Genomic DNA, 267,023 nt, shown 5'->3' with positions numbered 1-267,023 from the left:
AAGTGGCCATTCTATTTTGGCTTGCTATTCATCAAGCTAGTGCCTTTCTTGTCATGGTATCTTGGCTATTTCCCATTTCCTTTAGAAAGACCTCTCTCTTTTTTTTCTTTATGTGTGATATCTCTTGTATCATATCTCATTTCTTGTGTAGTAAATTGTCAACTTGCACCAAAGTCTCTTTCATAGGCTTCTTCTATCTCTTTTTGAAGCAAGATCTCAATTTTTTTACTGGGCTCCATCATCTTGTGCCTTCATTTTTTATTTTCTTTTGTGGATTTTCCTTGTACATCAACTCTCTTATCTACAAACATGCTTTAATTTCTCAAACACCCCACTAGATTGATCTAGCTCTGATACCATGTTAGAGATATATAGAGGGAAAAGAACTATTACATTTCATTACACTTAGACTTATACTAGTTACATGCATATTTAAAAACCTTTACTAATCATTTTATTCACTATATATTTAAAGTGTTAGGATTTAGTTGTAAACTTTAATATTTGAGGGTGTAAAATTACATTATAAGTATACCCTCATATATTAAAGGTACAAAGTACAAAATAAATACGATGCTAAAATTTAGGTCTTAGAACAATTAGACTTTAACTTAATAAGGTAAAGACTTCCTCACAAGAGAAGATTTTTCTTAAACCTTAAATAAGACTAACGAACGAAAACACAACTTAGAATAACAATCAAACAACAATGCAGCTTACCTTAGGTAAGGTGCATTGGGGGTGATGTGTCTTTCCCTTACACAACCAGTCCCTTACCGGGACTCTCACAGATCATAGGTTTTCTAGTAACCATAATAATAGGTGGTGACCTGAACCTTATAATCATGACTTTATGATTATACCTAAACCCCATTTTCAACACACACTACTCAGAAGGCAGACCTGTCATCGCTCGACGCCCTGTGCACACCCTGCGACTGTGATTGAGGTTTCGGTGAAAATAGTTTGTATTTTTCAACTGTAGTGGTTATATTGTTTATTAGGGAAGTGATCAAAAGGTAGTTGCTTGCTTGGCATTTTCTTCATCTTTATGAGATAATTTGTTTGCTAACTGAGATTCCTATCATATCTAATCATGCAGGTTCAATTCAAAAGGTAATTCTTAAGAAAATGTTAGAAAAGCTTGGACATTCATATTAAAATTGAATGCTATTGCATGCATCTTAAGAAATTTTGAAATTTTGAGAAAATGATAAAAGAAAAAAGGTAGATTTAGGTTTGAATTTTCTAGCTAATGATATTTTTTTTTACTTGCGTTGTGAAAAAGGCATTGAAGAAGTAATTATTTACTTTACAAATATTGTGATTGAGTTGTGGACAGTTATGGCTTTAGTATCACTGTCAATCGAAGAAGTACAGTTACAGCGCCATGTATTCTCGTTATGTTTATACAGTTGCACTACTTTTTGTTGCTCACTCTCCTTGTGTTTTATCTGTTCTGCAGTCAAACCTTGTAACTTGTACGTTTTAATTCTCTGCAGAGTGCAAATGGAAGATGAAATGCTATCAATAAGGCTGATGAAATGCTCAATGAACAAAAAAAGGCTTGTTTTGCCTCAAAGACAAGCTCCACAGATCTTTTGTGTTTATCTTTTTCTGCCGAATAATCCTTTGTGGAAACAAGATATGTGAAACCTTAAACATTATTTAGAACGGTTGAAATGTAAGATTTGTAGTCATTGGCCATGACATTTTCTATAGCTCTTTGGAAAAGGAAAAGGAGTTTACAAAATTTAAAATATCAATATATGGAAGATGAATTCTATAGTCTGGACCTCAATGAAGAGGAGCCCGCTATATATCTTCTGTGCATGCACACCCACATTGTGCATTCAACTGTTTTTTAGCAAGTAGATTTATCTCGTTTATCAGTGTCATGTTCAAGGATGAAATGTCTCCTTGATTAAGAATTGCACGGATGCAACCCTTTGGTTGTCAAGGGTAGCTTCCATCCCCAGGACCCCAGCCTCATGAAAGTATTTGCAAATCTGAAATCTACTGAAATTGAGCACTCTCGTTGCTCTTTTCTGGTTTCGAAACGACCTCTGCAGAAAAGGAATTTCGACCGAAAGGCAAGGCGTGGTAGTTGGTGGTTATCTTAACATTCGGACTCGGGAAGCATCTAACGTAAGGTTGTTGCGGAAGAAAAAGGAACAAAAACAAGGATCTAAAATTGGACGTATATGGCTATGATTACTCAGACTTGAGAACAAAAACAAGGATCCACACTGTCCTAAAAGGCTGAGAAATATATAGAGGGCTCGTCTTTGAGGGAAAAGAATAGCCGGGGAAATTTTATGATTCCAGACTCTTATGTAACCTCTGTGTTTACGCCCAAATTGTCTGCTCATTTTCTTATAACATTACATTTAGCTTGTTTGTCTCTCCCTTAGCTTTATAGAAGATGCCGTGTCTCCTTGGTACAAGACTGTAAAGGGATTTCACGAGTGCAACCCTTTTGTTGATCGGAACTAAAAATGAATGTAATCTTTAATGAAGCTACTCCAGATCTTCAGGGTTGCTTATGGTTGAAGATCGATAGAAACAATTTTGCTTACTCCGGAATGGATGTAGGGATCAGCTTTGATGGGATCAAATTCTGGAATAACAGAATAACTCACAGTTGACTTATACCTTTTTTTTCCTTTGTATGGTCTCTGTTCTCTTTTTTTCGTTGCAGCAGCCGTGCTTTTATGGCTTCTTTTCTTCTTCTTTCTGTTGTTGCCTTCTTTTCTACTTCTTTGGCTATCTTCTTATTAGACAAAAGTTAATAAAATCTCGACTATTATCTAAAAAAAACTTAAAATAAATGTGAAATCAATAAATTTCAAGTGTTGAGGTATAGGGTTGTATTAAAGAAGTGGTTGAAGGGTAAGTGTCATAAGCATATATGAAAATCCTGCAGGTTATTAAACTCAAATCTTGATCGGTTTAATTTTAAACTGTTTTTTATATAGACTTGTCTAAATTTCAATGACTTTACTGGTTATTTCGTTACTTGATTGATTTAACTAAATTCCAATTCAAAACCTTTCATGTCAAATCCATGAAATTTTTTAAAAATAAAATAGTATATATTTTGAACAAAAATAATTGATATAGGTTGATAAACCGAGTTAAATCCTAAGCTACACTAGCCTATACTACCATGAGAATGTGGGCCCCAACGTCAAGCAGGCCTAATAAAATTGGTATGGCTATTAAATCCTCGTACACCCAAATTGGAAACTAAATCCTAGTGCAGTTCTGCATTCCGCTAATTTTCCTCTCCAAGGAGTCCTAATCTTGTCAAACGTAAACCCTACAAACTACTTTCTCTTTAGCTGTATCTTCAGGGGTAAAAAAAGAAGAGATCCCAAAAACCACCCAACACAGCCACAATCAAGAGGTTACCTGATAAATTAACCACCACAATCTTTTCAAAATTGGAAGATGAACCCAAAACCCTAATTCGCTGCACGGCTGTCTGCAAGAATTGGGCTTCCTTTGTCTCCGAAACTGTCAATCTCTCCCTCAGATTCTCAAGTTTAGGTAACGAGGGCCATTCTATTCCATGCTCAAAACTTCACTACCACATCCCACAATCTGCAATCCCTTCTATCATGAATGTGTTTGCAAATCTGGAATCTTTCGAAATTAAGCTCTGCAATTACCCTTCTCGAACTTCACATCCACCTTATCGTCAAAACATCACCAAGATGAAGGTCAAGTGGGATGGTAACGTCGACAAAGCCTTTTGTTAGTTACATTATATGTCTGCATTTATTTCAAGTTATGATAATGAAATTAAGGAATTGAAATTAGTAAATGCAACTTCTCTTTTGGTCGCGGAACTTGTAAATAATCTTGTTCTTTTCTTGTCAAGCCTAACTGTGACCTCGAGCTCTGATTAAGACGTGAGGTTCTAGAACAAAAGTTGGAAAATTCAAAAACTGAGCGTGTTCATTTCTTAGCCTCCTGACTAGCTTTGTTATTCCAAACCCTAATTAAGGTGTGAGGTTCTACTAGAGGGAAGTTGTTTATAGGGCCAGAATAGCTGCTCAAGTTGGATGCGAGCATGGCTTATTGTCTTGGGGAGTTACGAAGACGAAACCTTTAATAAAAAATCATTTCTGAAATTTATATAAGGCTCTTCTTGCTAAAAGTAGTTGGTGGATTCTTAGTTTGGGGATATAGTTGAAGGAGTTCATTGTTTGGGGCTTTAAGTGGAAATAGTTAATTATCAGTTGATTAGTTTTGATAGTTGAATTTAATTGCATTATGGAATAGAAGAGAAAGGGATTCTATAGGTTAGCAAGCTGGAAACAAATATGATTTTATTATACTAAGATAGTGTACAAAGGTTGCTTAAGCTAGATGCTTGGAAGACGGCACACCCATATAGAAGAGAAGGGGACTAATTATCATATTAATTTACCTAATCATAATTCATGTTGCATTATTCCTCAGGAAATGCTGTATAAAAGGTTTTTATTATGAAGAATAAAATGATAAAAGAAAGAAGATGGAATAAGGTTTCGATTTGTTAGATATGCTTATTAGTTATTATATATATATGGACCGTAGAACTGGATTTCTATATGTTCAATTCATAAAAGGCTTCATCATATTATCAAAATTATAAAATTTTTAATGTTTTCGAGTTCAAGATGAACATAGGCTGGCTTCCCAACCTGGATAACATGGTTTATCGATCAGCTATCACCCCTAAAATAAGAGTTTTGCCTTGCTAGTTTGTATTTTGATAGGTTGTAACCATAGAAGGCAAAGACAAGCCTAGATCGGCAACCGAAGAAACATCGAAGCCAAAATTGGCTTTCAAAAGAAAAACCAAACAAGAGAACCCAAACATTAAATTCAGATGGAATTTTATCTTATCCCCTACCACACCCAAAAGTGACTTCATTCAGCCATGAGTACTTTTGTATCCCACAGGCTTATAATAGTCTCACAATTCCAGCCCCTGCATCCGACTATTAGTTTTATAGCATTATAAACGTTTGATCATGAATACAAAATTTAACGTGATTCGGTAATATATTTATATTCATAAGAGTGATGAGTTTTTACTAGCCGTCCAAAAAGTATTCTGCTCCCCTCATTCTATTTCACTCCAACATCTATTTGCGATCGAACCATATAAATTGAAACATGCGGGATGAAAGGATACCATAGAAGTGAAGTTAGATAGTCATTCAATTGTAAGTCTATGAATGTGGAAGTTGTTCCTTTTGGCATACATAAACACTAAATTTATTTCCTTCAAACTTAACTGTTGAAGAATATGAAAGGATTCTTTTATTTTATTTTTTTATATAATGATATAGCTAGATTACCATTAAACGAAAGGAAAAGCTAGCTAATATGAAAAGATTCTTGTATGATATTATAGATTGAAAATCTGCTCCCTTTATTTATGGAGTTATACAAGGATAAACCTGATTTTATAGGTCTGATGTGTTAATTTGAAAAGCTATTGAATTTCAGGAAAGTGAAGCCTATGAGGACTTCTCTCCTTATTGTCGACTAATGCATCATGTATGTGCTTCACTACCTTAAAAACCAAATCAGAGACCAGTATCACTTCAATACGAGCTTCACTCGTATTGATATACTCCTTTTATCATTCATCAATGAACTCTTGTTCCATTTGTAGTTGGAAAACTTGTGCTTGTTCTTTTGAAAGTAAATGCTTGAGTCCTTAACCCTCTTTATGTATGTGTTTTTAAAATTAATTGATGGATTAGTAGAAAAGTTTCTAAATGGTAGTTGATCTCTTTGTTTCATGTAATCATGTTCTTGCTCTATTAACCTTCAAAAAGAGCATGGACAAGAAGAAAGGAAAAGAAGTGTTTGATTTGTTTGATTTGGTTACATGATTATAGTTCTTTTTCTTATATTTATATTTTGTTTGATTTGTTTGCTTTACAGTTAACAAGAAAGACAGTTAAATTTATTCGATTCACATTTAGCTTGTAATTTTTCTAGCTTATCTTTTGTTACTTTTCTTCTCCTGTTTAGTCATCCTTTTATTGGCTAAATCAGTTGATTAATAAAATTCTCGTCTTCCATAAAATATGAAAGTGTTGTTTCAGGGAAGTTCCATTTGGTTTTGATCAAGTTCTGGCATTTAATATGGTCTTTATTCATATTAGTTTATTATCTCCCTATCGAATTAAGAAGTGCGGTTATGTCGAAGCAACATTCCCATCACTGTGTTCTGGTTATGTTTCTACAGTTTCACTGATTTGTGTTGCTCATCCTGTGCCTCATCTGTTATATATGCCAAACATTGTAACATATGTTTTCATGGAAATCGCAGATGAAGAGCTCCATGTACCAAGAAGCATGATGAACAAATTAAGAATTTTGATAAGAAATTCAATGGGACACCACCTCGAAGTTCCGGAAAGCTCTGAAGAGATCTTCAGCATCTTTTTCTGTCGTATAATCTTGTGTTTCTCCTATGTTGATACTCATATATGATTGCTATGCGAAACCTTAAATATTACTTAGAACAGCTGAAATGTGAGGTTTGTAATAATTAGCCATGATTTACTCCATAGTTTTTTTTTTAATAAAAATTCACTCCGTAGTTTGAACATCAATAAAGACGAGCCTACAAGCAATTCAATTTGAACACGCGCGCGCGCATATATATATATATATATATATATATATATATATATATATTCATTAAAATAAAACAAAAACTACTATTTTAATTAAAAACAAATCACCAAAACCTCGTTTAGAAATATGACATTGTAGCTAAAGATTTTATTCACTAACTAGGGAATAAATCTATTTTACAGGTTATTTGTATTCTTCGAAAGCCCTCACCGACATAACCATTCGGTATTTTATTGGTTCGATATGAGTAAGATGGCTTAGCCATGTTTCATAAATGAAAAAAAAAAAATCAGGATAACAATACAGGCCACTTAACTGTGGAAAGATGATGAAGAGATTAAATGCATTTCAAGTAATTCAATTTTCTTTTATCTGTCATGACTCGATTCGAGATTTGTTTTGGTCGAGTTGAGAGATAGGGCAAACCCAAATTTTGGTAACCCTAAACTGCTGCCATGTTAATGCGGGCCTCAAGAGGCCTAATAAAATTGGTATGGCTATTAAATCCTCGTCCACCTAAAATGGAAACTAAAACCTCGTGCAGCTCACCATTTCCATAATTTCCCTCTCATGAGAATCCAAACGTTGCCAAACGTAAACTCTACCAACTACAATATCTGCACCTGAGAAAAAAACATGAACAAATCTGAATCAACTCAACAAAGCCCAAACCAAAACCAAGATATCATGCTGAGGAGATCAGCAATGTTATCAGACGAACTCGTGAATTTACCTGATGAATTGAGCACCATAATCTTTTCAAAAATGGAAGATGACCCCAAAACCCTCATTCGCTGCTTCCTTGCCTGCAAGAACTGGGCTTCCTTAGTCTCCAAAACTGTTAATCTGTCCATCAGAATGTCGTGTACAGGTGAGAATGCTGATTCTCTCCCATGTGCAACCCTTCACAACCACATTCCCTCATCTGCAATCCCTGGTATCATGAAGCTGTTTGCAAATCTGGAATCTCTTGAAATTAAGCTCTGTCATTGCCCTTCTCCAACACCGGAAACACCTTGTTATCAACACGTTACCAGGGTAAAGGCTGAGTGGGCAGGTGATGATTCTAAAACTTACACATGCACAGCAAATGAAGTTGGATTGTTATCAACTATACAAGGACCACTGGTGTCTCTTGAATTAGAGGGAGAGAAGTTTGATACCGTCGAAAATTCTTCAGCACTGGACTTGTATTGGACAGTATTATATTACCGGCCGGAAACAATGAGAAGCTTGGTGATTATGAGTGTTAAGATGGATGAGCTTAGATCAGAAGGGAAGGTTTTTATTAGTTATGACCAGCTCTCAGAGTTTCCTGATTCAATTTCGAGTTTAAGTGTGAACAAGAGCTGGCTTGAGAATCCGAAGAACGTGGTTTATTGGCACAAGAATCAAAGGCGCAAGAAGCGTTCGCTTCGAGAGAAGGTGTGGCTTTTTTATCAATGGCAATCTTTAATAAGCAACGAAGGACAGAACATGAAAGATATGATTGAAACAAAGGCGGATCTGATGAAGTTGCTGGATGGAGTAGCTGATGGTGATAATGGCCGAAAGAAATAATTATTGAAGTAAGTTCTTGAATTTCATTATATGCTAAATCATTTGGTACTTGTCAAGTTATATGTTTGGATTTTTTATTTTTATTTTTTATCAGCAAAGTAGTTCAAGCCTAGTAAAGACAGACAATTACTCGAGGGGTGAACCGAAACAAAAACAACATGAAGCAAGACATCATAACATCTTGTGTTCCAAAATCTATTTGAAGAAGCCACAGTATCACATCCATCCCACAAACTAATAGATTCTTGAAACTCCTTGTTTCGCAAGCTTGTCTGCCATATGATTTGCTAACCTTCTAGTATGTGTGAAATTTACGGTCCTCAAAACATATGAAAATTTAGAAGCCAACATGAATAGTTCTTGATAATACTACGGTCTATTACTTGGAGGAAGCATCCACTTGAAACCATATGCAATAACAATTCTTGAAATCTTTTCAAATAAAGAGTTGAAAAGAGACACCTTAATACCTTTCAAATTCCTCCTTCACCTGAAGTTCCAAATCCACTGAATACCATCCTAGAATCCCATATTGGCCATAGTGGAACATTTAACTTCAGAGAGATTATACAATATGGAGAATTGAACTGCTAGACAACAATTTCCAATCCAAACATCATTCCAAATACTTGTATTATGGCTATTACCCACCAAAACACAAGATTGTTGATGAACAATATTCTTCAATCTTTCATCCTTTGTGTTGCTACCTAGTGTGGGGCCCCACATAAAAAAATAAAAAAAAGGAAGAAAAAGAATACAAAAAAAAAAATACTGGAAGAAAATAAAATATATATATCAACGAGAAAAGTATACCAGAATGCCTAGGAAAATTTGAGGAAGAAATATAAAAGATTGAGAAATTTGATAGTGTATTTTTGATTGATGAGGGCCTTATTGACAAAGAAATTTTAATTTGAGAAAAAATTAAAATTAGATGTTTAAGGACTCAATTAGAATATTTCAAGGATTATTTGAATTTATTGAGGGCTTAATTAAAAGAAAATTGATTTTTAAAGCCAATTTAGGATTTAATTGGAAGAAATTAAAGTATGCAGGTTGAATTGTAATTTTCAAGAGTTAATTTGTTCAAATCAAGGTTTTAATTGCATAAATATTTAATTTTGATGAGAAATTAGAAAACAAATCAAAAAATATTGGAAGAAAATAAAAAAAAATGTATCAATGAGAAAAGTATACCAGAATGCCCATGAAATTATCGAAGACTAGTTGAAGAAGATCAAATATACAGGATTAAAAAATTTAACAGTGTATTTTCAACTAATAAAGGCTCTATTGGCAAAGAAAATTCAATTTGAGGAAAAATAAAAATTGAATGTTTAAGGACTCCATTAGAATTTTTCAAGGTTTATTTGAATTTATTGAGGACTTAATTGCTAGAAAATTAATTTTTTAAAGTCAATTTAGGCTTTAATTGGAAGAAATTAAAGCCTGAGGGTCGAATTGTAATTTTTAAGAGTTAATTTGGTCAAATTAGATGCTTAATTGCATAAATATTGGAGCTTGATGGGCAATTAGAGACTTGATTAAATAAATCTAAAACCAAGGACCAAACTAGAAAAGATGTGTGAATATAGGGGCTGAAATTGATCAAATCAGGAGCTAAATTGAATAAATTAGAAGTTTGTTGGTTAATAGAGGGTCTAAATGCACAAATTCAGAATCAAGAACCAAAAGGAAAACGTCATCCAACTTAGGGGCTAGTGATTAAATTTGGCGAGGGTTAAATTACTTGCAATTAAAAAGTTTTTGTGTCAGTTAAGGGTGCATGTGCCACAATTCAAAGAACATGGACTAAATAAAAAATTTATCAAATCTCAAATTAAAAACTCTAATTTCTAGGGTTTAAACCTAGACAACCCGTCGTTCAGCCTCTGTTCATTTTTTGAGAGCTAGTTTTGGAGTTCTAGACCTCCAAATGGCATGAGGTTTTTTTAAAATGAAAGAAGAGCATCCCCTATACAACCATATTTCTATGAAATTAGATGTTACATCCCATGTTTTCCATGGAAGTCCCTAACATCTTGTCCCTGATTAGTCATCACTCAAATTTTCAGACTTGTGGCTAATCAGGTTGACAACTTCAAACACATGAATGTGGATATATAGACCTTTAACTTGAGAAAAGTTGAATTCAAATGAGAGGTGTGCATCTTCTCTACCAAGTTTAAGTGGTCTCAGGTAACGATGACGTCAAAATCGCTCCGACGAAGCCTTGAAAGATGATAACTTAATCATCCCTAACAGTGCCACTGACTTGCAAAAATCAATTTGGTTTTCTTGTGTTCAAAGGCTCCTTATTGGATCCTTATCAAGGGCTCACAACACTCCTCTCAAGATCAAAAGGTTATAAATGGATTCAATACCTCCTAAAACCCTATAAATACCCTTCCTCAAGCATGTTCAAAAAAGGCCAAAAAAAAAGAACAGAAAAGAGAAAAAAATAAGGATAAGAAAAAATAAAAAAAAGGAGAGTAATAACAATAAAAAAATATAAGGTTAGAGGTCCAAGAGTAAAAACTAAATTTTTCCTAAATTTTGTAAGTTTGTAAGAGGCAAAACTTTCCAAAAAAAAAAAGCCAAGAGAGAATAACTTGTTTTTGGTATACATTGTATACCCAAAAGTAGGTTCTTTGTAGCCTGCTTTTGTTATTTGTTTTGTTTATGTTAATGTTTAGATGCATAAGAAGGGGTTTGAATGCTGAACAAACAATATTGCATTCACCTTTTTGTTACTTTGATTTCTATTTAATCCAGTTATTTTAAAGTTTGTTTTTCTGTCTAAGTTCTTTTCTTTTGATATATATAGCTTCAGTTTCAGTTTTCATATTGCCTATTATTAGTTGTTTACCGATTATCAAGGATAATTTCATGTGCTCATTATGTGGACTGAATGTATGCCAAACTTAGTAAAATTATATCGACTGTTGCATGTGGTCTTGGTCTTCTGGTGCTAGATAGAGAAAGTGATGAGATGATAACAATTGTAATCATTCTTACCACACAATTATGGTGATGGTAATGGTATTATTATTCTTGTTGATGGTGCATTTCAATTTCGGTCTTTGAGTTCTGGTTGTGTTTTTACAGTTTCACTAATTTTTTTATGCTCATCCCGTGCTTTATCTTTTCCACCACACCTCGGAACTTATACGTTTTGATTATTGGCAGAATGCAAATGGCAGATGAAGTCCTCCAGGTATCAATAAGGCTGATGATTGATTGGGATCACCAGCTCCACAAAGAACAGAAAAGCGATGTTGACTGTCATCCATGAATATCTTTTTTCTGTAATATTATCTTTTGTGTATGGCTTTCCATGTCAATATAGATGGGTTGTTACGTTTCTACATTGGCATGAAAACTAGATGTGAAACCTTAAACAATAGATTTTCTAATCATTAGCCATGGCTGGTTTGAACATCATTAATAAGGAGGGGCTTTTGTTGTTCTGTGATTCGAAGCAGAATATTTGTTATGGAAAGTTTTAATGAAACAGTAGTTCAGGATATTTGAATAATCTTGGTATTTGGATTTTTATTTGGAATATCATTCAAGATGGTGATGAGATGTCTCTCCTGATTGTGCACTAAGAGGAATACTTGTTCATCTTAGAGATTCTGCTCCTTTATCTGTAGCATGTGGAGAGTACTTTGTTATGGATGAGGTTGAAAGTAGTGTTTGCAGGTGTTTGGAAGGCGAGGTTGGATGAGGTAGGTTTGAACGAGGTTGCAAGGGGCTGGGTTGTAGGGGGGGAGGGAAGGTTTTTTGGTTGAGAGCATTTTCAAAAATCAGTGGATTCTGATTCTCTACACTTCATCAATCACTTGCATCCGAACTTCGAGATGATATCTTGAATAAGCCAATTTGCCAAATACTTGTTTGAGTTTCCGCTCGGATGAAAGTGATCCTTGAAAATATATTTTTCAGGATTCGTACACTTGTCGCAAAGTTGTTTCGTTACATATTCAAACCCTATGCATTAAAAAGTGATAAAGAAAATTAGCATTACATTTATTTCAATATCTATGCAACCATAGAAATGGATTTTAAAGATACTTACCGAATATTTGGTGATTGTCCAGAAGAAACTGCATTGCATTGTAATAATCACCGTACGTATACTTACCGAATATTTGGTATTTCCTTCTCAGATTTTCGAAGGTTGCTTAGAGAAGATCATTGTGATATTTGAAGAAGTCATTGTACTCCTTCAAACAACCAAATTTTTCTTGTGAAAAAAATTATCCGAAACTTGCAACTTAGCCCGGTCCCCTCCCTTCTTGGTAGATTCCGGGGACGAGTAGCACCATAATCAATGACTTTCTATGTAACCAGAAGAATCAAGTTTAATGTCAGCATGGTAAGAAATTAGCTGAAGAAAACATTGTATTTGCTCCACTGATAGACATTTTAGTAGTACGTTAATTTACTTCAATAGCTTTCCCAATGGTATGTACATTCTCATACACGAGGCCCATCTTCTTCACCTCCTCGATTGTTTTCTTGGCATAGTGAAATTATAGTCATTAACTCCAATCTCTCCCATTATAAGGAGAGATGACTTGAGTTTTTCCTTACATTCTGTTGGACACAAGAATGGATAAACAATATTATGATACCATATAAGAATTGATAAACCAGCCGACTTCACTGCAAATCGAAGAAGCATGAGCAATTTAGCAACATAATTATGTAATTACATTGTTTTCAAGGTGGAAATAATTAATCTGGTAGAAGATTATAAGTACAACAATTATGTTTTTACTTATACCCACCAAACAGAATCGTGTAATGAAGAATACCAGTAGCAATTAAATTATTACCAATGTACTCAAGTTCTGCCACCGTTCTAGGCATCTTAAACTTAGCATTTCCTGTGTCTGCCAACGAATCTCCAAAACTATATATGGCATCAGAGCCGCAAATCTTGAGTTCCTTTTATTCGTTTCCATCCAATGCGCTCAATTGGGACAGAAGAAGAACTACAGTAGAGCTTAAAACAATAAGAACATGAGATAAAACAACTTTGGTGGCAGCCATAATGGCTTGGGATTGAGAGTAATATTTCTTTCCGACGTTTGTCTCTCTCGCCGTTTCCTTCTTGCAAGATGGATGAAATTATTTCCCTGTCACCTTCAAATAATGTTGGCGGAGGAAGGCAAGTTGTTAACTATCTAGGATCATTAAAGTGGGTGAAACAAAATGTTTGAGCTGATATAAAACTGTAAATTAAATTCTAAATTAAGACTTGAAACAGACCTCTTACCGTGGCCATTTCTGTGACAAATTAAGCACACAGCTGCTCTAAACAACAAATGACAATATCTTTTTTACTCCTATGTTGCAATTCTCTGGATCCAGTCACACTGCTAATTATTGTGAAATTTTCCGGGACAAATTCGATTGCAATTTTTCATTCGACGGACATGTAGTTACAGGTTAGTTATATTATTTTGCATGCATGGCCATGTCTGAGGGAAAGTTTCTAGTTAGTACTTGAAAATCATTTGTAATTTATGAATGGCATGGTAATTAAGCCACAATGTTTTTGAACGTCTCTCAAAGACATTTCAATGTTCAGCTACGAGCTGGAAAACTAGGAAGTTAGGAGATTTAGGCAAGTCCTTAGAATCTCATAGTCATGAATAGTTAGATATACACCAAGTGACAATGGATCGTGCAGAAAATCTATTAAACTTGTTTATAGACCAATCAGATAGAACTAAACTCAAGAAAAGGCTTCTTCACCCCAAATAAATTGTTTGAAAAAAAAATCACAACTTTTAACATATCATCAGATAAAATTTAAATTTTACCAAATAATTCTACAAACTAAATTGTATGCGGCACTCAATTGTTGTAACCAACAAAGCTATTACAAAATCCTAATTAAACTTGAAAGATGTTAAGTGAGCCAAACTCTTTTTTTTTCTATTTTCGTATTTTTAACTTAATTTTAGATTTTATATTATCTTTTATATTTGACTTAGGATTCTTATTTTTCTACCTTGTAAATGAATATTTGTAGCTTATTTAAGGAGTTGGCAAATTAGAAAAAAATATATAATAATAAAATATAAATTAGAGTTCTTGTGATAATAACATAACCCTTGCCAACAACATTTGTCTTTCTTTTACTTGCTATCTTTTTGAGTTGTTATTCATCTATGTCATTAGGGTAGGGGTTGAGCCATGATTCTTTCAATCTCTTGGCTCATCTTACAAATCGCATCCAGGATTTGTTAAAAGCAACATTTAAAAACTCAAAAGTATAGTTCGAGAAAAAAATCTAAAGTAGAACCTTTTAGTGTTTCCTCGCTCGGTAAAACCCAAATGGTGACTCAAACCTTCTTTTGTTCCTTGTTTTCCCCCAGTGTTAAATTCCTGCCATCACATCTTCCAAGAAAATGAGAAGATCCATATCGACCAAGCAAGGCCACAACCTTGATATTGTTAAGATGGCAGAATTGAAAGAAAGTTTTAAGAAGAGAAATGAAGAATGCAGAGAAAGCAGAGCAGTTGACGAAAGAAGATGAACTTAATCACTGTATTCACCTTGCTTTTGTTATAATATTGGAGTTGTATTTATAGCTGATCTATAGACGTAAACTAGCTTCTTTCTTCAATGATTAACAGTTTTTCTAACTGTTTTGCTAACTGTTTCTAACTACCTAACAGCATTAACAGATTTAACTGTCTAACAGAATATTAACAACTTCATCCCATAATCTCTTGACATGTGGCATCATTTTGATCGTTGATATCTTTACATTCCCCCGCAATCGAATGCATGGAAGAGCCAAGCATAAGATTGGAGCAATGGTGATGAAATAATGGAGAAGAAAGACCCTTAGTAAGGATGTCAGCAAACTGATTTGCGAAAGAAACGTGTTGAACAAGCAAGTCACCGTTGATGACACGTTCTCTAACAAAGTGATAATCAATCTGGAGATGCTTCATCCTGGAATGAAACACTGGATTGGAAGCAAGAGAAAGAGCAGAGATGTTATCATAATGAATTAAAGGCGGAATAAGCAATGGAACATACATATCACATAAGAGTTGTCAAATCCATGTGATCTCAACAGCAACAATAACAAGAGCTCGATATTCAACCTCAACAGACGAGCGTGAGACTGTATGTTGCTTCTTAGAAGCCCATGAAATAGGACTAGATCCCAGGTAAACAACAAAGCCAGAAACAGAATGATGATTATTAGGATCACCAACCCAATCAGCATCACTGTATGCTTGTAAGTTAAGAGTGCCATGCTGAAAATGAATGCCATAATCAAGAGTACCTTAAGATATCTCAAGATTCGTTTGACTGCAACAACATGAGACTCAATGGGATTATGCATGAATTGGCAAGCTTGATTGATAGAGAAGGTAATATCAGGATTTGTGAAGGTTAGATACTGTAAAGCTCCAACAATACTCCTATATTGTTGTGGACAAGAATAAGGCTTCCCATCATCCTTGAGCAGGTGATGATAGGGAAGACAAGGAGTGGCACAGGGTTTTGAATTTTGTAAATCAACCCGATCAAGTAATTCCTTGATATATTTAGTTTGAGAGACAAACAAGCCAGAGGAAGAAGAAGAAACCTGCAGTCCTAAGAAATATGTCAACGGGCCTAAATCCTTCATATCAAATTCCTGAGTTAAGGCATCAATGACTGATGTAAGAAGAGATGAATGACTGCCTATGAGAAGAATATCATCGACATAAAGCAGTAATATCACAGTACCATGAGAGGAATATTGAACAAATAGAGAATGATTAGTAAGAGAAGCTTGGAATCCCAAGCTAGGTAGGAAACTTGTAAACCTTTCATTCCAGGCACGAGGAGCCTGTTTCAACCCATATAAGGATTTGCGGAGTCTGTAAACAAAGTCAGGATAAAGCTTTCTTGTAAACCTTGTGGCTGAGCCATATACACCTCCTCCTGAAGAATTCCATGCAGAACTGCATTTTTAACATCAAGTTGCCTTAAAGGCCAATGAAACTGAGCTGCAAGGGCCAGCACCAGCCGAACAGTAGTTGGTTTCACTACAGGGCTAAATGTTTCAGTATAATCAACGCCCTCTTCCTGATTAAACCCCTTGGCAACAAGGCATGCCTTATGCCTAGCAATAGAGCCATCTGTATTTTTCTTGATACGATAAATCCATTTACAGCCTACAGGTTCTTGGCATGTGGAAGGGGAACCAAATCCCAGGTACCCTGGGCATGGAGAGCATTAATTTCTTCTTGCATAGCAGACTGCCAGGCAGCATGTTGTGAGGCAATCTTAAATGTGCTCGGTTCAACTGGAGAAAAGTCAATAGATTGAACAGTAGTGGAATAAGCTTTCCTTTTAGAGATACCATTCTTGGACCTAGTTGTCATGGGATGAATATTCATAGGGGACAGAGGTAAGACGACACAAAGATTCTCAGGATGAAAATCAAGATCCTAAGGAGGAGAAAACTGTGTAGCAGAATCCAATCTTGACAGAGGTGAAGAAATGATTGGAGAAGACAATGCGTCCAAAGAGACAGCAGGGCTCATGGTGGATGATGAAATAGAGCACGCAGGTAAGACCGCATTGTGTAAGGAAATGGAAGGTGGAACAAGAGGAGATGCATGGGAAGGAGAAGAAGAAGAAGCTGAAGGCTCAAAGATGTAGGGAAATACAGACTCATCAAAAATAACATGACGAGTCACAAAACATTTATGATTTCGAAGTGAAAAACAGATATATCCCTTGTATTGACCCGCATACCCCAAAAAAATACAGGTGGAAGTTTTAGGTTGAAGTTTGTGAGTGTTGTAAGGCTTGAGAAGAGGAAAGCATGCGCAGCCAAAGACCTTTAAATGAATGAGGATAGGTATAGAACCATATAATAACAGATAAGAAGACTTGAGCTGAAGAACTGGATAGGGCATCCGATTAATCAAATAGATGGAAGTAGCACATGCATGGAACCAAAATTTAGAAGGGAGATGAGCAGTTTATAGTAAAGTGATTGCTATTTCTAAAATATGGCGATGCTTCCTTTCAGTAAGACCATTCTATTCAGGGGTGTATGGACAAAAAATATGATGAACAATTCCTTTAGTGAGGAGATACTGCTTGAAAGAATGGTTGAGGTACTCACCACCACCATCACTTTGAAAGATGCGAAGATTAGCAGAAAACTGAGTGATCAAGAAAGCATGAAATGAAACGAAGATGGAATAAACTTCTCCTTTATTTCTCATTGGAAAAATCCAAGTGAACCGAGTACATGCATCAATGAAGCTAACATAGTAACGAAAACCATCAATGGAAACAATAGGAGAGGGACCCCATATATCACTATGAATGACTTCTAAAGGTGTTGCAGACTTGAGTGTTGGATAAGGGAAAGGAAGTTTTGTAAATTTGCCTTCTAAACAGGCAGTACAGATGGATTTAGAATGGTCTGTAGTAAAAGGAATCTTGGATTGATGTAAAAGAGCTGAAGTGATTTTGTTAGAAGGGTGGCCAAATCGCTTTTGCCAAAGGCTTGTGTTTACTTGATGACCAAGATAGCATAATTGATTCTTTAAAAGGGAGAAGGACTGTGATAGGCAAGAGTGTGGGATGGATAGAGGGATAGGGTATAAACCATCTTTACACAGTCCCTGGAGAAGAACCCTCCCTGTAAGCTTGTCCTGAATGCAAAAACCAAAGGCATCACAAATAAAACGACAATTGTTGTCCTTACATAACCTACGAACTAATAGCAAGTGTTGTGACAGCTTAGGCACATGCAAAACTTGTGGTAATTGAAGTGAGCACTATGGAACATTCAAAATAGAAGAGCCAACATTAGAAATACTCAAACTTGAACCATTTGCAGTAGCAATGGTGTCTAATCCTGAGAAAGGAGTTGCTAAATTGAGTTGAGTCAGATCAGAAGTCATATGAGTAGTTGCTCCAGTATCAGCAACCCAAAATTGCATAGTAAAGTCAAAAGAAGGAAAGTGTGCATGCATTACACTGAGATTAGGGGAAGGTGGTCTGCCCTGATAAGAAAAATTGCCTCTGTGATAGCAATGGATAGCCGAATGACCAAATTTCCAACAAATCTGACATTGGACTGGACCAAGAATACCAGGACTAGAAGAAGGCATTTGATGAGGTCGTGGACCAATTTGATAATGACCACAACTTCGGCCACACCCTTTAAAATAAGAGCCTCTATTGTTAGAGTGGCCATTGTTGGTGAACATGGTATGTGGACCATTAAAACCACCCGTGGAGTTATGGAAACTTCTATGATGACCAGTAAAGCCCCCACTCAATCCAGAAGATAGATGAGATGATGGGAAGGTCTTCAAGTTTAAAGAGTATCCCTGAGATTGCAGATAAGAAGGAGAAGGGGAAGATTCTTCATCAAGAACAAGAGCCTTGCCTTGGAATGTTTGATTTTGAGCCAACATTGCAGAAACAAAGGGAGATGCAGACTATGTATGCTCAAAGGTGGCTTCTTTAGCAAGTAATTGAGATCTAAAGTCTTTAAGAGACAAAGGAGTATCTCTGCCTCTAATCATACATCTGAAAGTGTTGTAGTCAGATGGCAGGCCATTGAGAGCCAAGATCACAATGTCATCATCCTCAAAGAAAACTCCTGCTGCAGAAAGATGATCTCTCGCATCTTTAATTTTTTACAGATAATGAGAAACTGGTTCTGATCCCTTCTTCATATTCTGAAGCTCACTTTTCATCTGAAAAATGCGTGCTTTGGTGACTGTAGAGAATCGATCCTTCAGTTGAATCCACATATCATTGGCACTTATGCATCCAATAACATAAGAGATTGCAGTAGAGGAAAGAGTAGCAATGAGCAACTATATTAATGCTTGATCATGCATCTTCCATACCTGATATTCATCAAATTCGACTCCCTCAAGGTCAGAGTCTGCATTAAATCGACTAGGACACTGCTTGGAACCATCAACAAAACCTAAAATACCATGGCTTTCAAGAAGGATTTGCATCTGAAAATTCCATGTGAGGTAATTGGTATCATCAAGTTTAACTGCTACAGCAGTAGCAACTGTAGAAAGTAAGGAAGTTATAGGAGATTGAACAATCTGGAGTTGAGAAGATGTCACCATTTTGTTTTTGGAATGCAAAAACGGAGAAGCAGCTGAAAGGAGTTGTTCTTTGATAAGAGAAGAGAAGAAATGAAGTCAGTGTAAGATGTGCGAAAGCAGAGAATTAGGAACTAAGCTCTGATACCATGTTAAGATGGCATAATTGAAAGAAAGTTTTAAGAAGAGAAATGAAGAATGTAGAGAAAGCAAAGCAGTTGACGAGAGAAGATTAACTTAATCATTGTATTCACCTTGGTTTTGTTATATTATTGGAGTTGTATTTATAGCTGATCTATAGACCTAAACTAGCTTCTTTCTTCAATGATTAACAGTTTTTCTAACTGTTTTGCTAACTGTTTCTAACTACCTAACAGCATTAACAGATTTAACTGTCTAACAGAATATTAACAATTTCATCCCATAATCTCTTGACATGTGGCATCATCTTGATCGTTGATATCTTTACAGATATATCACTGTGAAAAGATCTAAAAGATTATCAAGAAAATTCAAGAAACTCCCAGATGAATTAATCCTCAAAATATATATCTACTTGACTCGATACAAGAATTTCCATCAGTTGCATGACAATGCATCATCTTTGATTAGATGTACCTGTCAAGCTTGAAAAAGTTAACACTTCCTATTGAAGTCCTATCAGACTCCATTACATGTATACTAAGTGAATATATAGAGTGTAATAGCACAAAAAACACATGTATAGAGCACGAGAGCACAATGTATTGAGTGTGAGTCCAGAATACAGAGAAAAGCCTTGCTAATGGGCGTACGTTGATTGAATTTAAAATTAACAAATAAGATTTTCCTTGTAGGATAATGATTAGTAGAAAGCACAACCAATTGAATTCATTCTACTATTAAAATAATAGAAGGCTACAAATGTTTTGTGTAATGTCTTACGGTTTCTTTCTCTATTCATTAACAAGTTCAGAATTATTTATGTTGAATTTGGTTAATATTTCGGGATAGACAAGACATACCCAACAGGAATAGAAACATGTTTGGTATTTGGTTGGAGGGACATATATATATATTGTTTCTAAGAGGTTTTTTAATGAATTTATGTCTTTTTAAAGCATAGAGGATAAGGAAATATATCATTTGTCCTCAATATCTATGTTTTTTATATCTCGAGATACTAATTAATCACTACCTTAGTATATGAATGAAAAAAAAAAAAACCAAATCAATAATATACATAGATATAACAAAAACATGTTTATAAAAACCAAGAATTCATCCATCCTGAATTCTCAACAAAGAAAAAAAAAGAATCCTCCAATCCCACAAAACCTAAACAAAATTAGAGAGGAAAATTCAATGTATGAAAAAAGTGAAAACAATAAATATGAAAACTAAAGCTTTAGGGCTTGAAATCTTAATAACTAGAACGGCTTGAAATCACAAAGCTACTCATTATTGTAGGATATTGTAAACTTTCTAAGGGTAAGAAATGCACATGCTCTCTAAAGTTTTGCAATCCAATTTAAAATAGTAATTTGTTAGTCAAATTCTTGCAGACTTGTACTATGAGGATACATTTAGATGGTGTCTCAGGAATGGAGGAACAGGTTCAGAAATAACAAAAACATATTTAATTGAAAAAACAGAATTATTAACATCCAAGCATATAATGTAACAACTACAATAAGATTTGGCATTTAACAAAAACATATAATATAATTAATTAACATCAAACATGAGTAAACAAAATCAAGAACTTACTACAAGAATTATTACTGTGGGTACTGAGATCTGTGTGTTTTACAATACCATTACATATCACCATCATGATCATCCAATCCATCCAACAACTTCTTCGCATTTTTCTCCCTGACAATTATTTCATGATGTGGTCCATTGTGGGTTACGAAAAACCTCGATCGATAAACCAGCCACACCTGCTCCTGAATCAAATTCTCCTTGTCCGAGTTGTTCTTGTGCCAATAAACAATATTCTGAGGATCCTCGAGCCATCTCTCGTTCACTCTTGAATTCGAAATCGAATCATGCAACTTTGAGACCTGTTCTATTGTTATAAGAACTTTCCCAGATCCAACCCCATAATTCTTAGCACTCATAATCACCAACGTTTTCAGTTTTTTTGGCCGGTGAGCTATCATTCTCCAGTAAAAGTCTATCACCAAAGAACTTTTGATGGTAGCAAGTTTCTCTTCGTCAAAATCATGAGACAGCATAGCTCCCCCGATAGTTGATAACGTTCCAACCTCAAATGCCACGCATGTATCAGTTTGAGAAACATAACCCTCCCATGTGACCGTCATCTTGGTGATGTTTCCATAAACAGGTGGCTCTGAAGCTGGATGGCAGACCTTGACTTCTATAGACTCCAGATTTGCAAACACCTTCATGATAGCAGGGAGGGAAGATAATGGAGTGTGGTAGTGATGTTCTGAGCATGCAAGAAAATGACCATTCCTCGAGAATCTGAGGGTGAGATTGACAACTTTGGAGACAAAGGAAGCCCAATTCTTGCTGACAACGGAGCAACGAATGAGTGTTTTGGGGTCATCTTCCATTTTTGAAAAGATTTTGGTGGTCAATTCATCAGGTAAATTCGTGAACTTGTCTGCTAATCTTGCTGACCTTCTCAACGGGAAATCTTGATTTTGGTTTTGTTGGGTTGCTTTTGATCTCTTCATTTTTTTCTTTTTTCTTCGGAGATGAAGTTGCAGAGATTGTAGTTGGTAGGGCTTAAGGTTGACAAGATTTCGATTCCTATGAGAGGGAATTTATGGAAATGGTGAACGGCACGAGATTTTAGTTTCCATCTTAGGTAGACGAGGATTTAATAGACATTTGCAATTTTTCTAGTTTCCCACAACTGTTATTAAACTATGCTCGGCCTGAAGGTTGCTAACTTGAAATCTTTTAGTCAATTTAACATATCTAAATTTTAAAAAAAAAATCAAAATGTTTTAATTAAAAAAACAAAAAAATCATTGTTTAATTGCCGTTAACCATCCCAACTCATGATCTCAATCTTAGACAAAATCAATGATGTCAATCTTAGACAGAGTCAATAGTATAATTAGATCAAATACCTTTTGAATTTTATTTTTTTTTGAATTTAAATAGTATTGTTTTTGTTTCAAAATATTCAAACTCCATTTCAAATGTGTAAAAATCAATTGAGTTAGAACCATTACTTGCTTTTCAAAACTTATCAAAAGCTAAATGAAACACCATTTGTTTAAACTGAAGAACTGGATTGCTCTTCTAGGCATGGCATGTCACAGAACTTGGGATCCATTGTAGCTGCATATATGATTTCAGTCTCATATACTCCCAAGAAATTATTGAAAAATGAAAACATGTAAGAAAAAACACTGAGTGGGTATTATGTTACATTAAAAATAGGAAAAATATATATCTATGTATGTAAAATAAACTTGTGACCTAATAATCTAATGTTTGTGCATCTCCTTGAATACAAAAAGCTCCTTAACAAATTGGTATCAAAATCAATGGTTCATTGAAGGGTGGGCTAGGTTTATATATAAGAATGAGATTTATTAAATGCACATGTGAATGATAAATGGAAAAAAAATTGTATGCTTATATATAAGATAAGATAGATTAATCATCCAATAATCTAGGCTTCTAACCCTTCGGGTTAGAGAAACCTAAACACAAGATTATTCAACAGAAAAAGGTCTACAGAGCTCTTCTGTTCTTTAAGGTGGTGATGAACCATTGAATTCATAATCAAAGATTATGCAATCAACCCTTCAGCCTTGTTGGTACATGGAGCTCTTCATCTGCCAGTTGCACTCTGCAGAGAAATAAAACGTACTTCTCGTCCAAGGTGTGGCTGAACAGATGAAGCAAAGGATGAGCAACAAATATTGGTGAAACTGCTGAGAACAAAACGACTGAAATCGTGCTGCGCTGTAACCATACTTATTAAATTGACAAGTATACTGATGCCATCAACATCCACAACTCCATCGCCATAATTGTACAGTGAAAACAATTACAGTTGCTGTCACCTCATCACCCGTTACCCTTACTTGACAACAGGAGACCAAAACCACATGCAAGAGTGGTATTCAACTGTGTTCGAAATTGAGAGGTGGAAAACATCTTTCTTGTTTCACTCTCATCACTCATTTTTCGCCCACATAATGTAGATTGGAATCATCTAAAACACATGAAAATCTGGAGTTGATGAATATCAACAAAGGAAGCTCAAGAACAAATAATCAGAAAAAAACGCTGAGCATTTTTCCTGTGCCTTGTGAAATCTGCCAGCAAGTTTCTCTCCCCAAAATTTTGCATCAGTTCATTGACCATATCGGTACATAAAACAGTTCACCAACCCCCTGTGCTCTGCAGAGAAAGGGCATCATCTGTTACAAAGAGCGGCAGGGCAAGTAAAGCACAGGATAGCGCAACTAGAACAAGAAGACCAGCATTGCCCACACCACAACCATAATTCTCAAACTGAGAAAAATTATAATTAATCTCATCTCCCACCTTCTCTAGCTTGCCAACAAGAAAACCAGACCCACATGCATGCAGATGCAATATTCAACAGCGGAACCATGCATCTTCATGATAACAAGAATAATTAATTATAGCAATCCTAAATTAGCCATAAATACAGAGGCTTTCCAAATAAAAGCGTTATGTAATCATAATCCAGTACCAAGACTGATAGGTACTAAAACTAGCCACAGCATTCAAACTCAAACTGAAACTGCGATCTTTAGATATAAATGCTGTCCATAATAAGACTATGCTTATAGATGAACAGTGAATCAACTTTAACACAAACAAGTTAACACCAATATAGAAAGGACCAGAATAAATGGACAAAATAAAAAAGAAACAGAACTTTCCTACAGTAGCATGATTGGAGACAATAAGAACACGGCAAAGAGACATGATAAGCAAGAAATCAAAGACCTTTTGGTCATTTCCCCATGGATCAATCTTATCATGACATATAGAAAGGAACCAAGCATTACCTTGTAAGAAACTACCACCGATTTTGTTAACTACAAGAGAAACAAAAATACCAGTGAAAACTCGCAGCTGAATGATAGACTTCCTAACACTTATCTACGGCAATTCTAAATGTAAGACAATCCATGCCTCTTCTCTAAGACAACAAGCTCATAAGCCAACCCATTCACTCAAGACTCAAATATCAACCAAACTTGCCCAGCCCTTTATTTTTCTATAAAACCCTCGCATCGTGATCCTCCAGACTCCTACATCTTCCAACCATAAATCACCAAACTCATTCAAGAACATGGAAAAACCATTTTATAATTCACATGTTAATACATTTTAAATCAAATGGTTTTTCTTTAAAAAAAAAAAACAAAAGCACTTGCATGCCTGCTTAGGCTTGGGAGAAAAGGTAGAAAGCTTGGCTTTTTTTCTCTTAATTTAAATCCAATATCCATAATAATAATAATAATAATAATAAATATATAAAATAAATAAATAAATAAGCACAACTATTTTGATATAAAAACAGATCATGATGTGATATAAACAATCTAGTGCACCTAAATATATATTTACAACTTACAACCATACTTGTAATCAGAAAAATGGAGGTTTGGATAACTCACACACACATATATAGATTTTTGATGATTCTAAATTCATGTTATATGAGAGAATACAGATCCTATTTTAAAGACACCTAATATTTAAATGGATTTGGTCGTGCTATAGCACATGAAAAATGGTTTAGCTCGATATGATACAAGGCCAATTTCAGCATTGGCATTTTATAGAACGTTACCACACCTTAATACTATCATAATTCACAGCCAAAGATGAGGCCAAGCTCCTCTTCATTCCATTCAAATAATGCATTAAGCCATGGACAAAGTGAACAAATCTCACCTCAATTGTTCTTGGTAATGGTCAACTATCCAAGTTTACTGTCCATTCCAATATTATAAATTTAGGAAGTACTTAGTGACTTGATAAACAAAGGAAGCTCAACAAAAGAGAAAAAGGAAAACTGGAATAGGTAAAGCCTTTTTTCGTGCCTTGTAGGGTTCTAGATGAAGATTCTGCAATCACTTCATGAACCACAATGGTACTTCAAGCAGCTCATCAATCATCTGCACTCTGCATAGAATGAAATGCTTATGGTTCAAGCAGTTGCAGAACAAATACAGACAAGACAGCCAGATCAAAAGGGCTAACTCTGTCTCATACCATAACCGTAGTTCTCACTATTACAAAGGAAATAATGCGATCAGAATTCACAAGTGATTGTCAATGCCACCACCATGCATCTTGATAACAAGAATTAATATAGTTCAAGATAGCATGGCAGTAGATACTACGAACAGACATATTCTGAATAAAACATGATGTAATCATAATTCAGTATATCAAAACTTTTTAAGTTATCTATAAGCCATAGAATCAAAAACTGAAATTGAAACTAAAACTAAATATTCATATCCAAATGCAACTTATAATGAACATATGCAGAAAGATCAAAGTAACTGATGGGCAGTTCGTACCAGTCCCAGGAATGAGACAGTAAAACAAGCAGGTTGACACCAACATCAATAAGAACCAGATTGTATGGACAAAATTAAAACAAAGGGGAACTCACCTCCAATCGTATGATTGGAGATCAAACAAATCCATGCTAACAGAAAAACCCTCACATGAACATTAATACATGATAAGCCAGAAAAAGTAACTTAAGGAGAAAACAATTACCTTTGAAAGAACTACCACTGACTTTGCCACCTATGAAAAGAACAAGAATTCAGTGAGAATTCAGAGAGCAAAAGGGTTACAATTGTACTGTAGAAAGGAAACCAAATTAAATAGAGTTAACAAAATATGATCGATTCAATACATCTGTACAAGACATCGCTGTAAAATCTTAGCATGCATCTCTCCTGATAAAATGAGTTGACAATCAGGAAATATGTTGGATCTATCAAGGTTAAATTACATAATTCATAAAGGGCTGAGGTTATTCATCTTCACTATGACATCTTATGTGGTAATTGTTTCATCTTCTTCAATGGTTAAGTTTTAAACATAGAATATACCGATATATTCTAAGAAGGAAACAGGCAAGCATAAATGTCAATTGTCAAGGAGCAGTGCAATCAGCTGCATTACTTAACTAGAAAAATGAAGACTAAATTGAACCGCATTCTCAACAACTATCTAACCATTTTGCATTCAACTACAACATTTCCAATTAAACTACTGTATACCTTCACAAATCACACTATCCTATACCCTTGCTAAACATATTTGAACAAAGAGTAAAACAAATCAGAGAGCACAATGCCAATATTAATAAAGATGCAAACTAATGTTAAGAAAAAACTAAAAATTCAAGCACCATATACCTTCAAGAAGTTAATTTCCATCTCCTCGTTGTTGCTCATCATTATAATCATAAACACTCAATAACTCCTTCACATCACCTTCTCTAACAACTAGCTCATTGCGCTCCTCCCATGGCCATGGCAATTCTACACGACGAACAGCCCACATAATTTCTCTAAGACAACGATGGTCATCGTTAAGTGGATTCTTAAGCCAATAAGCCACATTCCTCGGGTCATTAAGCCATTTAACCCAACTCTCATAACCCCTCAAACTTGAAACCACATCAGCCAACTTTCCCATCACTTCTTGTCTAACAAAAACCTCCCCTTTTGATCCAGACCCCTGCATCTTCGCACTCGAAACCACCAAGCTCCTCAGCGTTTTCGGGCAATGCTGTAATATCGTATTAACAATGAGAAGATTCATTTCAACCACGCCAGTATTCACAATCTGGGGCCTCAATTTCAGAGGTAAATCTCCGCTTGTGCGAGTCCCAGACAAGAACCCAACTTCGAAAGCAACTGTTATTTCGCAGTTCATATAATCATCGTCATCATTATGACGCAAGAACTTCAACCTGGACATTTCTCCATCTTCAGAAGACGGAGAAGGGCATGGACAGAGATTAAGTTGAAGAAACTTGAGATTTGAAAAAACCCTTATGATACCAGGAACGACCGCTTGTGGGATGTGGTGATGTGAATGGAAGCATGGAAGAGAAGCATAGTCCTCATCAGGATACGATAATCTGAGGGAGATACTGTCAAATTTGGAGATGAGAGAATGCAAGTTCTTGGAAACAGAGGAACAGCGTATGAGAGTTTTGGGGTCTTGCCGGATTTTGGACAGGATTTTAAGGATTAACTCTTCTGGTAGTTTCTTGAACTTGTCTGCCAATCTAGCAGATCTTCTCAGCGTCAAGTCTTGATCTTTATGCTGGGTCTTCTTGGATTTTACCATTTCTTGAAGAAACTAGGAACGATAGGAAATTGGATAAGGAAGAAAGTCACCATTTTTTGGTGGCAGTTGATAGGGCTTTAAAAGGTGTGCGCTGTGGACATGCTTGCTTACACATAAGCATCTGTTTGATAGTTGAAGCACGCATGGAACTTGTGACTTCTGTCCAAGTAAATGATGTGTTTAGATACCGTTTTATTATTGACTCTGCATCGAAAACAAACTCGACTCGGACGGGTCGAATTCATATTGAAAACTGGTCTGAATTACAAAAAAAAAAAAAAAAAACTCACCTGAAAGATTAAAAATCATATGAAATTAATATTTATAACAAAGTAAATTTTTATATTTTTTATTTGGTTGATGATAGATGTTGTAAAGTAAAATGAACATCTATAAAAAGATAGAGATAATGTAGTTTTTCTTTTTAATACTCTTGACAATTCACTCTTGTGATTTTTTAACGTTCGGATACTGTCTTGAAATAAAAAGATAGAGATAATGGGATAAAAGTGACATGTCTCACTTTACTTTTCTATAAAAATTCAAATCAAGCTTGTCCTGAAAACATATTTGTTTTATGTCTATGTTGCTTTCTTTTCCACCATTCTTTCATATTTTTTTTATTTTTTGCGGAAGATGGAAATATTCTGGAGGCTTGACAGTGAATCAGGGCTTACATTTCTGAAACCAAAGATGTTGAATCAGCGAATAACCTAAACTCTGCAATTACTTGACAAAATTTCAATGCATTCAAGACAAGCCACTCACAGGTAGCTAAGAGAAACCATGCTTGAAATGGAATAAGGAAGACTCCCGCTCAAGTTGTTTTCGGCAAGATTTCTGCATTGTGCAAGTATAGAATGAACACTATTAAACAATAAAATCAAACAGATCGGAGACATTAGAAACATTTGACATGATGGAACATTACAAGCTTGTAAGATTCGGTGGCAACTGATATGGGAGTGAATCATGAATCTTGTTGCCATAGTACGTTTGATTGTAGACAAACACGGAGATTCTTTACTTTCAAAACAGAAATCCCCACTTAAAACAGATTGAACAATACTATTATAGATTCGAAGTTTCGCAAGCTACACAATTCCAGAGAAAGTTGAAGAACTCAAAGAAAGCTTGACAGCTACCTGGAAATTGCTTGCTAAGAATTCTGTTGATTTTTCAAAAAAAAAAACAAAGAAAGAAAGAAAGAGAATTCTGCCGAGTCCATTATTGCCAGCCATGGAATTTCAAGAATCCCTTGATAAACTTCGTTCCAGCTTGATGCAGCTCTGCTACAACAATTTTTTCTCCAAGATCAATGCTACTGCAAATATTCTATCATATGTATTATCTAACAATAATGTTCACCATACAAGGAAAAAAGGAAGAAAACAATTTAAATCAAAATGGGAGATACAAAGTTACAATGACTATGCTAGAAGATTTGGAAAAACAAGTTGGTTAAGGAAAAAAAGAGGAGCTAAAATTGGCCCTCTGTGTAGCTATGACTATGAATACATCCAAGTCCTGACTAAAATCATGCAAAGCATGGACGATGAAGCCTAGACTTCCCGCTTAGGCCGGTTGCGAGTTCGTGTACGTTGAAGCACAGGCTGCAATTCCTCCTCTAAAGAAATGTCAACAATATTGTCATCAGTATCCTCATAGTCCTCGCCATCGTCACTGTCATCATCCTCTTCATCTGCTTCCTTGATTGCTTGAATGATTTCAAGCTTTGCCACAAAATTGCGAGTCAAGAATCGTCCAAGTACAATCTCACTCACATAAATATTTAAAACAAGCATAATAGGATCATTCTTCACATATTCTAGAGATCTCAAACTGCAGCCACTCTCCCACTAAATAAAATTAACCCCGGAAAGAACAAGCAGAAGTAGGAGTAAATAAAAAAATTACACCTTCCCATAAAAGAATACAGCAAAAGATGGACAAAAGAATTGCATGAAATCCAAGCAACTGGCACCCAATAGCCAAAATGAGCAGGTGATAGCTTTAACATTCAAAAACTAATTTCACTTTTGCCACAATTAGAAACAAGTAATCCGGCACAGCTTGAACATTTTAGACATCTCAAATTGCATAATTTTTTTCCCGGTAAAACCTAAAGCAACTTGAGACGCCAAGATCAGAAATCTAGCCTATAAAATCATATATTAGTCGTATACAATCATAATGGTTAAAAAGGATAAATCTTTGCAGGCAGCTAGGAAACTGGCTTGTCTAAATTCACCATTTCACATGCTTGTTCACTAAAATCACACGATGAAATCACTTCCCAAGTTACTCAAATCATATCCGTTCAAGAACCAAGATGGAAATCTAAAACACTAAAAACTCACTAAAACATGAAACCAAGACAACCCATTTAGCAAAAGACTAAAAATTGAAGTATTTTGTACCTCCTCAAGATAGTCTTGATCAAGCTTATCAGCAATTCTAATAGAAGTAAAGATAGTGGCAGCAAGGAGAGAAAGAGGGAGCAGGAATGCCAGCACGTAGCTGTTGGCGCTGAGCCCTGCACGTGTCACCACTGTCAAACCTCTCCTCTTCCTCCTCCAAGGGTCATCGGAGATGCGAATCGCCGGTGAGGTTGGCAGGTGAAGAGGCTTAAAGAAGGCACGTGAGGGTGTGGTGGAGAGAGGAGAGAAGGGGATTGGGATACTGGCCATGGTTTTTTTGGTAGCGGTGTCGGAGTGGATATATATATATATATATATATATATGATAAATAAAAAATAACGATTCTAAAAATTTATTTTTTTGGATTTTTTTTCTAAAATCTTGTTTGGAATGATATATGAAAAATGAATTTTTATTTTGAGATATAATTAAAAAAACATTATAAATAATTTAAAATAAAAATGAGTTAGCTTAGAAGCACGTTTAATAAAAAAAAAATTGACTTAATGAAATTTTAAAAAAGGTAATATAAATAAAATGTTTAAAAATTTACTATTAATTAAAGCAAATTTTGGATTCGATTTTGTAATGAGTTTATTTAAGTTAAGAGTTATTTATAATGAAATATATTTATATTTTTTTAAGTTAAAAGTAAAATAATGAGCTTATAAGTTAAAAGTTATTTATAATGAAATATATTTATATTTTTTTAAGTTAAAAGTAAAAAAAAATAATTTAATAAATTTGTAAATATCAAATATAATCTAACAAGTATATGATTGAGATTAGGTGGTGATGTTAGCATTTAATTTATGGTGGTATGTTTTACATATTATTTATGCATTCAAATATCATAATTATAATTTCAAATTCTAATTTTGAAGAATACAGTTTAACTGATTAAGTTCTAAATTTACTCTTTAAAGATCACTAATTCGAGTCCCACAAATCTCAGGATCATTAAAAGCTTACATGGTTGTTAACTTTAGTACCTGTGAGATTAGTCGAGGTACACGTAAGCTCGCCCGGATACCCACGGTAATATATATATCATAATTTTAGCATTTTCTTTTATCATTTTATTGTTTCAACATCATTGTTGTTGTAAATATTTTGATATATTGGAAATAAATTAAATTTATGAAAATAAATGAAAGAATAATTAATTATTTCCATCATTATAATATCTTGGTAGGGAGAATTGAAATCAAATGTTATAATTTATAGATAAAAATTGGAAACTAAGGATAAAATATAAGAATAAATTGAGCTAATTTCCAAGTAAAAGAAGAAAAAACTATATGAATTTAGGATGATAAAATTAATGGAATTTAATTGATGGGAATTTAATTATTGTTTCTAAACACAAATATCATCATAATTAGCTAGGGAACTCATGTTTTTCATTTATTCACTCAACTATGTTTCATCCTCCAATATTTTATCAATAACATGCAAAAATCTACATAATTATATTTAATATTAAAAATAAAAACTAAAATTGAATAAATAGACTTAATAATTTTTTTAAATATAATTTTTGTCAATAAAAATAATGATTTTCTGATTAATAATTTATGATAATACAAGGCTGGTCTTCCCTACATGTTCAAAGTCAGGCTGTGAATTAAGCTAGAGGCCGTGCTAATGAGCAAAAACTTTCCTTAGATTCAAGTAAATTGTAGTGTTCTTACCAAAACAGAATTTTAGGCAAATGGAAGGAAAAGCTCAAAATTAAAAAAACGTTATCCCCATTAAAATAAAATAAAAAAAGTCATTGAATCGGTTAGGTTCAAGACCTAGAGCTTAAACAAGGTTGGGTTTCTTATTAAATTGATGAAGATTTTGTCCATGCAAAACTCATGCAAATCTTTCTTCTAATGCAATGTATTTTTTATAAATATTTTTTATTTAAAAATATATTAAAATATTTTTTTTATTTTATTTTTTACATCAGCATATTAAAATTATATACAAACACCTCCAAAACAAAAACACAATGCAATTCTAGTTCAAAAAAGAAGTTCCCCGAGTCACTGGCCACAACATTCAAATCTGAAACTGCTACTGAAATCTTGAGAGGAGATTGCAGTTTATAAGAGATATATGCAGAAAGATTAGTATAATTCATTGCTAGGCTGCATCACAAAGAAGCTGACAGCAATATCGGCAAAGGAGCAAGGTTACGTGGGAAAAACAAGAACCAAGAGGAGCTTCCCTCGAACAACGTGATTGGAGATGATAGAACTCCACTCCGATAGCTGGCAACCAGCACAGCTGACTATGGCTTTTGGCCATTCTACCACTGGTTTCCCAACTACGAGAGAGATGATAATTCACAAACAAGGTGGCAGCTGAAGGATTATAATTACTTTATAGCAGGAAAAAAAAAACCCCTTAAAAGAGGATTAAAAGAAAAAAATCACAGGTTGCATAAATATGAGAACGCGTCTGAGCATCCTAGGATGGGTCATGCATCCATTTATCTAGCAATTCCCAACTATGGAAGGAACAACAATTCACCGACAATTCAAAGCTAAAGGATTATAATTACTCTAGAGCAGGAAAAAATTTCAGAGGATTAAAAGATTAACATGACTGATGCATACATATGAGAAGCCACCTGATAATCCTAGGATGCATGAAGCATCTATACTGAATATTCAGTTAAGCCTAGTCCCTAATTTTGGTTTGCTGAGTTATTGAAGATCTTCATGGCATTCACTGCCAGAATCAAAATTGTATTTTTCACAACCATCAGACCAAGGAGCACAACGTCTAGAATGTCATAAAGCACAGCATGAATTCTATGCTTGAGTTAGAGCACAATTAAGAAGAAAATATCACTTATAATTTGACAAAAAATGAACAATAAGATTTATCATTGATAATGGCTATAAAATAAATCCATAAAAGTACGAGACTTCCCATCTTCTCCATTTTCACGCAACAGTCAGTCACATTTGCACAGGTCAAACTACACTCAGCTATATCCATAATAACTATGTAACGATTCAGCATCCAGTTAAAACACTTCCAATTGAAGTCCTATCTAATATTAATACTATGCTATTAACCTCACCAAAAACATATTTGAACACAGAGCTAAGTAGATTGAGAGCTTACTGCCATTACAAAATCTCTATGTTTTCAATGTCCCATATCATCATCATCAATATCAAACGCAACCAGTAACTCTTTCACATCCCTCTCCGTCGCACTCAACATGTCAAAGTGCCTGGCTAGCCCTTCCCCCATTTCATTAGTACAATTCCCATTGCCCAACAAGCCACACCTCCTCTCTAATACAATTCTCATTCTCCGAATCCTTAAGCCAAAAAAGCACATTCTCCGGGTTCATGATCCAACTCTGACACACACTCTTGTGCGAATTCAAATTCGCCAACTCAAACACCTGATCCTTTCTCATAAACAAATTCCCTCTAGATAATCCAGGCCCCTTCACTCTACCTCTCGAAATCGCCATACTACACAACCCATTAAAGAAATGTGCTAACATATCATTAACAGGCAAAAAACTTTCAAGAAAAGGCAAGCATAACAACTTGAAATAACGATGATTCAAATTAAGAACCAATGGGTCATCAAGTCGGGTTGTTTCCCTTGTCAAATACCCGATTTCCAAAGCCACTCGATACGTAACATGGATATCGCCATTACTACCAAGTACACCCTTCATCATCATCATAAAACCACCATCAGATGTCGGTGGGAGTACATGAGGGTCTTGGGGTCATCTTGAAAGTTTGACAAGATTTTGAGGATTAAGTCATCTGGGAGTTTCTTTAATTTGTCTGATAATCTTTCAGATCTTCTTACAGGGATATTAAGGTTGTCGCCTTGCCTGCCCGATTTGGATTTTCCCATTTGCTTGAAGCTGAGAGTACAGAGGTTTCCGGCGGGGCAAATAGGGTTACCCGGAGGATTTTAGAAATTTTACAAAATCAGATAAGATTAAATTTAAATTTTTTTAGCTTAATATAAATGAAGTTGATTTGGAAAAGACAAAAGCTTTCATGAATATAAATAAAATAAATTAATTAATTGATAAAAAAATAATTTTAAGGTAATATTTTATTTTTAAATATTAAATTATTAAATTAATTTAAAATAATTTGACTTCATCTTTAAAATTTGACTAAATGATAATTTTATAAAAATAAATTAAAAAAATTCTAAATTTTAATTGTAATTAATTTAATATTAAATAATAAAATTAAAAAAATTAACATAAATAAATTTAGGTTGACCTATTAAATTTATATTTTAGATTTTGACACCGAAATAATTATTAGCACAAATCTAAATATATTGAATTATTGAAATAAATTATAAAATTTAATTTCTAATTAAGTATATATAAAAAAATAAATTAATTAAACAACAACATTAAAAAAAAAAAAAAAAAGCATGAACCAACTAAGATTAACCCCCACACCTGTAATTTGAGTTATAAAACCATACAATTTTATAGAAAATAAAATAAACAAATTATAGAGTTTGATAAACTTATAATAAAATTAATAAAAAAAAAACCAAAATACAGTTATGTTTTGTGAAGAGATAAAGATGAATTCAACTGCTTTTTTATTTTATTTTTTAAATAGAATAAATTATAGTTATCAGACTCACACAAGGTAAGTGATAAACCTTTAGTTGAAAAAAAAACTGCTGTAAATACTTTTTTTTTTCTTCAATTTTTCAAGCTGCCCCCTAAAAAATTCTTGAAAAAGAATAAATATAAATGATGAACTTCCAATGACAAATAATAAACTTTTTCTACTGTCAAGACTGTAGTTTCTATACATGAGAATAACAGGTTAAGTAGTTTTTTCTAGTTGCAAAGGAAAAAACACGAAGTGGCCATGCATACAAATGGAGAAGAATCCTCCTTAGGTAAATGTACACAAGCGCTTGGATGGCGATCGGGAAGAACCAATTATAACTGAACACATATACTGCAATGAGAAGCCCTGCTTGCTCTTTCTTTTCTCTCCTGATTCTTCCCTTCAATTCAAACAGGATGAGAAGCAGCAGCAATCATGCCAGGAACATGGATCATGCTTCCACAAGCAATCCTGGAGGAGAAAGTGGTGGAACAGCTGCTTCATGAGATACCGCCGTAGTTTCTAAACCCAAAACCTTCCTAGCTGTTGCTTGATTCTCTCTACTTTTGATGGTCTTTCTTGACTGCATTGATTCGGAGGCAACTGTTCTTGACGAGTTACTACTATCGACAGATGCTAGAAACTTGTCTCGTGAAAGTGTTGTTGGGGCAGATTGAATAACAGAGCTGAAGACACCCGACTCTCTTAAGCCCTGAATTATGGCCTGAAATATACAAGCAGCAATCATAAATCAATAAGGAAATCACCGAGCAATTGATACACACGCTTCAGATGCATTTGGCCTAGAGATTTTCACATCTTGATGGCAAGGATCAGCTAGTTGATTGCACACATCATAATTTTTTTTCTCAGTTTGTACTGGATAATTTCCACCGTCTTAATTCTTAAGATATGAATTCCATTTGATCTGTTTATTTTTATTAGCAATAAACAATTAGCTATGAATTCCATTCAGATTAAGTTACTAAGCCTTGATCTTAGTAAGCCCTCATGTCAGGATCACAAATGGCGTGTTACCATGTAAAATCCTAATGCTTTCTCCTTCCCTACTTATTCTTGTGTTTTGGTTATTAGCTCTCCCTTAATTTATAGATGGACAGTTGGGGAAAAAAAACGAACTATATTTGGTTGTATCCTTGTCGTTTTACTTTGTGAAGATGTCTTAGTCTTGCTTACCATAGGAGAATATATGCGAGTTAAAATGCTCTTCCTCAGGAGCTTCAATTTCAAGTCTTTGTCACCCCATACGACATGTTCACGATACCTAAAATGGGAATAAAACACCTTCAAGTACTGTTATGTTTCCAGAAACATGTGAATGCCAGCAGTCCTCGCAGAAATAAGAAAAGGAAGTTTCTTACCAGTTTCGCATTTCCTCCTCGGTTGCAGTTGATGCAATTATGAATGCCTGCAATAACGTTCACTTGATAAGATGAAGAGTAAGAAAGAAAAAAATGGAATTCAAAACAAACTAAATTTCTTGAAAACAATGTTTTAGTTAAAAGCTTAAACCCCTGCATTCTTCCATCAACTTGAGCTATAAGGAAATGAAATAAACCAAAGTAATTATCTCTTCTTCATAAGAAGTGTCATTACCAGAACCCTAACCAGGAAGCAGTTATATAGGGCTTAATTCCCTGGTTCAACTAAGAATCAAGAGTTAGGAGAAAATCTGTAAAACAAAAGGCACCTACACCATCTGCATTCTCTCAGCAAACTGGTACTATGATACAAACACCTCATTAATGGAACTCGGATCTTATTTCTAGGAAACAGACTGCCTTCAGTTTTTGCACTGTACACTGACATCATAAGCCGTAAACCACATGCCTCCTACATCTGCAGAATGCAGCAGGGAAACCCTTCTCAAGGATATCATTATTAGTCAACAATGCATAGTGGCCACCACTAGGTATTGGCTCTAGCATAATGCAACTTGGCCACCCAGTCACTGCTATATACTAATCCAACTTGACCAGCCACTAACTCGTTTTGTAAGCCACAAAGAATGAAGAAGTAGCTGTCTGGCATCACCACTATCAAAAACATCATTACTTGAGTCATGTATCATTGTCAGCCATTTTTATGTGTTGTCCCTGTATGCTACACTGCTACTATGCACACAGGGATATAGGGCTAAGAAATGCAACTACTCGGGCATTTCTCAATCATATTTACTTGAAACAAAAGGCAAAAAATAAAAAAAAGGATCCAGAACGCAATTATCCTAACAAGTTCCAAAGGTCCACGTTCAAAATGATTTCTCTTTGGAAACTTAACTCTTCAAAGTTAAATATAAAAGGCACCATGTTCTAAATGAACAAACTAATCTACTTTGAGTCCCCTGTGCAGATGTGCTCAAATTGGAGACTGTAATTTTTATTTTCATATACTTACCGCTACTTGTCATGAAAAGGCAGCAGCAGAAATGAGCAAACGAGATAAATATTAAGAGAAAGAACTAAACTCACAGATCTGTCAAAATCCAACATAAAGCATCTTTTGACATCCTCCTTTGTAGGCTTGCAGCCACACCGATCACGTCTAGAAGTCAGGTCAGAAAATTTGGAATACGTGTAATGTAGAACAGCAGCCTCTTCCAATTTCACCTCACTGACAATTTGTATACCAGATATAATGTCTTTGTCAGAAAGCAAAGATACTGTTCATGTCACTATAATTGTCAATTAAGGACCAGCAGTGCCATACAAATTTTCAAGAGCTCATATTGAAGAAAATAGCATTAGCACAAGTGGTAAATCAAGAAACAAAAGGAGGAATTTAACAAATTTAAAAATAATGCTACTGCTGACAGTTAGTGATGTATATCTATACATGCAAAAAGACATGTAGCCCAAAAAAATGAAGAATCTGTGCTAAACATATAAACATGCTTGCCGTACTTTGGGGTTTTCATATAGTTGTGCCATCTGTGTGCGCCATTAGGACGTAGATGATCTTGAACTCGAGCAGCTGACTTCCCATTTCCATAAGTTAAGAAATAATTTGGATTGCCACGAGTAGATTCCTTGTACATTCCAAAGTACGTATCCTTTGGGAGATGGTCATAATTCTTCTTGAACATCGACACCTGTTAGCATAGATACATGAATACATGGGATAGACTACGCATTTATCTTCAAAGATAGGCAAACATTGATAATAAACAGCATTGTTCAAAACAATAAGAAAACTAAATCCAGAAAATTATGGTTGGAAACTAGAAAAATGCAGGACACCCCATTGCTTCAAAGTTTCATAAAAAATATAACTCATCCACTATCATATAATCCCTTTCTAACTCTTAAAATTAAATCATCAGAAGCAGCTTCTCTCAAGTGTCATGCATGAAGCAACTTGAACATAAGCCCGGAAAAGAAATACTTCTAACTTAAACCATGTATAATGATCAAATACATTGCAATTGATATAAAATTTTCAAGCACAAGGAATTTAACCAGACCAGAGCACCGATATATAGCATACAATAAATTCATCATGTTCCAAGACAAAGTGCCACACTCAATGGATAGTTTGAGAGATTTACCTCACCAAAAGGATCCTCAATATCATCTCGTTCAATACTGCTCTCCTGACAAATAAAGAATCAACACTATTTAGAAGAAAAAGAATAGTTAAGAAATATTAATAGGACTGACACTTTTACATTTACAAATCCCCAAATTGCATTATCACAAAAAAGACGTTCCACACAATGTGACTCACATAATTTGGAAACACAACCATATCCACATTTCCAGGAACATCAAGCAGCAACTGCCTCAAAGAATATTCACGGGCACCAGCAGGGTGAATCAGTTCATCAGTGTCAAGATGAAGTATCCAGTCCATTCCCGCATCCTAAAATTTTGTTGTTTGTGAGAACAGAGAATGTTCAAAACAATTTGTTATTACTAGAAATAGGAAGAGTACTGTTATAGATGAGTAAATAGTGGTGCATAATGCATACCCTTGCCATGACAATTGCCATTTCCATGTTGAGAGATTGCTTCACAAACAGCTCATAATTGCATGGTTTGTAAAAGAAACTGGACAGCCACGTCTCATTCCATATCCGACTGATTAAGAAAAAAGGAGCATAAAAACGATAGAGTTAAGAGGAGATATAAAACAGAAACCATATTGAAAGTTTTCAAGATGATTAAGTTGTGAATACAGGAACAAAATGCATGGTTCAAACAGAATAAACACTCACAAAGAGTTAGACATAGAATCATCAACATTAAATAGCTTTAAGCAAAAGTGAATCTTTTTTCTTTCTTCATTTGAAATAAGGGTAATACAAAGAAAATATATTCAGTTTGCTTCAAAATGAAACAGAAATGAATTAAACATGAACATATGAAAACTAGCCAACCTTTTAGCCTGTTGCTCCTCTAGCTCTGTTGTTCTATAAATCAATTTTACTCCCTGGGAAATCAACAAAATAGCTCATACTAAATAATTCAGAAGAAAAAACATAAGAAAATAAAACCAGAGGAACTCCAATATAAGAATAAAACAAACAATAACAAATTGGTAACATCAAAGGTCATGTGAACTCACAGGAATGGACTCCAAAACTTTAGACGTGTTAGGAGACGCTGCATTCCCTTCCACGAAAAGGAAAAAGGTTGTCACCCCCATAACCTTATGATAAAACATCCACGGTAGAATCTGATCCAAACCAGCTGAAGTACTTGTTGTGATACATATCTGCAAATTAAGTAACAAACCAACAAAATGTCAAATAAAATAATTCAACTTACAGACAATTGATTCACTTGATTAATCTTTCATTTCTCAAAATCAAAATAGCATTAACATTTTAAAGAACATTCAAAGCTTAAAACTTTCCCTCACTTCCCTTCCCTCATCAACCAAAGTAGCAAACAGATCACAGATAAATTAACTCATAAAATGAACCAAATCCTATTCAACAAGCAAGAAGAGTACATCACTCAGTTCCAATTCCAAAATATCTTGCAAACCAGGATCAGCGAAGTTCACATCTTTCACAGCAAAAAAAAAAAAAACATAAAACCATATAGTTAACCATTAATTATTCATAACTAAAGCTAAAATCTCACAGAATCTACCAAAATTCAATAAAAAAACCCAAAACCCAGAAACAGATCCATCACCAAACCTCAGAAGCCAATGCGAGTCCAAACACAAAACTGAAAACCAATCAGAATTCAACAAGGAAAAAAAAAACAACCCATTAAAATTCAGCAAAAAAATCAACCCAGAAACAAAATCAATTCAAAAACAGACCTTAGGCCTCAAATTAGCTTGAAAATCAAACTTCCAATCACGAAAATAAGGAAAAGAAGGTGCCCCACTACGTCCAAGACTAGAACAGTCAGATGATTTGTCAGCTTTAGGCGATAAAACAGATAATTCCATGCCAGGGAAGATCTCATGGTTTTTAATGTGAGACCCTTGTGGGGCCCAACGAGAGTTGGCTGTTGTGGGATCCATCATGAAGCCAGAATTGCCTTTCCATTGGAGGATAAAAGCTAAGGCTGCAAGAGAAAGAGGGAGGAGAGTTAGGAGGAGGATTAGTCTTGAGGTGAAGGATTGAGTGGAGATGGTGGTTGAGGCAGCAGTGGAGGAGCGGAGGGGAGCGTGGAGGTGGTGGCTGGGCATGGTGGTTGAGAGAGAGAGAGATGGAACGGTGGACTGCTGGTAGTTAAGTTACAGGGGAATTTAATTTTAATTTTTTGGTGGGAGAGATTCCAGTGTGTTCTTAATATATATATATATATATGTGTGTGTGTGTGTGTGTGTGTGTGTGTTTGTGTGTGTGTGTGATTTTAAAAATATTTTTTAATTGAAAAAGGTAATAAAGATTTAAATAATATATAATTTAAATATTACACTGCCAGTAGATATAATATTTTAATTAAAAATTATTTTTAAAAATTAACATGCACAACTATGGAGATAGTTTTTTTACTTTTTAATCTTATAAAAGAAATATAATATATAACTTCAATCAAAGATTATGTCATGAGCTTGTAGAGATAATTTATAATAAATCTATGTTAAGATATTATAAATTAAAGCTTAAATCTATGTTAATATATACCTCTTATTTTTATTTTTATTTTTATTTTTATTTTTTACTTTTTAAAGCACAAAGATGTAATTTATATGTTGATTTTCTAATATATAATAAAATGTTATTGATTAAAGTTTAAATATTATCAAACAGCTATGAAAGTGACATTCCCAGTTTTACGATTGAGCTACCATCATTTGCCTCCACAGTGAAGTTGTGCTGCGCCTATGAATTTGAGGAGGAAGAGCTAGTCCTTCTATGGATGGCGGAAGGTTTGATTCAGCAGAACGATGACAGCAGGCCGCTGGAGGAGTTAGGTGGTGAGTATTTTCGTGAGCTTTTTTCATGGTCCATATTTCAAGTGGCAACCATTGATTGCTCTCTCTAGGTGATGCTTGACCTAGTAAATGATCTTGCTCGATGGGCTGCGGGAGAAACATATTTTGGGCTCGAGGATGAACTGGAGGCTCACTTGCAACCTGAAATATATAAAAGGTCTCGCCATTCTTCTTACACTCGTGATGATTATGATGGCATAAAAAAGTTTGAGGCCTTTCATAAAGCCAAGTGTTCAAGGACCTTTCTACCATTCCGACATGGTGAGACGAGCTACGTAACTAATAATGTCGTTGGTTTGCTGCCTAAGTTTGAAGAGGTTGAGGGTTCTAAGTTTGAGTGGTTATAACATCTCTGAGCTACCTAGTTCCATTGCGGAGTTGAAACTCCTGAGGCACCTGGACCTCTCATCCACCATGATTAGAAGTTTACTGGAGTCAACAGGTTTTCTATACAACTTGCAGACATTGATTTTAAGTGACTGTTCTTATCTCACAAAGTGGCCTTAAAAAATGGGGAATTTAATCAATTTATGTTATCTTGATATACAGATGTGTATTTGATAGGTGAGATGCCATTAGGAATTAAAAATCTTAAGCGTCTTCGCAAACTGTCTGACTTTGTTGTCAGCAGGAAAATTGGGCATGGGATAGAGGAGCTAATGGATTTAAACTTTCTCTGTGGAACGCTTTGCATTTCAAGGTTAGAGAATGTGGTTGATCATCGGAGAGCAAGGCAAGCCAATTTACCGGAGAAACAGGATCTAGAAGCTTTGGTGCTGAAATGGAGTTCTGATATCACCGATTCAAGAAATGAAAGGATTGAAAAAGATGTATTAGACATGCTGCAACCTCATCAGGGGTTGAAAGAGCTGACAATCAACTCTTATTCTTCCACAGAGTTTCCATCTTGGGTTGGAGATCCTTCCTTCTCTAACATGGTGCTTCTAAGTTTGGAGAATTGTGAAAACTGCACATCCGTGCCAGTTCTTGGGCTTTTAAAATCGCTCAAGGACCTTTCCATCACCGGGATGAGTGGACTGCAGAGCATAGGTCGTGAGATTTACGGGGAATGCTGCTCAAATCCTTTTCCTTCACTGGAGACTCTTTATTTCAAAGGCATGCCTGGATGGAACTACTGGCATGCCAACGGCGAAGAACAAGTTGAAGTTTTCCCTCGCCTGCATAAGCTTTCTATCTTGAATTGTTCTCGGGTATTGGGAAGATTGCTATACTATCTTCCTTCATTGAAAGAGCTAGTTATTTGTGAATCCAAGTGCTTTTCGGTTTCTATTTCAAGTTTTCCGATGCTCCGTAATTTAGATGTTGATGGATGCAAGGAATTAATCTGCAGAAGCACGACTCAGTTTAGCTCACTCAACTCCGTGGTTCTTTCGTGCATTTCAAATTTCAGTTTTCTAACTTAGGGCTTCATGCAAGGGTTGGCAGAATTTAAGAATTTAAAGATTACTGGTTGCCAGGAGATCACAGATTTTTGGCAAAATGGAGTCAGATTACTACAACATCTGAGTTCCTTACGTTATTTGAAAATCAGAAGTTGTTCCAGACTTGTTTCCTTTGGTGCAGAGGAGGATGGACAAGAGCTGAAACTCGGCTTGCCTTGCTCTCTTGAAATGCTGAAGTTAATTGATTGCGAAAGCCTTCAGCGACCATTAATTTTGCATGGTCTCAGATCCCTTGAAGAGCTACATATTGAAAAGTGTGCAGGGCTGGTTTCCTTTGTTCAAACCACTTTGCCTTGCACTCTTAAAAGGCTATGCATCAGTTGCTGTGATAATTTGCAGTATTTGCTGGAGGAGGGAAAGGATGCCAACATTAGCAGTACATCTCTTCTTGAGTACTTGGATATCAGGAATTGTCCATCTCTCAAGTGCTTATTGTCAAGAAGAAAATTACCTGCTCCTCTTAGACAGCTTGTGATTTGAGACTGTCCAGAACTGGGTTCAATAGCTTAGACATTTTGCAACATGTCTCCTGAACAAATCGAGATCAAATATTGTGGAAAACTCGCTTGCTTACCTGAGGGTCTGAACATGCGCAGTCATCTTCAGGAGAACACTATATGTAACTGTTCAAGTATACTTTCGTTCCCTGAAGGAGGGTTTCCTGCCACTAGTCTGCGAAAGCTCTACATGGGCTGGTGCGAGAAGCTCAAGCCTCTGCCGGAAAGATTGCGAAGTCTCACCTCTCTTGTAGATTTGGATATTCATACACGCCCGAGCATTGTGTCTTTCCCACAAGAGGGCTGTAAGCACTAAGCATGTTTGCGTCAAGATTGTGAAGGCACAAAGAATCTTGTGGACTCTGTTAATGGGCTTGTAAGCACTAAGCATGTTTGCGTCAAGATTGTTAATTTTATTTTGATAAGTATTTTGTTTTTTCAATTGAAAAAAAATATTTTGGTCTCAGAGTGTTTTGATATATTGTTTTAGTGTTGTATTATATATATATGTTTCAGCCATTCTAGATAAAACAGAACAGAATTATAACAACATTAGTTTAGGCCAACTATTTATGGTTTTGAAGTAGAAAAGATAAAGATGGGATATTATTAGCATATAAATTTATTTTATGATAAAAATGTCTGTGTTAAAATAAAAAATAAAAACTATGTTTTTATTTTTATTTTTTTAATTAAACATGTTTTTATTTTTTTTTAATATTTGTATATAAAAAACACTTGTCTTAATTAGAATCGCTTAAAAAAAATCAACTCTGAACCAATCCAAATGTTAAGGAGTATTGCTAGTGAAGATTTATTGGCTAAGAAGAAAATATCTTCTCATATGGATATTTAAAGGTCAAAAAGTTTGTGCCTGGAGAGTAATTTTTTTTATATATATATTTTGCTTTAAAATCTCACTTTTTATGAACCTATGAGCCTAATTCAACCAAATTAAAATGGAATTTTGTTTTCAAAAAGTGCTTGAGCAAGTTGCTTGAACTTTTTGAATGGGCCCTGAAGATCAGAATAGATAATACTCAAAGAATATGGTATCTGACTTGGCTTCATTCCTTTAAAGTTTTGTTCTTTGTTTCCTGAATGGCTGCTTGATTTCTTCTATTATTATATTCCTCAAAATGGAATGTTCTTCCACCTAAACAAAAGCATAGAGTAGCCCAGTTTTGTTGATCTTTCTATTAAAAAAAAATACAGAAATGAAGATATTTTTTCATGTCAAATAACCTTCCCAACGTTAATAAAACTCGAGCTTCTAAACGTTTGATCGTTAAAAAATCATCCCAATACAAAAGCATAAACGGCTAGTTAAGGCTCTATGAATGATTTCATACGATTCTCTGACACTTTATACCTAAAGAAAATTATACCATTTCTAATGTTTTGGTAAGGAGGACCTGTTTATGCGTTGCTTTGGTCGGTAATTGGAATATCTTCCTTGCTTTCACATCAATAGATGGTTTTAAATGTTCTCTTTTCTTTTATAGGGTTTTAAATGGTTGCCTTGAGATGAGTTAAGATCCTGCCCTTAACTTCTCCTGTTAGGACCATCTCTGGTCCAAAGATGAAATGGAAATGGCTAAAGTATTTGATATTCTAACCGAGAATTGACAGACAAGAACTAGTTTACTGCTTCAGACTGCTTGAAAAACTCCAGGGAAATATAATAGTACTAAAGTGGAAACTGCAGGGGATAAAAAAACAGAAGAAATTGATGGTTTTAGTTTCTTTCTCTGACTTGCATCTCCTAGCAAAAGAAAGTTGAAGAAAAGGGAATGGAAATTGCTTGCCAGTTCCATGGAGTAGATTCTACTGTGGAATCTTAATTGTGGAGGTTACTGACAAGTGAAAACTTACCAACTATTCAAAAGGGCAAAAAAAACCCTAGCAATTTGTATCATCTGATGTTTTTAAATTCAGAAATGCTGGGCAAGTAGATAGGGCATGGTTCTGAACAAAACCTGATTGGATGGAACCATGCCAGCTTCACTCTTGAATCCTCATAGGCTCCATTTCTTTCGGTGGAGAATGGATAAGGGGGGAAAAGGAGAGATGTCCATATCCAGCCTTCTAGACAATGCATGATGCATTTTGGCATGTTACTGTCTTGATATAAAAAAAAATGGAAACAATGGAGATAAAAGAGTATGCGTTCCCTATCTTTTCTATTTTGAAATGATTGAAATTCACTCCAAAACTATCTCAAATATGTTTTTGTCTCTTTTTTCCCAGCCAAACAAGTTATTATCCCTTGTTTTGCAAAATGATCAATATCGTTAATACTGTAAAGTGCTTTAGATAATCTGTTAGTGTAGTTTGCCAGAATTTCCACGTAAAAAAGCTTGGATTTCAGGCTGCAGCAGATCAGGAAAAGTATGACGAGAAAACGCACCTAAATCATCTTGTCCAAAGTAGTAACAGCAGGAGGCAGATGCCTAAACAACGAGATCTGTGTTTGTTTCGAATCCTTGAAATGGTTGTCGGCTTTCGGAAAAAAATGTTAATACAGGGAAAATTAACAATCTCCATTGATCTATAACAAGGATGAAAAGTACAAGCAAATAAGGTAAGGATTCCTTGGCTTATGTAAATCAAACTCATTGTTGAAAAAGGTTGTAAGAAACATAAGAACATATCTTACGGTTCTTTTCCTGTGTTGATGGGGTAGCAATGTCATGTTCGTCTGTGACAATGCCATGTTCTGTGGTATTTGTCCCAAAGCTCAACTCGTTAAGCTTAATTTTGTCCTTGGCAAAACACAGATTCCAAATTAGGGATTCTTAACTCTACTTAACCTCTGAAATTATGCAGATCAACCATGTAAATGACAAAATAAATATTTGTTTCATTGATTGACTGATTCCTTCAACACGCTAATTACAATTTAGAGAAATGTAAAACCTGTATAATTCACAACACTATAGAGCATATATACCACAGATCTTGCCCTAGATGAGCTGCATCATCCAAAGTTTAAGCCCTAAAAACAACATACCAAAAATCAAAATCTGGAAAACAAACAAAAAAGGAAAGAACTTCAAACTGATCCTCTAAGGATTCAATTTTCCCTATGCTTTTCACACTTGAAATCTTAATCAAAAAATTTAAAACCAATTTAGAAGCACTGCAAACACATCAAAAAAAAAACCTGGGAATCAGTGCTTCAAGACTCAACCTTGAAGGTCCTACTAACACAAGCTGATGGACTTTTCCTCAGTATTCTGTAATGTAGAGTGCTTGGGCACCCACCAGACCCTTAAACTCTTGTCAAGGCCACCACTGTAAAGCAAGAACCCACCACCAACAATATTAGGTGATGCTTGTAGACACTTGACAGGCCCTTCATGGCCATTTATGACCCCAACCTTGGAAAGCTTACCAAAAGCCTCTCTCTTCCATATACCAATATTCTTATCAGCTGATCCACTAAACAAAAACTCCCCCGCTAGACAAATGCACAAAACAGCCATTTGATGTGCTTTTGTCTCAGACACCATCTTCCAACTCACAAAATCATAACTCCCTTCCCACCCCATCACAAACCCATCTGATCCTCCTCCATAAACCCACTTTCCATCATCTGAAACAATCACTGAATTAAGCGAAACATCTTTATGACCCTCCAAAATCCCCTTCAAAGAATGTGAACTCTTTCCCTCTCTCCCCCAAGCCTTTATTTTCCCATCTGCAGATGCTGAATAAACTATCCCTTTACAGGCCACCAATCCATTTATAGCATCATCATGAGCCTTAATTGACTCCAAACACTTCAAATCTGATATTCTCCAAACCTTAAGAGTCTTATCCCAAGAACCAGAATAAACTAACCCATTATAAACAGCTAAACAAGAAATACTATCAGCATGTTCAATCCATAATTTCTTATGATGCCTCCTAGTTTGCACATAATTACTTTGCTTCATAAACTTTCCTAAATAATCCTTTGTAGTAGGAAGTGTATCAACAAGTCTAAACACATTTTCAGACCTCCTTGACACCTTCCATACTCTAATTCTACTATCTTGATGAGCAGTAAAAACCTTATTGCCAACAGAAACTAATGCCTTAACAGAACCATCACCTTGACCAAACTTTGTAAACAACCTCAAATCAGGCTGTTGCCAAACTATAATATCCTTGCCTTGAGAAGCACTTAGAATGAATTCCCCACATAAGGCCAAGCAAGAAACTGGTCCAACATGATCTGATAAAACAGCCAAAGGCCTATATGAATAAGCCCCAGATAGAGATTTGCTTGGATAATCATACTTGACATCTTGAAGCTCAAAACGAAATGATATTGCTGGGCTATCTTCACTGGCTTCACTGCTGCAAATACTGCTGCTGCTGCTAGTACTACTCATGCCAATAGTACTTGTAGCTGCTGCAAATAATAATGGAGTTGAATGAGTTGTGATTTCTGACACAAGAAGATCCATTGAAGCGACCGTAAACCAGTCTGGAATCTTGTTTCTTGGTCTGAAAAAAGGTTTTTCTTGGTCTTTGAGAGAGAAAGAGAGAGGAGCGGAGAGAGACTCGGGTTTCTTGACGGAAAGCTAAAGTATTTGGTGAGAGAGTATTTAAATGGTATAAGAAGGAGGTCCAACGGCTACTTTGAAAACGTTAGTTTGATCCTGAAAAAGTAAGCTAGGGACCTCCATTTTTTTAACTCTCTTTTATTTAATGGAGGATTGAGCTTAGCTGTTATGGGCCTTGGGGCTTTTATTAATTTCATTTTTTTTGCAATCATGACAATGATGTGAAATCTCTGTTCACTAGACACAAAATTCTTGTATCATAGCTATAAACTCCTCCTAATCTCCCCAGTTAACTCGATAATTTACTGAATCTGTCATGCTGAAACAACATCAAGAAACAATGCTATTTTGGTAAAAAAATAATAATAATTAACTCGCAAGCTCATGAAAAGACTCAACTCAACATGTAGAATCATCTAAATTTAACCAAGTTAACTTGTAAGATACTTTAACATCTTGTCTGGATTGATGGGTCACTCGATCGACCCAGCAATCTAGTTTCTAGTATGAATTATAGAGTCAAAATTAGCGTGGGATGCGAGCAACTAATGAAGTCTACGCAGCTTCCAAGAAAGGTCAAGCAGGGAGACAAGACCACCATGGTCCATTCTTTTCTACCAGAAACACAAGAGCTCAGACATTCTTCCTCGAAACCTGATACACCAAATCTTTGTTTTGAGCATCAAAAGGTTGCCTAATATTCTTCCAAGCAGAAAAAGAATGTTATTCTTTTCTTTCCAGAATCCCTTTTGCCCTAAACAAGTCCTAAAACCTCCCAACAAAATTCCTGATGTGGTGCCTATCTTGGTTAAGTAAGATTTAGTGGAGCACTAATCGTCGTTACATCACATGATTCACACGAATCACATTCTTGGTTCTTGATACACAGAAATTATTAGAGAGAGAAGTTCCAAAAGCTCACCTAAAGCTTCAAGTTCAATTAATCACAAGGGGAACCACTAGCTTCGATTATTGACACCACTATAACTATTCTTTATTAATATATTACTAACCTTGTTTATTGCATCCAAATTTTAAATTACTTCCAAAGCTAAAAGTGGCCGGTCATTAGATGTAATGAGAAAACCACATGCATTTCCTCCCTTTCGTTATCTTTCAATGTTATTATTACTTGTATTAAACTTGATTGACTCGGCAAATCATATTTAAGACCCGGATAACTTGTTTAATGTCTAATTTAAATGTCTAAAAAAAGCTTATTCAATTAGACTCAGTTAACTCGAGGCCGGTCCAACTTGCCTGCTATCCAAGTTAGGTGTCAAGAAAACTTAATTAGTTGGACTCAATTGACTCGAAAATTGATCTTCCAAGCCTAGGACGGGTGTTCAAAAACTAATCTAGTTAGTCTCGATTGACTTGGAATCCGATTAACCCATCACTTGGCCTAGGTTGGGTGTCAAAAAAAACTGACTCAGTTAAACCTAGTTGACTGGAGATCTGGCCAACCTGCTCCTTGGCCCAGGCCGAGTGTCAAAAGAAATTTATCAAGTTTGACCCTACCAACCCATCAAATCAACCCGTGACCCGGTTGAAGTCCAAGTTGATTTTTATTTTTATTCAAAATCATGTGATTTTAAATTTTTTTAATAAAAAATAATTATTGACCGACCCATCCCTCTGAATAACTATGATTATTATACTCCTAAACTTATAATGAATGAATGTGCTTGTGTTTCCCATCAAAAGATCAAGAGAAGTCGCCAGGAAAAGCATGGAATTATTCTACAAACAATTTAGGTTAAAAAAATTGGACTGAATTTACAATGCTAATTCTGTGTTCAAACATATATTAATCCTTCAAAAAAGGTTGGTAGACTTTGAGTACACCTTTGAACAATTTCTGAAGACTTTGGAAGCATGTTTTTTGATTTCCAATATGCTGTGCTTTTATTTTTAATGGTGTCAAGGCACGAGGCACCCCTATTGTAGCAGACATAGATTGGTCTTAGGACAAGTAGTCTCAAACCCCAAACTGGGTAGGTATTCTCAATTTTGTTGTCAAACAAATTCTTGTGTCAATTTCCCCCCTTCACTTTCAGAAATTTTCAATTAGATCTTTCGATCGGTACTTGGTCGTCGATTTCCTTGAATTTTATCCCCACCTACCCACCCACCCCACCCCTTGTTTTGTTGTCGATTTCCTTGAATTTTATTCCCTCCCCCTGTTTTGTTGTGAGAAACGACATTGTTTTATAGGGAACTTAACTTAAAGAATACTAATAGAAGGACCCAGTGGAAAAACCCGAATTGTTTAGGGATAAAATTGATACAAAAAATTGTTTGGGAAAAAAATGATATAATCCCAATAAATGGAGGGGTGTTTTTGAAGTTTGTCCTTGATTTTTTTATAAAAAAAAAAAGAAAAAAAAAAAAGAGGAATTGCTTTGAAGGCATTTGAAGCTGCAATGCATTAGCAGAAGCCGTCCAATGATAACAATTGTTCACTCAACTGCAACAGGTTTGGTCATTAGACATGGTTACAGAGTGACAGATGTTTCAGCTATGGAGAAAGTAGGATTTTCTGCTGCATTAATTTGGAGGAACCTTATTGTAAGCCTTAATTAAACAAGCTTTCTGATCCGTGCTTTACAAGAACATTGCCTGAAAGAAAGCAAATATATTTGTTTTGTTTCCTTCATGTAGCAAGTACATTGCATGAAAGTACATAGTATCCATGAATCCTCAATTGGATCCTTCTGTTAACAAATGTGCCAAAGCCTTTCCTCAACCGGGTTCCCAGCCTATAGATGAAGGTAGGAGTGTTTTCGATGGAAGGATCAAATTGGGGAACCTAATTGAGAAAAAGGGTTATAGATTGGGGCTAATTTGAGGTAATCCCTAGAATGAAAGAAAATTTCACATTCAATCTTGATTGTTTTACTGTTATTACTTGAAGGAAGCTCCATAACACATTAGCATTCACCAGCCAGTAGTTGGCAAACTGGATTTCATTTACCAACATTTACTCCATTTAAATAGTCAAACCCTAGCTGACTTTAAGTAAAAGATTGGTTTTTTAAGTTTGCCATGACATGGAGTTTTCATGATACTCTCCTTTAGAACAAATGCATTTACTAAACCAAAACCAAATTTAATCCTCCAATTTGGAAAGAGAAGAGGGAATAGAGACAAGGCCTCTGGCAGCCCAAACCGACAGTACCAAACCCAAAGACATTCTTCCACATAGATTCTCATGTTTCTTGAGCATTCATGAAGTTTTACCTTGTGTTACAAAGAAAAACTCTAACCTGAAACCTTCTGAAAGTAGAGGCATGGGTACTTCTTGAAAGTTGAAACATTTTCAACAAATTGGCAATACTGGAAAATGAGTGTTTATTGATATCATAACTAGGATGCAAGTCATTACCATCCTACAAAATTGCAGATATAAAACTTCAGACATTAAATAAATATCAACAAAAATGATGGTAACTTCTTAAAAAGCTGAGTCGATATTACTTTGCGAAACTACAGAAGCATATGCTTACAAGGCCCTAAGAAGCACATGTTTGCAGTGACAATATACAAAGGCAGACCCTAGTGGCATTCTCTCCCCCCATGTGTACTGATGCACAGATACACTGACCAAGAAAATATATCTTACAGAGTGGAGGAATTTCTGGACTCTTGCCTTTTATCATCCTGAGAGGAAGGAGGTAACGAAGGAGATGAGAATGCTGCGTGGTAAGAGGAGGAAGCAAGCTGCGCCAGCGCTGGAACAGCACCACCTGTAGCATTTCCAATGTTAGAATCTCAAAAGGCACTGTTACCCAAAACTAACAGAATCAATAGCAAGTAACTGATTTTCCCCTTTGGGCCAGGTCCATACAGTTTAATCGTATCGAATTGATAGACTGAGCAATATGCCAAAATAAACACCAAACTACCATTCAATCCACTCACAAAATTAATGCCTGCTCAGAACATTGAGACATGATAAAAATACATGTGCTTGAGCAGCTAACGACACACTGTTGCAAAGCAATAAGCAAAATTTTACTTTTACTAATCCAATAGATCAGCATCAAGACTAGCTATCGCAACTGGATCCCAAGAAAATGGGCTAAAGCGTCCAATGTCCATGAGAATGAAGTTCAAATGCTATCGAGTACAGGATATGGGGAACCACAGTTTCAAAATTTTATTTATTTTTGGCTTCTTACTGAAGAGAACCAGAGAATAAGTTGAAATTTGAAAAATGCATTAGCCTGCAATTCACATGCAGGTAACCAGCCAACCATTTTTGTTCTCTTGCAGGTAGACTGCCACCTCAAAAGACAGACAGCCTCAGCATCTACTCGCTATAGATCTTTAGTGATTAAATTAGTAGCTATGCAAGGAAATTCTAAGGAACAGAGTCCCAGAAGGATGCTTCCTCTTTCACCCCTTTGGAGATCATCGCACATCCCATAACAGTCAAAGGATATTTCTTATAGTCATGGCCATTTACAGAACAAGTCCCATGGATACAAAACACCATGTTCATTATGACATTCATTTAATTGAATGCCAGTAAAATAATGAATCATCCCACAAGAAAATTTAAAGATAGTATTGCTGACCTGCCAACCCCGCACAAGCTGAAGAGAATACTATTACAGGAGGTGCCTGCATGCACACAAAGACTTTGATTAGTAAACTAAAAACTGTTCAACAAGAAACTATATTGGACAAAGAACATGATTTTACAGAAGTTTCTGCATACATGGAAAACATATTAAGGTGATTGAGCACTCTAGGAGCCAAGAAGTTAGAAATGAATTCCCTGCTGAATATACATATAGAGAGACCAAGAGAAACCCTTTAATTTTTCTGGAAGTGTTTTCGAGGTTTAAGAGTCAAAGCATAATCAAATAGCCTCAAGACATGATTGCTTGAGAGGCCCTCTGTTTGTCGCCATCCTAGAATGATTATTCACTATACCAGGTCAAGTGCTCCCTCTCACATTCATGCAAATGCAATTATAGCCAGTACAAGGGGATCCAAAATGAAGGAGAAAGGAGGGAGCACTGCCTTGAGTATAGTGAATAATTTCTTTGCATTCTTTAGACAAAGCATATGCTTATCTCAAGGTTTTTTATTACAACCACTAGGCTTTAGCTTCATGGAATGGAATGAAAATTGAATACATTAAAACATTCTTCATTAATTGGGAGAGTATATATGAAAAGAATAGCAGGTACCACTTTATCAAGTTGCCAAAAAATTCCATCCAATGTTTTCTTTTCTTTTCTTTTCTTGGCATTGAGACTTTAGTTACTTCACTAAATTTTCTTTCTGCTATCTAAATATTATATTTCCTTTAATTAGTTAGGGAGATCCAACAATGCCTTTAAGTGATTGAAAATATATCATATCTTATATTATGTAGGCATGCATGCATGCATACATACATAAATAGAGAGGTGAAAACATTAAAGGCATTCCAGAAACTTACACCAATAAAGAAATGGAGCCACATTGGTCCTTTTACCCATCTCCGGACTACTGGCATCACTGCATCGACAGACATATTCATCAAAAAGGAAGGAAAAGAGAACAACTACCAGTTGTTGCATAATTTTATTAACAAAAAAAGGTTCCTTGCGGTCCAAGCCATGAAGTTAGAAAATAGCTACCATAAAGTAACTGTGATACTTAATGAAAAGCAATGCAGGTAAGAAGTGAAGAAAGATATAACAAATATCTTTGTAAGTTACACACATATTTGTGCAGGATGTGTGCACCAATCACATTTTTATTTGGTCAGAAAACCATATGGGAAAAAGAATTGTCAAACATTTATAATCTGAAATGGTATAAAGAAAGGCAATTTGCAATGAAATTACAATCTATGAACTAAAGTTCAAACAATAAAAAGGCTTGTCGACTGAAGCAATTTGGTGCTCTCTTTCTTCCCCAGAGCTGGCCTTTCTACCCGCATGATGATTCAAGATATAAAACACAGTATTCATGGAAAGTATATAATGAATGCAGATTGGCAACAAGCAAGGCAGATGCTAAATTGCAACTAGCAGGTCCTTTTTTTCCAGTATTCAGTGCAAAGCATTGCCTTTCTGGTATGTGGGCCACTTCCAGAATCACACTTGTATCTTTCATTTGCATTGTTGTTCTAGATGGAAAACACAGACTTGATGAGTTCAGCAAGATGATACTCCATTGCTTTAGTTTGACAATGGTTTTATGGTTGACGAAGATCCCACTCTACCAATTTATAATGGCACTCCACTAATAGTGAAATAAATGTTTTTGGATATTCGCTGAAGTATAGTGCTGTTATAAGTTGATGGATTGCCATCATCAATGCCCTGGTTTTGTTTTCTTTCTAGTTTTTATTTCTCTCCCTCCTTTTCTTCTTCTGTTACTCCTTATAAACATTAATGGACAACTTGGTACTGAACAAAGAAAAAAAATATAAGGAAAAATGTGTGCCAAAGACTAAATAGAAGACAACAAAGCCATATAATAGCTGAACATCATACACAATAAGAATTTAATAATAAGAGCAGAAAGATGGTCAGATAATATCAATTATCAACTTAACCAAATCAACAACAGATAGCAAAGAGTGCAAGAAACAGAAACCCATACCATGGTTGAATCCATAAAATGCACTTGTTGTACCACCAACAGCAGAGCCAATCTAAACCAAAACAGCAAAAAGAAAATATAAGCCCCACCCTCTATCGTTTAGAAGAAACTCCTGTAGCATAAACTCAATAACAGTTAGTGTGCCACTACAAGCAATCCCGTCAAATACATGAAAGTAGTGATTGGTTACTGAACCCATAACCCAATTCCATTACCTCAGAAAAATCAATCAAACTTTCAAAACTAAAAAAGGGAACAGTCAATATGTGACATAAAGCAACCTCGTTTACACAAATAAACCTAAAGTGCTACTATATGTACTTCCAAATTATACTACCACATTTTAATCCTAGACATGCCACCCACAAGTCCAATAATATTTGAGTGCAGAGTAGGCACTACAGATAGAAGGATCATCTGATTACATGCTCTCTTTTACAGTGCCCACAATTACCTAAAATCTGAAGACAGGAAAAATCATAAAAAGTATTTACCATGGAAAAGCTATCTCTGATTAGAGGTCGAACAGTCCATTGACTAGTTTCCTGCAATCAGAAAAAATAAAAAAAAAAACAGACAAGAGTAGATTAATATTTTATATTTCAAGGTATCAATGAATTATGCAATGAAAGATAGATTCAAAATTATGCATTATACAATATTGAGCTGTGGAAGAGGGTACCATCTCTTTGGTCAGAGGGCCAGCACAGTGATGGCATCGCAAACTACTTTGAGGATTTGACTTCGATTCTGACATTGATAATCTTTACATAAACGCACCAAATTTAAACGGTTTGGCTTTCAATCTGCCACAGATAAGCACACAACAACTCAACATACACAACCAAAGTACAACAATCCATCATATTAACAGAAAATTCCAATCACCCCAAAAAACATTATCCTCTTTTAAAACAAAAAAAATATGAATTTCTACTTAAGTGGGTTTTTCTTAAATGTGCAATATCCTCTTTTAGAACAAAAAAAATATGAATTTCTAAAACTACTTAAGTGGGTTTTTCTTAAATGTGCAAAAAAGACCTCTCAAAACTCAAGATTGTGAAAAACTCAGTTTGCAACCTTAAAAACAAGTATTAGCCAAAAACCCTACAAAAGTATCAAACTTTAGCATACAATACACCAAACTTAACTATCTACATATACATTACACTATATGGCATTCCCGAGAGGCTGAATAAGATAATCATCAATGAAACAGCAACAGAAACCAATAACTATCTATATATACATTACACTATTGGGGATTTTGATAAATTCTCGATTAAACATGCCTAATTAGGTTAGATCGTGGTAAAAAGGTCTCCTGGAAACCCTCAATTTTATCGATTGAACAGCCTAAAACCAATATTCAAAGTCTCGATCGAAAAATAATTGTTACCTGCGTTATTGAGTTCCAGGCAAAAGAGAGGGAATCTACACGAGATAAGAACACAGGAAATATGGAAATCAGAGAAAGCAGATGATCTGTTGATTTATTTTTCAGTTCTTCGTTTTAGTTGAGAAACACAAGAGAGAGAGAGTCACGAGTGATCGGGAGGAAGAGAATGAGCGTGTGAGGTGATTAAGTTTTCTTGCATTATATTATATATATAAGAGGGCACTTTAGTCATTGTATTATTTTATTTTATTTTTATCCCAATACCAAAAATGTAATTTATAAAAATACTGAGAAAAAATAAAATTCAGAAAAAATTTTATTGGACACCAACATGAAAAGTTGAGAAATCTAAATTGTTTAGGATAAAATTGATATAAGAAATTGTTTAGAATAAATAAATATCACCAAGAATAAAGATTTGAGAATAACATTTGTGTTTTTACTTTTAAAACATCATCTTGCATAAAATCCATTTAGCAACAAAAAAAAATAATTTATATATATTTCTACATTATTTTAATATAATAATATAAAAAACAATTTAAAAAAATATTATTCTGCTCCAATCCCAAACACAATTCCAAACACACATGGCTATGGACGGTGGCAAGAAAGAACTTAACAATACTCACAAAGAAGGCACTCTTGTTCATTTGTTATTACAAGATTTGTTCAGATTTTTACATGGAAAGCTAAAATGAAATTGCATGAGAGGAAAGACACGAAAACGGCACCGCCTTGCATTTACAGAGGCAACTAGAAGAAAGTCTTCTGACTACTCCCATGTTAGTGATGTTGCTACAAATGCAACCCTGGAACGATCGAGTATTTCCTTCAGCGAGGCTGGTGGATGTTCAGTGCAGTGCGCTTGCCAGAAACGCAGTGCAGTGGCTTCGTTTGGTACTTTGTCGGGGTTCTTGGAGATCTGGGATTTCTGTCCTTGGGAGATTTTGGCACGTTTAGGTCATTCAGCAAAGCTTTCACATCCACTAGGAAACCTGTTTTTCACAACAAAATTACTATTACTCTTCCTGAACGCCATGATAGTGCTTGGAGGAGGATGATATACAGCTTCAGAAAATGAAATGGTGGTTTGTTCCATCGCTATTGATACGAAGATCAAGTTTAACTACCGAAAAGAGCAGTGATTAACTTCGAAGTGATTGAAGTTCAATCTCCCGATTCATCATGTTATGCATGTTGTAGCTAGTACTCGAATCGTGCATTAAGAACACAAATGCTATTACCATGCATCAAACCCTCCATTTTCGAAATTGAAGACAACAAACACAAAACCAATACAATCTGAAATCATTCAACCTAAATCCAATCCAATTTTGATAAGAAAAGGGTCGTCGTAAGATAAATTACCATTTAGAGGCTTCATTTCAACTTTGGGATCGGTAGCACTGAAGTCAGTTTTCTCTTCAGCTTCAGCCAACATGACCATCTCCTCAAATTGAGCTTCCAAGTTAGAAAACTCCTCAACACCAACATCCAAATCCTCCGGCAGCAAATCCGTAAGGTCATCATCAGCACCGGCACTTCCATCAAAACTCCCCTCCGGATGCTGACTCAACCAGAAGTCCCTGAACCAAGTCGAAGTTTTCACGAGCTCCCACCATTCCGGCGAGAAATCCTCCACTTGTCGATATACATTAGGAATAAAGAGAGGTGCATTGGGATTCAATGTCGATCTTCCAGAAACCAAAGTTGCCATTTCACCACTTTTTCGCCAATCAATCCAGTCACAACACCAGTTAATTTACCTAAAACAACAACCAAGAATCAATCTTTATTAACAAACTCCACCAATAATCACTTAGAAACCAATACTCAGTCAAATCCAAACACCTCCTTAACAAAGATCATGAATCCAAGACTCAATGGAACTACAAAAACACCTCACAGATCATCACAAAACAAAAGAAATCCAAAAACAAAAACACCAAGACACACAAAAAGATCAAGAAAAATCCAAACCCCAGAACAAAAAATCCATCTATATCATCACTAAAACGATAAAGCAATGAACTTTAAACCTCTCATCAACAATTCAACCAAAAAGAAAAGAAAAACTCAAAATCTACATAAGCAAAGCAATCAGATCATTATTATTGCCTTACCTTTCGATCCAAAAAGAACTTGAATGTGTCCTGTGGCAAAGAGAACGGTTTACTGACACAGAATCTAGTAGAAATTATTGCCGTTAATGGATACAAAGAGGGAATCTTGACAATAAGAAAGATACATTGCCGAGCCTGGTCGGTTTGGTTTCAGAACCTGAGGTTTGGGTTTTTAAAGCGAAGACACCGGTAAATCGGTGATTAAATGGACACGTGGTGGGTGATTAGGAATTTTGGCTGTGGATAAAGGATGATGACTAGATCTTTCGTTTGGGAAACAAAAACGACGGTGGAGAGGGTTTGGTGGGCATCGGACGGTTGATTTGCGGCTACTGGGGAAGATATTTTTGTCTTTTTAAATTTGAAGTTCATCATGTGAAAGAATTGTTTTTAAAGGGGTTGAATGTAATTTTCTTTTTGTGTCTATCTCTATCCTATAAATATTTATAATGTAGAAAAGAGATAAATATGAAAAACAATTAAAAAAAAATATATTTTTTAATGTAATGTTAAAATACTATACAATTTTTTAATAATTATCTTAGGAACAATTGTTAAATTCCAAAAATGATCTAAATATAGGGTTAATTTTTAAGTTATTTGAATTAATTTGAATTATTTTTTTTCTTAAAACAGTAATAGCATTTTTTATATATTTTTTGGATAAGTTTACCTGGATTATTTAAACTATTAAAAATTTGGTTGAGTTAAATGAATTTTATTAAATAAATATGTTATTTAGTTTAACTAAAATTTAATATAGATTAAACTTGAATCCTAAATTTTCTAAATTATGATTAAGTATAACAATTATAATTATTGGTGCGGGTATATACATAAAATCTAACAATTGTTGCATTTAATTATTTATTTCAAGAGGTTCAAGCTTCAAACACGTTTTGGGAGGAGAAGTCATGAGGCCATCCATACTCTTCAAGTTGATTTTACTTAATTTATGCCATGTTTGTTTTCTGAAATTTATTTTTTAGAAAATCACTTTCCAAACTTTCCTGTGTTTGTTTGCCATTAAAAAAATTGGTCAACGGAAAACACTTTCCGGTCAACGGAAAACACTTTCCAGTCAAAGAAAAATTTGATTTGGTTTATAGGAAAGTGTTTTTCCTTTTGATTGTGTTTGTTTTCCCAAACTTTCATGTGTTTGTTTGCTATTGGAAAAGTTGGTCAACGGAAAACACTTTCCAGTCAAAGGAAAATTTGGCTTGGTTTTCAGGAAAGTGTTTTCCTGAAAAATTTGGGCGGAAAACACTTTTCGGAAGTTGTGAAAAATTTAGAAATGTCATTATTTGCTGATTTTATCAAATTTGATCCTCAAACTTTTGATTGCTATATATAATTTGTTTTGAATATTTATTTTTCAATTTCATCTCTTAAAATTTAATTTTTATATTAATTTTGGTTCTTATTTTTATAATTGCTATTTGCTTTTTCCTTATCATTTTTTTATTGAAATTTTTTATCTATCAAATTTGGTCATCATTCTTTTGATTTTTACTTATTTTATTTGAAATAATTTATGAAATGTTAATTATTATTATTTTAATTTCTTCACCTTTCATTTTTTTAATTTTTTAGATTTAATCTCTATTATTTTGATTATTATTTATTTTATTTGAGATAATTTATGAAATTATATTTTTTTTTCAATTTCATTCTCATTCAACTTTTTAATTTGTAAGATTTGTTTCTTATTATTTTAATAAACTTGAAAAAATAAAACATTAATAAGTTATTTTCCAGCTCATTTTCCATAACATAACCAAACACTGAAAAGTGTTTTCCAACTTATTTTCCATTACACTACCAAACATCAGAAAATACTTTTCCAGAATTCACTTTTTTGGAATTCACTTTCTTCGAAATTCATTTTTCAAAAGAAAACTACTTTTCTGCTGGCCATACTTATGAAAAGATTTCAACTATTTGATTTATAGAATTTTTTTAAATAATTGTTTTTTGTTTATACAAGCCTATTTTTTACCACAGTCTGGACCTCAAAGAGGATCCAAAAACAAGCCTGTACCTAGGCTCGTAGCCTGGGCAAGCACCAGACCTCCTAGTTTGACTCAGATATCATGCCTGGCTCCACGCTGGACAGGTAACTTGGTGCCAAGCACGAGGCTTGGAACCAAGCACGCCAGGCACGAGGCTTGGATCCCAACACCACGATTGACTCCTGGCCTTACATCGTACCACAGGTCGAGCCAAATGTAATAAGTTTAGTTGTTCGAGGTGTGAAATTATGTTATATGATAATTTAAAATATTTTTTTTTGAAAATATATTAAAATAAAATTAATTTATTTTTAAAAAATTATTTTTGATATTAGTATATAAAAAAATTAAAAAAATTTTATTTTAAATAAAAAAAATATTTTTTAAATTTTTAAAAACTATAATTTTCACCCCATTCTCAAACAAAACCTAATAATAATTATAGGTCATTCTCAAGACTGAGACAAACAAGCACCATATTCGAAATTCTAAACAAATTCAAAGGGCTTAATTATAATTTTTTTTCCCTCTTCTGTTTATGCAAGGTACAGGAGTTATTACTATTAATTTCCATCAACAAACACATTAATTAAATAGCAATTAAAATAGCTAATTTATTCTAAAATAATTAAAATGGCTAATTTACGTTCTTGTCGTAGGGATGGAAAGATGAAACTAGACGAGTAAAATAGAAATATTTATATATTTCATTGCTTCATCATATTATAACAAGAGTTTTTATCTCCAGCTGATCATACAACTTGAGCTACTAATATTTATTTTAATTTTATGAGTAACTCTCGAAGCCATAGCTTTGCATGCAGATGCCCGATATTCTCTCCTCATGGAACTGTGTAGCCTGCAATGAATCAAAAAAATAAATATAAATAAGAAATGCAGAAGTTAGCAATGACTAGCGTGAAAGAGAGAGAGAAAGTAATTCTATAGTAATAACAACAGATCCAGCGATCGACCCGGTTCAAAAACAATATCAGAATTGGATCGAGTCCTATAACACTGAGTAACAGTACTACTTACTTCCACATTTCATGCCATGGTCAAGTGGTTTGCCGCAAGAGGCAGCAACATGAACAACTTTTCCCATGTCAACGACAGCTTCAATCTCCCCAGTGATGTATTTACACACACATGGGATATCAACAGACTTGATCACGCTGCAACATTCTTGAGATGGGTCCTGTTGTGGCCCAGCCCTTTGAACAAACCTTGCACATTGAGTTATTAGCCCTTGTAAGTCACCTTGGCATCCTTGGCCACGGGCTACATGGTCACTGGAAATGAGTATTCCAGTCATGGCAAAAACAGCCAAGACCATCATGGAGTTGATGTTCATGATTGCCATCGCTTAATTTAATTTCCTCTCTCTAGCTACCCCTCTGGCTGTTGTGATTTTCTGAGTATGAACATGGTGGGATTGACATGGCTGGTTTATATAGAGATTTTGAGGAAGGGGGTTAGGGTCGTCAGTTTCTTGATTTGCATGGATTTTGTGACTCAAGGTGGTCCAATTTGAGCATATATTATACGTTACTCTCTTTGTTTGGTAATCTTGAAACGAGTTGCATGTGAAACACTTTGAATTTTTTACTGGAGTAAAGGGAAATTGAGGACTTTGCTCGTTTATTTTGGGCGCTGCTTGTGGTGTGAGCCCATGCGTTATTTTTGAAACTCGTAACAGATTTCATTTTTCTTGTGAATGAAAACGTTCATCGAGCAAAGAAGTCATCCCATCTTTACAAGTTTTCTGCAATTTGCATTGAATGATCTGGACAATCCGAGCAATCAATTTTACTTTTGTATAATTTTTGCTTCGTGAGCTCTTTTCTTTTGTTTCTTCCATAGCTTTTTTTTTTGTTTTTTTGTAGGTTTAACGAAAGGTATAAAGAGCCTCAAACTATATAAAGGGAGTAACTCTCTTCTTTACACATAATTACGCTATAGTACTCAGGGAGTGTTTGGTTTTCAAAAATTTAGATTTTGTTTTGTTTAAAATAAATTTTTTTAATATTTTCAAATCATTTTAATATGCTAATGTCAAAAGAAGTGTTTGGAAACACGATGTAAACCGTATTCTCAAAATTTTTAAAATGTATTTTTTGTTTTGCTTAAAATGAATTATTTTTTTGTTTTCAAATCGTTTTGATGTGCTGACGTTAAAAATAATTTTTTAAAAATAAAATAATTTTATTTTATTAATGTATTTTTAAGCAAAAAGAATTTTGAACTATCATCGCTACCACAATCCTAAACAAGCTTTTAAATTCAATCCGGTTTAATGTATCGACTCATAATCTAGAAAATTAACTATGAACAAGACTTCAAATTCCATGTTGCCCTCCACCGACTTTCTAACATTTTTTATGATTATCATGCTGTCAAAGAACTATCTCAATCTAGTAGCTTAAACTGTTAGATGAGGTTTCAGGATATGATTTATATTATTCTCTAACATACTCCCTCAAGTGAAAGCTTTTTTGGCTTGAAACTTGCACAGACCTATATTACCTTGTGCTTAATTTTTATCAAATAAATGAGGATGGTGAGATTCGAACTCGTGACCGCTTGATTATCATAACTTTAATACCATATCAAAGAACTATTTCAATCCAATAACTTAAATTATTATATAAAATTCTACGAAATAAATTTATATCATTTTTTAACCCATACGATATCAAAATACATGAGCAGTCATTTGTCAACAATCCTTATAGACACTGATATATCTTCCCGTCAAAATTTGCCGAGCTTAATGCTTTGGTTGGATTACAGCTTCCATACCAAAAATGTTGCAAATCAAATAAAAAGGTGAAGCTAAAAAGAAAACCAAAATTGAAGAACAGGAGGAAGGAAACAACCATATAGCCACCGTCTCCCTTTCACCTTACTCATAGGCAACAAATTATTCAGCAACCATTTTGATCGATGCTCATTCTTCCCACTTTGGCATTCATAGCTTTGGAAGAAAAGGATGCCTTGAATTATTTTTCCTGTGCTATGTTCGAGCTCGGTCAACGAATTAAATGGAAAAAGGTTGATCCATTCATCACTTATAACTTGACGGGTTTTAAATTAAATTAAAAAAAAAATTAACTTAGTCAAACCACTAGATTTTCAGCGACCCGGTTAAGGTAGATAAGCCCTCTCCAGTTCAAACCATGCTCGATCAACATCAATAATTTTTTTTTAAGCAAGATAAAAAAATAAAATGACACGATTTTAATAAAAATTAATTGATTGATGTTGATTCATTAACATGTGAATTGACTTGATGATATGGTAATTAACTCAAATGCCTTTTCAAGTTGATTTCTAGATCAGGTCTTGTAATTATGGTTTTAATAATTATAAAATACTCTAAATTAAATTTTATCTCTCGAAAGTAGTTTTTTTTTGTATTAAGTGTATGATTCTTATATTTTTTCTATGTTAGAATTTATTCTAATTATATGGAAAGTAAATTGATTTACAAATTGAACTAATTTTAAAAAAATCAACTGTTTTGAAATTAATTAGAACTTAAGATTGTGTGAATATTTTCAAGTTTAATAGGCGATGATCAGGCAAAGCCAAAAAAAAAATGTTTAAGGCTCAAAAAGACGTCCCCAAGCACTCGAATGATCACTCCATTAACAAGTCTATATATATATATATATATATATATATATATATATATATATATATATATATATATATATATATATATATATATATCCAAATCAAGCACAGTCCACACATATCAAGGCATCTTCAACAACAAAATCCATTTGAAAAACAGTAGCTCAATACATCAACTTGAATATTTTAAAATCCTCGTTAATTATTCAATACATCAACTTGAATGTTTATTCTAGTCCAGTAATTAGTAGCTCATAGCCATAACTTGGGAGTGTAGATGTCACCACTTTCATGGAATGGTGAAGCCTGCAATAAATCATGGAAAAATAGTTAGCAATTGCAGCGCATTCATAATGAAGATCCCAACTAAGATAAATAAATATCATTATTAATCAACTAAAAATCTTGATCAAGAAATAAAGTTAATAAACACAATCAGAATATGATCTAAAACCCAAGTTACGAGATGAATCAGCTGACCCGAGTTGATACGAATCAATAAAAAATAATATTTTTTTAATAATTTTTTAAAAAATTATTATTTTAAATATATTTCTTTTTAAATCAAACAAGATTTTGAAACTTAAAACTAATTCGCTAGTTAACCTGAATCAATTTTAGGATAACATTTTTTGAAACCCAATTCAAGTTAAAATCTAGTCAGAACTACCTATCTAAACAAAATTTAATAACAGTGAAATTTATTCCGAGTGAGTTTTTTACGAAAACAATAGCAACTTACTTCCACATTTGGTGCCATGTGCGAGTGGTATGCCACAATATTGAGCAACATGGGCCACTTTTGCCATATCAATGACAGCTTCAATGTCGTTAGTGACTTGCTTACACACACAAGGGACATCGAGAGTCTTGATTGTATTGCAACAGTCGGGAGATGGGTCTGTTTGTGGCCCTTGTATCTGAACATACTTGGAACATTGTGTAATTAAACCTTGGAAGTCACCATGGCATTCTTGGCCAAGGGCTACATTGTTGCTCGGAATCAGAATTCCGATCACTGCGAGAATGGCTAGGATCATAAAGTAGTGGACATTCGAGATAGCCATATTCTCTTCTCCCTCTCCGGTCTTGGTTGTTGTTTGAGTGTGAGCAGGGTGGTAAGCATGGCTTGTTTATATAGGGTTTTGAGGGTGGGTGTGTTTTATGCATGCTCAAGATTGGTTCATAATTTGGCAGATAATATGCTTTTGCTGTTGAAATGCCTAACATGTGAAACACTTCAAGATTCAAGCATTCGAGGGATTCAAGGGACAAGTGAGGGTTTTGCTTGCTTTGTTTTAGCTAGTTGTTGAGGTGGACCATATTGTGTGAGTCTAGGCATTATAATTATTTATTTATTTTTTTATATTAAAGATAAAGAGCATTCTCATATCAGCTTTCATATAAAAAAATTCTTTTGTTCTTCCTTTATGCTTAAATCTCATCTTTCAAACCAAGTTTATATTGTGTTTTTTTTTTTAATTTTCTCCTCATTTTTTATTAATTTTTTTTCCCTTTTTGTTTTAGTTGTTTTTTTTAATTTAACCTTCTAACCAAAAAAATTAGTTATCCTCTAATTTACTTTTTATTTAGATTTTTGCTCTCATTATTTTAATTATCATTTTTTATTTTAGATCTTTTTATTTAGTTAATTTTTTTCCCTGTTATATATGTTCTTCAGTTTTTATTGATTCGGTCCAATTTTTTTATTCAATTTCATGCTTTCATTGTTTTTTTTTCCAAGGTATTCTGATCTTTTTCTTTTTTAAATTTGTCTATTTAATATATTCTCTTTTCTTTTATCGTCTAGTTAAAATAAAATCAATTTATTAAGAAAATCAAGCCAGTTCAGGAAACCAAGAAAATCAAGGAGAGGAATCTGCAGAATAAAGTTGCTGCCACTGTCAATTAATGTAGATTGATTTGTTTGTTATTTGTTTCCTTGCTTGTGAACAAATCAAGATTAATTATAGAAAGTAGATTAATAGGATTCAGAATAGTATTTGTTTTATGTACTGTAACAGTAAAAGAGAAGAGTTCTGTCTTAATACAAAAGCTTTGCTTCAATTCTGTTTCAAGCATGATATTTAAAATATAATTGAAATGATGGAGGTAATTAAAGATTAAAAAAAACCTATAAACACAAGGATATAAATATAGATAGCTATGATCATCCATCTTTTTAAACATAAAGAATTTGTTAAGTGATGAGCTCTTAAGTAGTCAGTAATCCCGTCTAAGAACATTTACAAATCCCCTTCATAAGAAATAAAAGTTCACAGCTACTGCAAATATTTTATAAACATATAGCAGCAGTTGGTTGGAGAAGAAAAACTTTTATTATAAAGAAGAGATTTAAGTATACAAACATGAGTGTGGATATACAGATTTACATCTATATATCTATTTTTGTCCTTTGGTGATGCGGAAGCTGTCTTGAACTTGTCTAGTATTTGAATTCACGAACTGCGAAAACAATGAATGATACGACTTAGATTGGCTGCGATACTAACTTTGTTCATGAAGTTGTGTATACTGACCTCTAAGTTTATGTCCTCCATTGTTGCATGCCCTCTTAGATACCCGAATTCAGAAATCCTTTCCAAACTCCAGCTTCCGGGCTGTCCACAGAAACATATATGCGGAGTTATTAAACTTTACCAGACGGGCCAACCTGGTAACTCATCAATGGGGTCGAGTTTAGTTTTATTTCGAACTGTTTTGAGGTTGACTTGGTCAGACGACCCAGTTGCGCAAGCCTCGGGTCGGGTCAGACCGAAACCATGGTTATATGCGGTTAACAAAGTAAGCATCTATTCAATTTAAAGTTGATATGGATTAAATGATCACGGATCAACTTACTTGTGAGAAATTGTCCAGACTGAAGCCAGCCATACCAATAACTGCTTGCATTGGGGCACTGAAATTGCTGTGGTCGTATGTGTCGATACCATTTCGATCTTTAGAAGGCATGGCCAGGCAATTGCTTTCATAAACAGAACATGTTCTCTCGTAATTGTGAACATGGCCGAAGAGAACCATATCAACCTGGTTCATGCCAACAGGGTTACTTATTCAGAGAGCAATAAGGAAATAAGCCTAATTTATATTCAACCTGTGAATCAAGCTAACCTTATACTGCACCAGCAATGGTTCTACAGCCTTTGTAAATTTGTCGTCGGTGCTAAATCCATCAGTTGAGGAATACATCGGTCTGTGTCTGCATTTGATTTGTACAGGTCTTTCAAATTAAATCGATTGTCTCAAATCTATCAGAAAATGAAAACATGACTCTATAACCTTCAGGAATGTAACATATATGATGCTAAATTCAGCTTACCCAGCAAAAATTAGCCAAGGAGTTTTCGATCGATCAACCAAAGACATGTCCTGATCCATCCATTTATACTGCAAGAGTCCACTATGTCAGTCACAAAAATACAAAAGAAAATTGAAGATCATGCAAGGTTAGTTCTGGCTTGACCTGCTCAGAATTTTCAGTCCAGTCATGCTCGGTTGAAATGACTGTAAAGTGAACAGGTCCTTGTTCTATAGAGTACCATGGTTTATCCTTTGCTGAGGTTGGCATTGGAAAATAGGTCTCATAAGCAACTCCACATTCTCCGCCCGAATCCGGAGTTATGTACACAGATCCAGAATTTATGTAATCTCTGAATACATTTGTGCAGTGATTAATCCCTATAAACATAATTCTGATACTGCAAAAAGAGGATTCAAATATTCAGGTGAAAGAGTAACCTCTCGTGGTTTCCGATTGCGGTCATGTAAGACACTTGAGAAGCCAGAGGACTTATAAGGTGAAGAAAAAAATCCCATTCAACTAAAAATCCTGTTGCATAACTTATATCTCCAATGTGGAAAATGGAGTCTACATTTCCGGATTCTGCCTCGTCTGTCATGGCTTTAATCACCGAGAGAGATCCTGGCTACATGATCATAAATTATGAATATTGGTCAGTACATTAATACCAACTTAGATAACCATCTTGATAAGCTTATATTACTGAGGTAATAACCATTTTTCTACCTGAATGTAGTGTTCGGCAGAAGGATCAAGAGGAGCCTTCCCCATATCACCAAATGCAAGAAATCTTAGTTCGGCAGAACCGCCAGCAGGTGGAGTTCGAAACTGGATTTTATCACTCCAGCCAATTGAATCACTGTATGAGAAGAATAAAGGTCAATTCCTTACTGGGATTTTTTTTTTTGACATTTTCAATAGCTTGTTACCTTCCATATCTGTAGGAGTATGCGGTTGAAGGTCTTAGTCCTGTCATGACTGCTGAATGAATGAATCCAGGGTCATGCCACCCAAAGTCCTTGGCAGGACTCGGAAGAACCGAAGCTGTAAATTTCATACAATCATCAGAAGATTCAAAATCATAACATAAATCGTTTATAAACCAAAACATACCAAAATAATAATAAGAATGAAGAACTCACTGCACATATCATCTTGTGAAAATGTTGTGATTGTTGATGTCAGTGTTTTTCCATCTCCATACTGGACTTCTTGAGGTTCTTTACTCCCACTGACCCATGTTAATCTCATCTGTGACACAAGGGAAGAAGCTTTGCAATTAAGACATGTAAGAAACATTTGTTTATGATACATGGCGTTAAAGAACTACCTCAACTTAAGTTTAAAAGTTTAAATGAATAAAGATGGTAAAATTTGAATTTTTAACGTTATTAAAATTATGATTTAATATCAGAACCATTTCAATCTAAAAACTACTTGAACCGTGAGATGATAAAGTTGCAAGAATGACTCTAACGCATGACAGCGAAAGTAACGCAGGTGGCTCCTCAAGTGAGGACAAGATCAGTGCAATTCTGACTATTGAGTTGAGGCCTAGTATCTGGGCAACATTAACAAGTATTACAGCCTTTAACGTACCGATGTTGCTGTGGAATCTGTGCTTGAAACGTGTCCATGTAATGGCTGGTTTGGATTGGAAAACTTCATGGGGGCAGACCTTGTTAGAATGCAAGGTGTTTCAAAACCTCCAGCAAAGAACACGAATTCGATATCAGTCCTGATGTTGATGACATGGAATGATATTGTACCACTACAAGTTGCCACTTCACAAACAGTATTGTTGTATTTCTTGCATTCCTGCTTGTTGCACTTCAGATAGCTTGGATCATTGCTCACGTATTGTGCCTGCAATTTCGATGAATCAATATTTTTAATTATACAATAATTAAGATGCTGACATCCTACTCTTAATGTTGCGCAAAACTCATTTGTTTTGGATTGAAAAAATCCAAAACAATGTTAGCTGATTTTTATAACAATGCTGGCGTGTTCTACTCTACCTTGTACGTCTTAGGTTTCATGGCCTTCTCAAATTAAAGGCCAATATTCCAATATGTGGCTAAGCATGGCTTAGGTATCTCTTTAATTCGGTTCCCTTGATGTTCAATGTAAAAATACATAGCAGCAAAATATACAGGTCAAAGGTTTGAAAAATTTTAGTGATGGTTTTTGAAGCTCTAGTATTTTCAATTTGAAGGTCAACATCGTGACAAGAGGGAGTTATGGAAAGAAAAATATAGGGTTTGCATATTGTTGGTGAAAAACTGTTAAAGAACCATCTCAACTTAATAATTTAAGCTGTTAGGTGAGGTTTTAAAATATAATTTATATTATTCTCTAACACACTCTCTCAAGTAAAAGTATTTTGGGCTTAAAACTTGCATAGACTTACATTACCTTGTACTTAATTTTTATCAAATAAATAGGGATGGTGAGATTCAAACTCGTGATTGCTTGGTCATCAAGACTCTCATACCATGTTAAAGAACCATCTCAACCTAAAAGCTTAAGTTATTAGGTGAGATCTCAAGACATGATTTATATTATTTTATAATCAAGACAAGACATGTACTCCTAAAACAAAATTAATACTATAATATATAATTTGTCTAATCATAATTAAGGAGTTCTTGTTCGATGCTCCTCTTAGAGAAATCAGTTGAAGAGCACATACAAATTTTGTAGAGTTTTTTCTAGGAAAACAATTTATTTAAAAAAAATATTTTGTTTATTTTATAGTAAATGATAATTTCAGGCTAGGTTACATATTAAGTATATAAAATAAAATGAAGAAAGAATGAAGAAAACTTTCTTAATTAGTCACCAACCCTATTTCCCAGGGTTAATAAAAGTATCTATTAAAAAAATATATAGATTAAAATCATGGATTTTAAACTCAGATTTATTGGTAAATTAACTTGGAAATTCAAGATACAAAACCTAAATTGAGTTTTTAATTCAACCGAAACAAAAATATTAACACTATTAAAAATTGGATTGAGGAATATTAATAAAAAAATGTTTACCTAGTAACTTAATAACCTAACTAGATTTTTTTTATAAAATATTTATCTTGTCGAATCTAACAACTATAATTAAAACCTTGTGCTCACAATTGTGAACGTTGGTATGCATTAAATATTTAATTTTGTTTTCTATTAAAAATTTTTTTTTTATATTTTTGATTATTTTAATACACTGATTTTAAAAATAATTTTTAAAAAATAAAAAAATATTTTAATAAAAAAATATTTTGAAAATTATGACCGCCACAGACATGAAAAGGTCGGAATAATTAGCTTGCGGAATATTTATTAAATGATACCAAAAATCATTTAATTTGGTTAGGCAACAGTACCGTATTGGCCAAGTCACTATCCCATCCCATGAGCTGGTCTTCTCTATTGCGTGGTGATTTTAAGTTTCTTGACGTGACATTTATCGATCGTTTTTGCTTTCAGTTTTGGACCATACGTACCGCATCTTTTTCTATTATAATAAAAATAATATATAAAAATAATAATATAAATGCCACATATATATTTTAGTCGATCGAACCTCAATACACACACACACACACATTTCATCTAAGTTATATGGATAATACTCGATTAATCTTCAAATAATTCCCTCGTAATTGACTTTCATATTCATTGGTGAAGTGAATAAAATATTTATAGTTTTACATTTTATTTGATTATGGTAAAGATAGCAAGATAATCTATATGTTTTTTTATGATTGAGGATTAGTTCACAAACTAAATTAATTAATAAATCAGATTCACCTAACAATTTTTCCAAATTTAAGATCAAGTGACAAGTAAAATGATATTGCATGCACCACTAGTAAAAAAAAAAGATAATTTTTAATTTTATTAATTAATGGCTGGTTCTTCATGAAGCATCTCATTCTGCAACTTGTATAGCTCCATAAATTCAACAAAGATGGACGTTAATTCATATATAAACTGATAAATCCAATCACATCAGCACTAAATTGATTAAAAAACAAGATAATCATAATTAAAAAAAGGGTTTTAATTAAGCTGATTATTGAATCAAAACATGGCATGAATATTACCTTCACAGGATAATGACAAAGTAGAGGGAGTTTACTAGTATCACCAGTCTGCACGTATTTAATTTTGTTCAAAGGACAACTTTTGACACTGCACATGAATATTTAGAGCCAAGTAAACACCCATACCATCACACAGATACATGCATACATGCATGCTTAAGAAATTGTTTCAATTAATGCATGTAGATATATAATATTGTATACTACAACATCTTACTTGGAATCAGAAGGTGATATCATGGCGACCCAGTCACCGTCCGAAGGATGAAAAACTCCACTGACGGTAACATTGACATACTCATCGTCTGATAAAGGGCTGTTTTTTGAGCTAACATTGATTTGGAGGAAAGGGTTGGGGTTGGGACACTGAATTAAGTTTCTTCTATTTACCACTCGAAAACTCGATATTGCTGTATGGTTCTGGTGCTCGACAGTCGATCCAATGATCGACGGAGGCAGCAAGTATGAGGAAGAAAAGGGAATGAAGGCTAGCAAAACGAGGAAAGAATTTAGAACCGAGGAGGAGGAAGAAGAAGATGTTGAGGGTTTCATGATGGTGAAGGTTTGTGGTTAATTTCTAGGGAAAGAAATCCAGGCTGTGCGCCCTTTGTTGTTATACCTGGTGTGCCATTTGTAGCGTTGGGATTTTGATAGTGGTAAGAACGATCGATGGGAGGAGTTGTGAGCTGCTTCTTTGATAACTAACAACAGGAGCGAGCTGGCTATCTCACCTATATATGATCGATGTGACTACTGTGAGGATGGGATCGAGAGAATTTATGGAGAGACACACATGGGGATATCGACATGAACAGGAATATTACATGGGAGATTTCTTGTTCCTTTACGAAATGTTGTTAGTTATATTGATGGCAAACGTGAGAAACGATGAGAGAGCATTCTAATCTATCTCTGTAGACTTGGCTAAGGTCGCTAGCTATTCTGGCAGCTTCGTATAAATCATATATTAACTTTCCTTCTCACCGTGATGTATGGAGATTATTTTAGATTTTTCTTTTTCTTTTTCCTTTCGTAGCTTCTAATTATATTATGATATTTCTTAGAATTAATTAATGTAACCAGCAGATATATTTATCTTAAGTTATTTTATTTTTATAATAATCAAGATATTATTGATGTAACTAGTTTATCATTAAAGCTATAATAAATTAAAGTTTAAAATATTAAGAAATGTACAAAATTATAAAAGAATCATTTTAACCCCAAAACTTAAGCTGTTAGGTAAGATTTCAAGATATAATTTACATTATTCTATAACATACATCATCAAGTAAAAACTTTTTGAGTTTGAAACTTGCACATGTCTATATTATCTTGTACTTAATTTTTATCAAATAAATAAGGATGGTAAGATTCAAACTCGTAACCATTTGATTTTCAAGACTTTAATACCATGTTAAAGAACCATCTCAAATCAAAAGTTTAAATTGTTAAGTAAGTCTCAATATATTATTTATATTATTGTCTAATAAAAACAAATTTCTAAATCAATAACACTTTACTTATTACTTCGTAATAAAATATAGTTGTGATTTTATTGGTTGGTATATATATATATATATAGATCCCTATGTGAACACAATCTTGAGCAAGCATGGAAAACCATCAGGAGTCAAAATATACCGTACGCACCATGCCTAGCTATAGCTACATTGAAGTAAATGTCAAAAGAATTGCCAAAAAAAAACTGGTCATTCTCTACAACAACGTTGAAGGCATAACTTTCTAGATTCTCTCTTCGCTTCTGTTGCGAAGATATGAAAATTTTTATGGTGATTTTTTACTAGTTAATATTTAGATTTATTTTTTTAAAAAAATAAATACAAAAAAGAAAAGAAAACTTATGACACACTAAAAAAAATATATGTTTACTTAGAATTTTTCTTTTCTAGTTGTATTTTTTAAAAAACATAAATTCAAAAAATAATTAATAAAACATCACTAATTATTCCCCGAGCATCATAAAATTTCTCGAAACATTATCTAAAGCATGAAAAATATGGTTACATGCGTGAACAACCCGCTGCGCGTTCCATTTGCTCTACAGGCCGCACTCTATCTTTCTCCCATCGAGCTCCTTTCTCTTTTGATTTGGAAGACGGGCCTTGCGTCCGGTTGAGCTCCACATATTCCTGTACAGTCAAAAGGGGATCGATTCCGTAAACCGAACGATTGGACTGCTTTTCTGGGCCTGGACCTACTTTAGAGTTAACTCCACACCAACGCCAGTCCTCCATTTATAGGAAATTCTATAAGCATTTCACGAATGAAGACCTCCATCGCCTGTGTGGCCTGCCTTTACCGTGAAATAAACGGCGCTGGTCCTTTTTTAATGGCCAATGCCTCTTGAGCAAGCATGGGAACACCATCAGGAGTCAAAATATACCGTACGCACCATGCCGAGCCACATTGAAGTAAATGTCAAAAGAGTTGCCGGAAAAAAAAAAAAAAAACTGGCCATTCTCTACAATAAGGTTCAAAGGCATAACTTTCTAGATTCTCTCTTTGCTTCTGTTGCAAATATATGAAAAATCTTATGGTATTTTCTAGGCTTATATTAAAGAAAGAGATAGATAAAAAAGAAATTTAATTAAATTTATAATACACTAAAAGTAATGAAAATATTTATATCTAGGATTTCTCTTTTCTAATTTATCTATTTTTTTAAGTGAATTCAGAAAATAACTAATAGGATGTGATTAAGTATTTCCTGAATACCATAACATTTCTCGAGATATTACCTAAAGCATGAAAAATATGTTTTTTTTTTAAGGAAAAAGAGTGTTTTTCTATCTTATTTTTGTTAACAAAAGACAATATCAAAAAAATGTAAGGATACTAGAAAACGCAGATACCATGCCTCGTGCTAGCTAAAACATTGAAGGATGATGGTAATTTTGAGAGCATAAATGCAAAATCCTAGTCAAGGAGACAAATGGGAAAAACATCAAAAGTTTGGTATTTCAAAAAGGGAAATTTTGAGATTTGAGGTTGGCCTTACAAGTGCTATACTGATCCATGAATATATTGTACATTCTTGTTTGATGGTCTTCGATAATCTTGGACCTGAGCCTCTTGGACTGGTAGATTAACAGTGCAATATATAGTTCAAAGATCAGTTCATCGACGATCCATCAATTCATTTGAAGGCCTCATATCTCACACAGAAAATGGAGTCTTCTGCCCTTACAGCCACAGGGATCCATAATATTTTTCCTCCAGGCCCAACTTTTATCACCTGGACATGATTCGGAACTTCAAACGATCCATCAAAAATTAAAAGGGCTTTTGTTTTTGTAAGAGGAAAGGGTTTTTTTTTAAAATTTTGACTCGGGTTAGTCGAGTCATTGAATTGACCAAGTAGCCTAAACAAGTTTTTATAATTGTATTTAGTTAGTCGAATTACATAGTTTTTAGATCCGCAATTCTAACTTTGGTATTGAATTTTATTATTATTATTTAGATTGTCATTAGCAATGGCAAGCTAATAATAACAAGGTAAAGAGCAACCTGATCTTTGGCTAGGAGTAAAACCTTGTCTTATATTTCCCAATTTCTACCCCGTGACTAAGCTCCCAAACAAGACTAAAACATTAGACCATCTCAATTGAAGACAAAGAGCTTGTCCTCTTCACTAAACCTTTCTCCTTTGTCAAATGTTCCTCTCTCATACACCACCAACGTTTTTTCTTAGCTAAATTAAGAGAATCTATCCAAATTAAGATGGAAAATAAGAAGGAGCCAAACTCCTTCATCACATCACGATTCATCGTGGGTCCTCCATGTCTTGACTCAAATCCATTACCTCTGATACAGTCCCCTAGGTTTAGCTGAATTCTAGGCAACTTTTCTTACACAAGTCCCTGCTCGCCATGCCCGGCCACTACTGTACAAAATGGCACTTAAATGCATTCCCTTGAAAACACCCCCACTGAACATTGTTATGACCGATGACCCGTTCAAGACAAGAAGCTACCTTCCATGAGAAAAAATCGATTTCTTTTTTCTATCTCACAAGCTCGTCTAAGCAAGAAACACCAAGAGATCACTTGAGGTCTTGAACTTGGAGCGGTAGGGGTTTGTTTTTTTTTTTTTTTATATCTGGATTTGTATTTTATTGTGCATGTATGTCATCCTTACGATGTCTTATATATTTACTGGATTTGTAAAATATTTGGTAGATTTTAAGATTAGTCGTGATACACACAAGCTGGCTCGGATACATAAATAAATTAAAAAAAAAACACCGGGAGAATACTAAGTGGGTCTACGCATAAAATCAAAACCCCTCCATTGAAGACAATAACTACACCTTGAAATTGCACACCCCGCTAATGCCTAACGTGTATCTTGATTTCAATTTTGTATTTAGTGAGTGTTTTTTATTGATTTTTGACCCTCAACCAACCTAATTTGATTAACATGATGGGTATGAACAAACCTGGTCAACTGATGATTCGATTTCCTGTTGCAAATATGACAAATTTAAGAAGACTTGTCAAATTTGTGCTCTCACTTTTTCTAGCCAAGAACTTCCCCATCTTGTCAAGCATTAATTCTCTTTAACTTGAGTTATCAATCAAAAATGTGTCAACGTTCAAGAGTTGAGCATATACTTCATCCTTTTCTTCAAATCTACTAGCATTTTGCAGTAATGCAATGGTTGTTGAAAACAAGATACTTGATTTTATGAGATATTACATGTTCTTAATTCTTTATCTATTAGCTACTGTTTGTTTTTCGTTGAAATCTATTTTTTAAAATAGTTTTTCGTTTTAAAAATATCAACCTAATGTTTTTTAATATATTTATGTTAAAAAAATATTATTGTAATATATTTTTAATTAAAAAAATACCTTACAATCATAATAATAATAATAAACGTGAATTAAATATAATGAAGCAATGATTAAAAAAAATAAAACTAAAAAAAGTGAAACTCACGAGTGAACATGAATGAATGTGCATTGTAGATTAAATAAACTTTTTTTCCTAACTAAGAACTAAAATTATTCACTAATGGGAACATCCTTCAATCAAGGAGTCATTGCTATTGTCATTGGTATCATCATCACCATAAAATAAAATAAAATAAAATCACAAAAATAATATAAAAAATAAAATAAAAACAATTCACGATTAGGTGAGTGGGTGTCATGTTAAATGTTGTTTGTAACTTGCGCTTAAATATATATTCAACTCACCAAAGTACAATGATGTGGTATACCACTAGCCTCACAATTACATGGCCTATGATGATTTGGTTTAATGTGATATATATATATATATATATATATATATATATATACCTTTTAGAAATAACTACAAATCAATCCCCAAACTATATAGTTTTTAACAAATTAATTTTAAACCCTTAAAATGTTACTAATTTCTATTATTTTTTCTAAGCTCTCGCCGTGGATTTTATTTTAGTATATCATTACATATTAAATTGAAAGAGAAAAATAAGACAATAAAGTTATATATCATCCGTCTTTATTTTTAAATTATTGTTAGATATTTAAACTTACAAATAACATAAATCGGATGGTGAGCTAATTTTTTTTTTGTTTTGGGATTTTAGACCTAACTTAATAGCAAGAAAAAAATTTGGACTTGTAAGTACTTCGTGAATGTTCACTTATGATAAAGATTATTCTCTACAATTTTATTTAAAATTTGAACACTTAAAAACCATGTATCAATATCTTAAAATTCAAAATTTGACAAATATGACACTAGGATCAATATCCATACCCAATCCCAAAATTCAAGCCCGAAAACACATAGGTTTAAGGGGGGAAATTAGCAAAGATTTTGAAGAATGAGAACTCATTTGTGAACAATCGAATAGATTTGGGACCGAATTGTAGTTATTCCAAGCATTTATTGTGAACGAGGAATGGGACTAGATATTCCAAGAACTCCAACCAAAGGCTCCTCACATAAAGTTAAAAACTTCTATCAACTTTTTGGTTTTTCCACAGGCAATTCTCTGTCTCTTAGTCTAATGGTGTAATGCCCTTTGAAAAGTAACAAATGGTGGTTTTGTTGGCACTCGCTAGGGCTTGCCTTGCAATCCCCACTATCACCCGCTAAGCAACAAGCAAGGGTGTTGTTTTGCTTTGTTGGGGCATCCTTGTATTCTTCTTGCGTTTGAGCATAAAACACAAATTTTTGGCCAGCTCTTATTCCCATCCACTTCACAAGATGACAAGAATATTTCTAGAGAGGGACAGAAGCAGACAACACAAAGTTTAGAGAGAGAGGTAATCTAAGGGACTCTGTTTTTCAAGAAATTCCATTATTCCTTGTGATCCCTCCAATGGACAACAAAACAAGTAGTGACAAAAACAACCACTTGTTTTGTCTCTAAAGCAGACGTGGAAAGTCCTCTAAAAGTAGAGAGCTTTAATTACCAATTCAAAGCTCATTTTGTAAGCAAAAGCTTAGGCCAGAAAGAAAACCTTTGTAGAGCAGAGCAGAGCAGAGAGCTCTTAATTCTCTTTGATGGATTAGGATAATTGAGGGACCAAGCTTGAAACTTTCTTTAGTGATTTTGGTGAATTTCAAAACCCAGTTGTGGATTTTGGTTCACTGCTGCTTTTGAACAGTTATTGACAGGAGGAAACCAGTGAGCTCTCCCTGGTAATTCCCTGTCTCTGCTTCATGTTTTAACATAATTGCACTAAATTTGAAGGTTTTTTTTTTATTTGTCTGTGTAACAAAACGTAAACCAGTTTAGCTTGCTTTGATTTTTAGTAGAAAGAGCTTGCTTTTGTGTGTGTTTTCAATGTTTAGTTTGGTTTCTTGCTCTGTTTTGGTTAAAGAAGAATTGTATGGGGAAAAAATGGAAATGGACTGTTTGAATCTTTGGTGTGATTGTTGAGAAAGACTCTTACTGGAGGGTTCTTTACGTTTTACTTTTTAAGAGTTGAATGATCTTTGTCAGGCAATTCCTTGTTTCTGTTTGGTCTCTGAGAAAATGTTGGAGTTCAATTTTCTCAATTCCTAGACTAAGAAAAACCTTCTCTGAGTTTAGCTTTACAAAGCTATTTGGCTAGTTCTGCTAACTTTTCTCTGCTTCTTAGTAACAAGGAGTGTTAATTTTCTTCAGATTTCTTGTCATGGATCTTTTTTCCCCCTATAAATTCAATCATCTAATGCCTTGAAACTTTGGAAGCAGAGTGCTAGAGTCTTCACCTTATATTTAGTATTTGTGTGTATTTTGGTATTCTAGCACTCTTTGATTAGTCTTTTGGAAGATGTAAGAAAGCAAAAACTGAATTTTGAGATTAAACTCTTTTAACTTAGATTAATCCAACAATCTTACTAGGATCATGGAAGTTGTTGTCATTTAATAACCCGAGCTACATGAAAGAAAAGATCATAATCTTATGTTCTTGTTTTTCCGATTTTTGCAGTGATTCCTTTGGGATAATCTTTACATAGAAATAAGTTACGTGGTTTATTCATCAAGTTTGGGCTTATTCTGGACTATTTTTCATGTCATATTTTGTTGTCCAGGTTAGTGAGTTTGGCCTGGTAGTTAATGGCAGGAATGGCCCAAGAAGAAGGATCATCATCTGTAACTTCATCACCTCTTCAGTTCTTTCCGTGGATGCCACTATCACCAGGGACGGGATCACCATACCCTTGGCTTAGGGAGCTGAAATCTGAAGACAGAGGTTTGTGTCTGATCCATCTTCTGCTTGCCTGCGCAAACCATGTAGCAGCTGGTAGTATTGAGAACGCAAATATTGGCCTTGAGCAAATCTCCCATCTTGCCTCTCCTGATGGTGATACCATGCAGCGGATTGCTGCGTACTTCACCGCAGGACTTGCTGATCGCATTCTTAAAGGATGGCCGGGTTTGCACAAAGCTCTCAATCCAAAACAAGCATCTTTGATATCTGAAGAAATTCTTGTTCAAAGATTATTCTTTGAGCTCTTTCCCTTCTTAAAGCTTTCATATGTGATCACAAATCAGGCCATTATAGAGGCAATGGAAGGGGAGAAGATGGTTCATATCATAGATCTAAATTCATTTGAACCTGCTCAGTGGATAAATCTTCTTCAAACATTAAGTGCACGGCCTGAAGGCCCGCCTCATTTGAGAATAACAGGTATTCATGAGCAGAAGGAGGTATTGGAGCAAATGGCTCTTCGATTGACAGAAGAAGCTGAAAAGCTGGACATCCCATTTCAGTTCAATCCTATTGTGAGCAAACTAGAGAATCTTGACCTTGAAAATTTGCGTGTTAAGACTGGAGAAGCTCTTGCTGTCAGTTCTGTACTCCAGCTGCATACTCTATTGGCAATGGATGATGAGATGCATAGAAGGAACTCTCCATCAGGATATAAGAATCCAAACTCTAACCATTTTCAGAGAGTACAGATTAATCAAAACCGACGCACTCTTGGTGATTGGCTTGAGAGAGATGTGGTTAATGCCTATAGCTCAAGTCCTGACTCAGCATTATCCCCACTATCTCTTGCTGCTTCACCAAAGATGGGCAGCTTTCTAAATGCACTTAGGAGTCTCTCACCAAAATTGATGGTGATAACTGAGCAAGAATCAAATCATAATGGGTTTAATTTAATGGAGAGGGTCACAGAAGCATTGAATTTTTATGCTGCGCTATTTGATTGTTTGGAGTCTACTGTATCAAGAGTATCATTAGAGCGGCATAAGGTTGAGAAGATGTTATTTGGGGAGGAAATTAAGAACATCATTGCTTGTGAGGGAACTGATAGAAAGGAGAGGCATGAGAAGTTGGAAAAGTGGATTCTAAGGCTTGAGTTGGCTGGATTCGGGATCATTCCTCTGAGCTACCATGGTAGGCTGCAGGCAAACAGGTTTTTGCAGAGTTATGGCTATGACGGATATAAAATCAAAGAAGAAAACGGATGTTTGGTTATTTGCTGGCAGGATAGACCGCTTTTCTCTGTGTCAGCTTGGAGATTCAGGAGGTATGACTGAGAGATTATCAAACATATGGGGAGTGTGCTTTCTTTTATTTTGTTACTGTTATATGTATAAAGGGTGATAACTTTTAATGCGCAGTTGCATAATGCTCTACTGCAAGTTTCAAACGTTTCCTCCATTTATTTGACATTTTTGTAAAATTTTCCTTATTTACTTTCTGATAGAGATTGGATGATATCTGTCCACTCACCCAAATCTAGAACTTCGTTTGGTTTCGAGAAAGAATCATCAACATTCAACACTGTAAAATCAAACTTCCCTGCAAATTTCTTGTGTCAGAACTGAAAAGAAAAGCTCAGATTTCTTGCAAATGTAAGTGCAAACGATGCTGTACAATGCATCATTCTGAACTCTTAAACAACAATTCTTGGAAAATCAAAATACTTCCTACCCAGTAGTGTTGAACATATTCAACAAGTAGGCACTGGGTAAAAGAAAAGGAAAACCGCAGATACCACTAGTAATAAGAACATTCAGAAATGCACAACAGTCACATTGTATTCAACGACAACATTTCTGCTCTTTTGGCTAGATGAGATTGTCTTTGACAATGAATAGCCTCGAGCAAACCGGAAAAGCCCGCTACCTCCAACAATTGGCATTTCCCTTACATTATCGAACACTGGACTGCGACCTAGAACACTTAGGGCACTGCCATTGTACGTACCCTCCAAAAAAGCAAAATTTAAAACCATAAGCAATCCAGCATCATGTTGAGAAGCAAAAGCATACACGCCCTGTGCTCTTCCCACAAGTTTTGAATTAGGTTCTGGCTCTTCTGTTAATGGACTATCCACCATAAAAGTGCTGCCAAAGCTATCAGCTGTTGTCTTTTCTGGTCCAGCAATTCTCATGTTTGTTGGGTTTTGCCCACTGGGAATATCGTGGAAGTAGAAACGCAGGCGAGTCATTTTCTCCATGCGTTTAGTGGATATGATCATTGGGGATTTCTCTGAGAATTTGCCATTAGTAGTGCTACAAAACGTCAAGAAAACAGTGAAATACAAGAGAACAAGAATTTGAACAAGAAAACAAGCCATAGGGAATAATTTTTCTGAGCTATGTTGGGGAAAGAATGCTGGAAGAGTCTATTTATAGGATTGTGAGCAAGAATTGATGAATATTGTAGTGTGAGATTGGCTTTTGGAAGTGGGCTAATGTGGCAAAATAATTATTGCTTGAACTTGATGTTGCATCAAGAGCAAGAATTTGATGACTCTCAGAGGGGCTCAAATTTCCTGAATAATGGAAAATGTAGTTAAGAACATTTGAGGAAATTAACTAGGTTAACCTGTCCAGCTGGTTCAGCCATTTAACAAGACCAAGCTTTCTTACTTAAATATGACACACCATTATCCGCAACAACATAAAAATTTTAAAAGATTAAAGGATAATATATGCAATCAGGGTTGCTTATTTTGTGGCTGGGTGGATTCTGGAGAAAATAAAATCACTGAAGATGCCATCATAATGAATAGTAGAAAGTACTTTGAACATGGCCAACAGCTCAAGTCACTCAGAGCATGCTTGCTTTACAATCAAGGTTTTGCAGCCTTACATTGGGGTATGCCATCAAAGCTTACTTTACTTTTACCTGAATTTTCCAACTTGGCTCTGCAAAGTTGAAGTACTCTTCCTACTATAATATAATAACAGGTTTATGTAAGTAAATTGCATAGCAGTTTCAGAACTAGCTTATAATAGGAGTCTTGCAAGGATCTTGCATCCATTTTGAAATGGAATTCTTACATTTCCACATCTAGCAATGGAAATCTGCAGTAATAGAAAATGTAAAATAGCTGGCAAGATCATTACACAGTACTGAATATTGATGTTAGCTTGTTGTTTAGGCTGTGTTAAACTATATTTGATACACATCAAACTGATTATGAAATAGATTGAAAATAGAACTTCAGAAATTTAATTTCATAGGTGAACTTAACATGCTGGTCCTGACTAAACTGACCCAAGTTTTTTTTTGTTTTTCTAAATAATCTTGAATCTGGCATCCTGCCTGAAGCAGAGTATTTCCACTACCCATTTAGCAAAGTGCCCTGCCATTTGCCTGCTGTCGACATGAGCCTCCTTTCTAGAAGAAGTTAGTCATTTCTAACCCTGTCAGACCTTCCTATTTAAGAATTCTCTCTCAATTTTTTGTTCTATTCTGTCAACAAATCCCAACCCTTCTGTCAAATTTTCTGTTCCTTCTCATAATTATTTTGAGAGAGTTACGTTTATGAATTTTGTTTTCTGTTTATTCTCGAGATTGAGTAGACCTGATAATCATACCAGAGAGCAGACAACAAATTGTTTTAAGATCAGAGGGTCGATCATTGTCCCAATATATATCTTGAAATTCATGTTATGTTAACAAATCTGTAAGTTGATTTTCTTTAATATATACTGATTCATGTGTTTATATGTTTATGTAGAAATCATATCATGATAAGGGAACAACAGTTCGAAGGTGAGCAATTCATACCGGGTCATTCCAATTTCCCAGGGCTGCTGCCTTGACTTGGCATCAAATTTATTTATAGGATTAAAAAATAGAGCAGCTGGTAGGAATGAGTTTTCATGTAAGACAGAAATTTATAGGATACCACTTCAGGGAATAGTACCATTCTGAACATGCAAGGAAATACCAGGATTTCATTGCTACAACAGTGCAAACGTTCAACAAGCAGAACTAGGTAAAATTAAAGAAAGATAGTACCGCAAACTGATAAGAAACGTTCAGAAGTACACAACAGACACATTGTATTCAATGACAGCAACTCCTGCCTTTAGATTAAATGAAAATGTCTTTGCCAAGGCATAGCCTCGAGCAAGCCGGGAAACCCCGCTACCTCCAACAACTGGCATTTCTCTCACACTATCAAAGATGGCGTTCCGCCCAAGAGTACTTAGGGAACTTCCATTGTAGATACCGTCCACAAAAGCAGAATTCATCACCATAAGCAACACAGCATTATGTTGAGAAGCAAAAGCATAAATTCCCTGTTCTCTTCCTACAAGCTTCGAAGTTGGTTCTGGCCCTTCTCTCAATAGGACATCTGCCCTAGAAGTGCTGCCAAAGAAGTTGGCAGCTGCAGTCATGTTTAGGGGCCGAGCAATTGCTGTGGATGTTTGGTTTTTTCCACTAGAAATGTCATGGAAGTAGAAGTGCAGGCTTGTCTTTTTTTCCACGGCTTTCATGGTTATAGTTAGAGGGGACTGTTCAGAGAATTTGCTGTTAATGGCAGAGAAGAAAGTCGAGAAGACAACAAAAAACAAGATGAAAGGAATGTAGGTAGCCATTTTGGTGCAGTTTTCTGATCAGTGCTAGAGGAGGTATTTATAAGATTGTGGTAAGCGAGAACTGATGCTAGTTGTGTGACATAGCTAGGCTTCTGGAGGGGAGTTTCAGTGGAGAAGTAACGATAACTTGTACTTGCTGTTGCATCAGAAGTAAGAACCGAAGTGCAATAGAATGATCTGATGACTTTGATAAGGCAACCAAATGTAGAAAGAACACTTTTTCATTTTTACTAGCAAGAGACCAGCATGAAAATATGAAACCTGAGGAACGGGATGTTTAGGTGATCCAGAGCACGCTTTGAACTACATTTACTATTATCCATAATGGCACACTGGTAAGTGCATTGCGCATCACTAGGTCTCTCAGAGCATGCGTGCTTTCTTAACAACCTTGTGCATTGCTGTGCACTTTCCAGCAAATTGGTGCTTGATCTAATAAAGATAACGTGTTCTTCCTAACACACAGTGTATGTTCTGATTGAGTTTTGAATTTCATGGTTCTTATGCTAATAATGTAGTTGATTTTTACACTAGATAGATTTGCTGCATATAACTATGGATTCAATCTCCAAAATTGAGCAAGGTCGATACAGAAAATATGGCAGCTATTGCTTCCATGGAATTTTTCTGATTCAATGAGGTCACTTTGGAAGCGATCTGGTCTATCATTCTCAAAGCTTCTCACACAGCCAGCAATTCACCATGCAACGCCGGCCTGTAACAGCATCTGAGAGCTCTACCATATAATAGAGAGCCTTTTGAATCTCTAAATACCAGTCATATTCCTGCCAAACCTCCCACCTTCCACCATTGATCCCATATAGAAGGGCTTGAAATAGAAAGCAGTCCCAGTCTTGAACCTGCTCTGAACCTGAACCAAACTGACCCAGATCAGTCTGATGCGGTCCAAGATGCACATGCATAGCCTTAGTCGGCTGGCTGTAGCCCAAATCTTTTCTTTTCCAAACCTCACGGATCCTGTAGCCTGTATTCAAATGGCCTCTCTCTTCTTTTACAAATTAAATATTAAGTATAAATCTCAAATGCATGGGGGAATTCACTATGTAAAATGCATCGTGGATTCTCTCATGTGGCATTGTTAAAAAATTATTCACATTTTTTTTTTGTAATTTAGCCCTTATTGGATCAAATTATAAATCAATTTATTGGAGGAGGGTGAGATTGAAAATAGGGACCAAAGTAAAAAAAAAAATAAGGAGGGAAAGAGTGGCTTTAAAAAGTTTGGGAGAAATATTTATTTTAGTCCCCATAATTTTCAAATTATAAATATTAGGTCCTTTTAGTTTTCAAAATTTAAGAAAAAAATTAATTTTGATTCCAAACTTTAGTTTCTTTATACTTTGGCTATTGATCGAGAGATGTTAGAGAAAGTCATCAGAATCCAACGTTAAAGAGAGAAAATTTTTCTTGGCACCAATTACGACCACAAAACAACCAAAATTGATGTTAAATTGTTGTATTTGATGAGGGGAGCTCATATTAAAAGTTTTTTTTAATCTTGAAATTGTCTAGAAAAATATATCCGAGCTCAGTAAAATTTTTTATTTTGGGTTTTAAGGTGGTTTTTTGAGGCCATGAATGAGTTTATCAAGTTACCTAAGATGTTTTCTAGGTGTTTTGGATAAAAAAAAATAGGTTGAAAGCTCGATTTTTTGATCGAAAAAACCCATTCTCTATTTTTCTAGCTACCACAATGGCAAAAAATTATGCAATGTCAGATAACGTATTATCTGAATATATTTTTTCAAAACAAATTGAGGCACATGATATGTTGTCCGTCCCATCTAAAATAAAAAAATTAAAATCCTAAGCACGTGAGCCCTTACTAGATGAGCCAAACACATTGGTTTGGTTTACCAGACACAATGATGCCTAACTTTTTCTTTTTAACAAAATTTTTTTAAAATAATTTATATATATATATATATATATTTATTGAAAATAATTTTTAAATTTATATGTAATTTAATACCCCCTTTTTTTTTTAATCTAAACTCATTTAAATAACTGTTATTTTTTAGTTATTTTGTATTCATTTAATTTTTTGAGAGATTTTTCTAATTCATCTATGATTTTTTTTAATGTTTTATATAAATAAGATTTATTTTAAAAAAGTTAAGAATATTTATTTTTGTATAATATTTTTAATATGTGTAACTTTGCATAATAATTTTTTGTTTTTTATTTTATTCAATCAATTTCATATGTATTTAATTTTATTATTATTATTTAATTAAATAGAAAATTGATTTTTATGAGCAAAGTCGTTAAACACAACCGTGTTAAAAATTCAAGTAACGAGAGTGAATATCTTTTTCTATGTTTGAATATCAATTTTTTAATTTTCATTTTATTTATCGTTAATAATTTTTTTTCTATTTTTTAACTTTTCCAAAATGTTGCAGGAAGCAGGAACTTTCATGCTCTATTTTACAGGATATCAATTGGATCTAGTATGATGTCTTGCTTCTGGGCCTTTAAAGACTATAGATATTAAAGGTTTCAAATCACAACAGCTTGACTCGTCAAAAGGCAGGATGGAACCTAATCCTAAACCATGATAGAGTTACAGCTCCCTGTTCAAGAGTATTTTGTTGTTCTTGAAAGAATCGATCCTGAGGGACAAATAACCAGACACAAAAAACTGTATAGTGGCATGTAACGAGGTTGTTGATAGCCAGTAGCCAGTTCGAAGAACAATAACAACGTATAGTAAGAAAATAGCAAAGAACAGAACATAAAATTTACAGCATTATGCAACACTAGCTATCCATCTACTCATCATTGATGCAGGAGCTCCTCCTTATTTTATTTTTCCTTATTTAGTTTAGACCTAAGACTAGGATAAATAGGGTTGTCTAGGTTGTATTCAAGGAGAGATTTGGGTGAATACAAATTAAATATTTTGAATGTCTTCCCGTAATTATGATATTCTTAATATTTAAGGGTTTTTACTTGTAATAAACCTTGTTATCCTTTGCTCCTAGTCTACGTCAACCATCTTCCACCAGCCTTTGCATCATTGATGTCAGGGGATGTCCTAAACACCATTGTTGTCTTGAATTCAAGTTTCGGTCTTGTATCAATCTCTGTGTCCTTATACTTTTGGAAGCTAATTTGATTGTTTTACACTGATTTCTTTGACATACAGAGAAAGATTTCGGTTACAACCTTGACCAGTTTCCAAATTACTTGGAACAGGGAGCTAAAAGAAAACTGTCTTTAGCTTTCAGCAGTAACTAAGATAGTACAAATCTTGCAAATACAAACAAATCCAGCTAACCCCAGAGGATGAAAAGTGAGCAAATTGCGTATTCATGAAAAAGGGTATTCAGTAGTGTGACACATACACATTATATTCGACAGTAGCATCACCTTGCTCGCCAAACCAAACTGTATGTGCCAATGCGTAGCCATGAGCAAGCCTAAATAGCCCACTACCTCCAACTATTGGCATTTCCCTCACATCATTCAGGATTTGGTTCCTTCCAAGGATGCTAATACTACTTCCATTATATTCACCTTCTGTAAAAGCAAAATTCATAACCATTAGCAAACAAAAATCGTTTTGCGAGGCGAAGGCATAGAGTCCTTGAGCTTTTCCAACAGGCTTTGAAGAAATTTCAAGCCCTTCCGTCAACGGATCATCCGCCATCATTGTGTTACCAAAGGCATAATTATCCGGGCCGGCAATTCTAATGGCTGTTGGATTTTTTCCACTAACAATGTCGTGGAAGTAGAAATGTAGGTGTGTGGTCTTTTCTATGCGCTTGATAGCTATGGCTTCAGTTACTTCCTCATAGAAAGCCCCACAAGTGATTGTGCACAAGTATGAGAATAGGATGAAGTGAAGGGTGAAGAGAGTGCAAGCCACGTGAGAAGCCATTTTGTGATTGTGTGATCAAGTGTGTTCTTTATGGCTGGACTGGACTATAATGTGAACTTGTGAGGGTTACTACTTATAGACTTACAGTAGACGATCACTAGAGGAGGAAATTTGCTTTTTGAAGGGGTTGGCCTGTATTGCTGCATTTCTAAGAGAACTTTTCTCCTATTTTGTCAGCTTTTTATCTTTTTTATTCGCCCATTTCCTCTCTCTTGTAAGAAAGATTACTTTCCTTCCCACGCGTTCAGCAAGCAACATGGGGAGTTTCATTGCTTCAAAGCATATGAAACTATCACGCTTGTGTTCCACTACACGCTTGTGTGTAAGCTACCAACTTTCTGCATATATAGGACTTATTTTCTGTGGTTAATCTTTGCTTCCAGCAATCCTAAATGCAAAGCTTAATAGCTTTGTCCTCACTCCCATATTAACTTAATCTTCTCTCAAGAGGCAGCATAGTCTCAGATTCCTTGCTTCTCCCGTAATTCTCGTGTCCCTTATCAGTGCAGTTGAAAGCAAGAACTAATGTTGGAATCTTTTCAGTCTATTCTTGATCAGAGACCCCACGAAGAGATCTCCAAAACAATCGCAACTTTATCTAGCAATAAACTCCTTGAGTAGAGACAAAGGAAATATTTCAAATCAATGAAATTATTCTAATCAGAAAAAAAAAAAGACGGAACACACAGGATATATCAAGGAATATGCTATGAGACTGATGGCAGCTAGCTGGCTAGTTTCAATGGCCATGCTATAAAATGCGAGCAACTAACATCTGTAATTTTTTCTTCTAACTGATAATAGCTATGTAGAGAAGTTCATTCCAAGCGTCTAGAACTCCTGCGACACACCAATGAGTACAATCCATGCCTCTAAAGCCATTGTAAGAGCTAGGATGTCCATCTTTTCTTAGCTGTGAAAGAGTTGTTATATTAAGCAAATGAACAGGTTTCTTGATAGTATTTAACACATCTTCTAATGCTTGCAATGCCAGTGGTGAGCCACCAGGGTAAGTTGATCCACTAACTGGCTCTGTCTCCTTTCCACAGTTTGTAACTCCTGGTTTCCCCCATTCCACTCCACTGATTCAAAGACGAAGTTCAAGTCATGAAAATAGTATAAACCAGTGCTGGTTTGAAATGGAAAAAACTAGTTAATTCTTTCTTCATTTATCAAGAAAAGAAGAGAGCCTTACTTGTAATGGGATGGAGAAATTCCCTGAAAAATAACTTTGGTTTTACATGTATCAACATCAGAATCAACCCATTTTGCCCATGTTGTTAAGCCTTTCCGGAAAGCCACCATGCGATCCATGTCCTCGATTATGGTCTCACCTTCTTGAACATAATCCCATCTGAAATTTGAAACCGAAAAATCAATAACACCAAATCAACTTGATTCTTTTTCAATTGAATTGTAAATCTACTACTTCTGCCAAGTTTTTCGAGCTCATACGGTTGCTTCGGTCCTCTCCTGTACCACCAAAGCCAGGTATTGAACACTAGAACATCCATGTCCTTCCAAGTGTTTCCATCCTTGAGCGAATCAAGTTTTAACACCCGGCCGATTTTTTCTTGTTCGATGTCTACCAAGTAGTGAGAATTGAACAGCTTTACAGACACACCGTAATCCTGAAAATTTCAATTCCAATTAATTTTGTAAACGTAAGACTCTATTTTCCTTATAATAGACCTCTCCAGGACTAGTTCACTCACCTGGAATGTCACTGTACTGCCAGAGTTGTTTGTCTCCTCTGTGATAATGGAATCAGGCACAGCTGCATGAAGCAAGCATAATAGTGACTCAAAATGGTTTAGACTTACAGAGTCCCCTATAAACATGATCTTCTTGCCCTTCAACTTCTTCAGGAAATGTTTACCATCAAACCTAATGTGTTTACACATTCCAAAATAGTATAGTATCAGGAACAAAATAACTTGTGAAATTCATCATTAACATCATTGTTTTAATACATTTCAGTTTAAAAAATAACATTGCGCATCATTTTTCCTACTAATGAAACTACCGTTGTTTCCTACGTAATTGACCAATATATGCATTCCCCTCTCTTCTATTCCTGTTAACTAAATCCTCAACTTGTACCTAAAACCCTAAAGAGAAACTCTACTCGTCCTGGACTACAAATCTCAACACAAACCTCAGTTAAAAGACAAGGAAGACGTATACTTTAGCTAGCTAGGTATTTCAAGAAAATAAGCTACTACACATATTTGTTTCTCAATTGTGCTACAATCAATGTGATGCAGACGCGCGGGTTTGAAGAGTCTGAACATTTAGTTGTGGCTCTGTCACCAGTAGATTATGCAGAAAGCCTAAATATATACTTGTTTATGAATCAGTAGAACAAAGTTAGGTCTAAGAAAAGTGATATCCGCACCAAACAAGCAGGTTGACAAGAAAATATATATAATAATTTTTTATTTTATCATTTGATTAAATTTAAATTTTATTAGATAATTTTACAACTTCGGTTCTACACGAGGGTTCAAAGGGTTATTAGAAACAACTAGTCAAGCTTAAAAAGACACTCAAATTAGACTTTGGAGATGCTATTTGAGCTTTCCTTTTCCTTTTCTTTTTCTTTTTGGATTTTCAGGTTAATTTTTTATTTTATGTTGTGTTTTTTTATTTATTTAGGATTCTGTTTTAACTATATTGTAAACCTTTTTAGAGAGTCACACAATAATTAAAGATAATTACTCGATAATAAAATATAAGTTAGGGTTGACAAACCCAACAATGTTTATGACATAGAAGAGAGAAAATCATATTTGAATTTAGGGGCGAGCAAAAAAACCGAAAAATAGAGAAAACCGGAAAAAAAATAACCGAAAAAATCGAACTGTGAAAAAAACCGATTAAAATTTAAAAAAAACCAACCGGTTCAGTTCGGTTTCGGTTTTATAAGCCTAAAACTGAAAAAACCGAACCGAACCCAAACCGGAAAAAAACCGAGCCAGACCTGAAAAACCAAGTCAAACCAATTTGAACCGATTTTTTTTTTAAAAGAACCGAACCGAAACCGGTCGGTTTAAACTGGTTTCAATTTTTTTGTTTTAAAAAATTTCAGTTTAGTTACTTTTTTTTAATAAAAACCGAACCAAACCGAAAATGATTACCCTTTATAAATCCAACAAAAGTTACAAGAACATTTTTTCTTTCTCAAAAATTAATTTTTTGAACTCCATATTTCTTGTTTCTCTTCTTTCTTGTGTATATATCTCTTTTTTATATGTAAATATTAATAATAATAACTTTAACACCATGATATTTCTTCGCGACAACCTATCACATCTTCATGAGATAACTGTTTGATGTGGCTCTCATCAATGCCTGATCACTTGTACAACGAGGAGGCTTGAGGCATAACCATCCTCCTGAATTGCTTATTTCAAGCCTAGACTTGCTAGCCTAACCAAAGTATTCCCACCCATATTTTCCCAATTGTCTGTAAGTAAACTACAGCTCAAAAGAAGCTGGAAAAAGCTTTAAAACATCATTGCATGGAGAAACTAGAAGTTCCCTTTTGACCTGTGAGGATTCATTATTAAAAAAACTAAATTTTTTTTTAAAAATCATCTGGTTATTCAAGACTTGGTCTAAATTATTGGAGATCCTCGCTTAAGTCTTGTAAGCCTTTCTTTTTTAAAAAGAAAAATGAGTATCTTTGTCGATTCAAGAACTCATGAGACTAACAGTACAGCAATGTAGAAAAAATTACGAGTATTCACACCCAAAAAGAGAGATGGATGGATGGATGTACCTGGGCAAGTCACAGGCATTAGGCTGCCATCTATATTGAAGGTAGAGGTGATCAGGTCGGTCATATTTTAGACAATCAAATTCCTTGCGAATAAAAGGGCATGCAGATGAATTGTAGAGAGGATACGACATGTCTTGAACCCAACTTCCTTGATACATATTGCAGACTTTCTTTTGCCATTTTTTCCACTTCAAGTTCTTGTTAGTTGTAAAGGTTTGGAGAATACTCTTTGATGAGGTAGCAAAACATAGACAAGAAATTGTCATGAAAATGGCTAAAAGGACACAACAAGATCTTTTAGTCCCAGATTGCATCATTGTGGAGAGCAAAGGGAGACAGAAAGTCAAGAGAGCTTAGTTTGTCCTGTCTGTGCTCTTCATATATAAATATATGGCAGGTATTCCTGTTAAAGGTTCGGATTAACCAATCAATTGGATTATTTTTTCTTCTTTTTTATTAAGGTTAATTGGATACGCGCGGTTTTGACAACGGAATTTCTTACATTTTTGCAGGTTTACATATATAATTGGTGATGTGACAGGAACACAAGCATACGGAACTATCATGCTTGTGTTCCACTACACTTGTGTGTCAGCTAACAACTGTCTGCATTTAGAGAACTTATTTTCTTTGATTGATCTTTGCTTCCAGCAATCCTATATACAAAGCTTAACAGCTTTGTCCTCGCTCCCATTAACTTAATCTTCTCTCAAGAGGCAGCATAGTCTCAGATTCCTTGCTTCTCCCGTAATTCTCTTGTCCCTTATCAGTAAAGTTGAAAGCAAGAACTAATGTTGGAATCTTTTCAGTCTATTCTTGATCAGAGACCCCACAAAGAGATCTCCAAAACAATCGCAACTTTATCTAGCAATAAAAACTCCTTGAGTAGGGACAAAGCAACTAATCCAAATCAATGAAATTATTCTAACCAGAAAAACATTTGACGGAATACACAGGATATATCAAGGAATTTGCAATGAGACTGATGGCAGCTAGCTGGCTAGTTTCAATGGCCATGCTACAAAATGTGAGCAACTAAGATCTGTAATTTTTTCTTCTAACTGATAATAGCTGTGCAGAGAAGTTCATTCCAAGCGTCTAGAACTCCTGCAACAACCAATGAGTACAATCCATGCCTCTAAAGCCATTGTAAGAGCTTGGATGTCCATCTTTTCTTAGCTGTGAAAGAGTTGTTAAATTAAGCAAATGAACAACTTTGTAGTCACTCCCATTTTGCCCATGTTGTTAAGCCTTTCCGAAAAGCCACCATACGATCCATGTCCTTGAGTATGGTCTCACCTTCTTGAACATAATAAAAAAAGAGAGAGTATACTGGTTCTAATTAAATCAATAATTATTAGAAATTAATATTATGTGGATGAAATTTAAAAGATTAATTGCTATCACTCATCTGGAATATCACTGTGGTAAAATAATTATCTGTATTTCTTGTGGTGTTGGAAGAAGGCACAGCAGCGTGGAGCAAGCACAGCAAAGACTTAAAATTGTTTAGACTCAGAGAGTCCCCTACGAACATAACCTTCTTGCCCTTTAACCTCTTCGAGAAATCTCGACCATCAAACCTGCAACAAGGCTACATAATTAATTTTCGACCCATAAATATGTATACATCTATATGATATAATATTTTAGCATATTGTGCTACCTGCCTTGGCTGCAATAACAAACAGATTTAGATCTAAAAGATCCATCAATGATAGGAAACCAAGCCCTTCCCAAAGGCCCAGCCATCTAATCAAGCACAACGTACCCATTTAATATTAACAAAGAAAAGAACGGCCCAGCCTGAATCCATGACCCGCCTGTCCCTTGACTTACTGTCTTTCCATCTAGCAACTACCTCTTCTTGGACAAACGACCCAAATCTTCGGGTTCTCTCTTTAATTCAATCACTAATCAAAGGGTAAAGACCAAAACTTTTCTTGTATTTGAACAATAATCAATAAAAAAATTAATAAATACTTCACGTTTTTTTTTAGAGCAAATAGTAAAGCTTCAGTCCTTGTTGTTTCTTTACTAATAGTATTGGTCTAAATTTTGCTTATTGAGAGAAATATTTATTGTTGTTTTGAAGTTTTTTGAACTGGGTTTTTGTTGTTTCTTGTGTTGTAATAGATGGAAGGTAGTATTGCTAAGGAGCTTTACTCAGAAAGCTTGCAACTTTCAAGTGCTGAATTGGGTTCTGAGCCAATTGCCTGTGGTACGTAGAGAGATTTTTATGATATGGGTTTTGGTCTATTATTTGTTTGCTTTACATGTTTGTGATTATGGTTGCTTTGTATGTCCTTTTTAATATAGTTGAGTTAATGGTCTGTGGTTGATTGCTCTTTCTCTGTTTCTGTTTTTCAGTTCTTTATTGTTATTTTTTGCTTGGAAAATTAGTTTCTTTTTAGTAATTTGGAGCTGAATGATGATCGTTGTTGGATTTACTATGTTAAGCAACAACCAGGAATTAGTGAAGGAAAACAAAAAGAAAAAGGCTGCAAATTGATACTCTTTCGTCTTGCATGTGGATGCATGTACATATGCAATTTCCATGTGGGTTGATTGAAGAACAAAACTAAATGATTTTCAATTGTATAGTGTTCCTTAAAAACTACTTTTCTGCTTCATGTGCCACTTTTGGTTTGTGTTTGTGTAACAATTGACTTAACCATTTTGGCATACTTTCCTTTGTTTCTCACATGTCTGAAATTTATAATTTATGTGAATGAATCATGACATTTTATTTGGTGGTTCTTAAATAAAGTTAGTTTTGGATTTGGTATGAAGGTGACTTGCAAGATGATGGGCCTTTGTGGGATGTTTCTGATGAGGAGTTGGATAGAGATTCTGATTTGGACCGGGAGTGGCAAAGGAGACATGATCAATTTCACACTGTAATTTGACAACTCTGTTTAATTTGCTCATCCTTTTGTTTTTTCCACTTGCATTCTGAGTTTTAAACCTTTTTTTTATTTCATTCCGGATGACTTCAGATTGGATATCGTGATGGCCTCATATCAGGAAAAGAAGCTTCTGCGCAAGAGGGATTCAATATTGGTTTTAAACAATCAGTGCTTGCAGGATACAACTGGGGTGTTGCTAGAGGTGTTACAAGGTAAAGAAATAAGAACATGAAAGAAGAATTATATTATGTTGTAGAATGAATGCTTTAATATTCCTATGATTTTCTTTTAAATTCCTTTCTTTTTTATTATTGTTTGTGGATATGTATTTCCATGAAGCGCACTTGCCTGCCTTCCAGATGCATTGAAGGAGAGGCTGATTGAAGATCAAGAAAAAAGAAACAAATTCCAGGGCGTTTATGAAACAGTGCATTCTGTTTCAACAACAGATGCTCTTAAGTTCTTTCATGATGATGTATTGAGAAAGAAAGAAGAGGAGCAAAGTGAGCATTCCAAGGCTAGTTCTAATGTATCTGGAATGAGTAAAGATAGCTCAGGCTGCAGTCATCTCGAAAATTATGTTGGGGAGCTTCAATCACTCCTTCTTGAGTCTCCTGCTATCAAGTCACATTTATCAGTAAAGTAACTTGTGTACATAACAGAATAGTGTGCGCTACATGTTGTCTCTTTATAGAGAGGTAACATTATGAAAATAATTCTCACAATCGTATCACCAATTTTGATTTGGTCCAAGTATATTGCAAGTTTGTTTACTGCCAGTAATTTAATGCATGTGAACTTTCTGTTGATATTTTGTTCCAAATCTTACCGCATGTTCTCTCTTAAATTTACTTTTGGATGTTGTGGCCCAGAGATGAAAGTCATTATAATCATGTTCATCTTATGGTTACCAACATATCTATGCCAATTTTGGAGAAATTGTAAGCAAAGTATCGAATCTTTCAACCGAAAAATGCATGGGAGACTGATTGAACGTTACCAGTTGGGAAGGAAAATTAAACAAAGCAACTTTCAGTTTTCAAGAGCTGTTTTCCATCAGTCTTCGGATTTTTTTTAATCACAATGTTGTGCGTTTATGATTTGAATTCTGCAGTTGCAATAACATTATGTAGTTAGCATGAGGCCTGTTGGAATGAATCTTCTGGTTGTACTTACCATTGGTTGTAGTTTGCATGCACTACAGAACCTATGGAAACTGAAGTAGTCTCCGATGATTATCAACATGGTTGTCCCTCTGCTTTTTAACAATCTAATTGAGACTGGACAATTATTCTCTTGTTTATTCTTGGAATTGATAGTTTAGTCTCATCATGACCTTGACCTGACATTATCATGTATTCCGGTTATGAAGTTGTTTAATCCATAACCTCTTAAAGATTGCACAGTGACATGGATGCTGGGAAATGTGACTGGGGATAAAAATAATCAGATAAACACAAACATAAATTCAATAGTTACTGCACAATATTAGACATAATAACCACAATACATTAACAACATTTGGAGGAAGAAGAGTCTCTCCAACAACATATTATAGATGGTAATCATCTGGATGACAGAACTCAGTCAGATTTCATACTGCCATTACATATATAGATAAGACTCTTCAGTTGGACTTCATCTGCAGAGATTAGGAGAAACTACCGAACACTGCATCTGCACTAGAATCTTCATTCTAGCCATCACATGATTGTCTGAACTCTGAAGTTCTGAAAGTGAACAGAATAAGATGTTTCTCTACCTGAGATTGTAGTTTACGTCTAGAACTTGGGCCCTGGTTAGCTATAATAATCTTCCTACTTCACCAACTTTTATTATAGGTAGAATCTACCTGTGTAGCTTCCATTTCAGCATGATCTGCAACGAAATGTTAAAGGAATGAATGATTTGTCACATATTCTCAGTGGTCTATAATGGCTTTTCAACTTTCACTACTGTAGCCAAATAGAAAGAAATAACGCCTGCAAAGTAGTGTCTTATTTACCTCAGTGAGTGACATCAGCTACAAGCTTGAATCGATCTTGTGTGAGAAAATGCTGCTGGTGCATGCCTGATACGAGTTTCATATTTCGGTGTTGGCAAGACTTTTTCGAAAGCTTCAACAAGTAGTGCCACCTTCCTCTTCCTAGCTGGAGCGAGTTTGGTGACAGTCTGTCGTAGTGCATAATCAATCATCCATTCTTCAGAATTTTTCCTTTCATCCATCATCTGGTGCCTGAGATCGACCTTTTCTTCCTCTGGATCAGGAACAACAGGAAGGAAATTTGGTTCTCTTGGGTTGAATTCTCTCTCTTCCTCCAGGTCCACGATGGGTTTCTTGTCTCCGAATGCCCATTTCCTGTTGTTGCAGGTACCGTGAAGTTCTTGATCGGGATTTCCTCTTGTGTATAAAAATGGACGCTTTGATCCCGTGCTGGTTCCATTGTTGGCAGAGAGGAGGGTTTCTGCGGTATCTGACTCCTTACAGACTTCCACTTCTGTCTTCTCAACATCTCTTGTATCATCTCTGGTTAAATTGATTTTTTGCATTCTTGAATCACTCTGTGCCTCAAAATCCATGGCAGTTAGGATTTTGATCTTGTTAGCATCATCTTGATCTTCCTCAGATAAGTTCTGGCTCTCAAGAACATTATTTGTCTCATCGTGCTCATCCAATTGGTGGTTATGAGGCTCAGTTGGAGTGCTGTGGGCAACAAGATCTTGACTTGAACTGCTGTCTTCAACAGTTACATCAAGCTGGCAAGCTTCAGTTGTCATATGGTTTCCATCGTCATTTAGATCAGCATCATCTTGATCAGCTTCAGAAAAACTCTGAGGGGAATCAGAAACATGGATTTCAAATGTCAATTCAGCATTGGCAACTTGCTCTCGATCTTCTGTTGCATCTCCAGCTTCACCATAAGGGAGTTCAGCAATGGCAAAATCTTGATTATTCTCCGCAACCTCAATCTGTTGATCAATGGAATCCTCTTTGTTTGTTCCGACCATATCCATCTTGTCAGAAATCTGAGGAGAATCAGCAATTTGGTTCTGAAGCCTCATAGTTGCATGATCAGTTTGAAGAGATGTATCCTCCTGGTGACCATTTAGAACTTCAGCTGAAATGTCTCTGGTGCAATCATTTTCATCATCTCCAAGTTGAGGATGTGTTTCATTGACATCATTCTCCGTTTCATGAGCTCCTTCCTCCTGAATTTTCTCCCTGGCCTCCTCAGTGTTAAGCGCCTCAGATGCATCTTCAGCTGAAGACTCTTGATCATAAGCTAAGTCCCGTGCCCCTTGGATAGATTCGAGAATCTCCCAATAATGGAGTATGCCATCCGACTCAGAATCACTATCGCTGCATTGCATATCAATGTAGGCAGTTTCCTCTGCAAAAAGTTCTTGCAGTATCTCATCAGCTAGAATTTCCTCTGTGCAGTTGCTGACTGCGTTGTCTGATATAATGATCTCAGAATCCTCATGCCAATCAAGTTTCTTGATTCCTGGTGTGCCCTCGACTTTGGTGCAAAATTCATCTTCATCAGGCTTGTTCAAATCATCAGCTTCTGTAACAACCTCTGAAGTAGAAAGTTGGCCCTCTTCCCACTCCATGTCAGTTGCTTCAGAGATGTTATCATCTTCATCCATACTTGCTTGGCATTCCCCTTCAATGTCACTCCTGTTTTCACAGCTTCCCATGATTGCTTCTTCTTCAGACAAGGTCGATGAGCAGTCTGTATCCCCATCCCTTTCATCTTCTACTCCTGTAGCATCCATCTCTGGTTCACTTGTATTATTGGAATTTTCCTCAAAATCAATCTCTGATTCTTGTGATTCATCTGACAGGCTCTCAGAAACTTGATTGTTGCTGTCTTGTTCAGCTGCTCCTTCATGGCTAGTGTAAAAACAGGACTCGTTAATCCGTCTTTCAGGTTCTCCAGAAAAAGCACTATCTTCTGTATTTTTGGAGAAGATTTCAATGAAGAAATCCTTGCCAGTTTCTTGTATCATAGGTTTGTCGCCATGAATTTCTTCTGTTCCTTCACCAGATGGCCTGGCTCTACGGGGGGATAAAACCTCCCATTTCATGCTTTTCTGGACCTTCAACGAATGCCTCCTTGCCTTCAAGAAGCACTTAAGTGGAGGCACAGGTTTGTGATGATGACCGTTAAGAGAGCAATAGGTGTATGGGCATACCTTCTTAACAGAAGTTCCCTCTGATTCAGTACCCCCAGGATTAAGCATAAGGTATGGAGGAAACTTGGAGTCCTTCAGGGTTGAAGAACAGGTAGTTGTTTGTGCACTCACGTCTGCACAAAGAGCTACTCTAGAACATTTTCTCGCAGTACCTCTCATTGGCTTAAAACTGGGAGTCCTCACCAGCTTCAAACTAGATGTCTTTGATAAAGTTCTTGCCTGTTTGTTACTAGAAGCAGGGCTAAATTTCGAACTAGCCGAGTTTCTACGATGCAAGTTCTTACCATTTGAACCGGCTTGAGTATTCAAGGGACTCACCAGGGAACGCTCCTTTCTTGCCTCTGAACTGCTGGTGGACTTCATATAATTCGGCGAACCATCAGTTGTTCTGATCATAAGCTGCTTCTGTGGTGTTGCTTCGGTTGTTGGAGCATTGAGAGGAGGCGGCGGCTTTCCAGGCTGTGACATGGATTTCCTCAAAGGTGATGATGATTTCAAGCTCTCAATATCAGAAAGCTTGATCGATCTTGACCTTTTCATTTTCTTCTTCATATCAGGTCCTCTACTCTTTCCATCCTGATGCTGACAAGAATTTGGTTTCAGGTTCCCCAACCGCTTCTCGGGTTTAACATGATCAGCTTGGATACCAAGCTTGTTGGGTACCTTTCTTTGCACCATCTTCAAAGAAAAGCCAGCAGCAGCATGAATTTCGAATTGAAATTTGATGCTAGTTTTCTTAGAGATGGGGAGGTCTAGCTTTGGAAGGAAAGTGGTTTTGTTGAGGATTTGATTAAACTACAACAGGAAGAAATGTATACTTCTTGACAACCAAACAACTAAAGATTCTTCTTGTTGAGTTTCTTATTGTTTTCAGTGGGTAGGCCTTTTGTTTTACATCATTGGTCATTGGGCAGAACAAATTTGAACAAGGCTGAGATAAAGAGTCTGATGCTGACTTCCACCCTTTATTTAGGCATTTTCTGTATTGAATTAATGACTTTATGTCATGGAAATACTGCACCCGATTAAGAGATGACTTTGAGGGTTACTGAGATGTAATAATTATTTTTTAAAATATTTTTTGGTTGAAAAAGTATTAAAATAATATATTTTTTATTTTTTAAAATTTATTTTTGATATTAGTCCATTATATAAAAATAATAAAAAATTTAATTTAAAAAAAATCAAAATTTAACAAAAAGCATGATGAAACTTACTCTTAAATACCCCTAAAAAATCAATACACAAGCGGTTTTAGAAAAATAAATATTTTTTTAGTTAATTTTTTTATTATTATTTATTATGATATTTCTCTATTTTTTTTTCAATTTGAATATAATATTTTTTTTTAATTTTTTTTATACGGTATTATTAAAGTTTGTTAGTTTTTTATATATAAAAGATTGTAATAATTTTTTTAGTAAGCGGAGATATTAAAGAATAAATTAAGTATTTTGAGTCTTTTCATATTTATGATTTTTTTTAATCTTTAAGTGTTTTGACCGGTAAGAAACACATTTAACATTTGCTTTCATATGCATCAATACTAATGCATGAGCTTTTTAAAAAAAAATAGATATTTTTCTTAGTTAATTTTATTGCTTTTTATTTTTAATTATATATTTTTTATTATGATATTTTTCTTTTATTTTTTTCCATTTGAATATAATTTTTTTCCTAATTGATTTTTCCTATTTAGTATTATTATGGTTTTCTAGTTTTTTTATATAAAAGGTTATAATAGCATTTTGATAAGTAAAGATAGAAAAATAAATTTAAGTATTTTGATAATCATCTTATACTTATGGTGTTTTTAGTTTTTAAGAGTTTTAACATATAACAAACCTTTTTATCATTTGTTTTTGTTTGCATCAATTGATAATTGAATCTAACAATTCTTGGTAGTTATTTTGCTTTGGTGTGTGCTACACAATAATTATGGCCGAAAAAGATTACATAACAAGATGTGTATATAAGAGGGGGTAAAGAGGTTCCCCTTGGGAAAAAAAATATCCAAAAACTAATATATTGTTTTCATATACACTAGTTGTTGCCATTTGAAATTCTAGTAGTGGGATCTATAATGAAACGACCTGCATAAAAATATTATGTTAGGGATCTACAATGGAACGGATTGTACATAGATATTATCTTAAGATCTATAATGTTTTTTTAGGTTTTTTTATATTTAAATACATTATTTTTTTATGTTATTTTTTTATTCAGTGTTATTAGATTTTCATTGTTTTTTTTCATATAATCTAATTGTACAAAAAAAAAAATAGTTGAGCTAATGTATTATTTCATCCAATTAAAAACTTATTGTAGATATGAGTCCAGAATTTTCCTTGCAAACCTGCAAAATCATGGATGCAAATGACATTAACTTATGTACACACAAGTGATGATTAAATGCCCTGACCCATTATCTTTTCTCTCATGACATAATTACTCCCTCCATTATCCAGATGTCTTTTCTATGAAAAGTAAAATAATAAACCTAAGTTCAATGTGTGTTATGCAAATATACAATCTCTTACTCTCTCTTTTTTTTTCCCTTTCCAAATTGTTATATTTATGAAAACTGTTAATTTCAAAACATTTTTTTATAACTAAACTGAGATTATAACATGGTATATTTCATGGAATGATCAGTAATACTAAACCCGGATTAACCTAATTCGATGAATTAATTTAGAATTTGGACTCGATGAGTCAATCTAAAATTTAAATTGAACTAAGATTCAAAAATATAAATAAAAAATAACCTAATTAAATAATTTATTAAATTAACTTGTGATAAGGTCGTACAAACTGGTTATTTTTTTAAAACAAAATCAAGATTTTATCACTTTAAATTATTTTTAAAAAATTAAAACAACATCATGGGATTAAACTAGCACAATCCATAATAACTAACGGTCCCATAGCTAATGCAAGCCATGTCCCCTGCGTACAATGATAATTGATGGCCCATAACTAACGATCTTCTCCACATATTTTTCTCAATTCTGCTCAAATGGTATTTGAAGAGAATCCATGAGACCCCATTTTCTGGGATGGAATTTTCTGCAAGAATATACCGTGGAGGATTTTTCCTGTTTTATATTATCAGCTGTTGACTGGGTGGCCACCAGCACCACGATTGGGCGGTAGAACTTTACAAAAGACGAGCACTGGTCGGCAAGATTAGGCTGCTTTGTGGGGTCTATTTTCTCCCTAAAGGTCCATTTACAGACGCTCCTCTGCTCTATCTCCAATGAAAAAAGCACGGCGCCATTATAAAAAGACATGAGACCCTGAAGCAATTGATAATCTTTGCTCGCACGGCACAGGGCCATGCTTGAATTCTTTTTTAAGGTCCTTGCTTTTTTTCTTTTTCTTTTTTTTATGAGGGTCAAATACATGCTAATAATCTCAGGTCGATGAGTCGAATAGAAACCCTGAAACGAAGTTAATTTGAATAAAAACCAGGTTTTTAAGCTGCCACGGTCTGAATTAATAGATCACTGGATTGCCTCGTCAGGCCGGGATTTCAAAATGTGATCATACCATTGCAACGAATTTGGTGTCCCACTAGGAAATTCAAATTGCAATGTGTCTGCTTCAAAGGGTGAATTTTATGCAAGAACTAGAATAGGGCTTCATGACTTTCAAAATGCACATGCACATACGGACAAGTTCAACTGAGATTTTGGATAAATACTGGCCAAAATCTCGAAGATTTACAGGCGAGTTTAAAAATGATTGTTGGACTTTAGCTGATGAGGGTTTAGACTTCAAATTTGATTCAAAAAAATAAAAATTCAAGCAGACAATGTTGTAAGGAGACGTATCTGTGTGCTTGCTGTATGTAATTTGACTTGGCTGGTGTTCTAGCTTAGCATGGGATATGACTCAGTTCAAAGTCTAGATTGCCAGTTTATTCAATTTTTTAATGAAATAATATCGTTTTATATATATATATATATTAAAAAAAATTAAAACAGGATAAGAATTTAAAAAAAATAAAGTTGATTTACTCAGATTTTTTCGGATTTGATTGAGTTTAGTATCTATTTTTTATAACAAAAATAAATCTCTTGTCCCAAGTTAAGATCTAGGCTCACGATCACGATCGATCATCAGGATGATTTTTTCAATTAAATTAGATTTAATAATTATGCTCTAGACTTCCTATAATAATAATAATTTCCTCATAAAAAATCTCTTCTCGGACCACACTTACATCATCCAATAGTAAACCAGATTCGAAAAATCTCAGCAACCCTACATGGCGATGTCGCTAACACTTGATTAATTAGCCTAGGTAATAATTAAAAGGTGCACTATATATTTTCCTCAAAACCCTAATAAGTTACTTTAGTTTCCCTAAATGTGAATCACCTTGCAAGTTAGGGCTTACTTTCTCAAGTTTTGTAGACTCCCACCGACACCGACTACCCTTTCGCCTCTCCTTTTGCTAAGGGTCACAACTTTTTGTAGACTCTGATCTAATGGCTGCTAGCACTGCAGTTTCGTTTCAAACACTGTTCACAAAAAAAATATTTATCAACATTGATAATTTGATATGGCCATGATCCACTATATATCAAGCTTCGTTTAAGGGTAGAGATCTTCTGGGTGTGCCCTAACAAAAACAAAAAAAGATATTTCATGACAAAGTTATTATATTCCACTAAACAATATTAAAGCCTATCAGATTCATGTAATGTACTCCTGGACTGTCAGCAATTAGTGCTTTTTGTATTCAACTTGATGGAATAAAATCATAAATTCTAAAAGCTCCTTCCATCCAACAATTTGCTATCTCATATATAGCGCTCTTTTATCACCATGGTTAATGGGGCATATGATCTCTATATATGACCTTCAAAGACTCAGACTTTAGGCTAGATCGAGGCCATATATACAAATTAAAAAAATTAATGCATACTACCCTAGTTTGGTGTGGATGGTTTGTTGCTAATTTACATAATAATAATAATAATAATAGACAAATAGATTGATAATAAAAGGAAATTATGAGCATGGGTCCTCAAGACTCCCCTACAATTGACAATATTTATTGCTGGTTCTCTATATTTTGGACAAATTCAGCCTTGAATTCTCCGATGATGGACAGAAAGAGCATGGCCTAGACACCAGTGGACCACTATACAGATAATCCCATGCCTTGTTTCCCTTCATAAACAACTTTTTCAGAGAGTAAACAGTCCAAAAATACTCAAAGCAATGATAAGGATTGCAACCTATATATATATATTAAAAAAAACATCAATATTAGATAAATTATTACTAGTTTTGGCTCTAAAATCTTAAATTATTCAAGGGATCAGATCCAGGATTATTTTTTTTTCAGGGATCCGGGGCCCTGCCAGCTTTCCCCTAGCTACGCCCCTGCTATCATGAAACCATAAAACTTATTATTAGATAATACTCGTCGGAGGTTCAGTGCTTGTTTGGGAGCTCGTGAATATTGTTTTTTTTAATTTTTTTTGTTTAGAAATAAAAATAAAATAAAATTAGTGATCATGCAACGGAACTAGGCCGACAGCATCATAAAAAAATAAGGAGATGTGAATGGGTTTGGTGCTTCTTTTGCAGGTCTAGGGCGTGCAGTATCCATGCCATGATCAGAGTTTGCAAAAAAAAACTAAAAGACAGGTCTTAGTGGTATGCATGTAACATTCTGTTGTCTGATTCTGATACACACTTCCTTTGAGAACTGCCAAATTTTCCCGTGAAATATCCCATGTTATCTTGTTCCCTATATTCATTCAAGTTCTTAATTTCTTTTCTGGATAATGCTAGTTAGTTTTATTATAATCATCCTCCTCTCAGTTCCCTTCTCAATGGTTCCCTTGTTGCCACTCTGTAAAATTTTGGCTTACTGCCAATTTTTGGTTCTCCTCATAAATGAAATGTGGAAAATGAAACCCTAAATGGATGTTACTTTAATTTGTACATATATCATTGACACGCTGGATACGCGGGTGAGGGTCTACTCTCAAGAGTCAAACCACGGGGGTGAGCTCGTTAACTCGAGATCCCTAATCGATTGTATATTTACATGATGTGTATTGTATCCCTAGTCGATTGCATGTGATCTTTTCCTCTAGTTAAGTACTTCTTACACTTGATTACTTGATTATTGACAGCTGAGCTAGGAGCTCACTTGCCTAAATGGATGTTATCATTTACATGCTGATGCTTTCTCTTGATGCTTCCAAAGCAGTAACTTCCAAGCTCTTGTCACTGTTGCTTGCTTGCAACATTCTTGAAAGAATAGTCCATTTGATATAGTGAAGATTCTTTCTTTCCAGGAAATTACGATGCTCGTGTTGCTATGGTGCCAGATGCTTAAAAGAGAGTCCTTTTTCATAGTGTAAAGCATATAGGGACTGAAAGTTGATTAGCTAATTAATTACTTAAAGAATTGGTTTGACAATGAGTAATTGCTCATTGGAGATTGATTGTAAACCTAATCAATGATTAATGAGATGCATAGCTTAGCTGATTAGACTGAGGGACCAAAGCAACTTTAAGAGAAGAAAAAAATAAAAAGAGATTGAGAGTAACTTTCAAAGACACAGTGCCATCTTTAGATACAACGAAGAGCATGGTTGTCATACTCCATCAAGTAATAGACTCGGAAAAAAACACGGATCATTGGATTATTAGATCAACATTTGAGTTATTGGGTAAACTCATGTCTACTGTTGTTATTAAAGCAACATCGTTTTGTTTTTTTTTTTTTCAGTTGTTAGATTGACTGGATTTAGCTGGTTTAATCGAATTACTAAAAATTCAGATCTGTTAAAATTCAGATCGAACAGGTTTTATGAGGTCAACCGAATCATTAAAAATCCAAGTTTTGGTGAGGTTAATATTTTATCTAGTTTAACTAGAATTTTAGCCCGAGTCATGCTCTTGAGATCTCGAGTTTTTCCTAATCAACTTGCAGAAGCTAAACCAGGTAGCATAGTCAAGGAGAAATATTTTATCAAGAATCTACTTTTTGTTTGATGCAGAAGTAACATAAGGTTTCTTTATCTCTAAAAAGAGAAGTTACAGGTGGCTTCCTAAATGCAATTGCATGCAAATAAAGCCACGAAAGTTGTACAGAATGGATGAGAAGATGTCAAGTGCCAAATTTGGTGATGAAGACAAAGGCTATGCTGTGGAGACTTGACAGGTGACAGCCACGAACATTACCAGCAAGTTTACCATAAGAACTCTACATCATAAATGTCACTGGGCCAAATGTTTAAGATTCAATGGTGAATTATTAATTTTCTGGTGAGAAATCCTGGCTGAGTTCTTGCAGGCTGAATTTTATAAACAATCAAGGTTATACCAACCATTGCTTAAGAAGTCAAGGATTAGATGATGAAAGGATGCTTTAAGGGCTACCACTGTCAGATATTGAAGATAGGTAAGATGAATAAGCGGGGATCAAGGCACCTAATCACTTTTTGAAAAGGAAAAATTAAAGTGTTTGGTAAACCTTTTTAGAATCCATGGCAGCATCTTTAGGTGGTGTATGTTTTCATTTTAATCAGACGAGGAAGACAAAAATCTTGTTGGGAATCTGCTTTTTGTTCGAGGAGTAAGAAACATGGCATGACTGGAAATGTGTGATGAGCATCTGTTTTCTTCTAGGGAAAAATTCATCTACTTGGAGCGTCGACTGTTGAGTGAGGATCCTAGCCTTCAACTGTTCAATAAAAAAAAATTAAAATAATATCATTTTAATTTTTTTTTAAATAAAATGTTAAAAATTAAAATGATTAGAATCTCATCTCTATGTCAGGGATTGTTTGGGAGTGCTTTTGATGTAAAAAATGTTGTAAGAACCCTAATGACCTGGTAGCTGTATTGGAATTAGAAGCATGGTGCCGTGATTTGAGTCTCTTGACTTCAAAGATCTTAAAATATTGAGTTAAATATAATCAAATATGTGATAATGGCCTGCCTGGAGCTGCTTTAGTGACTGCAGAAAACATACTTTGGGGCTGTGGAAATAGAATGGACACACACACACATTTCCAACCTCCAAAATATAACTGTGGTAAGAAAAGTGATTCATGCAGCAAAACTCAACTAGTTAGCAACTAAGATTTAGATTATTGGAGTTGATTAGAGAAGATTCACAAGCGAAGCAGGGGCAACACCATGTACAATTGCTCAGCCTGCTTGCATCTCTGCTTGATTTCTGATAGAAAAAATGATTAAACAGGATATGCTCATGTTCTTTAACAAGCTCATTCAAATATGAGGACACTTAATTTCTACAATATCGTCTGCGTTTGTTTAGAGATGGATTAAGCTGGAAGAGGGGGGCAAAACTTAACAGTCATGCTGTATTATTAGGCAAAAAGTTGAGCAGAAAAACTAATCAAATTGAACAAGATAGGATTCATACAGATATGTGAAGGAGAAATGCACACAATTATTCAGAAATCATTCATGAATTATTGGTACAGTGATCAATCAGTTGTGAATCTTCCATGATTGGGCTACGTGGATGCTTTTATAGAGATATTTATGGATCAAGGGGACATAACTAAGCCTATTTTAATAGAAATTTGTGTTCTTATGCTTGTTATCTCTTTTTCTAACTATTGGATAGACAATGACATGTTGGATATAGTTCCAAAATAAAACAATGATAGAACACACATATATAGATCACAATAATTAAAGCTGCAGATTAACAGTAAAGCACAAAAGCAGAAAGCAGCCTCAGGTACATAGTCCCTGTGAGTTGGAGGCAGGAAGACAACTTTTGGCCAAAAAGGGAGGATTATCAGGAACATGGCAGGTAATTGCTTTTTTTGTTTTTTGGCATCCTAAATCTTCAAAATCAAGGATGTTTGCTTTCTGCATAAAGGATATGCCCTGAAATTAAAATACTCAATATTGCTTTCACATGAATTCCTCCCTTTAAACCATACAACTGGCTGAGAGTACACACGACTCTCGGAAAGAAGAAAATAAACACCCACAAAAAGATAGGATTTTTACTGAAAAGGGTCTCACAATTATATTTTATTACGGAATATTTTTCTTTTTGCCTTTCCAAAAAGTTTACAACTTTTTAAATAAGTCAGGAAAATCAGAATTTTAAATCAGGAAAAACAACATAAAATCTAAAATTAAACTAAAAATCCAAAAATAAAAGGAAAAACAATGAATATTTCTCAAGCAACATCTTCCAAGCCAAATCTTAAGGTCTTTCAAATCTCAGCTAGTTATAGTCAGCCGACTCCTATAGAATCAGGTTTATAGAATTTCCTGATTAAATTTGAGTGTAATTCAATATTCAGATTGAAGTTATAGGTTTTTTTACTAGGCTAGTCATCTTGCGCGAACTAGTCTCCTGTTAGGCTTAGCTCGGTTTTATCCCACTACCCAGTAAACAAAGTCTACTAGAATTATGGCAGATTCATAAGTGACTGTTCATACCTATATTCTTCAAATCGTCCACATCAAGTTATCTAAATGAACTGTGAGAATTTCATTCTGTTGATGGCATTGACTCGCCGTGAATTGAGCTTACAAAGAAGTTGCAGTTGCAGGAGAAAAAAAATAATCAGAAGAAGCACAACTTCCGAATCATCTTCTATTTAAAATCTTGATACTATAAATTTCGTTCACTTTACAGAAACTTTATGGTGGGGATGGGTATAACGATGAATGCGGCAGTGATTGTTCTATGATCTTGTTCAAATCCAAGAGAGAATTCAAAGGCATAAAAACACTATCCTGCTTCATAGGTCCAACCAGCAGCATACAATGCATCTTTTCTGACTTCCAATACATGGTACGTAGATTCTGATCAGCACAACAATGGTGATTGATACAAGAACAAGATCACATAGTGAATGTCTGAAACTACAGAAAGGAACCGTAATATCCCTTTAGAGAGCTTTGCAATCTTCGCATAATCATGCATCATCTTCCAACCACTCCACCTAGCACTCTTGTTCTAATCTATGGAAATGATTGAACAAGTTTCACCCTGTTCTATAAAGCATTAGTACTCTTCCTAAGGGAAAAAAATCTCACACCAACCATTTACCCTGTCTCCTCGTTGTGTGCTTACCGACAGAATCATTGCACAATAAGTGGAGCTAAGTGTTTCCCAGGAAAGCTTTCCAAAACTAGGGCTCCTCCCACTTTAGGATGCCTGCCAGATTTCCTATTTCATCACTAGTAATCATCAATTATTTCTCTTGATAACACTAGTGCTACAATCACTGAGGCAACTATTAGCAGGGTATTGATTAACCATGAATCAGTCAGAAAGGGAGAGATATCAGGCCACGATATGAAATAAAGAATCAAGATAAAAGTTAATCTTTCATCTAGATTAGGAGATGTAGTTATTAATTACATCCTAGTTGCTAGTTACAAGTATCTAGTTTGTATTCCCTCCCCGTAAAGCAGCAAACAGAACCATAAAAATGGGAGAAACAAGAAAAATCATATATGGGAGGGCTTGATTCAATACACCAATTTCAATTCCAGCCTCTCCTTGAGGGTAGCTGGTTTTATCTTCAACAAATTTCTCAAAGTAGTACTGGTAGCCTGTGCTTGTCGGCGAGAAATTTGAGCCTGTAAACTTCAACTTCTCCATGGCCTACAGTAGGTTAAAAGTTTTAATGATCAATTGAAATGCCTAGACATGCAAAACTCAAAAAGTACAATAACTATTAACTTTTGATCATGCATCAACTTGGTTTTGGCAACTTTACGTTGAAAATTGCAAGCTTGGTCTGCATGCAGTTCATTGTATTTTCAGTTGTCAGTGTTTTGAACTATTCAAGATGTTGATTAAATAGGTGCAATTTCTTTTGAATATTTGAAGTTTCGGGCATGCATAGAAGCTCTTTATTAGCCCTACTTCAGTGTTAATTACCTGGAAACTGAACATAAATTGCCTTGCTATCTTGCTCACTTTAACATTTGGATGAGACTGGAGTTTTTCATACACAGCACGAGCCTCGTTTGGTCTGTCAATAATCACAACTGCTTATTACCGATATAGTAAACAAACATTGTAACTTTTATCAGACGATTAATATCCAGTCAGATAGGCCATTCGAACATATATTAAGAATCGAGCTGACAATTGATAAAATAAATGTACCTGCTGAGTGAATCTTGACAGATTGACCACTGCAAAGCAGCTAACCCATGAAGTTCACTCTGCAAAATCGTAATGTCCGTAATGAAATACAAGAACGACGCAATTCGTTTCTGATTAGTTACCCCCACATCAAAGAAGAAGGACTGTCTATCCTAACTTTTGAAACAAGATTCAACGACCATTGTCAAAATCACAACTTCTTTCTGATTTTTTAGCTGAGAATTATGTTGAGACATTTTCCGAGGAACAAAGATACAGATTGACAGAATAGGAACCGAGTATCTTGGATGAAATTCATTTTCTGCTTTCCTAATTCAAACTGGAAATTGCTTCTAAGAACACAAATCTAGAAATTGAGAAACATTGAACTGAGCATTAGAAACAAATTATTAAGTTTTATGTGAATACTTGTTGGTATCAGAAACATCAGCCAGGTCTAACTATTATGTACTTGCATTCACAGAAACCTGCATGCAGGGAAAAGGTACAGAATATTGCTATGCTATGGTCTATAAACAAAAATTGACACCGATGTAGCTCTAAGTTATGATTTTAAGAATGTCTGAGGTCTGTAAACATTTTTAATCAAGATCTCCATAGCTCATAAAAAATGTGGCATGTTGGTTATCTGTACTCGCAGGACTCAAAACTTTTAAGTCTTAAGCTCCTGGAAAATGTTCATCTCACCAATCATTTAGAATGGCCAAAACATGTATGCTGATGAAACCTATCTGAAACAAGAACCATCCAGTATGTCTGATTGGGAATTTGGATTTAGCCATTTAAAACTTCAGCAAGATTTGGAGAATCATTTCACAAGACTTGCGTTGTCAAGTGACCCAAATGGAGTACCATCAGCCTATTCAAGCTCACTTGCATTACCAAAACAGTTGTGGCTCACATCTGATGTAAAATTACCTTAAATGGCAACTTATCCATAACCATTTGATAGTAGGGTAGCGCGTCATTAAGCTTTCCAGAATCCATCAAGGAGTCGCCATCCTTCAAGGCCTATAAACCTCAATGACTTGAATTAGAAAAATGGTCATTGGATAAAGGCATTTGTAATCTGATTGATATTCTCCGTAGTTTTCATTAAAAAATGACACTTGGGAAACTTCAATGCTATTTCTTTTTGGTCTCGTAGAATGAAAGTCGGATTAACTGAAGGGAATATACCTTTTCACACTCCAATTTCACGTTTGGATCAACATTTAAGCCAATGCTCTTCCTGTAGGCAGCAATTAATTGCTTTGTGCGCTCATCTTTAGCAGCTCGTGCTTCTGCTGTTTCAAGCTCATCTCCAGGGCGAATAGTTTTTCCACCACCAAACTAACACCCAAGAAAGAAATATCAGAAAAAGCTGTTAGTAAGATTAGTCCTTTTCCAGAAAAAATGAGAACCAATAAACTTCCATCAATTATTTCTTCATCAATGACTTATGAAAGAAAAATATTTTTTGTCCACTTAAGTGATTCAAGTTCTGCCTAATCTCATTTGAGGACAGGTTAACGTTTCCTCCTAATTAATTATTGTATTTTATCAGTTTCTTAGCAGCTGCAATATAGCGACTTCAAACCATTTTTTCCACTCCTATTTACTTTCTCCGCCTCATACATCCAATTTATCTTGAATTTTGTATTTCTCATGAAGTTACTTTCTCAAAGCAGTAACACCAACAAAAGTTAAGAGTTGGAGATTGTAATGCACTTCAGAATTTTTCAAAAAAACTATAACTAGCATACCGTCTTTGAAATGTTTCCAGGTCTAGGAAAGACACCCCATGTAGAAACCTTCGGCTTGTAAAGATCTGGATTATCTTCTTGGGTAGGCTTGGACGTCAATGTAGAGGGATCCTCAAATTTGCTAGTGTCCCCGACAATTATTTCTACATCAGGCAAGTTCCCTTCTGAAAAAGGGTCTGTGATTGGAACCAATCCAGCAGGTAGTCCCCTGCCCTTTTTCTTATCCGCAAATTCAAGCCCCACAAAATCAATGCTTGAGATCGACAGTTTTTGTTCTTTCTTTGACGTTTTATCCACCACTCCACTTCCTAAATTCCCTCCCTTTAATCCTAAAACAATCATATGCACATTTTCAGCAGACATTCCACTTCCATATACTTATTTCTAATTAGAACAAAAGATCCTGATGATATTTTCCCTTCTATTATAGCACAGATTTGAAAAAATAAACATATCACCAAGTTTTGAATCATTTATATCGATAAACCTTCAAATCAATAGAATGTAGATTCTCTTTTTCTCCATTACTAAAACTTAGTTGAAAGATGAAAGCGAAAATCTAAAAATTGAAACCCTGAAATTGGTTTCCATTTATAAGCTTCAGCCTCTTACACTCTTTCATTCTTTAGCATTTGGTTACTTCTCTGGACAAAAGAGATGGAGATAGTTGGGACATAATGTACATGTCCCCTTGTCCTTCTTGTTTTAAAGTCCAGAAATTCACTTCAAAATTATCCTAGATACGGATTTATTTTTATGTTTTTGTCACCATCTTTACAACTAAACATGTTGATATCCCTTCTATATACATCGCTTTTGTGTCTAGAGACACTAACCAATCGCAACCCTAGAAGAACAACTAGATATGGCAACATCATCTTACTATTAACCACAACAAAATCTTTTAATACAGAGCTGATAACAAAACGGCATTATATGATAACAACATATAAAGATGAACACAGCAACTAGGCAAATTGGCTATGTATGGCTGATCAAGGATCCACTGTGTCCTGTCTGTTAACACACTGTGGCTAATTACCAACTAGACACTGTTAATGGAGGCAACATAATAAGTAATCAATAATCATCAATTATCCAAAATGAACTGAAATTAGCTAAATCTGCCAATTGAAAATTTGAAATAAATACCATACCTGAATTTGTTTTACTATCTGCAATACCTTCCACAACACCACTGCTACCAACAACTCCTCTATCTGTCTTGTACTCCACAGCACCCTTAACAGGATCTGACACTTGCTTATTTTTCTCAGCAATCCCAATTATAGAACCACCAGAATCCTCAACTGGGTTTTGCTCAATCTTCACATTCTTGCTGGTTTCAATGGAGTTTCTATATGCTTTAGCCTTCTCAAAAGCAAGCTTGACAGGGTCCACAGGACCTGGTTCGGGATCTGGTGGGTTCTGTGAGGAGGGGTTTGGAGATTCAGCATTAGAAGAGTTGAGAGAGAGTGAAACTTTGAATGGAGAGGCTTTGGAGGAGAAAAGGGTAGTGGGGTTTTTGGTGAGAGAAGATAGCCATGAATGTTGAACGTGAAGAGAAGCCATGAACTGGCTCGTGTAGGGACTTTTTGTTTCGGGCTTTTAGAACAAAGAGGGCGTTTTGCTTGTGAGGTGAGGAAGATAAGTGGCCATTGCCTTTTCTTTAGGTTCTGGTTTTTTTTGAATTACTGTTAGATAATGGTAGTTATTTTTGGAGGTTGAGTTTTCAAGCTCACCTCTCTGACTATTTCCTTTCCTTTTATTTGTTTTCTTCGCTTTTGGACTTTTTTTCTTCTCAAGAAAGTAAGAATTAATTTTTCATTCCAAAATAAATTATTAATTACATAAAAACTCAATCCAGCAAGTTAACAATAACTCAAAAGCCAAATCTAGTACAAGTTAAGTTTCTTATCCAATCAATTTGTTTTATGAGCAATATCATTTTATTATTAAAAAAATCTAAATTGATATAATTTTAATTAAAAAAATTAAAAAATTAATCCACTTATCAATAAGTTGAACCGACCAATCCCTGATTAGGCCTTGGTCATGTTAAACCTGAACTGAGTTTTATAACTATGAATTTGTAGTTTGAGAGTTCTAAAGTATTAATTTTTGCTGTGTTTTTAGTTTTTACACGTTGGCTTTTATATTTTCTTCTCTTTTGCACTCATTTTACCGGTGAATTGTTCTTACGTGGGAGCCATGGAATCAAAATTGTGGAAATTTTTTTTTTTCATTTTCCTTCAAGAATTGATGATTGTTGAATTGATATTCATGGGAAGCCACAGCTCATCATAGTATGCAGTCATTTATCCTACAACGAAATTCCACAGCTAAAGTAAAATCACAAACAGATTTGTGAATGAAGTCTCAAAGTATGTCATAGCTCCAACCTTCAGGATTTCAGAGAGAACATTTCTCATATCAGTTCTTTTGCACACGCCTCTCTGAGCAAAGTGATCCCCTACTCTTCTTCATATCCAGCAATCAGTAACACTAATGTCTGGCAAACTAGCTGTTCCCTTCGCCATATGTAGTTAAGAGAATGTCGTACGGCATCTGGAAATGGGTATTTGGTTCTCGGTTGCTTTTGGTTTGTGTTCCAAGACACGAGAGATATAGAATAAATCTATGCATGAGAGATTTTATGAGTGGAAATCCTCAGAGTCGCCATTGTGGATTGAGCAAAGTGGAAATCTTCTATCCCGAAACGGTAACCAAACTTTACTCTAGTTACTTACAAAGATGCTTTACAGGAGTAGAGAATATCTTCAGATTTTGGCACAGCATATTGCACTTGAATTCAAATTCACTACTTCCAAAATGGTGAAGTGAAAAAAATATGGTTCATGCAAGGAATTGAGCAACAAGTCCAATTAGAATTCACGATGATCAAAACATGGAGGATTAGTCTTGAATCATACCTAATGATACAGAAATCAAGGTGCAATCTACAACTGATAACATTTGTTTCTTCTTTGTATCAGCTGCTGTCCAAACCTACTAGAAGCTGTGACACCAAAAGACAGAGTTGTCAATCTCAAAACCACCTAAGACATTGCAGTATGCCTCAAGAAAATCACTCGTCATCTGAAGACACGGAGTGAGTGGTTTGTGCACGTGAAGCCCCCATCAAGCATTAGATTATCCCCACTTATGTACCTTGCTTCATCACTTGCTAGGAAGAGCACGGCATTGGCCACATCATCAACTGTCAATTCCACACCTTGCAAGTTAGCATTCCTCCCAATAAAAGAGCGGAAACCTATTAAGGCATCCTCAGTCCTCTCATCCTCGGGCAAATGAGCCACAGCCAAGCTTGTCGCAACTCCATAGGGAGAGACACAGTTTACACGTATCCCATGTTTTCCTAGTTCAGCTGCAACACTTCTGGTCAGACCCAATACAGCATGCTTTGACCCTGTGTAAGCATGTGGGCCCATACCCCCTATGGCACTGGCAACACTACAGAGAGAAACAATTGAACCCTTATTTAGGGGGATCATAATCCGTGCTGCATGCTTCATTCCAAGAAAAACACCCTTCACATTTACATCAAACACCTTTTCAAAGTCTGATAAGGCCACCTTACGGATATCTGGACAGGGGGGACCTCCCAGCCCAGCATTGTTAACCATAATATCCAATGTTCCAAATTTATCAACAGTAAAGTCAACAGCTTGGCGAACATCATCCTCTATTGTGACATCACAATGGATATAACAAGTTTTTGGCTCACCACCAAGCGACTCGCAAACATTTTGTCCAAGGTTGTCTTGCAAATCAGCTATGCAAACTTTTGCACCATGTCTGCAAAATAGCCGGGCAATGCTCTCCCCAATACCAGTAGCTCCACCTGTTACCAATGCTACTTTGCCCAATAACCTACAAGAAAAGATATGCTAGGTCTGATATGGATTCCAAATAAATAGATTAATCCCGATACTAGAATGACACCAAACATGCCAAAAGAGAGATCCCAATTCAATTAGGGTGCCAGAAAGACCTCTTAAGACATAGTTATAAAATGTTAAGAACTGTGCAGCAAGATACAATCCACTAGTAGATGAATTGGATGGTCTGGCTCTTTTGATGTCAACAAAGCAGCAAACTTTTATGGATTATCCTTCCGTCTTCTTGGAAAGTTTCGATTATGTAAAAATATTTCAGCTGGTATATAAGTTCCAGCATACCAGACAAATAATTAAAACATGAAAGTAAAAACTAAATCAAATACCACATATGGAAGGCTTCATTTATCAGCAGCTCTCCTTTCAAAAAGAAAAAACAGCATGTAGACACTCTGAAATGATTCAAAATGAGACTCATACAATTGAGATTTCCAAAGCATCGTCATATCAACTTAAATTTCAATCAGATTATTTCTAGCCACACAGATTAGAGTGAGCAACAAGGCATGAAAAACGGTTAATCTTACACAGTTAACACATAGACCTGCTGCTATTTCAAACTGAAAATGAAGATACCAAGTCACTCATATAAATTTGAAACACGCACCCAATACTATATAGTCCATGGTAATTATTTAAATTCGAACTTTAAAACACAAACTACAGAACCTTGATTTGCATTTAAAGTAGGCACAAATTCAAAATCTCTAAGGACATTAACCCACAGAGAAGGACGATAGGTACTTCGTGTGTGAGAGGATGAGCATCACAGACAGAAGAGAATAACAAAGCACAAGCAAGTCATTGCAAAAGCCTCTTCCGCAAGGTGACTTCGGATAATGAAGTGAAATATGATATGTTACAGTCAATTTCTTTCTCACAAACGCAAACTTATATTACACCAATTTGCATCAGATCATGGCAGACAACAAAAAGCAGATTTAAAGCATTGATAGAAATCTGGAAACATTCAATAAATCCATGGTTCTCTAACTTATATGAAACTAAAAACTTCTGAGAAATGTTTATGCTCTTTTACTCTATAAAACTAAGAAATCAAACCACACTTCAAGGCACCCCTGAATTCCAAAAGGGAAGTTCATATAAAGATACAACTCTTCAACAAAAAATAAAAAAGAAATTAAAAATAATAATATATTATATAAAAAAAAAATGAGTTGATCAACTATGAAATTGACTACGAGGGTTAATAGCAAGCTAGCAACAGTTCATTAAAAGGCTAATTAGTCCGAGTGGTTGTATTAAACTTAAATTAGCTATCACCATTGGATTCCCTAGGATTGATGTCAAACCATGAACATATACAAAATTCATCAAAAAATTCTCTTCACAAAAAGCAAGAATCTTTCTTAAAGGAAAGCAAGTTACAGTGGAAAAGAAAAGAAAACCATTTAACACTAAGGTCAAAAGGGAGATGATCAAAAGCTCCTTTTACCTCAGAGGAGAGAGGGATGAGTCAGTGGAGCTTGCGGTGGCCATTACTGGAGAGCTTTGTATGGTGCTGGCCAATGATGGTTGAAGACAGGATTTATAGATGTGGTAGTGAAAGGTTTGATGGAGACAGCCAGTGGTGTTTTCCTAGGTAGCTCAGTTTTATAAGCATAATGAATTTAAGAATATTCGCAATTCAATCAAACAATTAAAAGTATACATAAGAATATAAAAAATGGGCAATAGTATTACGACAAAACAAAAAACAAATATTAAAAAAATCAATATAATCTTCAATTATAAAATATATATATATATATAAAAAAAAATATAACTAAACAATTATAAAATAAAGAATTATAATCTTCAATTATTTAAAATTCTTGATTTTATTATTTATTGTGATACTTATTTTCTAATTGTGATGGTGTTATTGAACATTCGTTTGATTTTTTTTTCCTTGAAAAGGATTCCATGCATTGATAAATAAGAACATTATATATATATATATATATATATATATATATATATATATATAGAGGATGGTCAACATTGGTCGAAGAATTATTTGATTATTTATAATATTATAAGAATTAATGGATTGTTTTAAATAAGTTATGGAAACTAAGTTATAATTATAAACTCATTAATTGGTAGATGTTACTGCTTCTCACACTTTTGTCTCAATCGCTTCCAAACTTGACAGCAACTTAACTTATCAAGCATTCCAACCACAGAAACACAGTAGATTTTATTTTTGATGTGTTTCGACACCATGATTTATTTTAAAAAAAAAACAGCTAAAAAAATATTTTTTATAGTTTTAATGTACTAATATTAAAAATAATAATGTATTTTTAAATAAAACACTTAATCTTAATATAAATACGATGAGAACTCCATCAAAATACTTATGAATGCTATAGATAACTGTCCAGGCTAAATTTTTAGTTGAATTTTGCAAAATATTGACTCAAACATATAATAAAAAATTCCCTCAGTTTTATTTGTAGTAATAAAATAAAAATAGTTTATCTAGATTCATGTACAGATGTAGCATGGGGAAATGTAAACACTTGCCCACATTACTCAAAAAAATTAAATTATATAAATAATCATATTGTTGTGAGCATATCAATAAAGAATATGTTTAGAAATACGGTGTAAATTATATTTTTTTAAAACAAATTTAAAAATAAAATTTTATTTAAAATAAAAAAAATTTATATTTTTTAGATCATTTTGATTTGTTGATATCAAAAATATTTTTTAATATATTAAAAAAAGGTTTATTTTAATATATTATTAAATAAAAAATATTTTAAATTATTATTATTATTATCACAGTTTCAAACCGAATTGAACTCTCCATTTCGTGTTTTGAGAGAACGTGGGGAAGGGGATAATCGAATCTTACAATAATGGATTCAATTTCGTGGTCCACTCGTCCGATGCATTTTTCGTAACCATTTAATATTAATTAAAAAAAAAATAAGAGGCATCGGAGAATCTCTCCAGGCCTTCTCTCTCTCTCTCTCTCTCTCTCTCTCTCTCTCTTGCTGGGTTGTGGGGTCACCTATATTGTTGTTTTCAATTATTATTTATTTGGGTTGTTCGATCACTTTATCTGGGCTTTGTGTTTTGGGCTTTGGGCTAGGGAACATATTGCTCAGATGGGCTTCTTATCTATTTTGTTGTTTTCAATTATTATTTATTTGGGTTGTTCGATCACTTTTTTATGGGCTTTGTTGTTTGGGCTTTGGGCTAGGGAACATATTGCTCAGATGGGCTTCTTATGTGTTTAGCTGGGCTTAGAAGAGAGTTTTTTTTTATTTTGCAACTTCAGTGCTTTGCCATTCAAGGACCGTTTCCCATGGTATCTTCTCCGACAGCCCTCCACCAGTTTTTACTGGTCAGTCATTTGAGAAAGACATGGAAGAGGCGATAAAGCAAATTTTGGATTCTCCTATGAATACCAGTTAGTGGATGTTGGATGTGCCCGATTACCATCGAAGAGGCGAGACTGCTCCTTCTCGTTGGTTCTATCAAGATGAGGGAGAGGCTGAATATGTTGTTAATGTTTATATTTAGATGCGTTTGCCAGGATATCCTGCAAGCAAGATCTCCATCGTTGACAACTAACAATGGCCAAAAACTTCGTGATGTTATCAACAGAAGATGTGTTCCTCATGACTTCATTGGCCCACCCAGCAAGGTAAAATGCTCGAATGAGTAGTGAAAAACAACTATTGCATAGAAAATGAGTAGTGGGTTAAAGTTGTTTTTCATTTGTTTTTGTAATTTTGCTCAGAAAGAGTAATGGGTAAGTGTTATTTTCATCTGTTTGCTTGACCAAATAAAAGCTATCCCTGTGACTTCCTTGGTCATGAAAACAATTCAACCCATGGGACAGCTTCTGTTGCATCAATGGCAAATTGGTTTCTCTTTTTCACAGTTGTTTCAATCCAGGTTGCAGGCTTTCATATATTTTCAATCTCATTATAAACTCATCAATATTCTTCTACAGCTCACAACTGTTGACAAGTTTTAAGGACAGCAAAATGGTTTTATTTTACAGCTCACAGCTGTTGACTTGGGCTATATGTATTTTGCCGCAGGTCTCTGTTTGGACAGTGTTATGAACTGCGGCCTACATTTCAACTTCTGCTTCAGAGACCCGATCACCTTGCACTGAATTTTGGTGGAGTTTCGACATATACAGAGCGGCAAGTTGAAGACGCTGGACATCCTTATTTTGTTACAGTGTTGAGGAGGTGGGACACATTGTAATGGATAAAATGAATCGACTGTATCAGGTATAGCTCTTCGGGTTATATACCTTTCTTGTCTTGGTTTATGGCTGAATCTTCGATTCATTATAGGTCGAGGAACAGTCTAAAGAGGCTTGCTGACTTATAACCTAACTTAAGCTATGGTCACATGCACAAAGAAACTAGCATCTGCCAATAGCATGGTAAATTTTGAAGGGAAACCTGCCTTAAGTTAGGTGAAAGCTGCTCCCTCTGAGCATTGCAGCGGGACAAATAAAGCATTTGAGGTTGATGAAGGTTATATATATCGCTGTGAGTCAACTCTCACCTAATAAATTGTAGTTAGTGTGAAGGATCAAACTTTTGATAACACCTTTGGCTGTCTTGTTTTATATCCATCCACTATCTTCTCCTAAGAAAATCTTCTGCATTTTTTTTTCTTGCCTGTTATTATTAAAATGGTATCTGGCTTGTGCTTGGGTGATGGTGTTGTACATTCAAGGTGCACCATGTATAGCTCAAAGCAGCGAAAGGCTTGTGATTTTGCTAAGGTATGGTGAAGTAGCTGAAATGGAAAACCTTGGGCTCAGTCATATGCCAAGTTACTTGATATTCATTTTGCACGCTGGAGAAACCCTTTTCCAGTCTGTGACGTGGTGCACACGGGCACTGTTGTTTTACAATTAATCCACTTGCAACTTTTTTTATGGTCTCGTAAGAAGTTCCAGCAGCTAAAGTCACGGTTTCTCACGTTTGATGAGCTATCAGCTTGAGCAGTACATGGCTTATTCATCCGATGGACCTGCTCCTGCTCCTGCAAATGGGGCAGTTGATGATACACCAGTCTGATGAACCTAAAGAGATGGACGGGATTGCAAACCGTGAAGATGGGGATTTGCCACCTGAGAAGCAATTAAATGAGGGAAAGGAGAGTGAGGCTTCCCCAAATGATGAAAACCAGAAAGAGATATGAATGGGGAATCATGCACGGGGTAGCAGAGTAGCCTCATTGATACGGTGAATTTACTCTCCCCCCGTAATCACAGCCATAAGCATAACTTGCCGATGGAGTGATTGGCGTGATGCCAATCGGTAACTGTTCAGCTCAGTTGAAAGATGATATAGCTGGAAAAACAGGGCTTAGGTTTCAAGCATATCATCATCACATTATACCAGGTGCTGGAAATTGATAATCCCTGTCTCTCCCTTTTGAGGATTATTACTGTTAATTCATGAGTATCATCACATTACCATGTTGATTTTGGTAGATGAACCTTTCCTTGCAAAAATAGAACTATCAGATTTTTGGCTCCTGGATTTTCAATTTCATAGCAGAGCTGCTAGTCTCTCTGAAATCAAATTAGACTCAGGAAATATGGGATACAAAAATGAGCAACGCTACCATGCAATGACAGGTTGGTTGAGTTCAAAGGTCAAACCAGGAGTGCTAATTCTTAAGTGGTTGAGGGAGCATGTCCCTGTATCTTATTTATTTTTACATCTGCGTCTCTACCAAACACTATATATATATTAACAAAACGCAAACGCAGGAATTATAAGGTTTGTAGCATTGTTGCCCATAAATTAAATCCCCTTAAATTCAGGGGGAAAAGGGACTAAACAAAATATATTTAAAGTATCTGCCAATGCCTTAACTAAAATCAATGAAAAATAGAACAAAGAGAGAAAAAAGCCCCATTCAAACCAGGAAATTATCCTTGGTCGAGGGCCACAAACAACTATTTGAGCGAGAGAGCATCGATGGCAACATGATTTTAACAGCAGGTGGAAATATGAATCAGCTTATGCATATTAGATGCCAAAATTGCCAAAACACAGAAGAAATAGAGAACAGGTTTCAGATTAATTCCTGGGGTCATGTCAGTCTCCAATAAACTTCCGTTTCTTAGTGGTGTTCATGTATGGTCTAAGCACCCATTCATTCTGTGCTTCAGTCTGATCCACTGTTCCTAACTTTATCTGTTGAGACAATATAGAAAACAGAAACATCAATTATCCAAGAATTACACCATCGATTAATAACTACAGCAGATGCATTTACAGAGGCTATATGAAGTATGTTTTGCCAGTTATGTATATCAATTACATTATGGAAGCCTTTTCTAACTTGGTGGCAAGGAGATTTATGTGCAGGAAAAAGTGATCTAATTGGCATTAGAGATACCTGATAAAGCCGCATTTCGAATCGTGGACCAATCTCTTTGAGTTCAACAGACTTGGGGCCTCCATGCTTTTCATATATATGATGCCTATACATTACAAATAATCAGCCAAAGCATATTCCATATGAAGAAAAAGTGATCAGTTTTGTACAGAAAGGATGGTGAATTCCACTAATAAACAGCTTGTGAACAGAAAAAGCAAGAGCCAACAGGAAGAATATGTTCAAACTTGAAATTATGATACAAGCATGATAGGAAAATAATATTATATGAAACAAGAGAAACCAGAAACCAGGTTGACCACGTTTGGATGACCTAACAAAGTAACTCATATGCATTTCGATTTTGATTTTTTTTTTTCTATCAGGATATTCAATGTTGTTGTCTAGGGATTTCAAGAATGTTTTTGTAAGCATCATCTCCGAATAATAATAATAATAATAATAATAAAGACAAGCCTTTCATGACAAGTTGACAACACTTAAATTTCCTGTTCTTTGTGATGTTTCTGCTTCGTAATATTATCTATAAATTTTCTCATAGCAAACCTCTAAATTAGCAGGGCTGCAAAACGAACAATGCAAGCTATTCAAGGTAGGCTACTCAGAACTCGTTCACAAACATAAATGAACTGAACTTAACAAGGGTACCCCAAGCAAATCCACGTGAAGATGGATATCCCATGCAATTACAATGGTTTATTATTAATACAGCACTATATAATGGCATAAAATAAGAAATTAAGCTAATTTGGCTCAAAACAAGAGATCTTTTATGGACTGAAATAGGGAACCAACCTGAAGGAGATATAGTCAGATTGATTTGCAAATGTGATTATGCGTTTAGTATCTGGCTTTGGCATAGGGAAAAGATGTTTTAGAATATTTGCTGTCCTTTCTCCCAGCTGTCAACATCAACAAAAGAAATTCCACAATGGAATAAAACATCAACAAGTAAAACTATTGAAGCAATAAAGCACACATACAATGTTTACTAGCATAGCAATTCGGTGCGGAGAGTGCTACAACATCCAAAGAAATTGTCTTCAGAGGGATTATTCCAACGATAAAATCCCTGATACTTTACAATTAATGCAGTCATTTGTAAAGATTGAATATAGCAACCATGATCAGTAGCAATACTAATATTTCATTTAAGCTAAATATTTCTGCAATCTTCCAAATACTCTCTCCTGATCCCTTCACAATTTATTAGATTTGCAATTCCATCAAAGAAAAATGAAAGTGCAAAAGTTCCAGGCATAACCTGAGCATGCACATAATCAATTGTTTGCATTGGTTAATAAGCACAATTCCCACCTTCTTTCAAAAGCAACAAACTAACTCAAGACAGCTAATTGTCCATCAAGTCTTCAAACGACCACAAGATGTACATGGAGAAGTCAAATTCTACAATCGAGATATAAACATTCAGGGAATGGAAAATTAATACCTTGGATTTAAAATTGTTAAGAATCAAATGTGGGGGGGCCTCAGGCATAGTTCCAATAGCTTTCTTGTCTTTAATGTCATGTCTAGTAACCTACAATACGAACACTTAATCAGCATACAAAATTCCCTGAGACATAATCCCAACAAAAGGTCCAAAACACAAGAATAACCAAACTAACTTACCACATTGAGTAATTCAAAGTAAGCTGTTGGACCAAACGGTAGATGGCATATAACCAAACCATCTGGCACACCTCGATGCTCATGCACCAAAATTACATCAGTATAATCATGTGCCCGGCAACTTTCAATAATCTCAGATATAACCTGAAAATGAACAATTTTTTTAAAGTAAGCCTTAGAAAACAAAGGTCCAAATCTCACCAACATGTTAAACTGAACAATTTTCCCATACAGCATATAATACATAGACTTATACACTTTACAAAAACTCAACTTCCTATTTACACCCATGCAACAAGTTCTATTAAGTTATTAACCACACGCTTCTTCACCACCTCTACATTTGACATTAAATTAGAATATACAACCATCAAAACAACCTTTTTAACCCTAAGTCAGTCTCTTGTTAACCTCCTGGCTTTATTTATTATCAATTTACTAACCTGAACCACAATTGATTCGCTCTGCATTAAGAACCACAAACTTCAATTCCAGCACAAGTGTGTATGAACCGATTTCCCATGCAGCATAGAATACCTAGACCTATAAAAAACTCAACTTCCTATTTACACTCATGCAAAAATTTCTATTAACCACAATTTCTTCACCACCTCTAAAATTAACATTATATCAGAAGATACTACCCATCAAAACCACCTTTTTAACCCTAATTCAGCCTCTTGTCAACCTCCTGGCTTTAATCATCAATTTACTAACCTGACCACCACGATTGATTCGTTCCGCATTAGGAAACACAAACTTCAATTCCTGCACAACCATGTACGGACCAGTCGAATCAAATTCATAATCAAGCAAATTCATACATATAGCACAATCAAAACCTCACAACAACAACATAACATTTCATAGTTTATTTTTTTCTTCTTCTAATACCTTAACAAACTGAGTAAGAGGAGCACTCGGATCCCTCGACGTAGTCAATAAAATTTTCGGATCTCTTTCAGTTGCTTTGGCATACTCATCATCAATATGACTCCTCGGTACTAAAATTAAACAAATTTAATTTAATTAAACCAAAAACATATATAAAAAAAAAACAAAAATATATGTATATATATAAGAAGCATACTTGCAGTGTTTTCATCCTCAAGATCAATTTCTTGACGAAGAGCGGCTTCTTCGTTCCTAAGCTCAGTAGGAATCGGTTTTCCTTCTGTAAAAATTAATTAATTAATTCAAAAAATCAAAGCTTTTGGTTAAATAAAAGAGAGACAGCAGATTTTATACCAGCAAGGGCTTCTTTGATTTTGCGTTTCTTCTCGTAAAGTAAACGTTCTTTGCCTTCTAAGCTTTTTCTATACAAATACTCTCTTCTCAACCGGATGTTTCGACGGAGCATTTTTAGAGAGAGAAAGATGTTGTATTTGTAGAGAGAGAAAGTGCAGGCTGTGCTATTTTGTAGGGTTTTGTTAGGGTTTTTTTGGAGAAGTGACTACTGAAGGAGAAAGATGGCGCTTGGTCTAAACGACGCTGTTTCTTGATTATTGATATCTTCAGAAAACGGCATGTTTCTTGATCAACGACATGTCGTTTGTTGGCCCTTTTTTTATGTTTTTTTTAATTTTTTTTACTATTTTTTATTGATTTGACTGTTAAAATTATTATTATTAAATTTGAATTGATTTGGTGATGATTCACTAATTGGATTCTTAATTATAGTCAAATTATTAAATTTGGCTTAATTTTTTGATAATTTATTTTATTATTGTTTATTTAACTGACTATTAAGATTACTTTTTTTAATATTGACTGGACTCAATTAGTTTTTTTTTGTTTTTTTTATAATATATTTTACTAATATTTATTGAGCTTAACTGTTAAGATTACTGTCATTAAATTCAACTTAATTTGGTAAATTAATCCAATGATTTATTGATGTAACTCTTGAATCGGTTAAATTCCAAATAAAATAAATAAATAATGAACCTAGTATATCAATTTGAGAGGAAATCCATCCCCTGGTTAATAAATAATCTAAATATATCAAGGGAGAAAAACAAGTGAATGAAATAATGTGTATAAAATCATTAAAAAAAAAAATTCACATGCATGCACGACATCATGCTCACACTAAGTAAATTCTCTCTCAGAAGTAACTAGATTGAGCTTGCAAAAGCTCAAGCTGTGCCAAGACTCTTGCAATTGTTGATTTCAATCTTGGATCACCATTCTGCGCAAGATCGATGAGGACCACCTGGGCAGATTCTCCATATTGTGATCTATGCTCTTCAATTCTAAAAATTCTCTCCAACATCCACAGTGCCTTTTCTTGAGCTTTTACAGTTCCTGATTCCAACACTCTTATTATGGCTTGAACACCAGATGTTTTGGCTATGTAGAGGCTTCCACTCTCCCGAATTTCATCTTGCAAGAGCGTTGCGAGGGCGTTGAGGGCAGCTTCATCAGCTTCCCTATCTTTACCTTCCAATATTTGGATCAGTGGAGGGACAGCACCGGCCTTGACCAAACAAAATGTGCTTTTAATGACGCAATAGCCATCATGGACTTGGCAGAAAGTGTGTGCAGAAGGAGGCATACATATCCACCGCGATTTTCTGGACTTTTGAAGGGCTAGGGAGTTCTGCGATAGTTGAGCTAGTGAGGTTGCTGCTCTACACTTGGCTACTGATGATTCACTTGACAGCAACTTCACAAGGATAGGAATAATCCCTAGTTCTGCTGAAAAAAGCTGCAATTTCTTATCAGAAGGAACGGTAAAGCGAATAAGGATGCCTGAGATGCTCTCTTCTAACCATGTTGTTGATGATGATGCGCCCGAACTCATTAGTGAGATCAGAATGGGCAGAAAATGTAATTTTTTCAGTGCTTCTGTTGATTTCTTGTTGCCAACAGGAAGATTGCTCAAAATGCCGATTGCGGCAGCCTTTTCACTTTCAGATTCTGGTGATGAGATGATACTGACAATTTTACTGAGATAGGATTCTCCGAGCTGTTCCATGAACTCTTCTGGTGAATCTTTAGAAAGGGTGTAAAGCAAATTTAATGCAGCAGTTCTGGTATTGGTGTTGCTTTCTGCCAGGAAGGGTAAAAGAAGCTGGACTGCACGATTTTCCTTCATTTTTCTTCTTACTTTGGATGCACTAGAGTGGGATGCAATACTATTTAGAGCTTGCAAGAGATGATACTGAATCACCGGACTAGACAGGTTCAAAAGTGAGAGCATCTGCTGGGCTACGTCTTGTTTAACCAGAATAGTTGCTGATTGAGCAATCCTTGCAAGTATTGCAGATGCCGGCTCACGGAGAGTCATAAGGACAGATGTCACGGAAAACAGTAGCTGGAGCAGGGGTACTACAATGCCTGAACTGATTAAACGTTTTACATTTTCTGTCAAGTTTGATAGATTTTGTAATGCATTTAAAGCAGCTAGCCTGGCTTCAAGTTTTCCGGATTTAAACATCCTTACAAGGGGTTCAACTGCCCCATCTTCGCCAAGGGAGGCTCTGCACAGATCTGTGAGCTCCATCCTTGAAACTGCTGATGCCATGAGGACCTTGCTCTTATCAGAGCCTATAAAAACAAGATGATTGCATTCAGACAACAAGGTTCTTGGATACAACAATTTGGTACGTATGAAGTTCAGATCTTGATATCGATTTTCGATAGAGGATTCACACACCAACTCATAAAAATCCCAAATGCATGCTTTTCCACTAAAAAGGAACATAAAACAACATCCACAGATCTAAACATGAAAATCATGCCACAGAACACGCAATACGTGAAAGTAAGCTGTAACATTACCTTCCTTCAGACAATGAACTAGAGGTTTAAAGTAACCAGCCTCAGCCATATGAAGCACATTTTGAGGATTGCTTGACAGTGCAACCAACAACTTCGCCGCATCTTGTGAAGCAGTTGGATCATCCCCATTAAGCATGGTGACTAACATAACAATACACCCTTGAATTCTTCCAATCCTTCTCCTAACGGCAGAAATATCAGAGAGTTCTGACAACAGTCCTACAGCTTCCCTTCCTTCATCCGCGTCGCGTGCCAAAGATTTCACCAACACTGACAAACAGACTGCATCTGTCATTTTGTCCTGCAGGCTACCGGACAACTTAAGATAGCTGCAAACTTGAAATTCTTACACTTGAAACAAAAATCATAAGGAAAAAAAAATCATTTCTCGTATGATTCACCTTGTTTTCATCATTCTCCAAAGCAAGAATTCTCAGTATCTGGATGGTGGTTAACCGGTTGTGAGGCTTGCTCGAGCCAAGTCGATTAAACAGAATTGGAATGATATCTTCGTCATTAATCCACTCCTTTTCAATTACTTGATCCCTAATTAAATCACCTAAGACCAAAAGTGCAAGCCTGAATTCTTCATCATTTCCACACTTGAGATGTCGCACAACATCATCAATGCTAAGACTAATTTTTTCCTCCTCGATTTCATTAATAAAAGAATGTTGCTCACTAACAAACCCTGATTCTTTGTTTGGTCTAGGACCATGATTTGCACAAGGACTGGGACTAGGACTGAGACTTGGACTTGGACTTGGAGTAAAACTGGTATCAAACTTCACATTCATCAATTCTCTGTGTAATGCTGCAATACTTTGTTTGACTTCTGTGGATGCATCAATACTTGCAAAGAGAACAAGGCCTAATGATCTCCCAAGTTCTTGAGTAACAACCTCAATCTGCTTGATGGGGGATCTTGAACAAGCTCCTTCAATTAAGTCCTTAGCGCGACTAAGCTCTTTTTCAATGGATCCAACTGCCTTTTGAACTGATGGCCTGTCCATGAGTTTTTCATTATCGTTTATTGATATGAGAATCGGTGTGAACTTGTCAAGCAGAACTGCAAATTCAGCGAATACTTCTCTATCGAATTCCAAGTTCTTAGCAAGTGATACCGCCTCTTCTGTCGAGGCTTGTTGCTCTGATTCAATCTCAGAAATGCTTCTGCTATCAGAATTTTCCATTTTTTCTTGAAATTATAGAAGTAACTAACAAAACAAAATCAGGAAATTTACAGACGTCGAGAGTTCCCTGTGTAAGTATTAAGAATTCAGAGAAAGAAAAGATTGACAAGAAATCACAAGAAGTGAACAGAAACCGAACCTGAAAATCAGAAATCAAATCAAGCAGATATCAACAGCGGAGATGCATATATTTACAAGCGCCTGTGCTTGTCTGCACACGCACACAATATACAGTAAGTCTTATGTACAAGAACAAGAATTCAACAAGCAAGAAATTCAGAACTCAAAGGTAAAAGAAACGAACAGACTAAGAACCTGAACAATAAGATATCCATCCATTAAATTCATCTTGACATGGTTGATTACAAGTAATCTGTGTAAACAAAGACTGAGACCTTGTACACTAGTCTATCTTGTATTCACCTGTTTGTCTACATTTCAGACAACCTCAAGTTTTTTAAGATTCCAAAAAATAAAAAACACATAAGTGAAAGCGTTTCGTGGGTGAGTGCGAAATGGATTTGAGGCTTTCTTGTTTGGAGTTATGTGTAGAAGGGTATCTGAAGAGTCAGTGGCTCTGACTTCTTCCTTAATGAGTTAAAGGCTGCTGTAGATTCCCTGCTTTTTTTTTTCTTGTAAAATTTAATGCGGATAGAAGAGACCAAGTCAAGTACGAAAAAAACTGCATTCAAGAAGCTCCAGCGATTTCTATCGCCCAAGGCTGCTGCTATGCCTTCTTTCTTTCTTTACTTGCCTTTGCCTGTGTGGGATTCAGGTCAAGCCAGTCAGTCTACTCACAGTTTGCCTTGCGTAGTTTTTCTGATAAAGATAATAGGCTTTTCTTTAGAGGATTTACATGCCGGGTTACTCAGGGTAACTGAAATTGTTTTAAATATTTGTAAGAACTGATTCAAAATTAATTAATTCGAACAGTTCCTATATTCTATATTTGCTGGAAAACTTTGGTCAGAGTTTTTTTTTTTAAAAAAAGATAGGCTTGGTTTGGTTTTAGATTTTTTAAAAGAAAAAATCTACCTGAATGGAACAAAACTAAAAAACCAAACAAAAAGATTTAAACTAAAGGCCCATTAAATCAAAACCAATAAAAAAATAGCTCAATTAAAAAGTGATGTCATCGGACTTGTAGAAAATGAAGGATTTGACCATTTAGGTAAAGATGTTGACACTAATTGAAAGGAATATAATCCAAACAAATCATGTAAATGACCTATCATATGGTTTCATGGTCAATGAGATAAGTCTAGATACAAGAAAAAATTCTAATTATGTCATAATAGATTAGCTCTTTAAAATTAAAATAACAAGAGATTTTATCGTTAGATCGAGTTCAAAGATTTTTAGGTAATTTATCAGCAATTTTCTTGTGAAAATCTATAATATCATTATATCGAACCGTTGAATCTTCTAGAAGTTGTTGTTTAGGTTAATTTTATTATTTTTCTAGGATTTTTTGGATTTATTATTTTCATTTTAGATTATATTTTAATTTTCTTAATGTTTTTGTTTTTTAAGTTGTTTTTATAGTAGAGAGAGATTTTTTTGAATAGACAGTCATCATATATTTAAATTTCAAAAACTAAAATTATAAATTTAGGATTTATTTATGTAACTCTTTTCACTTATTAAAATTTTTGTGTTTTTTATATTTCATTAATTCAAATTAAATTTATTTTATTTTAACAAACATAAAATCAAAACCAACCAATTAGTTTATTTATTTTATTCGGGTCAATTTAATTTAAATTTTAAAAGAAAAAAATCAATTCAATTAGATTTTTTTAATTCAAATCAAATAGTTTGAGCTAATGTTCATCTCCAAAGCCATTGTTTCCTTCCAAAGCTATATGTAATTATAATTTGATTTAAAACTAATGGATTTTTTTATTCATCAGGAGATGAATGGATTTTCATCTACTCATGACAACATTAACACTTAACTTCCTTAATCCACTCCATAATGAAGTGAGAATAATTTAATTTCAATGGGGTTTTTTATTTGTTAAAAGATAAATTAGATTTTGGTACAAGACTTTATTTTTTAATTATTATTAATATAAGTGTCTAGACCAACTTGTGCGTACCTCGACTAATTCCATAAGCCTTAAAGCTAATAACCATGTAAATCTCTAGCAGTACTAAAAAAACTTAAACTCATAATCATTAGAAAATAAATATAAAACTTGATTAATTAAACTATACCGGTTCATTACTTTATTTTCTTAAATCTATTACATCTTGCAGTGACCAGAATTCAATTTAAGATAGCTAGCTATCATGCCAAACCTTCTTGAAGGCTTAGGTAATTGTAAAAATGAGTATATTCCTTATATTATCATCAAGGATTCAAATTCATCACACGATTTTTTTTTGTGAATATATAATTTGGTTGCTGATTGATTATTTAAGATCCAACATGAAATAACTTAATTTTAATATAATATATAGTTATTAAACTCAATTTGTCCTTATAAATTGACCTGGAAAACTTAGAGTCTAGTTAAAAACTTGGGTCTTTAATGTTCCAGTCCTAATCCAATTAGGATAGCACCAAGAAAAACAAAGAAAAAAGAAACAATGCCATTTTAATAAATATCATTGACTACGGTGCAGTGTTTTGAAACCCGGACCGGCTCGGCGGGTCGACCCGCGACCCGGCCGACCCGGGCCTGAAACCGGTCCGGGTGGAGGTAAAAACTCGTCTGGGAGTTGGCCCGGCGAAACCCGATCGACCCGGCGGGTCGACCCGGAACCCGATCGACCCGGGTAAACCCGGGTGTGACCCGGCTGTGTTTTCTAATATATATATAAGTAAAACGCCACCGTTACAAACCTTTTAAACCATGAAGAGTTGAAGACAGAAAACCTAATTTCTTCAATCTTCAAACCTATATCTGGTGCAAAGAAGAGCAGAGGAATTTAAGTTCAAGGCAAGCTTGTTACTTGTTTGGCTCTCTTCAGTTCAGTTCTACGAATCAAGGTAAGATTAAGCTACTGTTATATCTTTAATTTTTTGTTCGCGATCTTCTATGCACAAAAACATGGATTCGCTCGGATTTTGACGATCAAAATGCTGAGATTAACTTTCTCCCCTTCTGGTATGAGAAAGCAAGTTTTTAAATACAAAAATTTACATCTACATATACAAGTGCTCTCGATCAAGCAATCCCATCCTGATATTAGAAAGCTGACAAGCTATATGTCCTTTACCCACAAGCCATTCATCATGCTTGCGAAGGCAAACGTTAAAAAGGAGGCAGCCATTGACATTTTCTTTTAACCAAACAAACAAATAAAATAAAAAACAAAATGCTTTCCTGATGTATTAAAGAATTATTGAAGAGTTTTAGCCATTTTCTGGCCGAAGCAATAAGGCCTGTAACCAGTCCGGTTGTTAAAAGTGACAGGGAGATACTCAAAGTCGAAGTCAAATACTTGATGTTAGAGGATTTAGAGCATGAGAAGCATTTGTGTTTACTTGTGTATGATTCTGAGTCCAGGTAGATGCAGAGCAATTGCTATCTTTCTTTGGCAGCCACAGGGAGGATTTTAATTTTCCTTCGCCACTGCAGACACAAATCTATGTACAGAATTACCTTTCAGTTGAAGAGGATCTGACAGAGTTTGCAGGCTCATTACTTGTTGATCCAAGTGAATATGACACTGAAAATGCTGCACTATTTCTCCCAAATGACCATAGCTCACCAAGGTCATCAAGGAAAGCTTATACCGAGGATAGCAGTGACAGAACAACTTATCATGCATATAGAGAGGTAATAAATAATCTCCAACGACCATTTTTAGCAATGCCTGATTCTCTCAATAATTATTTAAGAGAATGCTAATGGGAGCATTGGAGAAATATGTAACTTACTCATTATTTCAATGCCACTGAAGACATTCTTTTTAGAGTCGTGGAAGACCTTCAAGTGAAATGAAATTCTATGTTTTACTGAGTTCATGCACAGGTCAACCATTCTAGATTTGCTGCATTTCTAGGCCAGGAATCATTTTGTATTTCATGTGTATTCTTTGAGGACACTTGAAAATTTAACTTGTCCGTTCATATCTTTATGACAATCTGCAAACTTGTATGGCCAACATTTTCAAGTCCTTAACTGCGAAGAAATCAATAATTAAAAAGCCAACAAGATTGATCACTTCTTTTAGCAGTCTATCTTCAACATGTGTAAGTTGTGGGGTTTTGGAATTTATGCTTTTTGACTTTTCCAGCACTTAGTTTTCTTCCACTCATGCAACTCCATCTCCCGTAAGTTTCATGCTTATTGTAAGCATGCAACTATTTGCTCAGTTCAGTAAGGTGTTGCATTGTAAGGTTTTATAAGGTTTTTTTTTGGGTCAACCCGGGTTAACCCATCTGACCCGTGACCCGATCATTATACCGGGTCAATCACCGGATCGGGTTTAAAAACTATGCTACGGTGACTCAAAAATTAAATCCCACAACTATATAATTATATCTCCATCTAGGTTTGAATTTTTAAATTCTATTAAATGTTTTTTTTTAAAATATTTTTTTATTTTAAAATATATTAAAATAACATTTTTTTAATAAAAAAATAAAAAATATATAATACAAAAAAATTCAAAAACCGCAATTGCAAATGGTGGTGTCTTCAGCCTCCTAAATTTGCTTGCTTGGGTAGTTTGTCCTTACGGCCTTGCATATCTAAGACTCTGATAGGCCTCATCGGCCCTTTGTGAACTTTTGTGGGCTTTGATTTTTATATTTAATAAGGCACTTTTTAGATAGATGGAGCCCCAATAAGCTTCGGAGGCTCCATCGGTTGTTCTTGAAGAGCTCAAAGAAGTAATTTAAAATTAATTTATTCTAAAAAATATATTCTTTTCTCATCAATCTTTCCATAATATGCAGCTTGCTGCTCCCCGTCTAATCTGCCATGAAAAAAGAGGTAAGAAGATCACTTGGAGCAACTTCTGTACAGCAAATAAAACCCAATAAATCACAGCTCAAAGTCATGTTCTAGCAGGCAATAAGCAGGTCTGATACAAATTTTATTTAAATGATGCAAGCACACAGTCCAAACATCTCAAATGGTACAAGAAATAGATAAATGTACAGAGAGTGAATCAGATTCTTGCACCAAGTAAGGTCATCAAGAAGTCTTTATAGTCTCCTGAAGTATCACCAGTAACTGCACCATCAAGGTTGGTTTTAAAGATGTTGAAATACTCCCCTCTGATCTTCATCGTATCGATCTCAGCTCGCGCTACTATTGCTCTAGTCAGTGAATCTTCATCTGTTCCGAACCCAATGATGGCTTCTCCAATGACCTGTCAATGGCATTTAACACCAATGCCGTAAATGATGTGAGAAAGTGATTTGAAAGAATGGTTTTTGAAGGTGACTTGTTTAAGATGAGGGAACATCCAGCTATGAAGACAGCTAAATACCTCTGCAAAGTGTTTCTCTGGGGTGTCTATGCACTTAATTACCACTCTCAAAAGAGATTCCAAATCTCCCTTTCCACAACTCTTGATGTCCTGCAAATGAATTGCTCAGAAAACTGTCCAGAAAATGTCTTAAACAAAACTACCTTTCACTCTAGGTAGTTGAAGAAGCTGAACCTGGTCAATGGAATTTCCAAAGTTCTGGTTGTAGCATGCGAAAGTTGCTCTTAGTTGATGAAAGTTCCTAGTGCTGAGTATAAGTATTATGTCATCCTGATCTAATTTCTTTGATTTGATGACTTCATGTAATTTAGCTGCCTCTGCATTGGCGACTTTTGTATCCACCAGTTCTTTATCATACCTGTAAGAGCTTGCTACAGCCACCAAAATCTGCTCATTGCCAGCATTAGGTCGTGTGTTAATGTTACGAAAATGTTTAAAATGCTAACAAAGGTATGTGAATCTTTGCTGCCAGTTCTAATATATGAAGCTAATTATGCCCAGGCCATGCATCTGGATGACAAATTTTCAATTTAAAATGTCAATGCCATCCACATTAAACCTAAGATGTCGATCATCTAAACAGCTAGCTTGTTCTAACTCATGTTACTTTTCCTTTACTTTTGAATGAGTACATCCTGATTCACAATGTCACGAGCATACATGCCGGTAGTCAATTCTTAGAATTTGCAATCTCCCCTTTTAACCATGAGGTGAGTAGTTGGATCGCATAGAACAAGTCTACATTGCCTGTTGCAGAGATTTTACCTTTCTGAGTGGCAAGGGGACTGCAGATACAATATCTTCTTCAAGTGAGCGATCAAAAATAGAGCAGTAGGCTTGCCTTACTTCCTGAAGATGGTTAGGAGATGATGCACATGTTATCTCAACTATCACTTGCAGCTGTTTCATGCCTTTCTTATTAGCTTTCAATGCTTCATTTGCCAGTTTTGCATCCCTCTCTGCGGGGTCAGTGGTCCACAAGATCACCGCTTTCTGTTACATATCAAAAGCTTTAGGAGTTAGATGTCAATGGATGAATTGACATTTGTGAAACCAAAGCTCAATGTACAGTCTTACAAACTGAAGGTTTTATGAAAAAAAATTGTTCGATAGGAGTCTGTAATAACATGAATGAACGCTATGTTCACTTAAATGAAATGCTTTGTAGTATTTGGTTACTTTCTCAAGACAAAATAGATGGAGATAAAAGAAACGAAGATAGTGGGAAAGAGGAGACATGTCGCATGTCCTTCCTGTTTTGAAATAACACAAATTAATTTTATGATCATATCTTCATCTCTCTAACCAAACACATTTCTGTCATTCTTTATCTATCTCTTCTGTCTTGAAACACTAATTAAACATATATAAAAAAAACCAATATTTTCGACCTCCTTTTCTCTTTGAGGGAAAAACAAACATAGCCTTGATTTGCTGCATTCTAACAACTTTCTTCTGCAAACAAAGTCTGATACACACATTTAGCAGAAAAACTAACTTGCACAAAGCAGATTTCCTTACCAAGGCTGCAATTAGTCTCATTGTTCTTACTACATATAGGCAAGCATGTTTTACATGAACTAAAAAAAATAGTCTTATTTCTTATTGGCAAACAGTATATTATAGTCACAAGCAACATGGCTTGTAACCTTATATTGGTGTTTTCAATTTCAAATGTTTACTCTTTTTTTTTGTCTTTTTTTCTTTTTTTTTAAGGCATCAAATTTCAAGGGTTTCATGTTTGTTTTTCTCATTCACCAGCTAACTTTTCTGTACATTTTGACAATATTTTCTAACAAACAGAGAATTCAACAACTATGATGCTTGGAAATTTCTCAATTCAACTTGTATTAATAAATCTGCATAAAGGGATACCAAATTCATACTCTAAAATCACCAGATAACTCAGAGTTGAGACGATCGATGAGGGATTCATTGTAAAGCTGCTGAAATGTCTCTCTGATTTTCTTCCTTTGACTTGCATTTCTATGTCCTAATATCCATATAATTGCTTTCTCATCTGTCCCCAATCCTATTCACAATCACCAAACAGAATCAATAAACTGAAAACTGGGTGATATTCTTCTGTTTCTTCATCCTCTAAATACATTAGAAAGTAAGTAATGGAAAAAGAATATGCAATTGACCAGAAAATCTAGAAATTCAGAGATCCCAGGAAGAGAAATCAGTGGGAGAAAAAAAAATCAAAACCCAGAAAGAAATGAAAAAAAAAATCTTCTTTCAACATTTTCTGCTCTCACATACATAGAAACTTAAAGACATGCAGGCAAACCCAAAAAGCTGAAATATATATATTTGTTATATATATATATAACAAAAGGAGAAAAAAGAGAGACCTTGGACGGCATCTCTGAGTTTCTCACAATCTTGGGTTGGAGAAGGAACAACCTCTGGTACCCTGAGAGTAGCCATTTTTTCCTCCCAAGAATTTTCACTGGAAACAAACAGAGCCTAATTAAGAAATGGGGTGTCTTTTTATCGTTTTCCTTCGTGGGTCAAGGTTAGAAAATTTGTTATCTTAAGACAACATTCAATCTGAAGAAGAAGAAGAAGAAGAAGTGAGTGCTTCCAGTTCTGTTTTTCAGTTTAATGCTGTTTCCTTCTCTTTCTACTTTCCCTCCTAAAAGCAAGCAAGAGCTGAGGGGTTCTGACTTCTGAACTTCTTTTATTGGACACCAATGCCCCTCTGCCAAACCTTGCAACCCGTTCAGTTCTTGCATAACAGCAGTAAAAAAAACAAAAACAGAAGGCAAGGGCTGTTTAGGAAATTAACTTATGAATCATTGCATAATGAGTTTTTGCAGTAGAGCCATTAGTTTTTGGTATATTTGTGATAACTTCTATGAATTTTTAAATTTCACGTTTGTTGCCATGGAATATTTGTATTTGATTTAGTTGACAGCTAATTAAGGTCTTTGGAACAGTTTGTCAAAAGCAAAATAAATGGGGAGTAAATGCTCCTATTAATTAATTAGAGTTTTTTTGTTCTTTTCTTTAATTGGGATAAGCAATTATTGAAAAGAAATGTTGAAAGCTTCATGAAAAAAGAACTATGGCTTGTTTTTGTAACCTGCTTCATGCAGATGCGTTTCGATATAAAAAGAACATAAAAACGAGAGACAGAAACATATTTGATTCTTGAGACATGGATAAAAGTAGGTTTTTATCTCTACTTCAAAGACAATTTTTAACCAGTTTCTTAATCTTTAATTTTAATAAGAGGGAACAAAAACGACGGAGATTAAACCAAGTTAAAACAAGTTTAATGATCGAGGCTAGCTCTTTGTTAAAAAAAGAGAGAGAGAGTCTCGAAGAACTCTTCTTTCTTTTTTCATAGAAGAAGAATTAGGAATTTATTCCTGGTGTTTATAGTTCTTCTTCGTTTTATTCTGGCTACATTTTCTAGCCCTATGGTCAAAGAATCATGTGTATCATCTGTGTTTGCTCTCAATTATTTTCAAGTTTTTCTTGTTTGGTATGAACTGATAGGCACAACTGATCGAGTACTCCTTCCAAGTTGAATTCACACTGACAATCCCCGGCCCATGTGCTCTTTTCTCCATCGAAGTAGATGAAAATGGTATAAGAAATGGTATTTTCCTCTGATAATATCTTCAGATCCTCTCAGGAAGTAGCTGTATGGTTAAAATAAGCAGCTTCGATGAGCTTTACAGGGTTCTGATCAGTTGCTGCAGGCCCCATTTCTTCATTGCCATCAGTGCAATCGATCTTAAAACAAAATGATGGCTGTTTTTTCATTTGCCATCTGCGCTGATCATAGAAGTCTGCCAAGCAAGAAACCTCTAACAGGCATCTCCACTAGAGATTTCAGTTAGGAAAATTAAGCAATTTTATCAACAAAATTGAAAGTATATAGTAGCCATTAATTGCCATTCTGCCACTTGAGCTAGTATCTGTAAAAAATGAAAGGATGAAAAAGAGATTCTCATGAATACTAGGCTAGCCTCTGTCATTCTTCTACCTCTTAGAACTGAAAGGAAATACGTTAAAAAGAAATTTCTCAGGGATTTTCCTTCAGGAATTTGTGGGTATATACAAACTACCTCCGACTCGACTCGGCAAGTGAAAAACTATACGAAAAAAATATTATAAAATCAGTTCAAACTTCACCAAGTCAACTCGAAGATATTTTTTTAAAAATAAAAGAATGAAACTTGTAATTTTAACAAAAACTATTGAAATATGTTGATATTATCACTCGCTAGTTGATTTGATAACTCAGGAACCAGCTTGCACGTTTTCAAGTCCTATTCAGAGCCGGTACAATAATCATGAGGAAAAAACAAAAAAGAAAAAGAAAAAAGGAAATTACAGAAAAGAAATATAATTGAAGGCAGACCTACAGAAGAATAAAGAAAGAGAAGGGAAGTGACATTTTCGACCCATAAATCATTCTCAATTCCCATCCAAACTGGATGGCTTTAATGCAGTATCTTGTAAAAGATCTACCAACTAATAAAAAGAAAAGGAAAAAATAAACGTGAAGGCTTGAGCTGTAACCTCATCTGTATTGGACCCATATCAATAGTTATGCATGCCATCGCCATGGCTGGCTTCATTCTCTAACTGCTAAAGATTATTTCTCTATTTTTTTAAGTATTTTTTTATTTAGAATTATATAAAAATAATATTTTTTATTTTTTAAATTTATTTTTAATATCAAGACATGAAATATCTAAAAATATTTTAAAAATGATAATTTCTTCAAAAACCTTTTTAAAACATAGATAAAAACAGGATTGAAATACCCCCACATGGTTATTTCTTTGTTCCCACCTTTTCACAATCTTTTTAATAAAGGAATCATCCTGATAACAGGATCTAGATAGTTCTGCCTCCACCACAAGCACTAAACATTGCAGATCACCAGCCTCTCATTACACGAGGACAAACAATTTTGCATCTCGAAATTCGAGGTCAGAAGATGTCGAAGAAAGGCATTTGTACAATATTTGTGTTTCGACACTAGTGTTGTGAAACACGTTTTGGCATTGTTTACTTTATTATTATTATTATTATTATTAATGATGATGTCTTAATAGTTGACCTACCAAACAAGCTCACGTCGAGGGTAATTCTAAGAAAGGAATAAAAAACAAATAATATGTTATATGTTAAATGAGAATGCCAGGTCTTGATGTTTTAATATAAGAATATTTTAAAGAATGAGCATTTCCAAAGTCAATTTTTTCAGTTCATGTATTGCTTTCTTGTTGTTTTCTCAGCCCTATTTGTTCATTAAAACCCTTACTTACACCTATAGGATGTCCCTACGATGTCTTCATCTGATTTGACAGCGTATTGAATGCCCAGAAAGAATATTAATTCTAGTTTCTTGGCTTACAAATGTGAAATAAAATCTCATGATCATGGCGGTAAACAGGCGTGATCAGTGCTTTTCTTCAATTATTGTTGTTGCTGATAGGTTCAAAGATACGAGCCACATGCCTAACATGTTTAGTATATTTTTTCCCACCATATGAGGATTTGAAAGTCTCTCTATAATCAAGGATAATATCCCACATATGATCATGCTCATGGCCATGTCTAGGGCACAAAGCATTAATATATGATTTCTTTCACCCGACGAACAACCAACAGCTCCCATCAATATTTAGGTATAATCCATGCAGAGAAAACATCAACAAGATGGCTTCTCCTTCGATGAGACAGAGAGAGCTGTGTGCGTGTGGGGGTCTTGTATTAATTGCTGTCAAATATCAAACAAGTCATGTGTGGCGCCATGCTTAGCTGTAGCGATGATCGATTGATATATATCTGATATATAAAAATGTTCACACCAGGCACAGCTCTGTGGCACCTACTTTTGTCGCTTCTTCAACAGAATTGAAGTAGATTTAAGAAGAGAAGGATGTTATGGATAAGGCATTACATGTCATCAGGAGGAAATAAGAATTTGCGTGCCTGTTACATGTGAGGATTATAAAAAGAAGGCAGGCGCAGTCAGAGCTATGAAGTTTCTGGCATGCATGGTCAAGGAAAAGTAGGAGGGGAGGGGAATGTGATAGAGCAATTAGCAGCAAAGAAATGATTTGATGAATGCCATGACATTAGAGAGAAAATGAAGCAGCAGAAGTTGCTTGAAGCTCAATAATGATGGCCTGCACAGCTTTTTGTTAGCCTTGAAAAAGAAGAAAAAGAAACTCTTAACTCAATATTAGGGCAAACTAGAAAAACTAGAATTCTTTAAAATTCGGATTAGGTATAAATAATGGGAATCTTAAGATATGGGAAGATCATGTGGTTTGAATCTTAAGAGTAATCTTCAAATTCGGATTAGTCTTAAACCAGAAATCTTGACTGTGAACATGGCAAAATAAAATAACCTTGCTGCTCGCATTATTTGAAGAAGCATGGTATCTATTTTGGTCATCTCAACTCATAAATCTATATATATAAAAAAATGGTTGTTAGAGAGGGCTACGAATGCAAAATCAGAAACTGTGCACTGAAAACTATAAATTGCAAAAAGAATTGGGTTGAACAAAGATTTGTGCACAAATACAAGGACTTGCTTGCAAAAGAAAACAAAGCATCACCGATTGAATATTTTATTTATGCTGTATTAATTGTTTATAACTCCCTAAATAAAAATAATTAATTCAGGCCTTTAATGGATTTTAGCTCTAACTAAACATTGTTATTAGCTTTCAAAGCCTTTGAAGAATACTGAAGGAGTTATATTATTAATTAATTAACGAGTCTTTCAAATCACTAATTAGGGACTTAAATGTCGTTTTACCTTCATAATTATTTAATTTATTTTATACTACTTCCCATTAATTGTTCTTTAATAAAGGGTTTAAGTTCCTAAGAAGCCCTTATTCTAGTTCATTGACAAAAATAGCCTCTCAGTGTGATATAAATGCAGGTGATGTCTTCTCCTTGTTGTCCCACTCCATCCAAGACACATAGAAATCGTAAGAGATGGCTAATTTGGAAGCTCTTGCCAAGGCTTTCACAGGTTCTTTCTCATTCTTTTCATCTCTTTCAGCTTGAGTTTTCCTTCATAAACCAATAGGAGAACATCCAAATTCATTGCCCAAAACCTTGTTTCCATGGCTCATAAGCCATTTATAAAACCCATCTTGCAACCTGATTGTTTGCATGTTGGTTCATGATCGCGTAATCAAAGTTTTCAGCCCAGAATGCTTCCTGTATTCACTTTTTGTGTCATTAAAATCGCTTTTGGTGGAAGCATTCTGCTGTAAAACTGTTATCTAGCTATTCTTAGTTTATTATGCATGCTAGTAGGTCTACTCTTCTTTATACACACACACACACACACACCCCACACACACACACACAGTCACACACACACAAGCAATGGAATATCTTTATTGCTTCAAACTGACCGCATCAGGTCTCACCAGCACCTGACCTGGTTGCCACATTACCCTATTTCTGAGCACTTTCTCTCATTTTAAAATATTATTATGGACTTTGAAGAACATTCGTAAGTGCTTTGTTTTTCACTTTCTCTCCTCTTTTTCCTTCAACTCTTTTACCCACATGATGCATCCTTACTTTTTAGTCATGGTTATTAAATTCGTCTGACGGGTTTTGTCATACTCGGGCCTTTTTCCAAGCTGAACTGGAAAATTACAAACCCAATTGACTTGAACAAACCAGTTAAATGCATTAGCAATGATCCAACCTTTTTTTCTGGATCAATCCCCGAGGTTGTCTAACATCTATGCTTTTGTCAGCTAATTTCAGCATACTCCCTTTTCGTTAATTAGAAGAGACTGAATAAGGTCATGTTTATTATTTTCTTAAAACAGGACTTGGAGTTGATGAGAAGTCATTAATAGAAAATCTGGGAAAATCACATCCTGAACATAGAACATTATTCAGAAAAAAAACTCCCCAACTTTTCATAGAGGATGAACGATCTTTTGAACGTTGGAATGATCACTGTGTCAGACTTCTTAAGCATGAATTCGTGCGATTTAAGGTACTTCTTTATAACTTTGTTCTCCTTTTCTTATAGAAGTTACAGGACAACAAGATTTGTGACTCTTTTGTGTGATTGTCTAGAATGCTTTGGTGCTTTGGGCTATGCATCCTTGGGAAAGAGATGCTCGTTTGGTAAAGGAGGCATTAAAGAAGGGCCCACAATCTTATGGTGTGATTGTAGAGATTGCTTGTACAAGATCATCAGAAGAGCTGTTAGGAGCTAGAAAAGCTTACCATTCTCTCTTTGATCAATCCATTGAAGAAGATGTTGCCACCCACATCCATGGCAGTGAGCGCAAGGTACATAACAATGTTTGCATAGGACTTGATAGTATTCGGTATGAATTGAATATTATTCTGATGTGATAGAGAGGGTATCTGATATGATTTTTTTTATGTGCTGTGAACAGCTTTTGGTAGCACTTGTAAGTGCCTATAGGTATGAAGGCCCAAAGGTTAAGGAAGACGCTGCAAAATCTGAAGCTAAAATACTTGCTAATGCTATAAAGAATGGTAACAAGAAGAACCCCATTGAGGATGAAGAGGTGATCAGAATACTATCAACAAGAAGCAAGGCTCATCTCAAAGTAGTGTACGAACACTACAAGGAGGTTTCTGGAAATCATATTCATGAGGTATGACAAGCAACTGAGTGCCTATTCGTAACTGTAACAGGCTTTAGAAACAGAAAAGGGACTAACTTTATAGTTTTGAGGGATCTTCTGAAAGTGAGATGAAAGGAATTCAAAGTAATTTGGCTGCTTTCATGCTTTGTTCAGGATCTTGATGCTTCTGACTTGATCTTGAAAGAGACAGTTGAATGCTTATGCACCCCTCATGCATATTTCAGCAAGGTAATTAAGATAAAGCCACAACCAGACTGCCAGTCAATGTACAGCATATTGTGCACATTCTTATGCATTGCTTATAAATTTTTCATTTCTTTAGGTTTTGGATGAGGCAATGAGCAGTGATGCACACAAGAACACCAAAAAGGGTCTGACTCGAGTAATTGTGACCCGAGCAGATGTGGATATGAAGGAGATTAAAGAAGAATACAAGAACTTGTTTGGAGTTTCTCTATCCAAGAAAATTGAAGAAAAAGCAAATGGGAACTACAGGGATTTCTTGGTTAACCTGATAACAAGAGATAATTGATTGAAAAGACGGATATTGTTATTTGGATCTTGATTCAATGTTGAAGTCTGGCTTTAATGTTCATCTTCTCTTTTGATCTTTGTTTCATCGTATGTGATCTTCTGCATTTATGAGTTGTTTTAGCATAAGGTGATGCCTTAATAAATGGAAATTCTTTCCTCTCATGGTATCACCCTCCCAGTTTTTTTCTTGTGACACTACAATGTATGTGGCTCTATTTGGCAACTGAGAGAGACAGTGATATGGTGAGGATGCGAGGGAGATACCACATGTTGTAACTTTGAGCATTCTTCTTTGATAGAAATTGATAATTTCTTGTTTTTCTTCTAATAAAGAGATTTGGGAATTTGATTCTTCAGCAAAATTGTTTAAATTTTCATCTTCAGCAACCTTTCATTTACAGATAGCACAGTAGTTGTATTAACTGCTGATAGTGCTCGAAAAGCAGAAGGTATTTTCCGAAGTCTTTCATCGCTAAGTCACTCAGATTGCAGAGAACATAACATAGGATTACATAATGTCAAACCAGATAGGAACTCAAAACCATGACCATAGAAACCAAGCCTCACAGAAAGAAAGTTCTACACAAATCATTATTGAATTGTGACTGAAAACTCTGAAATGCTAACAGAAGAACGAAATTTAACCCTCCTTTCCTAGCAGAGATAGGAGGAAAGCCTTTTTATCCCCAGAAGTGTCCTTGGCAACTGCCTGATCAAGGGGAACACTGTTTCTGTTGTATTATAGTTCCTTGATATCATTCCAGTCCTTCTCTTCCCTCGTGACAATCACACGAGTCAGTGCATCCTCATCAGTTCCAAACTCTCTGATGGCAATGCGCAAAATCTATAGCTGAAAGCTACAAGGTATTATTAGTTCATTGATATTTCGTCGCCGAAATTATAGTGACAATCTATAAAGAATCTAACCTTTTCATAGTACTTTTTGTGGTTGTTGATGCATCGAACGGCAGTCTGGAGAACTGTACGTTTTGAACTCTTCAGCAGGCTCATCTAGTAAGGCCTGTTAACCAAAAGCAACTTGCAACTGTAAACAATTACCTTGGCAAGTCCAGTGGATTTTCACTCCTTGCTAGGTAGTTTTTTCGGGCTGAACGGAAGCCTTTTGATTTGAACTGAGTTAACCTTGGGCTTCGAAGCAGTTCTCCCATCTTAGGTCGGTCTGTCATCCCGTTGCTTTGACCAGACTGGTTTGGGAAGAAAAGATATCTTAGGCATGGCAGTTAGAAGATCCCCTTTTTTGCCACTCCATGATATTCCCTTATTCCAAGAACTGGATGCGCGTTAGCCACCACTTTCTAAAAAATGATTTTTGGGGCCGGTTGATCGGTAGCAGTTTATTTTTACAAGCTATATATTGAATTTTTGTTCTGTACCTTCGTGATGGAACTGCCATGGTCATCTCTGTAGCGGTTGAAAGTTGCCGTGAGCTGTGTTTTGCTCCTGGCGGTCAGGATCCTAATGACTTCTTCATGATTAAATTCCTTGTCTTTGATTGCATCATGAAGAATATCAGCTTCTGAATAAGCCAATCTTGCATTAATCTCATCACCTTCATACCTAAATGCTGTCAGCAATCCAACCAGGAGCAGCAAAATGATCATAACAAATCATGTTAGCACATTATTTAAGTGTGGGAAATTCTGAACTGTTTAATCAATAGTATATTAATGATTGTACATGCCTTTCTAGATATCACCAGTGGTATGGGCTGCAAGATCTTCTTCCAAGGAATGCTTGTAGCGAGCCTTGCAAGCCCTCTTCACAGCCAAGAGCTCCTCTGGAGATAGGACACATGCAATTTCAACAATTACATGGTAATCGCCAGACTTCCTGATGGCCACCTTTGCCAACACTGCATCTCTATCTCACCGAGTTGACCCACTAGAATGAATTGTTGGATCAACAAGTCACTGAGTTGACACTAAATTGAATTTAATAACACTGAAATACATTTTGTGCCATTAAATGAATTTTTTTTTCTTTTCCTTCTTGATCTTTTACAAAAGTTTTGCCTGGCATATATTAGTGACATGAAGTATATAAAAGATAATAGCATGACAGTAGGAAAGGAGATGGAAGTACCTTTACAAGCCTTGTAGAGAGCTTCAGCATCTTCTTTAGGAACATGGTTGTCAGGAGCAATGAGGCTAGCCATTGTCGATTTTTGAGTACTTTTCCTGAAGAAATGTGACTAATTTGAAGAACCTCATACCACCATTACTGTCTATATATACACACAAATATATGCAATGGATCTCATGATATATATATACACACACACTGTACTGAAAGTAAGAGAGGCTCACACAAATCATGTTTAGGCGTTAATTACTTTGTTAAAAATATAATATAATATAATATATAATTATCAACATTATTATAAGTACTAGATTAGATTTCACATGTGACTCACTAAATTGTGTTATTTTTATATTAATTCGTTAAATTATGTTATTTTTATAGCTAATATTTTAGTTATGTAACTTTTTTTTTATTAAAAACTCATATAACTAATTTGAATATAAGACAAATTTTAAGAAATTGGATATATGGAAATATATGAATGAGACAACGAAAATAATTTGTTTTTCCTTCTGTTTTGATGTTAGCTTTTGCAATTTGCTTCGGTAAATCTGCAATAATCAATTAAATTATCTCTCATATTTGTAGCAAAAAATCATTGAATGAAAGTGTCAAGCATGCTTAGATAATTTTGAAAATATTTATTTAATTAATACATATTACAGTTTTGCATGAGTTCTATTAAAATTTATATTTAAAATTTTGATTATAAAAAACTATAATTTATATAAAAAAATTTAATGTAAAGTACACGCATAGACCTATAACAAACCCATCCAAGATTTTCTATAGACAGTTTTTGAAATGTGAAGTTGATTACTTTCATTATTTAATGAAATTAATCTAGGAATGAACTATTGACATGTAGGACTCCATGGCCCAATGGATAAGGCGCTGGTCTACGGAACCAGAGATTCTGGGTTCGATCCCCAGTGGAGTCGACTTTTCCTTCTTTTTTTTTTTTTTTTAATCTTTTTACTGTTTTGCCCTGCTCAGTTTCATGCCGATGCCCAGTACCAAGGAAAAGAAATCTGTAAAATGTTAATGGGCCTGAGCCCAGTTTCTTAAAACTTCACTAGCCTTTGAAGACCAATCGTTTTCATAGAATATATCTATCAAACTATGGCTTGGAGGAATAATGAAAAATCTTTCTTTTCAAGAATTACGTTTTTTCTATAGTTTAAATTATATTTGGGTAGCTTTAGGTATAATTATTTTATTTTTATCAAAATTTAAATGAACCATTCACACTTGAATTGTTGCTTCTAAAAAAATTATTTTCTTATAATTGTTTTTTTATATAATTTGATAGTGAAAAGCAAACTCATTTCACTATCATAAAATTGCATTTTAAAGATCAACTAATGTATCATATTAATTCAATTCTCTCTAACTTAATATATATATATATATATATATATATATATATATATATATAACTCTTTTTCTAGTTAAAAGATCTATTTTGTGCCCAAAATATTATTTATCAACATTCTCTTTTAGTTTTCAAGAGAGAAAAAAAAACATTTTCTTTTCTTTTTATTCTATTTAACGATACAGTGTTAAAAAAATAATTTTCAAAAATATTGATCTCAAGTTAGAATTCATAAAGGTATATTTTTTTAAGAACAAACTACCTTGATTTTAATACCTACCTCCTTGACCTTCGATTCATTTTTTATATTTATTTTTTTTAAATAATAAAAATGTTCTTAAATAATTTGTACATCAATCATAACTATTTTTTTTTCTAAATGTTCTAAAATACGCACATGTTGCATCAGTATAGTATATTTTTTAAAAAAATATATAATTCTCTTAGATTTTAATTCCAAAATTTAAACCTATAAAATTAAGAAATTGAGTGAAGTTTCTTATAATATTGCAAAACTCGATTTAAAGCAATGTTCGCATTATAAGTCTAGATGGTCGATCTAAATCATTGCTTTAATGATATTTTTCTTTTAAAAAACAATAAATTAAGAGTTAGGTGTTAACTAGAATAAACCTGAAAAAAACTAAATCATGATATTAACAAAAGTTTTTTTTTATTAAATCAACCAAATTATTTATTTGTTTATTTTTTTTCAACTCAGAGTAGTTCAATTTGAGTTTACAACTATTACTAAGTTTGTATTATATGGGAACATTCTCAAATATAATAATCAAATGCAAATCATGCCAAATCACATGAATATGTCTCCTCCAAAAGTCAACGACCTAATCCTCTCCTTTAAACCCTAATCGTCAAATCATTACCAAATTAATAAATAATCCACTCTCTTAAACATCATAATTTTTTTTAACCAAAAAACATGGCAACCACAAAAACCACTACTTGGTCAATATGGTCCCTACAAACCGACCCACAACCCTCAAAGCAACCACAGCCACATAATTTAAGACCCTCCCACCAAATTTTCCTAAATTCACATGAAATTCATCCAAATGAGACTCAAATCAAACTCGCAACGCTTTACCCAATCAGGTTCAAGTAATAGATCTATCCTTAACTTATAACCACAAATTTAGATACTGTCTGAACACACGTGTCACTCAACTAGCCATTCAAACACACGCGAGACTCACGTGAACTGGAGAATCCTTTGTGGCCTTCCCCTTTTCTCTTTCCTACTCCTGTTTCAGTCTCTGGAGAACTCTGTAAATCTACTCCTTCGACAAGTGTTAGGATTCCTGTTTCTTGTTTTGCATGTAATGTTTTTGGTTTTCTTGGGTAGTTAGAGGGGTTTGATGCTTTTTATGATAACGTAAGTTAATGTTTCGTTTTTGTTTTGTCAAGGTTTTGAAGGATTGGCGATGTGTGAGATATTACAAGAGATGATATGTGATCTGTTCTGGTTTCTTTAGATATGTTTGATTGGAACGACGAAGAGGTAACTAACCCAGTTGTTTTTTTTTTCTTTCCCTTTTTCTCAATATTTTTTTTTAAATATGTAGTTAATACTGTGAATTGAGCATGTGGGTTGCTTTTGGATTTCTCTGTTCTTGTTTAAAATGACTATTTTGAAGTTTTGAGGACTAGTTCGTGGAAACAAATGATCTGTATGTAATTGGGGTTGTGGCTTAGTTTTAGAGTATGGTCATGTTGGGGGACTGTTTATGGTGAGAGCTGTGTTGAATTGACAAGTGTGACTTGTGTGGTTATTTTATTGAATGGATTGAAGTTTTGAAGGAATTTCCCAAGTGTTTGAAAGCAAAAGTGATGTGATTCATTTGGAAATTGGATGGAGTTCGTATTAAAGGTGACGAGAGATATTGGTTTAGTTGAGGACAAAGGAGTGGTTGTGGAATGGGATTTACAAAAAAGTGAAAGGCTATGAGGAGGGAGGATAGGTGAGTATTGTTTGAATGCTGCGCACCGACAGAGTGGAGAAATAATACGGAGAAGGTCTTAGTGGCAAACTATTAGATTTTCGCTAGTGTTTGAACTTGGGAGTTGATATCAATGCGCTGTATTGCTATGAAGTTGGTGGGAAATGTGCGGGGAAAGGGCTGGAGGAAAAAATCTTATTTCGCTGGGGAACTGAGGAAGAGTTGAGCAGATGTAGGATGTGGGAAGCAGATGAAGTTAGGATGCGGGAGAGATAGAGCTTGGGATGATTAGAGAAACTCAGCATAGTGGTTGGTGATTCCATCTGCGCTGACTCATATATAAAGAAGTTCAGAAGAAGCTCTCTTTGAAGGCACTTCCCACCCTTTTCCTGATAAAATAGCTTGGAACGGATGGAAAATGCAAAAATATTGGTGGATCAGTTGATGCGGTGCAGGGTGATATCCTCCCTCTTAAAGCTCATCGTAAATAGTTTGTGATTATGCCATTCTAACTGAAGATTGTTTTCAATGATGATTTTGATGTTGTTGGATACCTTGGTGAAGGTTCTGTGATTTGCATATTATGCCTGGTATTATGATGGCCTGTGATGGTTTTATTAGGGGCTCGAGATATTTCATTATTCAATGCTTGGTTTTCATGGCCCAGTTATGATACACACCGTATTCACACACTCACAAATATACACCATGTGCGCATGAAGGGAAATAAATTGTTAAATTAGCATGTTACTCAGAATATTATGATTGGAAAAATAGTATTGCTAAATTTTCAGAGATTGACTTATGGTGCTGTGTTATTCTTGTTATATATCCTACATATTGTAATGATGTTTACCCACTATCTTTTCAGCTTACGAACATATTATGGGGTGAGACTGACAATAGTGATGACCATATTGTGCCGTTTCCAGACACAAGCGAAGATTATTGCAAGAAAAAAGAATCTAGTGGAGAAGCTGGTACCATTAATTCTGGTGTGCAGAAAGCAGCCGGGGCTAAAGTTGATATTGATGGCAGAAAGTTGGAGAATAGTTCAAACTTTGACACCAGTGAAGGAACTTCTGCCTCAGGAGTCGATGTAGACCGATGGCCTAGCTTGTCGTTATCTAATGCTGCCAAAACTGATAGGGATTCCTTTGGCACTTCAATGCCTAACAGTTTAACTGACATTACCAAACTTGATTCATCAGCAGGTGGTGAGATTTCAATTACTAGGAAAAAATGTAGACAGGGTGATGAGTTGCTTGAAATTTTGATAGCATAGTATCTTGCATGTCGCTACATTCTAATGCTAAAACTTTCTTACTGCCGAGATGACTCGACTTGATAAGGACACTGATATTTTTCAAAATCCCCATGAAGGTCAACAAGGTGATTTTGTTGATTATGGCTGGGCTAGCATTGGAAGCTTTGATGATCTTGATCGGATTTTCAGGTAAAGCACAGTTACCATTCTTACTTTCTGCACTGCAATGAAAGATAGTCTGAAAGGTTTCATGACCATTATATTTTTATACAGTCTATTTTCACTTCAGAAGAAAAAAAATGAAGTACAGGAGTGTTGTGATGGAAAAGCAACCAAACTCTTTTAATAGTTTCTTCTTTTTTTGGATCTAAATCTTTTTCCAAACCAGTTTTGTCTGCTAAAAGAAACAATAACAAAAGCTTGAACGACTAGTTGTTTGAATATTTATGGTTTTTGATCCTTGGCTTAATTTTGTCAATTGAGAAAAGAACCTGAAGGAAGCCATTTTTTATTAGCACAGTATCTTCAATTACAAGTATAAATGGCAGAAAGAATGTCAGATAGCAGCACTGAATTTTTAAGGAATTGGTGAGCTTGTCCAATTATGGGAGGGTTTCCTGCTTTCCTGTTTTTCATTTGTGTTCCTATATTTTATCTTCATGTTTTGGGATACCAGTGATAACCATCTGACTCAATATCCTCACAAGTGGTGATTTTGCAGCAATGGTGACCCAATATTTGGCAATGTAAATCTTGGCAATGCTGATGACCTATGGTCATCTTCTAAAGATATCACTAACAGTCCGGTAAAGCCCTTTCCAATATCCATGGCTTCAAGACAAGAGTATGCACAAGAAGATGACGAGCTGTTTACCCTTGGCTATGGCAAAATGAACGATCCTGCATCTCGTGGTCTGCAGAATACACAGGTAAGTCTTGCTCATGTAGAATATGAAGGAGGTAAAAGTAAGCCTATGCTAGGTATAGAGATCAATTTTCAGTGATGAGTTTGCTTATTCATGCATCTTGCTTAATTTAGGAGCAGAGAGAAGCTTGTTTTTTTTATTTTGTTTTGCAGACAGATTTGGCCATTGTGGGAAAGAACACAACAACTAGCTCTCAGCTGACTGCAGAAAATGTGGTGCTGCCAAATGAATTAACAAATAAGGTACTGTTTTTCACTTCCTTTGATATTTTCAAAATCTTGATACTCAACCAGCATGTTAGTGAATTTTTCCTTTTGCATTCAGGATTTCTTTTAGACTCGATAAACACTAAATACAATCTGGGTTCTTAGAACCCTGCTCTGCTCTCTTGAGTGCTCCGAGTTGTGTTCATGATTCAAGAAAAACTTATATCAGTGAATTAAAATTGGAAAATCTTGATATTTAGGTCTTAAATTTGACTGAAGGGACAGGGAAGTCTAATTAGAGCTGGGAAACGTAGATGATACCTTATATATCAACTTACCAAAACTACCGAGCACTTCTCTGGAATTGCCAACGGAGATTAGGTAAATATGGATTTTCATGGTTTAGTTCGTCACGTCTTTAATGCATTAATTAAGCTATCCAGGCTGCCAAATTCACGAATTCACTATGATATCGTTTTCCTAAACTTAAACCATTTCATGGTTTAGTTCATCACTTCTTTAATGCATTAATTAAGCTATCCAGGCTGCCAAATTCATGAATTCACTATAATATCGTTTTCCTAAACTTAAGCCACTGCATAGTTTTCTGTTGCAAAGCAGACTGGAATAATATGTGAAAATTTGAGGCATTTATTTTAGGTAGTCATATTCTCCCCTGGTTGATCTGTAAGTTATATTTCTAGCATAAAGTTCACTGATCTTCCCAGGGACGTGTAAATTCTGTTTGCTTGGCATAGTGCAGTTAATACATTAATCTACTCTGAACGATAGCAGCTCTTTTACATGCCCATATATCTGTTTTGTCAAAATTTTACGTTTAAAGAAAATAAGGGAGAATTTATCCTTACAAGCCATGCGCTGAATAAAAATTCTGTGCCTGGTCACTCTCCCCTGCAGGCCTAGATGGTTAAAACTTTGACCTATTCCAAGTAATTTTTCTATTTATGTTTATTGTTTTGCGGTCAGGTTTACAGGCAAAAGAAGCTTTTAAAAGGTCGGAAAAAACTGGAAGAAAAAGGTGAACTGAAATCATACCAAGATTTTAATGGAAACTGGACTCTATCTGGAATCCAAGCCGATCAATTTAAGAATCAGTTTGCACCCCAAATTATGCAATCTTCTCCCCCTTCGATTCTCAACCAACAGAATCAGCTCCAGGGACCTGAGCAGTTGCAGTACCAGAAAATATCGAATCCATGTGTGGCCCCTTCTGCATATGGGAGCATGACAAATCCATATTCCACGCCTATGTTGTCTCACTTTCAGTCTGGGGAATTTAAGCATCAACCTTTAGCTTCTGGTTATGAATTTTCTTCAGGTAATGGTAATCCTGTGAAAAAATTTCCATCATTTCCAACAAATTTCTAGTTATTTATTCATCAACCTAAAGTTTCTAGTTATAAAGTTTCTTCAGGCAATGCAAATCCTATAAACAACTTAGATGACTGTCCAGTGAAACCCCAGAGAATGACACCTCAGGAAAAAATTGAAAAATTAAGGAGGCGGCAGCAAATTCAGGCAATGCTTGCCATTCAGAAACAGCAGCAGCAGCTTGTTCATCAAAAATGTTCTCAAGAAAATCAAATTCAGCATGTTGAAGGAGCTGACCTAGAAGTAGAGGATCTAAGTACTCTTGCTTCATTCGACCCAAACTCGCCTATTGAGCAAGATGATTCCAATACAATCTCTCTGGCAGTTAATGATTACTCAATGGAGGACACAATACTCTACAGGCTTCAAGATATAATTTCAAAGGTATGCTTCACTCACAAGTGAATTCTTTTCCTGCCAGAGTAATTTGAACTTGGTTACAATTCCAAACCAATGTTTTACAACAGCTGGATGTCAGAATTAGACTCTGTATTCGGGATAGCATGTTCCGGTTAGCTCAGAGTGCAATGCAGAGGCATTATGGTAGTGATACTAGCAGTACAAACAATAGCAGGGGTGAACAAGTTGCCATGAAAGAGGAAACCAGGTTGGTTAAGGAATTGCAGTTCTCATGCTTCTGTTTTGAAATTTAATCCATCCTGTTCTTACATTTTTGCTCCATGGGAAAGCGAAATTAGGATCTTTTAACACCATCACTGTTTTTTTTTTTTTTTGTTTCCCATTGTCATGCTAGAAATAAATATTGAAAGTGCTATTTTTGTTATTTATATTTGAGGAGAATAGTGACTGAAACAATTCAACTTAGGCCTTGATTTCTCTAAGAAGTGGAAGAAAATCTAAACAGGGCATAATAGGTTCCTCTTTCGCAGAATTTCATTATAAACTTGACTGAATTTGACGTTGCTGATCAAATATGTAGTAGTTTGCTCCCATTGGTTGTGTTTTCTGAGTTGTTGATTCCAGGGAAGTTGTACATAATCACCATCTTTGGGTGCAAATCTTGTTTTCCTTCCATTTGTCGTTCATTGAACTTATTACACTTGTTGAACAATCTTTCTCTCTTTCTCTAGTAGTTAAATCAAGAAAACTTTCTCAAGTATGTTGTGCACTCATTTATGCAAACTCCCCAGTTAAACTTAACTACATTGCATCTTCTTTTTTGGAGATTAAATTGTTTGTTTGTATTCTCAAGAAAAAAAAAACCAAATTTAGGATTTTTTGTGAGATGCAGCATGAAAAGGGGAAGTAAATGAGTTTACTGAATACTGACAACGCACCTGGTAGTGTTTCCTATGCTCGCACCTAGGAAGAAGAAGACCACCACCCCCTTCACAGCTTTCCAGTCTCCTGGAATTTTCTGTATCCTATTTACTGAACACTTTTACATGGATTTATGTAAATTGTCTGATTGAACTCGGACTCGACTACAAAAGCACAATAGCAATTGCAAAGGAAAAATCCAGAAGGAAAAACTAAGATATCCAAGTCTATATGAGTGGCACAACATACTTGAGAAATTTTGCTAGATTTAACTACTAGAGAGAGGGAAAGATTGTTCAACAATTGTAATAAGTTTATTGAAGGACAAAATAAAGAAAAACAAAGATTTGCACCCAAAGATGGTGATTATGTACAAATTAACTGGAATCAACCATGCAGAAAACTTGCATAGTTTTGGTTAAACCAGACAAAATTTAATTTCCTTTCTAGTTTAATAATCATCTAAAGATTCATGTTGCATTTCAAGCAAGAAAAAACTTAAAGAAATCAAATAATCTGCTAATCGGCTCTTCTATGTCTAAATGGGCATCACATCCAACCAAAACCATAAGCTGTTTTCATCTGAAACTATTGAATTTTTGTTGTCTGCAACTATGTGGTTGTCTTACAGTTGCAATGAGTTTTCTCCTTTACATTTTCTCCTATCCAAGTTAAATCATTCAGTTTGTTTGCACAAAATTGTTATTCAAATCTTCATCAACAAACTCAAACTTTCTGTGATTTTCCTCTTCGATTTTATGGTCTACTACAGGATGGTTAAGATGCCTGAAGTGGAAACAGATACCAACCCCATAGACCGGACTGTGGCCCATTTGCTGTTTCATAGACCAGTGGATTTCGCTGGGAAACATCCTGATACACCTGAATCACCTGTTTCTACTAAGCTCCCGTGTGAGCACAAGACAGTGGGCATAGCAAAACTGTCAATGGGAAGCTTGCCTGACTCTCCAAAAAGTAAACCGAACTTTTCTCAACAGGGTTCTAAACTTTCTAGTCTCTTGACCAATTTCCAGCCAGCCGGTCAGTGTAAAAGCAATCCTTGTTTAGACACATCGGAGGATGCATCAAACAATGGACCTGCAGATGAAGTAGCTAGAGAGGTTAAAGCCTCTGAATGAAGATAAGGGTAATTCCTTCCTTTATCTCTTCCATGTGTATGTTATGCTTACAGTGATGATTATATCGATTTACTGGTAATGCCAAGGTTTTCTTTTAATGTCAGCCCATTGGATCATCATCAAATGAGGGTCACACAGATTAATCACCAATATTGCCGAGGATTCATCAACGTCATTGGCAGGCAGCGTAACGTCGCATTTGTGGATTTGAAAGTATTGTGGTCTATATAGCTACATATCTACTACCACCAGAACTTCCTGAATTCTCAAGATGATGACTTTTAAGTGTATGCTTTTATCCTTCTGCTAATTATGTGGAAGTGTGATACGCCAATAATTATTAGCAGATTTATATGTGCCTACCCTCTGAGTGACATTGGCCTCTTTCCCTTGTTTCTGAATTGTGATTCCAAAACACATTCATCTTTGTTATGAACTTACCATGGGTTTGAGTATAAAAGTTTGTTCTTCCTCTGCTACCAATTATGGGCAAACGGAACTTGGGTTTGGTTTTTGTATTACACCACTTGGGCTTTTGTCTCCTGCCCTAAATCATTGTGCCGGTAATGTAGCTTACATGTGCTCATAGTAGGGATGGAGATTTAACTCAATTCATCAGCTAATTCGATGTCATCTGTTTCGATTAGATCGAATTTTAATTTGGATTGGTTTTAGTAAAATCAGAGGTGAGTAAAATCCGATCTAGTTTAACTGGAGTCGGAGGCGGGTGAAGGGTTCATCTACTCCTTGACAATTTTTTAATGTAATGTATGAACTTTTATCATCAACTCCACTTAATTGCTGACTTGCTAGTGTCAGTATCAGCAAGCAAGAGCTCCAGCAAATAAAGGATGGAACATATGATGTTGAACTTGTGTGTCTGATCAATGGAAAGAGAGGGGGAGAAGATCAAACCTAGAGGAGGAGAGTGATGTTCTCATCAGTAGAATCATTGCTGATCACATCATCAAGAAAATCTTCTTGTCTCGAAGCATCATCATCACTTACCTTTCTTTCTCTCCATTCTCTAGGATAGCCACAAACGTGGCACTGCGCCTCATATACAATTCATTGGACTTCTTCTGTAGATTCTGCAGATTAAATGTTACTGTGAGACTAACGTCTCATTTATCCATGTTAATGTTTCATGTTAAAGTATTTTTTTATTAATAAATAATTTCCAGTAAAGTTTTAATTAATTTCTTGTTAATGAGATTGATGGACATGTTCACAATATATATCCCATTAACGTTTAGAAGATCACAAATCCTGCCCAATCAAGGTTTTAAAAAATGAAATGGATCTCCCACTTTCATTAAAATATTTGTCATACAAACACTATGGTTATATTTTTAAGTTTCTTGTTATATTATAGATGTGGAACGATGAATAAAAAGAATTAAAGCAGAAGAATTAAAGCAGAAAAAAATAAAAAAAGAAACTAAGAATTAAAAGAAAAGAAAGAAAAGAATGGGGATTGAAAATATACAACTCTGTAATTTTTTAATTTATCATCAAAACTCTATAACATTTAGAGAAGTAGGATATAAATACTAAAATCTTAACTAGAAGAAGCGATTGGGCTTATGACCCACTAAATAAAATACCCAACAATAATTAAATCAAACCCAATAAATCAATAAATAAAGCCTAATTAATAAACCTCAACTAAAAGTTCATATAAATTAAACTAAAACATAAGCTAAAGCCCAATCTCTTAATGGTTTGGACTATCCTCCATTGTCTATGATCATACGAGTGTGTAAACAATGTTTCAGGTTTGGTGTCCAAACCAATTCTTCTGGGGTTGGAAAAACTCGACCCCATCGAGTATAAGTTGAGATGACTCTGATAACTTTCTTAAAGATAAGGATCAAGTTGTTGTGATGTCTCTTTGATAATCTAAGTATAGTTTAAATCTGATTGTTTAGTTCATATACTACGATTTGCTGAAGTTCAACAACCCTGGTAAAAACAACATGTGCATTCAAAGTAGCATTAATATGTTCCTTTTGTGCCAAAGATAAGGATAATGAGGTAAGAGTTTCAAAAAAAGCATTAGGGATAGACTGTTGTGTTTTATATATAACAAGGTCCTTCATGTCGAAATTATAGCTAATATCAAAGTTTAGTGGCAATTTAATGATATAATTATTTGATTCAATCATTTGCAACATTTTGAATGGTCTAGCACTACTCACTTGCAATTTATGATTGGTTTTCAAAGGACACCGTTCAAGTCTAATTTGTATTATGAAATAATCTTCAATATTAAGCACATCATGATACTTATGTAAATTAGCTTGAAATTTATATTGTTCATTACTTGCTTGAATTTGTTTTATTATCTCAACATGCAAATTATAAATTGTACATGCAAAAGACTCAGCTAAATCAAATATTTTAGGGTGAGGGGACATAGAAAGTTGATCTACAAGCTTTATAAGTTTGCAACTATGAATACTATATGATTGAAGATGTGGAGTGGGACAAACATTGTTGGAAACCTTAGTAGATGTAGTTTGGACATAACCTAGTAAATCAATATTATCTTCATTTTTCTCACCACGTGTTAGGACTAAAGGATCATAAAGCTCGATATATTGTTCTAAACCTATGACATGCTGGACATCAAGCATGAGGGGGTGATGAGTATGTTGTTCTAAACCTTTAACGTGTTGGATGTCAAGCATGATGGGTAGTGAATCAGATAGTTTAAGAGGACTAATATTACAAAACTCTTTTAAAACCATATTCACCCTTTTCGGGCAATTCCACTAAAGATTTTCTTAAAACTTATTCTTTATTTTCAGGCTCATGTGGACTTATAATGTTAAGTCCATCTTCTTGCGCATTCTCTTCATCTAGATCACTAAAGTCATTGGAATTGGGTTCATACACTTGCACAGAATAGTTTTCTTTATCACCTATTTCCTTATATTCTTGAATGACTAAGGGTGTAGAGGTGTAATTAAAGAACATATAACTGAAACATTGACATTTAACACATTGGACCTCTGAACTCAACCTAGACATTTCATTAACGACATATTTGCCCTTATCTTCTTTATAAATCTTAGCACTACTAGGATTAGGTCTACAGGATGGAGCACCTAATAAAGAATCATTATTTCTAAATTGAGATCTAAAAGGGATCCTAAGAGGGTCCTGATGTTTTGTCCATTGACTCTTTATAAGCAACTCGTAATCTTGCACTACAGTATAGGCTTGGTTAAGAGTGAAAGCACCTATGAGTCTGACCTCTTTTCTAAAATCATCATTCAAACCTTTATAAAATCTATGCAAAGTCATAGCTTCATTTTCCCTTATGGCACATCTCATCATGTAATCATTAAACTGTGTTATATATTCATTGATAGACTTGTTCCATTGTCTTAGATTGTTCCAATGGTCTAAGAGTTTACTCCTATAAGACTGGGGTAGATACATTTCCTGTAGTTTTTGTTTCATCTTGGTTCAATAAGTTATAAAAAGCCTACCTCTCATCTTTAAACAATCCTCAACATCTCTCCAATAAAGTTTGGATTCATCAATGAGTATCATCTTAGTAAATCTAACTTTTCTATTATCAAACAAGTTGTGTAACTCAAAGAATTGATCCATGTCACAAATCCACATACCAAAGATCTAAGGGTCATGATGACCGTAAAAAATAGGGGCTTCTATTTTGTTATGACTTAAGACTCGCTCATAAAAGTCATTGTGTTTAGAGTAACCTAAATGATAGTCATACTAATGGCGCTCAAAGTGAACTTATCCATAATAGTTATTCTTGTGATATTTATTGGTCTTTGAGTGCCTTATTCGAAAACTCTTTTTGGCTCCATTCTTTTAAACATGTTGATCATCTAAGTTTGCAGTTCTCTTTAAATGGTGATAAGAGTATCACTAAGGGTTGGGTCTACAGTAAGTGTAACTTAAGCTTGGACACTAGATGATCATGACACAAATGCATACAACACTAACTTATAAATGGAATTGAGATCACAAATGATTCTTGTAAGTTAAATCACAATATAAAAATAAAATTATTTTTTTTAATGTGGAGATTAATCAAGAACAAAATACACCAATAAAATTTTAAGCATGCAATTCTAGACTTTGAAGTGTAAATGATTAATCAAACACAATGTCATAAGCAAGAACTCACAATTATCGAATAGGACAAGATACTAGATATCAATGATGGAAGAGGTTGACGAACAAAAATTAACAAATACAAAAAAATGCAAAATGAGATTTTTTTATGATTTTTTTTTCTAGGCTCAAAAGTAATATTAATATCAACTTTAAATGACAAATATAAAACCATGAAAAGTAAAATTCAACAAATCAAAAGGGGGAATGATTCACTAACTAGATTACTGGGAGGAAGCTAGAATTTGTTGTCGCTGACATGGAAAAAATGCTGACGTGGCAGACTGGATGACTTGCCTACTAACATGGCTGATGTTGACAGTGTGGCAACTAAGGTGGCAGGAAACTGGCGACATAATTGCTGAGGTGGTAGAAATTGTAACATGTTGGATGATGTGATGTTGACATGACTTCATTGGCTGACGTGGCTGATTATGGTTGAAGTGGCAATAGTGTGCTGAAATGATAGATGACGTGGTAGGGTTAATTAATTTTGCTTCAAGAGTCTTCTGTGGTTGCGTGGCTACTGAAGACGAAGAAATATTATGGGCACTGAAGGTGGTGATTACCGCTGGTCTGTGTTACCGTTCTATATGTTGCTAAAGACGAAGATCTTCTGTTGTCTCCTACGGTGTCGATCTACTCCCAATTAGGTCAAAAGCGGTAGATGGCTGACCGTGGCGGAGGCTATGGTAGCATGGGTTGAGGTTGCTAACATCCACTGATCTGCTGTTACTGGTGTGGACGATCTATTGTGGAGGTGCTGTGGGAGTGTTAGATGTTGGTATGGACCTGTGGACTAATGTGATGGTCTTTTCGGTGGTGGATCTTGGCTGCTGCTATGATCGGTGTTGTTGTAGGTTGAGGGAGAGATTGGCTGAGGCGCCGTTGTTGGAATTTTTTTTTATTATTGTTATTGATGATGAACTTTTTTTTTTTTTCAGATCAAACTATAAATTCCACAAACTCTAATAGATCAATTAATTGTGAGAATAATTAAAATTTAAAACTTTAATATCAAATTTGATACGAAACAATAAACAAAAATAAATTAAAACATAAAAAGAAATAAGCTTTTAGAGAAAGAAGCTAAAATTTGAGAGAAAAAAAAAATAGAGATTAGAAATATGCAACTCTGTAATATTTTTAATTAATCATTAAAACTCTATAACATTTAGAAAAGTAGAATATAAATACTAAAACCTTAACTAAAACAAGTGATTGAGCTTATGATCCACTAAATAAAATATCCAACAATAATTAAATTAAACTCAATAAATAAAATTAACTTAATTAATAAACCGCAACTAAAAGTTCATATAAATTAAACTAAAATATAAGATAAAACTCAATCTCTTAATGGTTTGAACTATTTTCCATTATCTATGATCATAGATGTGTGTAAATATGTTTCAAGTTTGGTGTCCCCATAACAATTATTGAGTGGCACCAGAACTTCTTCTGCAAATCATCACCATCTACAGACCATATTGCAAGCAATTAGGCAAAACATGCCAACATATCCAATAATTTCACCCGTTAATGATTGACTTTGATAGAGGCATAAGAAAACAGGATACTTAAGAGGATATGTAAGTTCATAATACTGATAAAGCTGTTTATTAACGATACTTTAAACAGTGATACGTGATAATAAAGAAGGCTGAGGAGGCTGCAAATCTGGATTCATCCCTCAATTTTTAATTTTTGGAATGAGAAGTAGAGGTTGTTTTTTCTGCAAACTGGTGTGGAAGTTATCAGTCATGTCTATGTCTTTTGGATCATGTCCAGTAGGAAGTGACCAATCAAAGAAATGGAGCAATGAAGCAAGAACCAAGGGAACATGCTTGGTAGCCATGGGTTGACCAGGGCATGCTCTCCTTCCAGCACCAAATGGTATGAACTCAATATTGCTTCCTCTGAAATCCATATTCGAAGTCAAGAATCGCTCAGGTTTATAATCCAATGGATCTTTCCAACTCTTGGGGTCTCGTCCAATTGCATAAGCATTCACCAACACTTGAGAGTTCTTTGGAATGGTATAGCCCATCACTTTGCATGAGTTCACGGCACGGTGAGGAAGAAGAAGTGGTCCTGGAGGGTGCAATCTCATGCTTTCTTTGAGGCAAGCATGAAGGAACTTTAGTCTAGGTAGATCAGATTCTTGTATAAGGTCCTGGTTGATTTCACTTGCTAGTTCCGCTTGAACTTTTTTCATGCATTGTGGGTTCCTTAATAGTTCTGCCATTGCCCACTCAATTGCTGAGGTACTTGTGTCTGAACCAGCAACCAGGAGCTCCTGCAAATAAACCATAGAGCATATGATACTCAACTTGTGTGCCTGATCAATTCGTGGACATGGATATAAATACACACACACACACATATACATACAGAGAGAGAGAGAGAGAGAGAGATTAAACCAGAAGAAGGACATTGATATGCTCATTACTAGAACCGTTGCTGATCAGAGTATCAAGGAAATCCTCTTTGCCTGAAGCATTATCAGAACTCATCTTTCTTTCTCTTCTTTCTTCGATGATAGCTTCAAACATGGTACTGAACCTCAAATACAACTCCTTAGACTTCTTCCGTAGATTCTGCAGATCAAATGGTGCTAGAACAGGAAAAAGATCGGATATATTTGGAGCAGCCCCTACCTCGAAGATATTTCTTATAATTTCCGTCATCTCTCCCTCCATACTCTCTTGCTCCATGCTTATAAGGTCACTTGAGATGAGAATATTAGTCAACATACTAAAAACAGCCGCAAATGCTACTTTCTTGATCTTCAACACCTTACCTTCCATTGTTCTGATAAATCTTACAGTGTCTGCCGCCTTTTTCTCTCGCAAACATGATTGGGACAATAGAGCTTTGTTTGAGAAAAGCTTGGATTGGCAAACAGTTCGCAAAAACTTAAATTCATTGTTGACTTCTCCAATCCATCCAAGGGACAAATTTTCAAGCTTTAACCACTTGGCTGGTATTACGTCAGGAACAAACCTACCGGACAAAAAGCGATCCTGAGTTTTTAGAATTTCAGTGGCAGCTTCTTGAGATGCGGCAACAATAACAAGCTGGCTGCCAAGTCTAAGTGAGAAGAGTGGTCCGTAGGTTTTTGCTAGACTGGCTAGAGTAATATGAGGGCTATTTCCAATTTGTAGGGCATTGCCTAAGATTGGCCATGAATATGGCCCTGGTGGTAGTGGTGCAAATCTTGATGAATACAGTGTCTTGAGCTGCTTGGCAATGAGATAAATGAGAGGCAAGAGAAAGAGAATGGTAAAAAGAGTATTGGATGATATTTCTGTTACTATTGTTGCCATGTTTTGCCTAATTGCTTGCAATATGGTCTGCGAATGATCTCAATTATTTAACGTGGTGATTCGCAGAAGAAAAGCAGCTGGTGCCACACAGCTATCACTCAATAATTTAGCAAGAAATTAAAAGTATCGTTGCAGTGTTTGTGTCACATATAATTTAATGAAAGTTGGAGATCTGGTGAAAGAATATATCCTTATTGATTTCAATATGATTAAGTAATTGGTATTTTATTATAACATGTTTTTTAAATGTCAGGTGGTGAATTTAGACAAGAAGAAGTTTCAAAACATCAGCTGACGTCGTGAAAACAATAATTTTAAGAAGGGGGCACGTAGCCATCAATCCATACACTAGGGATGTGAGAAATCTTGGGCAAATACACTCTTTCTTCAGCACAGGACGTCCACTAATACCAGGGGACGAAAGGGGGGGAGGGCAGCCCCTCTTCTGGCATGCAATGGAGGCTCCAGCATTCGGAGGTGTGCGAAGCCCCTTGCAGTCCAGAGATCTCAGAGCTTCAAGTTTCCGGATTTTAGGAGAGGTGAGACTTGAGGGAAGCAACGTTTCCTCAGGAAAGGATTCCATAGCATTGTTGCCTACAATTGTAGAAGCTAAAAGACAAGGGAGTGATCGTAAATCCCAATGCATGAGGCCCACAATGAGATTCTCACAGCACCAGATCTCGAGTGATTGTGACTTCGAGGGCAAACCCCCCATCTGGAAACGACTCGATTTCTGGACAATTTGACATTGTTAATTTCTCAAGCGATGGGAGGAGGGGGGGTGCATATGTTCAGGCAACAACTCTAGATTTATGCACTCTCGTAACTCAAGCTCTGTCAAATCTGGGGCTGGTAATCCTGTTGAAATGAAACTAATGTAAGAATCTCCCGTATTGCCAAGTAATTGAGAGGAGTTAGATCATCAAAAACTCCTTCATGTGCAGGCAAGGGGACGCAGGACATGTATCAACAAGTTCAAGTTGAATAAAAAGTCTAGACGAGTAAAAAAAAAGCTTTCTGACGAAATTGAACTTAATTTTTAATGCAAGTCCTTACATTAGCTTTTAGTTGCGAAAATATCACTACTAAAAAAAGTAGCAATGGACTACTCCATTGCAAATAATATTAAAATCTGTTTCTAAAACAGAATCAGCAATAGCACAAATCAAATACAGATTTGTCGTTGCTGATTTTTTAGTAACAGATTCTCTGTTGCTAATATTAGCAACGGATTCTCCGTTGCTCGATTTAGCAACGGATAAATCCGTTGCTAGTTTTGTGAATTAGCAACGAATTCTTCGTTGCTGATTGATGCATTAGTTACGATCACCAACGGAGAATCCGTTGGTGATTATATTATTTTTATTAAATTAATTTTTATTTATTTATTAAAATGACTTTTAATTTATTTAATTAATTATTTATGGATATTTTAAAAGTCGTAGAATATATATAACCAACATAAATTAATATTAAAAATAATTGTATCACTAATAAAAAAATAGAATAAAAATAATATTCATATTATAAAAATTTAGTTAAACATGCATTAATACAATTAAGTTCAAATACAATAAAAAAAAACAACAAAAGATACAATCATGGTGCTGGTTGCGAAGACGAACCATGATATTGTGGATCGACACAAGATTGATCAGGATATAAAGGTCGAGGTGTAGGACAAAAAATTGGTTGAGATGTGGGACCCATAGGTGTCATTATCTGAGGAGTCATAGGTGGCGGTATTGATGAAGTCAAAGGTGGTGGCATACCTTGGTCAATATTTGATGTCCCACCATGGTATTCAAGATTGTTCACAAGATATTCTTTCATAAAATCCATCTGTCGTTTCATTTCAAGAACAAAATCATCTTTTTTCTTTATCTCCTTTTCTTTATTCTTTATCTCCTTTTGCAATGCTCGATATGATGAACTGCGATATGATGACTCCACCGAGTAGGAATGTGATGAAGAGCTTGTAATAACTATAGATTTTGGCATACGAGGTGCATCATATACCCTACCCTTTGTAACTCCTCCTGAAGCCACACACCAAGTTGCTCCATCAAATGAAGGATGATTTTCCCGATTAGTTTCATACTTTGAAATCATCTCCATTTTATAATTTTCCTACAAATAAAATACATGCAACAATAAATTCATTTAAATGTTAAATAATACTTAAGTTATATTAAGAAATAATCAAATAAAAATACATGCAACCACTTTTTTAGACTTGTTGTCGACGAAGCTACCAGACTGCTTAGTACTTTGATGCAAAGCTGAAAATACATCATCTCATGGAGGTTCTTTTCCACCAGCTTTCTCTTGCTTTCAAGATTAATAAATATTATAAAAGATGTGCACATGTGTTTGTAAGAACTTGGATAACTGATTTTCTTCTACTTTTTGTTATATGTTTATTTTAAAGCGGTAAGATTTCTGATTATGAAAGAAACCTATTGAGTTTTTAATTATATGGGCTGTTTAGTGTAACAATATGAGTGTGTGAGGAATTCCCATTGTCATGGTGATGCTTTATCACCCATGGTCAGAATACGTGATTAATAACACATTCACAGCTTGAAAATAAAGTTTTGTTTTATTTTAATCATAGCTTGGTTCAACTGCAATTGGTTTAAAGACCGATTGTACTGTTTACCTAATAAGTGGGTCTCTTTTACTTTTACTATTTAATTTTAATTTTAATTTTTAATCAAAGTTTCCCTTCTCTTTGCCTCCAAGATAGAAGTACAAAAGGACCATCCATCATTTCACCAGGAAGGTGGAGGGGATTTACCCTATGTTTTTGCTCATTGCTTTAAATAAATCTTAATAATTTTCATTTATATTTTATAACTAGTGACAAAAGTAGACTTTTAGATTATCTTCGGTTAGTATTTTATACAGAATGAACGGATAAAGAAAAAAAAATATTTAGTTGAACAAATATTAAATAAATTTATCTTTATAGTAGTTTTGGAGTTCATTTTTTTTATTGGTCCTTCTAACTTTTGTTACCACCTCAAATAGTTTTTTTTTATTTGAATCCTTTTACTTTTATTGGATCCATCAAACTTTTTATTTTTATTCGGATCTTTTTTTGGTAAACTAAGAAATGGTAAATGAAATCATAAACATGCGAGGTAATACAAGATTAAAGAATTTTTTTATTTTTTTTAAAAGATGAAAATGCAATATAAAAAAAAACATAATTTATTATGGGTTACAATAGTTACTCACATTTGTATCTTTGTCTTTTAATAATATACATTGTATCTATCTTTTATGTCGTAGTGAAATAATAATGAAATAATAATTATAATATTGGTGGATGAAAATATAAATACCTTTGTTTTATAAATTCTTTAGGTACAGTCCAATTTAGTTAATTTCATGTACTAGTAGATTTGGTGCCTTCTTTCTTCTCTTAATACGTATGGAGCATAATATTATTGTTAATTAATTGACATGAGCAAATCGTAAGAGAAATGTTATCTTCTCAATCTCAACATCACAGTATGTTTCAAGACTTGACAGGTAGCACGACATTTAAATTTGCAATTAATTGATATATTATTCAGCCACCTCTAGGTTTCATTTTGGTCTCATAATTTCCATCCAAAAGAAACTCAATATCAGATTTAATGAAAGAAAATCATTCAATTAGTTTTCTTATACAAACTGTCAATATTGTCCCAATGAAAGGCAGAGTTCCAATTAATTGAAAAGATTACAATAGGCATGCCTAACAAAAAAATTATGCATGATATATTTAAGCAACCACGTAAAAATGGAGCAAAATAGACTTACCTAAGCCTCAAGAATCAATGGCCCAAGGTGGAGGTTTTCTTATTGCAACCCAATCAGATTTAGCCAACTCTATTGGATTATATTGTGATCCAATAAGCCATTCATATTGCTGGAAAAATAAAAAAACATAAACAGTATGTTAAACCCATCAAGTTATAACAATTGCTAGTCTTTAAAACAAATCCAAGTTAAACTATGAAAAACAGAAAGCATATCCAAGTTAAAGTATGAATTTTTAATATTTTTTTGGCACTTGTCTTCTCATAACAAATATTTTTTCATTTAAGATCTAACCTCAAAAATTTCATTTAATTTAATAACAAGGAACTAACTTATAGTTTTAAAAAATTAAATTATAATTTACTCTAATTATTATCTCTTAAAACCTATAACTTAATAGGAATTTTTATGGTTAGGACATAATTTTTCTACAAAACCAAGCCTTTGTATAAAAGGAAATTCCAATGAGATGCTTTTAGTTCAAAGAGCAAAACAACAAGGTACAAAAAGCATAGCACAAACAACTTAGTTGTAAATAAACCTAGCTAACCAAAACAACAATTACTGTATAATCCAAAAGAGTAGCTATGTGGGAATATAAAAAGGATATGGTGTAAATTATAAATAAAAAGGAATCATAGAAAAAAATTCTTCAATTAATAAAATTGATTACTAGCCATTTCATCAATTCTTGAACTGCTAAAACATAAAACCAACACAACAATCATCAGTTCATCTTGATAAGGTAAATGCACTTACTATTTGATCATAAGCATCTATTCCTTCACTGTCTAACAGTAAGAGATTGTACTGAGTTCCATCAAGGGCAATTCTCTTTAACAGTGCACTCCACAACCAAAGTCCTTTTGTACATGGCCGATGAGTGGATGCTACTTGAAATCCACTACTCCTACCAAGAAGCTACAATACACAAGTCCACCTCTTAGTTAATAACTGACACATGAGGTCAGTTGCAGAAATGAAATGTCATAACAAATAACTTTAAAATAAGCTTCAACAAACAAAATTCCAATAGATATTCATTGATAAATCTACTAGTGTACATCTTAGGTAAAGGAATTGTGCATAACATCTTAAACCCATCCAGTTATAACACTTGCTAGTCTTTAAAACAAATCCAAGTTAAACTATGAAAAACAGAAAGCATATCCAAGTTAAACTATTAAATTTTAATATTTTTTTGGCACTTGTCTTCTCATAACAATTTTTTTCTTCTAAGATCTAACCTGAAAAATTTCAATCTTGAACATGATTCATTTTGAAATTTTAAAATAACTAACATTTAATTTATAACAAGGAACTAACTTATGGTTTTCAAAAACATAATGACTAACTTATAAAATCATAAAAAATACATAGACTAAATTATAATTAACTCTAATTAACAATGGTAGCAGATGCAAAAAATGATAACAGTTTGTATAAAAACAGTAAATGACATGTAGAAAAATTGCATGAACAAAGGAAGCCGGATGCATTAAATAATATTCCATGTAAATGACATGTAGTATAAGAGCACAAGACCTCAAAAGGACAAAGCATTAAGGAGACCATATTAAATAATAGTCAGAACGCAACACACCGCTTTCGTGCCAAGAAGAACCCAAAGGTTGATTAATTATTGAGGAAGATAACTTGATGCCACGCTTAAAAACCTAAGCCATTATATTGAACAAAGTCATGTCAGGACCTAGAAATTAAAAAAAAAAAAAGCCAAATAACAAAGCAAGCATTAGGTATTGTAACAAAAGGAGTAAATATTACAGATTTTTATCCAAAATTCAATAGCTGAAGCATACATGTAGATGAATTATCTAGCCAGTTCCAAACTCCCTATTATATCTAGAATGCCTTTAAGTTGAAAAAAATAAAATAAAAAAATAGTTAAATTAAGGAAATTTTTAAAAACAGAGAAAGAATATTAAAAAAAATAAATGAAATTAAATATTGAAATTACTATATTTCATGTACTAAAAAATCATGTCCCATTTCATACATTATTTCTCTAAATTTTTTAAATTCTCAATGTGACTATCATATTAAAATATAATTAAGAGCATTTTAGATTAAAAAAAAATAGTTAGGGTTTGGGATCCTGCATCCTTACGAGTGGGTTGCTGGTCTAGTTAGGCAAGGTGAGAATAATGGACATTAATTAGGGGGAAGGAAGGATTAAAAAGAAAAATTAGATACCATCTAACATTTTTAGTTGAACTGAATTAAAAGCCTGTCACCTAAACCATTTGGTGATCAATAACGTTTCCAAATCATGCATGCTGACCCCAAGACAGGACAATCAAGTGAAAACAGACAACATATATAGCTAATGTGGGAAATTAACTGATCACCATGCAAGGAGGAGGCAATAATGATTTCTAACCTCTTTCACTACACAATTCTGCTATTTATATATATAACAAGTAAAACAGCAAGGAAAAAAAATGAATGAATGAAGATACAAAAATAAAACAGCAGTCTTATTAACAAAACATAACATCAACAAGCAAGATTCCTTTTATATATATATATATATATATATATATATATATATATATATATATATATGCAAAATACCTAGGTGTCGGCACACAGGAGAACAAAAAGACTTGCAGACATCAAAGAACACCTAGCATCAATAAGACTACTTGTTAAAAATTAAATTAAGGGTTTTGATAAATTTTCAATTAAACATGCATAATTTCCATCAATCACTCTCTTCCAGACATATGAATTGCCAGCATTGGTCCAGTTGCATAAAATCATTCAATTTATGAACCATAATCCTAAAAATTAATTTGGGGGTTTTGATAAATTTTCAATTAAGCATGCATAATTAGGTTATAAATCATGGTAAAAACATTTCATAAACCTTATATTATCGAATTAATAGACTAAAACCATTATTCAAAGTATCGAAAAAAAAATTGTTACCTGTGTTCTTCAGTTACAGGTGAGGGAGATGGATCTACACGACAAAATAACACCTGGGATTGGGAAAGTTAGGTTAGAACTGTTTAGTGTAACTTAAATTGCAACAAAGAAAACAAAACCCTAAATTAATTACCTGAGCTATTGACGAAAAGAGTGCAAAACCCAGCCCGTTTACAAGGAGAAGGGGTAAATCAGGATGTTCGATGGTGATGATGATGGGTCTGGTGTTGCCATGGGTCTGTGTTTTTGGTGGTTTACAGAGAAATATTGAAACTGTTAAGATGAAGGAGAAGAAGATGAAGAAAAAAATTAGGGATGTTGAAGACGAATGCGAAGATGATGGACAGTTTGGGATACAGGAAAATCAAATCGATGAAGAGATGGTGATTTTTCAACAGTTATGGATCGATGTTATTAGGGACGAAGGATATACTGGAAGAGTGGAAGTTAATTAATTTTCAGCTGTAATTAGTTTTGTTGGCCTCTATATTTCGGTGTGGGGGGAGAGTACTGGTGAGCAAAAATAAACGGTTCAGATTTTATCATAATAAGTGTAATTAACGATCTATATAATTTTGGTTTTATATTAAGATTTAAATATTTATTTTTTTAATTAGCAACGGAAAATCCGTTGCTAAATTCAACATAAAATTTGCAACGAATAGTCTATTGCTAAAGCTTGTAGCTAATATTAAAAAAATAATATATATGTAATGCGTTGCAAATCTATTGCTGAATTTAGCAATGGAATTATCAGTTTTTAGTAGTGTAGGAAGCGGTCATTTGAAAAGTTCATGATTTATCACCCTTCAAGCTAAAATTAGTATTACTCTTTAAGAATGGAATCCTCGAAAATTGGCTCCCTGATGATAATGATGCAGTTTAAAGCCCTGTCCAAAACCTTTCCTAGGAAAATTCTGTCGACAGCAACAATTTCTACTTTTCTGGTGTAGTTGAGGATCTGAACAAGCACTCCAGAAAGCGGGGACACAAATGGAAGGCAGCCTTGAAGCAAAGTATTTCCATAATCCATGGACTGTAATATCTGCTGTAGCAGCTGCTGTTCTTCTCATACTCGCTATCATACAAACAGTGTGTTCAATCATTCAAGTTGTTTGATTAATCTATTTCAGTTGTATTCAGTGATCGCTTCCTCTTTAATTGCTATATATGTTCTTCTATAACTTATCAATATTTCCTCCCAGTCTAGCTTCCTCTGCTACATGCCCGACTGGGAATGTAGGCGTGACTGCCATTGCAACCGCGTTTCAAGCCAAGAGCATCAAGAAGATGGGCGATCAAATGCAATCAATATGTGATAATAAAATAACATTCAAGAACTATCCATTGATCAAGTTGTTAGAATTATATAAAAAAATATTTTTATATATATTAAATCAGTTTTGCTCAAATTATTAAATACATTTATTTTGCTTTAATGGGAAAATGGTAGCTTTAAAAAAATCATTAAATTGTTTTTGTAGTGCTAATAGTTTTATTGAACATCATTGCAAATTCACAAGAATCGCCGGGCAATCGTTTAAGTTTACAAGTCGACCCAAGAAATGAAGATTCTGACTGAAAATCATAATTATAAGACCTAGCCTGCTCTATTATTCTGTCCGAGACGAGTCACTTAATTAACTCTTCTGGCAAATAGTTTTAATTTATTGAAAACAGTTTTAGTTGTTAGTCTTTGGGTGCAATAAATCCCAGTTTAAACTCGTCGACAGATCAAGATATATAGCGTGGTTAAGTTGTTTTTTCAGACCAGCCAAGTTGATGTCAGAAATTTTTTATTCCTTAGCAGCATCTTCTAAAGTTTAAGATTATATATATATAAAGTGGAGGGGCGGGGCTAGGAAATTTTTGAAGACAAGATCTTGAAAAAAATCTCCAGGAGGGCGAAATATAAATTTTAAATTGTTTAATTTTTTATTTTATATATAGTGTGGTTAATTTGTTTTTTCAGACCAGCCATGTGAGAAATTTTTTATTCCAGCATCTTCTAAAGTTTAAGATTATATATATAGTGGAGGGGCGGGGTAGGAATTTTTTTAAGACAAGATCTTGAAAAAAATCTCTAGGAGGGTGAAATATAAATTTTAAATTGTTTAATTTTTTATTTTATTTTTTTGACAGGCCCAGGCCTCCCCTGACCGACCAACAAATCTCACTTTAAAATTTGATCAATTAGTATAAATATAATTGCTAAACAAGAAACATTATAGTAGGTAGTTGGTGGTAAAAGTTTGGAGTTAAAGAATTTATTTTCATAGTGATTTTAGATTTGAACAATGTAGTTGTTAATATTGATAGTCACTAACCTTTAAGAATTAGTCGAAGTGTACACGCAAGCTAAACCGAATACCCTATTAAAAAGTTGCTAAACAAGGAGTGTATTAGGCATTGCCTTTGTTAGGTTTGGGCAGTCATTTGTATACAGCTCCTGAAGGAGAGAGAATAGAGAATTTCCATGGCTTCTTCATAGCAGCGCAACTTCCATAGAGCTCAGAACCCCAGTCACAACTTCAGAACCCCCATTAATTCAAATTAGACTTGTTCAGTTTTAACAAAAGTAGAACCGAGCTTAACAGAACCGAACCGAGCTCTATCATTCAGTAAAGATTCAGTTCAGTTGGATTGGATAAACCAAACCGTTGCTTACCCCTACAAAAAGTTATATTTGCTCCATTGCGAACCAGGATCCCCTTAATCCGAAGGCAGAAGGCTATGCCAGCCCTACCTCTTGTCCGTGTAAAGAGTAACACAATGAAGAAACTGATCTAAATATTTTGTGTATCTACATTTAGCTAGCCAATATATCCATAATTCTTGAACCAAAAAGTAACACTGAGGAAACATATAACTATTCAAGGTATGTTTGATAGGACATAATCCTATTTAATGATAAGAAACACAACTAATCATAGTTTATCAATCATAAAACATTCAAAAGAAGAGGAACTATGCCCTCTTTTGGGCAATGCTGTTGTTCATGAAACCTATTAACTTCGTGTGAATATATATGATGATACAATCATAACAGAATTGCGGCGAAATATATAAAATCAGACTCAAATTACATGGTGTATATCAGCAATGATTTGTCATTACAAATCAGTTTAAATTAAATTAGGGTGCTGAGATTACTATACTCCTAGAGTAAACTAACACCAGCTGATGGGGAACTTTTAGAAAAGAAATCAGCAATGCCTTTGCAAACAAATCCAGAGGCATCGCCTTTGCACATAGCGTTTTCTGAAAGAACTTCTCAAAAATGTTCCACAGTTTTCATAAAGTCAATATTAAAGGAGTATAGTTTAATTGGTTAGGTTTTGGATTTCTTCCTTATAAGTTACTAATTCAAGTACCACAAATCTCAGAGTTATTAGAGGTTTATTTGATCCTTCAATTCTTAACTTCAAGCTTCAAATCAGAATTAATCGAGACACATGTAAACTAGTCGGACAACCACATTTACCAAAAAAAAAAAAGCACCAGCTTATGGGAACATTAGAAGAGAAAATCAACAATGCCTTCGCAAAAACAAGGGCATTGCCTTTGCACATAGTGTTTTCTGAAACAATTTTTCAAAACGGTTTCTGAAACAAGGTGATATGAGGAATCCAACATTTCTTGCGCTAAATTAACACCAGCTTGACATTTTGAAAGCAACTCAATAACAGTCTATAAAGCGACTGACTTTACACCATGTTATCTTAATTTCAAGAACAGAAACTATATATATAACAAAAACCAACATTAAAATGGATAATTGTGTATCGAAAGCATCTAACTTGATTCCTTAAACCATAAATTTCAACCAGTCACTACTGCCAAACTTGATCAAAATTAACAAAATCACATAACAAACATAGCACCAACAAAAAACCCTCATCAAGCAAACATAATTAACCAACAAAAAGCTTATTGTTAATAACCATAAAGAATCCAACCAACAATCCATAAGCAGTAAAAACTCAAAAACCTAACAATAATTCCTTGAAAAACAACAGGGTCCTGTCTAAAGGTGATTCAGTTAGTCACCACCAGCCTTCTGATAAACATAGGTGAGGCCGCACTTACCACAATAATGCCTATCAAAATGATTAGCCATAAAAGTACCAGCCCCACATTCGGCATTTGGGCACTCTTTTCTCAGCCTCTGGACTTTGCCACTGTCATCAACTTTATAGAACTGAAGAACAGCAAGCTTGACCTTCTTCTTCTTGTGCTTGATTTTCTTGGGCTTGGTGTAAGTCTTCTTCTTTCTCTTCTTGGCTCCACCCCTCAAGCGAAGCACCAAGTGGAGTGTGGATTCCTTCTGAATGTTGTAGTCTGCAAGTGTACGTCCATCTTCTAGTTGTTTTCCGGCGAAAATAAGACGTTGCTGGTCTGGTGGGATGCCCTCCTTGTCTTGGATTTTGGCTTTGACATTGTCGATTGTATCTGAAGATTCGACCTCGAGGGTTATGGTCTTCCCCGTCAAGGTTTTCACGAAGATCTGCATGTCTTCTGGTTTCTTGCTTTCCTCTTTTTTGCGACGCAGCTAGTGCAGAGGAGCAGCGGGCAGATTTTATATTAGGGTTTTGTTTATTGGCGGTGTACGAGTTTCCCCCTTGTTTTTCCACCTATTTACAATGAAATCCATAATTTGGGGCAGGCTTTTTGGTGGGCTGCATCAAGATTATCTTAGACCAATTTTTTTTTTTCTTTTGGGGTGGGCTGAACCATATTTATATATCAAGAATGAATACATATAGTCTAAATTATGAAGTATAGTTTTTTTTAATTAATTTAACGGGTCCTTAAATTAATAACTATATCCTTAAGTTACCGATTATATAACCATTCAATGATCCTAAAGTTTGTGAGACTCGAACTGGTTACCTTTAAAAAACAAATCTAAAATCTGACAAGTTAAATTATATCTCTTAAGGTTAATTATTTTTATTAAAATGATATTATTTTATTCATGTTAATATCCTTCTAAATTTAGCTTAAAAATCAGCATTAACAGACTTTAAATAACGGTTTTCTAGATCAATCCATGAAATTGAACCATATTTAAAAATTGAACTGGATTTAAAAATTATAGTTTAAACTTCTCAAAAAAAATTTAGCCTAGGTGTAGAGTGAAAAACCACTGGATCCATTCACTATGAGTATATGATAAAAGAACAAATACGACGATTTGTTGTGTCTCAAGTTATTGTCCAAACCTATACCAGTTTGGCAAAGTACGAGAAAGTCGTTGTCTTATGACCATTAAAAATATTTAAATGGAATGGGAGAATCATTGTTATTTCACATATAAAATATTGTGAATTAAAAAGTAATTTACACTGCATTCTTCCTTCTTTTTTTTTTATTTTTTTCCCCAAAATTACTTTCTTTCTTTTTTTCAACTTTCCTAGTTTTTCTTTTTTTTCATTTAATTTTTTTTTTCCAAAATTTTTTTTGTTGATTTTACTTTTTAAATATTGACCTGGTTAAAAATTTTGCTTTGTAATTTTTTTCTTTAAAATACTATGGATTGTTGCAGTGTTTTTCCACATAGTTTTCCTATTTTATTTTTTTATTTTTCAAAATTATATTTGTCGATATTTTTTAATATTGAGCTGATTGAGAATTTAGTTTTGTAATTTTTTTAAAACATTGTTGATTGCTACAGTGTTTCTCCACATTGTTTTTTTTATTATTTTCTCTGAAATTATCCTTTTTTATTTTATTTTTTAATATTGAGCTGGTTAAAAATTACAGTTACAATATGTGAGAAAAACACTGTAACTTTCCTCGAAAATTACTGTTGATTGCTATAGTGTTTTTTCCCACATGGTTTTTCTGTTTTCGTTATGTTTTTTCCTAAAATTATCTTTGTCAATTTTATTTTTTAAATATTAAATTGGTTAAGAATTGCAATTACAAGTAAATACAAGTTTTTCCTCACAAAACACTATGGATTGATACAGTTTTTCCTCACATGATTTTTTTCCAGTTTCTTTTGTGTTTTCTTTTTTTGTAATATTTTTTTCCAAAATTGTCTTCGTCAATTTTTTTTAATGTTGAGTTAGTTAGAATTTAACTTTGTAATAAAATTTAATTATATGGGGAAAGCATTGTAGCTTTCCTCACAAAATATTGTGGATTGCTATAGTGTCTCTCCGCATGGTTTTTTTTTGTTATAATTTTTTTTAAATTATCTTTATCAATTTTATTTTTTTAATATTAAGTTATTTGAAAATTACAATTACAAGTCATTACAAATAAGGTTAAATCATGTGGGGAAACACTGTAACTTTCATTACAAAAAACTGTAAATTGCTACAATATTTCCAACATAAATTTTTTTTCCTTTTTTGTGGTGTTTGTTTTGTTATTTTTATTTTCTAAAATTGTCTCTGTCGATTTTTTTTAATATTGAGTTAATTAAGAATTTAACTTTGTAATTTTTTTCTTTAAAACACTGTGAATTGTTGCAATGTTTTTCCATATGATTTTTTTTAAATTATCTTTGTCGATTTTTTTTAATATTGAGTTGGTTAAGAATTATAATTACAATAAAGCTAAATCATATGAGGAAAGCATTGTAGTTTTTCTCACAAAACACTGTGGATTGCTATAATATTTCTCTAAATGGTTTTTTATTTTATTTTATTGAGGAAGCGTTATAGTTTTACTCACAAAACATTGTCAATTGCTATAATATTTTTCCTTCCAAAATTACATTTGTTGGTTTTTTTTTAATATCTAGTTAGTAGAGAATTTAACTTTGTAATTTTTTTTGCTTTTTATTAATTGAAAAGCTAAATCATGTGGCAAAGCGTTGTATCTTTCCTCACAAAACACTGTAAATTACTATAAATCATTTTGTTCAGTCTCTAAGTTTTTTATCACCAACACAACTTTTTTTCTGTCATGAAATATTTGCTCCATCATGCCTTTATTTTCTATTACTTATCTAACATTGATTCATAATTATAACACTATCAAGTATATTTGTTTTATAAACCCGCAGCAGCGCACAGGCATTTCATCTCGTGTACGATGATTTTTCATGATCAGATTACCAGAACTTGCTAGCAGAAGAGAAACCTCAAACTGTGCTGTACAAGCCTTCCTCTATCTGTGATCAGAACACCAGGGCGTGAGGCCTGCATCCTAAGCTAACTTGGACTTGGCTCCCCTGAGAAGGATTCCATGTAACCTTACATGCCACCTTACACTAGAATGAACCAAAGAAGACAAGACCTTCAATGGGGCTAGACCAAAAACAGGGCGAAGTTACCCTAACATGGAGTCCACGATCAGTGATTGGCTTCCTTTCTGGTTCTATGCTTTGTTATCTTGTTCGGACTCACCTGGGCTGCTTCTAACTCCAACACCATACGAGTCACTAACACCATAACCATACACTGCATTACAGAGAAAACCACAGACAATTTTCTTTCAAGTCACCGCTTTTACTACAGCAACGAATGGACAAATCTACTGGTGCAAGTTAATTTAGCTGATAAAGGCACAAAAATGTGTATTAAAATTAAATTAGCAATGCTAAAATCATCATTTGACTTTTACAGAGCATTATAGAGTAATTTTTGGTGATCTAAACCACTCTTTATTAATTTAAGAACACTACAATGGTTCACAGGAAAGAAGCAAGGAATATAAGCATGTGTTATACAAATCAAGATGAATAATAAAGTGCCAGTAACTCTGAGAATTTTGCATATGTTCAAGAAAGAAGAAGAACAGGCAAACTAACAGGACAGGTTTTTCTCAGTTCGAAGACATTGATTCAATAATTTCCAATCCACTTCTGAGCAACATGAGCTATCTTGGGCCAATCTTCACCACCTTGGCGACACCTTTCGTCTAACTCCTCACAATCAAAGATTGACAATGAGGAAAGTGAGGCTGGCAACCCCAAAGTAGGCAAGGATGCAATCTTTGGGCAGGATTGTATATCCAAACTCTTAAGATTCAAGAGATCATGCAGACCCGAAGGAAGTGATTCAAGGTTTGCACATGCTGAAATTCGCAAACTATTGAGTGAGCTCGGAAGCTTCTCTTCTGGAAAAGATACAAGTCTAGGGCAATTGAGAATGCTCAGATCTTGAAGAGATGATAGACTTTGTAGCCCATTTGGTAGATCCTTCAAATCATTGCACGCTCTTATTGAAAGATATTGCAGAGCGAGAGGAAACCCTTTTCCTGAAAATGACCTTAGTTTCGGACAAAACAAAATTTCTAAGCGTTGGAGGGAAGGAAGATCATGTAAGCCCAACTCCTCTTGCAATGTCCTCAGCCGATAGAAGTGCTTGATCCTGAGTTCTTTCAGTGAACTTAGTGCCTGGAAAAGGCCTTCAGGAAATACTTCTGTCCTCCGAAAGTTTGAAATTTTCAACGATGATAGAGAGGTGAGGAGTGGGACCGAACTCCATATTGTCTCATTACAATCGTCTAGCAACAGTTCACATAGAGCTGGAAATTTTGGAAGACTTGAAATATTGGGGCAGTTCAGAACAGCAAGCTCCTGGAGCTTCGGAAATTCGCCATGGTCAATCTCTTGCCATTCCTTCAAATTTCTCATGTCTTCAAGCTTTAGTTTCTCCAAGGAAGGAAACCCCTTAATCTTTCCCTCACCATAAAACTCACGGCCAATGTTTTCGACCTCACACATCATATATATGGAGAGAGATTTGAGAGAAGGTAGTTGCCCGAGAGGTGGCAGGGTTTTGCAGTAGTTACAGTGAAAGAATTCGATCTTTTCTAAGTGGGATAACGAAGAATATCCCATCCAATTTGGAAACTTCGCACCAGGATACACGTCAATCCTTAATTCTCTAAGGTTAGTATGTGGTTCTAGACATTCAAGCAACTCATCATCAATTCCATCTGGTCGACATCTGCCCCATCTTAACACCAGCTCGTTTATATATTGCTTCTTCTTTAAGTTGGCTTCCTTTGCTTCTGTGATGTTAGGAACATCTCCAACCGTATCAATACAAAGCGTTGCTCGAAGCTCGTTCATGTTCTTCAACTCGCCAATTCCACACCCAATCCCTTTTCCAGCAACAATTCTGTGTAGCCTTTGCAAAGAAGTTAGTTTCCCAATGTCAGGAGGCATGGATATGAGCTGCCCGCATCCAGTCAAATTAAGATGGCGTAGATTCACCAAATGATTTGTGTCTCCAGGCAAAGCACGGAGATTCTTGCAATTGATAAGAACCAGAGTCTGCAGATTGTAGAGGCTGCAAATTGATTCAGGTAGCACCCTGATGGAAGTGTGAGAGAGGTCAAGAAACCTGATATGCCTCAAATTTCCCATTAAATCTGGCAACTCCTTTATAGCAGAATAACACAGGTCTAGTGACCGTAAGCATCTCAAAGTGGGTATCAAATCATGAGGGACCTTCGCACGAGGCTCCCTGCAAAGCAAAAGCATCGTTCGTAAGTTTTTTGATGTACGGAAGGCCTCAAACGGAACTGATTCCGATTTGTTAACCAACACAGATGAATGCCGAACTTTTTCTCCAATGTCTTGCAATTTTTTGACATCCAATGAGAAGCATGATTCCCCAGCTACAAACTGTGCCAGGTCATGAATCAAGTCATGCATAACAAACTTCGAGGGATTGGTTTTGGATCGTTGAAAAAATGACCTCAACAATAAATCGTGAAAATAGCCAGATGCAACATCTTCCAAGCATCTCCTTCCCTTGGAAATAACAAAACCCTCTGCCATCCATAGCAAGACTAGCTTCTCCTCATCAAAATTATGATCTTTTGGAAATATGGAGCAGTATACGAAACACTGCTTCAGATGTGCCGGAAGATGATTGTAGCTTAGCCTCAGAGCCGGCAGAATTTCATTCTCCCCCACTTCCAAGTCCCATAGATCGCTTTTCAAGATCATTTCCCATTCATAAACTTCAGTTGTCGAGTGTAGGAGTCCTCCAAGTGTCTTTGCTGCCAGAGGCAAACCTCCACATTTCTTCAAAATTTCCTTGCCAATTGGTACCAAGTTTTGATGTGCATCTTCATTCCCATCTATAAATGCCCTCTGTTTGAACAACAACCAGCAATCATTTTCAGATAAACTTTCCAAACGGAAAGGTGGAAATGTGCCCGTGATTGATGCAACCTTTTCACTTCGGGTAGTTACAATGATTTTACTTCCAGATGCTCCAGCTCTGAAAGGAAGGCGAACCACATCCCAGTCACTTTTCTTCTCATGCCACACATCATCAAGCACAAGCAAGAACCTTTTCCCCCTCAACCTATCCTGGAGACTTGTTTGTAGGATATTCAAATCCATGAGATCACAACTTTTCCTTTCAACAGACTCCAAGATGGATTTTGTCAGCCTTTGAGCATTGAAGTCATCAGAGACACAAACCCACATCTTCAAATCGAAATGGCGAGCCACGGTTTCATCATTGAACACAAGCTGAGCGAGAGTTGTCTTTCCCAGGCCTCCCATGCCCACGATGGGAAGAACCCCAACATCATTTCCACAATAGTCATCAGACACTAACAAATTTACAATCTCCTTCTTATCCTCCTTCCTACCAAAAACACAGGATTCGTCGATTAAGGAGCTAGTTTGCAACCTCTCCCTGTCCCTCGTTTCGATCCACGTTGCTCCAGCTCCCTCTCTCAAACCAAGCTCATCCCTTTCTTTAGCTATTTCATCTAGCCTCTCATTGATTTCCTTTATCTTAGGAGCTAACCCAAGTTTAAAGAGAAAATCTTTAGATAGAGAGATCAAGCTGCTAGCCTTTTTCTCTTGGTTAAACCGAAAAGCTTCAGTTGCAACCTCATCTAGCACATCGTCTGCATCATAAGCGACTTCTTTGAGGTCACTTAGCCAAAGCTTCACTGCCATGTCATTTATTTGCCTTGCCTCAGCATCATTAAGCACAGCTTGAATTTTCGCAAGAGTTCTTGTTAGTTTCTTGAGATCCTTGTCGATGCCAATCCGTGCACCAAATTCTCTCAAGATAGGTGAAGCTAAGTTTTCAAGAGCTACCTGCAGTGTGGCAGACAGAAAAGCCTGTCCAATGACTGTAGCCATTTCTTCTTCAAAAAGAAAAAAAAAAAAGTAAATTTCAAGCAGAAAGAAAACCGGTGAGCAGAGCTATGAGATCCCAAAAAAAAAAAAAAATTGTGAAATGGGGTGTGATTTGTGGTCAGATTAGGTTGATTGAAATCATGGAACCACGGAGGAAAAGAGGAGGAAATGAGTCTAAAAGTCTTTTATCATGGCGGGACCAACGAGGAAAAGAGGAGGAGATGAGTCTAAAGTCTTTTACCATGGCGGAACCGCGTTCTTTTAAATTAAAAAAAAAATTGTTAAATTTGTTATTTTTTAAAAATAAAAAAAATATTATTTTAATATATTTTTAAATAAAAATACTTTAAAAAAATATTTTAAAAACAATATATTTTTACCGCTATATTAAACAGCCGACTGCTCTGGTCAATTCTGCCGGCGTTCTTTTTTATTTGAGATGGTTGAGATTTAAAGTATTTTTATTTAAAAATATATTAAAATAATTTTATTTTTTTAAAATTTTATTTTTTTATTATCATGTTAAAATGATTTAAAATAAAAAATAATAATTTTAAGAATCTTTACTTGGTAGGAGAGGATTAAAGGACGCATCTCTGGTGTACCAGTTACTGTGTCCATACTGCTGAAAGCATATCCTATTCTGACTTCCCCAAAGCCTCCGGTAGCACCGGAAAAGCGTTGTACTTAAAGTTTTTCAGGGGTGTTTTATATTTAAAATTGTGTTTATAAGTGTTAAAAATATATTTATCTTGAAAAAATATTAAGTTAATATTTTTAAATATTTTTAATATTAAAAAATTTAAAAAAACAACTTCATATATTATTTTTTTAAAAAAATACTTTTAATAACCAATTGATTCAATTTCCGTTTCTGCTGGACAAGAAATGAAGAACATAAACAATACCAGACCATATCTGCTTTCGCGCCATGACAGTCTCCACTCTTTCAGTAACAGACCCCAGTCAACTCTCTCACTTGGGAGTTGACTTACTCGGAAAAGGTCATGGAGCAGTTTTATAACTATAGCTTTAATAAACATTCTCATATTTTAGAGATTAATCGTCCTTAAGTTTTTTAAAAAATAAATTTGAAATGCCTCATTGGAGTCCTCTTTCCTTCATGAAATCAGTGGATGGTAACTTTAGAAGTTAAAAACTATATATTAAAAAAAAACTGAAAAGGATACACATCGCATTATCGACAAGAACAATAAACTCATTATCTAGCTCTTAAAAAAAAGGGTAATTTTTTAAAAACACAATTTAATTAATTAGATTTTAGATTTAGTCTCTAAATATCATCGATTCGAATCTTACAAATCTTAAGGCTACTGAAAGTTTACATGGTCATTAATTTTATAGCTCATAGAATTAGTTAGGATACACGCAAACTGATCCAGATATTTATATGAATAAAAAAAATAGACTGAGAAGTAATATATTAATTTGACTTTTTAAAATTGATAAGAGATAGGAGGGGTTTTTAATTTTCTTTTTGTATGCTAATATTATATGGATGCTTTTAAAAGAAAAAGGTTATTTGTACTTTTTATCTTTTCATTTGATTATCCACAGTAAAATAATTATATTATCCCTTGAGATTATGAAAAAAAATTACCTAACAATGTAGGCTTCATATATCTTTTAATTTTTTACAAGCACGGTTAAAAGACGTGCTTGTCTAGTTGTCTTTAGAGTTTAGTTTTTAAATTCTAGGGTCCGAGGATATATTAGTTATTGTGCAAATAGTTTTTTTATTAGTATTTTGTTGGACTAGGAATAATTTGATTTTTTAATAAATAAAAAAGAAAAAAATATATCGATGCGTGCTTAACACGCGTGCAACTGATTTCAATGGCTAAAAAGATCATTGTGAGGTTTTGTCAGCTTCATCTCAATGTCTTTTGCATGGATATGTTACGTGTGCATCGAGAAAACTTTGATTTGTCAATTTTTATTTTCTTCTTTCTTTCCTTTTTCTTTCTTAGTGTTTGCACCTTATTACTCCTGATTTTTTAAATCAACCCCTAAATTTCCTTTTTTTTTTTTTTTTTGTCCTTATTCTTTTCTTTATGATTTTTTAAAAGATAATTTATTGAATTAGATTTTTATTTTGATTTCATCCTCATTTAATTTTTTGCTTTGTCAAATTTGATCATCATCTTTTAATTTATATTTTTTGTAATCTAAGATAATTTTTAGAGGTGTATTTTTTTTATTTCGCCCTCCTTAATTTTTTTTCTAATATATTTCATTCTTATTCTTTTAATTGTTTTTTTTTTGCTTTGCAAAACACTCAAGATTGCTATTTTTATTAGATTTCATTCTTTAACATTATATTTGTCAGGATTTAAGCTTCTTAGTTAAACTCGTGTCTAAGATTTCACAGGTTGCAAACTTTAAAAATTAACCCAACTTCATGAAGTTTACCCAAAATTACTTTGGTTTTTTATTTTTTAAGTTAATATTTTTTCGATTTCATCCTCCAATATTTATTTAATTTGAGAGTGAACTATGTTTTTTTTTATGCTTTTGTTGACATTGGTTTTATCATTTTTCTTATTTAATTGGATTACCTTTAGTTTTTTTTATTTGTTGTTCTTTATTAAATTTATTTTTAAAAATAAATTTTATTCTTGAATTAAGTAGATTTGAGTGGTTGAATATAGACCGATGCTCACTTCATTTTGTTTTGTTCAATTTGGTTTTATAAGACATTGTTTTGGCGACTCATATGTTTTTTTTAGATGTCACCATCCAGACTTTTACAGTCGGGTTTAAATTGTCTTAACAATCGTCAAGACTTTTGCAATTAGGTTTAAACTATCTCAACAAATTTTTTTTTGTGAAGAGCAATACCCACAATAAAATGATAGTGAGTTTGTAATGAATTTTTTTTTTTGTCTTATTTCATATATAATATTGATGGCTCATTTATTTTACTTAATTCTCATCAAATGTTTTTTTTATGGTTCATATGCTATCATTATCTATAATTTAAATCAAATTATTAAGCTATCTGGTCATATTAGATCCGGTCAAATTTACGAATAAAGTGTAAGTTTTTCTTGTTTCTTTGAAAAAATATTGTAGTCGTCTAAGTATTTTTTTGCGTGCCAAACCGGCGCTAATGCAAAGATGCGGTCAAAGTTAGATAACCAATGAATCCGATGAGAAAAGTTCAAAGTTAACCACCCTAGTTAATTAAGTAACTCAAAGGTTCAGCACATAGCATGGACAAGGCTCCAATTTTATGACCAGGCGAATGCAAAGATGCGGTCAATCACCAACACTGATGGATGGTGCTTACTGCTTACAAACATCAAGCTATAATCCAGGCCGCATGCACAGCACCCAGTCTTTTGAGAGCAAGCCGGGACCTATGCCAATCAGTAGAGAATGATAGAATGCAAAGAGTTCAAACACAATTCTCCAACATAACAATGTTTTCTTTCAGATCTGGATAAATGAGTTTCAGAATTTTTACACCATTTGAACCTGTATAGCATTCAGCTTTGCAACTCAGTTCCACACAATCGTCGTATGCATGATAACAAATTAAATACAACATACTAAACAAAATCTACATCATATTCTGGTATTATATCTGATTTAATGTATTTTAGAATGTCACTGATGCAAAAAACATTTGTTTTTCCCTTTTCTATGGATAAAATCAACACCATCAAAGAACACATTAAGTAACAAAGCGGTAAGTTACCAGGTGATCAACAATTTCACCGCTGTATGTAATTTTCACCATCTGCCCCTTCTGCAGTCCATAGTATTGCACAATAGCATCAGATTCTAGCATTCTTGGGAGCTGAAAGGAAAAGGCAAATAAAAACAGTCAGATAATGTGCTTTAGCTTGATCAATCATTTAACAGATACCTTTGCCACAAAAACAATGGAATCGGAACATGCTAGATAGTACAGCTGTAGCAGAATTTCAACCTTCTAATTCAAATTTATACTTCTAAACAGAACTTTAAAGAAACTGTTTTCAGGTATGAGCACAGCTTACATGCCCTGCACCATACCAGGCTTCATGCGTTACCCTAAATTTGTAATGAAAAGCTCTACAAAAACAATCTGCTTTGGAAGGTTACCTTTATGAGTAACTAGATTCCAACAAAAATAAATCTTGTGGAACTAAAAGGATAATTGAGGTAATAATTTCAGGGAACAGGGAGACCTATAAATGTGAAATGCAATGCATGTCTGGGTAAATCCACATAAGGATGTTGATATCAAAAGGACGTCCCTTTATAATGCCATTCACTTTTTTGGCATGTCATCTTATAACTACATAATACCTGTTTGTCTTCCAACTTGTATTTGTTCATAACCTGTTGCTTCTGCTCAGCGGTCAGTATATCCATCTGTGGCTGCAGAACATGCTTGGTGATGTTCACCAGCAGGTCAGTGATCTGAATGCAAAGAAACCATCAAGTGATTGTCAAACATTTGAATGAGAAACCTTTTTAAACATAAGCTAAATTCTAAAAGGACTATAAGCTATATAAAGAGGAAACGCTAGTCAGTTGACAATTTCCCTAACTTTGGTGGCGAAAGAGCATAGAAAAATTGCAAGGACATAGGAGTACCACTAGTATAACAGACATGATTGAAGAGTGACTAGCATGGCCTCTAGCAGCCAGAAATTAGTATCATTACTTAAATCCCTGAGCGCTCTAACTTTTTACTGATGGCCTTACAACGGACTGCAGTATGAAAAATTATTTCAGCAACAAGGGAACATACTTGAAAAACCTCCACTTTGAATGGAAACTTCTCCAGCTCTTTCTTGGCAAAGTGGTTCGTTTTGCTTTGCAAGATGAGTATGAGCCCATGCAGACTCTCTTTGTTAAGAATCTGACCATAAACAGTCCTGATATTTGCTGTTTTAATTTCATCAGTTCCCAAGAACATCACCAGGGTCTGCAGAACAGTTCAAGAAAACTATGACCAGGATTTCCATACAAATTTTGCCTAATAGAAAGTACTTAAACAAGGGCTGCTCCTGTCTCATAATTCCACCTTCACATGTTACTCCAAGCATGAGATTTTTAAGAAATAAAAGGCCAACTCAGGTTTTGATCCACAAAATTCAATTCGAAATCCATTTCTTCATCATTTCTGTATAACCTGCACTAATATGTTTGCAAACCCCAAAACTTGTCACAATCAACCAAGTAACGTGCCCAACAAAAAGGGTGATAACCCCAAGGATAAGTCATAAAAATGCAACAAACCATCATAAACACCATTTGGCGTGCATATGCAACAGCCCATTTTTCATTTCATTTTTCTCTTCAAAAAGGGTCATGTCCTTTAATGAATCAAAACATAATGAAAACACAAGATTTTAAACAGTCTACTTAGAAACCAAATCAAAAGGCATAAACTTTATAAATGGTATAAAATAATGCAATAAAAAGTTGCCACATTACAACTCTGTCCTCTACGCAAAAACCCCATGAAAATAAACAAATATAAATTATAAGAAATACTATATTATTATTATTGTAAAACCCCACATCATAAAAGCGATGTAAATACTCAAAAAAATAATAGAAATGATAACAACGGCAGCAGCAGCAGCAACAACAACAACGATAGCAATAAGCACACCTTCTTATGCGGATTGGAGCGGAGAGAAACAGAGAAGCGGAGGCTATCAAGGTCAGGGCTATTTCCAAAAACGGAACGGAACTCAGTGAGCGAGCGATTGAGTTCTGAGTCAAGCACGTCATAACCACGGTCTTTGAGCATTTCCAAAACTGTCCTTCGAGAAATGTAGTATCTGTAGCTCTGTGCTGACCCTTCGTCCACAAAATCCGTCAGGCATCGATCGCGGTCGATAACACCGTGGAAGGAAGCGCCGTTGCCGTTAAAGGTCTCTGTGGTTGCTGCCATTGTCAAGTTCTGTTACTCTCTGTCGCTCTCCTCTATCTCTCAGACTGACCGCCTCACGTTGCTTGTGTGTGTTTTTAACAGGAGGAGAGTGTGCTCTGTTTGAACTTTGAAGCGTAAAGGTTTTATAGGCCCATTTAAGTCATTGGGATGGTTTATTTCTTGGATTACAATTTGGGCCCACTCGGTAGATATATGATCCAGCCTGGCATTGTTATTAAACCAGGCAAGGTTTGGTATCTCAACTTAAAACCTTGTTTTGATTAGGTTTTAAAAAAATTAAAGGCTAATTAAAAATTTAGATTGATTTATGTTAGTATTTTTAATATAAAAGAAAAATGAGTTAATCCGTGGGATTAATTCTAGTAACTATGATTTAAACCTTAAATTTCATTTTTTAAAATATTTTCACTTGAAAATATATTAAAATAATTATTTTATATTTTTTACATAAATATATTAAAATTATAGAAAAAAACACTAAAAAAAATAATTCATTCATATTTTTTTCAAGAAAAATACTATTTTAAAACGTAATCATACGTATTAAGAATATTATTTTCTGCTTTTAACCGTAGGGGACGAGAGTTTGCGGACGAAAGACAACTTCCTCAAAAGACTTCACTACATTAGACGACATGTCATCTACGTCACGCAACAAAAATCTGCCATTTACTTGCAAGTTGCAACCACCACCAGCATCATTTTCACCACCATTAAAAATTTCAAGAAATACAGAGAGCGAGCGAGAGAGAGAGAGAGAGAGAGAGAGAGGGGTGGGTTTCATGGAGGAGCAAGGCAAGCAAAAAAAGAAGAATAAAAAGCCATTATCATCATCTTTTTGCCCCATAAACAATCTTGATGATGGTTGCCTTATGCACATCTTCAGCTTCTTATCACCAATTCCAGGTCTGTATCCTTTTCTTTTTCACCTTTATTTTTATGCCTCTCTCTGCTTTTACGTGTTGTGTGAACCTTAATTGGATAAAAAAGTTGAAACTTTTTGCATATAATTTGGTTTAGCCAGGTGTATTTGGCCTTATAGTGTAAAACCCTATTCTCGGAATTTGTTGATAGATCCATGCAAGATTGAGTTTTCAGCTATTTTTTTCATCTGGGGTCTTAAGAGATTGGTGTAGTTTTGTGAAAAGTGTTGATCTTTAGTTTATTTTTGCCTAGATTTTGTTAAGTTGACCATTTTTTATGCTTAGTCTTTGGAGTTTGTGGTCTTTTGGGAATTGGAAGAGTATGGAATTTAATTCATTTGGTTGATAAATTGCAGATTAGAGAGAGGGAATCAGCATGAATTATGCGAGCGAACCTCGTTAATTTATATAACTTTTGCATTGCTTATTTAAGGTTCACCAACTGAAGAAGATTCGATTGGAAATTGCAAGCAGAATTTACTGGGGAAAATGAGGGACTAACAATGTTAAGTTAAAACTTTATTTGCAGTGGCTGCATAAATTTCAATGATTATTTTTGGTGACTGCATTTGGCTCAGTGGTGATACAGCTGAGGAGGGGGTGGGGTGTCATGTGAAATAACCTTTTAGTGCAAGAATGTCCTATATTTGTATTTTGGTGGCTAGCATATTTTTCTGTTATTGTTTTAGTGTTTATGCTGTTAGGCAAGTAATTTTTATTTTTTTTATCTTAAGTGGAAAACAACAATATGATAATTTCATGATAAATTTACACCCTTGACACATGTGTGGCATAATTTTGAGCAATCTGTGTCACAAATTGCTATTGAGTTTGCAGATCGGTATAACACCGCCCTCGTTTGCCACAGATGGTGTTACTTGGCATGTCATCCTCGCTTATGGCTCCGAGTAGAACAATCTGCCAAAGATTTATCAGAGCCTGGAGTTTTCCCCAGCATTGAGAAGGCTGTCTCTGCTGCTAGGTATGTATGGTGACATTTTCTACATGTATTTTTCAGGAAGAACAGAGGGAAACAAAATCTTATCATGATTATGTTCCTTTAGGCCCGGCGACACCATTCTAATTGCAGCAGGTGGGAGGCATCTTGCCTCTAATATTCAAATAAACAAACCTCTTTGCCTGGTATGTGCTGATGATTTATACCCGGTGATGTTATTCTGTCTTTAACTATAGCCTATTGTTAATAAATACCTCACGAGTGGACTCGTTGGTGGAATCCTCTAGCTGTCAGTATCTTCAACATTGGTTTTTGACTAAGGATAAATCAAACAACTTGACCTCTAGGCTGGTCTGGAATAACCATGACCGATGTTACACTACTTCAGGGGTCCTTTTTTTAATTAGGTCCCTTTTCTTTCTATTTAACAAACCTTAACCATTTTTTTTCATTTGAGTCCTTTTTTTTTTTGTAGTCAGTACACAGTGCACAATACTCGTAGGATAGGGATAACATTGATTCAACCGTACTTGCCTGATCCACAATCCTTGTTGGGGTGTCTGTGCTTCATGTTTTGCCCTTGGAAAATGATCATTGTTGACCGACTGCTTATAGTTTGCCCCATTAATTGAACCATCTACATGTAGGTGCTGTCAACATATGATGGCTCTTAGTCAGGTACACATCAGCATACAGTTTGTGTCAACTTAATGTTCAAAATTCGATTGGCATCAACTTGGCGAATTGTACAATGCAGATTCACTGTAGGTTATTTCTTTTTTCTCTTTCAATGATTCTAGATTTTACCACATGAAGAAGTCAAGCTTCATGAATCATAGTCATGTAAAAATAAGCGACAATGTGTGAACCAGTATTTTGACCATGATGTTGTTTTCAGCACTAGGGATGGGGAACGTGCTTTGTTTTTGATGATAGTCACATGCACTTTGTGATAAAACCTATTCAAACTACAAGTGGCTGGCATCCTTCGGTTTATTACTAGGGAATTGAATAGTGAACTTATGTAGTAGATAATTTTTTCCAGATTCTGCATCTTCTATCACAATTTACTTTGTTCAGATTGGTGGTGGTGAGCTTCCTGATGAAACAACTCTCTTATGTTCTCGAGGTTCAGACAGGTGTGTTGAGATTTATTTTTTCTCCACTTCATATTGTTGGATGGTGATCTGACTAGAGTTCTCTCCACATAAATTATGCGGAGCCTCAGTGCTTTTGGATCTCAATTTGCTAATATTGAAATTAAAGGATGTCTTTCATGTCCTCAGAATTTATGCTTGTATCATTGGTATGGCATTCATATTGCTTAGTGATGCACTAATGCACATCAGACCATCGCTAAAACATGCTCGACTTCTTGTGTATTTCTTTGTATGATTATAATGAGAAAATCGCTTCAAATCAACTAATATGACTAGAGTAAGGTTACATGCCCACAATATTTTATGCAACTGGGATGCCTGATCGTCTGGCTCCTTATTAATGTCTCTTTTGATTTTAATGTTAGCTACTTTCCTTGTCTGGCCTCTGTCAGAGGATTTTGTTGTCCAACAGTTTAGAGTGGACTCCTCAAAATGTTACCATCCTAAGCCACAAAATTTGGTATATCCTGTTCAATTCTTTATGCAGTGCACTGGAGTTCATAACTACATGCAAACTAGCAAACCTAACAGTGAAGGCAGAGCTTGGTTGCTGCTTGCTTCACAGAAGTGGAAGGCTAACCATAGACAGTTGCATACTTCAATGTGAGGCAAGCCCTTTGGACTATCTCTCGTGCCCCATCATCAGTACAGCAGGGGGGAATGAGGTGGTGTCTTCCGCTGTGAAAACTAAAGGTAATAGAGTTTCCGTTTCCCAAACCAGGATTGAAGGAGGTGCCAAAGCTGTCCTGACAAGCGGGGACCTGACATTGCAGCAAGTTCGGGTCATTTATGCTCGAACTTTTGTTTATTTCTGGTTTGATGTAGATTCTCAGTGATGATTGATTGTTCATCCCGATCTTGTCTGTGCCATAATGGAACTAGTTACATTATTGTTTATCACTGCTGTATTGATTCCCAATTTAGATAATTTAATGTGTTAAGACGCTTTCTAGCTTTCTTAGCATAATTGCCAGTACAGTACACTTGCCCTCCTGTGATTTCACTTCATATGAAAAAAAAAGTCCAGTTCTTTTCTATAATTTGACAAAGTTTATTTCTTCCTTGCTTACCATAATTGTCTTTATCTCCCGCATTCCAATTCTGATAATGAATGCTTTTGCTCTGAAAACCCACAGTTGATTTATTTAAAAGCTCCACTGGACAGAAGCTTGTGCAATGAGAAAAGTCACAGTACATACAATCTACAAAAGAGTAATCAGACGCCACATCAGTCCAAAAAATAATGCCACCAACACCAAGGCGTTGCCAAAACAAGATTCAACATGATAAGTTGCCAGTTTCCGATGCAACCGATAATAGTCATTGAAATGGACTCAACGACTGTAGAAACGAACCCCGGGACCATGGACTCAACGACTGTAGAAACGAACCCCGGGACCATTTCTTTTGTTTGATGGTAAGTTACATCGAGCCAAGAGAAATACATTAAGTTCCATGGATGATCCCAAACCCAAGGAACGTCTTTTGATAGTAGAAACATTGCTTATGGAAACAAAAGTGCAGGATGCTTCCCAGATAGAAGCACACAAGTCGAGCTACACCCATCTAACTAAGAGAGCAATTTCAACTATGATGCAGCTAAAGCACCACACGGCATCTCAACTACAGGCTTCGAAATCTTCTATTGCACCATCTTAGGTACGTTAGACAGCTCACAACCTACCATAACCTGTCTTTATTTGTTAAGTTGCATTTGATTAGTATTCGAGGACAGAAAAGACAAATACGTATTTGGTTATAAGGATGAAAATAATATCTCGGGGATAGTTTTAGTGTGAGTTCCTGTGAGAAGAAGACATCGAAATTGTCCCAGCTTTTCGACAGCTAAAAAACTAAAAAATAATCCATGGCAAAGTGCCTAAAATCTTAAAAAATCGTTGTCTAATAGAGACTTAGAGAGAACTAATAACAAAAAAAGCCCTAACAAATAGCCTCCACAGAAAGGGTCTTGATAACATCATCACCACAGGTAGTCGAGCCAAATGTAGCTTCGGAAACATCAATGGTGCACGACTCCTGGCCAACACATGCCTGTGAAGAAGAACAAAAATGAAAAATTAACATGTTGCAAAGAATAATAAAATAAAATAAGAACAAAAAATAAACACTTACCTTTTCGACAACAGATAATGCACCCTTTGATCCCTCACAAAATCCCTTCACAAAAGATCCACAAGCCCCTTGTGGATTACCGAAGCTAGCAAATTTAACAGCAGAAATCGGTCTTCCTTGGCATGAGAGCTCGATCTTCCTGTTCTCCTCAGCACTGATGCATGCTGATCCAAAAGCAATAGTTTGGAAATTAACCGATGAAGGGTTTCCACCAAACTCTTCAAACAAGACCAATGTGTTATCGCCAGTGTCATTAAGGAATGATCTTGGGACATGATACCTGACAGACACAACTGGAACGTTAAAGCAACAACAAAATAATCCTCAGAAAATAGTTCTTCAAAGGGCAAAATGATTACCATCTTTGAGTTGGATGGCCACAGTTAGAGAGACACTTGCTGCTGTCGTATGAACCTCGATAATCACATGGTTCAAGATTGCAATCACCCTCAGCTATGAAACTTGGCCATATCGACCAATGTTGTTACCATTAACCCAAGCTAGACCTTTTCCCATTCCAAGTAAATCTACCACAACAGGATCTGTTCCCAAAGGAGCTTTGAACACAGTCTACAAAAATTAAAAATAATTTATAATATATCACCACAAATTCCATGTTTTAAACGATGGTTCAATCGTAATTTCAAACACGATATATCACTCAAATAAACATACGTTACGTATAATACATTAAGGTTTTGAAACGCAACAGAAACAATAACTTGCACGTATAATGCATTAAAATTAATTTACCTTGTACCAAGTTAAGGTCCTGTTTACAGGGAAGCTATCTTCTTGCCACTTAAGAGATTGACTGCTGTAGAGTTCTTGATTCAAACCTTCCAATCCAATCTTGTATGACCATTTTTGTGATGATAAATCCTTGACAACTGTCTCATCATCACCATGGTAGCCAATCAGCTCGACTGGACCAGTAATCCCAGATGGTACCAGATCAAAATTGGCTCCATAGTTCTTCAAATTTATTGAAAAAAAAAACATCAATTAAGCACTAATTAACAATACTTATTGAAAGATTATTAAAAATTAGGATTGATTTGTACCGTGAATCCAACTGTAGCGCTGAGCAGACTAATTGTGTTTTTCTTATGATTCAATTTCACGTTTTGCTCAAAAACAAAACTCTCTCCGCCATTCTTAGACCATTGAGAACCTATCGCCAAAAGATAAATAAATTTATCCACATTATAATTAAAATTTAAAATATATAAAAACAAGAATATATAAGACTTAATAACCAAGATTTTCGTTTTCTTACCAATAAGTTCTCCATTAACAAAGGCATGAAGAATTTGGCCACTGCTTTTAACTCGGAGTGTCATGTTATAACTCCAGACTGGATCATCTTTTTTGAGATTCACACTATTAAATAAAAAAAATTAACCAAATAAATCTCCAACAATATTAAAAATAATGTATTAAAACAAAAAAATAATAATAAAGAAACATGAAAAAATAACCTTGTCATGTAGAATAAATAATCACTCAAATCATTCGCTGCCTCTTTCTGGTCAAGAATCTGATTAATGGTGACATCTCCCTTTCCAAGAAGTATAGTCTTATCATACTAGGGCTTGTAGCCTAGCGGTAAAAGCAAGGTTTTTTTATCTCTGTCATCTCCGTGGTGTTTTACATGCCTGCTCGACTTGCAGGGTGTTCAGTGAATTCGGGAATTAGTTATGGTGCGCGTAAGCTAACCAGACACCTCAGGTTACCAAAAAAAATATATATATATTCTTATCGTCCATTTCAGGTTTCCATGACCATCTAAGAGAAATGGGCTCATCTTCGGCGACGTTTGCTTTCTTGACCATCACTGATGTTTGAGTAGATACCTAGTAATATATATATAAGATTTTAATAAAAATATTGTAATAAACTATAAATTTGATATAATAATAATAATAATAATAATAATAATAATAATAGTGATAAATGTTTGAGCTGATGACTAATAATATTGATATACAACTTATGAAGTTTTGATAAATAAATTAATAAATTATAAAATTTTGATAAAAATATTAAAATAAACTATAAATTATAATTACCTTGGCTGTATTGTAAGACACATTGTGACAATCTGGAAGTATACTAACAGACCATGCTGGTACTGTATAATTTATGCCTTGGAAATTGAATGTTTTATCACTCCCTTGGTCTACATTGGCCAAAAAACAGCTTGATCCACCTTCATTTGAATATATAGTGCCCTAAAAAAATAAATAAAGATGCAATATTAAAACAAAATCAAGTATTAAATAATTAACAAAAATACAAATAATATTAAAAAATAAGTATTAAATAATTAACAAAAAAAAATTACCTGAACAGAATCATCACCCAAATCGACAGAGGAAACGTTCCCTGTTGTGAGAATATCCTCCATGGAATGCAATAGGTCATGAAGTTGCTTCAAATGCCCCCATTTTGGTTGTTTCAGGTTTCCTGTTAGGAATTAAATTAAAACAAAATAAAAACAAAAACATATAAGACTATGATCTCAAACTATGTAGTAAAATCAATAAATTAATTATTAAATAAATTGTTACCATATTCATCAAGTGGTGCGTCATAATCATAGGATGTAGTAATATATGGACCACCAGCTGATCGACCAAAATTAGTTCCACCATGGTACTAAATAAAATTAATGTTACAAAAAATTAAGTTATATAATTATGAAAAAAATATAGTTATTATTAAATAAAATTGTGAAAATAAAATATTTTTAGCATAAACTAACCATATAGTAGTTTTGAAAAGTGCCTCCCAACTGATAAAATCTTGCTACAGCAAAAGCAAGATCCTCGGCAGTTCTGTGTGGATCTTTACCATCCTAATTCTTATACCTTAAAAAAATAATTTTGAAAATTATAATTAAATAATATATTAATTTATATGGAGTTTTAATTAATATTAGGTAAATAATATATAAATAAAAACATATGAATTACCAGCCAGTCCAATTCTCAGTCCACATTTTAGGAATATTTGATCTCCTAGGTTGGTATTGATCACAATACCAACCATTGCATGTACTGATCTGTTCACAGTAATTACAAAAATTAATCACAAAATAAAATTAAGATATTAATCTTTATAGTAAAATTAAAATCACTAATATTAATCAAAAAAATAAAATCATGATTACAGAAACCAGTTCTGACCTGCTAACAATAATTTTAAAAAAATAATCACAAACAAAGATTAAAATATCAATTTTTATAGTAAAATTAAAATTACTAATGTTAATAAATAAAACAATATTAAGATACTAGATTTTTATAAGATTAATGCAAAAATCAATCACAGATACTTTTTTGAAGTAAAATTAAAATTACTAAGACTAGTCAAAAAAAGAAAATCATTATTAAAAAAATCAATCGCAAACTAATATTAAGATATTACATTTTTAGAGGATTAATCAAAAGAATAAAATCATGAAAAAAAATAAAATAATATATACTATATATACCATTGGTTCTGGAGCATCATCCTGCTGGCACATGAGCCGTGGAACTCCAATGTCAAGAGATTGAGCCATGTTTGCGCACCAATTCATGCATGCCTTCCCTTCTTCTCCATAAGATGACATGACATTGCCATATTCGTTCTCAATCTACACCCATTTTTATTTAAATTTGTTAGTGTGGAAAATAATTAATATTTTGACAAAAACACTTACCATATATGACATGTATAATAATAATAATAATAATAATAATAATAATAATAATAATAATAATAATAATAATAGAGTTATAATAAAAATAAAAACTTTTAAAATATATTTATAAGATACCTGAGCAAGAATAACAGGACCTCCTTGGGATGCAAAAAGGTTTTCTCGTTTCACCATATCGACGATCAATGTAGTGAAGTTTTGCATCTCATTCTGCAGTGAAAAAAAAAACTGAATTAATTTAAATAAATTAAGTAATTAAACAATAAATAATACCAAATTGAATTAATATGATGAAAAAAATGGTATAAAATTAATTAAATATATATTTTTTTACCTTGAAAACATCATTATCAGTTCTCATCTGAATACCAGGCATATTGTGCAACCACACAGGAAAGCCACTGCTCAATGAAAAATACATTAGAATTAAAAGAAAAATAAAAACATGAAAATAAAAACAAAGAAAAAACCATCGTGATCTCATACCCATAATTCCATTCAGCACAAACGTACGGTCCAATACGAAGAACAGCGTAAAGTCCTTCATCTTGGATTGCTTTAAGAAACCTTACAAGGTCTAGATTGCCACTAAAATCATATTGCCGACGAGCAGGTTCATGAGCATTCCAGAAAACATAAGTTTCAATGGCATCTAGCCCACCTTCCCTTGATTTCTTCATCAAATCCGGCCACATCTATATATACATATATAAATCAAACTATAAACATAAGCTGCTAAATGTTTATCAGAATCAGAGAATTATTAATATGTTGAAAAACTATCAAGATCAGAATATAAAATATTGCCTGAGTGGTGCTTCTAGGGTAATGGATTGATCCAGACACAAGAACTCTGTGCTTGCCATCAATAATGATGGCCCTATTATCATAAGTCACCTGAGTCGCGGTAGCCCACAGGCGGCCAGACGTGCAAAAACAAAGGATGAAGAGAGCAAGAATCCCTGAAGAAGACATGTTTATCGATCAAGCAAGAGAATGGTGAGTGAATATTGTCACCTGTTCTTATACATATAGAAGTAGAGAGTGAGTTAGAGATACACACTCGATCTCAAAAGGATGTTGTCTCTTATCCTTATCCTTTTAAAATCAGATTGTTTATTTTTATATCTTTCTTTCTTTCATCTTACTAGAAATTAAAATACAATTAACCATATATCAAGAAATTAAAATAATATTAACTAATTCATGATATATAAATTTACACCATCTAACTCCTTGTTGTATAGTTTTGATCGGTCTGTGTCACGAATTAATTAATTGCTCCTGCTATTGAGTTCACTTGTAGTCCTGGCGGGTCTGTTACGGTAAAGACGTCTTCTGGCGGGTCTGTTACGGTAAAGACGTCTTCTGGCGGGTCTGTTGGGGTAAAGACCTCTTCTGGCGAGTAAAGACCTCTTCTGGCGGGTCTGTTGGGGTAAAGACTTCTTGAACGTTTGACTTCTTGAAGTATAATATTTTGTTCTGCTCTACATAAAGCTTGTTTTTGCCTTGCTACCAGAGGTGGAATGATATTTTTTAAGTTTGATTGGTTAGCTTCAAAGTACATATTATTTTTTTGGTAAATTTTTTTAAGTTTATTTTAACAAGTGATCACGAAGTTTAATTGATATTTTTTTATTGAATTCTAAATTCTTAAATTTAGATTTCTTATGTGAGAATTGATCAAGGTTTTATGAAATTGTTATGTGGTAATGTTGTCAGGGTGAAATAGCATTGAAATGGCTTAAAATAATGAGTGATTGGAGAAAAAAACTTGGTAATCTTGCATGTTATATGGTCGACGAGTTTTAAAAGAAATTGAGTAAATGGTTTTAAACTTGTAGAAAATGTATGTTCTGGTGAGAATTGATAGTGATATGATGATCTAGAATGAAATTAATGATCGTGTCTAGTTGTGGTAGAATTATAAGAGCATTTTGGGTGAGGATTTTGTAAGATAAATATGTAAGATTGTGTTTTGACTTATGAAGTGTGTACTTAATGTTGATAAGATGATTTGTGATTGAAATTGTAATGAATGGGGAAAATTAAGACCTCAAGGTCGGTCAAATGAAGAAATCTAGGAAGTTTGGATAATTCATGTATAATTATATGAAATTATAACTAATGATGCTAATTTGTTTATTGATATCGGCATGAACATAAAAGGAACAAATGGAATTGAACTTGAACTTGATTAGTTGTTCTGAAATATAGAAAGGTTAATAATGTTAATGAGTTTATTAGTATCGGCATGTACTAAAAAACTTGATTAGCTATTTAATGGAATGGAAGTTAATGATATCAAATAGATTCGGTATCAATATACATTCGATTAGTCACACTCAAGGTAATGGCTAATAATATCAATTTGGAATTGATATCAGCATCAAATTAGTTAATCCTGGTTATGGATGATGAATGATAATATGATGTTAGATATTGAAAATTGAAATAAAAAATAAAGAAATGATAAGTAAATAGGATAAACAGATTTTACTTATTAGCATGAGATAAAAAAAAAATGAAGAAAGAGAACTTAGTTCCATTTTATCTAATCTAATGTAATATTGTTAGTTAAATTATATCATTTGTTTGTATTTGTTTATTGTATTTTTCTTAGTCATTTCATAGAAGCCAGGTGTATAGACTTATTTATTACTTTTGTTTACATTGATTATGTATTATATGCTCATCTTGGATTATATTGTATTTTGTTTAAGCATGTTAATATTAACGTTTAACTCTTATTGTGGATATATGAATTTATATGGATCTTTATATTTATTTATTTTTATTATTTATGCTAAATTTTATATAAACTCTCAACACGTATAATTAGTGTGTTATATAAATATTTGTATGTTATTTTAAATGATTTGCAATTATTGGAAGATGGTAGATGTGGATTGTGATGTAAAATGATTGTATTAAGGAATTGAGATCATGAAATAAAAATAAAACAAATATCAAGTCAATAATTTAAAATATTTCATTATAAAGAAAACTCTTTTGGAATTTTAGTAAAACTCGTGGTAGAGTACATGATATAAAAAAAAATCCCAGTAATTCCGTATTAAAGTATGTCTTTGTCTTGAAAATTTTGGGCTATTACATGTCTTCTCATTTGTTTTGTCTTTTAATTATACTCTTTTTTCTTTTGACTAGTTTTTATTTGTTTTGCTTTTTTTTAAAAAAAAAAAAGGTTTCTTCTCTTTTAATTTGATTTTGTTTAGTTTTTATATCAAATATGATACTCATTTTTTTTATTTTCTTGATTTGTTTTTTTTTTCAATTTTGTCCCTCAATATTTATTTTATTTTTTATATATTTGGTCCTCGTTCTTTTAATTATTTTTTATTATTATTTTCTTAATTTATTTTTTCTTTCAATTATGTCTCTCAACATTTCATTTGTTTTTTATTCAATTTTAGTTCTCATTCTTTTAATTTATTTTTTTTATCCTTTTCTTATTTTATTTTATTTTATTTTATTGACTAAGTCACTTATTATTTTGATTAATTTTTTTTTTTTTACTTTTCTAATGGTTAAGAATTTTGTTCAAGATTTTTTTTTTCTGCTTTTTGTAAAGTCATCTTGATCTCATGATCAAAATTATTGGTTTGGAAGATTTACTCAATTTAATTTTTATATATTTTTAATTTTATTATTTTATTATTTGATATTAAATTATTGATCAGACAGAAAACAGCTTGAAGGTTGGGGGATTAGGCAGAAGATTTCAAAATATTAGTGAAAGAGGCGGCAGCTAGCCAGAAAATGAAGAGGGTCCGGCCAACGTCATGTTATGATTTCATTTCTTAACAAGTTTCAAGATATATATGTGTTGCGCGTGTATTCTCTTTTGCAAGAAATTAAGTTTATTTCTAATGGATGATAAATGTTAAAAACAATAAAAAGAATATATAATTGGGGGGGAAAATGAGACTGGAGATAAAAATCTAAATAATACCACTGAGAAAACGAAAAACCCTTGTTCAATAGACAGAACTAGAAATAAAAAACCCTAACAAAACGAAAAAATCCAAAGACGTGCCAATGCAAAAACTAAGAACATTGTTCCGTAAAGAACACTAACATAACAAAAAAAAAAAAGCCCTAACAAATAGCCTCCACAGCAAGGGTCTTAATGACATCGTCACCACAGGTAGTCGAGCCAAATGTGTCTTCAGAAACATCAATGGTGCAAGACTCCTGGCCAACACATGCCTGTAAGAAATAAAAAAGATAAATTAATATTCGATTATTTGTTCGAACACTCGGTTGTAACAATCAACAAAACAAGCAAAACCTAGAGGTAAGATCGATTTAATTACCTTTTGGACAATAGATAAGGCGTCATTCGAGGCTTCACAAGTGCCCTTCGAAAAAGATCCGCATGTCCCTAGTGGATTGCCGAAGCTGGCGAATTTAATTGCAGAAATTGGCCTTCCTTGGCATGAGAGCTCGATTTTCTTCTTCTCCTCAGCATTGACGCATGCTGATCCGATTGCAGTAGTTTGGAAATTAACCGAAGAAGGGTCTCCACCAAATTCCTCGAACAAGACCAAAGTGTTATCACCTTCGTTGTTAAGGAAGGATCTAGGAACATGATACCTGTAGAGAATGAATTGAACAAGACATCAGATCATAGTCACAGCAAAAAAATCATATAAAAAACAGTTCTTAAAAAAAACTATTACCATCTTTGAGTTGGTTTGCCACAATTGGTTACACATTTGTTGTTATCGTAGGAACCTCGATAATCGCATGGATCAAGACTGCATCCATCCTCAGCAAGGAAACTTGGCCAGTATCGACCAATGCTGTTACCATTAACCCAAGCTAGACCTTTTCCCAGGCCAAGTAAATCCACCACAACAGGATCTGTTCCCAGAGGAGCTTTGAAGGTAGCCTACAAAAATAAAAATAAAAATATGTGTGAGCATGCATGAAGCTAGCTAGCTACTACGTACATATAATAGATCATGCATTAGGGTTAAGATTTACCTTATACCACGTAAACATCTTGTTCGTGGGGTAATTATCTTGTTGCCATTTCGAAGAATCAGAGCTATAAAGGTTTTGATGCAAGCCTTCCAATCCAACCTTATAGGACCATTTGTGTGAAGATAAATCTTTAATTATTATTTCATCGTCGTGGTATCCAACAAGCTCCACAGGGCCACGAACACCAGCTTGTGTCGAGTCAAAATTAGCACCATAGTTCTACAGAATAATTAAAAAAAAAACGTTAATTAGATGACTAAATAATCAAGAATTTCACTTCAATAAATGATTAAATAGATTATTAAGATTAATTACCGCAAATCCAACCGTAGCACTGAGCAAAGTAATGGTGTTTTTCCCCTTGTTTAATTTTATTTGTTGCTCGAAAACATAATCGAAAACTCCATACTTAGCCCATTGAGAACCTAATAACAAAAAACAGCAATGTTAGCATCCTAATTAATATATAAAATATTTAATTAGCCCTTATAGATAAGATCATAATCTGGTTGTTACCGATAAATTCCCCATTAACAAATACATGAAGTACTTGACCACTGCCTGTAATCCGAAGAGTCATATTGTCCCCCCATATGGGATCATCTTCCTTAAGACTCACACTGTAAATTAAAAATAATTAATTAGGTAATTAATTAACGAATAATATTAAAATAAGAACAGAAAGTATACCTTGTCATGTAGAAGAGATAATCACTCAGATCATTTGCTGCATCTTTCTGGTCAAGAATCTGATTAACCGAGACCTCTCCTTTTCCAAAAAGAATCGATTTATCGTTCGTCTCGGGCCTCCATGACCATGCAAGAGCAGCGGGCTCATCCTCAGCAACATTTTTTTTCTTCACCATCACAGATGTTTGAGCTGAAACCTAACAGTATGAATAATAAACAATTGTTAAATAAAACTTGAAAAATAATATTTAATAAACTACAGATTTATATAAATTAATCCCATTTACCTTAGCCGTATTGTACACCACATCTTGACAATCAGGCAGTATACTAACAGACCATGCTGGCACTTCATAGTCTATGCCTTGAAAATTGACTGTTGTATCGTTTCTAGAGTCTGTATTGGTCAAAAAGCAGCTCGATCCCTTCTCAGTTGAATATATAGTGCCCTAATAAATAAATAAATATACAATAATGTTAACATAATATATATTAAGCTTAAATGTTTCTAATTAATTAAATCCTTGATAATAAAGAAATTATAATACAAACCGAGACAGAATTGCCAAAGTCAACTGAGGAGATGTTCCCTCGTGTAAGAGTATCTTCCATGGAGTGCAACACATCATGAAGCTCCTTCAAATGCCCCCATTTTGGTTGATTCAGATTCCCTATTAAGATCATATAATATATGATCATGATAATTATAATTATAATAAAACAAATAATAATTTAGCTACGTGAACAGCTGGTCGTTAAGTAGTTTATTACCATATTCATCTAATGGTGCATCATAGTCATAAGATGTAGTGATGTATGGACCGCCGGCTGTTCTTCCGAAGTTGGTTCCACCATGATACTAAAATATATAATAAAATACGTTTAAATAAATTAATTATCATTGTTGTTGTTAATAAAAAGAATTTATGAAAATATAAGATTTAAACTAACCATATAATAGTTTTGAAAAGTGCCTCCAAGTTGGTAAAATCTTGCTACAGAAAAAGCAAGATCCTCAGCAGTCCTGTGTGGATCTTTACCACCCCAGCTCTTAAACCTAAAAAAATTAATTTTAAAAATTAAATTAAATAAGATTTAATTGTTATTGAGTTTATATGTCAAACAAGAAATTAAAACAAAGTTTAAATATTAAAAAAAATAAAAATAAAAAACATATGAGTTACCAGCCGGTCCAATTCTCAGTCCACATTTTAGGACTAGTTGGCCTATTAGGAGTGAATTGGTCACAGTACCAGCCATTGCATGTGTTGATCTGGTAACAAAAATCAATCACAGGAATTAAATAAAATAAATATTTCCAGAATAAATTAATAAATTTAAGAAGAAAAAAAGAGGACCATCGGTTCTGGAGCATCGGACTGCTGGCACATGAGCCATGGAACTCCAATGTGAAGTGACTGAGCCATGTTTGCACACCATTCAATATACGCCTTCCCTTCATCTCCATAAGACGACATGACGTTGCCATATTCGTTCTCAATCTGGAAACAATTTAATTTTTCAATAAAGAAGAAGAATAATAATTAATGAGTTTATTTAGGATTTAAAATAGAAAATATATATTAAATAAATAAATAAATGTACCTGGGCAAGAATAACAGGACCTCCTTGTGATGCAAAAAGATTCTCTTGCTTCACCATATTAACTATCAATGTAGTGAAATTCCTCATCTCATTCTGAAGATAAAAATTAACAAATTAAATTAATTATAATAAATGTAGTAAATACTATAATTAAGACTTAAATAACTATTTTCTTACCATGAAAACATCATTAGCAGTTCGCATCTGAACACCAGGCATGTTATGCAACCATACAGGGAACCCACTGAGCAATAAAAATTAAAAGAATTAAAAAAAATAAAACAGGAATTCAATTAAATAAAAAAAAAACCAAAAAAAACTACTACATACCCATAATTCCATTCAGCACAAACATACGGTCCAATACGAAGAACAGCATAGAGCCCTTCATCTTGGATTGTCTTAAGAAACCTTATGAGGTCCAGGTTGCCACTGAAATCATATTCCCGACGAGCAGGTTCATGAGAATCCCAGAAAACATAAGTTTCAACGGCGTCCAGTCCACCTTCCTTGGATTTCTTAATCAAGTCCGGCCACATCTATAAAATTAAAATATAAATTATTAAGTTGAACATATATATATACACACACACACATACACTGGGATTAATAAAAAAATATAAATAAATATACCTGGGCAGTGCTCCTGGGATAATGGATTGAACCAGACACCAGAAGTCTATGTTTGCCATCGATGATGATAGCTCTGCCATCGTAGGTAACCTGACTAGCAGGAGCCCAAGGAGCGAGTGCGAAAAAGAAAAGGGTGGCGAGCAATACCTTTGAAGGATGCATTCTTTTTTTTTTACCGGTAAGCAAAAGCAGAGTGAAAAATAATGTATTTCATGCTTGAATTTATAGGAGTATGTATCCTGTTAGTTGAGATTTACTCAATCTAAAATTCATCATTGATCTGTTATGTTTTTAAATAGATATATTTTATCGTGAAATCTAATCTCCTTACGTGTTTTTTATTCTGTAAATATTTTATTTTATTTTAAAATCTAATCACAATTAATATTTATCTTTTATTTTATGTATTTAAATTCTGTTTCAGTTTTTATTTAAGTTTAATTCCAGAATTAATTAAGTTTAAGTTTAACTCTTCTAACTTAGCTGGAAGCTAACTATATATATATATATATATATATATATATATATATATATATCCATTCTATAAAAATAAGTAAATAACATATGATTTCAAATGATAGAATGTTTTCCTTTTATTCTTTTTTATATTTCTTATCCAAAATATTATTACATTAATTTATCTTTTATTCACAGCAATTATCTCTTTTGGTCAAAGATTTAGTCTCGTTTTTTAAAAATATTTGAATCCACGTTAACTATTCTCACTCCATGCAAACAAACTCTATCCTGTTATCCATTTAATAAAAATAAAATCAAATCCACAAAATTAAAAAAAATGGAATATTTTGCTTTTATATTTGGTTTCTTTTTCATTCCTCATTTCCTCCTTCCTTTAATTTTCTTATTTCGTAATCGTGATTGAGATTTTTAAGAAAATAACTTTCTTGTTTTATTATTAAATATAAAATCGAAATATGATTTTAGATGTTAGTTTTCTAATCAAATTGGACCGCTCAAGAATTGCGAAAAAACCCGCACCTCCTCGGCTTATTTTCAAGAAACTATAGAATCCTGGAGCTTAGCTAATCAAAACAGCACCACCGCCACCACCGGCCTTTCCGGGGGAGGTTTTTGGTGGGACAAGGAACTGCTCTTAGAGCAGTGCTGTGGAGTGTTAAAATAGGGTTGGGTTTTGTAAAGAAAGTAGGATTAGAACTCATATATGCCAGTGAGACTTGTAATATCACAAGCCCATAAGGATTGTCATTCACCACAATGCTTCAAAACAAGAGTGATGGCTCAATTGAAAATTATTTGGTGTTTATAGGATTATTTAATATTTCTTTATTACTTTACATAGATGAGAGCTGGTTTGTTATAAGTTCCATTAAAAAAACAAGAAATCATAATTATATAAAAAAAAAAAAAAAAAACTCTCAAAATCATTATTTTTTATTCATTCCAGTATCAATTTATCTAAAGGCTAACATGTATATATATATATAAGAGAAAACCCTAATAATATTGAATAAAAAAATAAACTGATAAGTGATAACAGAATTAGTATAACAGCCATAATATGCAGAATGACAAGAAACCGCAAGCCACCATGTAGAGAATATCACATGTCAACTGGGATTTTAATGCGAGACAGAACAGGGTAGGCATTAGACCACCATAAGAATTGACAAGGACGATTGCAGTAAGCAGAAATGGTGCCCGGACACCAGATAATGGCAGCAGTTGAAATGATGCCAAAAACCCTAGGATGCCGCAGGAGTCAGCAACTCCCCATATGACACCGGAGGATTAAAAAAAAACAGCAGTCCTATAACATCAGGAAGCCAGAGAAAAGGACGTCCGTGTGACATCGGGAGCCCAAATGCAGCACGTAACACCAAAAGACAAGAAGGTAGCAGCTAGCCATAAAACATCAGTACCAAATCACCATTGAAGGGCCATTGCAGCTCCTTACTGATACAATAGATTCTCCTACAGGCTGGAAGAACCGGAGGGAGGTGGTGGGGATCTATAGGGAGGAAGCAAGAAGAGAGAGGGGAGGGAGAAGAGAAGAGAAGACGGTGCTGAAAAGAGAGAGTTATTTACCACCTGATGGGCCACTCCGACACTGCTCTCACTACCATTCTCTTAATAGATTCTATTCAGTTAAAATTAGTTATTCTGCTGCTATATAAATACTCAATCAACAGATTTAACAGAAAATAAAAACCAGGCAAGCAGAGGGATGAGACGAAGGGTTCGGAACCAAATCAAGTGAAGATGCTGCTGAAAGATTTAAAGCAGTGGGGACTATAGCAATAGAACTGGTCCCTAGATCTTCAAAATGATGCGTGTAACAAGCAATAAGCAAAAAAGCAGACACCTTGAAATGCAAGCGACACATAAGCTATGTTCACTGTCTTTCTAAGACAAGCCATGAAAGAGTAATCAAGCAAGTAATCTTTGCAAAGTGTAAGCTACAAACAAGTAATCTATTAGTGCCCGTTTGGGAATCACCAACCTTTGGCTATTTTCTTACCTTCCATGGCTTTTCGTTCAAAAGCAGAATTCCAAAACGTTTGGTAATACTTACAAGCTAATATCACAGCCCTTCCACACATGATTTTACAGTTTGAATTTGTAGCTTTGGAGAAGACACGGCCACAGCTAAAAGCCATAGCTTTCCCAAACGGACCCTAATCACATCATTTTACCCCCAACAGTTACAGAAATTTTATTCCTTTCATGTAAATTAAACATCATAAACATTACAAATTTCCATCCCTAAGGGTGCATTTTCACCTACAAAACACACAAACCTAGTAAGACCTAAAACTCTATAAATTAACACTAATCAACAACAACTCTTAGTCCACTTAATTATCACTATCGCTATTGTTAACATTATTGCTAGCAGTAATATTGTTACCGGTATGGTGGTGGTGGTGGTGGTGGTGGTGGTTGCCGCTAGCATTCCCTCCCTTTCTCCCATTCTTCAACTGCGAAATCTCCATCTGTGTCTGCATAAAAAACTGCATCCTTTGCAACTCCAACTCTTTCGCGAACTTCATCCTCGTCTTCTCCATCTCCACCACTTGCTGCAACTTGGCAGTCTCCGCTTGCTCATAAGCTTCCCCAAACTTCAACATTGCTTGCGTCAACATCCTAATCGAATTCCCCCACCCTCCTTTCTTTTCCTTCCCTCCTCCTCCTTTCCCACCCAATTCCCTCTCCACCACCACTTTTCTCTTCTTCTGCGGCGGAAAACTACCATCCTCTTCCTCCTCCTCTTCCTCCTCCTCCTCCTCCTCCTCCTCCTCCTCTTCGTCGTCGTCGTCGTCGTCGTCATCCTTACCCCATTTCCGGATCCGAGCCTTCATATTCTGATTCCTCCTGAAATGATAGTGGTTAGTCCCGCCCCTCCTACTACTACTCCGAACCCTAACAGGAATCGCAACTGGAAATTTACTACCACTAGCAACAGCAGGAACCCTCGCAGTAGACCCAATTAGTCTATCCAAAGGATCAAAAAAAGGCCAAGAACTTACCCCGCCGCCAGAAGCCATTTTCGCTTTCTCCAATTTGTACTTCTTCTTCACAGTATCAATTCTATTCTTACATTGGATATCAGTTTTCGCAGATTTTGAATAATCTTCTCTGCTACTTACAATTTCAGCCACATCTTTCCAGTGCTTCTGCTTCAAGTTCCCTCTGCTCAACTCTAAATACCTTTCTCCCCAAGCATCAATCAACACGGCCGTGGCTCCTTCGCTCCAGCAATCCTCTCTTCCTCCTCCTCCGCTTCCGTTCGCTTTCGACTTCGTCGGCAAAACAAGTGCTAAGCTGTTGTCAGTCTGTTGTGGCGGCGGGGGTGGAGGCACGGTGGCGGTAGCGGGAACAGTCACGGTGATTCTTCCGTTCGGTGGTGACGGTGACGGTGAGGAAGACTCGGTGGTGTTTGAGTGTGACTGTATATCATCATCATCATCCATGACGGAGAGTCGGTGCGATCAACGGTCAGATCTGTTTTCTAGATTCTGGTAAGAGAAAGAGAGTGAGTGAGAGAGAGAGAGGAGGAGATGGTTTTTTAGGTGTTGGGTTTTTGATGGATGACGGGAAAGTAAACGGTGACGGTGAAGAAGTGACACGTGGTGGGAGAAGGATGGAAGAGAAAGGTTGAGGTGGAGGAGCGTGATTGGGGAGGAAATAAATTCCGTCACCGGCAAGGATGGAAGTGGGACTGGGGATTGTGTTGCCGGCTTGCTAGGTGAAAGCACGTGTGTATGCAACTACAATGCTTTGTCAAAAGGGATAAAAATCATTTATGGTCCCTAAAACGTTTACATCTGTTCAACTCAGCTCCTTTACTTCTTTTTGTCAATTTGTTGACTAGTTTTTCTATAACTCAATTTGGTGTAGATGAATAGTTAGGGACTTAATCGTTGAAAGAAAGGTATTCAAATTAATAAGAACAAAGTAAAAGTATTATTCAACCAAACTGTAATATTTAAGGGATCGTTTTTACCTTACTTATCAATTTTGGTTTGACAATATTATTTTTTTTTAAGTGGATAGGGTTTTCAAAATTAACCTTAATAGGGTTTCCAAAATTAACATTAACCAACGGTAGTGTTATATGATAGACTTCATTCTCGAACGATTGCCTGAAATGAGTTGTCTCATTTTCACTTCAAACTTTAAAGATTAGAAGAAAAGCTAATTCGTATGGGAAAAAAACTGTATATTATGCGTGATTTACTGTAGATTACAATAGTGGAATTACGTTCTTGCTCTTAAGAAAAAAAACCATTTATAACTGGCTTGTAGGGGTAGATTAGTATTTTTATAGGGTTCATTTTGTCATTCTTCAATTGTTGAGGGGCATCTATGTCCTTTCATGAACTTTTTGTAAAGTGAATTTACTTTAGTACTCTTAAAAGAAACTTTTAACTTAACTATAGCCAAGGCATTTTTTGTTTTACACTTTTTTTAGAATATTGCAATAACTCTATGACCTCTAAAGGACAATGCTCAAAGCATCTTGCAGGGGCCAATTCTTCATTTCATGATGGTTAGCAATAGATTTTTGGTCTTCAAGGTGATGTTGTTTTTTAACACGTAAAAAAAGATAAAAAGTTGTTAACGCAAGTGTTAGCTACTTTGTTGTCTTTGGACGGCACGTGTGGATGACTGCAGTGGTGGAAAAGGATGTTCTTTCATGTCATTGGATGCTTCTCGTCGTTCTCTTTCTTCCTGGATAGCATGTGTATGATGATGATATCCAGTTTGGTGTCGGTTTGATTTTCTTTTTTTCTCTTCATTTCTCTCATATGCCTTGGTTTTCGCATTGCCCATAAAAACAAATACAGCAAACTTTGAACTTCTTTTCTTTTCAGATTCAGCCTATGTTTTACCTATTTTATTTGTAAAAATCACTTCAAATTGAAAAGTTTTTTCAATTTTATCCTTCGTAAGTTCATCTCTGGAATTTAATCCCTACTCTTTTAAAATTTTTTTTAGATGGCTTGTAGATTTTATTTGTTTCTTGCGATCTCATTCACATTCTTTTTTATCTTTGACTCTTTTGTCAAAAATTTTATAGTTTTTAATTTTATCCTTCAAAAAAATTTATGATTTTTTTTCAATAATAATAATATTTTTTTTAGTTTGGTCTTTCTTCTTTTGATTTTTTATTTGTTTTCTTTGCCATTTTATCAAAGTTTTTATGGTTTTTAGTTTTATCCTTCAAATAAGTTTATGATTTTTTTCATAATAATAATAATAATAATAATGATAATTGTAGTAGGTGTAATAATAGTAATAGTAATAATGATAATTATACGATTAATAGTGGTGATAATATTGATAATAATAGTGCTAATAATAGTTTATTATGACAGTGGTGGTGGTGGTGGTAATAATAATAGTAATAATAATGATGAAACCAATAATAATGCTAACAATAGTGATAATAATTGTAGTGAATGTAGTAGTTTTTTTATGACAATAATACTTGCAATGATAAACATAATTGTGATAACAATAATAATAACAACAACAACAAAAGTAATAATAGTAGCAATAATTGTTGTAGTAATAGTAATAATGCAATTAACATTGATGATAGTAATAATAGCAATGTTGGTGCTAATAAAAGTAACAAATGATAATATTAATATGGTTGTAATAATAATAATAATAATAATGGTGATGATAGTGGTGATAATAATAATTTATTAAAATAGTAATAGTGACAGTAATAATAATAACAATAGTAGTAATAGTAACAGTAGTAGAAGTAATTTATTATGTTAGTTGTAATGATTATGATATCAATAATTATGGTGATAATGGTAATAATTGTGATAGTAATATTAATAACAATAATAATGATATTAATTGTGAAGGTAACAATAAGAACAACAACAATAAAAACATTATTAGTAATAATATTATAATAATAGTTATAATAGTAACAATGATAGTGATTATGACAGTTAAAATAATGATAATAAATATAATTATAGTAATAGTTATCGTTATAGTATTAATGATAATAGTGATGATAATAAACAGTGATAATGTTAATATGACTAATAATGATAATGATAATAATACTATTAACAATAATAATAATGGTAGTAATAATAGTTTGTTATAATAATAGTAGTGATAATTAAATAGTAGTAATAATAATAATAATGGTAATATTACATATTAATAATAATAATAATAATAGTAATAGTGATATATATAATGATAGTGATAATAATAGTATTGATAATAATAATAATAATAATAATAATAGTTATAATAATAATTTATCATTTGATGTTAAATTCATTAGGGATTGAGTTTCATTATTTTTTCATGTATGGTATTTCCAATCTAATAGCCCGGATTTGTCTCGACATCCTCTTTTATTTATTGTTTTATTATTTTTTTTATTAATTTTATCATTTAACATTAATTTTTTAAAATAAAAAAAACTATTTTTTAGAAATTTCCTTTGAATTTATTGTTAATTTTTATATAATTTAATTAAAAAGATAAAAATTTAAGTTAAAAGATTTAAAAATTCATCTTTTTCAACGGGTTTAATAATAATATTGCAAAAATATCTTTGCGCTGTTAATGTATATTTTTTTAATGAACTAGTCTGAAATAAAAACTGTAGAAAACATTCCAGTTTTTCTTTTTTAATAAAAACATATTCAAAATCAAGATTGAGTTTTACTAGATAAAATCATAAATACATTGTTATTAAAATTACAATATATTTTTTTATAAAATAATTATCATCTTAATATTTTATATTTGTGATAATATAATTGAAAAATAATTAATTAAAAGATTATATTAAATTTATAACAAAAATTAAATCTATAACATTAACTAAATATACATATATATAATTTTAATACCTACTAAATAAAAAAAAATTAATCGTTCGTGACATTTTTTAACTGTGATTTAAAAAAAAAAATTAGAGAATTATTTCCATCTCCATTTAAATTTCCATTTTTGAAATCTGCTTTTTTTAGTCTCACAAAACTTAAATCCAAGAACTCTCGTTGGAAACGATTATTTGCAAAAGTTCTAACACAACAAAACCAAAACCTCTTACTTTCAAAAGTGCTAACACCACACAGCCCACTGACTATACGCAGTCTCCATGCCCAAACTATCATCAAGTTTTCTATCAAGCTCAGTACAACACAGGTTGCTGTCTTCTTCTTCTTTTCTTTTTTTTTCCCCTTCCTTTTCACAGTTTTGTCACGGCAGACAAGGTTTCTAACTTGCACATAAGCATCTTATCATTCCTTCTTTCTCCGAGTGGAGCTCTTAGACTACTGCTTCATCACAATCACAAAAATGGCCATTCCTGGCCTTTCTCTCTCTTTCTCATTTGTCCCATTCAATAATTCTGCTTCTCTTCCAGCATAAACAATGCTTGACATGCTTCCATACACTGAGCTAAAATTTCCATCTGCGCATCCACCACTTCTTCCATGGCAACTCCTAAACTACCTGAAAGGTGAAACCGGAAAATATAAGCAACATGCCAACAAATGAGCAATGGCTGTGTTATGTCCCAAGGAAGTATGAGAGAGTTGAAAACATTGATATTTTCAACCACTTCTCATAAGCATTATAAGGCCATCATGATTTACCATAATTGCTACCAAAAAGAGAAGAGAAATAAATTTCTAAAAGTGTTTTTCTGTGGTCATGAGAAACTATGCGGGTACAACATACATTTATCCTTTTTCAATGCATAGTCTTACTATGACTTGGAATCGATTAAGGAAAAGCAATCTGAATTGCAGTGCATAGAGATTGGCCACAGTTGATGAGGGGAATGAAAAGAATTTCGGCAAGGGGAAACAGCAAGTGAAGCTCTTGAAGACCAAGCATGCATGAAATGACGAGAAAGAACTGGGAGGGAATTGGGATGACAGAAATGCTAGCATTCTAGCAGCTATACAAACTCCATTCCCCTTTTTTTGGGAAAAGATCAACAGAAAGATAGCATGATTCGTGCTTCACGTAGCAGACTTCCATGATGGTGAAAATCTGCACACCCTTGGCAAACTCTATTAAAAGAGGAATCTTACCGAGAATATAGTAAACAAAAGCAATCTGAGCTCAATTTCCCGAAGCAATCCTTCGTCGCACCACCAAATCATCAGCAGAGTAATAATCTGCAATGAGTCGATACATGTATGATGGATTGTGCCCTCCACTGTAAAGTAATTCGAATTTAGAAACTGTTAGAATTGCATGAGAAGAAAATATAAATAAAATGGAATTACTTCAAAATTGGAAGTTGGAACGTGACAGAATTATGTCAACCCCATCTGATTTGGCACAAGAGGCCAAACAATATTTAGTGGATAAGAATTATCCTTATCAATAATTCGTCACTTTGCATTAGTGGTTCTCAATAAATCAATAGGATTAAAATAAAATAAATGCTGTTCAATATGTACTTATCCAAAATAGATGATGTCCTCAAAAGTACTATGACTTACGTGTCAGTGATAAACAGACTAACAAGCTTCGGTGGCACATAATCGAATGCTGGATTGACAACATGAAGAAGAGGAGAGCCAGTGCCACTCCCAAAATCCAAGCAATCTGAGAATTCTCCAAAATCCAGCAGCTCAGATGGAGATCTCAATTCATTAAGTAAGACCTCAGGATTGTGAGGGTAAAGGGGACACAACTGCCATGCAGGAAAAACAACCAAGTGTAAGAAGGGCCAAACAAAGAATTACAATAATTTTTAAATGTCAAAGTCATAATTATCACCACAGATGTCATTAACATTATCCAAGTCATTTTACCTACTGTTTTCACCATCCAGTTACAATTCAACAAAGAAATCACATATTTGTTTTTCTCCCTTTGGCTTCATCTTTGGATTCATAAACAACTTTTGACCTCTCTGGGAATTTTCATCCATGTCATGAGTACTAGATTTCTAGAAACTAAACATTAGGGGAAAAAAATTCAAGAAATCAATTTGATAAAAAATGATTTGAGTTCAGAAGAACACAAGAAGCTACAAAAGACAAAATATTAAGCGTTTAGGAACACCAAACGCAAGAGTTCTTTGTTATAACTTGCAATTTTTATGCTTATAAGTTATAAGTCAATCAATTTATAGCCTATTAGGGTTTTGCTAAGTCAGCAGCATGAGCTGCCACCATGGCCCAGCAAATAAAGACTGACACTAACAGAATAAAGAAGCTGATAAGGAAATGACAAACATCTTCTGGACCACTGAACAAAGACTGACACTAACAGAATAAAGAGCTGAGAAGGGATGCCAAACATCTTCTGGGTCACAGAATAGACATTCCATTTATTACCATTTAGTTGTCTTCTTTTCCTGTCACAAGTTGAGCAGCATAACAGCAGCATACCGTTCATAACAAAAATAGAGCAAACAATTCAAATATGGCAGTTTGTTTGCTTGCTACCAAAACTCTAGGGGCAAGTACGGATATTATTTTGCTAAATTACCTTGTGACTGCCCGCAAGCACAACAAAAGGTACAGCATGCTTTTGAGCTGCAAGTGCAACCATATTGAGCCCGACAGGTGCTATCACACCACCGTTGGCCATTACAGCATGAGCTCCAACTATGACCTTTACATAACAAATTTAAGGCGGGTTAAAATAGGCCGCATACCAATACTAAAAAATAGAGAAGGAAAGAAAAAAACCTAGACTCCCTCTTACCATGTTCACTCGGGAAATTATGGCAAAAACTGCAGAGTCAGTAATCAAAGTAGTCTGTAAACCTCTTGCAACCAATTCTTTTGCAAGAAGATGCCCTTGATACCTAGTTAAGTACCAATTGACAATGAAAAAACTTGTATTTTAACAAAGAGAAGACTTAAAATAGTTATCCAGCCCTGTAACTAACACCAAGCGACTTGTACTCACCTCGGAGCACCCTCAGCGACAAAAACCCGGAATGATCTTTTCTTTTCCTTCGCAGCATAAAGAAATTCCAACACTGTCTTTGAACCACCTAATGTTAATATTACCTCACTGAAAAGATGTGTTTAACAATCGAGTCAATAAAAGAAAGTGTCAAAAGCAATGAATTAATACATCTAGCAATTAAAAATCTATGTCATGGAAACTGAAAGTTTACAATAGGAGTGTTTTCAAATTACTCAATGAAAGAGGGCATGACCTTGTACATGTGAACAGGAGAACTTATGTAAGAATATACACTAGGAGGGTGAAATTGTTGGCTACTGATAAAGCATCCACAAGGCTAAAAGCCATGCAATTGAGATAACTGATTGAAACTTTACTTAAACCAGGGACATATTCTCTTTGCAAGAGAAATTTAGCACTGAAAAATTGGAAAGATAACAAAATTGAAAGATAATATCACATCCTCATTTGAAATTCCAACAGTCAGTTCAAAGATCAAACTTTAACATTGAAGGCACAAAAAAGGAGCTCACAGGATATTAAAAGTGATACCAAGACACCTCATTTAAAAATTGCTACCCCATGAACCATAATAACCCACAGCATAGAGATGATTGATGAATGAAGACATCCCAGTATCCCATGATAACCCATGGCATAGACTCAATTGCCTCTAATTTTTTCACTCAATTCGCCTCAACTCAAATACTAGTAATTTGAGTAAAATTACTCTAGTACTGCTAACTGCTATGAGAAAACATAAAGCTCTATTCAGAATCAAACTAAATACACTACTTATGAAATCTGAGGACCGATTACAGACTACAAGCATGTCCATGGATACTTGTGAATGAAAAACTGTATGCATGACAAAATTAAAGTAAAAACCATAATAGGGACAAAAATAAAAATGAACCAGAGACCATCATATCAATTCTTGTATGTCAAATGGAACTTTAGTGCCAGCAACACAAACCAAAACAAAGAAAAGGAGCTCATAGGGAAAAAATGAACTTAATGGTCAAAGCTTGATTGAGAAAAATTACTTTTGATGAATATGTTCTATGGCTTGTTCAGCAATCTGTTCATGACAAGTGGTAATATCTTGAATAAGCTCATTAACTGCTTCAATGACATCATGCTTCAACTTTCGAGTTCTTGAACTTTTATCAGCAGCTGTTACAGAAAAAGTCCTCACATATCAAAATGCTCCATCACACACACAACATATGCTAGACCACCACAATCATCTGAGTTTCAGATAAATACTTGTTCAACCAAATGAAACTATTTAATGTGCAAAATGATCGACTGGCATACTGTGTGCAATCATAAAAAAAAAAACACTTAGAACGACCATCCATTCAAATAAGAAACTCACATTTGCTTTTTCCTTCAGAATCACCTCCTGACGAAGAAGTACGGGGAATAGCTGCTGACTCAGGCATGTCCTCCAGCAGGGTTTGCAAGGAAGGAGGACGCAAAGTGCTTCTTGCAGCAGCAGCAACAACAGCAGCTGATAGAACTGTATGCTCATCTTGCTCCCCGTCGTCGTCGTCATCCCCATCACTTGCCGCTGATAAATTCAACCCCGCAATAGCAGCTGTTGTCAAAGAAAGATCCTCCTCCCTAATAATGTGCAAAACACGCCTCACAATATTACCCACAGCAAGCTCTGCAAACAAATGTATACAACAACAGAAACATTACCAAAAACAACAAAATACAAGACTCTATAAGAAACCAGCCCATGACTCATTAGCCTAAAACAACACTAGACTAACATTCATTTTATCAAATCAAATACTCACCAACAGGATTAGCAGCAATCAGCTTCTCACCAACAGCCCTCACAGCATCAATTAAAGCCCCAGCCTGATTCGTGTAGGGAACTCGCTGCTGTGAAATAACTGATCTTAACAGTTCTGCTGTGTGCCTCGCCGTGGCCTGCGAGCCCTCAATCTTACTGCCAAATAAACAACAAAAAACAAAATAACCTTGTTAAGAAAAAATCACTTAACACACGCAATTAGTGAAACATTAATGAAAATAATCACCGTTTCTTAAGCTTGATAAGAAAATCATTAACAAGAGCTTGCACGTCCGGCATGATTTTCCCTTGAACTTCACCTACAAAAACATATTCTAATTATCAATATCATTTCCTTCCTACAGTAACATTACAAAAACGCTATAGTGTTCCGAAGCTAGTATTTCTTCGCATTTCTACAGTTTTCTCAGCAACCAAACAGAGTAAAATAGAAAATTAAATGAAAAGGAAAAGGACAAACTGCAAGAAATTAAAAATTCAACAAATTTCACCTGAAATGAAATGAAATAAATTTGAAGAGAAAATTATAAAAAGAATAAAAATAAAGATAAATCGGGGAGAGAGAGGGAGAGAGAGACTGTAGAGATACCTAAAGCGGAGATCGAAGAAGCATATGAACGCGAGCAAGAGAGAGAGAGAGAGAGAGAGGAGAGGTTTTTGCTTGTGCGAAAGGAAGAGAGAGTTTTAGAGCTTCTCACTGAAGGTTTTTTCTTTTTTTGCGCTTTTTTAAACCCCGTTTATTTGCTGAAAGGGAATTTTTTTTGGAAAATGGTTTTTTTATAAAGTATTTTAAAAATTGATTTATTTTTTAAAATTTAATAATGTTATGAAAAATAAGTCAAAAAATAAGTTGAAAAATATTTTTTTAATATTTGGTTATGTCATGAAAAATAATTTATTAATATTTTATATTTTAAGAGTTTATTAAAAAAATAAAAAACAAATCTTACAAATTAAAAGGTTGAATAAAAATAAAATTAAAAACTTATTTCATAAAAATTATTTCAAATCAAATAAATAACACTCAAAATAATAAAAACCAAGTCTAATAAATAAAAAAATTAAAGATGATGAAATTAAAAAATAATTAAAATTTCATATATTATTTCAAATAAAATAAATAGCAATTAAAAAAATAATGATCAAATATGATAGATAAAAAAATTTTAATTAAAGAAATAATAAGAAAAAATCAAGTAACAATAAAAAAAGGATTGAAGTTGATATAAAAATCAAATCAAATTCAATTCTAAGGGCTGAAATTGAAAAAAATATCAAAACAAAATATATAGCAATCAAAAGTTTGAAAATCAAATTTAATATAATCAACAAATAATATGATATTTTTAGATTTTTCACAACTTTGAAAAGTGTTTTCTATCCAAAATAAAAAAAAAATATTTTTTTCTGAAAACCAAGCCAAATTTTTCTTTGACTTGAAAATATTTTCTGTTGACCAATCTTTATAATTGTAAACAAACACATCAAAGTTTAAAAGATAATTTTTCATGAAACAAAAGAGGTTTTAGTCCAGCTTAATAGAAACTTTGATGTCAATGCTAAAATTACTTATTTAAATTTGCATGGTTTATTTTACATATAAAAATTTAAGATTGTTTTATTTTATTTTATTTATATTTTTTAAAATTTTTATTGTTTGGAAAATAAAAAAATACAAAGTAAAATTTTCAAAGCATCTATGAAAAGATTTAACTTGAAATATCAAAGATTAAAAAAAATAAATGGGTTTTAGATGACATTAATTGTCAAAATAAATGGATAATATTTATTCAAAAAAATAATCAGATTGAAAGGACAGTCTCTGTATACCAGAACCTTAATAGTTTAGGGACAAAACTGACATTAAACCATGAAGAAAGGATGAAATTGTTTTTTACTGCCGTGCATGTTTGGGTATTCTGGATTTGCAATACGGGTTACTGGAAGGGAACTTTCTATGCAAAACTTATATAATTCCTTTAACTATAAGGGTAGTCTCAATCCACCCTTTAAAGAACTTTTATCTCAATTAAGTCCCTCAAGTATTGAGAAATTCGAAATCGAAGTTTTAACCTATTCTTCACAAATTTTTAAGAGAATAAGTTTTTTCGAAAAAGGAAAATACATCCTTTTCTTATTGGAAAAAATATAAAAGATGAATGTAATTCCTTAGCAGAAATAAGATATATTTGTTTTTATTTATTTTTATCATAAATAGGTAGTGTGTTTGATGGAATGAAAGAATGCTAGAATAATATAAAATAAGAATTTATCATTTCAAATTCTAAGGGGTGTAGCGTACTAGTCAGGCTCTAGATGTGCTTTCTAAAGGTCATCAAATCGAGTTTTATAAATCTCAGGGTCACTAGAGGCTTACATGATCGTTAACTTCAAGGTCCGTGGAATTAGTTGAGATGCACGCAAGTTAACCCGAACATCCATGTTAATAATAATAAAAAAAAAAATTCATAATTTCATAGTTATTAAACCTACTCTAAGATAAGGGTTTGATCATGAATTATTTTGTATTATTGACGGATTAACTTGAGTTAAAAAAAAAAAATTTGTAAGGAGATTTTACTAAGATGAATTATATATAAAATTTTGGTAAAATTTTATTTATTTTTAAATATCGACAAATTTTATGTTATTAATTAATTTTTTATTTTTAACTCTGATTCAACCATCTTGTCCAACCATTATGGATTAAATTACATTCTAATGTTGGATTTCACATTCTACATGACATTAACAACAATTATCAAAATTAAATAAATATAAATGTAACATTTACACAAGCATAACAATCATTTTTTTTTAACAAAACAGGTGGTTATATCAAAATTACATACGTGACATAAGTACATTTATAAGTAAAATTCAATAATCTAGCTATCACTTTAAATCATGCTAGACTGATGAACAATGACAAAAAGTTTTGTGCGCATTTTCAAGGTTAGGTGAAGACTGAAGAGACATCAAAATACCAGCTTCAGTCGCAATTACAGCACATATCTATCCATCTGTTTACTATATTTTTATCCAAGTTAATCAGCACTTTAAAATATTAAAAATACTAAAAAATATTATTTTTAAATAAAATAAAATTCAAAAATTTTAAAGGATAAAGAGTAAAGAAAGGAAAAGTAGTTATATATAGAATACATATGTCATTAGTTAAAAAGAATAAGGGCATGTTTGTCCGAAAAAAATATTAATCTGAGAAACAGAGGAGAAGCGCGTTTTCCATGCGAGGAGAAAAATTGGAAAACATCTTTTTGATGTTTTCTAACTTCAAGCATTAGGATGGAAAAATGTAAAACTTCTTTTCCTTTCTCTAATTAGAAATGGAGAATTACTCTGTGACTGAACACACCCTAACCTTTTTTATTTTTGTATTTTCTCGAGAAATTTCTCTCCCCTTTCCCGCCTGTCCATCTATATTCATCTCTAGTCTCTACACGCTCCTCTCCCTCTTTCTTTCTCTCTATCAACGGCTTTAGTTTGAAAATTCTCTCTTCATTTCTATCTCTGTATATTTACGCGCATTTCGTTCATTTATTGCCTTAGAGAGTCTTCTCCACCTTAACTCTGCCTCTCTCTTAAAGGGTTTTGATTGCAATCAAACTGTGCCAAGGTATGATCTTTTTTTGTCAGTTATTCTAGTTTTCGAGCTTTTTATTCGATTTCCTATCTGGGGTTTTTATTTTTTGCTGATTGATTTGGTTTTTGAGATGTTTAGAGTATAAAGTTTGCTTCTTTTTTTATGTCAATGCCCTTTTTGAATATTCTATATCTATTTTTTGCTTTAGATTTGCATATTAAAAAAAATTCTCCCCTTTTTTTTTGGCATTTGACGATTCTTTCTTTTGTTTTATTTGATCCACGTACTGTTATAGTAGTCTTGGGGAGACGTGTTTTCTTGATCTTTTGTGTCAAGTATAGTTTTTGCACAGTGAATTGTCTTTTCAATTCCCTTTTACAGTCCTAGTTTCTTTACTTGACAAATCTTTGCTCGATATGGTTTTGTTGTGGTGATTTTTTGTCCTTTGTGTGATATTGGGAGTGTGATTAGCAAATTATCGTTTCACACTGTGCTAATGGTTGTCATTTGCAACTGCACACCTGGTGTGGTTTTTTTTTTTTTTTTTTTAAAAAATGCATGATTTTGTGCTATACATAATATCATATGATGACTAGTTGGGTTGTGGCGAATAAATTCCTTAATTCAGGAAGGTGAGAGTAATTGACATCTTCAATTCTTTGCTCTTTATGTTTTATAGGGGTGTTTCTTTAGCAGATGAATCATATGATGATTGGTTAGGTTACGAACCTCGTACTCAGGAGATACATTTCCATTTTTATGCTCTTTATACAGGGTCTCTTAGGTTACTTTGAGTGGATTAACTGGTTAATTTTCTTTATAAGTTGTCTTGCTCAACTCCTGTCATGAATCGCTCGTTTTTCCCATGTTAACTGGGCAATTTTATGTCACTTTTTATTGAATGTTTTTGAATGTTAACTGGGCAATAGTATCCCGACCATGCTATATGTGACTTTTAGTCAGATCAGGAAGTTATATGTCACTTTTTATTGAATGTTTTTGATAGGTTGAGGAGCCATAAATTGTCAATACCTTGAAGAAATAAGGGAAAGAGACCAAGGAGAAAAAACGTTTTGGTGGTAAGACTCCAAGGGTTTCTTGTCTGTGGAAGTGCATGCTAGTTTCTGTTAGAAGTTAGTTGTCGTTTTTCTATTCTCAACAACACGTTTCAATGATCATGTTCTCAGTGACCTTGTTTTACTTAAATATGAACACTCTTGTTGTTATGTTGTTGGAATATCTTTGAATACGTGCTTGATTTATATTTATATTCAATATAGGCTTGCCAAAAATAAATGATTGCGATCATTATACCATTTGAGATTGCTAACCAGTAGTCCACTAAACTGTCTGTATCTTCATAAGCTTGTTGGTTCTCCTGATGTATTTTGTCTTCCTTACAGTTTTCTTAATTGCTTTGCTTTTTTTCCATTTGTTTGTCTTAGAAAGTTGATGAATAAATTGGACTTCTTAGTTAGGACAATTACAAATAACAAACCTTCCTTTTAGGGTCTACAAGCCGCTGCTCAGTTGATTCGTTATGAAATACAATTTACCTCCGTATGTTATCCATATTTCAAAGTGTGATTTATTGAAATATAAATTTCATCATGTTCCTTTATTAGGAGTTATCCACTATTTAAGCTGTGAGCGAAATTGGATTGCTGTATGGGAAAAATGAAAATGCTTTTAAGTTCGCAGGAAAAAAATGTGGGACTGATTCAGAGGCACCTATGCTATTGTTGTTTGACATTAATGTCAAGAATTCTAGTAAATTGTTATTTGCTGATTCTGCAAGTAGATGTCTGTGAAATGATTAATAATTGTGTGAAATGAGAGTTTTTGTTAATATCAGACTTCCCTGATTGACTATCTTTTCAGATAGATATATGATAAGCTAAACTGTAGTTACATCCATATGTATAATATATTTTATCCCCTTTGCATCAATGTGATGTATTTGACATACTGATGTAATCAGGTTCCTCATTTTTCCCCCTCGTGTGTTGTTTGGGAGTTAGGGGAAGATTTTTTTTTTCCTCTTTCTTTTTTAAAGAAAGCTCTCCTAGTGGAATTTGACACTTCGACTTGGTTGATTTATTGATGACATAGATGTCAAACTTGTGTCCTTTCTTTTCATACATGCCATTTTGCATGAGTATAATGGTAGGTCGCTTTTTTGGATTTGGAAACTGACTTGTTTGTTTTCTCATAGGTTGACCACGCTATTGTGGCATCTAGCAATCAGTTTTTTGATGACAATCCGAAATAAGCCTGAGGTTATTGATCCTCCTCAAAATAAAGACATGACAGATATCTTTGAATGTGTAAACAGTCCTGCTAAGACAGCTTTAAAACCTAATGTGACTGTGTCTAGCAGTGTTCATGAATTATTGGAGTGTCCCGTGTGCTTAAATGCCATGTATCCTCCAATTCATCAGGTTTGTTTTATGCCATTTTTATCCGTTCTTGATTAACCTAATGAAAATTCGTTTCTGATGGAATGGAATTTTACAAGGCTTTTACCTTTTGATATCCTTACCCTGTTAAGAATTTCAATTTATAAGTTGGTCATTTCATTGGTGTTCTCTTTTGTTGCAGTGTTCAAATGGTCACACATTATGTTCCAGTTGCAAGCCCAGAGTTCATGACCGATGCCCCATTTGCAGGCATGAACTTGGCAACATTAGATGTCTTGCGCTAGAGAAAGTTGCTGCATCTCTTGAACTTCCATGTATTTATCAGAGTTTTGGGTGCATAGGAATATACCCTTATCACAGCAAGTCAAAACATGAATCCCAATGTGTTTTTAGACCGTATAGCTGCCCATATTCTGGATCAGAATGCACGGCTATTGGTGATATTCCTTATCTGGTGGCACATTTGAAAGATGATCACAAAGTTGACATGCATAATGGCAGTACTTTCAACCACAGATATGTCAAATCAAATCCACATGAAGTTGAGAACGCAACATGGATGCTGACGGTATTGTTTCTCTTTATCTGTATCTATTCTGGTTTTTGGCTTCCCTCTAATCCTAAGCAAAGAAGGGTTTTCTTGTTTTTATGTTGAATGCGTGTAGATACAGTTATCTGCATAGTTCCCTTTAAACGCCATATTTGTGGAAAACTAGACATCTTTCAATTAATGATCCTTGTGAACGGAAATGCCCTTTTGTAGAAGTTAAAAGGGATTCATCATCATTGTATGTGTCTTGCTCCCGTTAAAATCTGACGTGACACTCTAATTTATTGCTGGAGCGAACTTTGTTGTTTGATTCCTTTGCAGAAACCTGTGATGTGGACATTTAAATGAATTGCTCGCTAATTTTTTCACCCCGATTTTCAGGTTTTTAGCTGTTTTGGTCAGTATTTTTGTCTGCATTTTGAAGCATTCCACCTCGGGATGTCCCCAGTCTACATAGCATTCCTGAGGTTTATGGGCGATGACAATGAGGCAAAGAACCATAGTTACCGTCTTCAAGTATGTGGAAGTGGTAGGAAGATGACATGGCAAGGGGTGCCTAGGAGCATTAGGGATAGCCACCGGAAGGTTCGGGACAGTTTTGATGGTCTTGTTATCCAGCGCAACATGGCCCTTTTATTCTCTGGTGGAGATCGGAAGGAATTGAAGCTTCGGGTGACTGGTCGGATTTGGAAAGAACAGTGACAGGATGATTAAATTATCACAACTTCTTCCTATTATAGTTTATCTTCAGACCTAGTGATTAGTTTCAGTTTCTTCTTGTAGCTGGTCCCATGACCTTTAGTCATTTCTTTTTTGAATTATAGGAGGAAAACTCTCTTTGCTTGTCCATCCATCAAATACATGAGTGGGAGACCTTACTCTTGGCCCTGCAATTACAGTATCTATGTAGATTTGCCGCATTGCTCTTTGGCACCTGTGGAGATAAGTTTGGCGCGGGGAAATTTGATTAGGGCGTGGTTATGAAACCGAGGAGACAAGACAGCCAAGCTTGTTCCACCAGTTCGACCAGGCTCAGTCAACGGAGGTCGAACTGGTGGACTTAGTTGTTTATAGATCGAAATACAACCAAGCCTGTTGAGGTCTTTCTTTCTATTGGTCTTTCCACGTTTTATTATAGCATAGCAACTATCAAACTTGCAAGTGCTCAATTCGGACAACTGGAAAACATTTTTTTTACTTATATTGGAGGACATTAAATGATTGACAAGACAGCAATATAGCCTTCTACAACGTTGCCCATGTATGCCACGCCCAGAAGGGGCTGAAAACCTTCTCATCTGGTTTCATATGACATACAAAAGACGTATTGGAAAAATTCAATCAAAACCTGGCTGATCTGTTCATAGCAAAAGCCGCACAAAAGCATTAAAAACCAAGGAAGTTGACCTAAATGCAATCTCATGTGCATTTAGCCAAGTATGCATCCCATCCTTGAAGGCGGTATTCGCGAGCTGCCTGTGCAGGATTTGCTGCCTTTATAATCCCACGTCCCACGATTATGATATCACTACCCCTATCATAGATGACCTGAAACATCATTTATCCCACAGTGATTAGAACTGTAACGATTCCCCTTGAAATACCATTCAAAGCAAATTGCAATGAAGTGAAAAGATAAGCCAATGAATATGAATCAATGCTGAAACTTATAAAAGAAAAAAGCAATCAATATACAGTGAATTGAACATACAGAATATGGGGTATTATACTGCTGGCCAAGGGCATCACCACCAGTGACCATTTGAACTCCAGGGGTTGCTTGAATAAATGCTGGATTTACTGGTGCACCTGGCCAAGAAGCTGGATTTACTGAGATGAAGCCCATCACAAAATCAGAACGTTCTTCAGCAATTTTTACAGCCGCAGCTGTGTAATCTCCCTTAGCAAAGTTACCAGCTGAACTCATTTCAGCAAGCAGCAAGAGGCCCTTCCCACGAGGCAAACCCTAAATAGAGTTCAAGGGTATTCAGAAGTTATCTTAGATGACGGTCAAGCATAACCCATTAATATGATTCCAGATAAAAGCTGTGCTACCTATGAGGCATACCTTCAATTTCAATCCATCCACAATTCCAGGACCAGAAATAATGTGACAATTAACTATATCAGCCCAATCCAGTATACGGAAGATGCCCCTGTGAAAAAAAAGGCCACAAACATCAGACTTCTGCCAGGGTACTAACAGAAAGGAAACCAGAACAGAAAAGCCACAGGGACGCTGATTCTCACCCTTCATACTGCATAGTCACTGTGTTACCAATGTCTGCAAACTTACGATCTTCAAAAATTAAGAAATTGTACTTATCTGCAATCTACAGCATGCAAAAGCACAGTGAGCTATATAAAACAAAAAAGGAAGAGAGAAAAAACAAGGACAATGCTATTCAGCTGCTAGGGGATCTCAGGGAAATAAAGTCAAATTATCAGCACTTCTACCTAATTACCAACCAAACCAAACTCCACAAGAACAATTAGGAATGTCTGACCTACAGCCAACTTGAAAAATACCACTAAATTTAGAGGCATACCGCACGAAGTTTTGCTCCAAAATCAGGAGTGAAATCAGGCAAAATATCAACATGGGTTTTCAACATACATATCTCCTGTCCAACCTACAGCCAAAAGAATATCAAAGTCAGCCAATAAAAAACAAACAAACAAACAAACAAACATCACACTCCAATCATCCCCGGCCCACCCCAGTGTCAAAACACTTACTTTCTCAGCAAGCTCCAGCAATTCCTTAGCAGTACCAACATCAGCAGCAACACATAAATTACTCTCCTTTTTAACCATAACCTCAAACAACCTCTTCCCCATTTCATTCTTTGCTAACTTCGCTCTATCCTCAAACCCTAAACTCTTGACCCTAACACTCTTCTCCACCGCTTTAACAACACCAACCCTTCTATTCTCCTCCAAAAACCTCAAAACTCCCTTCTCCGTTTCCTCTTCCAACTTCCCCTTATCCCTCAAAACCCTAACCATCTCACTCAACTTAATAATGGCATGTAACTTAATCCCATTCTCCTCCAAATTCTCCCTCCCTCCTTGTTCCCTATCAATCAAAACCACCGCGTCCGTCACCTTCAACCCCGCCGCCCTCAAAGGCGCTGCCGTTTCAAGAACAGAAGCCCCACTAGTAACTAAATCCTCAATTATCAAACAAGCCTGGTCCTTTAGGTAATTTCCCTCAATAGCCTTCGAAGTACCGTAATCTTTCACTTCTTTCCTGCGCATTACCATGGGGATGTCGTTGGAGATTGATACGGTGGTGGCGATTGGAAGAGCTGTGTAGGGAACGCCGCATATGAGGTCGAAAGTGGTGGTGGTCGGGATGGAGGTGATTAGGGTTTGGGAAATGTGGCGGAGGAGGGAGGGGTAGGAGATTATGAGGCGGAGATCGATGTAGACTGGGGAGTTTATACCGGACTTGAGCTTGAAGGAGCCGAATTTGACGGCGGATATTTCATGGAGTTGGAGAATAAGGGATTCCATAGAAGACATCTTGTGGCGGTGATGGCGGTGAGAGAAGCGAGGGAAAGAGTGAGCAAGTGTCAGTGTTGGGGTGGAAACGGAAGTGTTTATGTAAGGAAGGAAAGTTATCATCTTGACTTACATTTTCTTTCTTTTTTGTTCTTGATTTATTTATTGCTCAGTTGTTTCTTTGTTTTAATATTTTAATAATGAGTTATTGTCACAATTTTGTCATGCATTTTTTTTTAAAAAAATATGATCTACCCTGAAAAAAATACGAATTATTAATTAATTTGAACATCATTTATTTAATTTAGATTTTTTTGTAATTTATTTAATATAGATTTTCGAGGAAGGTTTTCTCTTCTGAATTTTGATATATTTTTTTGGATGGTTTTAATGCTTATGTTAGAGTTTAAGCATCGAAACTTAACCATCCTTAATTATACTTAATTAACACAAATCTTAAAAACCATTGACAATCGAGTGAGTTATTGCAATAGAAGCGAGTGTAGTTCAAACAATTCAACTTGGATCAGAAAATTCAATTAGACTGATTTTTTTAAAAAATAAAAATAAAACTCAACTAAATAAAAATAAAAGAATTAAATTGATTAATTTGGTTTATATCGGTTCGGTTTTATATTTATTAAAACCAAACAAATCTAATTTGAATTAACAAGTTTGGAGTTATTTTTTAAAAGCAATTAATTTGGCATGGGAATAATTTTTTTTAGTTTTTTAAATCTAAAATGAAACTAGGTCGAATTTATGTTTTTAAAAAATTAATAATTATGTAAATTTTTAATTTAAACTCATAATCATTAAAAAAATAAATAAATTCAAGACCAACTAATCTATATTTTTATTACATCCTTGAAATTCTTTTCGACAAAGAAGATAGCAATGGATGATATGGCATTCTTCAATGGACACCACGACTGGATGTCTCTTTAAAGTGCAAAGCACAAATGCCTTTATACCAAAAAAAAAAAAAACAGAAAAAAGAAGCACAAATGCCTCTAACGCAGAAAGCGTCAATGATCCATCATTAAAGTAGGAAATTGATGGTTGCTTATATATTAAAATAATTTTTAAATTTTATTTTTAATAGTGGAAATAATTTAAAAATAAAAAATTTAAATTTTTATAAAAATATTTTTCAACTGTAAAAATAAACAAAACTCGTTTCAATCATAAATTTATATATATTTGATCAATAAATACATTATATATATCCCACTAAAAACTTTGTATTAAAACTATAATTTATAGTTTTGCTAAAGCTTATATTTTTTGAAGTATGGTGGTGATTGTTTTTCTTCAAAGTGTTTATCGCTCAAAAAAATACATTAAAATAATAATAAAAAATTCATTCCTCTTTTTTTTTCTTGTTTATTCGGTTAAGCTTGTATCATAGTTGTAAAACTTAAATTGGCTTGATAGATCACCTTAGAACTAGATTAATTTAAAATCTAGATCAGTATAGGTTGAAGAAAAAAAATATAAGTTAACTTGTTGAACTTGATGAAGTCATTTTGATATTTTTTTTAAAAAAATATGGGATTGACCCTTATAACCTGTGATTTGAGTTTTGTCACATGTTGATTTTTAAAATTATGGCTTGGGCTAAGTTTGATAATATTAATCAGGTTATTAAAATACCCGATCAACTCAATAGAGTTTTATTGATAATATCTAATATAATTAAACTAAAAGTCTATCTCGAGGTAAATTTTAAATGTCAAATTCCTATATCAATTTGGTTTAACAACTACATAATATAACATCTAATCATCATTGATGAGATCTTTTTTATTTTTTTATTATTATTATTAATGTGAGTGTTCAGATTAGTTTACGCGCACCTCAATTAATCCACGAGCCTTGAAATTAACATTCATGTAAATTTTTAATAATTCCGAGAGAACTCATACTCATGACCATTAGAAAACAAATTCAAAATATAATCAATTAAGCTACCTCTTAGCTTAATATCCTTTCTATCTTGATAAATAGCAATTTGCTTATCCTGTCGTTCCTTTAAATTTTAAATTTATTTGTTTAAAATGAATTTTTTTATAATTTCAAATTATTTTGATATGTTAATATCAAAAATAATTTTATAAAAATAAAAATATATTATTTTAATATATTTTTAAATAAAAAATATTTTAAACTAGCTTCTTGCAGCAATTATAAGGAATCCTTAAATTATGACATGAAATTGCTTTCATGGCCCGCCTTGGTTTATCACCGTGTTCTCTCGATCCTTGCCCTGCCGTGTGTCGGCGGAGTCAAAGACGAGTCTTGGCACACATGGGCCCAATGAAACTGAGCCTACGTGCATACCTCTAAATGCTTACTTTCTGCTCATTTCTATAAGGTCCACTCGCACTGGGTCCACGCCCCACTTGTACAAAGAGTTTAGCTATGCATAGATCATGTAAAATTGTAAGTTCTTATGAATCTTTTATTTCTTCACAATTCATTACAGGAAGAACAACAATATTCAAGCAATGAAATGCCATAAGTGAAGATCCTTCAAGCCAAAATACCAATTTAACTGTCAAAAATTTGCTAATTTTACTGACAATATTGACATTTGAGAAACGATGAAAGCAATAACACATGCTTTTATATTATTAATTTAAAAATTACTATATAAGAGAAAATACTGATTACTTTAAGGTGTTAGAAATATAAGAGAAAATAATTTTTAAAATAAAAAGGGTAGTTTCTATGGAAAAGAGAAGAAATTAATATACAACTTAATATTTATTGTTTTATATTTTTAAATTCAAGTAAAAAATAGGACGTCATAGAATTCCTTTCGTGTTAAAAGAATTATCATACTTTTATACTATCAAACTATCAATAGAAAAAAAAAATCTATCAACACATAATATATTTATGATTAATCATGAAAACAGTGTATAAAAATAGTGATCTTATCTATTCCCTCATCTACTTCAAAAATTTTCTTATTTTATATAAATATAATTCTTATATTTTTTTTTATTTCTTCTCAATCCATATAAGAACAAAAGAAAACATGAATCAAACGGTTTAAAATATTTCAAGAAATGATTATGAGAAAATTATTTCCATAAAATTAGTATTATTCTTACCATTAACATGCAATAGGGACTAAAATTAAATAGTTTTAATAAAATCCGTTGAATTGTTTTCAAGAAATCTAATGTTTTACAAAAGGAAAGAAAAACAAAGGAGGTGTAACACACGAGCAAGTGAAGCCGGTGGAACTGTCTGGTAAGAAAATTCCAACCCCCTGTAAGCAAATCTGGCTGACTTTACATTCTGTTACTAATAATAATAGAAAAAGATGAAATGACTGACCAAAATAAAATTTAATCATATTATAATACTGCAGATTCTTCTAAATTCTAATCATATTCCTGTTCATTTCCTCATTATTATCTGAATCTTTAGTTTTGTCTTCTTCTCATAGAATAATTGTTATTACATTATTCAAATTTTGACCTTTTTTGTGTTCAATTCATCCTCCATCCACCACTTCTGTCAAGGGAAGGCCTTTTTTTTTCCCGATTTTTCGTTGGCATCTGGTTTCTGTCAACTTGGTAAGAACCCTTTTGAGTTTTTGCTTTTAGGATTTTTCTATTATTTTTTCTCAAATTTTCTCTTACATAATTCTCGCATGCCAATGTGTTTGATGCAGAGAAGAAGCTGATCAAGGCCCTGTTTCTGTCATTGGGATTCCTGTGTTTTTGCAATGGTTGATTCTGGTGGTTGTTTTTAATGTTTATGAGGAGTTGATTGCTTATTGATACCTTTATCGTTTGACACAGAAAGGAGAGTTTCTTTGGCTATGCTGAGATTATAGCACCGATTCGTGTAATTTCTGTCTGCATTCCTGGAGGTTGGAGATGCCTATCAGACACGAGAATTCCGAAGGTAATTTTTATGTTCTATGAAAATATTCTGCAAATAAATTCATGTGGAGCATGTCTTGTTTCTGTTTCCCTTTTTCTTTCTCTGTGCTGTCTGCATGGTTCTGATGAGATATGATTTTAATGCTCATTTACCATAGGACAGTTGAATGCTTTTAGTCAACATTTGGCCAATTGCATATATGGACTCTCTCTTGTCCCTTGATCATCTGTAGAATCAAGCTCATGTATTGCGTTTGATGTTCGACTGGGGTTAGAAATTACAAGCATGCTGTACCACCTACAAGATTTATAGTGTTGAGAATTTCTTTTCTTGGTTTCCAGAAAGTAACTGATATGTATCAAGCTCAATGGAAGTCTGTTCATAATCTTTTTTTTAGAGTTCTTTCTAATTTGTGGTCACTGTTCGCTTCTCCTCTTCATTTTCAAGTTTGTTTTATGCCTCCATCTTCATTTCTTTCTTAGGTCACCTTCACCGGTACTATCAGCTTCTAACCCCTAACAACTAGATTTTAATCTCTGTTCATAAAGATTAATTCATCAATCTGCACCGCCCCATTACTAAAAACAAAATAAGCATAAGTTGTGAAGCTTCACTGTGAATTTGTTTCCGAAATGCGCTTGGCAATCAGTTTTGGCTTGTCTTGAGAAACTTGGCGATTGAGCAGATATCAGTGAAGTGAGTCCTCATTTATTATATCTTCTTCTGGAACTCATGATATATGCAATGACTCTCTTCTTGACAGTTTTCTAATCCCCAAATTTGTTCAAGGGACCTTATAGAATCTATATTTGTACTCACATGGAGTTGAATGTCAATGGAAAACATGGCCGTACTTAAGCAAAGTCCTTTTTTTGAAGGATCTTTTACCTAATAGTTTTCTGGTTTTCAGAACTTGAGAACTATTGCATGTGATGTTTGTTATGATATTCACGCAGTTAATGACTTTGCTGATACTTTTCAGTTGGTGCATGCTGTGCTTCGAGTGTTACAGCTGGTTATGCATGATCTTTTCCATGAAGAAAAGACCTACAGAGAATGATTGCATCGTGATCGTTCTCAGCATTATAACCTTCCATGATTGTCTGATGTTTGATTAAACGTATTGCATTTTAGGATCTGCCCCTTGTCCAGATGATCTCTTATGTTCGAACAAACAAAGTTGCAGCACCGGAAAAGATCATCTGAAATCTTCTGGTATTTGGAGCTTTAATCTTTCAACTTTTTGTTTGAAACTCTCTGTTATTCCAACAGCTTACTCCGCAGAATATAAGTTGAAATACATTGCAAAGGCTTAAACAAACTCATTATTCTCTTATCTCTTACGAAATTCTTTTCTCAAGGAAGATCCATTAAGAGGACTTTACTATTATCTTATTTTATTTTCCTATTTACATTTATAAAGATCTGCACAAAATGTTTGTATTCTGTTTGTTCCCAACATTACAGTCTTCCACAATGATCTGACATTTGATTAAATGTGCTGCATTTTTTAGGATCGGCTTCCAGTCCAGATGATCTTTTAAATCCAGACCAACAAAGTTGCAGCAGCAGAAAAGTTCAGGGGAAACCTTCCGGTATCTTGAATTTTAATCTTTGAATTTTTTGTATGAAATCATTTGTTATTCCAATAGCTCATCTCTCTGCAGAATATAAGTTGAAATAAAATGAAAAGGCGCAAACAAACTCAAATTACTATATGATTTTAATATAATAAAATTACTTACACCAAGTGATTGCATACTGGTCATTCCCATCATTATTACCTTCCTTGATGATCTGATACATAATTAAATGTACTGCATTTTTAGGATTGGCTCCTTGTCTAAATGATCTCGTACGTTCAGGCAAACAAAGTTGCAGCAGCAGGAAAGATAAACAGAAATCTCCTGGTATCTTGAGCTTTAATCTTTGAACCTTTTGTTTGAAGCTCTTCGTTATTCCAGTAGCTCAACATCCTGCAAAATGGTAGTTGAAACACATTACAAAGGCATAAACAAACGCAAAATTCTCTCACTATGTGATTTATTTCTAACAAAATTTGGTTCTCGGGGTTTAACTTTACATGCAGGGATATGATGTATTGAGTGTACTCATTTTCTATTTTTGTTCTAGTATTTATCTTCTTCATTTTCCTATTTAGCTTTTTAAAAGTGAGCCAATAGCGATATACTCTTGTATTGAAATGAAACTAGAATTTCATGGAAGAAAATCTTTTTTTTGTCCACCGCAATGTACTGACTGCAAACCAATTTTTGCATCAATTGGTTGGTGTTTCTTCAGTAGTGAGTAGGATGGATTTGTGTTTTCTGCTATTTTTTATTCAAAACAAATGTGGAAGGAGTCATGGGTAAGGATGTGTATGCTTCAGCAGTGATTTGCATATATTTTTGACCTTTGGACTGCGAATTGAGTCTGGCATGGAGTCATACTATAGTATCTATTACCTTTGGACCTCACAGTAAAGGGTACAGCTTCCTAGTTCGTTCTCCTTTTGTGATCCATCCATTGTTAGAGATTCATGCTTAATATACGAGTGATATGCTCTGGCTGCCTATGAACCAAGAGGCTAACCAAATTCCTGAAGTTCCAAGAACCTAGGATCGCCTTCTTTCTTTTCCATTCCTTTTACTTTCATATTGGTTGGGATGGGAGGTAGAAGAGGGTTCTAAAAAGAAAGTTCTCTTGCTTCTTGGATGAATCTACACTTCTGCATTTTGTTGAAGAGATGTCTCCTTTTCCTTTTCTGAAAGCATTGCTTGGGATGCAGAGTAACCTTCTTTTTGTTTATCTATCAGGTCCACTAAAAAGAATGGAGAGATTGCTAAGTCAATCAGGAAACAAGACTTGTGCCGATTGTGGATCTCCAGATCCAAAATGGGTGTGAGTTGTTAAGACTGAACCTGATGCATTTCCATACTTGTTCATTTGATGTAGAGTTTATGAGAGTAAGAACATGGATTTTGAACACTAGAATCAGTGTTAAATATTTCTCCTGAACATTGATGGATAGTGCAAAGGAAATTGTAGATTATATAAACACATGTGCTTGAAATCATTGTCTCCATTTAACTACAAAAGTACAATATGATTTTATTCTTATCAATTTCTTGTCACAATTTCACATAAAAGCACGGGATATTTGTCTTCTCGGTTTGTACCAAACCTCCACTCTGTGTCACCCATCTGCAGCTGTGGCAACGGCCCAGCCACAGACAGCAGACGCAATTTCTTTTCCTCAACGCCTGATATCAGTGCCTCTTGACATGACTATTGGTGCTTGTTTTTTTATCAGGTCATTAAGTTATGGAGTTTTTATTTGTATCAAGTGTTCAGGCGTTCATAGAAGCCTTGGGGTACATCTATCGAAGGTGTGGTTTCGAAACTTGACTCATTGACTTTGTCCGTAAAAGCAAAAATTTAGAACTTTATATAGTTTGATCTTGTACTCTCATGATTTAGTACCATGAGTTATGCGGGATTTAATTCGAGGAGAAATGACAGCTTTTTAATAAAGAGCTCTGTCGATGAGAGGCTAACAAAACCGCCATTTTCGATCCTGCTATTTGGTTCTATCTCTATGTTCTCTGCTATGAACGAGTGGTTAAGCCATATTTACTCCCCATACTTCAGTTTTTTCTAAGCCAGCAGCCAGCATCATAAGAAGCCATTACAAACCTTGGCTAGTAGCAGTAGGCTAGTAGAAAATATACTTCACTATATATGTTTTCGTTTTTTTCCTCTCAAGAGTATCGTAAATGAATCATCCTTGCTACACTCGCGCTAGAGAATATTACCGAGCCATCAGAATGTTAATATAATTTAGTTTTATTTCCAATCTTCTCGGATTACTCTATCCTTTCCATGCCTCTCCCATATTGGTTTGGTATGTTGATGCTGTATTTTCTCGACTTTGGTCAGGTTCTATCAATCAAGCTAGATGAATGGACAGATGAACAGGTGAACGCTCTGATAGATTTGGGTGGCAATACTGCTGCAAACAAGAAATATGAAGCTTCTATGCCCGACGATTATAGAAAACCAAGACCAGATGCTTCTACAGAGGAGCGTTATGATTTTATTAGGTAATATTAGCACCACACTGATCATATCTTTCTAAAAAAAACAGTGCATTCTAAATCAGATATTTTTATCTGAATACCTCAGGAGAAAATATGAGCTGAAGGAATTTTCAAACTGTGATGAACAAATGTCCAGCCCATTTCCAGGTTCTATAAGTTCATTACCCACTCCTTCAAATAATTGTCCTTCCCAAGACAAGAAACAGTATGAAAAACAAGCAACCAGGCATCGTATTGGGAATGCATTTCGTAACAGCTGGGGAAGAAAAGACTCCGAGCACAAGCACACAAAAAAGAGCTACTCTTTGGTAATGAATCCCGGCTTCATTAATGTATTTATCTTATGTTGTGGATTATGAGTTCACCTTTTATAGCAAGCTATAACATATGTTACTGCAAATGCTTTCTCCTCCTCTTTCTTGATTTATATATATATTGTTTTGTATGCGTGGTCACAGATGAGCAGAAATTACTGTGCCCCTTCTGCTGCAATGTTATCATTTATGAGAAGTTAATATAAAACATGAATGCATGCACAAACATAATATGCACAAAAATATATGCTCGACTGAAATAACTCGCATCGCAAACCATCATCATGCATGGTTTGTGGTGGACGAAAATGTGATGCATCCTATCTTGAGTTTTCAGCAAAACTTTCTGATTCTGTTGCTTTAAATGTTCTGTTTATAGGCAGGTATGGTTGAATTTATTGGATTAATCAAGGTTAATGTAGTCAAAGGAACTAACCTAGCTGTCCGGGATGTGATGACTAGCGATCCATATGTAATCATTTCCTTGGGCCAGCAAGTGAGACTCTCCTCCTTTTGACCCCATTGGCATCATAACTCTGTTGAATTGAAATGGAGTGAGATGCAATAAACCTGTTAATAATGCCAGTTCTTTGTTATTTGTTATTGCAGTCAGTGAGGACACGCGTCATAAAGAACAACCTGAATCCAATCTGGAATGAAAGTCTAATGTTGTCAATTCCAGAACAGATTCCTCCCCTGAAAGTGGTATGTTGTGTCAAATTTTCTGTGTGGAAACACAAGAACTTTGGAAACGTTAATACCATGCTAGCAAGCTCCTCTTTTTGGTCTTTGGTTATGGATGCTTAAAATTCCAGGTGGATTTATGCAGCTTGTTTATGACAAGGATACATTCACAACCGATGACTTCATGGGGGAGGCTGAGATAGACATTCAACCACTTGTTGCTGCTGCTAAAGCGTACGAGAATTCAACCATCACCGAGTCAATGCAGCTTGGTAAATGGATAGCAGGCCAGGAAAACACCCTTGTTAAAGATGGAATTATCACACTAGTAGACGGAAAGGTAAAGCAAGAAATCAGCCTCAAGCTAAAGAATGTAGAGAGAGGGGTGCTGGAGATTGAGCTTGAATGTGTTCCTCTTACCCAATAGTTACATAGAGACACTAAGAAACTAAAAACATGGTGATACCATATTTGAAATTGGCTTTGAATGTTGAATTCACCATGGAAGAACCTTTTAACCTGCTGTTGTTGTAAACTGATGTAGCCCTTGTTTCATTACAAATAATTTGCTTGACAGGGATTATTAGGGTTTCCATTAACGAATTGTATATAGCTTGTATGATTTTATAACGCCAACACCAGCGATGCAACCAAATTTTGTATCCTGACGAATTTTGTTCGGTTGGTGCAAAATCTTCAGGGCTCTGCAGCTTCCTTGATGATAATGTAGCGCGAGTACCAAATGTGCAACTATCACTCTGCTGAGTAAATAGAAACCCTTCTCAACAAAAATCTTGTACAGGATATGAAAAATAACAGGAAAATCTGAAGAAACTTGAGGACATTGAAAATCAGATGGGTAGGTCAAGAAACTTAAGTGAGCAAACCTTGAGAACAACTCAAATGAGCACAATGATTTCATTTTCTCTGAAGCTAGTGAACAATCTTAGCATGATAGAAAATATAATTTATTAGTATATTTTCAGGACAAATCACAGCTCTCTCCTAGGTTGATGAGAAACGAGAGGCAATCATAAAACCCATCAGTGTTTTCCTCCATTTTCTCAGCAACCAATCAAATCAATAATTATTACAATGGAAATTGGGGTAAAATTTCGTCTTCCAGATTCAAATTCCCACCAAAAACTTTCCACCATCCTCTCTCCTCTCCACATCAAAAGCGTAATCCAAGAAAACATCTTCTTTGACTCCAAAAGCTCCAAACTCTCCTCAAACCTCGCAGCTCTCCGTCTTTGTTTTTAATCTTGATTCCTACTGCGTCCTCTCTCTCTCCAAGCCAAACCTATCATGTCAATGGCATAAGCTGTGTCAAAAAGCATGAAGAGCCCATTGACCCCAGGAATAACCGCGTGTGCGTGGCCGATCCCTGGAAGTTACTAGGGTTGCTGGAGATTTAAAAAGATAATACAGAGAGTCAGAAGGGAGGTTGGGGTCGGAGAAAATGAGGATCTTGTTTGTTTGAGTGGGTTTAGGAATGTGAGGCAAGTGTTTGACTGGAAAGGATTGAAACTTGAGCTTGGTGAGACAATTTATGATTTTGGAACTAGCTATGAGCTTGAATGCGACTAAAGAGCCTGAGAAGTATAAGGAGTTGATTGAAGGGTTATTGAAGGATAATTGGATTGAGTTTTCCTACTCAGAAGCTAACGAGTTTGCACTTTTTCGATCAGGGAAATTGCCCTAAGAAGAGAAGATTGTGTTTTTCTGAATTGTATTGAAGCAGCAATGAGTAAATCAACTCTCTTTTGTGATGTTCTGTAAAATTTGCATTTCATTTATACTAGTTTTTTGAATTGTTCTTGACTCTATCTTGCTCCTTTCTCTAAAATTTGTACCTGGATAGAGACTTTCAAGTGTATTTCATCCATACCTGAACGCCCCATTGCCATCCTACAAGTTTGTTTTGACAGATTGTTGTAACCACAATAGGGTTTGGATTGGATAGACAAGGCCAGCTTATCTGTGAGCACCAACCCCCTCATTTGAGTTGTCAATCTGAAACTAATTTCCATTCAATGAAAACGATGGAAGTGCCAACAGAAAACATTTCAAGCTGGAGCCCTATCACTTTTGTACAAAAAAAAAAGTCTTGTAAATTCATAATGGGAAAGAGATGATTTGAGATAAGATCATCGATCAATTCTCTCTTTACTATTCTTCTACCTAGATTGGTCTGACATTTCGATCAGCATGATGAAAGCTCGGATAGCTATGTGTTAACCAAAGTGGATTTGACCCCAAGTGGAAGCTCATACAGCTATAAGATCATCAATACATTCTGTCCCACAATTCTCCTTGTTTGTTTGACAGATAGTTGCAACCAGAATAAGATTGGTCTGGTGTATCAATCAGTGTGATGGAAGCTCAGACAGCTACAAGTTCTTTTCAATAACCAAAACTCGGTGAGTTATTCGACACAGAGACAACAGATCCTCAAACCATGAAAACGGCTTCACAATCAGAATTTCCCACACCGGATATAAAGTTCAGTCTTGTTGCTAGCAGTTAGTAAAGTAGTAGATGCAAGAAAACAAACAGGTCAGAACAGTACTCAGGGCTGGGCAGTGGTAAGAGCATCTGCCAAGGGTTTACATCAATCCCCCAAAAGAACTGAAGATCAACAGCCTGTTGAGAAGGAGATATTTCATACAGCACCCTTACAGGATAATTCATTCTTATGAGCAAACCCAAACAAACATCTGAATTTATTGTATCGAAAGGTCCGATGAGTTAGGACTTGGGATTTTCCTATGAGGCCATGTGATTTTTAGAGCAATCGGATCATTTATGACTAAAAGCATGAGCTCCCAGAGAATAATCACGAGTTCTTGAACTAAGTAATAAATTCTATGACCTATTACAGTAGATGCTATCATCCATACAATTCGATAAAATAGTTTAAAATTTCACATGGCAATAAGTATAGTTTTTTGAATTGCTAGCAGTTAGTAAAGTAACTTTTATTGTCACTCTAAGACCCGTATATAAGCATTGAACCTTGATAAGCTTCTCTTCTGTTTTTCAAAAAAAAAAATACCAAATTTTTTCAATGATTTTGATATAATAATCTTAAAAATAAATATTTTTTTAAAAGAAAACACTATTTGATAGAATTGAAAAGCAAGGTTAAGTTATTGATGAGAGATGTAACTAGAAAAGGCAGGGTTCCATATTCTGGATTGTTGTAGCGGAAAGGATGAGCCAAATAGCAATAATGAGGACACTGCATCATCTATTCTTGAAGAAAGCAATCGTCTGGTTCACAACTACATCATATTCTTAACGTTGTCAAGGGAAAAATATACTCTCTCAATCATTAAGCGAACACAACATTCACAAGCAAAATTTTGCAATAGCTTCATCAGCGTATCCTTCAGTACACAATTATGCATTCCCAGAAGAAACGGAAAGTACTCTCTATGAAGCAGAAGAGTAAAAACAATCTGCAGAGACCAAACCCACCATGTACTGCTACTCGGAAAGAAAACAAAATCTCCCAAGATATAAACAATCCACAAAGACAACCACAAATGCAAAGAAACCTTCGAGTTTACCTTACATTCATGTCTGCGCTATTCATCTAACACTGGGCAACAGGAATGGAGGGAAAAATCCACACTTTCAATGACATAAAGGATTAAGTACAGAAAGTTGGGGTTTAAAAGCACCCATTTTCATTACGATGCATCATTTGCAAATCCTTTTGCGTTGCATTAGCACTAAATATTTACAAATCCCAAAGAGGAGAGATAATCTCCCCTGCGTAAAATACAAACAAAACTCCCAAAACCAATTTGGAGTTTTGATAACACATTGTAACTACTTCTTTTCAAGACACTACATAAAACAACCAACATCAGTCCCCTAGACAGATGTAGATACAATGAACAAAATGAAAAATGCCAATGAATCCAATGAGTATTTTGAATCCAACCCTTACATTGATTACATACGGCAACGAGACAAATAAAAATTCGCACCAAATCAGGTGTAAGCATCCAGGTTCGATCAGGAGCAGCAATCCGGGCATCGAATCAATCCATTCTCATTACATTCCAAGCACCTCTTGCGCACCCCTTCATCTTCATCAAACAACTTTCTACTCCCACTACAATTCCCACAAGGCACAAACCTCGCACCCCCACATCCTTCACAAACAAAGCCAGGCTGCTGTCTTGGAAACCGATCAAGAACCCTCACCAGTTCGCCTGTCTCAAACATTTGCTTAATCACCTCAGCACCACCCACATGATCCCCCCTTATAAACACCTGCGGCAAGCTCACATTTTTCTCTCCCAGCACGCTTTGCAGCTCCTTCTTATAAGCCGAATCCATCGAAACATCCCTCTCATCAATCCACACTCTAAACCCTCTGAAAATCATCCTCACCGCATAACAATCCTCGTAAGTCCTTCGAACCCCTCGCAAACTTGTTAAATACACCACAATCCTATCCTCGGTACCCGGCAACCGGATTTTACTATTGTTAATAAACCCAAAAGAAGGGAACCTATTATACTCAGGTCCCATCGATTTAAAAGATTGTAGCTTATGAGTTGCTTGAATTTGCAATTCATCGGGGTTCGGTTTCTGGGGTTTTGGGGACTCAAACAAAGAACGAAGCTTTTTTACCTTTCCTTTCATGGACTCAAACGAATTGTAAAATCTTGATGTTGATTGAAGGTAAGAATTGGCAATAGAAGCTGAATGAATTGTAACAGACCTATTGAATATAGAACTAGAGGTGGTATTTTTGGTGGCGGGTTTTGAATTGGGGATGATTTCCTGATTCTTTTCAACTTCAGCCATCGACCCGGATCACGAAATCAACTCAATTTCAAGCCTTTTCCTTCTGGGTTTCTTAACTAGATCAAGATTGAATTAACCTTGGCCCTAAAATTCAGCTCTAGAAATGCCAAAACAAAAGGAAAGAAAGAAACCTTTTTTTCAAGTTACCTTCAAGAACAACCTTGACCCGTTCAAACCCGATGCTGATCGTAGCAACGGCGATGAAATAATCAGAAAATCCTAAATTAAGAAATTGAAGGTGGATGATTGCTTTTTGCTTTTCAGGTAAAGCAGATGAGATGAATTTGGTTTGCTTTCCTGTCTTTCTTTGTAGGTAACGAGAAAGATAGCTGGATAGAGAAAGAGGAAGAGAGGGAGAGGGAAACGAGGGAGAGGAAACAAGAAAGAGAGAGAGAAAAAAAAAAGGTGTTTTCAGTTTTGGGTTTGCTTGCTTTTGTTGCTGGGAGAGAGAAATGTGGAGGAGACGATTTTGGAGGCTTGAATTGGATACAAAGCTAAGAATAAACTAATAGCACATTTGCATTTTAGTGTAAATAATGTTTTTTAAAAAATTATTTTTTAAATTTTAAATTAATTTTTTCTTGATGTTTAAGATATTTGTAATGAAAAAAATATCTTAAAAAAACTCTAGATAAATAATAAAGTTTACTCCTTTTTTTTTTTAATCTTGCAAGGAGAGAGAGAGAGAGAGAGAGAGAGAGAGAGAGAGAGAGGTGGCTTTCTACATCAGAGACTTCTTGTTGGGGGTGATGAGGTCAGAGTTACAGACAGGATAAACCACCACCGCCTAGTTTGAAACATACGAGGTTCGCTGTTTTTTTCTGCCAGAGTTTTCGTGGATGTTTCGAGTGTTTTCCTTTTCTTCTCTCTACTCTTGGTATAAGGTAATGATGTTTATTGCATGTACTAAAGACTAATTATTTTTTAAAATAATTTTAAAAAGGTATTTTTTATATATATTTATGAAGTGTAGTTTAAGAAATTTTTTTAAAAAAATTAATACCAATCTCGAGATTTAAGCTTAAAAAATTTAATTCTAGTTAATTTCTTAGAGTTACCATGATACTATTATTTGTTTATTATTATTATTATTATTATTATTATAAGTATCTTTGGATTAGCTTGTATGGTATTCTAGATGAAATATTTTTCAAAGATAAATTTTTATCGGTTATAATTCAAGTTTTAAACTTCAGAAATCAATGAAAAGGTGAATTTACACACGTGATAATCATGTTATCAGTTAACATTTCAGTATAAATTTAAAAACAAATCCATTAAAATTATGATTTTATAAAATATATAAATATTTTTTTGGCTACTCAGTCTTGGTAAATTCTGTTTTTTACGTCATTTAAAAGTGTATTTTATTTTTAAAAAATATTAAATTAGTTATTTTTTAAATATTTTTAATGATTTTAATAGATTAATATAAAAAATAATTATAAAAATCATGCAATTTCAAATAAAAAAATATTTTCAAAAAAATATACCGCAACACTAGACAAACATTTCACATGGTTTGAGCGTAGGAACGTCATGTATATATTTTACTGTCTAAATTTTTATTTTTATTTTTTAATTGTGTCATGGGTCAACAGATTTGCATGCACATCACTTTAAAGAGCATGATTATTTTTCAAAAAGAAGAGGTGATGGTGACCTGTTTTTTAGAGAAAAAAAAGGCTATGATGACTTTGTTTTTTTTTGGACGGTTGCAAATTTTTCTCTCAAAAAAACCATGTGTGAATCCAAAAGAGAACAGTAATCTTTTCATATGATCTGTTCGCTTGAGACTTATTTTCAATTTTATGTCCGTATTCAAAATCTGGAACTTTTTTTTCTGATGTAAATTCTGGATGCTAGCTGGCCTGGAATTATATTTGTTTTGAAGCGTGTTTGAAAGTTTGGTTGTTATTGTTTTTTAAAATATTTTTTATTTAAAAATATATTTTTTATTTTTTAAAAATTATTTTTGATATTAATATATCAAAATGATATAAAAACATTAAAAAATATTAATTTTAAATAAAAAAATAAAAACTTTTCAAATTTTTTCAAAAATGTTTTTAAAACGAAAAAACAAACAGGGTTTTATAAATCGATTTTTTTCAATCCATTGTTCTAATAATTAATTCATGAGAATTTTAATCCAAGTTAATTAAATTTTTAAAATATAAAAATTATTTTTTATATCGATTATTTAATAGTCAAATTAGATCAATTTTGTATTAACGCGTTTTAGACTGTTTAATCTAAAAGCAAGGTGGTTGAATTCAGCCAGGTTCAGGACTTTTTTGAGAATGTGGTTTTCCTTTAAATTTTATTTTTTTTATTTAAAATAAATATATATATATTTTTAAATCATTTTGATAAGTTAATATCAAAAATAATTTTTAAAAAATAAAAAAATTATTTTAATATATTTTAAAATAAAAATTATTTTAAATCACTATAACTATAACAATCTCAAACACGTTGTTAATACCAAAGTATTATATATTTTAATCGTTGATATATACAATCTAACAGCAATTTTATACCAAAGTATTTGATTTCAAATTTTGAACTCTGAGTTGTTGTTCTATCCCTTTCAGGCACGAACTATGTTTACCTGCCAAATAAATTTATTAATTCTATTTATCATTGACAAATGATTAAAGTATGAAGAACACAGCAAATCATCTTAAAAGGGAAAAGAAGGATTCCAAATCTTCTAAAAGAGTGATAGATTTAGGATATGTTTGGGAAAATTATAAAAACTATAAATTATAACATATGAAAATAACACGTGAAATAACTACAATATTACTTTTTAAAATGTTTTAAATACTTAAAAGTCACTTTTACAATTAAAAATCATAATCACTATTAAAAGCGTGTTTGGTAGTGTGGTTGCGGGTGCTTTTCAAATAGCTTTTCGTGCTGAAATGCATGCCAATAATTTTTTTTATTTTTTAAAAATCATTTTTGACATCAGCACATCAAAACGATCCAAAAAATACAAACCGCACTCAATTTTAGCAAAAAAAAAATTCAAATTTTGACGAAACGCAAGTACAAATGCAATACCAAACGTTCCCTAAGTATGTTTGGTAGTGTGGTTGTGGTTGTGGTTACTTTTTAAATAACTTTTCGTGCCGAAATGCATATCAATGATATTTTTTTTATTTTTAAAAAATTATTTTTGACATTAGTACATCAAAACAATTCAAAATATATTAAATATATTAAATTTTAATAAAAAAATTGAATTTTTTAAAAATATAATTTACACTACGTTCTAAATAGTTTCTTAAATTGATGATTTTCAAACAGCACTAATATGTTTATGTGTTTTTAGTACCATATTTTCATTAATTAAAATACTTGGTTATTAAGAAAAGATATTCTTCTTAAGTTACTTTTGTGTTATGCAATGGCATTTATGATTTACAAAACTTGCATTGTTAAAAAGAGATTTAAATCATAATTGTTGGAGTTAAAAAAAATATTGACCTTTTGCATGGTTTGTGTTGTTGAGTCTTTTTTCCGTAACCACACTTTCATTTATTTATTAATGATTTATTTAAAAGTGTAATAGAGATTATTTTTAAAGTGTATTTTGTTTGAAAATATATTAAAATAATAATTTTTTATTTTTAAAAATTTATTTTTTATATCAATACATCAAAATAATAAAAAACATAAAAAATAGTAATTTAAAATTAAAAAAATTCAAGATTTTTTAAAAACATAGTTAAATCCATAGTTATTAAACCCGGTGGTTGGACCGGTCCGGATAAAATAAAAAACCGTCCAGTGCAAAAACTCGGCTAGACCCGATCGACCTGACCATACCCGGACGAGACCCAGGTTTTTTTTTTTAACCTATCTCAAAGATTCACATATACCATGCCATTCTACTCTGGCTATAAATACATGTCCGTAATTTATGAAGTACTTTGCATGTGTCTCAAAACTTCCATCACTCACATGTTACATTGGAAATGATATTTGTTTTCTTTTCTTGTCTTCCCCTTCCTTCAATTCACTCGGAGTGAGTACTGTTAAAAAAAAACTTGAAATATCTTTTTATTTATTTTGGATAACGTGTCTTAAAAATTATAAAAAATAAGTAATTTTTCAAGTAATTCAGATATTATTAAAAGAATTCAAGGCTACCTGAATTATATTATATATTATCTTTTTTTTATTTTTTAAAATATTAAAAATATATTTTATTTTTTCATTGTAAAATTTACAATCCTTTAATATATATATTTTATGTTAAAAAGAAATATTTTTTTAATGTGAGATTTGAAATCTTTTCGTATATATACTATATGTTCACAAGAAAAAAAGTTAAGTTTTTTTTAAATAGAATAAAAAAAATTTATTTAGATACTTCAACTTAAAAGGACAATATAATATCTTTTTAATATAGAATTTGAAATTCTTTAATATATATACTCTATGTTCACAAGAAATAAATTATTTTTTCATTGTGGGATTTAAAACTCTTTAATATATATACTCTATGTTCATAAGAAAAAAATTATATTTTTTCAATGTGGAATAATTTTTTTTTAATTTTAATATTTTAACTTAAAAAGATAACATAGTATTTTTTCAATGTAGGATAAAAAACTTTTTAATTTTTTTTTAAAATTTCATTATTTACATTATAAAATTTTATAATTATTTATATGTATGGTCTATATTTACATTAGTTGTTTCTTAATTTTTTTCATATGAATTATTAAAATTTTAAATATATAGTTTTTAATTTTCCAAGTTAATCCAGGTTGACTCGAGTTGATCCATGAAACCCAGGACCCGGTTCTTTAATCGAGTCAACTAATGAGTTAGATTTGATAACTATGGTTAAATCATATCGACAAAAGGATAAAAGGAGTCGAGGAGAAGTTAGCAATTTAGTATATTGTTGATGGCTAATGATCAATTCCAAGCAAGACAAACTTAACATTTTTTTAGCAATTTCTTAAAAAAAAAGGCTAATAAATTTGACACAAATAAATAAAAAGGAATGATAATAGGATTTGTTACATATTAAAATCTTCAAATACCAAAAGCACTATAACTAATAGAAAGACAAAATAAATTTTTATTTATTTATTTATTTATGTCTTTATTTGCTATGAAACTATAATAACAACCTTTTATATAGAAAAAAAAAACTAGAAAATTCTAACAATACTAAATAAAAAAAATAAACTAGAAAAACAGTTGATTTCAAACGAGGTTAAAAAAACTAGAAAAACATAATAATTTATAATAGAAAAATTTTAAAAAAGTTCCTTCTCTCAGTAAAAAAACTATCTTTCACCATGTAATTTTTGTATGTGTGAAATCATGATATCGTAGCCCTTGACACTTTGTGTGGATCTTCTCATCATGAATCAGTAACATTACAAAGACATAAACAACACACTGTTCCCTGAGCATCTCTTTTCCGAGGAGAACCTTCTAATCCTCTTCAGGATCTTATTTCAATAATGGTTATTCAATAGCACGCAATAACTAATTACTTGAGATCGTTAAGTTCTGATTCCAAACAAAACTATTAGAAATCACAAACAAGGAGTGAATGACATTTGTTACAAGTCAAAGCCATTAATGATTAAAAACACCATAATTATATGAAAACAACCAAAATATTTATTTTTTCATTCATCCATATCTCCGTATAAAAAACCCCACTAATATCTAATAGGAAGAAAAAACTAGGAAAACTATTCATTTCAAATAAGAATATAAAAACATAACAATTTAAACTAGGAAAATTAAAAAAAAATTAACTAAGAAAAAATAAAATTAACGAAAATAAAGATCATATTTTTTTAATTTTGACAATTTATAGAGAATCATGAGATAACCTTGTCTGGTTTTGGATGAAGAGCAAGAATCGCATTCCAAATGCAGCGAAAACACACATTTTGACCATTTCCATTGAACTATCCAAAAAAATATCAAGTTTCAAATAAGATGCAGTTTCTGAAGCACATTACGTGCATACAAATTGATTTTTAACTAGCAGCAGCTCCGTATCAAGAGCAGGGCTGAAGAAATGCCAGCTTGAATCATGGAAAGCAGCAAAATAATCATCCGAAGCTATCTTGAGTGCATGCTCATCTGTGAATTTTCGAGCTGCCAAAATATGCCCTGTTGAATCAACAATAAAGGAGTTCTTAATCTCTGACAAGAACTCATACATCTCAAAGCTATTTCCAAATAATACAATATGATTCAGCGGTTCCAACTCCCAGTTTGCCTGTAAGAGATTGTTGTACAACTCTGCCTCACAATGTGGCATATAGAAAAGTGTTGGCTTTGTAGCCCGTCTGCGACCTTGCTCATTTACAGATAGAACAGAACAACCAAGGGATTCCAGAACCCGAGATTCCGTTGCAGAAAGAATTGGATCAAAAACCTCCACGTCCCCAATCCAATTGAACTTCCTCTTCATCAAGACTGCAAGGCTAAGCTGAAATCGAGGGGTTTCATATGATTCAATGCTGCCAATTCCATATATCACCATCGGCATCTCCAGTTCCAAGCCCAGAACCTTGTGAAAAGAATTCAGGATGTCAGGATTTTCAACTAGCTCCAAAAAGTTCTGATAGAATTGAGAGCTCTCAACTTTCTTGATACAGATTTCCATCTTTTGTATCAACTTCAATTCTCTATCTGGATCTGATTCAAGCTCAGTTGGCACCCATGGCTGCTGTTTAGCTTCTGGAGTACTATTTCTCCGGGAACATGTCCTCCTTTTACCTCGACGAGGTAACACAACTGTCCAGTCTTCATTTTTGGTGTGCTTGTCAGCAACAGGGAGTTTTGCAGAAGCTGCCATTATAGAACAATGATTCTCTCTTCTCCTTGCGAAATCCTCACTTTTTGGCAAGTCAAGTACACCTTAGGCAAAATTATAAGCTGATCTGCAGAGCAAGCAAGTGAATTGTGGGAAGCAGCAAACGCTTCCCATTCACATGTACCAAAATCTTTGTTGAAGTAATGAATGATTCAAGTAGCAAGGTATTTTACTCTCCCACCTATCAAAGTTTCAATCAAAGTGAATCAATCATCTCTGCACCTCAGATCAAGCATGCGAAAGACACAAAAAGATCCCTTTTTTATGTCAAAGAGAGAGATGCCAACTATCTGAAAACAATAAAAACCTAACTAGAACTTAACAAGGAACTTTCTTTGCTCTAATTATTAATCATCAGAAACCAATTTCTTAGGTTCCCAGTTGGAATAATTACACAAAACTCACCTTCTTGTATATCTCTACCCGGCCTATAAATTCCACAAAACTCAAATAGCCTGACTCTTCGGTTCAGCACTATCAGTGCTTTAAGCTTCTTTTGGTCCCCGGCTATAGCATCAATCTTTTGCATGTAAGAAAATTATGTTTACGGTTTCACACTTACTATATCCAGAAATCTATAATGCATGCTGACTGAAGAAAATTGGATACTTTAACAGGTGTTTTACAAGGTCCAGGACCAACTAAAGTTTAGATTATTGAGCATAATAACTGCAATTAAACATGAAAAATTGAATAATCAAACAAACACACGAGGACAAGCTTTTTCTTCGAAAGGGTCTCTAATTAACACAAAATTGAGACAATATTCAGTAATCACTCTTCGAAATTTACAAGTTTACTTATTGGCAGATGTCAAGTAAAAAAGATAGTTTCCTTTTTTTAAAGGAGAGGTTAGAGATGGATTTCAAGAGATGGGATCTGAAAATACTTACGTGTAGTGACAGAGTGGCGATCCACCTGCGGCTGCGATGGCAGTCAGCTGCGGCTGCGGCTTTGGCTGCTTCTCTTGGATTGGATATCGAATATAACGAACCTGTCCCTGCTGGTTCTTCTCTTTTACCTTTTATGTTCTTGCATTGTTTTTGTAGCTATTGAGGTCCCTGCTTCCCACTCGCCCACCAGTTATGATAACCTAGTTTTGCCCTCTTTCTTTCTTTGGAAGTGGGGCTTTTAATGGAGTTTTACCTCTTTTTTTAAGGGTTGGAAACCATCAAGCTAAAGGGAAAATTACCCGGGACAAAATTTCTTCCATCCTCATCTTGATTTTGCTTTTATACAGGAATCGAAGAAATATTTCCCCTTAGTTTGTCTGTACAGTTACTTCTGACAAAGCTAATAATAATAATAATAAATCAAGCTACTTGTCATAGAACCATGCTAGTTTGCATGCCTGTTACGCTGCGGGGCTCAATTTATTTTTTAAAATATTGAAAAAAATGTAAGGTCTTTGTAAATTCTTTAATATCGTTTTAGATTATATTTTTTTCATTAAAATAATTTTTTATTGATATATCTTAAAAAATTTAAGAATAAAAAAAATTCAATCAAATTTTCACAAACAATTTATTATTATTATTTTCATATCAAAAACATAATAATTAAAAACAATTAATAAAATTCAAATAAATATTTATAACAATATTTAAAAAAGAGTATATGAATTTAATAGAAATTTTTTGGATTAACACAAATATATTAACTTTCTTTACTATTCATGTAGACTGTAAAACACCAAAGAAACATCGATTATTTTAGATGTATAGTATAGTTAATTTACAGGCCTCCTACTCTATAGATCGAATCAAAAAAAAATTAAACATAAAAAAAGATATTTAGATAATTTAATTGTTATTAAATTTAGCTTTAATGAGTTAATATTTAAACTTTTTAATTTGATTCATTGTGTGAATCAAGTTTAATATAAAATTATATAAAATTATACGAGAGTTATTTTGATGTGACCTAATCAATTTGATTAGTTTAAAAACAACATGTTTTAACGGTAAAATAAAAAATTAAGAATAAAATTGATAAAAAAATATTTTAATCCAACTCTTGCCTATTTCTAGTATAAAATCAAACAAAAAAGAACTATTCCAATATTATCTAATTAACTTGATGGTCTAAATATAGTCCGATTGGCCGAGAAAAAAAATATTTGAGAATGAATTAAAAAAAATTTAATAGAAAAAATCTTTTGATTCAATTCCTAATCTAGTCCTAGTTTGAAATTAAATTATATGAATATTGAATCAATATGATTTAGTAAATTTGATGGATTAAAAAATAACCTAAATGATTAAATTAATAAATAAAAAAATAAAATAACTTTACTATTTATATAAATAATGAAGCTACACAAGGCAAGCTAGTTCTCTTTTATTACCTGCGCGCGCATATGTATATAATTATTAATTATGATAATAGGATTGTAAAAAAAAAAAAAAACTAAAACTAAAGCATTTTCTACATAGAAATGGAGAATTTATTTTCATTGGGGACCATGTTGACACTACTAGCAAAAAAATTTATTAACAATTTTTTTTATGTTTTATTTTGTTTTGAGATTATTTTGATGTTTTAAATTTAAATTAAATAATAAAAAATAATATTTTAATATAATTAAAAAAAAAAACACTTTGATTCAATACACCAATATCAAGTAAGCTGTTACTCTAGATCCAACAATCCATTGGGTCAAGAAGAAAAGATAAAAAAAAAAAAAATCAAGAAAAGGAATTTCGATTAAATCATCCAATTGGACACGCAAAATTCTTTCCCGCTCCCTTCTTCTTCTTCTCTCTCTGTCAAACCCAATTTAGGGTTTTACAGTTCTTTATCCCCTTCACTCTTCACTCCACTCTCCGTTAAAAATGATGTACGGTGGTGATCCTCAGCAACAGCAACATCAACAGCAACACCACCACCACCACCAGCTGCAGCAGCAGCAGCAACAGCAGCAGCAGCAGCAGCAACACCACCACCAACATATGCAACATCAGCCGCCACCTGGTAATGACTTCCACCGAGGCCCCCCGCCACCGCCGATGATGCGGCAACCCTCCGCTTCATCAACAACTCTTAGTCCTCTCGATTACCACCACCACCACCACCCTCCGCAGGCCGCCCCCGGTCCTCCTCATCCTAATTACGAAGGTAGGTAGTTAGTTACTAAGTGCATTGTGTTTTGTTTTTTCAAGTGTTTTAGGGTTTGGGAGTTCTGTCTTGATTAATTTAATTAGAGTGACCAAGTTTCAATTTTAACCTAAATTATAGTTATGAACTGTGTGTTTTGATTGAAATTTCGTGATTTTCTTGATTGTTTGTTGTTGTTTTAGGTCATGGTGATGGTTATGGTGGAAAAAGGATGAGGAAGCTTACGCAAAGGAGAGCTGTTGATTATACAAGCACGGTTGTTAGGTATATTCAGGTAATGCTTGAAATTTGTGACAGCTGTTAATGTATCTAAATTGGAAGCAATGCGAATTTTGGAATTTGTTTTCTTTGAAGTGGATGTGTGTCTTACTGGATTTGGTGTTCCTTTAATTAGAATTGAATAATTAATGGGCACATCTATTTGTCTGTTTTAATTCCACTATCTGAATTTGTAGTTGTTTTCTTCTATATCATGCCTTTGGCTAAAAAGCTTATCAGTGTTGGTGTTGAATTCATAGTTGTACAGGACTAGTGGTTTTCATCAGGTCATAGTGCTGATCTTGACCAAGAGTTAATTGCTTGGAGAGGTGGTGGTTTTTGCACATGAAAAAAAAGGAATTACACCAATAGGTTTTTGTTCACCTCTGCTAGTATTTTAGGTTTTGTGAAGGGAGCGAAATAAAAGAGTATTTGGAAGGAAAAGTTTACTCTTAACTCTTTGAAGGACTTGTGGGTTCAAACTTTACACTTCTGGTAATCTGACGTCGAAGAAACAATTGAACTTCACAGATTATGGATTTTCTATGAGGTTCATATGATGCACAGTCAATGATTTACTTGCTAGTTTCTTTTGCTTGCAAGTGGGTGGCAACCCCCTGGTGCCTGCATCAATAGATCTTTTGTTATTTGAGTTACTTGTAATCTTGTTTCAGTGTTGCTGCAGACTCGTATGTGGCAGAGGGACTCGAGGGACAGGACAATATTGCAACACACCCCAGCAGCTGCAATTGATGTTAGTGAACATGGTTTATCTATATTCTTTCTTTATGAGACATCTTGACCAAAGTGGCTGTCAGTTTAATTATCTTTCTATGCTTCTAGCATGCAAATTTTCTTCATGTGTTGATCTCTGGTGCAGGTGTTGCCTACAGTTGCCTATTCTGATAATCCATCAACAAGCTTTGCTGCAAAATTTGTCCATACATCTCTAAACAAAAACCGTTGTTCAATTAATCAGGTTTTGGTAAGTCAGATTGTGAAAAAAATCCTGACATTGTTATTTATTTGAAAAGATAAGCATATATTTTCTCTTAGGACGTAGTATGATCTACTCGTATTGTTCTATTATGGACCATCCAGTGAAATTATGTTTCTTTTGAAGTTTGAAGTCAATTTGCTTTGTTTTTTACGAAAGGGAATACCACATTTGATTATTTATCACTACCCGGGCTGAATTAATCTTCCTTATTTTTTTCCCTGTTAAACATGTTTCAGGTTCAGAGTCAGATGAAACTGCAATTCATTCAATGGGTTATCAAACTTAGTTTTTACTTGTCTGAGGTGTCAAATATATAATTGTGAATGACATCTTGAAAAATGACTTACACTGAATTATTCTTCTTTGCTGTTACAAGGCCCTAGACATGTTTCTTTCTGATAGCATAAAATGTTAGGCCTTTCATTGTGTCAATATGAGTGGAAAAAAGAAATTGTTGCTGGATGTGCAAATTGCCTGTTGTAACAAATCAAGTTAGATGAAGACTGGCGATCCATGTTGTTTCCCACAAACTGAACTATCTTACCATCTTTAATATATCTACTAGTTAGCTCTCTGAGACCCCAGTCTACAGTTTGTGTGACAGTATAGAAAGTTGTTGACTTCTAAGCAGTAGTCTCCAATTCCTACTTGGCAGAGCAGATAACTTCATTTGCTTTGTATAGAAAAAGTGGTGTGCGTGCGCCTGCACACCGGCATAAACATGCAATGAATTTACATGCATGCTGCCTATTGTGGAATGAGTTTGAATGCCATTCATTTCTTGCTTGGGCCAAATTTATTGTAACTTAACAATTTCCTAGCCATTTTCCCTTCTTAATGGTAGAAAACATATGGGTTCTTTCTTTTGGGATTCATCACATCTGATGTTTCTTTAATCATGTTATCAAACATATTCTGACCCTTTTCTTCATATATAGTGGACTCCAAACGGGAGACGTCTAATCACAGGTTCTCAAAGTGGGGAATTCACCCTTTGGAATGGACAGTCATTTAATTTTGAAATGATTCTTCAGGTGTGTAGTTATGGTCTTTTAATTTTGATTTTTAACTAGGAAAGAAGCGAGATTGATGATTTTTGTGGAGTTTTATGTGCAGGCTCATGATCAAGCAATCAGGTCAATGGTATGGAGCCACAATGACAATTGGATGGTCTCCGGTGATGATGGTGGTGCAATTAAGTAATTCCCATATGTTCCTATGGTTTTGTTGCTATTATGTTTGTATATATTGTTCATCTAATGTTGTTTAATACTGTTTTAGGTATTGGCAGAGCAACATGAATAATGTTAAGGCCAATAAATCTGCTCATAAAGAATCAGTGCGAGGCTTAAGGTAGAATTTCACTTCATATTTTTCTTCCTTTTCCGTTTTTTTCTCTCCAAATATGTGATGTTGGTGAAGATCTTATTGCAAACCTCTTGAACAGTTTCTGTAGGACAGATTTGAAGTTCTGTTCCTGCTCTGATGACACTACTGTTAAAGTTTGGGACTTTGCTCGGTGTCATGAAGAGCGTTCATTAACGGGTAATGTGTTTTTGGTCAATGAACATATGATATTAATTGTGGTGCCCATTTTGGGTGGTTTCTTCTTTAGTAGAGCTATCTTATATACCCGTTGGGAGGAGGGTTGGCCCATTATTTATAGTACTGAATGGGATGATCCTTCTTCCATTCACTTGAATAAGTTGAAGTAATGTTTCTTTAAGATTGCTTGATATGATGCCATACTTTTAGTCAGAAAAGTTGACCTTGAAAGAAGAATATTGAAATATGCAATGGGCCCAAAACCCCTTCTCAGTCATTTTCTTCTGCGAAAGATAGTTTAGAGACTAATGCAGGGAACATTTATGGGTTTGTTTCCTCATGTTCTCTTATTACTTATTTGGACGGAGAGAAATAAAAGGTTTTCAAGGTGAGAACACTTCCATTTGTGGGCTAGAGATATCTGCTTAAAAGATTTTATGATATTAGGATGGATGCAATTACTAGTTCACTCCCTCTTTGATTTGCAAATGTTAGCTGGTAGATAACATGTTTTTGGCTTCCGTGGTATACTTCTATTGTACAGGGGCTGATGCCCCTGTTTTGGTACATAAATTAGTGTACGCCCCACCAAACAGTCTGATTGCATAGATTACTGTCTGTGTGCTGTGCTCATAATATTTGCACTGAGTGACCTAAAGAGTTTTCCCTGCACCATTTTGAACTCAGGCAGGCCATGGTTGGGATGTGAAGAGTGTTGATTGGCACCCTACAAAATCTCTACTAGTGTCAGGTCTGCCCTAAATTCATTTTGGAACGTCATGATCTCTTTCTAAGTTGACATTGTTGTGCTTGATGCTGCTAATTGACTTTTTTTTTAGGTGGGAAAGACAACCTAGTAAAACTCTGGGATGCTAAATCTGGAAAAGAGCTTTGCTCATTGTGAGTACAAATTTGCTTGGTCATTAGGCTCAAGTTTGGCTTAGAATTTATTTTTATAAATGTTACAAGCTGGGCTTGGGTTTTGCAGTCATGGCCACAAAAATACTGTGCTTTGTGTCAAATGGAACCAAAATGGTAACTGGGTGCTGACTGCTTCAAAAGATCAAATCATCAAGGTTTGCAAATTCTTTCTCACACCAAAGCCCTCGTTTATGAAAGGTTAGGGCTTGAATGTTGTTCCCAGTTTACCTTGTCCATTTTGTAATTTTTGCATCTTTGCAGCTTTATGATATAAGGGCAATGAAGGAGCTTGAATCTTTCCGCGGGCATCGGAAGGACGTGACTGGTTAGTAACACCTTTCACCTATGCAAACTGTACGAGAATAAAATTTAGTTGTATAATGCTCTGCTGTTGATTGTAAAGTTATGGGAATAAATTGCTTTTATATATTATGCTCATTGTTGGCTGAGCCTTTATTAAATTTGCTAGCATGCTTGTTTTAATTTTTAACTTTTCTGTGCTGTGATTCGTATACGGTGATATACTTATCTTAAAAATGCTCCCAACCTTTTCTAGCGTTGGCTTGGCATCCATTCCATGAAGAGTACTTCGTCAGTGGGAGTTACGACGGATCCATTTTCCATTGGCTTGTGGGGTAATGTTGTTATCTCAAATAGAACTATATTTTTTTTTTGCTGTTAAATTATTCTACAACTTCTACCTGAAGTTCTCATCATTTTATGCATTAGGTGATTGAATGTTATGTTTTTTTTTTAATATATTTTTCATTAAAATGTTTGCAATGCATGGAAAATCTATTCCCAAGGAAATGAGTAGATGGAGGTTGAAGAGAACTATATATATAATTTTAAAGTATACAGTGGAAGGGGATGCATAGAGTCCCCCAAACAATTTTTTGTTTTTTTGTTGATTCATTGTTCAGGGAAAACTATAAGAAAACAAGAAAATAGATTTTAAGATTTCTTCTTTGCAGAATTTATCGTTTGCTTTTCTTCATTGTTTTGGATGGTGGATTCCTGAATAAAATCAATCTTTTATTCCTATTTCCTTTTTCTGTCTGTTTAAGTTGATTCTATTTTCTTGTTTGATACTATTTGTGCTGTTTGCTTCACATGTGGAAATAATCTCATAAAGTTTCTGTATCTTATGACTGATGATGCATAGGCATGAAACCCCTCAGATTGAAGTTTCCAGTGCTCATGATAATAGTGTTTGGGATCTTGCATGGCATCCAATCGGATATCTTCTTTGCAGGTAAATGCTTTAAATTCAAGTTCATTGATCCTGGGATGTTAACTGGTTTTTAGTTTTCCAAACTTTTTGAGCTGATATTCGAATATGTTACCTTTCTTGAATTTCATTGCTTGGAATATTGAATGTGGTTCAATATAGTTAGTTACCGCAGTTTTACCTTTTTCTAGTTATCAATAAGTTGCATTGTCTTGTTTCTTGTTCTATTTCTTGGTAAGTTGGTGTGTAACCCAGTTAAAGAGGAACGTGAGTGGCTCAAATCAATGGTATTTCAATGTGCACATCTAAAAGACTTCATTTTCTGAAACTGCTTCACAAGTTGCTCTCCACTTGGGCCATTAATATATAAAACAGATGTACAGACTGCCTTTGAAGCATGGAAAACTTGAAAATTCTAAGGAATCAATTTTTTTCAAAGCAAACTGTGTATGATGGTATAAATTTTTTGGCTTATTTTTGCTGTTCTTCTTCTGGGTCTTTTGAGGAGTTTCTATTAGTTGATATTCTCTGGGATTGGAAACCCTTTTTGTCAATATTTTTATATGGAAAGATGCTGATTTTCATTTTCGTGCTGAACCTTGCACTCTGAATTTTTTTAATAAAAAAGGGAGGGAGAATTCTTGGTTGTGCTAAATGAGTACTTGGCTCTAGCAACTTCAAGAATTTTGTTTGCACGAAAGATTTGAATGTCAAATAATAGTATTTCAATGTTCTGGTGAAGGACTAAAAGAAAAAAATGACATGATTAAATTCCTTGTCATCCTAACCTATAACCCTTTTATAAGGTGTTTCTATCTCTTCAGTTACAAATATCTGCATAATTTTTTCTGCAGTGGTAGCAATGATCACACGACAAAGTTTTGGTGCCGAAATAGGCCAGGAGACACTGCCCGTGATAAATTTAATATGGGTCAAAACCAAGGTTAGGCTTTACAAACTGATGAAGCTGAAAATTGGCTTAATTGACATTCTGTATTAAATCCAATCATGTGTTGCATCTGCCGGAAAATCTGTGTTTGTTTCAAAAATTTTAAGCTACAATATTTTCCATGATGTTATGATTAGTATACAAAAGCATATTTTATTGGTTAATTTTCTAACCATTACTTTCTTCTACCAGGTTATGGTGAACAAAATCCTGCCCTTGGTGGCCGCTTCCCTGGCAATTTCCCTGTACCTGAGCCACCAACAACTCCAGGACCATTTCCTCCTGGATTGACTCGAAATGAAGGAACTATTCCAGGTGTTGGAGCTGCAATGCCACTATCGATTCAATCTCTTGATGCATCCCAGGGAGAGAAGCAGCCTCTTCCTATTTCTATGCCCTTTGGATCGCCTCCTCTTCCTCCTGGTCCACATCCGTCGCTTCTTGCTGCTAATCAGCAGCAGGGATATCAACAAAATCCTCAGCAGATGCCACAACAGCAACAACAGCAACACCAACCACACCCTCAGCACATGCCTCCTTTGCCTATGCCGCCTCCAAATATGCAACAGCTGCAGCCTCCATCCCACGTACCCCTGCTCCCTCATATGCATCTACCTCGCCCTCCACAAATGCCCCCTCATGGCATGCCTTCACCAATCCCATCTTCCATGCCCGGATCTTTACCTTCATCATTGCCTGGTCCAATGGTATGATATAGTGCTCGAGTCATTTTTTTTCTTTCCCTAGTCCATCCAGTCTCTCACTTTAATTCCAAATGTTGGAATTTTGTGCATATCTTAAAAAAGACTTTCTCTATTAATTTCTTTGCATTGTTGAAAATGCAAAGCTCCCTGGCTAATTTTTAGAAACACAAGTGGTGGTTGAAAGGATATGGTGTCGTTTAAAATAGATTTTGGAACTCTAATTTCTAGCTATATCTGTTCAGCACTTTCCTTAGTGAGATGTATTTTGAATGGTAGATTTTGCTTCCTTTTTTTTTCCTTTCTAGGGGATGCAAGGGACAATGAATCAGATGGTACCTTCATTACAACAAGGACATTTTATGGGCATGAATCCATTGCATGCAGGATCCTTACCCACAAGTGCCGCCCCAACAGTTGGTGGGGGTTTTCCAAATGGCCTGCCAAATATGCAGGGCCCATCAAATGCAAGCGGGGGCCAAATGTATTCACAGGGTGGTCCATTCAACCGTCCACAAGGTGGACAGATGCCAATGATGCCTGGGTTTAATCCTTATCAGGTAAGATCGACATCACATTGTTAGGTTATTAACGATGCACCCTCCCCCATGTTTGCACAAAAAATGCCCAGTACTGTCAGTGTAAATTAATGGTATTTTGTAATTTGTTGTTGGCATTTTCAGGTTCCATAGACAATTTAAACAACGTACTTGAACATCCATGAAATGGAAATGGCTATTTAAAATATCAATTAGAAAAGTTATACTGAGGATTACTGAATTCTTAATCTATATTCTAGCTATTCTGATGCTCTAGTGCACAAACCTTCTTAATCCAAAACATCCTTTTTATTTCTTCTTCCAACCCATTTTATGGTAAAAATAAGCATGAAAGGCAAGCAAACATTTTCTTTTAGGATGACTTTGTCAAAATATTTTTTGTGTAGCATCATTATAGTGCAGTGTGCTCAGCAATCCTACTGACTTCCATGCCGAATAGTATCATTGGCAAAACTGAAAACCAAACTCTCCAAAACATGTTACTTAGACTACTAAAGAGTAGAGAGATGCAAAATTCTGTCATTGAGATAATTCTCTTATTGCATTCTACAGTTTTGGATCATGCAAAATTTCTCGATTTCTAGTGACTTGTGCAATTTAATTAAAATACGACGAGGGATTGATGTAAGCATGCATAATTTTATTCGCTTTTTGGGCTGCATATATCATTTTTCATGTCCCATGTGAGTAATGAAGATGATAATGTTAGGACAGAATTCTACATGTTACTTGTTTCTGAGTGGGCCTGTGTCTGCAACATTTATGTTTGTTCAAGAAAAAGCTAACATGTGTTAAATCGTAATTGCAGTCTGGGAACCAATCTGGTATGCCTCCACCACTACCACCTGGTCCACCACCACATTCACAGACACCTCAGTAGAACCATTGTTGCATCATGGAAGGGCAGCTGCCTAGAACTCAAAGACGAGAGAATGCTTTTGCTGCTTGTGCTCATACTAACAACTCAACTTAAAAGTCGCGGTTTGGTGCCTCTGCCAATTTTCTTTTTGCCTTGTAGTCATGTTTAGTGCTTTACACTGAATATCTTTTTGCCCCATTTCCATTGGCGATACAAGATTGTACAAGTAGGCCAAATGTTCATACTTTTATTATTACTCTTAACTGAATATCTTTTTGCATGTGGCCTACTCTGATCACTGTTGGTGAATGTTTATGTTGTTGTTGAGTTCGTTTCGTCAAGATCTTTTCAGTGATACTGATGGTGTCATTTTCGGTGTGTTTTTGAAGTTTTTTTCATTTTTTATTTCCTTTATTTTTCTCTCCTTTTTAAATCCTATGTCTATCAAATTTGCAATTTGAAAGAATCGGAGAAGACTTGCGACTTGCAAATCACATATTTCTTATAGGATTCTAATTTAAATTGTGTTATTTTTTAAATATTTTTTACACCATGTTATTGTATCATATGTTTTTTTTACTACGGTACAAACCAAAAAACAAATCATAGGATATGAGGTTGGTATCTATCTCTTATACATGTGGTCTACTGCCTATGATAGTCTTGTCTTGCAAGAATCTTAGGCTTTAATCATAAATTTGAATTGAAGCTTTAATTATAAATTTGAATTTAATTATAAATTGGAATTGAAGAATGAAATTAAAAATTTTATAAAATTTTATAAAATGATCAAGGAAAAAAAATTAGAAATTTAAAGAATAAGGACTATATTAGAGAATGTAATATTTGGTAAATTAAGATTGAACGATGAAATTAAAAATAAATAAAACTTCTTTGAAAGAGCTAAAACAAAAAATTAGAAGTTAAAACTAAAATTAAAAATAAAAAGAATAAGAACTGAAGTTGAAATAAAATCAACAAAGAATTCTAAGTTATAATTTTTTGAGGAGAGAGAAGAATGAGAAAAACAAAAAAGATCTATCGACACCAAATCAGATTTATTGGTGACACATGTCGCACAAGCAAAAAATGGATATGATGATGCTTTTAACGACACAGTAAAAGAGCACTTTTCAATGCCGGAAGGCGCCACACACACGCCCACCTTTGTGGTTTTTTTTCTTAGCTAGATACAAAAACTTGCTCTTGTGCTGACTTTATAATTATAAAAAACCATTGAGAAAAAACTAAAATACCCCTTAACCCAAGTTTTTTTTTTGTTTTTACTTTAAGATAGTTTTGTCATGCATTTTAATTGTTTATTATTTTTCTATATTAAAAAAATATCAAATTGCCCCCCAATTTAAATTATAATAACCAAAAAACCATTGTGAAAATATAAAAATACTCATTGACATCATGTTTAAATGTTTTGCTTCCAAAGATATTGTAGTCATTTCACTATACAATTAATATGAGAAAATACTTATTTGTCCTCGTTCTATTTTAAAATGACAAATAAACCATGTAAAAAAACTTAAATGTCCTTAAAAGCTAGTGTTAAGTTTCATGGATGAAGGATAAAAAAAGTCATTACAATATTTTAATGAACAATGTTTTTAGGTGTGCATCTACAGTAATTATATAAGGTGTTTTAGATTCTTACTAGATATATTGTCTATGCTTCACTGCAGGTTAAGCTAATTTTTTCTATGTAAAAAAAGTGTTAGGCTAAAAGAAATCCAAGTCCTAAATCATTGTTTCAAGTAGTAAGTTAAATTATACAAAAATAAAAACAATAAATAAACCAGAAAAAAAAAAACCATACTTGAACCTATCTGGATTATCAAATAAACCAACATTAACCTAATTGAAGTAAAATTGTAAAAAGGAGAGTAACACTTTCAAACAAAAAAAAAGAGTAGAAAACATCAACTAAAAAAAATTAATAAAAAAACCCATGTGAACCTCTTAAACCTATTCTAATATAAAAAACTTGCAACTTTTTAAATTTTGGACCCGAGTTCAATCAAGAAATTTAAATGTCATCCAATTTAATTTTGAAGGAATCATTGAAAAAATATATATAAAAAAAACTTGTAAAAAAAACCAACAAAAAAAAACAAGTATAAGATTTGAGAGAAAACCAACAAGGAAGGATGAAATCTAAAAAAAAATGAACGATTCTAAACAAACTAAATAGTAATTAAAAGAATGAGAATCAAATTTGAAAGATTAAAAAATCATAGAGGGTGAAACTGAAAAAAATTTGTAATTTGAAATTAAAAAAATAACAAGAGGTGAAATTGAAAAAATTCATTGAGTGCGAACCCAATAGAACAAAACCTAAAAATTAAGAGAAAAATCCTAAAAACAAATTAAAAAAAAACATAAGCAAAAATAGGGAAGAAAAACCAAGCAAATCACCTCCCAAACCTAGTGTAATATCTAAAACATGCAACTTGTGAAATCCTGGATGTAAGTTTAATTAAGAAATTTAACTCTTAACAAATTTATTTTTGAATGATAAAATTGAGAAAAAATATTTATAAAAAAAACTTGTAAAGAAAAAAAAACAGCAACAAAAAGAATGAAGATAAAATTTGATATAAAAAAACCCAATGAGGATGAAATTTAAAAATAATAAAAATGATCACAAACTAAATAAATTGCAATTAAAAGATTTAAAAATCATAGGGAGGTGAAATTAAAAATCATTTGTAATATGATAGATTAAAAAATAGTAGGGGTGAAATAAAAAATTTTTTTTGTAGAGGACTAACATAATAGAATCAAATAAAAAAAAGGATAAAAAAATAACAAAATGTTAGTTTAGAAAAAAAGAAAAAACCCCAAGCAAACCTGACAAATTTCTTAAACTTAATCTAATCTCTAAAAGTCACATATTGTGAAGTCTTTGACCTGAATTCAATTAAGAAACTTAATCTTCAACTAATTTAATTTTGAAGGATGAGATTAGTAAAAAAAAGTATTAATAAAAAATCCCTGCAAAAACAATCAAAAGAATGAGGATAAAATATAATTGAATAAACCCAAAGAGATGCAATTTAATGAAAAAAAAAATCTCAAATAAAACAAATAACAATTAAAAGAATGAGAATCAACTTTTAAAGATTAAAAATATCATAGGAGGTGAAATTGAAAAACAATTATAAAAACCAAGCAAACCCAGGCAATTATCTTAAACTTGATCAAATATTAAAATCTCGCAACTTGTAAAACCCTAAACCCAGGTCCAACCAAGAAGTTTATTATAAGTTAATTTAAAAATATCAATTTTAAATACTTGTCAAAGTAAAAAATTTGGTAATTAAAAGAATAGAGATTAAATTTGATAGGAAAAAAAATAAATGAGGGTGAAATCATAAAACAAAATTAATTCAAAAAATTATCTTAAATAAAAACTTGTCAAGGTCAAAAAATTAGCAACCAAAAGAACATGAATTAAATTTGATAGGAAAAAAATTGAAATATGGTGAAATTGCAAAACAAAATTAATTTAAAAAATGACTCAAAATAAAAAAAAATAACAATTAAAAGAATGAGAATGAAATTCAAAAAATAAAAAACAAAAGTTAAGAGGGGTGAAATTGAAAAGACATATGTTATAAATTATTCAAAATAAAAATATCATAATAATAAAAAAGAGACCAAATCTGAGGATCAAATCATAATAATTAAAAAAATCACCAACAATGTTTTTTTTTAATTATATTCAATAAAAATAATTTGCAACAATGCCTTTAAGTACCTTTAAAATTCATAATAAAATAAAAGTAAAATGACAAGAAAAAAAATCCTTGGATGAGAGTTTAATTGATTTTACCTTTAAGGGTGTAAAAGTAATTACACTACTCTATAAAAATAAAAATGCAATAATACCCTCAAACAATAGGCATTGAGTTATTTTATTCAAGGGTTAAATGAGTAATTTGACATAGCATTTATAATCGAAATCACCAACATAACATACATCTGACTGACAAAAGATGTCATGCTTATTTTCAATATCAAGTTAAAAGATTCAAGGGTCAATAGGAAAAATAGTACTTATATTATTGTAGTAAATAGTAAACCGTATCCTGAGATATGTTAATAGTTTTTTTTTTTTTTTTTAATGATGGTTTTCTACCCTATCAGAGTTTATAGTATTGTTTTTCGTGAGAATGCTTCATTATATATTTGTAAAAGAAAGTATTGTTTGATTAATAAAGAACCAGGTTATAGACATCCCAGCTAGAAGATTAATCCGGCAAAGGCCAAATCAAGTAGTAATTTTTTTTCAATGGATCAAACTTGGAATATAATTTTGGAAGGTAGAAAAGGAAGGAATTATATGACACCAAACATAAAATTACGAGACACGGAGCTATCTATCCCATTAACAATTGTGCGGCTTAGAGAATACACAATCTAGTAACGAAGAAAAGGAGAACCGGTGGCCTACATCTTCACCACTGAATTTGAGGTTTCAACAAGATTGGAATATGCATTCCCTCTATGGACGGCAGACAATCTGTAAAGTATTTTGCTTATGAATTTACAAGGCAGCTGTTTGATTTCGAAGTCAGCAACCTACTTACAAAAAATTTACATAGCCCCTTGCGACCTTTCAACACTCCCCTCGAAAAAAATTAAAAAAAAATAATAATATCAGAGGAAGAGAGAATATGGATACACTTACGGGAAGAAATTGAAAGTGGAAGAAACGAGATCTGAGGGAGAAAAAATTTCCACCCACCTCCACCCTCTAAAGAACAAAATTGGCTTCCTCCAAATTCCAATCTCGACTAGAAATTTATATCCAATTTCTGATCTTGCAGCAAATAATTAGCATTTGGCAAAATACTAGTCAAGTTGCATATTAGAGGTCGCGGGTCAATGGGCTAACCCTTCCCTCCCCACACTAACAAGAGACCTCTCACCCATGGGAACATTGTATTGCTGATATAATCTGGCTCTGTTGGATGCCCACCATTGTTCTGCTTGTTTTTCGCTGAAACGCTTTCGACTGCAGTAAAAGTAGTTCAACATGCAATAGCATAAGGTTTCCAATAAAGAAGATAGAAATTACTAATTTATATAATTTTAGTTCTCCACTTGGATGCTTCCACCCGGAGGATGTAACCTTTAGAGAACAAGTACTAGAGGCAGTACAGAAACCTGTATGGTCCAAACTCATATACTTGCAAAATATGAACCTAAAAGCAGCCAGGAACTTTACCACCTTAGTTAAGGCCAAAGCTAATAATGGCTGCATTCCACTGAGAGAAACTTTCATGGGTCAAGCAGTCAACTTGTTGTAACAGAGGGGAGAAACAAAGTGATCATAAACAAAGTGATCATAGAAGGTGGACAGGTAGGGGAGAAGTGGAGGAGAACAAGTGTAATGACTTGAGAATACCTGAAACGGACACGCTTGAGATCTTTGGCACCTCCAGGCAAGGAAACAAGGGTAATATACACGCCTGGTTCATCTTGCTCAACCCATTCATCGCCATTAGTGGGTTCAACTTTTGCCGTTCTGTTCTTATTCCTTAGTGTTGCTTCTACGTGTGCCACTTCAGAGTGATGTGGAGTTTGATTAGTGGTGGGTGCTGACACATTCGAAACTACCAGGCTGTTTGATCCGTTTGAATCTTGTTCATGACATGTTCTGGGACCCCTGAGTTGCTCAAGAACTCCAGGAGAAACAGCCCGTAGAGGAGTGTTGCTAGAGTAATAAAAAGAGGGCGAATTGTTGTTTCTAGCTGCTCCAACAGGAACCCTCTCAGCCACGTCTTTCAACTATATTAAAAAGATTAAACACATAAATTAAGATGGTTGTCTGATATATTAAAAAAACCTACAAATTTTTAGTTTTTTGACACAGTTCTTCAGCTAATAAGCACCCTGTTGATTGCATCCATGCTGCAAAAACAACATTTCCAGATGGAGTTTATGTCGACCTTACCTATTTAGTATGGCTCATGCAATTTTATTTTACTAGCTTTTATGTTACATGCTTCGCATGTGATTTGCATTGTCTTCCTATTTAGATGAGTGAAGTGCTGATATAAGAGCACGTGGCTACAAAATAGTCGGAAAGATATGATCAATAAATTATTTGATTCCCTAAATCATTAATAGTTTTGAATAAAATTAAAAATATTTAGCTATTAAGTGAGAACACAATGTTGATAGTTATTAGAATGAGATTGAAAATGTTTACTCAATAATTGATGCAATAAAATATATTATATTCTATAATTTCATAATTATAAACTTAGAAAATAATTTTCTATCTAATTCATCTTTTAATAACTTCCTTCCTTTGTTCTTAACTAAATTCAATAGCAAATCATTAAAATATTTCGTTAACCTATTATTGAAAGAATCTTGCATTATTAATTAATCTGACAATATTATCCATTAATATTAAAGAAAATGTCTAAGGTATTATGTATATGCAATTACAATAATTTTCTTATATATATATATAGAGTGAGACTAATAGCAAACATAGTATAAGAGTATATCCTTAAACAATTCTTAAATTTTTGGTATAACAATGAAAATTATAAATACACTTAAATGACATTTCTCATCCTTGAATTCCAATAGTTCAATCATATATAACCTATATTCAAAAAATCCCATTGAACCTTGCACTATAAAAAATTACAATTGAACTCTTCATATATCAAAATGTTTTTAAATTCACACCCTATTCAACTCCATTAAAAATCTCAACTAAAATTTGAATTTTAAATTGAAGCATAGACACATGTTACTTCTCACTCTTTTCTTGAAAATCACTTAGCGTTTTCTACTTATTTTTCATTGCTTAAATATTTTCTTAATGTTGAATGGTAGTTTGACAAAGATAATCAATGTCCAAATTATTTTTTAAAAAAAGTAATAGGTATAATATCATAATCACTTACATTACAATATTTGCAAGTCAATCAATTTGCTCATATTAAATGTCCTTGTTCAAATATTTTTTTCTCCAAATAATATGAATTTATAAGATAATGATTTGTTGACATTTTGTCTACAAGTTTATTAAGTTATTTATATAACAATAGAGTATTCTTGTTGAAATATGAGAATACATGCAATTTTGTTAACTAAATCATTGATCATGATGCTAGTTTTTTCTATTCCGAGAAGATTATTAAAAGCTTCCTATAAATAATGAACATTGTAACCTACAAACATGAAATATGATTTCTATTAATTTGTTATTAATTGAACTTGACATTTTAAAAAATAATGCAAGGCTCAATCATCCATTTTTTAACTTGAATTTGTTATGATATTAATTAGACCTCCAAATTAATTGATCCATTGTGTTAGGACACAAGACTGGCAAAAGATTAAAAAAAGGCATAATTAGATGAATTATGGTACCATCCATTTTTTAACTTGGAATTTGTTTTGATATGAATTATACATCCAAATTAATTGATCCATTGTGTTAGGCACACAAGGCCATCAAAAGATTAGAAAAAAAAGAGAATAATTAGTTGAATTATGGTCCAAGAATAACGCATAAACAATTCCAAGAGATTCCAAAATACATTCATACGATACCAAAAGCGTTGTGCAAATATTGTCCTCTAATCCTACTTTATGAAATTCAAAACAAACTTTCTCATATCAAATCTAGCACCTTTGTATTGAAATGCAGAATACCTTATATTTTGTGAGAGTGCACATTGCTAGACTCTCATGCCCTTAAAAAATGTTATCTCCAGCAAGGAATATGAGGTTATAAACATGAGGTTTTAACTTACTTGGGCAGTGAGTGACTTAATTACTTCCTTTGCTGCTTTGCATTTCGCAGTCTCCTCCTCTGCTACTGCAACAGCCTCCTTTAACTGACTGGTTGTTCTTTCCAGCTCAACTTCCTGAAGCTGAGCTTTATGTGTAAGTTCTTCAACCTGCATTACACAACCAGTCAGCCATAATTAATCAATGACGTGACCTAAGCAAAGTGCTTTCCAAGCACAATAATATGGCCAGAAGATCATGCAGCTCTAAACTGGATCTTAATCCAACCATGTCATTAACCATAGTAACAATGACCATGAGAGGTTTTGAAATTAGACCTATCACCAGCACAGACCTTTGTCTCCATGTTAATTACAACATACAGTATTGCAAAACAACTTCGTTCATCTCCACCCAGAGAAAATAAAATCCTAAAGAAGCAAGCATAAGAAACTCATAATAAACTATAACCAAAGGACAAAAAGGAGACTCTCAATACAGCAACAAAAGGATTCGAACCATAGAAAAGACAGTTTTTTCTTGGTTGTTTAAAAAGGAGACAGGATATATTTTATAATTTCATGCAGCATGATACCACACGATGTATACACTTCCAATCTTTGCAAAAAATTTTGTGATGGTAAATGTTCAGCCACTGACAATAAATTCCAAGGTTAATGTGTGAGGGGATGGGCATACCTAATGTCGCTCAAAACAGGAAATTTTAGAAATAGATAACTGAAACCATAGAAGGTAGTAATGTCTACCTGAGCTCTTAATTTTACAACTTCTTCACGCAGGCTGTCATTTAACCTTCCAGTACCATCCACGGCAACTTTTGGCAACTCATGTACTGAGAGAGCTGGGGTTGGTGTTGTAGCGCGAGGGGGACTAGATCGCCTTGATGTTGGCGATGTTGCTCGAGACACAATTCTTGATCCAGGAACAGAAGCTGAGAAAAATTTCTTGGAGGATCCAAATGATTTAGAGTTGTTAAATGCATTACGCTGAGAAACATCATAAGCAGAGGGTGAAACCTGCGTGCTAATGGAGCTTGACTTCCTGTTTCTTCTGGAAGATATACTTTCCACCTCTTTAGATGATTCCATAGAGAAGTTTCTTCCAAGCTTAGCATGTGATCTTGTATTCGAATTTTCACTCTTTTCTGTGATTTCATTTAGTCCCTGATTCTCACTTCCTCTTCTCCTAAGAGTAGAGTGAACTGATGAGTCAGTTCCGGTGCTTCTTCTAATTTTGCTAAAACAATAATCACAGACACGGTAAGGTTTGTTAGGATTTGGAGCCATTGAAGCCTTGAGGGACTTTTTACTACTGCATGAATGGCAGAAAACAAGCCCACAATTATAACAATTGTGCCGTTTCCGTTTGAAATTAAATGGCAGGCGGCAACCGGAACACATGGATTGATCAATACCGGATACCCATTTATGAAGACAGATAGCTGCGGTAAAACTAGTGCCACAGACAATACCTTTAACCTGTTTGTCTTTCAAAGCTTCAACAATAGATGGGAAATTTCTATCATCTGTATCACCATGGCCTAGTCTGCCATTTGCACCCTTTCCCCATGTGTAAACTTCAGTTCTTGAGGTCAAAACTGCAACATGATAAGCACCACAGGCTAACTCTTCAACAAAGTTTTTCATGAGCTTTCCCTCAACACGAGTAGGGACCTTGCCATCCGCTTGAGGATTCCCCAATTGACCATATACAGGGCTTCCCATAGTGTAAACTTGGCCAGAGGTTGTAAGAGCAACAGTGAGGCTGTGACCACAGGCAACTTGACAGAAGCTGGGTTCAACAAGAGTAGCAACATAAGTAGGCACCAATCTAGCTTCCTTATCACCATGCCCAAGACGACCTTTATCTCCATCTCCCCACGTGAAGAGTTTTCCTGAAGAACAATTACTGGAACTTGATGACCCAACCATGACTTCAACAACTGCAGCTGTGTGCCACACACCACAAGCTACTCGCATGGTGCGGAGGCCCTTAAGGGACTCGACCTCCCTGGGTGTTGACACACTACTTCGGTCTCCATGTCCTAAAACCCCAAAGGTTCCATCTCCAAATGTAAACAATTGGCCAGCAGAGGTTACAACAGCCGTGTGCCATGGTCCACATGAAACTGATGAGACATGTATTCCCTCTAGAGGTCCACTTAACTTTCTTGGAACCCACTGAGTAGCTTCACTGCCACATCCCAGGAGCCCAAAATTATAAGCATTACCACCCCATATGTACAAATCACCAGAGAGTGTTACTGCACAAGAAAGATATTCTCCACATGCTACAAGTTCAACATTGAAATTTTTTAGTCCATCTACAAACTTTGGATGTGAGACATCAGAGTCCACACCATGTCCAAGTCTGCCACCAAGTTCCTCTCCCCAAGAGAAAACTTCCCCTTGTTTTGTTACCAAAGCAGCATGTTGCCGACCACAAGCTATAGCCTGAACATCTAATAGAACTGCAGATTCCAAGGCTTTTGGCACAAAAGAATCCATCTGAATATCAGAAGCTCCACTTTTATGAACTCCGCCACCTAGAATGCCCTCACCAGTGCCTTCACCCCAAATATAAACATCCCCTAAAGCATCATTGTCATCACGGCCAGAGCCTTGACTTGATGAACTAACAGCACTTGATAAACTGACCCTAAAAGCTTCCGTGTTTGTATTCTTCATACGACCTGTTGTTTCATCTGAGCCTGGCCCACAGGCAGATTCTAACGGAAATAAAACCTTGGGAGGCACAGTGTATACTGCATCAGACAATGCCTTCTCTAAACCAGCTTTAGGAGGACTATCATATGGAGTACGAAGACGAAGAGGAT

General features: G+C 34.3%; 39 protein-coding genes, 1 long non-coding RNA gene, 1 other non-coding gene and 3 pseudogenes across 72 annotated transcripts in view; 12 read left to right on the top strand and 32 right to left on the bottom strand.

Annotated features, from left to right (window-relative positions):
* Positions 1-22,928: 22,928 nt before the first annotated feature.
* Positions 22,929-27,860, bottom strand: LOC133683951 (uncharacterized). 11 transcript variants are annotated; one of them, XR_009837516.1, is made up of 5 exons: positions 26,748-27,860; positions 26,098-26,127; positions 25,258-25,488; positions 24,363-24,392; positions 22,929-23,721 (listed from the first exon to the last, which is right to left on the bottom strand). XR_009837516.1 is itself a non-coding variant. In XM_062106805.1 (3 exons), the coding sequence occupies exon 1, from the start codon at positions 27,688-27,690 to the stop codon at positions 26,758-26,760; it is 933 nt and encodes a 310-aa protein (XP_061962789.1). In that variant the 5' UTR covers positions 27,691-27,860; the 3' UTR covers positions 22,929-25,488; positions 26,098-26,127; positions 26,748-26,757. The 11 variants fall into 11 exon arrangements, 3 of the variants coding, with proteins under 3 accessions (XP_061962789.1, XP_061962791.1, XP_061962792.1); XR_009837486.1 differs by having other exon boundaries at positions 22,929-23,203; positions 23,293-25,488; XR_009837492.1 differs by having other exon boundaries at positions 24,363-25,488.
* A 1,152-nt stretch (positions 27,861-29,012) lies between these two features.
* Positions 29,013-30,397, bottom strand: LOC133693496 (uncharacterized). Its single transcript, XM_062114718.1, has 2 exons — positions 30,111-30,397; positions 29,013-29,423 (listed from the first exon to the last, which is right to left on the bottom strand). The coding sequence occupies exons 1-2, from the start codon at positions 30,378-30,380 to the stop codon at positions 29,253-29,255; spliced, it is 441 nt and encodes a 146-aa protein (XP_061970702.1). The 5' UTR covers positions 30,381-30,397; the 3' UTR covers positions 29,013-29,252.
* Positions 30,398-34,891: 4,494 nt separating this feature from the next.
* LOC133681169 (glycosyltransferase-like KOBITO 1) lies at positions 34,892-40,503 on the bottom strand. Its single transcript, XM_062104328.1, has 11 exons — positions 40,038-40,503; positions 39,327-39,476; positions 39,139-39,191; positions 38,731-38,839; positions 38,487-38,621; positions 38,308-38,352; positions 37,664-37,851; positions 37,232-37,373; positions 36,122-36,168; positions 35,937-36,024; positions 34,892-35,463 (listed from the first exon to the last, which is right to left on the bottom strand). The coding sequence occupies exons 1-11, from the start codon at positions 40,410-40,412 to the stop codon at positions 35,191-35,193; spliced, it is 1,605 nt and encodes a 534-aa protein (XP_061960312.1). The 5' UTR covers positions 40,413-40,503; the 3' UTR covers positions 34,892-35,190.
* A 947-nt stretch (positions 40,504-41,450) lies between these two features.
* LOC133682654 (putative disease resistance RPP13-like protein 1) lies at positions 41,451-43,108 on the top strand. The gene is made up of 3 exons (XM_062106092.1): positions 41,451-41,607; positions 41,715-42,550; positions 42,644-43,108. Exons 1-3 carry the CDS (start codon positions 41,451-41,453, stop codon positions 43,106-43,108), a joined length of 1,458 nt encoding a protein of 485 aa, XP_061962076.1.
* Positions 43,109-45,968: 2,860 nt separating this feature from the next.
* Positions 45,969-47,754, bottom strand: LOC133681170 (protein JINGUBANG-like). Of its 2 annotated transcripts, none has more exons than XM_062104329.1 (2): positions 46,292-47,754; positions 45,969-46,123 (listed from the first exon to the last, which is right to left on the bottom strand). In XM_062104329.1, the coding sequence occupies exon 1, from the start codon at positions 47,580-47,582 to the stop codon at positions 46,332-46,334; it is 1,251 nt and encodes a 416-aa protein (XP_061960313.1). In that variant the 5' UTR covers positions 47,583-47,754; the 3' UTR covers positions 45,969-46,123; positions 46,292-46,331. The 2 variants fall into 2 exon arrangements, with proteins under 2 accessions (XP_061960313.1, XP_061960314.1); XM_062104330.1 differs by having other exon boundaries at positions 46,319-47,754.
* A 3,003-nt stretch (positions 47,755-50,757) lies between these two features.
* Positions 50,758-55,883, bottom strand: LOC133696070 (uncharacterized). The gene is made up of 8 exons (XM_062118107.1): positions 55,693-55,883; positions 54,976-55,099; positions 54,788-54,838; positions 54,294-54,345; positions 53,140-53,198; positions 52,265-52,310; positions 51,334-51,430; positions 50,758-51,073 (listed from the first exon to the last, which is right to left on the bottom strand). Exons 2-8 carry the CDS (start codon positions 55,048-55,050, stop codon positions 51,004-51,006), a joined length of 450 nt encoding a protein of 149 aa, XP_061974091.1. The 5' UTR covers positions 55,051-55,099; positions 55,693-55,883; the 3' UTR covers positions 50,758-51,003.
* Positions 55,884-56,296: 413 nt separating this feature from the next.
* On the bottom strand, positions 56,297-57,974 carry LOC133690091 (protein EARLY RESPONSIVE TO DEHYDRATION 15-like). The gene is made up of 3 exons (XM_062110275.1): positions 57,819-57,974; positions 57,064-57,461; positions 56,297-56,690 (listed from the first exon to the last, which is right to left on the bottom strand). Exons 2-3 carry the CDS (start codon positions 57,410-57,412, stop codon positions 56,527-56,529), a joined length of 513 nt encoding a protein of 170 aa, XP_061966259.1. The 5' UTR covers positions 57,413-57,461; positions 57,819-57,974; the 3' UTR covers positions 56,297-56,526.
* A 2,886-nt stretch (positions 57,975-60,860) lies between these two features.
* On the bottom strand, positions 60,861-61,193 carry LOC133701578 (uncharacterized). Its single transcript, XM_062125535.1, has one exon. It carries the CDS (start codon positions 61,191-61,193, stop codon positions 60,861-60,863), a length of 333 nt encoding a protein of 110 aa, XP_061981519.1.
* A 2,565-nt stretch (positions 61,194-63,758) lies between these two features.
* Positions 63,759-64,536, bottom strand: LOC133682644 (protein LIM3-like). The gene is made up of 2 exons (XM_062106081.1): positions 64,212-64,536; positions 63,759-63,775 (listed from the first exon to the last, which is right to left on the bottom strand). The coding sequence occupies exons 1-2, from the start codon at positions 64,534-64,536 to the stop codon at positions 63,759-63,761; spliced, it is 342 nt and encodes a 113-aa protein (XP_061962065.1).
* Positions 64,537-65,789: 1,253 nt separating this feature from the next.
* On the bottom strand, positions 65,790-71,725 carry LOC133691657 (probable inactive purple acid phosphatase 27). The gene is made up of 13 exons (XM_062112260.1): positions 71,111-71,725; positions 70,894-70,981; positions 68,391-68,657; positions 67,934-68,042; positions 67,721-67,835; positions 67,518-67,650; positions 67,229-67,416; positions 66,954-67,140; positions 66,810-66,877; positions 66,602-66,689; positions 66,332-66,517; positions 66,010-66,090; positions 65,790-65,935 (listed from the first exon to the last, which is right to left on the bottom strand). Exons 1-13 carry the CDS (start codon positions 71,443-71,445, stop codon positions 65,873-65,875), a joined length of 1,908 nt encoding a protein of 635 aa, XP_061968244.1. The 5' UTR covers positions 71,446-71,725; the 3' UTR covers positions 65,790-65,872.
* Positions 71,726-77,274: 5,549 nt separating this feature from the next.
* LOC133681227 (scarecrow-like protein 3) lies at positions 77,275-80,078 on the top strand. The gene is made up of 2 exons (XM_062104371.1): positions 77,275-77,562; positions 78,442-80,078. Exon 2 carries the CDS (start codon positions 78,467-78,469, stop codon positions 79,895-79,897), a length of 1,431 nt encoding a protein of 476 aa, XP_061960355.1. The 5' UTR covers positions 77,275-77,562; positions 78,442-78,466; the 3' UTR covers positions 79,898-80,078.
* A 67-nt stretch (positions 80,079-80,145) lies between these two features.
* Positions 80,146-81,223, bottom strand: LOC133681368 (dirigent protein 22-like). Its single transcript, XM_062104435.1, has one exon. It carries the CDS (start codon positions 80,941-80,943, stop codon positions 80,377-80,379), a length of 567 nt encoding a protein of 188 aa, XP_061960419.1. The 5' UTR covers positions 80,944-81,223; the 3' UTR covers positions 80,146-80,376.
* A 1,416-nt stretch (positions 81,224-82,639) lies between these two features.
* Positions 82,640-83,203, bottom strand: LOC133682637 (dirigent protein 19-like). The gene has a single exon (XM_062106070.1). The coding sequence runs from the start codon at positions 83,201-83,203 to the stop codon at positions 82,640-82,642; it is 564 nt and encodes a 187-aa protein (XP_061962054.1).
* Positions 83,204-86,301: 3,098 nt separating this feature from the next.
* On the bottom strand, positions 86,302-87,254 carry LOC133698531 (dirigent protein 22-like). Its single transcript, XM_062121482.1, has one exon. It carries the CDS (start codon positions 87,108-87,110, stop codon positions 86,556-86,558), a length of 555 nt encoding a protein of 184 aa, XP_061977466.1. The 5' UTR covers positions 87,111-87,254; the 3' UTR covers positions 86,302-86,555.
* Positions 87,255-87,743: 489 nt separating this feature from the next.
* On the bottom strand, positions 87,744-91,257 carry LOC133698521 (protein trichome birefringence-like 41). The gene is made up of 5 exons (XM_062121471.1): positions 90,895-91,257; positions 88,826-88,997; positions 88,566-88,741; positions 88,306-88,464; positions 87,744-88,192 (listed from the first exon to the last, which is right to left on the bottom strand). Exons 1-5 carry the CDS (start codon positions 91,209-91,211, stop codon positions 87,901-87,903), a joined length of 1,116 nt encoding a protein of 371 aa, XP_061977455.1. The 5' UTR covers positions 91,212-91,257; the 3' UTR covers positions 87,744-87,900.
* A 1,447-nt stretch (positions 91,258-92,704) lies between these two features.
* LOC133681166 (protein YAE1-like) lies at positions 92,705-94,612 on the top strand. 3 transcript variants are annotated; one of them, XM_062104323.1, is made up of 5 exons: positions 92,705-92,818; positions 93,031-93,115; positions 93,688-93,794; positions 93,894-94,015; positions 94,143-94,612. In XM_062104323.1, the coding sequence occupies exons 2-5, from the start codon at positions 93,031-93,033 to the stop codon at positions 94,447-94,449; spliced, it is 621 nt and encodes a 206-aa protein (XP_061960307.1). In that variant the 5' UTR covers positions 92,705-92,818; the 3' UTR covers positions 94,450-94,612. The 3 variants fall into 3 exon arrangements, with proteins under 3 accessions (XP_061960307.1, XP_061960308.1, XP_061960309.1); XM_062104324.1 differs by lacking the exon at positions 92,705-92,818 and adding an exon at positions 92,842-92,902; XM_062104325.1 differs by lacking the exon at positions 92,705-92,818 and adding an exon at positions 92,896-92,937.
* Positions 94,613-95,266: 654 nt separating this feature from the next.
* Positions 95,267-98,940, bottom strand: LOC133681165 (calmodulin binding protein PICBP). The gene is made up of 2 exons (XM_062104322.1): positions 95,809-98,940; positions 95,267-95,681 (listed from the first exon to the last, which is right to left on the bottom strand). Exon 1 carries the CDS (start codon positions 98,679-98,681, stop codon positions 95,823-95,825), a length of 2,859 nt encoding a protein of 952 aa, XP_061960306.1. The 5' UTR covers positions 98,682-98,940; the 3' UTR covers positions 95,267-95,681; positions 95,809-95,822.
* A 9,400-nt stretch (positions 98,941-108,340) lies between these two features.
* LOC133681163 (uncharacterized) lies at positions 108,341-112,645 on the bottom strand. Of its 2 annotated transcripts, XM_062104316.1 has the most exons (7): positions 112,064-112,643; positions 110,907-111,235; positions 110,341-110,493; positions 110,080-110,172; positions 109,162-109,220; positions 108,931-109,024; positions 108,341-108,651 (listed from the first exon to the last, which is right to left on the bottom strand). In XM_062104316.1, the coding sequence occupies exons 1-7, from the start codon at positions 112,476-112,478 to the stop codon at positions 108,430-108,432; spliced, it is 1,365 nt and encodes a 454-aa protein (XP_061960300.1). In that variant the 5' UTR covers positions 112,479-112,643; the 3' UTR covers positions 108,341-108,429. The 2 variants fall into 2 exon arrangements, with proteins under 2 accessions (XP_061960300.1, XP_061960303.1); XM_062104319.1 differs by lacking the exon at positions 110,080-110,172 and having other exon boundaries at positions 112,064-112,645.
* A 1,061-nt stretch (positions 112,646-113,706) lies between these two features.
* LOC133681164 ((+)-borneol dehydrogenase 2) lies at positions 113,707-116,439 on the bottom strand. 2 transcript variants are annotated; one of them, XM_062104320.1, is made up of 3 exons: positions 116,283-116,425; positions 115,153-115,218; positions 113,707-114,800 (listed from the first exon to the last, which is right to left on the bottom strand). In XM_062104320.1, the coding sequence occupies exons 1-3, from the start codon at positions 116,324-116,326 to the stop codon at positions 114,002-114,004; spliced, it is 909 nt and encodes a 302-aa protein (XP_061960304.1). In that variant the 5' UTR covers positions 116,327-116,425; the 3' UTR covers positions 113,707-114,001. The 2 variants fall into 2 exon arrangements, with proteins under 2 accessions (XP_061960304.1, XP_061960305.1); XM_062104321.1 differs by lacking the exon at positions 115,153-115,218 and having other exon boundaries at positions 116,283-116,439.
* Positions 116,440-117,961: 1,522 nt separating this feature from the next.
* Positions 117,962-120,362, top strand: LOC133681007 (uncharacterized). The gene is made up of 3 exons (XR_009836413.1): positions 117,962-118,493; positions 118,897-119,094; positions 119,161-120,362. It is a non-coding gene; the product is annotated as an uncharacterized LOC133681007 (long non-coding RNA).
* A 236-nt stretch (positions 120,363-120,598) lies between these two features.
* Positions 120,599-124,346, bottom strand: LOC133680925 (uncharacterized). Its single transcript, XM_062104007.1, has 9 exons — positions 124,115-124,346; positions 123,957-124,040; positions 123,761-123,870; positions 123,584-123,634; positions 122,867-123,010; positions 122,685-122,774; positions 122,030-122,136; positions 121,235-121,319; positions 120,599-121,029 (listed from the first exon to the last, which is right to left on the bottom strand). Exons 1-9 carry the CDS (start codon positions 124,224-124,226, stop codon positions 120,931-120,933), a joined length of 882 nt encoding a protein of 293 aa, XP_061959991.1. The 5' UTR covers positions 124,227-124,346; the 3' UTR covers positions 120,599-120,930.
* A 479-nt stretch (positions 124,347-124,825) lies between these two features.
* LOC133681160 (U-box domain-containing protein 44-like) lies at positions 124,826-128,599 on the bottom strand. Of its 4 annotated transcripts, none has more exons than XM_062104312.1 (5): positions 128,161-128,599; positions 127,985-128,056; positions 127,054-127,912; positions 126,653-126,953; positions 124,826-126,418 (listed from the first exon to the last, which is right to left on the bottom strand). In XM_062104312.1, exons 3-5 carry the CDS (start codon positions 127,843-127,845, stop codon positions 124,974-124,976), a joined length of 2,538 nt encoding a protein of 845 aa, XP_061960296.1. In that variant the 5' UTR covers positions 127,846-127,912; positions 127,985-128,056; positions 128,161-128,599; the 3' UTR covers positions 124,826-124,973. The 4 variants fall into 4 exon arrangements, with proteins under 4 accessions (XP_061960296.1, XP_061960299.1, XP_061960298.1 ...); XM_062104315.1 differs by having other exon boundaries at positions 127,054-127,869; XM_062104314.1 differs by having other exon boundaries at positions 127,054-128,056.
* A 4,235-nt stretch (positions 128,600-132,834) lies between these two features.
* Positions 132,835-135,982, bottom strand: LOC133692605 (annexin D3). The gene is made up of 6 exons (XM_062113680.1): positions 135,657-135,982; positions 135,186-135,331; positions 134,065-134,292; positions 133,474-133,686; positions 133,300-133,389; positions 132,835-133,179 (listed from the first exon to the last, which is right to left on the bottom strand). The coding sequence occupies exons 1-6, from the start codon at positions 135,730-135,732 to the stop codon at positions 132,976-132,978; spliced, it is 957 nt and encodes a 318-aa protein (XP_061969664.1). The 5' UTR covers positions 135,733-135,982; the 3' UTR covers positions 132,835-132,975.
* Positions 135,983-140,193: 4,211 nt separating this feature from the next.
* Positions 140,194-142,843, top strand: LOC133681154 (annexin D4). The gene is made up of 6 exons (XM_062104303.1): positions 140,194-140,326; positions 141,147-141,319; positions 141,403-141,621; positions 141,732-141,956; positions 142,101-142,175; positions 142,270-142,843. Exons 1-6 carry the CDS (start codon positions 140,290-140,292, stop codon positions 142,477-142,479), a joined length of 939 nt encoding a protein of 312 aa, XP_061960287.1. The 5' UTR covers positions 140,194-140,289; the 3' UTR covers positions 142,480-142,843.
* Positions 142,844-143,121: 278 nt separating this feature from the next.
* On the bottom strand, positions 143,122-144,657 carry LOC133682630 (annexin-like protein RJ4; annotated as a pseudogene).
* Positions 144,658-145,452: 795 nt separating this feature from the next.
* TRNAR-ACG (transfer RNA arginine (anticodon ACG)) lies at positions 145,453-145,525 on the top strand. Its single transcript has one exon. It is a non-coding gene; the product is annotated as a tRNA-Arg (tRNA).
* Positions 145,526-147,140: 1,615 nt separating this feature from the next.
* LOC133681153 (protein LNK2-like) lies at positions 147,141-154,611 on the top strand. Of its 7 annotated transcripts, none has more exons than XM_062104300.1 (11): positions 147,141-147,296; positions 147,385-147,478; positions 148,789-149,131; positions 149,301-149,373; positions 149,906-150,113; positions 150,263-150,352; positions 151,304-151,655; positions 151,743-152,092; positions 152,176-152,315; positions 153,762-154,136; positions 154,233-154,611. In XM_062104300.1, the coding sequence occupies exons 2-10, from the start codon at positions 147,455-147,457 to the stop codon at positions 154,126-154,128; spliced, it is 1,947 nt and encodes a 648-aa protein (XP_061960284.1). In that variant the 5' UTR covers positions 147,141-147,296; positions 147,385-147,454; the 3' UTR covers positions 154,129-154,136; positions 154,233-154,611. The 7 variants fall into 7 exon arrangements, with proteins under 7 accessions (XP_061960284.1, XP_061960285.1, XP_061960280.1 ...); XM_062104301.1 differs by having other exon boundaries at positions 148,789-149,134; positions 151,752-152,092; XM_062104296.1 differs by having other exon boundaries at positions 148,789-149,134.
* A 5,195-nt stretch (positions 154,612-159,806) lies between these two features.
* On the bottom strand, positions 159,807-161,642 carry LOC133677391 (probable (S)-N-methylcoclaurine 3'-hydroxylase isozyme 2). Its single transcript, XM_062099427.1, has 2 exons — positions 160,710-161,642; positions 159,807-160,585 (listed from the first exon to the last, which is right to left on the bottom strand). Exons 1-2 carry the CDS (start codon positions 161,613-161,615, stop codon positions 159,980-159,982), a joined length of 1,512 nt encoding a protein of 503 aa, XP_061955411.1. The 5' UTR covers positions 161,616-161,642; the 3' UTR covers positions 159,807-159,979.
* A 10,652-nt stretch (positions 161,643-172,294) lies between these two features.
* Positions 172,295-172,977, bottom strand: LOC133693374 (ubiquitin-ribosomal protein eS31 fusion protein). The gene has a single exon (XM_062114581.1). The coding sequence runs from the start codon at positions 172,891-172,893 to the stop codon at positions 172,423-172,425; it is 471 nt and encodes a 156-aa protein (XP_061970565.1). The 5' UTR covers positions 172,894-172,977; the 3' UTR covers positions 172,295-172,422.
* A 2,990-nt stretch (positions 172,978-175,967) lies between these two features.
* On the bottom strand, positions 175,968-179,687 carry LOC133681150 (putative disease resistance protein RGA3). The gene has a single exon (XM_062104292.1). The coding sequence runs from the start codon at positions 179,461-179,463 to the stop codon at positions 176,182-176,184; it is 3,282 nt and encodes a 1,093-aa protein (XP_061960276.1). The 5' UTR covers positions 179,464-179,687; the 3' UTR covers positions 175,968-176,181.
* A 3,204-nt stretch (positions 179,688-182,891) lies between these two features.
* LOC133694229 (DNA-directed RNA polymerase V subunit 5C) lies at positions 182,892-185,472 on the bottom strand. Its single transcript, XM_062115739.1, has 4 exons — positions 185,099-185,472; positions 184,229-184,405; positions 183,781-183,894; positions 182,892-183,286 (listed from the first exon to the last, which is right to left on the bottom strand). Exons 1-4 carry the CDS (start codon positions 185,381-185,383, stop codon positions 183,161-183,163), a joined length of 702 nt encoding a protein of 233 aa, XP_061971723.1. The 5' UTR covers positions 185,384-185,472; the 3' UTR covers positions 182,892-183,160.
* Positions 185,473-186,062: 590 nt separating this feature from the next.
* Positions 186,063-189,464, top strand: LOC133681148 (F-box protein SKIP5). Its single transcript, XM_062104290.1, has 5 exons — positions 186,063-186,289; positions 187,144-187,288; positions 187,371-187,449; positions 188,345-188,403; positions 188,912-189,464. Exons 1-5 carry the CDS (start codon positions 186,166-186,168, stop codon positions 189,258-189,260), a joined length of 756 nt encoding a protein of 251 aa, XP_061960274.1. The 5' UTR covers positions 186,063-186,165; the 3' UTR covers positions 189,261-189,464.
* A 342-nt stretch (positions 189,465-189,806) lies between these two features.
* On the bottom strand, positions 189,807-195,509 carry LOC133681149 (beta-galactosidase 15-like). The gene is given in 19 exon segments (XM_062104291.1): positions 189,807-190,476; positions 190,558-190,837; positions 190,917-191,028; positions 191,031-191,127; positions 191,311-191,532; positions 191,622-191,731; positions 191,837-191,940; positions 192,039-192,136; positions 192,294-192,413; positions 192,630-192,791; positions 192,905-193,026; positions 193,131-193,218; positions 193,325-193,430; positions 193,536-193,624; positions 194,057-194,200; positions 194,384-194,476; positions 194,601-194,667; positions 194,753-194,961; positions 195,074-195,509. Coding segments are annotated over 19 exon segments (2,502 nt in total). The 5' UTR covers positions 195,242-195,509; the 3' UTR covers positions 189,807-190,365.
* A 2,734-nt stretch (positions 195,510-198,243) lies between these two features.
* Positions 198,244-202,366, bottom strand: LOC133682621 (beta-galactosidase 15-like; annotated as a pseudogene).
* A 2,507-nt stretch (positions 202,367-204,873) lies between these two features.
* On the bottom strand, positions 204,874-206,599 carry LOC133683604 (trihelix transcription factor ASIL2-like). Its single transcript, XM_062106785.1, has one exon. The coding sequence runs from the start codon at positions 206,155-206,157 to the stop codon at positions 205,042-205,044; it is 1,116 nt and encodes a 371-aa protein (XP_061962769.1). The 5' UTR covers positions 206,158-206,599; the 3' UTR covers positions 204,874-205,041.
* A 3,121-nt stretch (positions 206,600-209,720) lies between these two features.
* Positions 209,721-215,178, bottom strand: LOC133682289 (uncharacterized). The gene is made up of 11 exons (XM_062105603.1): positions 215,047-215,178; positions 214,684-214,756; positions 214,438-214,592; positions 214,008-214,301; positions 213,673-213,802; positions 212,624-212,731; positions 212,417-212,519; positions 212,198-212,323; positions 211,201-211,394; positions 210,784-210,911; positions 209,721-210,196 (listed from the first exon to the last, which is right to left on the bottom strand). Exons 2-10 carry the CDS (start codon positions 214,734-214,736, stop codon positions 210,815-210,817), a joined length of 1,260 nt encoding a protein of 419 aa, XP_061961587.1. The 5' UTR covers positions 214,737-214,756; positions 215,047-215,178; the 3' UTR covers positions 209,721-210,196; positions 210,784-210,814.
* A 2,612-nt stretch (positions 215,179-217,790) lies between these two features.
* On the top strand, positions 217,791-221,924 carry LOC133681145 (E3 ubiquitin-protein ligase DIS1-like). 3 transcript variants are annotated; one of them, XM_062104285.1, is made up of 5 exons: positions 217,791-218,094; positions 219,068-219,194; positions 220,277-220,502; positions 220,663-221,049; positions 221,413-221,924. In XM_062104285.1, exons 3-5 carry the CDS (start codon positions 220,317-220,319, stop codon positions 221,731-221,733), a joined length of 894 nt encoding a protein of 297 aa, XP_061960269.1. In that variant the 5' UTR covers positions 217,791-218,094; positions 219,068-219,194; positions 220,277-220,316; the 3' UTR covers positions 221,734-221,924. The 3 variants fall into 3 exon arrangements, with proteins under 3 accessions (XP_061960269.1, XP_061960268.1, XP_061960270.1); XM_062104284.1 differs by having other exon boundaries at positions 217,792-218,094; positions 219,068-219,140; XM_062104286.1 differs by lacking the exon at positions 217,791-218,094 and adding an exon at positions 218,671-218,693 and having other exon boundaries at positions 219,068-219,140.
* A 276-nt stretch (positions 221,925-222,200) lies between these two features.
* Positions 222,201-224,697, bottom strand: LOC133681144 (uridine 5'-monophosphate synthase-like). Its single transcript, XM_062104283.1, has 6 exons — positions 223,771-224,697; positions 223,581-223,664; positions 223,282-223,364; positions 223,100-223,187; positions 222,743-222,997; positions 222,201-222,579 (listed from the first exon to the last, which is right to left on the bottom strand). The coding sequence occupies exons 1-6, from the start codon at positions 224,659-224,661 to the stop codon at positions 222,451-222,453; spliced, it is 1,530 nt and encodes a 509-aa protein (XP_061960267.1). The 5' UTR covers positions 224,662-224,697; the 3' UTR covers positions 222,201-222,450.
* A 3,214-nt stretch (positions 224,698-227,911) lies between these two features.
* Positions 227,912-234,137, top strand: LOC133698570 (probable ADP-ribosylation factor GTPase-activating protein AGD11). Of its 3 annotated transcripts, none has more exons than XM_062121562.1 (13): positions 227,912-228,131; positions 228,230-228,286; positions 228,360-228,465; positions 229,579-229,659; positions 229,959-230,039; positions 230,310-230,354; positions 231,261-231,345; positions 231,758-231,833; positions 232,384-232,547; positions 232,630-232,852; positions 233,238-233,354; positions 233,468-233,563; positions 233,688-234,137. In XM_062121562.1, exons 3-13 carry the CDS (start codon positions 228,438-228,440, stop codon positions 233,967-233,969), a joined length of 1,278 nt encoding a protein of 425 aa, XP_061977546.1. In that variant the 5' UTR covers positions 227,912-228,131; positions 228,230-228,286; positions 228,360-228,437; the 3' UTR covers positions 233,970-234,137. The 3 variants fall into 3 exon arrangements, with proteins under 3 accessions (XP_061977546.1, XP_061977531.1, XP_061977539.1); XM_062121547.1 differs by having other exon boundaries at positions 230,274-230,354; XM_062121555.1 differs by having other exon boundaries at positions 228,230-228,465; positions 230,274-230,354.
* A 250-nt stretch (positions 234,138-234,387) lies between these two features.
* On the top strand, positions 234,388-235,472 carry LOC133698593 (triphosphate tunnel metalloenzyme 3-like; annotated as a pseudogene).
* Positions 235,473-237,163: 1,691 nt separating this feature from the next.
* On the bottom strand, positions 237,164-238,877 carry LOC133681143 (uncharacterized protein At5g39865-like). The gene has a single exon (XM_062104282.1). The coding sequence runs from the start codon at positions 238,370-238,372 to the stop codon at positions 237,572-237,574; it is 801 nt and encodes a 266-aa protein (XP_061960266.1). The 5' UTR covers positions 238,373-238,877; the 3' UTR covers positions 237,164-237,571.
* Positions 238,878-244,292: 5,415 nt separating this feature from the next.
* Positions 244,293-246,535, bottom strand: LOC133681142 (protein SENSITIVITY TO RED LIGHT REDUCED 1-like). 3 transcript variants are annotated; one of them, XM_062104279.1, is made up of 2 exons: positions 246,140-246,535; positions 244,293-245,766 (listed from the first exon to the last, which is right to left on the bottom strand). In XM_062104279.1, exon 2 carries the CDS (start codon positions 245,226-245,228, stop codon positions 244,380-244,382), a length of 849 nt encoding a protein of 282 aa, XP_061960263.1. In that variant the 5' UTR covers positions 245,229-245,766; positions 246,140-246,535; the 3' UTR covers positions 244,293-244,379. The 3 variants fall into 3 exon arrangements, with proteins under 3 accessions (XP_061960263.1, XP_061960262.1, XP_061960265.1); XM_062104278.1 differs by having other exon boundaries at positions 244,293-245,427; XM_062104281.1 differs by having other exon boundaries at positions 244,293-245,313.
* A 1,320-nt stretch (positions 246,536-247,855) lies between these two features.
* Positions 247,856-256,742, top strand: LOC133681141 (flowering time control protein FY-like). Of its 2 annotated transcripts, none has more exons than XM_062104276.1 (18): positions 247,856-248,363; positions 248,546-248,637; positions 249,307-249,375; positions 249,502-249,606; positions 250,560-250,655; positions 250,738-250,820; positions 250,903-250,974; positions 251,069-251,166; positions 251,858-251,917; positions 252,006-252,066; positions 252,155-252,242; positions 252,349-252,412; positions 252,644-252,722; positions 253,253-253,342; positions 254,173-254,261; positions 254,460-254,974; positions 255,277-255,528; positions 256,337-256,742. In XM_062104276.1, exons 1-18 carry the CDS (start codon positions 248,081-248,083, stop codon positions 256,406-256,408), a joined length of 2,268 nt encoding a protein of 755 aa, XP_061960260.1. In that variant the 5' UTR covers positions 247,856-248,080; the 3' UTR covers positions 256,409-256,742. The 2 variants fall into 2 exon arrangements, with proteins under 2 accessions (XP_061960260.1, XP_061960261.1); XM_062104277.1 differs by having other exon boundaries at positions 248,335-248,363; positions 249,296-249,375.
* A 4,015-nt stretch (positions 256,743-260,757) lies between these two features.
* Positions 260,758-267,023, bottom strand: part of LOC133681138 (PH, RCC1 and FYVE domains-containing protein 1-like) — an 11,047-nt gene continuing 4,781 nt past the window's right edge. Inside the window, exons 6-9 of the mRNA XM_062104275.1 lie at positions 264,934-267,023; positions 264,190-264,336; positions 261,813-262,195; positions 260,758-261,419 (exon numbers count right to left, since the gene is read on the bottom strand). The exon at positions 264,934-267,023 is cut by the window's right edge and continues 10 nt beyond it. Coding sequence (XP_061960259.1) covers positions 261,287-261,419; positions 261,813-262,195; positions 264,190-264,336; positions 264,934-267,023 — 2,753 coding nt within the window. The 3' untranslated portion in view covers positions 260,758-261,286. The remainder of the gene's footprint in view (positions 261,420-261,812; positions 262,196-264,189; positions 264,337-264,933) is intronic.

This window comes from Populus nigra, chromosome 1 (assembly GCF_951802175.1).
Source record: "Populus nigra chromosome 1, ddPopNigr1.1, whole genome shotgun sequence".
NCBI lineage: Eukaryota > Viridiplantae > Streptophyta > Magnoliopsida > Malpighiales > Salicaceae > Populus > Populus nigra.
This window is presented reverse-complemented; position numbering and strand designations above follow the sequence as displayed.

What these genes read in the sequence shown, in the direction of transcription:
- LOC133683951 (XM_062106805.1), bottom strand. Translation starts at nt 27,690, where the DNA reads ATGGTAAAATCCAAGAAGACCCAGCATAAAGATCAAGACTTGACGCTG.
- LOC133693496 (XM_062114718.1), bottom strand. Translation starts at nt 30,380, where the DNA reads ATGGCCAGTATCCCAATCCCCTTCTCTCCTCTCTCCACCACACCCTCA. An exon ending in ATCAAGACTATCTTGAGGAG is followed by an intron (nt 29,424 to 30,110) that starts GTACAAAATACT and finishes TTTGTGGCAAAG; the next exon opens with CTTGAAATCATTCAAGCAAT.
- LOC133681169 (XM_062104328.1), bottom strand. Translation starts at nt 40,412, where the DNA reads ATGCCCAGCCACCACCTCCACGCTCCCCTCCGCTCCTCCACTGCTGCC. An exon ending in AAGCTAATTTGAGGCCTAAG is followed by an intron (nt 39,477 to 40,037) that starts GTCTGTTTTTGA and finishes CTTAATTTGCAG; the next exon opens with ATATGTATCACAACAAGTAC. An exon ending in AACTATATGAAAACCCCAAA is followed by an intron (nt 37,374 to 37,663) that starts GTACGGCAAGCA and finishes ACAAATTGTCAG; the next exon opens with TGAGGTGAAATTGGAAGAGG.
- LOC133682654 (XM_062106092.1), top strand. Translation starts at nt 41,451, where the DNA reads ATGTCGTTGGTTTGCTGCCTAAGTTTGAAGAGGTTGAGGGTTCTAAGT. An exon ending in AAGTTTACTGGAGTCAACAG is followed by an intron (nt 41,608 to 41,714) that starts GTTTTCTATACA and finishes CTTGATATACAG; the next exon opens with ATGTGTATTTGATAGGTGAG. An exon ending in TTAGCTCACTCAACTCCGTG is followed by an intron (nt 42,551 to 42,643) that starts GTTCTTTCGTGC and finishes ACTGGTTGCCAG; the next exon opens with GAGATCACAGATTTTTGGCA.
- LOC133681170 (XM_062104329.1), bottom strand. Translation starts at nt 47,582, where the DNA reads ATGGATCTTCTTGTGTCAGAAATCACAACTCATTCAACTCCATTATTA.
- LOC133696070 (XM_062118107.1), bottom strand. Translation starts at nt 55,050, where the DNA reads ATGTCAGAATCGAAGTCAAATCCTCAAAGTAGTTTGCGATGCCATCAC. An exon ending in AGCTTGTGCGGGGTTGGCAG is followed by an intron (nt 51,431 to 52,264) that starts GTCAGCAATACT and finishes GAAATGCTACAG; the next exon opens with GTGGTGCTGTTCCAGCGCTG. An exon ending in TCCTCTCAGGATGATAAAAG is followed by an intron (nt 51,074 to 51,333) that starts GCAAGAGTCCAG and finishes GCAATTTTGTAG; the next exon opens with GATGGTAATGACTTGCATCC.
- LOC133690091 (XM_062110275.1), bottom strand. Translation starts at nt 57,412, where the DNA reads ATGGCAACTTTGGTTTCTGGAAGATCGACATTGAATCCCAATGCACCT. An exon ending in TGAAATGAAGCCTCTAAATG is followed by an intron (nt 56,691 to 57,063) that starts GTAATTTATCTT and finishes TGTGAAAAACAG; the next exon opens with GTTTCCTAGTGGATGTGAAA.
- LOC133701578 (XM_062125535.1), bottom strand. Translation starts at nt 61,193, where the DNA reads ATGGCAATCATGAACATCAACTCCATGATGGTCTTGGCTGTTTTTGCC.
- LOC133682644 (XM_062106081.1), bottom strand. Translation starts at nt 64,536, where the DNA reads ATGGCTATCTCGAATGTCCACTACTTTATGATCCTAGCCATTCTCGCA.
- LOC133691657 (XM_062112260.1), bottom strand. Translation starts at nt 71,445, where the DNA reads ATGAAACCCTCAACATCTTCTTCTTCCTCCTCCTCGGTTCTAAATTCT. An exon ending in CAGATTCCACAGCAACATCG is followed by an intron (nt 68,043 to 68,390) that starts GTACGTTAAAGG and finishes CTTGTGTCACAG; the next exon opens with ATGAGATTAACATGGGTCAG. An exon ending in TACTCCTACAGATATGGAAG is followed by an intron (nt 67,651 to 67,720) that starts GTAACAAGCTAT and finishes CTTCTCATACAG; the next exon opens with TGATTCAATTGGCTGGAGTG.
- LOC133681227 (XM_062104371.1), top strand. Translation starts at nt 78,467, where the DNA reads ATGGCAGGAATGGCCCAAGAAGAAGGATCATCATCTGTAACTTCATCA.
- LOC133681368 (XM_062104435.1), bottom strand. Translation starts at nt 80,943, where the DNA reads ATGGCTTGTTTTCTTGTTCAAATTCTTGTTCTCTTGTATTTCACTGTT.
- LOC133682637 (XM_062106070.1), bottom strand. Translation starts at nt 83,203, where the DNA reads ATGGCTACCTACATTCCTTTCATCTTGTTTTTTGTTGTCTTCTCGACT.
- LOC133698531 (XM_062121482.1), bottom strand. Translation starts at nt 87,110, where the DNA reads ATGGCTTCTCACGTGGCTTGCACTCTCTTCACCCTTCACTTCATCCTA.
- LOC133698521 (XM_062121471.1), bottom strand. Translation starts at nt 91,211, where the DNA reads ATGATGCAATCTGGGACTAAAAGATCTTGTTGTGTCCTTTTAGCCATT. An exon ending in AATGCCTGTGACTTGCCCAG is followed by an intron (nt 88,998 to 90,894) that starts GTACATCCATCC and finishes TAAACACATTAG; the next exon opens with GTTTGATGGTAAACATTTCC. An exon ending in GCAGTACAGTGACATTCCAG is followed by an intron (nt 88,742 to 88,825) that starts GTGAGTGAACTA and finishes TGAAATTTTCAG; the next exon opens with GATTACGGTGTGTCTGTAAA.
- LOC133681166 (XM_062104323.1), top strand. Translation starts at nt 93,031, where the DNA reads ATGGAAGGTAGTATTGCTAAGGAGCTTTACTCAGAAAGCTTGCAACTT. An exon ending in GACATGATCAATTTCACACT is followed by an intron (nt 93,795 to 93,893) that starts GTAATTTGACAA and finishes GGATGACTTCAG; the next exon opens with ATTGGATATCGTGATGGCCT. An exon ending in GTTGCTAGAGGTGTTACAAG is followed by an intron (nt 94,016 to 94,142) that starts GTAAAGAAATAA and finishes ATTTCCATGAAG; the next exon opens with CGCACTTGCCTGCCTTCCAG.
- LOC133681165 (XM_062104322.1), bottom strand. Translation starts at nt 98,681, where the DNA reads ATGGTGCAAAGAAAGGTACCCAACAAGCTTGGTATCCAAGCTGATCAT.
- LOC133681163 (XM_062104316.1), bottom strand. Translation starts at nt 112,478, where the DNA reads ATGGCTTCTCTTCACGTTCAACATTCATGGCTATCTTCTCTCACCAAA. An exon ending in AGATAGTAAAACAAATTCAG is followed by an intron (nt 111,236 to 112,063) that starts GTATGGTATTTA and finishes TGATTGTTTTAG; the next exon opens with GATTAAAGGGAGGGAATTTA. An exon ending in TGGATAAGTTGCCATTTAAG is followed by an intron (nt 109,221 to 110,079) that starts GTAATTTTACAT and finishes ACGATTTTGCAG; the next exon opens with AGTGAACTTCATGGGTTAGC.
- LOC133681164 (XM_062104320.1), bottom strand. Translation starts at nt 116,326, where the DNA reads ATGGCCACCGCAAGCTCCACTGACTCATCCCTCTCTCCTCTGAG. An exon ending in TCATCCCTCTCTCCTCTGAG is followed by an intron (nt 115,219 to 116,282) that starts GTAAAAGGAGCT and finishes GAATCATTTCAG; the next exon opens with AGTGTCTACATGCTGTTTTT. An exon ending in AATGAAGCCTTCCATATGTG is followed by an intron (nt 114,801 to 115,152) that starts GTATTTGATTTA and finishes CTTTTCTTGTAG; the next exon opens with GTTATTGGGCAAAGTAGCAT.
- LOC133680925 (XM_062104007.1), bottom strand. Translation starts at nt 124,226, where the DNA reads ATGCTCCGTCGAAACATCCGGTTGAGAAGAGAGTATTTGTATAGAAAA. An exon ending in ACTTTGAATTACTCAATGTG is followed by an intron (nt 122,775 to 122,866) that starts GTAAGTTAGTTT and finishes TTCGTATTGTAG; the next exon opens with GTTACTAGACATGACATTAA. An exon ending in TCGAAATGCGGCTTTATCAG is followed by an intron (nt 121,030 to 121,234) that starts GTATCTCTAATG and finishes TTGTCTCAACAG; the next exon opens with ATAAAGTTAGGAACAGTGGA.
- LOC133681160 (XM_062104314.1), bottom strand. Translation starts at nt 127,845, where the DNA reads ATGGAAAATTCTGATAGCAGAAGCATTTCTGAGATTGAATCAGAGCAA. An exon ending in TGGAGAATGATGAAAACAAG is followed by an intron (nt 126,954 to 127,053) that starts GTGAATCATACG and finishes GGTAGCCTGCAG; the next exon opens with GACAAAATGACAGATGCAGT. An exon ending in AGTTCATTGTCTGAAGGAAG is followed by an intron (nt 126,419 to 126,652) that starts GTAATGTTACAG and finishes TTGTTTTTATAG; the next exon opens with GCTCTGATAAGAGCAAGGTC.
- LOC133692605 (XM_062113680.1), bottom strand. Translation starts at nt 135,732, where the DNA reads ATGGCTACTCTCAGGGTACCAGAGGTTGTTCCTTCTCCAACCCAAGAT. An exon ending in AGTTATCTGGTGATTTTAGA is followed by an intron (nt 134,293 to 135,185) that starts GTATGAATTTGG and finishes GATATGTAACAG; the next exon opens with AAAGCGGTGATCTTGTGGAC. An exon ending in CAGAGAAACACTTTGCAGAG is followed by an intron (nt 133,180 to 133,299) that starts GTATTTAGCTGT and finishes TGCCATTGACAG; the next exon opens with GTCATTGGAGAAGCCATCAT.
- LOC133681154 (XM_062104303.1), top strand. Translation starts at nt 140,290, where the DNA reads ATGGCTAATTTGGAAGCTCTTGCCAAGGCTTTCACAG. An exon ending in ATGAATTCGTGCGATTTAAG is followed by an intron (nt 141,320 to 141,402) that starts GTACTTCTTTAT and finishes GTGATTGTCTAG; the next exon opens with AATGCTTTGGTGCTTTGGGC. An exon ending in TCCATGGCAGTGAGCGCAAG is followed by an intron (nt 141,622 to 141,731) that starts GTACATAACAAT and finishes TGCTGTGAACAG; the next exon opens with CTTTTGGTAGCACTTGTAAG.
- LOC133681153 (XM_062104296.1), top strand. Translation starts at nt 147,455, where the DNA reads ATGTTTGATTGGAACGACGAAGAG. An exon ending in ACTTGATTCATCAGCAGGTG is followed by an intron (nt 149,135 to 149,300) that starts GTGAGATTTCAA and finishes ATCCCCATGAAG; the next exon opens with GTCAACAAGGTGATTTTGTT. An exon ending in GATCTTGATCGGATTTTCAG is followed by an intron (nt 149,374 to 149,905) that starts GTAAAGCACAGT and finishes GTGATTTTGCAG; the next exon opens with CAATGGTGACCCAATATTTG.
- LOC133677391 (XM_062099427.1), bottom strand. Translation starts at nt 161,615, where the DNA reads ATGGCAACAATAGTAACAGAAATATCATCCAATACTCTTTTTACCATT. An exon ending in ATATCAATGTCCTTCTTCTG is followed by an intron (nt 160,586 to 160,709) that starts GTTTAATCTCTC and finishes GTTTATTTGCAG; the next exon opens with GAGCTCCTGGTTGCTGGTTC.
- LOC133693374 (XM_062114581.1), bottom strand. Translation starts at nt 172,893, where the DNA reads ATGCAGATCTTCGTGAAAACCTTGACGGGGAAGACCATAACCCTCGAG.
- LOC133681150 (XM_062104292.1), bottom strand. Translation starts at nt 179,463, where the DNA reads ATGGCTACAGTCATTGGACAGGCTTTTCTGTCTGCCACACTGCAGGTA.
- LOC133694229 (XM_062115739.1), bottom strand. Translation starts at nt 185,383, where the DNA reads ATGGCAGCAACCACAGAGACCTTTAACGGCAACGGCGCTTCCTTCCAC. An exon ending in GCTCCAATCCGCATAAGAAG is followed by an intron (nt 184,406 to 185,098) that starts GTGTGCTTATTG and finishes ACTGTTCTGCAG; the next exon opens with ACCCTGGTGATGTTCTTGGG. An exon ending in TCAAAGTGGAGGTTTTTCAA is followed by an intron (nt 183,895 to 184,228) that starts GTATGTTCCCTT and finishes CTTTGCATTCAG; the next exon opens with ATCACTGACCTGCTGGTGAA.
- LOC133681148 (XM_062104290.1), top strand. Translation starts at nt 186,166, where the DNA reads ATGGAGGAGCAAGGCAAGCAAAAAAAGAAGAATAAAAAGCCATTATCA. An exon ending in AAGGCTGTCTCTGCTGCTAG is followed by an intron (nt 187,289 to 187,370) that starts GTATGTATGGTG and finishes ATGTTCCTTTAG; the next exon opens with GCCCGGCGACACCATTCTAA. An exon ending in TGTTCTCGAGGTTCAGACAG is followed by an intron (nt 188,404 to 188,911) that starts GTGTGTTGAGAT and finishes TTCTTTATGCAG; the next exon opens with TGCACTGGAGTTCATAACTA.
- LOC133683604 (XM_062106785.1), bottom strand. Translation starts at nt 206,157, where the DNA reads ATGGATGATGATGATGATATACAGTCACACTCAAACACCACCGAGTCT.
- LOC133682289 (XM_062105603.1), bottom strand. Translation starts at nt 214,736, where the DNA reads ATGCCGGACGTGCAAGCTCTTGTTAATGATTTTCTTATCAAGCTTAAG. An exon ending in ATAGAACATATTCATCAAAA is followed by an intron (nt 212,732 to 213,672) that starts GTAATTTTTCTC and finishes ACATCTTTTCAG; the next exon opens with TGAGGTAATATTAACATTAG. An exon ending in TGCTTGCGGGCAGTCACAAG is followed by an intron (nt 211,395 to 212,197) that starts GTAATTTAGCAA and finishes CCTGCATGGCAG; the next exon opens with TTGTGTCCCCTTTACCCTCA.
- LOC133681145 (XM_062104285.1), top strand. Translation starts at nt 220,317, where the DNA reads ATGACAATCCGAAATAAGCCTGAGGTTATTGATCCTCCTCAAAATAAA. An exon ending in TGTATCCTCCAATTCATCAG is followed by an intron (nt 220,503 to 220,662) that starts GTTTGTTTTATG and finishes CTTTTGTTGCAG; the next exon opens with TGTTCAAATGGTCACACATT. An exon ending in ACGCAACATGGATGCTGACG is followed by an intron (nt 221,050 to 221,412) that starts GTATTGTTTCTC and finishes CCCGATTTTCAG; the next exon opens with GTTTTTAGCTGTTTTGGTCA.
- LOC133681144 (XM_062104283.1), bottom strand. Translation starts at nt 224,661, where the DNA reads ATGATAACTTTCCTTCCTTACATAAACACTTCCGTTTCCACCCCAACA. An exon ending in TTGGAGCAAAACTTCGTGCG is followed by an intron (nt 223,365 to 223,580) that starts GTATGCCTCTAA and finishes TGCATGCTGTAG; the next exon opens with ATTGCAGATAAGTACAATTT. An exon ending in GTGACTATGCAGTATGAAGG is followed by an intron (nt 223,188 to 223,281) that starts GTGAGAATCAGC and finishes TTTTTTTCACAG; the next exon opens with GGGCATCTTCCGTATACTGG.
- LOC133698570 (XM_062121547.1), top strand. Translation starts at nt 228,438, where the DNA reads ATGCCTATCAGACACGAGAATTCCGAAG. An exon ending in AGATAAACAGAAATCTCCTG is followed by an intron (nt 230,355 to 231,260) that starts GTATCTTGAGCT and finishes TTTATCTATCAG; the next exon opens with GTCCACTAAAAAGAATGGAG. An exon ending in AGATTCCTCCCCTGAAAGTG is followed by an intron (nt 233,564 to 233,687) that starts GTATGTTGTGTC and finishes GGATTTATGCAG; the next exon opens with CTTGTTTATGACAAGGATAC.
- LOC133681143 (XM_062104282.1), bottom strand. Translation starts at nt 238,372, where the DNA reads ATGGCTGAAGTTGAAAAGAATCAGGAAATCATCCCCAATTCAAAACCC.
- LOC133681142 (XM_062104279.1), bottom strand. Translation starts at nt 245,228, where the DNA reads ATGGCAGCTTCTGCAAAACTCCCTGTTGCTGACAAGCACACCAAAAAT.
- LOC133681141 (XM_062104276.1), top strand. Translation starts at nt 248,081, where the DNA reads ATGATGTACGGTGGTGATCCTCAGCAACAGCAACATCAACAGCAACAC. An exon ending in GAATCAGTGCGAGGCTTAAG is followed by an intron (nt 250,975 to 251,068) that starts GTAGAATTTCAC and finishes CCTCTTGAACAG; the next exon opens with TTTCTGTAGGACAGATTTGA. An exon ending in TGAAGAGCGTTCATTAACGG is followed by an intron (nt 251,167 to 251,857) that starts GTAATGTGTTTT and finishes GAACTCAGGCAG; the next exon opens with GCCATGGTTGGGATGTGAAG.